The following is a 288,358-nucleotide window of genomic DNA, read 5'->3' on the forward strand; positions in this document are numbered from 1 at the left end:
ACTATAGTCTATATGACTGCTGGTAATTAAATTCATAATTTTGTCCTACTAGGGTACAAACACTTGCACTTGATGGTAGCTAGACAGTATTACATTAATTAAGAGGATTTCTGGAAAACTGAAATGTAATGTAAAATGAATAGACAATAATACTTTCTACTTCACATGATTACCTTATTAAAAAATTGTTTGGCAATCAGTATCAAATGCCTTAGTCACAATATAATTTTGTCAAGAGTAGCCTTGAGAAATATATATGGTTAATGACAACGTAGTAATAGGTAAATGCTAAATAATCGGTTTCCACCTAATCAGACATGTGTGAGTCAGAAGATTTTGTGGCATATTTAATCAAAAGGTGTAACTTCAGGCAGTACTGAACTACGAACATCATGCCATAATGTACAGTGAACTGCAAACCATTTTATAATTCATATTAAACTAATCAAATAAGACAAATTATTTGTAGTGTGTTCCCTGTGGTAATTAAAGAAAGTACACTATGTGAAATCCAGTTAGTTCTTTCATTGAAATACATTTCTTTGTCCTCTTCTTATTTGGTTTAGGGGGATACAAACTTTTGGACTCATTTGTAGTAGAAGGTGGTTTTGTAGGCTTTGGTTTTTGATTTTGTTTTAGAGATAAAATGTATAGAGTTTTTAAAACATCTGATCTAATTGCCTTTAGAGGAGGGGTGAAAACATTTGCAGCAGTAATTCCACTTCATGCGTCACACCACTCCATCACTGATCAGTTTTCCAAAAAAAAAAAAAAAAACCGCACCACGATCCTAAGCTTATGTACCATATTTAGATGAATTTGGCTTAATTTAGATCGCTGTCCTACATCAAGCGCATGACTGGGCTTAAATTAGGTCCCACAAATGATCCAGTCTCTCAATAGTAGCACAGCTGTCATTATTTATCCCGAGTTAAAAATACACACCCACATGTCAGACTGGTTAAAAAGTATCTCTTATTTAATATATCATATTTTCAACAGATTGCAGAAAAGCTTCCATACCCAATAATAATAATAATAGTAATAATAATACTATAATTTACAATTTGCACTCATTTCAGCAGGGCAAATTAACTGACCATGACAATCTTTCCAGCATAGAATGCAACCTGGATCCTGAGCCCACAGCAGTCATGTAGAGCCTGAGAGTCACAGGGAAAGAGCAGGCATTCTTTCCCAACCACAATATATAATCACTTATAATCCTGTAGGGTTTTTTTTGTTTGTTTTTGTTTTTTTTTCTTTAAAGAGAGATGTTTAACTTAAAACAGGAAAGAAGGGGACATACAGAATACCACTTTTTTGGTATCTAAGTAACTGTGGCAAGCAGCACTAATACAAAGTGAATAAAGGAGAGGGAGTCGGCCAGCCCGGTGCGTTTCGTTTTTTTTTCTGTACAAGTCTTGAAATACTAAATTACTTCTTGCTTCAGTCGAGTGAAGCTTTACACCTGAAACGCAGGGTCTCTGCCAAACACTGAGGTAAAAAGGTTTTCCTGGAAGGAAAAAAAAAACATTTTTTTATTTATTAATATATACACACATGTATTCTGATTTAAACCGTTAGATGGAAATAATTGTACCTTTTACTTTTAGCTCATCATGTCGCAGTTGAACTGCTTATTGCCAGGGTGCCATCTGAGTTTGAGAGAGACTGTCCCTTCAGCACAGGATCTGCAACAGAGAAATATGACCCCCCTCTGAGACACGGACTTGCAAAGAAAGAACACCTTTTAGCAATGCTGAGAAGAAAAAATACACATTGGTGTGAATGCTCTGGAAAAATAAATGAATAACTAAAAAAAACAACAAACAAACAACACTCTTACAGAAGTAGGGGTGTTCCATGGCCTCCTGGGCAGTCAATCTCTGTTGATGGTCATAACGCAGCAGCTTATCCAGCAAATCCAAAGCTTCGGGGCTCACCAAGTGCTGATTCTCTGGCTGAACAAAGTGCTCCCAGCGCTTTCGTGTTTGCCTTAAAGGTTTTCCAAATGTAAAATGAGTGATACAATATGCAATGCACATGCAGAAATGGTGTAAGAAATCTTTGGTGAGAATTTATGGAGATTAGACACCTTTCAGTTGGGATGAATCAATTTTTAAAGACCAAGTATGAGTGCACTAAAATAAGTACATTACATTAAGTAATCAGGAATGTCACAGAATGTGTTACTTTAACTAGCTATATTAGTTTCTTTGGATCAGGAAGTGCTTTGTTTGTTTATTGGTTCATTATCAAAGGCAGATCATGTCTAGTCATCTAAAACAATATACTGAATAAGTGTTTTTATTTTCACTCCCCTAGCATTGCCTGTGAAAAATTTTTTTCACACCTTGCTTGTGTTTGTTGCAACACTAATAATTAAATTCCTTTGGCTGACTTGTTTTATCAAGTTACTTGTACTGCAGGAAGGTGCAGTAGATCCTCCTCTTGGTATTTGCACAGAGTAGTTTATAAAGTATTTAAAAGTTAAACACTTATCTGACTGTACATTGTAATAAAGACAGAAACAGGAATGGAAAGGAAAAATATTTAAATGATATAGAACTAGAACATCGGAATATGACTTTCTGAGCATTTTCACCTTTATTTATTGTTAGATGATTTAACCTACAATACATCGGAGAACTGGATCTGAACTCACTGTCCAAGCAGGTCTTTGAAACGTGTGTCCAGTTCAATGTGATACTTGTTAAGGTAGCTGTAAAGTTCTTCGGTCCCGAGGACTTTAGCAATACGAACAAGCTGTGGGCGGAAAAAACAAACAAACAAAAAAAAATGTTGGTCTTTATTTGCTTGTCATTTTCATTGAGAGCTATTTTATTCTACGATGTGTAAACACTGCCTTATAACCTGTAACTACCTGGTCATAATTGTCCTGGCCGTGGAAAAAGGGTTCCTTCTGAAAAATCATGCTGGCCAGCATGCAGCCCAGGCTCCACATGTCTAAACTGTAATCATACATCTGCAAAGAACAAAATAACCAAGTGTGTTTAGGGTTTAAGGGGAAACAACAAAATACATTTGTGTATAATGTGTATCTACAAACTATACCTGATAATCAACTAGCAGCTCTGGTCCCTTGTATGATCTTGAGGCCACCCTTACATTATATTCTTGTGCAGGATGATAGAATTCAGCAAGACCCCAGTCTATCAGGCGCAACTAAAATATATGCGTGCACACAGACACATACACAAAGAGACACATACACACACAGACGCTTAATTATTTTAGGCTACAGTGTGTAGGATTCATCTGCTAAAAATAAAGGCAAAAATATGATTCTTGGGTCAGGGGAGATAAATACTCTGACGTATAGTCTAATGTTCCTGGGCTGCTATGAGTCACACTGAGAATTCTGTAACAGACAGCACTGTGTCAGACTTAAATACATCCATCATCACCACTCCACTTCTTTAGGCATGAAATAAGTCAAAAGCCAGCAGCCAAATTAAAAGAAAATTGAGGAGTGATTTGTTGAGAGAGTGACACTTTACTATTAGAGGAAAAGCATTCCAGCCTGGTGGAGTGTTAGCGTTTCTCATGCTGAGCAGGTAAGTCTCTAATTTAGTGGAAAGCTAGTAAAAACGCTTGACGGCAGAAGACCAATTAATATGGCTTGAAGTTATATTAGCTATAACAGCTGGCTAGTAATCTAACGGAAGGTGTAGCTTAATTTCTCTCTGCAGTTTTGCATTTCAGACCTGCTTATATCAGGCAAGGGTGAGCGATTCAAGCCCCACACCTTCCTGCTCTGTCTCTCTCTATCCTCTGGTTTTTAGCTAGCATACTTCTAGCAGAAATGACAAAATCTTACATCTTGTAACGAAGTTGTGTTCTTACTGCCAGTCCACTTAAAGTTACCTTTCGCATTTGGTGATCTATCATCACGTTATGTGGCTTTACATCACGATGCATGATTCCCATGCTGTGAGAGTAATCCAAAGCCTGCAGAAAAACCAAAACTATGATTAAAACAAGGTTCAGAATAGGGCTAGAAATGGGACACTTATAATGTAAATACACTTACCTTTAGAAGTTCATACAAGTAGAAGCGAATATCAAAATCTGTTAATCTCTGGTAGAGATCCTATAAATAAGAATAAGAAATAGAAAATAAGTCTAGCAAAATCAATTTGAAACACTTTCAGTATTTTGTTTATTAAAATATTTATGTAGTTCAAATGCCATCATTCATAAATACATTTTAGTATAAAAAATAATTTTTTATTATTATTAATAATAATAATAATAATAATAATAATAATAATAATAATAATAATATGGTACCTTGAAATCTGTGTTATTGATGCACTCAAAGACAAGAGCTGGTGTTCTGGACTGAAATAAGTACAGAGAACTTTAGCTCATCAATTATTCATTTAGATTTATCTATATTGACAATTTTCCACGCTCAGGCTTGACAGACAGATGGAGAGATGTGACAGAAACCTACCACGGGATCCTTGACTGTGTCCACAAGGCGAATTATGTTGGTTCCTCCTCTTAAGTTTTCCAGGATTTTGATCTCACGTTTGATCTTCTTCTTCTTGACAGGCTATAATAGCACAAGAGTGAGAAATAAGCTGTGAGTCAAAGCCCTTGGGTATGTTTATGTAGACCAGAGCATCAGAACATTTTTCTTTTCAGCAAATCAGCCCTTGACAAGTCTTAGAAACAACTATATATACAGCTGAATATTAACTTAGTAAATGAACAACTTCCTATTAGAGCTTTAATAACAACATAATACCCATTTTTAATAACTATATAATTACAACTATACCACAGCTGTGTTAAATCCTTGACTCTGATTGGTCTGCAGCTTTAAGTATAGTGTTGGCTGCGAGTCAATTTACATGATATAACTGATGCACTCATTCTAACACATTAGCAGTTCTTTGGTAACATCTCATTTGCAGGGACTTTTTGGTGTTTGGTGAATGATCTACATAAAATGAGTAAAGAAATAAGATACATCAGGGTATGCTGTTATTGGTAAACAATCAGCGTCAGGGTGCTTGGTAGCTTATTTTATTAATTAATTAATTTTATTATTATTTTTCCTATAACAGCACACCACATGTTTTATCCCTTACACAGCAGTTTATAATTACTTATGGAAATCTCATCACACCATCAAAGACAATCTCAAGCTCATTTTAAGAATCACAGCTCCGTGTCTCACCTTGAGTATTTTCACCACCACTCTGTCATTGCTGTTGATGTTGATGGCTTCGAACACTTCGCTATATTTGCCTCTACCGAGCTTCCGGACCAACTGGTAATCATCTTGGTTGCTGAGAGAAGGTGAGAAATGACAGAAGCAAATGAGAATACACTGGATACTTTAAAGAGTCAGGGGCCTCCAAGTGTGAAATTACTGACTAATTTTAAAAATACTTAGGTTTATTACTAATTGAAGCCAGTTATATTTTATTTTCAAACCTTGCAGCCATAGAATCCATTTAATAGATTTTTATTAGATCCCACTAGGCATTAATTACACAGTGATGATGGCTGTGTTCACAATGAAGGCTTAACAGAACCCTATGGATTCTTGGACCCCACTTTAAGAACCACAACCTGACCAGACCCCTGGTCCTGGAGAACCCTTGGTCATGTACATTTTAGTGTTTTCCCTTCACCCCCATTCAAGTCAGGAAGGGCTATAAATGAGCTGATTTGTTGAAACAGGTGTATTGGGGAATATGTGTAGGATTGTGGGTTCTATAGGACCAGAGTGGGGGACCTTTATAGCAAATGGGTATATAAATAAATACAACGGGAAGATTTGTACCTCCAGCTAGGCACATGTGCTTCATAGTCCCAGTAATCCTTGCTCTTCAGAGTGTTCACATCAGCGTACACCCGCGCTTTGCTGGCAGCCGGACCAGGCATGGCGGGCATGGGCGATGATGGATCTGCCTTTTCCCCACCGACCACAGCACTCCCAACACGACACCGCAAAGCCGGCCTTGTCTTCTCGCAACTCTGGGAAGGGCCTGGTTCACTGTAGCAATGTGCGACTGATCTCTCCGGTGAAACAGGGCCGCAATGCAGCTGGGACCATGACCTCCTGTTTAAGCCCGATAAGGAGTGTCCGAGTGTGCCGGAAAGCAGCCTGCACGCTTTCTGACACAGCGCCAGCTTAATAACTGTGCTGGTTAGGAGGAATTTCGCCAAGATCGCATAGCTGGCTGCGCAGAGATGTGATCTACTGATGCGTGATTAATAGCTGGATCGCTAAGCGACATGCATATGCATAAACATGTCACCTGTGAAGCCTGCTAGTCAGCTTAGTGCATAGCTCGCTACGCACGTAGTCACTAACTAGTCTTGCATGTAAACCATCGCAAGGGGTTATAGCTTATCTTATCTAGCTGTGATGCTGAATTGACGGAAATTAATTCAGCTTGTCGTAACTAGGTAACATTAGCGTAAAAATAACGATAAGGCTTAGCTATAACTGCTAGCTACGATGAATTAATTCACAATGTTACAATCCAAACCAGTCGGTCTGATATATATATATATATTATTTTGTTTTTGTTTTTTTTAAACGGAGCGTAAATAGATATTTTTACTTAACGTTATAATAATCATCGTGATCTTTACAAGCTAAGCTAACGTTAGGGAATCCAATAACACACGGATAGATAGCTAGCTAGCTAGCTAACAAGCTAGCACGATTCGGTAGCGACGTCTCGCGACTCTAATAACAGCAATTCAAAGCCCGTCAAATCCAAAATGCCCAATTTTTTTTTGTTTTAAACTCCACTGCCTGCTACGCATCGAATACACTGCTATTAGACAAATGAAAACAATAACAATAAAGTCTTGACATTTTTTTTCACAAATTTTCCGAATGTTGCGCCGAGGGGGTGGCGGGATCCCCTACACTGCTTAGTTAGCTCCCTCACACCCCTTCTGTTTCAAACCGCAGAATCAATACCGAATCCCAAACGACTTTCTATTGGATGGATATATAGTGCACTGCGTAGGGTGCACAAGCCCAGACTTCTCACTATATTTAGTGCACTTGTGTAGGAAATAGCGAGTGATTGGGTATTTAGCCAAAGCTGCTGCTGTTTTCACTTGAGAACCGGAAGCGCTCAATAAGCTTCCAAGGCGACTTTATTTATTTATTTATCTATCTATCTATCTATCTATCTATCTATCTATCTATCTATCTATCTATCTATCTATCTATCTATCTATCTGTCTATCTATCTATCCAAATAAAAAGCCCGATTATATTTTATTTCAAATCTCTACATGTGTAAATTAAAAATTCTACACTCTTTTTTTGCGTCACCTGGTTATTACTTGACTAAAAAAAAAGGAAACTATGAATTCCAAAAAACAAACCAATATATTTGCAAACATTTATTGGTTAATGCCATGTAGCCTAAGGTCACAATACATACAAGTGCAAAGATAGGACAAATTATTACATATAGAGATATTTACATATTTCAAACGCCCCACTGTCTTTAAAAACACTTAAAAATGTTAAAGTGAGAAAAATAAAAATACTAGAGAACGGTTTATAGACACCTGTGGTGTGGATGATCAGGATACATCCCTATATCTTATTAATTCCCTTCGTTAATTACCTAGAATAACTAACAATAGATGGACATTGTGAGAAATCTGTTTTTTTTTTATAGGGTGCCCGAACGACTACTTTGTTAGAATTAACAAACCTTTAAAATATTTTTTTATTATTATTTCCTATTACATCTCTACAGGATGCTTGCCCGTATGAATCTTGGCATCATCCAAATGAATCATGTTCAGCATACGATAGTGATTGATATTCTGATTAAAGTTGACTAAGGTGCAATTTTGCCTAACTAGACCTAACGAACCTTGTGGCACTGCTCAATAAAACCAAGGTGCTTTTGATTCCTTTTTTTTTTTTTTTAATATTATACATATACACATTATATATATATATATATATATATATATATATATATATATATATATATATATATATATATATATATATATATATATATATATATATATAAATAAATATATATATATATTTATATATATATATATATATAGCAAACCTAAAGTTTAAGGGACATCACCGCCGACACTTTTCAAAGGCATGTATAAATGGACAAAATAAAAGAAAGAAATGTCTAATAAAGATAAAATAAGTCTACTACATCCACTGTAATAAAGTAATAACTGTCCTTAGAGAGGAATGATCATGGACATATAGTTTACAGTATGGTGAAGATACAGACACTAAATTGTACTATTGTACTAAATCATTACAAAACATCAATTTCTGAATAGTACTGAAGATATTAGAGCATCAATAAGTAGTAACACCAGCTTGAGTGTGTGGGTTTTTGTTTTGTTTTTTAAATTGCTGTGACAGACATGCTGTTACTGGGCAGTTGAAAAGTCCAAACTGTAAACTGTATAAATGTATGAGTGTTACTGATCGTCGTCTAAATAACCATGATAACTCCAGGGATGAATCGACCACTTACACTCGTCACATACGACTGCATCACTTCAAAATAACTATCTTTGTTCTTTTGCCTAGAAGACAACATACAAATAAGCACCAGGTACAGTTTACAACATAAAATACTAACAGAGATTTTAGATTATTCATGCATACACATACCCTGTTACATCATGGGTTAGGCATTGGAGTTTATACGGGCGAAGTTACTATATGGAGCAGTTTGCCTTAGGATATATACAAGTACTACGGCAGGTAAAAAGCATGAGGTTGTACATATACTGTACAAGATGGAAAAAAAGTAACACTGTCTGTCACATGCCGAAATAATTAGTCCAGCCATTTCATGTTTGGGAAGCGCTCCTAAGAAAATGACTGAATTAAGCTTGTTAATATTAAAATAGTGAAAACACAATCGGTCACACAACACTTACAACAGCACTGTATCTGAATTTCGATTTCAGATATGGGGGAGCTAAAAATCTAGAATAGTCATGATTGAGTTTATATCCTATAAACTTTTTAGACATTTTTTTTTGTATTTTGCACCTAAGCTTTGGCTGGAAAATACTGGTACACATAGTTGAAAAGTATAATCACAGGCTGCGAGTCTTGAAATGAACCTCAATAAATTATAGCACGTTTAGAACACTGACGAGTTTCTCGTATAAGCGCTATATATTCGTGGCTTCGTTAAACAAGATGGGAGACTAACGTTGCTGGAGCACCATTACTGTATGCACGGGGCTACCGGATAGCCCCCTCCTTCTGCAGTGTGTTGGACTGTGTGCTCCTGAAGAGCCCCCAGCTCCCCGAAACACTCCCCACACCACACGCATTTAAACTGGGCTTCTCGTGAGTGGACAATCCCATGCTTGGCCAGGTGCTCTCGCTGCTTGAATCCCTTGTCGCAGGTTGGGCACTTAAAAGGTTTCTCTCCCGTGTGGACACGGCGATGTCTCTGGAGCTCTGAGGAATATTTAAAGCGCCTCTCGCAGTCCGAGCACTTCATTGGTTTCTCGCGGGCAGGATCACAGTGATGCTGGACAAAATCAGACGACGACTGGAAGCGGCGACCACACAGGGAGCATTTGAGTGGCTTTTCGGTGCAGTGGGAGTTCTGGTGTCGCTGAAGAGTGGATGACTTTTTATAGCCCTTGCCACAGACATCGCATTTGTACGGTTTCTCGGGTGCATTGGAGCCTGACCCGGACTCTCCACACTTGTGCCTGAGCAGCTCGCCAGACTGTCTGAAGCCTTTTTGGCAAGCGGCACACTTGAACAGGTTCTCGATTCCATGGACATGCTGGTGGTACAGAAGGTGGGACGGTTGAAGGAAGCCCTTGTCGCACTGGTTGCACTTGAAAGGACGCTCCGCTGGGTTTTTGTGAGTGCGGCGGTGTCGCACAAGGGCATACTGCTGCTTGAAACTCATCTGGCACTCTTCACATTGGAACGGTCTTTCTTCGGAGTGGGTGCGCTCGTGCTGCCGGAGATCCGATGGCCGTTTGAAGGTCTTTCCACACGTCGTGCAACGGAAGGGTCGTTCACCCGCAGGCTGGCACTGGTGGTGCAGCAATTCGGACGATTCCTTGAAATGCAGTTCACAAAGGTTGCACTTGAACAGGTGCTCGCCGGAGTGGGCGTACATGTGGCGCACGAGGTGCTGCCGGTGCTTGAAGGTCTTATCGCAGACAGCGCATTTGTAAGGGCGGTCAGCACTATGAGTGCGCTGGTGATGTGCCAGGTGTGACGCCTGGCTGAAGCTCTTATCACAGGTGTTGCATTTGTACGGCTTCTCGCCCGTGTGCACTCGCTCGTGCCGAGAGAGCTCAGACAGGTGTCGGAAAGCCTTCGAGCACACAGAGCACTTGTAAGGCCTGTCCGAGTTTTGAAAAGCCGTGGACGAAGAGGAGCCCATTGCGGCGCCGCTGCTGGAGGTCTCGCCCGTAGATGGCTGCTGGGGGTTTGAGGAGGAAGAATCTGGCCTGTATGTTTTCTCACAGATGGAGCATTTCATAGGGTTGTTGCCATTCGAATGCTCGTTGTGATGTTGCGCCAAAGAAGTGAGCAGGGAGAATCCCATTTTGCACACGCCACACACAAACGGTTTCTGCTCTACCTGGACACATTGATGCTCCAACAAATCAGTGGCCTGACTGAAGATCTTCATGCACTGGGTGCACTGGAAAGAGCGGTCCTGACTCACCATGCACTGGTGCTCATGCGGGTTCGCCAGGTGAGATATATCATGGCCGCACGCGCCGCATTTGTGCCCGCCCTCGCTCCCGACTTGCAGAGATGGCTGTTGAGCAGGCACAGGGTGCTGCTGGCTGTGCTGACCGTGCTGCGACTGCTGTAAAGCAGGGTCTGCCGGAAGGACGATCCCATACACGGCACTACCGAGGGGATTTTCGGCCCCTTGAAGAAGAGGATGTGCAACAGGAGGAGGGGCCACTGCATGCTGCTGCTGCCATGCCTCGGTCATCCTTCCGCTGTACATGTATGGCTTCAGCTGTCACAGGACCTCGGTTATTTAAAACGTCCCAGTACGTCGGGTCTTAAGACAAATTCAAGGACCGGTAATCACTCTGGTCACATTATACGAACAAAAGAAAAAACTTCACCAAGCAGCGTACCTGCAAGACAGAGACAACATCAGCTTACTTGAAAGGGTTTTAACTCTTCAAGCCTGCATTTCAAGATAAAGTGCCTTTATCTAACATTTCAGCAGCAGAAGCCAAGATTAAACAAAAGAAAGTCAAAACACGTGTACTGAATGTGTGCTTTTTGCTTTTTAAAAAAATAAATAAATAAAACATCACTAATCAAAGACACTATCAACTGTGCTGGACTCAACGCTGCCCTGAATGGTCATTTTAAGCTAGCCTGCTATAAACCGATAGGGGAAAGAAGAAGAAGGAGGAGGAGAAGAAGAAGAAGAAGAAGAAGAGAGAGAAAAAAAACAAACCTCTACATAATCCTAATCTACTGCACAAAAGGAAACGCGATGCAAGCAACAGTCAGATGTACATATCGCATTCCATGCAAAGAAGCGGGTTTTTTTGTAGCAACTTTAGCTAGCTGCTGATAGCATTAGACACCGGGAGCAGCAGCTCGTTTTTATATACCAGATTGGCTAATGTCCTTGCTCTAACCGTCTGGCACGGGCTAACAAACAGTAAACAGTGCATGCAAAAAAAAACGAAATCAGGAATGCGTGAAGCGGGGGAGAGAAAAAAACGCGGAGAGGAAACTCGAAGCTCGAAGGGAGGGGAAAAAAATCACTCTGCACAATGGCATCCAAGCAGCATAATGCTCGGACCCATCCCTAGCTCAGTGCACTTCTGTACGCTGGCTACACCGCGGCTGCTAGGGGAAAACCGACACCAGGCATGCTGTCGTAACATGTCGTTATAAGCTGCGCTTTTCTTCCCCCCCTCCTCGCTCCCGATACCTTTTTTTTATTTTCCAGCAAGGATCCAGAATGCACGAGAGAAGGGCAAAAAAAATAAAGAGGTTCCGGTTCTGCAGAAAAAAAAGAAAAAGGGGGGAAAAAACAAAACAAACACACATTCGGACGACGCGCAGCCGGCGGGGCTCCACAAGGCCCAAATAAACGTGACGCATCGGACCTCTATGACCAGTCCCCCTCCCTCCAACCAGAACAAGGCTGACACCCAAATAATATGGGCGGATTCAAAGCAGCAGGGGAGCTAAAAAATCTCAGCTGAACCTGCACAAATCTAATCATTCCATTCTTGATTTGGTTACGGATAGATCAATCATACAGCGCGTATTTGCTACATGCGGTTTTCGAGCGGAGCCTGACGAAAAATCCGGCTAAACCGGCGACTAAAGCACAGGCCGTGATGGTCAGATCATGTAGATGGTAGACCGTGTGTGCTATGGGGTAGGATTCTAATCATGGCATTAGAAATGTGAATTTAAATGCCAAAAACCTTATTTCGGTTTTGAATCATACTATCCAAAGCTGCATGATGAACTGAAATTGGATTTTTTGATTTGCAAATAAATAAAATAAAATAAAATAAAAAAAGCTTTGAGCATCTGAAATTGAAAATAAGTTATCCATATAACTTGATTTATTCGAAATTAATAAAACTGCCTGTCTGTTTTTGTCTTTGCTTATTTTGGCACACTGAAATTTGGAAAAAAATTTTTTTTAAAGATTTGGATTTAAGCTTTGTGGTTTGGGGCTTTGATTCCTGCCTCCACCTGTGTGTGCTGAGTTTGCTTGTCGTCCCTCTTTGGTGGTTTCCTCCAGGTGCTCCGGTTTCCTCCTCCAGTCTAAAGACATGTATTGTAGACTGATTGACATCTCTGAATTGTTCATAGTATGTGTGTGTGTGACTGTGTCCTGCAATACGTTGGCATGGATATCATGTGGCTTCTTCTTCCAGGATGACCCCACCCCCATCCACAGGACAATGGTGTGATGAATGTGAAAATTATGCAAATCATATGCTAATTGGACTTCTTGGATTTTTTTTTTGATGTGTTACCACATCATCTAAACACCAGCTGAGGAAGTACCATTTGGAAGAACGGTCATCATTGCTCCAGTAGAGCTCCACAGACATGCAGAATTGATGCAAAACCGCATTAAAACTGTTCTGGTGGCTTGTAGTGACCCAACATGACTTAGAAAGACACTGTATTGATTTCTTCTCTTACATTTGCCACATTTGTCTATATAGTTCACATCAATAGCTAACCAACATAACAATAAGACTATATTCCAACTGGTAGCTCAACATCCACTTGAAATGTGAGATAGCAATGGGAACTTATATGAATTTTCATTAAAGGATATCATTAAGCAGCAGAATCAAACAAAGCTTGCTCTGTTATTAAGATAATGTCAGCATCAGATTGGTATCAGAAACTCTTCTTACCACATTACTTCCTTCATTACATGTCCATTCATGTGAATTGCTTGTTCTGTTTTTCTTACTTTCTTAAAGAAAACTGTAGAAAATATCATAACCTCAAACATTTTATTAATTTTTCCACATAACTTGGAAACATCTCATAAATCATTGCGTAAGAAAGGGCATGCTCGGGCATGCAATGATTCCACAACATGATGATGTCACTGGATGAGTAGTATAAAATATACAGTAGCAGTTTTATCATTCATTAATTGAGATGATTTCAGTCAGGTCCCACTGAGAAACAAGCTGGCATTTTTTACACTGCTTTCAGTCCCTATTGTCACCTAAAGTTGCTGGACAGAGAGACAGGCAGAAAATCACACAGAATAACAGCAGAAGAATACAGGCCAACAAACATGCTGTAAAAATTTCCACGGGCTCAGTGTTCTAAAGCCAACCCATTCAGTTCAAAGGTGAGTAGAGAGAGAAAGAGAGAGACAGATGGTTCCATGCCTCCTTACGCGACTTCTGTATATGTCATCACTTTGTACAAAGCCTGCTTGCTGGGATGATTTTTTTTCTTCAATTAAAAAAAGGCACTCAGCATTATCAATGATATCTTGCAAACAGTTAAAAGATACTAACTCGTCAATAATATATAATATATAGATATATTGAAAGCAGTGGTCAAAAGGTAACAGTCTCAAACTTTACAAAGCATGAGCCAGAATACTCAACCATCAGTGTACCTCTGTTGTGGTTCAGGTCATACAGGAAGTACAATGCATGTTTGGCATAGTAGTGTATGTAGTATTTTGGTGTGAAGTAAAACAAACGAAGCAATGGACTGAATTGTGCTGACATTCAGTGACGGTGCTAAAGGGGCTCGTATTAGAGAAGGAAGGAAGAACGTCGTGGGGTTACCCCGTTCACTACACACTTGTGAATTTGGATTCAGATGAAAAACGTTGAATGATGAAGCCCTTTAAGATAGCCTTTACCTCTGACTTACAGAGTATGGGTATGGAGATGCAAGGTTTTTGATGGATGAACTGATGAGTGGTTGCAGCGGTCCTATAGGGCAGTACCCTGGGATATTCGAGGGGGTGTGTAGTCTTGGACTGACTAGTTACATATCAGTGCCATGTGCACTTGACCACCTCACATGCGCTAGAACATCTTTGTACATAAGACCACAAGACCATCTCACTAAGCTATACAATCATAATGTTCAGAAAAGAAAAATCAGGCCAGATGTGCACTCAAAAGGAAAACAAATAACGCTGTTAACGAGCTGAAAGACATGACAAATAATATCAGGCAATATTGTATCTTCAAAACCTAAATATGTGCAATACTTTTATTCCTAAAGAATACTGTTACTGGGCCTTTATTATGGAGAAGGAAAAAAGTAAGCAAATATACCTAATGGATAATAATGGAAATATATCATTAATGGAACCACAAACTAAACTTACAATTTACATGGTGTTTTCCAGTGTACATGGGCTTTGACTAATGTAAATTCTGGGTTCCTTACATAAAGAAGTGATGCTAAGTGTGCAGCATGTGCATATCTTACTTTTTCATAATAGTAAGTGCTGTTATTAACATTCTCTAGGCCATTGTGTTTAAATAAAGAAATGAATGAATAAAATGGCTACACCGATGTTGAGTAAAATCACCATGACCACCAGGACAGAGCTGGAGCCCTGTGGAAAGAAAAAGAAATTGATACAGATGAGCATTTCCTTGAAGCCTGGCATTATTATATGACGAAAACTGACTCATTCGACATTAGGGAAATGATCTTATCGATGATGATTCAGTATAATACTAGTCTACCCAAGTCCCGTAATGCAATTTCATGCTCACAAAAGGAATATTATTTTTAATCAATTTACATTTTTTGATTTTAAATTCACCCATACTTACTGAGTTTGTTTTGACCAGGTTCAAATGCTCTCCGTCGTTTTCTAGAGTGATTGGAGAGGATGTTAAAGGGGGAGAAAGGGTGACATCCCTGTGCAACGGCCATTCCTCCAAATCCACCCCGACATTCAGGCTGTCCAGCATCTGCACAGAGTCCATGGATCCTTCCCTGGCTGCGAGACTCCACTCTTTCACTTCGTGATTCCGCTGACGGAGTGTCTGCGAATTGTGCCCTTGGACACTTGGACATTCCATGCCTGAGCCAAAGTGCTGCTGCGAAACAGAGTCAAGGGGCTGAAACCTCATTTCCACCCGGTAGTCATCCAGCTTTTCCTTGTCTTTCTCAGGCAGCTGTGAGTGGCAGGGGATCCACTGGGAAGAGTTCTCAACAGTCCATCCCAGACTGGAGCTCTTGGCTCCATGTTCTGGTGGCTGGTAGTCATTCAGACTGGATTCACCAGCTGTATGATTGGTAAAGGATTGGCTTGCTTTGTGACTGGAGTGGACATGCTCGTGTGATTTGCGATAGGAAGATACATGCTCTCTAGGGTTGTAGTGGGAGGATGCACGGTCTTGTGGTTTTGCATGTGTGGAGATGTACTCCTTTGGCTTGTGATTGGAGGAAGAATGCTCATGGGTTTTGTGATTGGACAAATTATGACCCGAGGCCTTGTGATTGGAGTATGTGTGCACTTGCGGTTTGATCTTGGAAGAGTTGTGGTCCATAGAGTTGTGACTTGATGGAATATGCTCCCATTCTCTATGTTTGGAGATTGTGTATTCCCTGGACTTGTGATTTGAGGATGCATGCTTCCAGGACTTTTGATTGGATGGCATGTGATCCCATCCTTTATCTGAGGAGATGTGCTCAATGGGCTTGTGATTGGAAGAGCCATTCTCCCATGAGTGATGTGTTGAGGAGTTTTGCTCATGTCCATTGATGTGGCCAATCTCCTCCTCCAGTAGGGATGGTGTGGTAGAGCGGCTACTGTCTCCTTTGCTTCCCCGTCGGTTGGGATACATGTCTGCAGTCCAACTGTGTGCTCCACCTCTTCCATTGTCCATGCCTCTTCCTTCAACCAGAACCTGAATCTCTGCCCCTCCCTGTTCGTCCACAGCACTCTGACGCATGAAGCAGGTGCTCCTGGCCCGGTGAGATGGTGGGGTACATGGAGGTGATGGCGGGTTGCTCAGGACAGGACTCAGGTCTGGGGTCTGGGCAGGAGGAGTTGTGTCTGGTGTGCAGAGCTCTGGACTGTCCGTCCCAGTTGAGATCACTTCTACCTCTTTCTCTTTTCTGTCTTGACGCTTTGGTCTCTGGCATTCCAGCCCTGGTGGATGGCAGTGACACTTGTTAGTAAGACAGTGGTGCACCAGAACAGACTTAAATTGTGTTAAAGGGACATTTCTATTTACTAACCATTTCCATAATGATGGAAGGAGGGGGAGAGTTCTTTGGCAATAATCCTGGCTAGACGACACTCCTCCTGGGCTCTCTGTGCAACTCCCTCAGCTGCCTCAGCTTTTCCTCGAGCATGGCTCGTTCTGCATCAAGTGGCATTAAGAAACATTATATTCAGCACAATATTCTACTTCACTTTGCAAGTAGTTTAAAATCTCTTATTGGATAAAACTATAAAATATTCACAATCAACATGTTTATTTTTAATAGAACCTTGGTTAAGGGGTAAAGATGAAACATGATGATTTAGAACCCAGTGAGTACATACCTTGACAGTGCAATCTCTGCCTTCTGTTTAGCAATTTCTGCAGCCTTCTCAGCAGCTTCAACGGCACGGTCCACTTTCTCCCGAATTTTGCTGGTGCGCAGTGGTATTATGTTCTTCCTCTTGCCACTCACCAGAACATTCTGCTTGTATTTGCCTTCCTCTTTTGTTCCATCAGGGAAGGTAGTGCAGCCATAACCATGCCGCTTGTTCCCAAACCACTCACCCTCGTAGCGCAGCCCATCCGAGCGATGACTGATGCCCCACCCTGTTCGCATGTCATTCCTCCATTCCCCCACGTATGTCTCAGTGACTGTTGCATCTACACTGGCTCCTGTCTCACCATCCCCGAGGCTGACGTTAGAGTTGATGTCAGATGCAGCTGAGCTGACTGTGCTCATGCCTGCCTCACTGCAGAAGGAGCTTTGTTTGCTTAGCTGGCTGGCCAGGGAGCTCTTGGACTCAGAACGGCGTAGTTTCAGGCCACTCAGGATGGACTGCCGAAAACGCCCTTTCCTCTTCCGTTGCCGGTCAGCATCACTTTGGGCACAAAGCACAAAGCCTCCACGCCCCACCGGACTCCCGGCCACCCCGCTCACAGCAGAGCCATCATCAGGTGTTGGAGCTCCCTCGCTGTGTTCAGAGCGAAGTGAGTTTATGGAAGTGCGCAGAGGGGAGAAGATAACAGCGGCCATGCCATAAGGCACACTCTGACGCACCCCATAGCCATGTCGCATGCCACTCAACCACTGTCCCTGGTAGGTACCTTTCAGAGAAGACATAATGCAGTAAGTTAAACAACAGCCACAAAACAATATATTAACAACTTGTTTGCTACAGTAATCTTTCAAGGCTTCATTTTCCCTATATGCAGCATGGCACAATGATTATCTTTTCCTGACAAATACAGAATCTGATATTGTCTAATTAGATTAAATCCCATTTGTGTATTTTTTCATCACTATCAGGTACTATATAGCTTGTTCTCTACTCCCAGGAGCAGGCAGGTCCAATTCCTTATTCTCATAATGATGTAACTTCCCTTATATTTACTTATATAATATATTTATAATATAAGCCTTCACTGTTTTTACAAAATAAATCATTGTACTAACATGCCTATTCAAATATCATCCTTATGTATATTTGCTAAAAGGTGTATTAGGCTTTTGAAATAACCAGTATTATTTATACTTTCTCTGGAACTGCCACAACTAGCTTGTAATAAACATCTGCTATACAGTCATTTATTAGTATACTTTTCTATTATTTTTTATTGTTCTTAGTAAGGACAATACGATTTTTATAGCAGCTATAGATAATTGATGTATTTAGTCAGTTGAGAAGCTAGAATAAGGCAAAATCATTAACCTTATGAATCAATAGTGTGGATTTTTCCATATTGGTTTCTTTTAAATAATCAATAAATAAGCACAGAGAAGCAGTCAATGAAATATTAAAGAATGTGCTTTAGGATGTGTATTAAATTAGCATCAAATGGCATATTTGTCTTTTAAAAATCTGCAGTTAATTATGCTTTCCCTATTGTTTGTAATCTTAATAACATAATTAATTTAACAATACATTAGCTTTTAAAAACATACAGTAGTTGGTGTACTTTTATTATTTTATTTTAATATTATTATTATTATTATTATTATTATTATTATTATTATTAAAAAAATGTAGCATTTTAAAATGTTGTATTTAAAATTTTATAATTGAAGCAACTAATTTGTATAGATCATTTATAATTTACAGTTGAGATGCTGGAACAAGAGACATTCATGAAATTTAGAAAACGATGGGGGATTTCTCCACATTAATTAATTAAATAATTAAATAAATAAATAAATAAATAAATAAATAAATAAATAAACAAACAAACAAACAAACAAACAAACAAACAAACAAACAAACAAACACAAAATAATTTACAATAGCTGCTGAATAACATTTTAAATTTTGCATATTAAATTATAATCAAATGATATATTGGGCTTTAAAAATCAGCATTTATGTAGACTTTTTTAGTATTGCCAATTATCTTAAAATTAATTAACCTTAATTCACAATAAATTAGCTTGGGTGGTTTGCTCTTTATTATTCTTAATATAAAAACTACATTTTTTCTAAAGCAGCTAATTGCTATTGATAATTTGCATATTCACTTAATTGAGAAGCAGAAACAAGGCCAAATCATGAACCTTACTCATTAGTGGTGTGGATTTCTCCAAATAAATATTGAAGATAGATAGATAGATAGATAGATAGATAGATAGATAGATAGATAGATAGATAGATAGATAGATAGATAGATAGATAGATAGATAGATAGATAGATTTGTAAAATAATTTATAGTAGTTGCTGAATAATTTTTTATAAAGTTTTATGGTGAATATGGAATTATTGTCAAATGGTAAATTATTCTTTCTTTAGTGTAGATCATTATCTAAACAATTGTCTTCTAATAAACATATAACAAATACGACTGGTTGGTTTACTTTTATTATCATTAATGATCATTAACATTTCTCTAAAACAGCTAATTCGTTTCGTTTCCAATTTACAGCTTTAAAGCTGAAACAAGGCAAAATCATGAACCTTACCAGTCGATTGTGTGGATTTCTCTATATTGATTTTTTTATGTAAATAATTGATAAGAAAGCGTTATGAGGCAGCCAATGAAATAACAGAATTCTTGTTTGTGTGACGTCAACCCGGAAGTAACACCGCGTGAAACTAGAAGCTGTCCAAGGTGCTGTACTGGATGCATTGTTACACCCCAAAAAAAGCAGGTTGCAATTACATTTTTGCATAATCTGATACTTATAATGAGTTCTAGGAATCCATGAAATAAACGACAAATACAAGAATGTAATCCGTTCTCTAATATACAGTAATAAAAAAAATTAATCCTTCTTTTTCTATCCATCGTGTTGTTAACAGTGGTGTAGTTAAATAAACGGTAACAGCAGAATAAGACATGTAATTGTATGGATTAGCTGTCGTGTATGTGCAGCGAGTACATTTTTATATCCCATCCCTGCCCTAATGTAATCCTAAATGTAGTTACTATTTTCCGCAATCACGTATGAACGGAAGTTGTGGCCCACGAGGGAGTGAATCACGAAAATGACAGCTCGTCCAATCAGATTTCAGAACACTGGAGTCTCTGGTGACCCAATGACCCGCTGCCTTTTGGTTTCCATGGTGATTGACTGTACAGAGGCGTGTGTTGTGTGGATGGTGCTGGAGAAATAGGATGAGATGGTGGAGTGGTGATAGACCACTTCAAACATCTGTCATGATGCTCTTTTGAATACATGATTAAACGCTGGGGGGGAAATGTGCATTTTTTTGTATTAGGAAATCACATAACCATTCAGACTGCAGTGTTATATAATTGGGAAGAGCAGTTTTCTACTATGTTACACACACACACACTCATACACACTTATATATATATATATATATATATATGAACACCCCCACCCACCCACCTACTCGCTTACTCAGCGTGCAGTCATAGAAAAATGACACACCTTGAAACATATACACGTGAAAATGAGTTCAAAAAGCTGAAACAACTTTGGGTTGGCGAGAAATACGAATGAGGGTATTTTTTTCTCACCTCCATCAGAGTACGTCTCAGAGCCATAACCATCCTGTAAGCCGTTACTCCAGGTCCCTTCATAGCGAGCCCCGCTGCCGATGCTTTCCAGCCTTCCATAGCGGCCCTTGAATCCTTGCGTCCACTCCCCCTTGTACTCCCACTTGCCTTTGGTCTCCACACCGATGCCGTGCCTCTTCCCCTGCGCCCAGGTTCCTTTATAACTGTTCCCACTGGGCCAGGTATACACTCCAAGAACCTCAAATCCATGGCTCCAGGCCCCTGCGTATTCCCCCTGGCCCTGGGGCCCTGTGCAGACCCCTCGGCCGTGAGCCTTGCCCTGCTCCCACCCTCCACAGTACGACCCCCCATCATCAAAGTCAAACCTGCCTCCAGTGGACATGCATGAAACAGGTTTTGGCAAATCCTCAGAATGATAGAGAAAGCACGAAACGAGCGAGGAAGACCGTGATGTACTGTTTCAACAGTAACGCTAAAGCCGCTTTCCTCTCCGTATCTCGAATCTCGTCAGGGAGACAAAAAAAAAAAGATCTTTCAAAGCAAAATGGAAAAAGAGAAAATAGGGATGCAAACCAACTAATCAGGCTCTTATCCCAATGTTAAAGCTCCTCGCTGTCTGTGCCGGGCCTGTGGATGTAATGGATGCCTTTATTACGCCTGCTTCTTCCCATGGGCATGCAGATGGTGTACTTCTCTGTCTCACTCCACACGGCCCCGCCGGGCAGAGGCTCGCATCCGCGCTCTGCTTTCCCTGCGTGGAGGCAAACAAGGCCTGTTTTTTTTCTCACACAGATCCACACAGCAGCAACAGCACCATTGATATGCTCAACCAGACATTACATCGCACCCCACTCACCACTCACCACCACCTCCACCACCACCACTAATGTGCCGCACCGGTGATGGCAACAGTATATTAGGAGCCTGAACCTATGGCAGAGAGGAAGGCCTCCGTTCTAGATCATGCTTTAAATACAAAAATGCAGCATTTCATTAGACATGCACCTATCAAGACCTATCTGGCACAGCATTTCTCCCGTTGCCTCTCTCTACCTCTCTCTCTCTCTCTCTGTGCTCCTGCTGTGATGTAGAGGTGAAGCTTCTTCCCTGGAAGACTGATTAAAAAAAAAAAGATAAGAACGTCCAAGTGGTCCTTGCTCCCTCCCCAACGCCCCCGTCTTTTTTTTCTGGGCGGGGGGGTTATAAAGACATATAAAGAAACGGATGTTATATATTGTCTTAAGCCATATGATGCTCAGAATGTGCTCATTACTGGACTGTTCCACCCCAACCGATACCCCTCCCCCACTGATGCTCCTCTTGTCCTTGCTCTTAAAGGGAAAGATGCTGAGGAGCATGCAGCATCTACACAGCCAGAACATACTATTTACTTTTAACATTCCATAGTCATCTATCCATCACCTAACACTGCACAACAACAACAAAAAAGCTTAATTCTTCTAATTATGCTGCTATATGATTTATTTGAATGTAATTCATCACATTGCCTAGCAACACTATTTCAGTTTTTCACTTCATGAATTCAACAGCTTTTTTTTCCCCTACTGTGTATTTGTTCAGAAACAAGTCATTTAAATACTTATAAGTGGTTTAAAATGTTTAGAAAATGAACTGGCACAAGAATAGAGTCAATTTAGTCATTAAAGGAAAAGTAACAGTGTAAAGAAGAAATGAATTGCTTCATTCACACACTACACTAAGTTAAGGATATTTATAATATTTTGGCTATATAACAAAAGTAAACAGGGAAAACAGCAATAAATGTGCAAACACGGCATTGATCTTTTATCATTGTAACCTAGCGACATCGCTTTTAAATCTCGTTGAGAAAAAAAAAACAACCTGCAAGTCAAACATGCCCAGAGGTCACAGAGTCAAACCCAAGAAAGGTCACATTGACTGACCGAGCAAAACCTAGGGTTAGTTTCACCTTGACAACGTTATCGCTTTCAACAGTCAAGAACACACTAAGATTATATCAGCTTATTCAGTGTGAGATAAATACATGCTGGGTCACTTAAAATATTCTGTCGTAAACTGTATACACAGACAAGTGATCACATTTGCATATTCACAGGAAGTTACATAAGATTATTGATAATAATAAAAAAGCAAACAAGAATTGTACTGCAACTTTTAGCCAGAGCGCAATCCTTTTCACACATCTCAAATATTTTTATAGCAGATTTCTGGGTTTTTTTTTAGTTTAGTTTATGGGTGAGAATTTTAAAAAGAGAATATAAAAGAAATAACACCGGCAATGAGTAACAATTTTGTGCTTGAACACCTGGAGACAATGTATTTCTCACAATATCTAATACATTTCTATTAAATGCTAAGAAATTGCCAATCTAGGATGAAAAAACTTTGAAAAATTGTTACTGATAACCAGGAACTATGGCTGCATTTGAACTTATTCTTCTTTTGTCTAAATATGAGGTTATACACCATGCAAAATCAATATTCCCTGCAGAACACTGGTTAAAAATGACTGGCAACCACACAATTTACATTTTGTGAAGCCTTTACTGGATGAAGTAAAGAAAAGGGAATTTTTCATTTACGCAATCTCATATTTGAATGAAAATTTACAACTACTCATAAGAGAATTTTTCACAAGATGTTTTTGGATGTAAAATATTTAAAATAATTTCTTTTGAGAATGATTTTGTTATTCATTATATTATTACATTTATATGTAATAATTATAGATGTTGATCTATCTTTTTTTCCATCACACAATTTGGCTTAAGGGGAAAAAAAGCAAAACATATACATTACAGGTGTCATCGATCCAAAAAGCAAAACACATGACATATTAACTGGCATATTATCACCACCATCATCACCAAAATGTGGAAATCATCATAATAATAATTTATGGAAACATGAACCATGAAAGTTTCATGTCTATTCCTAATGAAGTGAAATAAAACCCATACACAGATTTTCAGGTTCTAAGTTTGACTTTCACTAATGTCACTAATGCACTAATCAATCTACATGTATATCTTAGCATTCAGTGAGTCCTGTGAATGGGTGTAGGGTTATCCGGGACAAAAAAACACACACACACACACACATTAAAATATAAATGCAACCTTTTTTAAGCAAGCCAAGCCATGTCAGTAAAATAAATAAAAATAAATAAATAAATAAATAAATAAATACCCCCCAGTACATAACTCCCTTTTTATTTTGATTTGTCAACCATCTGTATATCAGCAGTCTAATTCCTGGTCAGCATAATTTATACATTTTTTATCCTGTAATATATGAGATAATTAGCAGCAGAATAATTTTGACTTCCACAGCAACACACTACAAATTGCTTCTCTCACTGCAGTGATTAACACCTTATTTTTTATTTTATCACAATATATTGTCACAAGCAACAGTAGCTAAGGCCCAACTAGCAAGTTGTTTAATGGAGATATTACCCTGTGCTGGACAAGTTTTAAATATACACAGTGCACATAAGACTTATGACTTAGGTATCCATATGCAGGTTTTAAAAAAAAAAATTTGTCAAAGAGAAGACAAATAATTTATTATTTTAATAATAATAAATAAATAATACATTTATGATTTAAATAATATTAGATCTGAAATTCCAGACAAAGACATTTAATATGGTGCCTTAATCCACAAGAATACTTCCGAGTACGGAATGAATTTTATTCTTGACCTGTATTTTCTCTACATTTATTTATTAGATATTAAATATTTCTTTCTCTGGATTGAGAGTGCATTTTCCGGAATGGTAAATACATAGATATTTAGGTCATATTATATTCTATTAATGGAATGCATCTAGAAAAAACACTACGGAAAAAAACCTCATGAAGCTTAAATAGCACAGACCACAATAGAAAATAAATGCTTACATTAAGTGTGGAAATAAAAGTCCTCAATGACAACATATAGTGTAAACAGAGGGAAAGAAAATAAATAGTGGAATGATTTGTGTTGGATCGATGCGTCGTGTTAAGTGAGGATGTCCTGGGCTTGCTGCTCCACTAACACCGCCATGTTCTTCACGTCTTTACACCATGACTCCAGCCGTTCGTTCATGCTCTTAATCTGAGAGAAACAAAATCAGCCCTTCATATACACTATGGTCAAATGTATGTGGACACCTGACCATCACACTCGTATGTGGTTCATCCCCAAATTGTTGCAACAAAGCTGGATATGCAGAATTGTACAGAATGCCTTTGTATGTTGTTAGCATTACAATTTCTCTTCACTGGAACGGAGAAGCCCAAACACTGTGACAGCATATCAATGCCCCTGTGAACAAAGCAAGCTCCATGAAGACATGGTGTGCCAAGGACAAGATTGGTGAAGAAGAACTCGAGTGTCCTGCACAGAGCCCTGACCTCAACCCCGCTGAGCTTTGGGCTGAACTGCACCACCATGCCTTCTCACTTGACATCAACGCCTGATCTCACTCATGCTCTTATAGTAGAATAAACACAAATCCCCAAAGCCATGCTCCAAAATCTAGCGGAAAGCCTTCACAAAAAAAGTGGAGCTTATTATAACAGCAAAGGCTAGTGAAAACTCTGTGAAACAGCCATGTTTGGATGTGATAGTCAGGTGTCCACATACTTTTGGTCACAGAGTGTACAAAAACATCCCGCGATTCTGACAAATGGTGAACATTAAAATGAAGTGGTGCAGTACCTGGTGTAAATCGAGCACTCTTGGCTGAACCCATGTCATCTGAACCGTCTGATCCACTTCATCGATGCTGCCTTTTATCAATCCAACTGAGAGTGCTTTCATCACGAGCAGCTCCACCTGCACACGTGATCCAAGCACAAGTCCATTATGAGTAAATGCAATTACAGGAAAATAATCAACAACAAGATGGTGTGATGTGTCCTGACACGAAGCGGAGCTACTGTTACCACCCCATTTCCTAATAAAAGCACATCCTGAAGAGATGTTTTATTCCTCTTATACCACATCTATTACCCTATTTTCACTCATGATCCAAAGCACTGACACTGGTGACTCCTTCCATAGATGGCAAGTAAACATTTTCTTACAGAAAGCTGCACCATATCAAAGTTTTTCTTTGTTAAACAGCAATAACATTTTATCTGTTTATTAGACCGAGCAAACTGACACAACCCTGTGATTTATCATGCAGCTCTACTTTCAGAAATGCTGTTATACACTAATCGGAATCAACGATCAAATAACAGTCCATAATTATTAATTAAACAATTATTTAAAAATATAATGAATAAAATCTCATCCTTATTTAACAGTATATAACCTGGGTGTGGACCAGTGCTTAAAATGTCTCAATGTTCAATATAAGTATTACATTCAAATAAATGACTAGAATAAATGTTCAATCACGTTTTTTTCAATCAGACTAAATAACGTTTGACAGAAAAAAAAATTGGCATATTGTTACGCTTTCCTTATGTGACTAGTGCATATTGTAAGCCCAGTGTTGTACAAGATTCTTAATGGAGCTAAATGTCAGCAGTAGTGGGTCTACTATTAAATAATTACCTCCTAGCTAACAATATACCATGACGCCCAGCTGCCAGTCCAACTTCAACTGTAAATGAAAGTTGAAGGCAATGCTTACAGCAAGAGACAATCATGTGCAATATCTGGCATGTAATTAAAAAAATACCTTCCAGGTTCTGCCTTTGATTCAAATGCTTATGTTAGCTAAAGGGATATGAACACTGTATTGTATATTGAGCTAAAACATGGTTCTGCATTATACTGGAAAATGTCCAAAGGTCTCTGCACCCTAAAAGTGCTTAGACTTTGGAACCCAGAAACATCAATTTATTTATCTAATTATATTAATTTAAGTATTGAAGGATTGAAGGATTTAAGAGAACAAAAAAAGTATCATGTTTCTAAACAATATGTGATTTCCATGCTTATACTAAATTTAACTTAGTATCACATGTAGTATTTCATGAAGTATTAACATAAACCAGTTACAATGTGAAATCTCATGAGGATGTTAGTGCTGAAGGGATATATATCGACAGAACTGAATTTAGGTGATTATGACATGCATGGTAGAACAGTGCAATGGTGCAGATGTTTCTGTTTGAAAACATCAGTATCATGTGGTCAATTCTCAGCTGAGTTGTGAGCTCAGAGTTTGATTTTATTCAGCGCTTTAAAAATACAAGCTCAAACTATTTTGGATTCATGTTACTCACTTCAATCATGTAGACCGGATGTACGCATTTGAATTAAGTAAATTAATTTTTTTCAACGCATTTGTGTGATCACCTCGTTCACCGGGATTTGGGCGCTCTGTGCAATTTCCTGGAACGAGAGCTGTCTGTTATTGGTGGGCCGTGCAAAAGTCATCTAGAAGGAGAAAAGAAACAAGCAACTCATTTGTGGGAAATATTAAAACAGAAATCTACAAAAATGGATTTTTGGATGGACAAAAATATAATAAAAAAAAAAAATCACCTCCATTACGCATAGTAGCTGAATCTTCTGCATCAGTTTGACCTCATGAGCTGCAAGATCTGGCTGCAATGCAAACTTCTGTATTACTTTTACAAAATATGAGCCCAGCACTGCTCTTATGAACTAGTGTAGGGTTATCTATTTATCTGGGTTTTTTTGTTTCATGCTGACCTGCTGACCCCAGGCTGACTTCAGAGCCTGGAACTTGATGACGTTGCCACTGTTGAAAGCATACAGCGTTTCTATAAGCCACTGCTTGTCTGTGTTTCTTAAAGACTCCAACACTGGGTGCATCAACTGAAAGAAAAAAAATTATTATACACTGATCACTGTGAAAAGCAACGAGACTGAACGTTCTCCGTGGAACAGAGGCATGGTGAGAAAAGCCCAAGGGACTTACGAGTTCTCCAAAATTATACACTCCCTCGCCGAGCAGTCCCGCGAGCCCCAGCGTAAATGCTCTCTCCTGTTTCTCCGTCTCTGAAAAAGTGAATTGAGGCATCGTGAGGTGATAGTTCTCATACCAAGAAATGTCAAAAGGCATCGGATGTCCGCAATGCAAAAATAATTACATGACTTACCGGATAAATCTTTTACGTCTATACAGCCGAGATATCGCAGCGCATCCTTGTAGTACAGAGCGTGGTTTCCCACAAATCGATAGTACTTGCTGGATAAATCATAGAAACGCCCGTGAACTGATGTTACACCAGGCAAATTATTCAGCATCTCCTCCACTTCCTCTATCAGTTTCTGCAAACAATGAAACGCTGAATCAATGTGTGATATGTCAGGCTCTTATCTGCAAAAACACTGCATCTTCAAGTAACATTTACCAGTCAGGATTCCTCCTGAAGCTCAAATAACCTACATAAAGGTTTGGAAAAATTATGCAAGAATCTGGGTGTTTTCTCACTGATACATTTATAAAATACATCGACATGCATAATAACCAGGACACAATTTAGAAATGTGGAGAAAAAAACGTTCATGTGTCACATATATACGTCTTTTGTGCTGATGTGGCTTGACTGGGAATAACTGTCAGGTACTAAAGATCCACCAGGAGTTTTAGGGGTGGACAATATGACAAAAAAATCCTACCTTGATACTATGAACGAATTTCGATACTCAATATGTATCTTATAAAATAGATCTGTGAACAAATTTAAAAATAAATCATAATTGATGATTAAGATAAAAAAATTATTTTTAAATTAAAAAATCATTTTAATTGATAAGAAAAAATGTACAGGTGAATTTTACAAATGTAAAGATTCTGCATAAAAGTTTTAAACATCAAGTCAGCTGTTTCCAGTCAGTTTGTAATTAAATAAAATGCAGTGTTTAAAAATATGATTATAGAAATAAAAAAAAGGTTTCACGATGCTGATCATGTGTATATACACATGTATTTTTGATACAAAAAAATAACACTACACTTTTTTCTTAGATATCACAAGCACAGAAATATATTTACAATTTTTATTTATGTATTTTTTAATGAATACTTGTTTTTTTTTAAAATAAACAAACTGTGAATTTTTTTTATCTTTTAAATTGTATTTTTTTTTTTAATTATTATTGATTTTTTTAAATCCCTTTTACCCCGTTCTGAGTTGATTTATTTCTTTAGACCTTAAATTACAGAATTATTGATATTACATTTCACTGGCAGTTTGTTTGCAGAAAAATATATATTGTGATATTCGCTGTGTATCGTCTATCATCCACAAAGGCATGGGAAGAACGTGCAAACCTCTGCTCAAGCAACATCCCGAGATCAGGATTAAACCCTGGAGCGGTGAGGCAGAAGCGCTACCCTCTGTGCCAGCGTGTGACGCCTACCTGCTGAGATCAGTTTCATAATCGAACTCAGTGTGTAGGATTAAACATCTGATCTAGCTAATGGCTGCCTTCAGTAGCGTCTGAATATTTAAGCCAGATGTTTTTCTAATTAGACATACTGTTATGACAGATGGTACAGTGAAATAATAAAATCTTAAATACTGTTGAAAAAAACGGAGATTCAGAAAACATTATTCCCAGTTATACTGAAAGCTTGAAATGTACCAGGAAAAAACTACTAAATGATGAATGATCTAAACGAGTCCATTTTAGATGCCTGATTTTACTTGAAAGTCAATGCTAATGGTTTTTGTGTGCTACATTCAGGAAAACAAAATAAACCTAAAGAAAAGAGACGCAGGTTACATATTCAAACAAAACATTGTTTTCCCCAGTTTCCCAGTTCTAGCTGTTGTCAAACACCTAATTTTTGCTCATCTCTGACAAACGCTGGACTGCCTTTATTGTGGACTGAATTTATGTTTATAGTGTGTAAATTAAATAAGCTCCACCCACACTTCAACACTTACACTAAAATGTGCACCAGGTTATATTAGTACACTTTTTTTTCCAACATTAGCTCTCTAAGAGTTATCTTAGTAGACTACAGAGACTTCTACACCCCTTGAGCCCCGCCCCCTCAGTCATGCCCATGTTTCCAAAGCTCCACCCCCAGACATCCAAATACAAACAGGCATTCTGGGCCAAGGATTAAAGATTAAGGATTAAATCATTATTTCTAATCACGTTCTACAAATTTAGCAGGTTTTTGGTACTGTACCATATTGGCTATTAATTGAAAAATACATTACAATTAATATTAACATTACTTAATTTTTTTAATTATGTAAATTCAGAAATAATCAATAGAACATATAATACAGTTTAATATCTGGATGGGGGAGGAGCTAAACATCAAGGCTGGAAAATTAAACTAAACATGAAATAAAGGAACTAGCCAGATTAATCGCATGGCATCAGTTGCAAGTCAGAAAATGACAAATTTCTGTCACATGTCAAGATTATTAGAAGTGTATAAACCCAATGAGTACAACACAAAGAGTACAACAAGAGTATCCCTCAGGGATCAATATCCTAATAATATCTACTGAATAACTTTCATATTCCTTCATAATCTTTTCTGGTTATAATGTACCTTTGTCGTAGCGAGGTCATTGACCTCTAATTTCAGACACCCAATAGCCGTTTTGCACAAGATTACAGCCTCGTCGCTGCACTTCACCTGTCGACAAATCAGAAGACACAGTATAAACCAGTAACGAACTGAGATTTCTGCTGTTCTATGAAGGATTTATAAATCTGTTTCTTACCTTTTCTTTGGTTTTCTCAAGAAAGGTAATGGCATCATTTGGGTCTGTCGAGGACGAAGAGTAAATATAAGCGCATTTTAGTTTAGCAGTTGTATTAATATTACAAGCATTAGAGGAACTCTATGATGATCCAAACGTATTAAGATCATTTTTAATAACATATTTTCAACATGGTAAAATAATAAAAAGCCAGCATTTTCTCTGAGTGTGTATCGCCCACATTCCTTGCAATGATCTATTGCAAGGAATGTCTAAAGTCTAATGTAGTAGATAATAATTGTGAAATATAACCAAGTAATCATTTCTACATAAACTTACAATAACTTGATATTTATTCACCTCAACTTTGTCTGTTACTTTACAAAATGTGCCATACAACCTAAAAATATTTTGATATTTGCATTTATTATGTAATAAATAATAGAAAACAGGACATCTAGTTATAGGAAAATAATACATTATGGATGGCACCTAATGTTTCTGGGATTCTTTTTTTAATTCCTTTTAATTCCTTTTTTAATACAAGAATACCTTCTTGTAGACAAGAATATTAGACAATTTCTAGACAATAATATTATATTTAATAAATACTTGTCTTTAGTCAATTTCTTGAAATCTAAAAGCTTGGAGTGACTGCTGCCTAACGTCTAGTAAACTGCATAAAACCATTCACCAAATGATTACGTCTGATAACGTATGAAATGAAAGACAAAAAAAATTCCCTCTTCCAATAAAAAGGCGAAGGTGGTGCTGCATGTGTGCTTCATGCTCACCTGTGATTTGTCTGATAACAAAGAGAACAATTTCCACCAGAGAGAGAGGGTTTATTCTGTAAATATAGAAATAAAAATCAAATTAAAAATAAAAATGTAAAAATCATTGCATTAAAGTGCAATGAAAAATAGGGAAAAAAATCGAATAAGTAACAAGTGTGAAATGATTTGAAATATGTAACAGGAATTTTATCATTATTAAGATATAACTATATCTATAATGATCTCTCTTTTTTTTAATATAATGATAAATAATTAATAGCTAGATATATTTCTGTATTGATACAGAGCTTTCCAAAGGTCTTCATACAATAGGGGACAATTATACTTTTTATTTTATTTTTATTTTTTTATTTTATTTTTAATTTTATTTATTTATATATATATATATATATATATATATATATATATATATATATATATATATATATATTTTTTTTTTTTTTTTTTTTTTTCCGAGCAAAATGTCCTCAAAATATTTTTCATTCTTAGTTTATATTGTATATTTTTTCCTAGATGCTCTTTTGGAATGGTTTACATACTGAAATCATTCTCATGGCGGATCGAAAAGCTCTTAGGGTTAGGGTTAACCTTGAAAGGTCAATGTTGAACCTGAACAGAAAACATCGCAAGCTCATCAATTTGGTTGAAATGGTTCATTTCTCTTATTTTTAGGATTTTTTGGGACACCCTATATTTTGATCCTGCCTGAATCCAGGAAAAATAAAAGTTCCAGGAAGCATCTATCAGGGACAACAATATTACAGACTACTGATATTTCTCTCTCTCTCTCTCTCTCTCTCTCTCTTTACAGGAGTTATCTACATGGTTGTCCTACCTGTGCTCGAAATCACTGAGAAAGTTTTCATAGAGCTGTAGAAGCAAAAAAAAGCAGTGAGATGTGAATCACTAAGGCATTAAAGAAAACTACAAACCTGGTCACCATGGTAACACAGCCTCACCTGGATGAGAGTGTCTCCAGCTTGAAAATAAGGGTCTTTCACAAACTCGGTCAAGTTCAAAGTTAACTGATGCCACAATCTAAATAATAAAAAACACATTGTCATGACGATAAAAAAAATAATAATAACGTGAAAAAAAATATGTTTTTATTTATTTTACAGCAAGGTGACTTGATATTGCCTATTAAGTACACTGTACACTGTAAGTACACTGTACAGGCTATAATAATGTGTCTAATATACTAATATAGATATTGTGTAAACCACTTTAATGATGTGCAAATCTGGTCAAAAGTTATTTAAATATCAAGTTATTTTATTTTTTGCATGAAATCCAGCAGGAGAGGAAAACAATGACTTGCTAAAACTTGCACCTGTGACGTTATTTGGCTAATGCTAAACAGCAGCCTTACTTTCTGTTGTACAAATCTTCAAGCGCGTGCCACTGTGCCGCCATTTCAGGGCTTGCGCTCGTGCTCTGCTGAAGAACCAGATATCCCTGGACATCTTTCATTTTTTAAGCCGGTTTTTAATTAAAAAACAATGTTGGAATTTGATGCACTTGATGAGTCTCTAATACTGTCCCGAGCTGTCACCGGCGTGTTTTGTTTCCCCTTAGTGTTACGACAAATCCCGCCTTCGGCTCTTTCATTGGTTATTAGTTTGTCAATCACTGTTACGATCCAATCACTCGTGAGTGTTACCTAGTAGCCAATCATAGCACAGGAAATGAGATTCTGCGAACCAATTGCAGAAGAGGCTGTGTTCCAAACAGCGCTACATACTAAATAGTACTCAAATAGCGTAAGCACGTCAGCTGAAATAACCTAGCTAACATACTCTTTAGTGCTGTAGTATGCGGATTGAAACACAGCCAGTCAAATCAGTTCAGTTGTATAATAAAAGTCATTTCACGCTGTGGCGCACGGATGATACTTTTGTAAAAAATAATATAAATGAATTTAATCTTTTGTAAAAAAATTTTTTTTACATCTGATTACATTTCGTTACAGATTATGGGAATAAATCTAGTGCCGGAATGTTTACATCTACCTACAACATTGTAGTACGTGCACATTGTGCGTAAAATAAGAATATTTTCTAACAATTGTTAAAATGACATACTGTTGTATAATTTAATTCTGAAAAATAAAATATAATTTTAAAAAAATACTGAAAGACATTTTATGTCGCTGTTGTTGCTGTTGACCTATTCTTAACATTAGATGTGTGTTTATTACAAGTATTACGGTAACGCGTCGACGTACTAACGTCATTAGCGAAACCATAACACTGTTGTAGCACCCGAGTACAATAATATAATTTTTTTATTATTATATTAAATTGCGTGAAATGATCTGTCTGACATATTGTGTATAAGTTGCAATACTCTGGATTTATCTGCGTTATTTTGTTTAAACCCAACAGCATGACCTCGTTGCTGATTTTACCGAGACGGTGTACTATAAATATCAAAAGTAATGGAGGAATATTCACAGGCAAAGGTAGTTATGTAGAGTGACCATCTTCAACACCTAGACTATATTTATGAACATATCATAAATTATAATAAAACATTTCATTCATTGATATCTGCATAATCTGCACTGACTGCTGAACTTTTAGGTCTATCAAGGATTCACTTTGCCCACAGGAAGTTTGTCCCTGTTCAGAAGCTGGACTTGGACGGACATGGACACTCAGGTGTTTTGGGATGTTGGTAAATAGTCTCTACAGATGTGATTTAACATGCACTGTATCGCCAAGGACCCTCACACCCATATGTGTTTGATGAACATCTTATTCTAGTTGTAATAAGCTCCACTCTTCGTTTCTGGGAAGGTTTTTTCACTAGATGTTACAAGAGCATTAGTGAGATCAGACACCGATGTTGTGAGAATAAGGAAACTCCACTTCACTGAGGTTGAGTCAGAGTCAGGGCTCAGTGCAGGACACTCGAGTTCTTCCAATCCAACCTTAACCTCCACACCATGTCTTTGTAGAGCTCTGTGCTTTGTGCACAGGAACATTGTCATGCTGGAACAGTGTTTGAGTCTCTTGGTTCCAGTGGAGAAAAAATTACAGTATACATTGACATTCTAGACAATTGTGTGCTTCCAGGTTTGTGGCAACAGTTTGGGGAAGAACCACACATGAGTGTGAAGGTCAGGTGTCCACAAATGTAAGTCCGTAATGTGCACCTTGCACGTGTCAAGCCCTTCCTTTATTATTGTTGTCTTGTAGGAGAAGCTTCCTTAGAGGGTTTTTTGGAGGAGGCCATGATGGCACCAAAGAGAAGATGACTTTAGAGGACATTGCGAAAGGAATCAGAGATCGAGAGTTTAAACGGATAGTGGTGATGGCCGGAGCTGGGATTAGTACTCCAAGTGGAATTCCAGATTTCAGGTAAACATTTGAAGAAGCACTGATGATTACAAGAAGTTCAGTCTAATCTTTTCTAATTCATCCTTCTCTTCTGACAGATCACCTGGAAGTGGCCTTTACAACAACCTCCAAAAGTATAACCTCCCCTACGCTGAGGCCATATTTGAGATTAACTATTTCCATTACAACCCTCAACCTTTCTTTGCATTGGCTAAAGAGTTGTATCCAGGGAATTATCGTCCCAATCTGACGCACTACTTCATCCGGCTACTTCATGACAAAGGCCAGCTGCTCAGGATGTACACTCAAAACATCGATGGACTGGAGAGAAGTGAGTTTATAGACTCTTGATATACAGTCAGCTCCAGAAATGATAAAATGATGAGCATCTGAGTGATGCAATGTCTAACAAGGCTGGAGAGGAAACAAGGCTTTTTGTGCAAACCAGCATTGATTATCAATACAGCAATCATCTAACCCTAGCCCTTATTTGACAGTGAGCTTGAAGGATTGTCCTTATATGATAGATAAATAGATGGATGTATGGATGGATGGAGAGGCATAAAGTTAGATAAGATAGATAGATAGTTAGATGGATGGATGGATGGATGGATGGATGGATGGATAGATAGATAGATAGATAGATAGATAGATAGATAGATAGATAGATAGAGGAGGGAGTTGGATGGACAGATGGGTTGAAATATCTATCTATCTATCTATCTATCTATCTATCTATCTATCTATCTATCTATCTATCTATCTATCTATCTATCCATCTTTCTATCTATCTATCTATCTATCTATCTATCTATCTATCTATCTATCTATCTATCTATCTATCTATCCATCTTTCTATCTATCTATCTATCTATCTATCTATCTATCTATCTATCTATCCATCTTTCTATCTATCTATCTATCTATCTATCTATCTATCTATCTATCTATCTATCTATCTATCTATCTATCTATCTATCTATCTATCTATCTATCTATCTATCTATCTATCTATCTATCTATCTATCTATCTATCTATCTACAGTGGCAGGAATTCCAGCTAAGAAGTTAGTGGAGGCACACGGGACATTTGCGACAGCCACATGCACAGTTTGTCGCAGAGAATACCAAGGTGAAGAGCTGCGTGTGAGTGTCATATTACACACCTTATAAACTGATCATGTAATAAAGAGAAAGAATGATAAGTTGACATCTTTCTTTCGTACCAAATCACATTTGAAGATTTTTTATATATGTTCGTCTTTCCTAGAGCGATATAATGGAAGGAACAGTTCCTCACTGCTCTCAGTGTAAAGGAGTCATTAAGCCTGACATTGTGTTTTTTGGTGAAGAGCTGCCTCAGCACTTTTTCCTCTACCTCACCGACTTCCCCATGGCAGACTTACTGATTGTAATGGGAACATCTTTAGAGGTGAGAGAAGACTCTGTCATCACGTTATTACCGCTCCTTCCTTCTGACTTTACTTGGAAACTTTTGCTGGAGTTTGTGAATACTTTATGCAGCACGGGATTTTTTCCAAGTGTGAATGTTGTGAGGTTGCAATCTCACTTTTTAAAAAATAACAACACAGGTAAAAAAATAAAATCTGCCGTCTATTAAAGTTTGACCAACTCAGATGTTTGACAGACTGTGACTGCACCAATAAGAGCTGATTTTTATTTAACCATACAAAATACAAAAAATATATATATTTTTAAATAACCGAATATTAATCATTAATATTTAAATCTAATTAATACATTTTTATATTTTAATTTACAGCCATTTAGTCAGGAGGTTTGATTCATTTTAGTTGAGATTTTATTTATTATATAGAATTTGTTTTTATTTTATTTTGCATGATTTACGTTGTATTTACAAAAAGTTTAATTTTAATTTATCTGTTTTATTTAAAGCATTTAATTTTATTTAACTCTTACTGAATTCTGTTTTTTATATTTTGTAATTCTACGTCTGATTGTATGATTATTTTCATGTAAAATATTAGTATATTATTTAGAATATTAATATATAATTTATTTTTGCATTAATTTTAGCTAGTATATTAGTTTTTTTTCCTTTTTTAATAGTCTTCATAAGACACAAGATAATAAGACACTAGTCGTATACTTTTTACAATTATTTTGCAACTTTAATATAATTTCATTTCATTACATTTATTTTCTAAGCAACATGCTGCCATTCTTTTTACCCTAATTTGTATGTATTCATTTGTTTGTTTTTCTGTTTACAGTATATAGCTCTAATTTATTTAACACTTATTATATATCTAAATTTTGTTTATATATACTGTACTATAATATCCTTTATAATATAATCAGGACCTTAATATAAGGTGACATAAACATTAACTTAACACCAAGTGCTACTCATTAAGTAATTCATTACAAATGACAGAACCAATTGGTCTGAACCGGATATTAAGATATTTTTAAGTGCATATAAGAACTTAACATGTCAATTTTAAATACTGTGCTACTGTGTAATAAGAGGAAGTGAATAAAAATTTGTAATCCTTTTTGGCCTGAAGTACATCTGTATTAAACGACAGTCAGGCGCTGTAGTTACTCAGTTTGACCAGCAGATGTCACTGTTTAGCTCTTGCTTTCTGCTGGTTCTCTGCAGGTGGAGCCGTTTGCCAGTTTATCCGGAGCTGTGCGAGGTTCTGTGTCTCGCCTCCTTATAAATCGTGATCTGGTGGGACCCTTTGCCCGGGGCTCTTCACGGCACAATGACGTGGCAGAGCTGGGTGATGTAGTGAGCGGCGTGAGGAAACTGGCAGACGCTTTGGGCTGGATGCCTGAGCTGGAAGCTCTTATGGCTGATGAAGGCCAGAAGGTCAGTGATGCTGAATAATATTGGATATTTAACCGAATTTACATGTGCAGATTTGAAGGATATAAGTGAACAATGGTCGAACACCAGTCTACATGAATCCCAGAAGTACCAAAGAGACACCGGTGGGCTAGTGAGTCAAACCCCTATTCTTTCATATAGAACTGGAAATAAACACATAGGAAATGTTTAATTATCTATTAAGATTTCTTGATCCCAAGCCAGTTTGTCTTATTGAACAAGTTAACTCAGATCTTCCTGGCACCGTACCCCTTTTATTGAAGCACATGTTCAGATGAAACTTTGATGAATTTAATCAAAAACACGTCATCAGATTTTGGCACAAACCTGTGGAGCCTGTATGTGCTTGAGTGTACACCGTCATTAAAGCAAAAACGGGACGCAACAAATACTTAGATCCTCTGATATTCATGTAAATATCTCAAAGATTCTACTTTTCGTACAAACAGTTGCTAATATGATTTATAATGAAATGGAGTTTTTTTCCATCAGAGTCATTATACTTATTTCATGGCACTTGCAATATTTACATTCTTTATAATACATTATTTAATAAAGAGTTATAATAATCATTAACTATACGGACACCACCAACTAAAATACTGGTGTTGCATAAAAACAATAACAGCTTCTTTAATCAATTGTCTTTTTAATTATTGTTCATTATTCAATCTTTCTAATTAAATGTGATTATAAAAAGTGAGAAAATATGTGCAATAATACAGTATGTTAGAGATAAAATGTAACATACTTGCTGAAATTAACCAGATAAATATAATTTTAAAAAGGAAAAATAGTAGTGTTCATCATTCAATTAATTTATTTTAGCTATAATTAGTTAAACAATGAGAAAAAGAAGACAAATAAGTCAGGGACTTGATTTAATTTATAGAATATATAGTTAATAAATTGAAGTTATATATCTATAAGAATCCAATTTGCATGTAGTGCATCTTGAAAACTCTTATTAAAAAAAGGCTTAGCTTCGCTGCACTCAGGATGGATCTTAGTGACTGTGCAGCTTCTCTGCTTGGTGTTAAAAAGGCAGAAAATGAGTGCGACCTGAGATCAGACATCACAGAGCCTACAGTGTTTTCCATTTCTTCTGCAGGCTTCAAAGATGAGAGAGGAATGACTATCCGGACGTGAGAGACCAGCTTCATTTGTCGCATCCTCTCAGTCATTTTGTGGCTGTGATGTGTTTCGGCTCGACGTCCATGGCACGTTAACAACCTTGATGGAGTCAAACTGTAATGAACATGGCACTAGGAGGCTCGGCTCTCTGCATTAGTCTTGTGACTGTTTTACAGTCTCGGAGTTCATATGTAATTATTAATGATATGAACGATGAGCTGTTTAAATGTGACATTGTTTTCAGGTGACTTAAGATTTTTCTCCCTATTTATTAATATTAATATTAAAATCTTTAAAAGTTGTCACTTTCCTGTTGTCGTTTTGTCTTCTTCCTTCCCAAAGCGGAATTTTGGCCTATATTTAGGATGGACTAAGAAAAGAAGCTGAATATCAGCAAAATCTGCAGCACTGCCCTAAAAACTAAAATAAACCAAAATAGGAGCTCTACTTCTGTCACTCCAAGGAAGAAAATAATGAAGTCGTGCAATGAAGCGAGTGGGGTGTAGTATACACTGTGCATGTATTTGTTACTTCGTTGCATCACATTTTCACCATTTTCATCTGGGTCTACACTATATTGCCAAAGGTTTTGGGACATCTGCCTTTACATCATGAACTTTAATGACATCCCATTCTTAATCCATACTGTTTAATATGGAGTTGGCCCGTCCTTTGCAGCTACAACAACCCTTCTGGGAAGGTTTTCCACAAGGTTTAGGATTGTGTTTATGAGAATTTTTGACCATTCCTCTAGAAGTGCATTTGTCTTTATGGACCTTGCTTTGTGCACTAGTGCGCAGTCATACAAAGTTGGGAGCATGAAATTGTCCAAAATGTCTTGGTATGCTGAAATATTAATAGTTCCTTACACTGGAACTAAGGGGCCGAGCCCAACCCCTGAAAAACAACCCCACACAATAATCCCCTCTCCACCAAACTTTACACTTGGCACAATGCAGTCAGGTGAGTCTCGTTCTCCTGGCAACCGCCAAACCCAGACTTGTCCATCAGATTGCCAGACAGAGAAGCAAGATTGGTCACTCCAGAGAACACGTCTCCTCTGCTCTAGAGTCCAGTGGCGGAGTTCTTTACACCACTGCATCCGATGCTTTGAATTGCACTTGGTGATGTAAGGCTTGGATGCAGCTGCTCAGCCATGAAAACCCATTCCATGACGCTCTCTACACACTGTTCTTGAGCTATTCTTAAGGCCACACAAAGTTTGGAGGTCTGTAGCGATTGACTCTGCAGAAAGTTGGCGACTTCTGCGCACTGTTCGCCTCAGCATGTGCTGACCCTTCTCTGTGATTTTACATAACCTACCACTTCGTTGCTGATGTTCCCAATTGCTTCCACTTTGTTATAATACCACTAACAGTTGACCATGGAATATTTACTAGTGAGGAAATTTCTGGAATGGACGGGTGGCAACCTATCACGGTACAACACTTGAATTCACTGAGCTCCTGAGAGCGACCCATTCTTTCACAAATGTTTGCAGAAGCAGTCTGCATGCCAAGGTGCTTGAATTTATACACCTGTGGCCATGGAAGTGATTGGAACACCTGAATTCAATGATTTGGAGGTGTGTCCCAAAACATTTGGCAATATAGTGTATGTAGGTAAAGTGCAGAAATGGGTTTTGCATGAACTCTACGTTCATTTAATTGTGTTTTCCTGCTGATGAGTAAATATTACTGCATACAGGTTAAACCTTAAAGCAATTAATATCATAATAACGGTTCTTTCTTTGGAATTAGGCCTGTTCTAGTTCATTAATTTGAATGCACCTCATTAAGGTGTCTAATCATTGGGAAAAAAAAAAAAAAGTTCATACAGACTCTTTCAGTTATTTAAGGGTCAATAGAAAAAGATATAGGAAAACAGCTGTTATGAAAAAAGAAGAGAAGGGGATAATATATCAAAATATTAAGGAAGACTGAAAGATTGTAAGTGAAATCTGTCATTTGTGAATAGAAGAAACACAGTAACAGTAACATGACCGACGAGTGGCAGAAGGGACTTGCAAAAAGTCTACGATTTTAGAGGGTTAAAGTTGAACGAATTTATGTCCCATTCAGACAGAATTATATCAGTTTGCTTTGATAATATCTTATTATACGCTGTTTGATCCTTTTTTACTTGAATGACTGTAAAACGGAACTGGCATTAAGGATCTCAAAATAAGAATACAAACTTTAGCATTTAACAGTATATACCAAAAATATCATCAGATGACAAACTTTTACCCACCACTGACTCACGTCTTTGAGCACCCAAGCTAAATCACACTTGAGTGGACCAAACACAGATAAATATCACCACTTCTTCTCTCTGCTGCTTTGAGATAAAGCTCCTTGGGCATCACTTCAGATTTGAGGAAGACAGCTTAAGCTGTCAGGAGTCCTGCCATGACGTGCTGTCACCTTCTTCAATACAGTATCTCCATTCAGAAAAGTATCTTTTGGTTAGATTGTCCTGTAAAAAATAGTTGAAAAAAGGTTTCTTACCTAATCCCCAACGCTGCGAAATTCTCAATGCTGGATGAAAAGGTGTTGATCTTTCCTCTAACAGCAGCTCACACAAACAGTTCTGGCTCCAACTGATAGGTGTATATTAATGTGCTCATTCAAATACATTATCAATTCCATACTACTTACATTTGGCAGATGTGTAATCCAAGGCACATATTTTTAAAATATGTAGTTTAGTAGTCAGGGCATTGAGCAAGGAGTCGGACATTTTAAGGGCTGTCTCTCTCAATCGTAAAACCCCTTGCAGTGTACAGTTTGCTCCCTAAAAAATACACCCACAATACACCGCTATGCTCACTGCTGGAACTGACTTCATATTTTCTGAAGGCTCTCACCTCCAAAAAAAATTCCTGCCTTCCTCTATGAATGTAAGTAGCCTGTTAAAGCTCTCACATTAGCAATTTCTAACTTCCAAATACACAATTGGAAGTGACTTTCCAAAGATGGATTTCAATGCATGTCAGAAAGATCCCAGTCAGCAGTGTCCCAGTGTGTCATGAGCCAGAATCCTGACCAGTGTGCCAACTTGTGTATATGATTAAGCTGATTGAGAGACATCTATTTCTTAACAGTTGGGAGGAGTCTCTAGTTTCAGTGATTTGTAACATTCAGAGGTAAAGCTTTTTGGGGTAAAATATTTCTGGCACTGGAGACTTCAGGAGAGAAGAGGAGAAGAGTTTAGAGTTGTGCACCAAAATATATATATATATATATATATATATATATATATATATATATATATATATATATATATAGAGTCTTATTAAATTCAAGAAAGCAGAGGCTGGTGAAGAAAACAAATGACAGTTACTGTCAATTGTAACTGATATACTGTAAGTGATAACAGGGACTAACTTGTGGGTCTAATGGATGTTCCACAAATTAAATGTCACTAGAAATGGCATAAAGGTTACATTATACTACATGCCATTCCTACATTAATATACAATGTCATTGTTGGCAAAATGCTGTGTTATAAGAGAAATGGTAGCAGGTTATAGTGTCAGCATTTACTCCTCTTTGCAGCAGACTACACCACACCGACTTGTCTGGGTTTTATTTCTTACTTTGAAGTCTATAGAAGAGAGTGAGAGAGGTCCTATTGTTATTCTGATACCTTACCATCCACTCTCACGGACTACCAAAGATAAAAAGTCTCTAAACTGTCACTGGCTAACATAGATACAAAGTCTTTAAGTTGCCACTGAACACTAATGATACCAAGTCTCTAAATTTCCACTGACTGCCATTGATACAAAGTCTCTAGATCAGGGTTGTCCAATCTTATTCACAAAGGGTCGGTGTGGGTGCAGCTTCTCATACCATTCGAGCAAAAGCCAGAAGTTTAACCAGATCTTGGATTTCTGTAGACTAAGGTGTGGCTTCTGCTTGAATGGTATGAAAACCCACACACACCTCTGCTCTAAATTGTTACTGACTACCTAAGACAATAATTCTCTTAATTTTTATTGACTACCATAGACACAAAGTCTCGAAACTGACTACCGTAGACACAAAGTCTTTAAATTTTCACTGTTTAACATAGACACAAAGTCTCTAGAATGTTCACTGAGTACTCAATACACAAAGTTTCTAAATTTTCTCTGACAACCATAAACACAAACCCTCTAGATGTCATTAATTACCATAGACACAAAGTCTCTAAATTTTCATTAAATAACACAGACTCAAAGTCTCTAAATTGTCACTGTGTAACATAGACACAAATTCTCTACATTTTCATTGACACAAAGTCTCTAAATTAATTAACAGACACAAAGTCTTAAAATTGTCACTGACTATTAAAGACACAAATTCTCTAAATTTTCGTTGAGTAACAGACACTAAATCTCAAAATTTTCACTGACTACCATCAATACAAATTCTCCAGACTGTCACTGACTACTATACTAAGGCATTCTCTAAATCATTATTGACTATCAATAATTTTCATTGAGTAACATTGACACAGTCTCTAAATTGACTACCACAGTCATAAAAGTCATATTTTCTCTGACTCTCACAGACACAAAGTCTGTTGACTACCACTGTCACAAAGTCACTGAGTAACATAGAAACAAAGTCTCTAAATTGACTAGCACTGACACAAAGTCTGTAGATTGTCACTAAGTAACAGACACAAAGTCTCTAGATTGTCACTGAATACTAAATACTATAAGTCTCTAAATCTTTATTGACTACCACAGACACGTCTTAAGATTGTCACTGACTACCACAGACAAAGCCTCTAGACTGTCACTGACTACCATAGACACAAAGTCTCTAACTTTTCATTGAGTAACATTGACATAAAGTCTCTTAATTGACTACCACAAAGTCTATAAATTGTCACTGACTACTAAACAATTTCTATATTTGTACTGACAAACATAGAGACACAAAGTCTTTAAATTGACCACTAAATTGTACCACTGACACAAAGTATGTAGATTGTCACTAATTAACATAGACCCAAAGTCTGTGGATTGTCAAATAGACAAATATAAACCTTATACTTATAAACCATTGACATCATACCTTGACAAGTTGTTATAAAGATTTTGCACTTCACAAGCCAACACTCTAATTTTATCTGAAGCACTTTAGATGGAGCAGCTGAGCTTTGGGAAGTGAGAAATCTGTGTTTATCTATTCACAGATAACTGACTCTCAGATATGTCAGGTTTTAATGAGCTACAAAAGCATGACCTGCTTCCTTCACACTTCAGTGAGAAGCTCGAAAACTTCGTGTCATTACACATGGGTGGGTGGGTAAGTAAAAAACAATGGAGAAAAAAGAGTACGCAGTACGTAATGCAACCTTTGTACAGAGTCATTCACCTCAGTCTTCTCTATGTACCAAGATATTAGCTGTGAAAGTATGAAAACATGCATAGAAGCACTATTTGTGTTAATCTAGCTGTTATAGTGTGACAAATAGTGGTAGAAGGAATCACAAAGATAGCCCAAGTGCAGCTGGCAAGCTGGATCTAAGACTAAAAATAGTTACACACATCCAGTAACTGATGATCATTATGAAGTCCAGTCATCTTAATGTACATGCCTAAACCCTTTAAAACCACCCTTTAAAATACATTAACTGCATTCCAGGAAGGCAATATTCTGCTAATGCTTTACTTCAGTTTAGAAATAACTCAGTTTCTGGTTCTGTTGTTTACAAGATTAAACAATGAAATATGTTTCATTTAAGGAAAAACCTCATGAAGCGCCAACTTGCTAATTTACACATAAAGAATTTGCTAGTTGTAGTTCTTACACTAAGCTCCAAATATTTGTTTTTGGGTATTTTGGAAAAGATTTTTCTTTATATTCCTATAGACCCACGGCGGTAGCTTATTAAAGTGTTGCTTTTGATGCCACGTTGGATGCTAAGTTAATGCAACAAAAGTGACACTAACATGCTCACCTACTGGATATATTGTCATAAACGTTAGATTGTTATAATTTCTTTTCCTTAAGTAACCCTAAAGTGTTAACTAGGATTTAGCGTGTCGATTAGCTTGTCTAACAAGCTCGTATCCTGGTTTTCACTCCTGTGAAGTGAGTAAGTAACACATGCTAAGCTAACACCTGAGAATGTCTTTGTTGGGAATCTGAGTAAATATCAGGGATTAATCAATAGCTTTATGCAGCACTCATTGAAGGTATAATAGTGTAAAATTGTAGTAAATAGTTGAGGGTTATATACAAATGTCTCCTGGGATATGTATCGTGCTCCTTACTTCACAAAGAAAGCGTGAAACGAGGATTAAGGTCACACTTTCTCCAACCAGGCAGTTCAGCAAACTGACACTGCTTCACTTGATCAGACATTTGATCTATTATTCAACATGAAATGAAAAAGTTTGGCTTCTGCAAAGGTGCCGAGTCTCAGAATACGGTATGCCATTTAATACATTCCACAGGGGACGTGACAGACTTTAAGAGAAGTTAATTAGACAGTTTCTCATGTTTTAGTGCATGTTAAGCCTTGTCCTGGACTGCACGTAGCCAATTTCAAACTTCATTACAGAGTTGTAACCAGTCAGAACTGTCTAAATATCTTTTCACACCTTTTCACCTTTAACTTTTTCACTTCTCAATACGAAGAGCTAAAATTGTTAGTCTTGGATTCAGTCATGTAACTGCTTCTTTCTTTCTTTCTTTCTTTCTTTCTTTAGTTTCTATACATAAATATTTAAAATATGTGTGTGATAAATTATACCACAGCGCTGCTGAGTTCTCAAATCCGCTCCAAAGGGGGTTCATTTAATATAAAAGCAGCTCTGACTGGAGTTTAAATCTCAGCTTTATATATATTAATGCACTCGTTATAATATGTTAACTGTAACGCCTCGTCAGGCGGAGGAGTGTTAGAGTCCATGTGCAGATTTCATAAAGGAAATCGTGCAGAAATCGTGGTCAAGATAACGAAAGCAAAGGGTCAAATACCAGAAAGCTGTCACTCAGAAAACTAATCCAAAACACAAATCCGAAACTCGAGGTCAAGAGATAAACTGGCAAGGTCATACACGAGGTAACTAGACAATAACAGAATAAAGGCTTGGCAAGTGACACAAACAGAAACAATCCTTCGCAATGAGGCTGAGGTGGCGCGCTGCTTAAATAAGCCTCAGTACCGGAAGTGGCCAGAGATAGTTAATATTCGGGCGAGGGCTCCCTCTGGTGTTCTGGCCCAGACTGTTGTGTGACAGAACCCCCCCGTCTAGGGTTCGTCGTCGTGGGCGCCCCCTCGGGCGAGGGGCCGGTCTGTGGGGAAAGTTCAGGTGAAATTCTTCGATGAGTGCAGGGTCCAGGATGTCCTGCCTATTGACCCAGCAGCGCTCCTCTGGACCGTACCCCTCCCAGTCCACCAAGTATTGGAGGCGGCCACCCTGTCGACGCAAGTTGAGAATGGTGCGAACGCGATAAGCGAGGGAGCCGTCGATGTCCAGGGGAGGAGGTGGTTCATGGGTTTCGGAGCGCGTGGTTTGAGGTTCATGATAGGGCTTGAGCAGAGATACATGGAACGTGGGCGAGATACGATAAGAGGCAGGCAGTTCCAGGCGATAAGAGACAGGATTAACCTGACGAACGATCTTGAACGGGCCGATGAATTTGGGGCTGAGTTTGCGACAGGGTAGTTTGAGTTTCAAATTACGCGTGGATAGCCAAACTCTCTGACCCACCTGGTAGGCTGGGTGAGGCCGACGTCGGCGATTGGCCTGAATTGCCTGTCTTCGTACTGCCCTTTGAAGTCGGACATGGGCTCGCTCCCAAGTCTCTTGGCTACGTCTAGCCCAGTCGTCCACTGCGGGGACATCGGAGGGTTCTTCAGACCATGGGAATAAAGGTGGTTGATAGCCTAGTACACATTGGAATGGCGTCAGCCCCGTAGAGGAATGGGTTAAGGAGTTCTGGGCATATTCGGCCCACGGGAGGAACTCACTCCATCTATGTTGCTCCTTGCTGCAGTATACTCGCAGGAACCTCCCCAGCTCTTGCAGGCGTTCGGCTTGTCCGTTGGACTGGGGATGATATCCCGAGCTCAGACTGACGTTGATCCCCAATTGCTTACAGAACTCCTGCCATACTCTAGAGGTAAACTGTGGCCCTCGGTCTGATACTATGTCCTCAGGGATGCCAAAATTTCGGAACACGTTATGAAAAATAGCTACGGCGGTTTCCATAGACGTGGGTAGGCCTTTCATAGGGATGAGTTTACACCCCTTGGAGAACCGGTCTATGACGACCATGATCGTGGTGAAGCTCTGCGACTCGGGGAGGTCTGTGAGAAAGTCTATAGAGAGGTGTGACCAGGGGCGTCGTGGGATGGGTAGCGGTTCCAGCAGGCCCTCAGGCAAATGGCGGTCGGTTCGAGATTGGGCGCACACGGGACAGGAACATACAAACCCCTCCACATCCTGATTTAGAGAGGGCCACCAAAAGGTCCGGCGCAGTAGCTGAGTAGTGCGGTGCATACCTGGGTGGCCGGTGCTGGGGCTCTCGTGGGTCCACTTAATCAGTCTGTGTCGTGGGCACAAACCGCTTGGAGGGTGGACAGTTTGGGGGGGGTGCCTCGGAGGTGCAGGCCCGTTCGATCTCACCCATGAAATCCCAACGTATAGGAGCAACCAGCACAGATGGCAGAAGGATGGTGTCCGGGTGAACGGAGGGTTTGCAGACTTCATGAATTCTAGAGAGCGCATCTGCTCTTCCGTTTTTGGACCCAGGACGATAGGTGACCGTGAATTTGAATCGCGAGAAAAACAGTGCCCACCTGGCTTGGCGTGAGTTCAGACGCTTGGCTTCCCGTAGATAGGCTAGGTTATGGTGATCTGTAAGAATGAGGAACGGGTGAACTGCCCCCTCCAGCCAATGTCTCCACTCCTCCAGAGCAGCCTTCATGGCTAGTAGTTCCTTGTTACCCACGTCATAGTTCATTTCCGTTGGGGTTAGCTTACGAGAGAAGAAGGCGCATGAGTGTAATTTGCCTGACTCTGGCTGGCGTTGAGAGAGCACCGCCCCGAGGCCGCTGTTGGAGGCATCAACCTCTACTGTGAACGGTAAGTCTGGTCGGGGGTGCTGGAGTATGGGGGCAGACAAGAAGCTTTGCTTGAGCTTACTGAAGGCATTGCTGGCTTGGTCAGTCCATCTGAGTTTACGTGGCTTCCCCTTTAGTAACGAGGTCAAGGGACTGGCTATGGTGCTATAGTTCCGAATGAATCGGCGATAAAAGTTAGCAAACCCCAGAAATCGCTGTAAGCCCTTAATGTTGGTGGGCTCCGGCCAGGATGTGATCGCTGATACTTTGGACTGATCCATTTCTATTCCTTTTTGAGATATCACATAGCCCAGGAACGTTATGGAGGGACGGTGGAACTCACACTTTTCCAATTTTACGAAGAGGTTGTGGGCTACTAAACGGTGAAGTACGTCACGAACGTGGGAAACATGTTGCTCATAGTTGGATGAGTAAATCAGTATGTCATCTATGTACGCTATAACGTGACTGTGGAGCATGCCTCTGAACACTTCATTTATCATAGATTGGAAAACCGCTGGGGCGTTGGTGAGTCCATATGGTATGACTAAGTACTCGTGGTGTCCATTCATGGTGTGAAAGGCTGTCTTCCATTCATCTCCTTCTCGTATCCGAATCAGATTGTAAGCACTGCGCAGATCGAGCTTAGTGAATATTTTAGCTCCTTGTAGCTGTTCAAGGGTGGCCGGGACTAAAGGGAGTGGATAGGGGTACGGCACAGTGATGGCATTCAGACCGCGATAATCAATGCATGGCCGGAGCCCTCCATCCTTTTTTTCCACAAAGAAGAAACCCACAGCTGCCGGCGATGTAGAGGGTCGGATATATCCGGCAGTGAGGGCCTCTTCGATGTAGTCCTCCATGGCCTTTTTCTCAGGGATGGAAAGAGGGTAAACTCGACTCTTGGGTGGTGTGGTGTTAGGCAGGAGTTCTATGGTACAATCCCATGGTCTGTGTGGTGGGAGCCTGGTCGCGTTCTCTTTACTAAAAACCTCCTGCAGGTCGGAATATTCCTGAGGGAGTGATATTAGATTGGTTGAATCTGGGCTTTCTATGGACATAGCGAGGCATGGACGAGGAGTGTTAGCCTGAAAGCAGTTTTTTATGCAGGAAGGAGCCCACCTGCGGATGTCACCGTTCTTCCAGGAGATATCGGGGTCATGAAGCTGTAGCCAGGGGAAGCCCAATACTACAGGGTTAGATGGGGAAGAGATGACAAAGAATGATAGTTGCTCACGATGGAATAACCCGAGTTGGAAGTCTATGGGTGGTGTGTGATGAGAAATGAGGCCCCCTCCGATGGGTTGGTCATTAATGGCGGTCACATGGAGTGGGGGCACGCGTGGGACTGTGGGGATGTGAAGGTCGTGCACCAGATTAGCGTCAATGAGGTTAACCGCCGAGCCCGAGTCAATCAGCGCTGTGACACAGAACTTAGAATTAGCAAAGAGCAAGAAAGCAGAAGAGAAACCTTGGATAAATGCTCAGTAGTCTCTACCTGGGTTGTAGCTGGCTTCTCAGGACAATGAAGCACACGGTGGCCCGGTTTGCCGCAGTAAAAGCATAGCTGGAGCTTAGTGCGCCGCTCGTGCTCAGCCTCTGTAACTCGAGCCCTCCCTAGTTGCATCGGTTCGGTTAGATTCTCTGTGTGTTGCTGGATATCCATCATGCGGCATGGCATAGCATGTGAACTGGTGGCTGCAGGTCGGTGTTGACGGCGCAGGTTGTCTAGACGAATGGCAGAGGAGATGTATTGGGATAGCGTCATGCTGGTGTCGCGGCAGGCCATTTCCGCTTGTAATTCTGGGTTGAGTCCCTCGCGGAACACCGCCATGAGAGCTGTCGCATTCCATCCAGACTGAGCGGCCAACGTGCGGAATTTAATGGCATAATCCGCGGCCGCGTCCCTCCCTTGGCGCAACTCCAGCAACTGTACAGACACATCCTTGCCTCCCGCTGGGTATTCAAACACTTCCCTGATTAAGTTCGCGAAATAATCCGCGGACGCTTTGACTTGGGGGTCTGAGTCCCAAACCGCTGCAGCCCAATCTAGCGCTCTTCCGGTTAGCAGAGATAATATGAATGCGCACCTGGTTCTCTCGTCGCTGTATGCCTCTGGCTGATGAGCGAAATAGTTATCACATTGACGAAGGAAACCCCTGCAGCGATCGGCAGATCCATCGAACTTTTCGGGTAAGGCAAAACGAGGAAGTTCGTTGTGTACGTGGAATGCCGACGCCGTGACGGCTGTTTGTTCTCGCGGCTGTTGCTGAAGTTGTAGATTAGCAGCTTTCAGCGAGTCAACCTCTTCCTGATAAGCACGAAGGAGGGCTCGTTGTCGCCATAACGCCGCTCGCATATCCGCTGGACTCATTTCAGGCGAAGCATTCTGTAACGCCTCGTCAGGCGGAGGAGTGTTAGAGTCCATGTGCAGATTTCGTAAAGGACGGTGGGCAGAAATCGTGGTCAAGATAACGAAAGCAAAGGGTCAAATACCAGAAAGCTGTCACTCAGAAAACTAATCCAAAACACAAATCCGAAACTCGAGGTCAAGAGATAAACTGGCAAGGTCATACATGAGGTAACTAGACAATAACAGAATAAAGGCTTGGCAAGTGACACAAACGGAAACAATGCTTCGCAATGAGGCTGAGGTGGCGCGCTGCTTAAATAAGCCTCAGTACTGGAAGTGGCCAGAGATAGTTAATATTCGGGCGAGGGCTCCCTCTGGTGTTCTGGCCCAGACTGTTGTGTGACATTAACCTCCACATGGACTTGTATAGCACATAATATAAGACTAATATAACACAGAAACATAACAGGAAATTGTATAATCAGTCATAAGCTTACTATAAAAAGACATTTATGTAACATTCCATATGGAAGGAGTCTCCAGTGTCAGCGCTTTGTACAAGTCAGTAAGTTTTAGCACCCCTGGAAGGTCTTCAGAACGGAGGGCTTCTCACTAACATGACCAGTTGCATGTTATCTTCAAGAGAGAGAAAAAACAGAGGCTGTGAGGAAACTGATTGTTTACAGCTGATATAAGTGACTAATTTTATGAATGTTCCCCAACATTACATTTAATGTAAAGTAATTACTCTGCTTGCTTTAGCAGCATGACTTCAAGTATTTTATTCCTCATATATTCCTAATATCTCTTCAAGGTTATGGAATAAAAGTAATGCAATGCCTATTTAATTAAAATCAACTAGACAAGCACAGCACAGATCAAATAAAACAAATCTCAGTCATCAGATGAGTATACATCATATGTATCTTTACTTAAAATGATCTCCACAGGAAATGTGGACCTGGCAAATATTAGGCACATTTAATTCAATGGCCAAATATACATTTTGTTTTCGAAGGCATATAAAGTATTGGCAAAAGTCCGAGATACTGTAGAAAAAAAGGAACGCAGAAAATGGAAATAGCTACACTAAGTGGCTGAGATGCTTAATACAACGGCTCTGTTCTTACCGTCTTTATCGATTTTATCAGATAAACCTTGCGTATATATTCGAATAGTTGTCAGCTCCCTTTTTTACCCCTGCTGCATCAGTGAGGAACCACCACAAGACCATCACCACTGCAGCACTGAGATAATATTTATAGGCAGAGTAAAGGGCAGCTGACTAATTCTGCATACCATCAGATATACTATAATGGGTTATTATTAGTAGGTGGACCTGATAAAATGGCAGGTGTGTATAGTTTCATAGTCGTTTGTACATAATAACCGGCACCGCTTTATAAACGTGCATACAAATGTGCTTTTTTTTTATGCCCGTTCTTTACAATAGTTCATGGCATCATTATCGTTTCATCCATTCTGCTAGCCGAGTAACAGCAGGTGCTGTGTAGAAACTTGTGGAAAAACCTGCGGAACTCAGTGTTGAAGACGGTATAGATGATGGGGTTCAGCGCACTGTTCACGTAACCCAGCCATGTCACTGTGCTCATTAGGTAGTGTGAGATTTCGCATGTCTCGCACAGGGCCCGTGTGGTATGGACCACGAAGAATGGAGTCCAACAGAAAAGGAAGGCACCTGGAGAGAAAGAGAATTAAAATGAAACTTTCAATATGGCAGGATGTGATTCATTATGCTTGTGAAACTTTCAATTGTGATGATATTTCTTGTCTTGATATTTCAGCCCAGTTGAACACACAGTATTCAATTTATTCTTCTTCGTAGCACACATAGTGAGAATCTAATACCTAATCTAAAAAATCTAAAATCTAATAAATAATTGTGCACGGCCATTTAAAGTTTTTTTTTCCCAAATGAAGGACACGTGATCCTAAACTCAAGGTGCAAAATCTATTTTTAAGGATAGTTTTATGAACAATACATGATTAAAGAGAAGTTTATTTATAGCAGACGAATGCTTGGTCAGCTTATTCCTCAAACCATGAATACGTTTTCTTTACGGGAGAGCGTGTCGATTTAACGAAAATATTATACTGTAACTATTCAAAATCCTGCTGCATGATAACAGGAAGCCCACATAAGTCATGTCTTTGAGTCCATATATGGAAATGTCAACATAAAGTAAAATAGCTTACATCATGATTATCATAACACTGATTCAGCCAGTTGTACTTCCATCAACTTTTTCCCCTCGCAAGTACTGATGTACTGTAACTTTTAGACTTAATCCCTAAACTCTGAACACACAGTGTTTATTTGTGTTCGGCTGAAATTATGGAAAGGCTCTGGGTGTTTGTTTAGTCAGGCATCAGGAAAGAGATACATATTACGTCATTTTTAAATCCTGAAGCAAAACGTGAAAAGGCAGCATGCTCTGACCGCAGCATGCACCCCTTCCCTTCTTATAAAGGATGAGGAGTCTGAGTCTTAGAATTAGCCCGCATTACAGCACAGTTTGCACCGAAAGCTTTGGATAATTCAGTAATGCCACCGGCGACACACATTTTTATTCTGCTTTATGCAACTGCGGCACATGAGCCTATTGTGAAAATGACCTTAGTGTCCAAATTCAAATAATGTCATGAAAAGCATGGTCCTTGTGTATAAATTGGATTTATGAATGAGTTTTATGTATGTCATGCTAAATTATTCAAAAAATGATGATGGGATTTCTATAAATATCCATGGGGTTGAACTCTGATGCAGCAAATGTGATGTAATATGACGTAATTTAAGCGCTCTCTAGGGTTCGGACACGAATTATTAGCATTCGATTGGTTTCATCTTTTACATACGAGCTGGAAATGAATTTGTTGATTAAACTGGATGGATGCCCATTTTGATGTAATGCATGCTGTATATATCTGGTTTCATGTATTATGAGAAAGAATTGCCTCAGGCCTTTTGGGGGAGAAATTCAAATAATTTATGTTAAATTAAAGATTGAAATGCTATCTGTCTTGTTTGAATTCATATCAGTTACTGTAAAAGGTAAGATCATGTTTCTAAATATTTTTTATGGAGAAGTATCTTATATATCCTGCCTCCAGTGACATGACTTTTTTTTTAGGCATACTGAAAGTAGAGTAACATTGACTCCTTATTGCATAAAACTACAACGCATCCACTAACTACACTACCAGTCAAAAGTTTGGACACACCTTTTAATTCAATGTTTTTTGTTTAGGGATTTATTTTCTACATTCTAGAACAATACTGGAGATTTCAAAACTATGAAATAACACACTTGGACTTAAGTAATCCATATGTAATGACAACAAAAAACAGTCAGTTGTTATTTTAAGACACGAAGGTCAGGTGTTCTGGAATAGTTCTTGCAAGAACAGTATTGTCAAGTGCATTTGCAAAACCCATCAAGCACCATGATGAAACTGGCTCACATGAAGACCATCCCAGTAAAGCAAGACCAAAACTTACCTCTGCTGCAGAGGAGAAGTTCATTTAGAGTTAGCAGCCTCAGAAATCACCAATTAACAGCACCTCAGATTAGAGCCGTTATGAAGGCTTTACAGAGCATCAGTAGCAGACATATCTCAATATGTCTCAATCAGCATTGTTTTACAATGTAGAAAGAAATAAACATCAGGAAAGACCATGGGATTAGAAGATGTGTCCAAACTTTTGACTGGTAGTGTATATTGTGTAAAACAGACTGCAGGGCTTGTGTAGAGGGAAACCTCAATAACCTCAGGCCCCGGTATTAATTTCTCATTATAAGAAACTTCATCAATGTAACGTATGCGGAAAAACGAAACGTTAGATATAATCAGTTAATTTACTTGCTGAAAATTAAAATGCCATTTAATGGCTCCAGGTTGAAAAAAAGCTAAATACACCATGAAGATGTGATATACCTAAAATGGATTTAGGTAGAAAATGGTGAGGTGTGTGAATGCAGAACACGGTATCTGACAGCTTTGGGGGTTTTTTGGTCTGTGTTTCATTTAAAGGTGTCACCTTCCTCATAGGTGTGATTACAATTATTTTTCATTCTGAAACATGAGATAATTGGAACTGTGTGAAGACACGGGTGAGGAGATGGGTTTAATATACATACGATTTCAGGAGGACACTGGAGTGTATCTGTTATTTTTTAATCTGCTAAAGTATGAAAACAGGTTTGTCTTCATTAAGTGTATTTTTTTTTTATTCTGTTTAATGTGAGCTCCTCTTAAGACACAACTAAACTTTTCCAAGATTAGAGTTAGGGATAAATGAATATTTGAGTATATGTTTTTTACTGAAATGATACCAAAGTGAGTAACCTACTTAAACCAACTGGGGCATCATGGAACCTGTTATTTAACTCTGTTTATGCTGGTTGCTCTTGCATTCAGGTTATACTAATGTGAGTCTGGTGAGAGTGAGTGACGGCTGGTTAGGGATGATGGGAATATTTACCAAATTTTACATTTGGATATGGATTTACCAAAGTAAGAATTTATAGTTTGCTGGCAGTTTAGTCCGTTCAGCTTAATTTTTGAGTTCGTTGTGCATTTCATAAGCATGAGAAAATATGTGCACTTTCTAGTATGCCAGAATGTTTTTTTAAGCATGTATCCATAAATATTTTTTTTTGGGGGGGGATGTAAAAGACTAATATGCCTGTACACAAAATCTGCTCAAAGAAGTATTCATAAAAAATTTAATCTGTCTTGCCGACATGAGTCACAGAATGACTCAAATTATTTATGCAGAGAGTTTCCGGGTTTCCAGCCCATCACAGTATCTGCTTATAGCTTCATGGCTTCATTTTCAGAGAACATTACACACAGACAAAAGTTCCACAGACAAAATTGCGCATTCCCTCTGGTAGTCTATCAAGATATTTTTAGTTTATCAAGAAATGATTGTCAGCTGCCATCTTTATTAAGCAGAGTTTCTGTTTGAAAAATCTTACTGCATGTCACATTACAAAAAAAACAACAAAAAACAAACAACAACAACTGCAATAGTATCTTTCTGCATATTGTAGACCACAGCCATCATGCCTTTGTAAATGTAACCAAAGGTAAATGTGCCATTAAATCCATATATGGCAAAGTAGATGCAGCTGTGTCCATATATAGATAACTTCAGGTTGAATGCTGTTATTCTGTAACCAGCTAGCTAACAGGAGCTTTTCTGACAGGATTTACAATTATATTCATTTAATTATTCGTTTATAATTGTTTATAACCTTCACTACTAAGCTTGTCAGCTAGGTAACATGAGCTAATTGCTACCTGTCAGTAAGTTTGTCATATTTATAAACCTTCAATCACCACTGCTAATACAGCTAGTTAGCTAACCGGAGTTAAATGATAACCTGACACTTTTTTAGAGGATTTTTAACTTAATAAATGTTCAGAATTTCACTGCTACTCAGAGTCAACCAGGTAAAATATAAAATGTTTATCATCGTCAAAAGAAGGATGCCAGGTAACATGCACCAACTTAACTTATCTGAACTAACTGCTAACCGGATTTTTTTACTCATAATAAATGTTTTAGAAATAAATTTTCAATGTTAAGCAATAGCCACCAAGCTAAAATGAGCTGCTAACCAATTAGCAAAATTGAGCCAACACCATTTGTGCAAGACCATTTACACAGATGTGTATAATATTTACAGCTAGCACTGCCTAACATGAACTAACTGGTAATCTGACAGGATTTTTGAAAGGACTGTTTAACTCATAATGTTTGCTACTAAAAACCATCCAGCTAACAAAAAAAGGTAATCACACTGGATTTTAGGTCATGTTTATAAATATTGGAACTAACACAGCCAGCTAGCTAACATATGCTAACCTGGTAGTATTTCTAAAAGGATTTTTACGCCATACTTATTAATGAATATAATGTTAATAATTATTACTGTGTTTTAATTACTATGTATGTCAGCAAGATGTTTAGGGCAAGCTAACATGACAGAATATTTCTAAATACCAAACATTTTTGGGAAAAGTACAATCATAAAACTATGGCTACCTAGGAAGGATTTTCAGTCGAATCCACCAAGGACTGCAGGCTTTCATTTTATCTGAGCAGGAGGCACACCTGAGTCCACTTGTTTAATCAGCTCATCTTAGTCTCCAATAAAGTGTCAAATGTGCCTTCTATTTGACTGGAATGAAAGTCTATAGCTACACCGACCCTTTGTGGATAAGATTGAAGACCCCTAGTTTATTGGTAAGTCCCTGAATCCATATATGGGCTCTATGACACATCTGTATTTCTGAAAGACATGCCTACAAGTCATCCAATGTAGAACCAGATATTGTTCTGAACTTATGTGGTGGCATCTGCATTACCCTTATTTATTTCAAGTTATCCTCGATTATCCTTAAACACTTACCCACAACGACAGGTAGGACCTTCATGGCTTTCCGCTCTCTGCCATTGATCTTGGCCCTCTTCTTTCTTTGGGCTGTGTTTTGAATCTCAGCATAGGCAACAGTCTGAATGGCGCTGTTACTGTACTCCGGTGGTAAGGGGCAGCTTGGCTGCATGTCGTCATCAAGCTCATCCACGTTGCACTGAGCCAGGTCTTGCTGGATGACACGAGGCAACGCAGGCATAGGGGTTGGCAAGGCTGCCAGTGGTGGAAGAGCGGCAGCAGCGGCAGCATGCTGAAGCTTACGGCAGGCCTGGATGCTCTTCTTCAGCTTGGCCTTACGGGTCTCCTCCCAGCGACGGAGGCCATGGAACATCCCGCAGTACAGCAGGAGCATAATGGGGCAGGGGATAAAAAAAGAGCAGACGGAAGAGTACACTACATAGTTGTCATCCTCCAGCTTGCACACTGTTGGGTCACGATTTGGGACATTGTTTATGCCAAAAATGATGGGGGAGGCCACAGCTAGGGCAAGAAGCCAGGTGCCTGAAAGTAGAACGATTTGCCGATGGTCCACATGCCTTCGGTTATAGTTCAGTGGCACGGACACTGCGATGAACCTGTCAAGGATGCACAGAAGTAAAACATAAACATTCAGTATACACATATAGAGCACTGTTCTGGGTCATGATGACAAATTCCAACTTACAATTCAACTTATAAACAGTGCTGTTTATTTTTATAGACATTTTGCAGAATTTTTCCACAAAACTCTATGGCCACTTAAGCTATTCATAAACACTAAGAAAATATGTTCCTGAACCTGTTATATAAATAATAATATAAATAAAGTGAAAATGCAAACCTGTCAACGCTGATTGCACACAGGTTGAATATAGAGGCTGTGCAAAGCATCACATCCATAGCCATCAATCCATCACAGACGACCATGTTCAAGGACCAGACACCACCCTGAAACTAAACAGAATATATTCTGATCTAAAACTGTTCCCTTTCCCACAACCATTTGCCATAAGCACACATCAATCAGCTAAAAATTATAGAAAATTTCTTTACAACTTTAAAGTTTAACAAATAGTGACTAGCCCATTAAAGCGATCTTGTTTTGTTTCAACAAGCACCACATGATGCAGAGAATAAACACATACTGCATACTCTGTACAGTCATTTGAAAAATCTGTTTTTCTTGTCACCTTATATTTACTAAGCCATGTTATTAAATTGCTAATCAGACCAAATAGGGGGAATAAAATAAAATTTATAAAAATTTGCTGTCCTCCAAGGTCCGAAGAGCTGCGTTCAGCTGAGTGCATGTGAATAGATACAATATAGGATTGCAGAAACAGCTGGGATCCTAGAACATGTTGTCATTTAGAATAGAATAGATGTTTATTGTCATTGTACCATGTTGCATGTACAACGAAATTTAAAAAGTGTCAAGCAGTCAAAAAGTGCAGCAGTTATACATACATTTAAACCTTCAACAATTAAAAAAAGTACTAATTTGTATATAAAAATAAATAAATAAGTAAATAAATAAATAAATAAATAAATAGGTATGGAAATGGTATACTAAAATATACTAAAATAAGTTAAGACAGCCCTTCCCACACACAATCACATTCATCATCTATCTATTGCACATCCCATGTAAACAGTGTTTTTTGATTATTGAGTGCAGTTATGGCTGTTGGATAAAAACTGTTTTTTAGTCTGTTTGTCCTGGCTCTGATTGTTCTGTATCACCGTCCTGATGGTAAAACAGATCATGTCCAGGGTGTGATGTATCTTTAAGAATGCTTTGGGCTTTCTTAATACAGTGTGAACTATGTTGTTCTTCCAGTGTTGGGAGAGGGCCATGTTTATGACCCTCTGGAGCGCTTTCCTCTGAGCCACTGTGCAGCTGGTGAACCATACACCAATGCAGTAGGTTATCTATGGCAGAATCTATGGAGCACCGGTAGAAGGACACCAGTAGTCTCTGAGTGACGTTGTTCTTTCTCAGTGCCCTAAGGAAGTAGAGTCTCTGCTGGGTCTTTTTCAGCAGCTCAGAGGTGTTCGTGCTCCAAGTCAGGCCCTCCTCTATCTGGACTCCTAGGAACCGGAAGTCAGCTACCCTCTCTACACAGTCCCCACTGATGGAAAGTGGAGTAATGTCGGTTTTCTTCCTCCTGCAGTTAAAGATCAGCTCCTTGGTCTTTGTGGTGTTGAGGAGCAGGTTGTTCTCCGTACACCACCATGAGAGCCGCTCCACATACCCCATCCCACCCCCGGATATGAGTCCCACCACCGTTGTGTCGTCTGCAACTTCACAATGGTGTTGCTACGGTGAGCGGGGGTGCAGTCGTGGGTGTAAAGAGTGTAGAGCAGGGGGCTCAGAACACAGCCCCCTGAATACATACTATATTCTATACATCAGCTGTTTCTATGTTTAGACTGGGCTTCCACTGCAGGCTTCAGTTAAATTATACACTATAGATACATTTATATTTATGATCCCGAACACATAAGCGTGGTTTAGGGAAAGTATTTGATCACTTCAGCCTGCACTTTCCCATAGGTTTCCATTATCCTACATATTCGCTATGTTAGTGTCGTAACTCCATTCGGATGTTGTATATCATCTGAAAGTCTGTACATTTTATTTGAACCACTCGTTTAAAACTCAAAACCTTTATTAAGTCCTGCTGTGTTTATTTTTCTCACTCTAAGACCTCAGCTATATAAAACTTGCAGGTATCGGCGCCACTCTAGGGATTTGTCTGTGTACAAACACCAAGTGGGTGAAGGTTAATCTCTTCATTCATGGCCCATTTAAGGGATTTTCTCGGTTTTTGTCTGAATCCTTGTAATACATAAAGGTGTGTGGAATGACTGGAAGGAGCCTCAACGTCCGGTTGACTTTCATCTTGTCTGTTAAGGCATTACTAAACTGCTGTCTTATGCAACAGGGCAGACAGATTAAACCTGTGCTAGTGACCCAAGGGTAATGGGATCAGATAAGTGGATTAAATTATAAACACGTAACAGGACAGAGGTATTTCCAGGCATCTCTTGCTCTCTCTCTCGCTCTCTTTCTCTCTTGCTTATATTTTGGTAATTTATATAGTTGAATGCTAAAGGCTGTGTACATGGATTATGGACTATATTATATAATGTATAAATAATAAATATGGGTGTATTGTGAAACAAGACAACAATCCAAAATAAATGGAAATAACACATTTAAAGTTTATTTCCATTTTTACTTTGAAGCTGGTCAGAGATAAAATGTAAATGTTTTACGTATGAGATTGAGAGAAATATCTGTGAAACCTGAATGTGAAAATTGTATCAAATTTCTTGTCATTCATCCCAAGGGTATGCAACCTTTTGCACGGTATATTAGAAGCTAATTAGCATTGATTCCATTAATAACAGCATACATGATTTCATGCATATGTAGAAGCTCTTGGGTTAGTGCTTCTTGAGTAAAGTTTCAATATAAAAACTTAAGAGTGTTCACTGTTCAGAGACTTTTCCACTATTTTTTAGTTGCTTAGATGCCAGCTCTTGGCTCTCTGTCAAAAAATGTAGGCTATGCAGTCCAATTTTAGACAGAAAATATATTCTTTATTGCTTGTGAAACTGGGTTTTATGAAAATGAAAAATAAAAAATTGTAACATCATTGAAACCTTTTACCGGTCTCATATAGTTCAAGTTATTTGAGGTGAAGTTATAATAGTGTGAATTGTTTATATACTTTTCTCATGTCTGTTCTTTGAGCACAACTGGCTAATTGGGAATGAGATTATCTACAGGTGAATATAATAAAGTTGGAACAGATTGCTGACAAAGGGATGGTGAAGTCGAGTTCAGGTTACCGGCTTTGTGGAGTTCTGCAGGTTCAGCCCATATCTAATCCCAAACATATGCACATAGCTATTCTAATTTGCCTCTACATCAGTGTGTATGCAAATGGTTGTACATGGTGTTGTGCGATAAACTGGCATCCTGGTCTATGCTCTTATTATCCTGACCAGGTTTAATGCAGTTACTTAAGATGAATGAGTCAATCTTGTAATATTTGTTCAAGATTTCAAGTGTTATAAGATGTAGATTTGTTTGTATTACTCGTGCTGTAGATTATTTACTCATTACTGAAAGAGTTCAGTTTAGAAAAAACAATACAAAAGGGTAAATGGGATAAAATGTGGTAAATTAAGATTTCATGTAAACCTCCATGGTCCATAGTTTCTGAGCATGGGGTACTGTCTATGTGGAATTTTGGATGTTTTCCCAGTTTTTGTGTGGGTTTTGTTCGGGTTCTCTTTCCATCCTCCAAAACCATACCTAGGTGTAAAAGACTACATGAATGTGTGTGTGTGTGTGTGTGTGTGTGCGGTGCCCAGCAATGGACTGCCATCCCATTCAGGACGTGTGAACACATACCCTGTGTTCTTGGTGTAGGCTCCAGATCCAACTTGACCCTGATTTCATGAATAAACAAATGCCCTATAAATATTACTTCATTTGAATATCCACTATTTATAAGTCATGTTTAAAAAAAATCACACAATGTCCTTTTTGTGTGTTCATACACATTTACATTTATTCACCTGACTGGCATTGTAATACAGGTGAGACAGGACACAACCCATGCAAGGGCCCAACAGTGGCTCTTTGGCAGTTACTGGGAACATGAAACCAGCAGAGCATGAATCCCCTTCATGCACATGTTCAAGGTCTCAAGTCAGGCCGGATATGATGGTAACCAATATAGACTCAGCATACCAAACAATGTTCTTTCCATTCTCTGATTTTTGCAATATTCCAAATGTATTCTTATCCAAAAGAAAGTATGAACCGAATGAAAAGAGCCTGGAGTTATGTTACTATGTGCTGTTATATCTCTCTGATGATGAGAGTATTTGATCTCTAAGTGTATTATGATTTATTTCATGATCACCCAAGTGGGGAACTGCACCCTTGCAGGCAAAAAGGTTAAATCTAGGGTGTATAAGAGATGTGAGTTTTGTTTCCTATGTTAACCGTGATCCATTTTAGTCCTTATGGTTAAAATGGCAGTAGATATAAGCAAATAACATGCAATCAAGTCTTATTAAAGTTGAGTTTTTGATAAGCATTAATATTTTATGAAGATTTTGCAATAGGTTTGTGTTTCTGTCATGAAGGTAACGTGAAGAAACTCTAAAAGATCTTCCAGGAATCTTCTGCATTGAGTGCTAATGGACTAATGGAGAAACATAGCCATCCAAGAAAGAAATGGGCACTTATCAGATTTGAAATTCTGTATTAAAACAAAGAAGAGGAAAGAAAGCACTTTGCTTTCAAAATGCATAATTGGAGGTTAGTGGAGCCCTGACATTTAGTTTCGGATATTAAGCAGTTTTTGCGTGATATGTAATAGACAATCTACTCAAACTTTTCCTGACTTCATGCTGGGCATTCCAGGTTCACACATAGTTATAATTTATATAGATATATTTGCTTATTTCCTTTTTGGTGTGGTCTTACCTCGGCGTACACGAACAGCGGCAACACCAAGACAGCCAGCAGAAGATCAGCCACAGCCAGACTCACGATAAAGTAATTGGTCGTGGTCTTTAAAGCCTTTTCCCTGAAAACACTAAGACAGACCAGGACATTGCCGCAGATGATGACTATGATGAGAAAAATGCCGAATATAAGCGCCGGGAAGTTGTGCTCGGTGATGTGCGGCTGCGGCGGCGGCGCGGTGCTGTTCAGCTCGCTCAGGTTCTTCATCCTGGAGCCTCGTCGACATGGACAACTTTTCTGCGGTCTTCTTCACCCAAACATCAGGTGAACCTTCTTTAATTCGGTACATCCGCATCCATGTTTCTGACTCGCTTTTTCCTTTTTTCGGAGGGGAGGGATGAACTACCCCATGTCTAACCGAGCAGCGCAGATCTCCCCGTCTCCTGACGCACTGCCTCGAATCCTGGAAAGTCACAAATAAACACTTATATATTTTGAATATGCTGATCCAGTGGAAGGCAAGTGATTTATTATTATTTTTTGCTGGACGATCCGCGTAGAAGCTTCACACAGGGCTGTAAAGACTTCACACTAAGTTGTGAGTGCTTTCAGACATCCTGCTCAGGTGCGCCGCGTGGGAGGAACAGCTTTACATCATTTAACGGCTCCATGTGATCAAGTGATGACGATGTTGTGAAGAAGAACAAGAAGAAGAAGGCTTGATGACGATGATGAGGAGGAGGTGATGAAGAAGAAGAAGGTGATGATGATTGATGGTGATTTCATGTGAAGTAGGTAGAGTGCACTATGAGGGGAGATGAATGTCTACATGCATTAATTAAGCATTAAGACCACTGGTAGTTTATTATTATTATTTTCCCTAATCTTCCTTCAACTGCCCAGTTTCTGCACCCATGATAGCCTCAGATATCTGTATTTGGTTGATTGGATTGAAACCCAATGTAATCTTTGGCTGTTGTAGCCCATCCACCTCGAGATTCAATGTTTTGTGCAGGCTGAGATGTTTTTCTACCCATTAGGATTGTAAAGTGATAAAGAGTTACTATATCCTTTCAGTCGGTTCAAAACAATTTGGCTGTTTTTCTCAGACCTCTCTTATCAATAAAGTGTTTCCACCCACAGAGCTGTCGCTCGCTTACAGGATGTTTTTTGTTTTATTGCAACATTCTGTGGTCTAACACGCTCTCTAGAGAGTATTATCCCAGGGGATCATCAGTTTATGAAATACTCAAACCAGCCTATCTGGTACCAAAACCCATACCATGACCAAAGTCATAGAGATCAGACCTTTTCTTTATTCTGAGGTTTTGAAAATTAACTGAAGCTTTTGTCCTGTACCTGTTGTACACATTGCACTGCTGCTACATGATTGGCTGATTAGATAAGTGCACGAATGAAGTGGACGCTGCATGTGTATTGAATTTTCTTTTACATAATCTTTCCTCTTCTCCTTCCTCCTTTATCTTTTTATGTATATAATTTGTATTGCACAGCTGTAGAGTACCTGAGTTTCACAACAAGCATTTCAATATACACAACTGTCCTTGAAGTTTCATACACATAACAGAAAAATTGAATTTCAACCACTTAATTAACGCCAACAGTAGATGACTGGGTTTCCTTATGCAGTGTTGAATTACTAGTATACACTGCGTCTTCTTACAAATGTGTTCAAATGAACGAAGTCTTTCAGCATTCAACTACTGCATCAATTCTTTTTCTTATTGAAAACGCTATTACAGAATAAAATAAACACATGAAGTACTGAATAATCTTTTCCGGGATTTGATTAATGCACACAAGCCTAAACAGATTTAATGAATACCTACGGTACTGTGCTACATCTTCCAGTATTGAATCCACAATGCCACCTCTTCTAACCTTCAATTAACACATTACTGTTCTAACCCTTCCAGCATTCATGATCCACCTACAGTAGCTATTGAATGACATTTTCACGTGCTAATTAAAACTGAATCAGCTGTTGAAAATTCTACAGAGCCTGGAATGAACACCAGTACTGAAATAACTCTTGTTGTATTAAGTACATTATCATGGATTGAAATGAACACAAAGAATACAGAATAGTACAGTTATCAAATGAAATGTGGACCAAGATCTCACATCATTTTGAAACCTTGCCACTTGAATAGGGATGTGTCGACTTTTTATATCCACTGTATGTATATTTTTTAAAGGAATGCATAAAAGATTCTTATAACCGAAGGCTTTGCATTTAAGCATGCTGCTATGTTTGCCATCCGTTCATATCTTTTGATGTAAGTTGGACGAGGCCACCATGCCTATGGTGAGTCAGATCTAATTATATGAAATTATGATGAATAGTATGGTGTAATTACGTCCAGCGCTGTCAGAAATAAAGAACATTTTAGATGCCCAGGTTATGTACATTGTAAATGTATCCTTCAAAAATGATTTCTAATTATATTCATTAAATGACCTTTAAAGGCCACTTTCTCGAGGTAAAAGATTTTGTTCTTCAGACTAAAGCTACAAAAGACATGGATTGTACTGCATCAGTGATACACATTTATACTAGTGCGGCTTGGTCTGTTTTTTTCTCCAACTGTTTTCTTCTCCAAGCAAGCTAACTTCTAGCCTCAAATTGTCCCTGTTGTTTTTACACATGGCCAAACATCTGATAAGCGTGACTGATCCATGACTCCAGAGTGCTACAGGTTTCTCAAGCAGTCTTACACAATATAACCGCTTTGTACTGCAGCATCTTCGCTCATCCGACTCGAATAATTGATCGCTGTTAGTTATAAATGCTTCAAGCTAAGCACATCCATCACATTTGAATGGTTATGCTTGTCTGCTCTTGTTTCAGTCAAATGCTAATTATAGCTCGTTCATCACTACAGCAACTCGGTAACCGCTGAGGCAGAGGCTTTTAAATCGCTTACCATATCAATCAGTCCTTTCAATTCTTTAAAAGTAATAGTAATTTCCTTGGCATAGAGATACATACAGAAACGTCTCAAGATCTTAAGACGTATGTATGAATAAAAACACGTCAAATTTACATACAACCCGAATTTGTTTTGGGATTTTCACAGTGATTTCTCATTTGTTAATTATTCACGTGATGTTTCATAAATGATTATTAACATCTTAATTTTTCACATTTGAGGCTTTTATTTTTCACAGTTCACATGACTGTTTTCATAATTCCTTTCTTTTCATGTCCGTGTTCTCAAAAAAAAGTTCCCTGCTTGTCTCAATGATTTGCTCACCTGCCAGATCTCACCTATAATATTAAAGTGACACCAAGTGGGAAGGGTAAAAGCTCACGTAGGCTTCCTCCGAGACACTTGAAGCCATATCTCATCTTTTCATACTGCTGCATCACAGGTCAGTGTAACACACATGGGGGAACATGCTATCTGCACTCTTCCACATAAATGAGCTCACAGATGCCCACAATTGGCGAGTGTCACTGTGATTGACTAGAAAAGTAGGCCATCGCTCACAGCAGTTAGTGACGAGGAGTGGTAGCTCACTGGTTAGACTGTTGGGCTAGAGCTTGTAAGGTTGCATGTTCAAATCCAATCACTACCAGCCAGCTGTGGGCCCTTAAGCAAGACCCTTAACCCTCTATTAAAAAATAAGGATGGCTGTGACATCGTTAAGAATCAAACACACAGTCACTTCTCTAGAGCCCCTTATATGTCAGTTTTCCACAAGTATATTATAATCACGTGTTTTCTTAGATAAATAACTGTAGTGCACGTGCTTACAGTATAAAACATGTTGAAAAACCATGTTAAAGCCTGAACAAATTCTATCCTCATTAAACAGGCTTTGTTGAACTACTAACTATATTATGTAACTTTCAATGACAAAAACAAAAAAAACAGTATGTTGTCACGTTTATGTACGGCTGCCATGAATGATGAGGCTGATCGGGTTTTACAAATCCCGAGCACAGTTCTCATTTACCCACTTACGCCTGTGAGAGCTCTGCCAGCTGAACATCTGCGCTATTGTTCATTTGCATTTGTCGTTCTCCTCTGCTTGCTTCGGGACCCGGCAGATGCTTCTGTCTAACCGCCTCGCCTGGGGCCTGCGGGAGACTGATTGCTACTAATGTCATTGTAATCATATACATGCCAAGAGTACACAAGCAAAACATGCTGACATTTGTTTTAAGATTTAAAAGATGGTGTGAAGAGTGTTTATGGCCATAAGAGCCGTTCAACATCTATGCTCTGATAAGTTTGAATTGAAAAGAAGCAGCATTAAGTGGAGTCGTTGTTGGTAATGGGTTAACAACACAGCATAACATTTTCTTTTTGTCAATCTGTTAAAACCAACATGTGTTCACTTATTTCTAATGATCAGAATTATTAAGCGTCATACCAATTCTCAGAAGGCGATGATTCATTTTCTATAACAGCTGCTCTGTCAGTTGCTCTGATATATATCTTCTTTATTATTAACGTGGTTCTTATAATTTATCGGTTCCATAATTATCTAAGTAACTTTAACATAAATAAAGGTGTAATTATTGAGATGGTCAAGTGCTAGTGGACTAGATTTTAAAATCTGTATTTTATTCGAAAAGGTAATAAAACATATTTCCTGCCTGTATGGGAATGTCAGATTGACTGTGGCACTTACAGCCATGTAAGCAACGTTGTGACATCGATTTAAAAGAGGAACGGTATGTTTTCCCACAATGCTTCAGCGCATTTGCATGTTATCAAAAGTCTGGTCCATTTTGGTTGAAATTCATTTGTTTTTACTGGGTGAGTGAGATATATGAGCATCTTGTTGACATGCTGTGGAAAAGGTCATGCAAATGGCCAGTTCCTATGAAAGTATGTGACTCTTGGCTTTGTTTCAAAACAGATCGGAATTTCTAGCAAAACTCAAAGTGTGCAAGATTAATCAGTCTGTAGTCGATATTAAAAACAGCCTACTTTCACAGGAAGATAGATAGCATTTTCCATAGAATGTTGACATCTCATTTACCCAGCAAACAAATAAGTTTCAAATGAAACTTTTAGAGAAGATGTCGATATGAACACCTTCATCCAGTGATTCTCCAAAAAGTTCACTGTATAAGTTTTATTTTGGAGCCAATCAGCACGTGGCCAGAAAATTCTACAGACTACGGGCTCTATAACCTGAGGTTAATAGCTTTACTGATGGAAATCGTGATCTCTTTGTCATCCAGTCACTCTTCTGATTCCTTATTCTTATACAGCTTAAAAAAGCAGTTTTTATCATAACCAAAGCTATAACGTTAAAAATCATGTATAGGCTAGTAAAAGCAAATAATGCTAGTTAGAAGCAGTTTGGATGCCAGTCACAGAGGCTGAGAAGGCAAGTCTTCTATGTTTGGGATATACACTATATTGCCAAAAGTATTCGCTCACCCATCCAAATAATCAGAATCAGGTGTTCCAATCACTTCCATGGCCACAGGTGTATAAAATCAAGCACCTAGGCATGCAGACTGTTTTTACAAACATTTGTGAAAGAATGGGTCGCTCTCAGGAGCTCAGTGAATTCCAGCGTGGAACTGTGATAGGATGCCACCTGTGCAACAAATCCAGTCGTGAAATTTCCTCGCTCCTAAATATTCCACAGTCAACTGTCAGCTGTATTATAAGAACGTGGAAGTGTTTGGGAACGACAGCAACTCAGCCACGAAGTGGTAGGCCACGTAAACTGACGGAGCGGGGTCAGCGGATGCTGAGGCGCATAGTGCGAAGAGGTCGCCAACTTTCTGCAGAGTCAATCGCTACCGACCTCCAAACTTCATGTGGCCTTCAGATTAGCTCAAGAACAGTGCGCAGAGAGCTTCATGGAATGGGTTTCCATGGCCGAGCAGCTGCATCCAAGCCATACATCACCAAGTGCAATTCAAAGCGTCGGATGCAGTGGTGTAAAGCACGCCGCCACTGGACTCTAGAGCAGTGGAGACGCGTTCTCTGGAGTGACGAATCGCGCTTCTCCATCTGGCAATCTGATGGACGAGTCTGGGTTTGGCGGTTGCCAGGAGAACGGTATTTGTCTGACTGCATTGTGCCAAGTGTAAAGTTTGGTGGAGGGGGATTATGGTGTGGGGTTGTTTTTCAGGAGCTGGGCTTGGCCCCTTAGTTCCAGTGAAAGGAACTCTGAATGCTTCAGCATACCAAGACATTTTGGACAATTCCATGCTCCCAACTTTGTGGGAACAGTTTGGAGCTGGCCCCTTCCTCTTCCAACATGACTGTGCACCAGTGCACAAAGCAAGGTCCATAAAGACATGGATGACAGAGTCTGGTGTGGATGAACTTGACTGGCCTACACAGAGTCCTGACCTCAACCCGATAGAACACCTTTGGGATGAATTAGAGCGGAGACTGAGAGCCAGGCCTTCTCGTCCAACATCAGTGTGTGACCTCACAAATGCGCTTCTGGAAGAATGGTCAAAAATTCCCATAAACACACTCCTAAACCTTGTGGACAGCCTTCCCAGAAGAGTTGAAGCTGTTATAGCTGCAAAGGGTGGACCGACGTCATATTGAACCCTATGGATTAGGAATGGGATGTCACTTAAGTTCATATGCGAGTCAAGGCAGGTGAGCGAATACTTTTGGCAATATAGTTTATATATGTTGGTAATATATATTTTTACACCGTTTTCTTTGTATTTTATTGGCAATTCCTCCCAACTAGCTGTTTTCTTTCACACAAAGCTACCAAGCAAAGATATTGAAAGCTAATATTAACTTCCTTCATGATATATGAACTTTTCAAAACTGCTGCTCATGCATCATACTTGGAGACAAATACTGCCTTCTTGTTCGTGATCTTACAGAGACCCTCAATTGGCTAATGTTGCTCTAAATAACGGACTTATTTTACTCTCTCGGGCGTCATCAGGACCTAGTAACCTGTGGAAGACTTTCTGTTGCGCAGATAACTATTTCTGAGTCCTAATTCCAATGTCACCTACTTACAACAAAGTCACATCTAATCCAAAGTGTGTAGAAGAAAACAGCAGGAAAAAAAGTACAAACATTACAACTGTTAAATATTTCCGTGTTTTGTTTGTTCCATGTCCTAACTTGGCGACAAAATAATGATGGCTTGTCATTCTTTTGCGGTTTCACCACAGGAGCAGGATAATTGTAAGAAGCTAATCATGAAAATAAGTTGAGAGGGGGGTCTAAATGCATATTCATATAGGATGCATTTTACATAAATCATGATTACGTTGACATTTTACACATCAAATGGCTTGAAAGTCTATGAAGTGATTCCAGCACCGCATGCCAAATCAGTATAATCGTCTAATTTATTTACCTCTCAGCACAGTCATCACACACACTGTACAGCTGGTACTGCAAGACAGCTGGTCAGAATGTCCAGCGCAATTACAGTGTGTGTTGTCTTAAGATGTTACCTCTGTGATAACTGCTTAGACACAAGTAGCACAATGTGAGGGATCATATGAGCCACAGACAGGATTGTAATTATCTGGGAAGTCATGCAAGAATCACCTGATGTTGTCGGATTATGACAGAAGCCTGATGACTGAAAGAGTGAAAAGATAATCAAGATTCTCCTTTTTTGAAAATAAAAAAAAATCAATATAGAGAGAGAAATCCATTTTTTTTGTCCTAGAGTTTTGTCCCGCACAATTGCAGGGTCCGCTGAGAGAGAGAAATCCATTATTTGTCACAAATACAGCGGAGCAAATTCCTTTTCTTTGTATATCCCAGCTCGTTAAAAATTTGGGGTCAGAGTAAGTCATAATACAGAGACCCCTGAAGCATGGACATTTAAAGGCCATAACCAAGGCAGCTTGAACCTATGACCTTAAGATCGGCAACCAATAACCTTAACCACTAAGCCATTTCAGCATTAAAGAGCAACAAGTGATATTTTTAGAAACAAATCAGATTAGTGTATTATTTTCTTTTATATTTTGTTAACCCCAAAATGTTTTATAAGTGCAATTTTTGTTTATTGGTTTGTTTTAGTATGACTGATACCATTATAATAAAAAAATTGAACCCAAAACCTCCTTGGAAAGAATTACTGGCCTTGCAATGCAAGAGACACTTGACACGTCAGAAGACAGGTTTCAAGAAACTGAGATAACTACATAATATTTTCGTTCGTTCATATGTTCATTCATTTAGAGTCCTCTGGCTGGCTCATTAGTAATGAATCAAAATCTATATCTATATCTGGGATATCTGTAAAGCTGCTTTGCTACAATGTCCATTGTTAAAAGCGCTATATAGAAATAAAACTGAACTGAACGGAATTTACAAAGTGGGACATGTCATGTCTTATCATGTCGGGTCGTGGGGGCAGCATTCTAAGCAGGGATGCCCAGACTTCCCTCTCCCTAGACACTTCCTCCAACTCTTCCGGGGGAATTACAAGGCTTTCCCAGTTCAGCTGAGAGACATAGTCCCTCCAGCGTGTCCTGGGTCTTCCCCGGGGTCTCTTCCCAGTGGGGCATGCTCAGAACACCTCCCCTGGAAGACGTCCAGGAGGCATCTGAAACAGATGCCCAAGCCACCTCAACTGGCCCCTTTCGTTGTGGAGGAGCAGAGGCTCTACTCTCCTCCCGGGTGACAGAGCTCTTTACCCTATCTCTAAAGGAATGCCCCACCACCTTACGAAGGAAACTCATGTTCACTGGCCGCCTGTATCCGGGATCTTGTCCTTTCGGTCATGATGCTATAGTCACATATATATATATATATATATATATATATATATATATATATATATATATATATATATATATATATATATATATACACTATATTGCCAAAAGTATTCGCTCACCTGCCTTGACTCGCATATGAACTTAAGTGACATCCCATTCCTAATCCATAGGGTTCAATATGATGTCGGTCCACCCTTTGCAGCTATAACAGCTTCAACTCTTCTGGGAAGGCTGTCCACAAGGTTTAGGAGTGTGTTTATGGGAATTTTTGACCATTCTTCCAGAAGCGCATTTGTGAGGTCACACACTGATGTTGGACGAGAAGGCCTGGCTCTCAGTCTCCGCTCTAATTCATCCCAAAGGTGTTCTATGGGGTTGAGGTCAGGACTCTGTGCAGGCCAGTCAAGTTCATCCACACCAGACTCTGTCATCCATGTCTTTATGGACCTTGCTTTGTGCACTGGTGCACAGTCATGTTGGAAGAGGAAGGGGCCAGCTCCAAACTGTTCCCACAAAGTTGGGAGCATGGAATTGTCCAAAATGTCTTGGTATGCTGAAGCATTCAGAGTTCCTTTCACTGGAACTAAGGGGCCAAGCCCAGCTCCTGAAAAACAACCCCACACCATAATCCCCCCTCCACCAAACTTTACACTTGGCACAATGCAGTCAGACAAGTACCGTTCTCCTGGCAACCGCCAAACCCAGACTCGTCCATCAGATTGCCAGATGGAGAAGCGCGATTCGTCACTCCAGAGAACGCATCTCCACTGCTCTAGAGTCCAGTGGCGGCGTGCTTTACACCACTGCATCCGACGCTTTGCATTGCACTTGGTGATGTATGGCTTGGATGCAGCTGCTCGGCCATGGAAACCCATTCCATGAAGCTCTCTGCGCACTGTTCTTGAGCTAATCTGAAGGCCACATGAAGTTTGGAGGTCTGTAGCGATTGACTCTGCAGAAAGTTGGCGACCTCTTCGCACTATGCGCCTCAGCATCCGCTGACCCCGCTCCGTCAGTTTACGTGGCCTACCACTTCGTGGCTGAGTTGCTGTCGTTCCCAAACACTTCCACGTTCTTATAATACAGCTGACAGTTGACTGTGGAATATTTAGGAGCGAGGAAATTTCACGACTGGATTTGTTGCACAGGTGGCATCCTATCACAGTTCCACGCTGGAATTCACTGAGCTCCTGAGAGCGACCCATTCTTTCACAAATGTTTGTAAAAACAGTCTGCATGCCTAGGTGCTTGATTTTATACACCTGTGGCCATGGAAGTGATTGGAACACCTGATTCTGATTATTTGGATGGGTGAGCGAATACTTTTGGCAATATAGTGTATATATATATATATATATATATATATATATATATATATATATATATATATATATATATATATATTTTGACCGGAAGATCAGGGTCTAGCCCCAGCACCGCCAAGCTGCCACTGTTAGGCTCTAGAGCAAGGCCCTTAACCCTCTCTGCTTCAGGGGCGCTGTATCATGGCTGACCCTGCGCTCTGACCCCAACCTCCAAGGATTGGATATGCGAGGAAAGAATTTCACTGTGTATTATTGTATATGTCACAAATAAAGGCAACAACAACTTATAATAACCTCCTGGTAGAAGCAAGTAGGATTTCAATGGCAAGCAACTATTTCCAACCAAATGTCCCTGAAAACACATATATGTGCATACTGCATATAGTATACACAGATATACATATATATATATATATATATATATATATATATATATATATATATATATACATACAGATATATATACATACATACATTCATGTTTAAGGGTTTTTTTTTAGAAATGTGAAATGTCTTCTTATTTAATGTGGGAATTACATTTCAGAGGATCCCTTTTAAACCAGCTGGTCCAGCGTAATGAACACAGCTGCTGTCTTCAGATGTTTCTCTTGTGATAAACGTTCGTTTAGATATCAGACTTAGTATTCAGCTCAGGTAAACACTGACCTCTGTAATCAGTATCCACAAACGTCTGGATTTTAACCAAGATTACCAACAGAACATCTCTGTACATCTTTATAAATATTGCTCTCACACACGCTTCCAGAGAAGCATAAGGAAAACACATCTGCAATAAAGAGACCCAGCTGAAGCACAATGAGAAGACACTAGGCCTTAGATTTAACCTCTCATATTTGACTTTTTTCCTTCCAGGCTTTTTAAATCTCTTAGGTACTCTACAGGATATTAAACGGGCGATGTTTAATACGATCGAGGCGGTTTGAGAAGTTTTATTTAAAACCATGTTCCTACACGTAGCCCATCTGCGGACAGTCATAAGGAAATCCAGATAAAAAAATCTTTGATGTGTTAATGTTCTTCTTCTGTGTGAGGTTCAAAAGACGTTAATTATGTTGTAGTTCCTGAATTATTCATTGTAGTTACCGAATAATATACTTTAAGATAAAAAAAAAAGGGACAACAGAATAATAAGCCAGGAGTTTAAGGAGTTAAATGTATTATTGCATCCTTTTCACAGCTGCATTTTCTTACACTTGTGTCTCTGCTTGATGTTAATTGCTTCATAACAAAAATAGTTTATGGCACAATTAGTAAAAACTGTTCACAGCATTTGACAGCATCTCCTACCCCATGCTATTTCTGGGCTTATAACTGAAATGGATTTATTATAGTAACAACAAGCAACTCTAGAACTTTTGTTCAAATCAGCCACAAATGAATGGAGGTGTAATACAGTGATATGGAATATGTAAGTGTTGAGCAATTAGGGAAGCTGTTAGACTCCCAGAAATACATTCAGCAGACCTGGATTTATATTCTTCACAGCCTTACAATTCAATATTTCATAGTATTTTCCAAATAATATGCTGAATAATTGAAGTTTAGTGGGGGTTTAGTCCACCATGACAGCATGTGGTGCTGTATTCAACTTTTATTGAGTTCTAGTGCAACTTCCTGATATGTCAACAAAACAATTCAAGAAAAGATTTTAACAGGGTACTTTAATCTATATAAATATATCTAATAAAATATGTAAAAGTACTAAGGCATTTTGTCATGTCCTCAGATTTTACATCAGAATGTTTGATATCGAGAGTCAACAAACCGTAATTAAGAAGAGTTGAATACGAGTAAGAAAAAGAGTCACGTATAGAGTACCTTTAGCAATTTGCAAACACCAACCATTTTTTAACATTTCTATTGTAACATTTTTAAGGCAAGTTAGTTCTTGTTATTACTTGTTATTACATTGCTTTTTCGCCCTTAATTTAGTTCTTGTTATTATTTATGTTGCTTTTTCCCTTGATTTTAATTAAAAAACACCCTGACACTGGTCCTTCCCTTAAATTCCACTTACAGAGATTCACCATATTAGCATTTCATATATATAATTCAATACATCTCTCGGTTAAGCAGCACACATTTTTGTACATTTACGTTTCTGTCATTTAGCAGATGCTCTTATCCAGAGCGATGTACATAAGTGCTTTGAAGTCTCTATCATTGAATTCATTAACAGTGGTTCAATAGGTCGAAGACTTAGGATACCATCAGCCTAAAAACTGTTTTGGGATGATTTTTATTTTACAAAATGCAACATTACATAAAACAAACAGGGTTACTAAGAACTTGTTTAAGTGTTTCAGGAGGAGATAGGTCTTCCCGTTTGAAGACGGCCAGTGACTCAGCTGTTCTGACATCTAGGTGAAGTTCATTCCACCACCGTCAGAACAGAGAAGAGTCTACAGTAGATGTATACCTACCTCTTACCCTGAGAGATGGTGGGACCAGTCGAGCAGTGCTAGTAGATCAGAGAGAGCGAGGTGCAGTGTGAAGAGTAATAAGAGCTTTGAGGTAAGAAGGCTTTGTAGGCAAGCACCAGCGTGTGCAGCTACTGGAAGCCAGTGGAGGGAATGCAGCAGGAGAACTTAGGCAGGTTGAAAACAAGTGCCCCTACAGTTTATTATTAGTTTATTAGATGATATAGAGTCCACTATACAAGCCCCTATGATTTATCTGTTTGTAAGGAACAGGACCTAATGTGAGCATCCATGCACAGAGGATTTAATAACAACCCAATAAAGCAAGTCAAAAATAGGAACAGCAAAAAGACTAGGCAACAGGTACATCCGAAGATTATTCGAAAAACATAAGATCACTGTAATAGCAATTACAAGAGAGTATTGGCAAGACTTCTCAATGAATAAGAGTGCAAGTATTATAAGTATTGACTATTATATTATTGTACTGATTGTTTCAGGGAGTGCAAAAGAGTACATGCAGTATAGACATGTTCAGAATGTAGTAAGAGCTGTCATTACATCTGCATCTTTCACAGACTGTACAGGACATGGAAACCTTACCGTATTGAAAATAAGACTTTAATAATATATTAAATTTGGATAATATGTGTGAAATTTGTGTAATAGTTCAATAACAGTGCTAAATGGATTTGTCCGTCCTGTTGCTGAGAAGGGTTTCAAGCTTTGGGAAGAAGCTGTGTGTTGAAGCTGCTGTTTTATTTAATCCAGTGACCTCAGAATGGAAAAGGACGTGTTTAGTTTGTAAGGGAGCAGAGAGGTTTTGTTCATCTGATTATCTTTGTGTGGTCAATAGTCTATAGCTCTATGGCTTTCTACTGCAGTGACTGCTCTTTAAAATCTTAATCAGGGAGCTAAAAATCTAATATCTATCAATAGATCGACAATGAAACTTTCGTAATGTTTGATATTTATTTACACCAAGAATCTTTGACTATTGGCTTGGATATTAAGATACAGATACATGAAAAAAGTAAATGATGTTGGCAACAACAATGATGGTTGTTTAATGCAAAAAAAAGAGACTGAACAGCTGCTCTTAATTCTCTGTTATCTCAATCATTGATTGGAACCTTAAACAATGGATATATCTGCTGCTTTTGCCAAAACTGGGAATGTATGTGTTTGCTTTAATATCACAGTGAATCCAGGAAGTCATTGCTCATTACTACACAATCAATACAGCTGTGTATTTGCAATCAAGCCAATCATAGGATCTAATTTAGGGTTTAAATGATGTCGCCATGACATAAAGACCCTGTAACTGAAATCATTAGTCACCTTTGCTTCGGCAGATCCAAAACAATCAGAGGTGTCCATCACAATCAGCGCATTGGAAATCTTTCTGAAATTTGCATTCCAAAAGACAATTTCTCAAATGCAGCATGTGGTTTTAGGCTTTGTATGTAGCTTAATTTTTTTTAGCTCATTTATGATCTTTGAATGATGGCTTTATCAAAAAAAATGGCCAAATACCTAACCCCCCTCTACACACACACACACACACACAGTACATCTAAGTTATTCATATACTCTCTTCTAAAGCCATTTGTATTCAAAGCCTGCTTATACCAAGATCACTCTATTAATCGTAGGCCTTCTGAAAAACCACAGACAATTCACCAGCAATGTCAATGTCACTTTAATATTTGAAACTGGGCCAGAATTTGTACCCTTACTTTTAACTCGAAATGACCAAAGTGAAAAAAGTGTGTCAAGACAGCAGAATGGGCAAACGGTTTCTTAACGTAAATTGAAGGGTAAAACTGCAATCTAAAAATAGTGAATGACTTGAAACACATGGGGATTTTTTCACCTTCTGTTTGAGGTGAATATCAGAAAAAAAAAAAGAAAAAAAAAAAAAAAAATATATATATATATATATATATATATATACCTCATTTCAGGCTAATTGCACCACCAGATCAAACTAGTACAGACATAGCAGCATGATGTGTATATTGGCTACAATAAAACTGTCTCCCTACAGTGGGAGGATTAAAATTTACTCCAACAATCTTATAATATTAGAAATGTCAAGTGGATTACTTTGTTCCATGTCCTGTGAAATTCCAAAAGAACCTCAAAATGGGGTCCATCCATCCATCCATCTACTTTCTGTACTGTTTATCCTATACAGGGTCACAAGGGACCTGGGGCACAAGACTGGAAGCACCCTGGACGATCACACACACTCACACACAATTTAGTGATGCCAATCAGACTACAGCACAAGTCATTGGAGTGTGTACATTGGAGTACACACACACACACACACACAAAGCCATGGTGGGAACTGAGCCACCAAACCCAGAGATGCGAGGCAAATTTACTAACCACTAAGCCACCATGCACTTCCCCATCAAAATGCAGAAATCTTTTATTATCTGTAAAAAACCAAAACGTAACAAAAATGTAGATGTATTATCATATATAATATACTACTAATATTTGAGAATAAGTCCATGTCTCTCCCACTGTGTTTTATAATTTATGGTACATGATTTCTGTCAGTTTTGTGTTTGGTGAATGTAATTGATGGTAGTAATAATTTCGGTTTATGTTGGGACAATAAAACATGTAGATTAAAATGTTTGAACTGTTAAAACTTTTGTACTTATGCAATATTTTTGAATGGTTTCTGACAGCTTGCTAGAGATGATATATAACCATCCACAAAGCTATTAACAAAAAATGTGTGGTGATGGTAACAATGAAAAATGTCTGAGAGATGTCTTAAATAGACGTTTATTTAACATTTATAAAATTAGACTTTAGTCAGCGTCACTGAGGTAAATTTATTACTTCGAGTGAGTGCGCAAATTAGAGCTATTTCTCTGTGACATAAGGCATTTTTTGTAATGTTTAGTGGCATTAAATAGATTAAAAATACAGTGTCTCACTCTTTAATAAATCAAGAAATAGAATGGTGCAAAAATGATCTAGTGAGTAGCATGTCTGCCTCAAGAAACCACACTTCTTGATGTGCAGAAAGGCATGATGTTGAAAACATGAACTGATCTTTATCAACATTAATTTATACACTTCACTGCAATAACTTGATTGACTGACAGGATAACTGCATAAATAAACGGGTGTATATGTGCTTCTAATAAAGTGCATGAAGTAGTATATTCCTACAGTATATTGCCAAAAATTTTGGGACACCCCTCCAAATCATTGAATTCAGGTGTTGTTTTTCAGGGGTTGGTCTTAACCCCTTAGATCCAGTGAAAGGAACTCTTAATGCTTCAGCATACCAAGACATTTTGGACAATTTCATGCCCCAAACTTTGTGGGAACAGGTTGGGGATGGCTCTTGGGGAAGACTTTGTGCAGCCCAGTCAAGTGTCTCCACACCAAACTCACTCATCCATGTCTTTATGAACCTTGCTTTGTGCACTGGTGTGCAGTCATGTTGGAACAGGAAGGGGTCATCCCCAAACTCTTTTCACAAAGTTTGGAGCATGAAATTGTCCAAAATGTCTTGGTATGAAGCTGAAGCATTAAGAGTTCCACTGGAACTAAGGGGCCGAGCCCAACCCCTGAAGAACAACACATGAATCCAATGATTTTTGAGGGGTGTCCCAAAACTTTGGCAATATCGTGTACATACAATAATGTGAACAAATCAGAAAAAGGCAACTTATCTTTCCTTTACCTGCACAATGCTGCCGTCTGCTGGTGTAAATACTGCAAAAACTGCACTTTTGTCTCATAGCAAAACCCTTTACTACCAGGGCGATGCTAGAGCCCCTGACCACCTTAGATAATCCTGTACAATAGTCGTTCTATTAAAACACCTAATTCCAAAGCTGCTATCTACAGTAACTCAGAGCCTCCTGCCTCATTCAGTCCATCACTCCCTTATGTTTTGATGAGTCCCTGAACAGATTTTCCTTAACAATGTTAACTCCTCTTTGTGCTGATTCATAAGATACTCAATTTAGACTGTGTAGGCATCCTGGGTGAGGTGAGAATGTGTTTACATAACATTTATAAACCTTCCTACCATGCAGATGCTACATTTTTTACTTCTAAACTAACACATATTTTAATAACATCATTATTAAGGGGCAGTGGTTAAGTGAAGGTTATTAAGGTGCTAGGTTGATGATCAGAAGGTCAGGGATCAAGTCCCAGCACTGCCATACTGCCTCTGTTGGAGCCCCTGAGCATTGCCCCCAACCTTCCAGGGGCCCTGCATCACTCCAACCCCAACTTCCAAAGCTGGGATATGCCAAGAAAGAATTTCTCTGTGCTGTAATGCTTCTTTTTCACATTCACATGAGCTGTTGAATTATTTGACATATATTCTCTTTAACCTGGAGCAAGGATTAAAGCATGACATGACGCTATGGGAAAATAATCAACGACAGGGAGATGTGATGCACTACCCCCTATAAGCTGATTATTTTTCTATAACAAATTGTCCCAAAGTTGATGCATGAATAACCATGATGCATTGAATTTTTATCTGTTTATAGTTACATTTAATACTGTGGAACGCCAACCAGACAAAGTTCAATATTTGATTTGTAGAGTATTTTAAATGTATAAATGTTTCCCTAATGAGCAAGTCAGAGCTGGTTGTGGCAATGGGAAAACTCCCTGAGACGAAACCTTAAGACTCAAAAAGGAACCCATTCTCATCTGGGTGAATAGTGTTATTTCCCTTCTATAACTGTGTACTATGTGGTCAAAAAGAAAGTGCAATTATGCAAGCAGGAGATTTATTCGAGTTATAACATCAATTCTATTTTGTTGAAGTTATCAACTGTTCACTAATGGAAAACTTGAGTGCAAATCTGTTTGTATCAACTGCATCACAAAGCTGTCTTCATAGTTTCTAAGTGTTATCATCCACAGCAATCCCCTGTACCTCCAGGCTGTCCATGTGGTCCATCTTCATCAGCAGCAAGTGGCCTCCACGTGATGAGACTCCACAGCCAGAAGTAGGGCATCAGGATCATTAGTGAGTTCAGTATTTCAATTTTGTTATAACAGCTCCATCATCAGCCTCTCTTTTTTCTCTTTCTCTCTTGTCAAGACAAATGTTGTCCTACATCCTGTTACATCTTGAGAAATCACAAAACACCACATCCTTTTCCCTGCGAATTTCCTGTGAAGCAAAACCTCAAGTTACAGCTTTTGTCATTTCAAACAATACTGTATATAGCTGGTTCAGTTCATAGTAAAATAAAACAAAGGTCCTCCAAGACACTTATGCTACATAAAACAACACAGTCCTAAGGACTAAGTAAAAATGAACAAAGTTTCACATGCTTTGCCTATGGGGGTTAGAAAGTGCTGACACTGGAGACTCCTTTCAAAATCTAAAACAAACATCTCAATACAGAAAGCTTATCAATAAATCAGTGTCAAATAACAGGACATGTTTAATCTGTTTGTTATTAATTTGATTATATGAAGCATCTACCAAAGCCATGTGTAAATTGTCACTCTAGGAATGACACCATATTAAAAATGGTTCATTATTTTGAACTTGTAATATGGCTCCTAGAAAAGAAAAATAATCAACACCAGTTGACCAATCAGAATCAAGAATCCAACATCGTTGTAATTAACACAGACTAGTATCAGGATTATTCTTCATCAAAAGCATTTATAGTGTTTTAATCTCATGAATGCAGCATGCAGGCCTCTGTTGAACACATGACATTAGCAGGCTTCTACATGGGTGCACAATGTGTGTTTCTTTGTATATGTGTGTATCCGTTGTTCCCACACAGGGTGAGGAGAGAAGGGGGGGCCGAGTGAGGCAGCGTCACTTCACGAGACTCTGCTTGTCTCCGAGCATGTCTAACACCAGAGCGTGTCATGACTGAGTCTCATCCAATCAAAAGATCTTTTCTGGCACCTTTATCACACTACGGTGAAAGCTGTTACAGGAAATGAATCAAAAACTTGAGTGGTGTGACACAGGCCAACACAAAGCACTGAACTGTTTCCACCATGAAGTTTCCAAAAACAGCACAACCTGTTGTGTTTTATTCCTTTAATACCACAGCAATTTGCCAACAATTACATTATTTCTGACTCATTTATCATCATGCAATACTTTTCATAGGTTTACAGTTACATTTTATGACATGGACTTTTGGCCAAAATCCTGCCTGAGCACTGACTCTGGAGACTCCTTACAAAAATGTTAAGTAAGTAGATCCTGCTCCGCATACTTAAGTCCCTGTGAATTAGTAGTTACTGTAGAGTCATGGTAGTGTCAAATGGCTATAGGACTACAATACCCGTCAGTCTCTGCATGTCACATGACCTGGTCACATGTTCTCTCACCTGTGTCTCATTATTTTATGTTCGAACCTCATTTGCTCATTTTCAAGCTTCTTTTATCGTTAGCTGTCAATATATGAAACACGTTCTCATTTCTAGTCTGCATATTTCGTGCCTTGTAGACATAGTTCATGTTCACAGCTCTTCATTTCACAGTTTCATTTGTTTTGTATGTTCCTTAGAGAATAAATGATCTGAACTTACAGATAATCCACTACTAGTTCCTGATATGTTGAAACAATAATGTATTAAAATACAATAAAATACATTAACTTTTTATTGAAAGTGTATTAATAAAAACATGTCATTTGTAGCTACACTACATTCTGAGCTCCTGTTAAAGAAAATAAATCATCACCAATCAGATTTGAGAATGCAACAATGCTGTCATCTAATATCTTTGAAATATCTGACTTAGGTTTAAAACTAGACAGTCCATTTTTTTTTAATAGCACAGCCCGAATCTTGATTATCTGCAAAGTGGGACAAATCTAGTGTGTTCCTCACAAAAACAACAAAGTCCAAATCCTTCCTTTCTGCAGGCACATTCTTGCACTCTTGCTATGCTGAGCACTAATACAAAATGCCCCCCTCAAAAGCAGATGCAAGTATTTTTTGTAGGAGGGAGCAGTCCGTTGTTGGCAAGCTCTTTAGGCAATATATGACCGTAAGATGAAGTCACAAACATTGCGACGAGAGTCGACTCCCACTCATCCCCTAACACAGTCAGTGCTTTATGTGAAGAAGTACCAGCTGGTGCCACGGTCCCTTCTAGTCCTCCATACTTATTTGTGTTCATCACATATTGGGACATGGAAAGGAAATATAAGCTAAAATCCCTGAACACCGCCGTCAGCTGTATTCTAGCATTCCTCCTTCACAAATTCTGCCATGCTGAAAAAAGTAAGTACGGCTTGTTTTCGAGTAAATTCGAGTCAGTTGTTGACGTGGCCTGTGTAATGCTTGTTTGTGATGGCTAGGATACCTATTGGTTTGGTGTATTTGAGTAAATAATACATGGCTGTATCTGGGTTCTGACTGATGAACTGGACGTTAAAAAAAAGTCACTGACTGATCAATAATTCAGAAAGGCAACACAATATTGTTACTCAGAAACATTCAAATCCTGAACTAATTCTGTTGACAAAAAATGAAAAAAGAAATAAAAGTTGTGTTGTTTATTTTCGTTGTTTACTCATAGGCCGGGTCGTGGTTCATTAAACATGATGATATTTGCCTTCTCTCTTCAGTTTGTTCAGTTCCCTCAGAGCCTGTGACTATTAAAGAGAACAACACAATCGATGCCCTTGTTGTCCGTATTAACACAACAACAAAGAACGTCACACTGACTCTCACCGAGAATCCAGACAATGCTTTTGACCTGAGGGGCTTTGATCTGATCCTGAAAAAACGCCTGGATTTTGAAGTATGTTTCCTTTCACGTCTCTTTCCAAAATATGACTCTAACTGCCCTCTCCTCTTTTTGACAAGTGACGCTGCCGCAGAAACACGTTGAGTTTGTATTCCACATGTCTGAACTTACACCCACATTTGTGATAAGGTCACAGTTCCCAGAACATTTCTCAGAATCTTTCCACCCTTTCGAACCTTCCAAGACCTCGGATATATGAGCGCTCCAGGCTAAAAAAAAATCTCCAGCTACTCTGAATAAATTAACAGCCAACCTGAATTGGTTTTGGCGAACGCCTCTGACATTAATGTGTTAATTTCCTTTTTCAGACTCTGCTAAATCCTGAGGAGCTCACGGTTCAAATCCGCTGCAATAAAACAGGATCCAGAAGTGTAAGCGTCTCACATGGCGTTTCATTTGTCACACTTACAACAGAATTAATTCTGTGCTAATGAATTTAGCAAAAGGAACAGCTTGAATCTCTATTTCGGGGCTTGTTCTATTTGCAGCATATTTTCCCCCCAACAGCTGTCTTTGAGCATAAGCCAACCTTATTTATTTGTTTAAATCCACAGATTACTTTGACGGTGCTTGTTCAAGTCGAAAACATTAACGACAACCCTCCTTTGTTTGCCCAGAGTAAATACACTCTAGATGTTAATGAGGTGAGAACTTTTTGTGCCTCTATAAAGCCACTGAGAACTTTAATTACACTTTTCCATTTATAATGAAGTGAGTGCGATGTCATTACTTATAGGGAGCATAGAACGTTAATGTTCACTGCCCTACAAAACGTCTATGCATGAGGTCAGTGAGGAGGATGTTTCATTTTATCTTTTGTTCACAGCTCACACCTGTTAACACCAGCGTGGCCCAGATTGAAGCAAAAGATGATGATTCAGGAGTTTTATATTACGCCTTGGAACCAGCTCTGGTAGGCAGTTAACTAGGTTATCTTGTCTTTCTCTGAACTTAATGTAGGAATGATTTATGAATCCTGTCTCTATTTGCAGAACCCATATTTTAGACTGGAGAACATGTACAAGCCTAATATTCTCGTCAACAAGACCTTGGATTATGACATCGTCCAGCAGGTGACACTGACCTTATATGTGCAGGTATGCAAGGATAAAAGAGTTTGAAATCCTGATTTAGCACAGAGTATTAATAGCAATTAATGAAAATACTTTCTATATTTAATTATACATTTATATCTGGCCTAAAGTAGACATTTTTTTCTACTCTGAAAATCAAGTAGCTATGTCTTCCACTACTGACATGCTCATGTACTTACAATTAGCAAACCTAACTTAGCTTCTTTTCTTTTATAGGATACTCCACCATTGTCACCTCCAGGCCAAATCACCTACAAAGCTACCACGACGCTTATAATCAACATAAAAGACATCGACAACCGCCCTCCCTGGTTCCAGCCATGCACAAGAGTAAATATTGGTACGGCCAAAATCTGCCTGAGTGTTGGGTATAAGGGCAGGGTCAACTTAACAGAAAGACAGGTAAAGGATTTTTCCTTCAAATCCACGTCTCCTTTGAAGAAAAAAAGTCAACAGAAAACTACTGTTGAGACAAAAAGCTTTGCTATAATCCTTCAGTCTCTACATGATTGAATAATTTACATCAGGCGGAGTTATAATGAAAATATCAAGCAAAATAATAATAATAATAATAATAATAATAATAATAATAATAATAATATTTTTCTAAATGTGTGGGGTGAATATTACAAGTGTGAGGTTCCAAATACTGTTCAGAGCAGAGGATATGAAAGACACGGGACCTCTTAACATACAATATATAACCATTAAAGGACTCGTTGCTGTAAATGTAATTTCTTTACTTCATCCTAAGGGTGTACAAATTTTTGCACCCAACTCTAAAACACTATACATAACGACCTTTGAAAATTGTCCACATTGTGTTGTGTCTCTTGAAATATATTGTAAAAAGTTTTGTACCACAGCGTTCGATTCTGATTGGTCAGAATGAAGCGATCATGTTAATCATAATTATATGAATGTACACGCTCTGATTCTTTGTCATTTCTATAGTAACAACTCATTTCTATGGACTTGAATAGCAGACACCCCAAGTACACTAAGACTAGTAATATAAAAGCATGTAGGTACTTAACAAGGAAAAATGTATAATCTTCGATTTTGTGAATTTTTCATGTGAAAAGTCTCCAGTGGCAGCATTTGGTCATGGACACTACATTTTCTGCCACAGGAATGTCTATGGTTTAATTATTTTATCTGAGTCATCCATCTTCTTCATTCACCATTTCACAAAATTAGTACTGTAGCATTTAGTGTTTTCCAAAATGCATTTAAAATAATCTAATAATCTGATCTAATAATCCTTTTCGAATTTTTAGGAAGGACCACTGCAGTTACTTCCAGGGCCGATTTATGCAAGAGACGGAGACAAAAGCAGAAATGAAGAGATTAGCTATAAAATTGTTAGAGGTAAAACATTTTGGGTAATTCCCTCTTTGTTATCTATCTATCTATCTATCTATCTATCTATCTATCTATCTATCTATCTATCTATCTATCTATCTATCTATCTATCTAGAACTTTCATCTTGGTTACTGGTATACAAAATAATTGTTTTCTACTCCTTTGTTTTACTGTAGGAAATGAAGACAACATATTTCAAATAGATGAAAACACAGGAAACATAACCATGCTAAAACCAGCGGATATTGCAGGCCCGATATCTCTCACAGTTCTGGTAAATGGCTATTATTATTACTATTATATCTACAATTTGGAGGAAATTTGTCATCACTAAATGTTTTCCATTTTCCAGCTCTTGATGTAGGAAGATAAAATGGTATAATATGCAACTGATTAAAAGATAATGTGGTACCTGGAAACAGAAATAAATACCATGTGTGCTAATCTTGTGATTTATCTAGCTAGCTAGCTATCTAAATTAGCATACTTTTAAGTTTGAGCTATAAATCGAAATCCAATAATAAAAAAACAGTTTTAAATGAAAACTAGCTTACTAGCAGTTAACTAGCCAGCTGTTGATACCTACAGCATGATTCTGTACTGCTATAAAGATGAATTGAGCATTATAAGTAAGTAACTGTAACTTACTGTACTGATACAGGAGAACACTCAGTACAGTCTGAATTCACGTGAGAACACAATGGCTCGCCAACATAAACTAGCTGATGATTAAGGCTAACAATTAGCTAGTTAGCATGAATAAGTTAAGTCTTATACAGGGTAAAAAGAGTTAAAAGAGGTAGAAAGTGACATTTGGAATAAGCTGTTCATCCATCCAGCCATCTTCAGAGCTGCCATGGATCCAGAGAATATCCTGGGAACGCTGAGAACAAGGCGGGAATTCACATCTAGAGGTACTTTGAGCAACAAATACTGCACTTCAGTGTAATACAGGTGGTGTTTTTATTTAGGCTTCACAGGTGTCAAACCGTGACCAGTTCGCTGCCACTTCAGTCAACATCGAAGTGATGAAAAAGAGCAGGAACCCTCCAAAATTCGAGCGGGAGCGCTATGAGGCATATGTTTACAGCAACTCAGGCCCTGAGAACATGGTGCTCAAGGACAGGACTTCAAACAGACCTTTCAGAGTCAGAGCCAGGGACGATGACTTTGCAAATGTAGGTGTAATATTCATATCAATGTAGAGCATTATAAAGTGTATAATGTGGACCTACAGCATATTATGTGACTCAAATGTGTTTTCATGGATAGGGAATAAATCCTGACATAAGATATGAAGTACAGTACAGCAGTTATGTCAACATAACCACAGATGGATTTGTGCTTCTGAAAAAAACTGTTAGGACCGAATCTTTTGCTTTACAGGTAAATACACAAATTTCTTCATTCTCATATAGTCGTCACATTATCATGTAAATAATATAAATTTCTTTGCTTGCAGGTTCGAGCTGTTGATGTGTCGACTGGTGAGTCGGGGACAGCGGCCCTCTCCGTGCTCGTCCTACCACGTGAGTGCTTTCCTCTACAGCTGTTATGACTTCTTTAATAGTCATTCAGTGCTGTTCTATACATTTCAATGCTCCTTCGTTCTTCTTCACAGCCGTAGGAGTCCAGTCGCCCTCAGAGGGATACCGTGCTGGAGATATGGCCTTGCTGGGCTTCATAATGGCCGCATTGCTGGTTCTCTGCCTCATCGTAATTGGCTATCTCATCTCCCGTCTGAAGAAAAGGAACCCAGACACGCTCAAGTTATCAGAGGTCAGCATCTTCTCATCATCGCTGTGTGAGTCCAGTTCTGAAAGATCATATTATAAAGGCATCAAAGTGGCAAATGAAATAAATGGTGCATTTTATTATATGTTTAGATTTAGTTGTAATAGTAAAAAAAAGTGGCATTGATCTGACACCCCCATTCAGTGTCTAGGTCCATGCTTGCAGCAAACTGAGCCCACTGACGGGTTAAGACCAAGAGACAGCATGCAGTTCACCAATGACGGCTTTATGAACGAAGCAGAAATGGGCAGGTTGGCCTTGAGAAGACCAGAAAAGAGAGACAGGAAACAGGAACTGGCGTCAAAATGGAGAGTGCGAGTGACACCACGTGAGAGGCACTGCAATTCCTGTGGCATGCGAGTCCACTCGAACCATGTGCACCGCAGCAGCCCAGCTCTCCACCCCAAAGCCCAAGGATCTAAAGACCAAGTCAGATCCATCCTAGCTAAAGAGAGAAGGAAGGACAGACAGAAGACGGTGTGGTTTAAAGAGAGCGAGGATTCCTCAGATATCGAAGTGGAGATCATTCCTGACAACATAGGGCTTAAACATGAAGAGGAAGAGGATGACGAATCATCTTCTCTGGCTCTAAAAGCCAGCGATATGGAACTGAGTGAGCTGAGTATGATGAACATCCAGGACTTTGACAAGCACCAGGAAAATGGTTCTGACCACCGAGAGCCACCAGAACCAGATAAAACAGGCCAGTGAGTTCCAAGAGGGCTTGAAATCATTGAAACACATCGCTATAAGACTTAAAACAGTCTTTCCTGAGCTGATATCAGGGTGATTCCATGATTCGGTTGCCATTAATTTCCCAGTGATATTACTTTTACAAATATGAATGTAAAGTAAAGATAAAAATTTATCGTTTCTAGCCAACTACATCTTGAAATATATGTGAATACAACCCTATTTTTCCATTTAACGTCTCATGCCTGACAAATCAGCAAATTTTAGGTTCTTTACATTTCAGGTACCTGGACACATTCTGAACACCCCTATGAACATATTTGGAATATTCCAGACATCACACAAATTTCCTGGGGATCACAGATAGAAGAAAAGTACATTCTCTCTGTTTTTTGTTTTTTTTTTTGCTTTATATTCAATTATATTGTAATACTGACTTGAAAGTACAGTACAACCCTTTTACCCAAATTACAGACTGAAAGTAAATTATTATATAATTAGAATTTGTTATGATAATATTATACTAATCATATTTTGTGTATTTGCTAAGTCAGTTAAAAATAAACTCAGCCCTTTTGATTGTTTAAGACATTTTTTAAACATGTCAAATTCAATGTTTAAAAATGACAAAAAATGAAGACCCACATGGCACCACAATCGTGGAATCACCCCAAAATACATACTCATGCATTGTTTAATTATGATGAGGTGCATTGTCTTACAAGCCCGATTCACTGGTGTCCTCACGTGGCAGGGTACTGAGAATCTCTTATCTGTGATAAAAATGCTGAAGAGAAAAAAACAAAACAAAAACATCTTGACTACAATAATAATATCTTCTCTTTTTTTTAAATGAGAGACTAATGTGCACAACAACAAATATCATTATTTCTATTTTGGAGCATATTATAACTGCACTAAACATAACATTTGCACTAAGGACTAATTATGCATAATTATGCAATAACTTAATGATTGTTTTTTTCCCCCCTTGTCCAGTATAATTCTTTCATTGCTGTGAATAACATTTTGTATACACGGATACAGATAAAGACTCTAAGAATATTTTATATAAATGTGAATCGTGGAAGTGTAGAAATGAAGAATAAAGAAGCAAGAGAATGTGTTCTATCTTGATTGTTGTGGAAATTCATGACAGTTAAAAACTAGTTTGGCAAACATATGTGGCATGTGTGTCACAACCACAATCCTGTGCCAAGTTTGACATGGCCTTGCTGTATATTACAGTACCATTGCTCAAAAAAAGTATGTCAGTATGAAAGGGTACCTCATCAAGACAAGCTGATTCTTCTTATGTATATTACTGTCTGGGTGAAGATCATTAGAGCACTGGTCTAGATTTCCTCCAGGTTCTTCGGTTTCTTCACATCTCCACCAAAATATGCCTGTAGGTGGAATGTTAATAAGTGTGTGAAAAAATCAGTGTATGTGGTGTCCTGTGATGGACTGGCATCCCGTCCAGGATGCATTCCCATCTCAAACAAAATCTTCCTGGGATTAGCTCTGGATCCACCATGACCTTGACAAATTTGGTAAGATTTATTTATTTATTTATTTTTAAAAGTTCCTGATTTAAACACTAGGTGTCACTATTGTATAAAAAAGCACAAAAACAAATTTAACAACCGCTCAGTTTCCCAGTCCCTCATCTTTTCCAAGAGATACCAATAATAGCAGGGCAGCACGGTGGCTTAGTGGTCAGCACTGTTGCCTCACAGCAAGAAGGTTCTGGGTTTGAATCACAGGTTCGGACAGGCAGGGGCCTTTCTGTGTGTTCTCCTCGTGCCTGTGTGGGTTTACTCCGGGTACTCTGGTTTCCTCCCACAGTCCAAAAACATGTGGATTGGTAGTTCTAAATTGCCTTGTGTGGTTGTCTGTCTACATGTAGCCCTGCGATGGACTGCCAACCTGTCCAGGGTGTACCCCTGCCCTTCGCCCAATGTGTGCTGGGATAGGCTCCAGCAGATCCCCTTGACCCTAATTAGGAATAAAGCGGGTATAGTAAATGGATGGATGGATACCAACAATAGCAAGGTTCATTATTTAATTCTGTAGTGAATTTCAGTGTAATGTTTCTAAGAATTTGGCAAGATATTGTGGCACCACAGTTTTAAAATTAAAATAATTCATAACAGTTTACATTCGAAATAATTAGAATAATATAGTCAGGAAATGAATTAAATACTGTTAGTGAAACAGAGCACTTTACAGATATCCAGAAAAAAAAATCAGCGGCAAAAGCAGTAAGGCATTTTTGCAAACCCATTAAATGCCCAGAAATCAGTATTATGGCGCCATCTGCTGGATAGGTGGATCATAAATATAGGCCTAATTGTTAACTTTATAAAAGAACATTCGGCAAGAAGTAGCACAATTTCATGATCTAGATTTGATCTTAAATGGTGTGGGATTTTTTTTTACTCTTCGGGTCCAGTCCAGCTCCCCTTTCCTGCTCAGAAATTCTGATGATCAGTTTTGAGTGCACTCAGTCATACAAATGCTTGAAAGCCAAGTTATAACTCTATAAAACAGCAAATCTACCTCTTAATAATTTATGGAAATAGCCAAGGATGCCTTCATTGTCCAGTCTCCAGTGTCTGTATTAACATTACTAGCGTTTTGAAGCACACAAACAGGACATTCAGTTGCTTTGTACTGAAAATTCATCCCTTCACCAATAATAAACTACTCCATGTTGGAAAGGTGCTGTTTATGGTTATTCTGGTTTTATTGCATTTCTTGTCGTTATGTTTTTAAAGCACATTGTGGTATTTTTTCTTGGATAAGTATTTGACAGTGCAGTTCAGACTGCTTGAGATGGAGTGAAAGAGCACATATTCACTGATAGGAGATTCTTATAAACAGAACAGACGGTAATGCTGTTTTCCAATCAGGTTTTCTCATCTTTATATGGAATAAACAATAATTTTATAATCCACAACAGATTATTTAAGTATATTTCATTTCACTATTCAGTTATGTTTTTAAAACAAAATGCTATTGCACCGTTAAATTGCACCTTTCTCTATTCAATGATATGAACTTGACATGAAATTGAAAATCTCATTTCACGGTTTCTAGTGTGAAAAGGAAGAAATAAAAATATGAGAAATATTAAGATGCCAATAACTGTGTTTTTACCTTTCCTAATGATCATTCATGGATTAATGGATTTAAATTAAGGGCAGAATAACTACTATCCATCCGTCCATTTTCTATACCCGCTTTATTCCTAATTAGGGTCACAGATATCTGCTGGAGCCTATCCCAGCACACATTGGGCAAAACGCAGGGGTACATCCTGGGCAGGTCACTGCACACTCCTATGGGCAATGTAGAATTACCAATCAACTTAATGTACATGTTTTTGGACTGTAAGAGGAAACTGGGCATGGGAAGAACATGCAAACTCCACACAGAAAGTCCCTTGCCTGTTCAAACCCCAGATTCAAACCCAGGTTCTTTTTGCTGTGAGACAACAGTGCGAACCACTAAGCCACCAGGCTGCCATGAACAACTACTAATGTAAACTTAACAAAAAGTAACTAATGTATGTTTATAGCAAAACCTACATAAGGCCATTCAGCATATGATTTGTGCATCCCCCCCACCCATCACCCCCAAAAAACCCAAACCCAACATTTATTCAAAATATTTAGTTCAATCAAATATCTGCCTCCATTTAGAGCTGACCTTTCAAAACATAACCAAGAAGATGCTCATCTTGTATAACCATGCAGGAGAAAGTGATTCACGTCAGCACATCACTTTTTGCCTGACGAAAAAAAAGCACAGGTGAGAGAATTGAATTATTCTGAAAGTCTGTGATCGTTTTGTTGATAGGCACTAAAAAAAGAGGGGCATTAAAGGTCAAAGTGACTGATTAAAATGCAAATTAATATGGCATAACAATGCATAGATACAAAATATGGAAGAAGAGACCGGGGACTGTGTACACTTGTCAGAAGGCCAGTTTAGATGATGCAGAATCATTCCAATAGTAATCTGTTTTAATCAGTGCATCATAGAGTTAGTGCATCACAGAGTGCATCATGAGCATCAGTGAATAAACTTCGACAAGGACAATTTTTAACTCCGTTAATTTGCCAACAGACTGGGAAATTAGTACAAATAACTAGAAATAGGCTTCATAATCTTATCTTTGTTGAAAAGCAATCAAATAAAGAGATATATTAGTTAAATTAGCCTATACTCAAGATATTTTAGTTGCTAAGACATACCATTTGCACCAGTTCAGTACTTACACTATAGTGCCAAAAGTTTTGGGATGTCTGCACATGAACTTTAATGACATCCCATTCTTAATCTACAGGGTTTAATATGGAGTTGGCCCACTCTTTGCAGCTATAACAGCCTCAACTCTTCTGGGAAAGCTTTCCACAAGGTTTAGGAGTGTGTTTATGGGAAATTCTGACCATTATTCTAGAAGCGCATTTGTGAGGTCAGACACTGATGTTGGACGAGAAGGCCTGGCTCAAAGTCTCCTCTCTAATTCATCCCAAAGGTGTTCTAACAGGTTGAGGTCAGGACTCTGTGCAGACCTGTCAAGTTCCTCCTTGTGCAGTCATGTTGGAACAGGAAAGGGCCATCCCCAAACTGTTCCCACAAAGTTAAGAGCAGGAAATTGTCCAAAATGTCTTGGTATGCTGAAGCATTAATAGTTCCTTTCACTGGAACTAAGGGACCAAGCCCAACCCCTGAAAAACAACCCCACACAATAATCCCCCCTCCACTAAACTTTACACTTAGCACAATGCAGTCAGGCAAGTACCGTTCTCCTGGCAACCGCCAAACCCAGACTCGTCCATCGGATTGCCAGACAGAGAAGCATAATTTGTCACAACAGGGAACAGGTCTGCTCTGGAGTCCAGTAGCAGCATGCTTTACACCACTGCATTGCATTGCACTTGGTGATGTAAGACTTGGATGCAGCTACTCGGCCGTGAAATGCAATTCCATGAAACTCTCTACGCACTGTCTCCGAGCTAATCTGAAGGCCACATGGAGTTTTGAAGGTCTGTAGCCATTGACTCTGCAGAAAGTTGGCAATTTCTGCCCACTATCCGCTTCAGCATGCGCTGACCCCTCACTGTAATTTTATGTGGCCTACCACTTCATTGCTGATGTTCCCGATTGCTTCCACTTTGTTATAATGCCACTAACAGTTGAGCATGGAATATTTAGTAATGAAATTTCACGAATGGAAATTCTACGAATGGACTTATTGCACAGGTAGCAATTTATCACGGTACCACACTTGAATTCACTGAGCTCCTGAGAGCAACCCGTTCTTTCTCAAAAACGTTTGCAGAAGCAGTCTGCATGCCGAGGTGCTTGATTTTATACACCTGTGGCCATGGAAGTGATTAGAACACCTGAATTCAATGATTTGTATGGGTGTCCCAGTACCTTTGGCAATATAGTGTATTATACTGCATGAGACACTTATTTCTGTTAGATATACAGTATATAATCTCAAGGTTAAATATAATAAAACTTTACTGGTAAACCCCATATAAAAAGTAATTAAGAACATAAATAAAAATACATACAGTATGTGTGTTTATTTTCTCTCAGACCAGTTTCATGCAGATATTAAAGGAATACCGAGTTTAATACACAGCATTTTACAAAGTTAAAAAATATAAGATGTACACGTTAAGCTGTTCGGTTAAACGATAAGTGCTGGTGGCAATTCTTTCATTCAATTAGCCTAATATTTATATCGTTATTTCTTTTATAACTTAAGATATAAAAGAATCTGTGGAGTGTTGATGTCCCAAATAATTGCCAAAATACTTGATGCCCCAAGAAATTACCCAACCAATGATACTTGACGCCCCAAATAATTACTAAAACAATGATAAGCCTAATACAACAATGTTATGGCTCCCTCTGTAGGAAATAGTTATCATAAATATTGGGACTATTGGCTTGAGCTAATGTTTATTTATTTAGGTCAGTTTATCTAATCATAAAAAACATTTTAAAGCTGTTTCCTCGAGAACAAGGACAATTTTGGCCTGTTGGGATTTGGCTAGGTTTTTTTGGAACATTTCTACAAACTGCTTTTAAAAGCCTCGTCCCAAATACCGCTGAGATCCTCCTTTGAGTCTGCACTTCGATGACGTCACTGGGGTGTGGTCCTCTAGCGCGTGAGGATTTAAGTCTGATATTTAGACACGGTTCTTAAACTTTGACAGATTAACAAAGTGAAAGTGGGAATTTTAACCGGTTTTTATTACTGATCAATGAAAAGAAAAATAATTATAAAAGACACCTTACTTTAAGACGCTATGTATATATTTGTTAATTAAACACCAAATCAGCAGGTGAGAATCCGAGCTCGATGAGAATCGCAAGGGATTGTGGGTCCGAGATCGTTATTGCACGCGCAGAAAGCGGCCTTGGGCACCCGTTGTAACCGATTTAATGCTGTTTCTCTTTTAAGTGCAAAAAAACAACTGGTTAAAAGGTAGCCTGATGTTCAAAGTACATTTCGACATGAATTGTGTACAGAAAGGGTTGTTTTCAGGGCTCCAGTGGCGCAATCGGTTAGCGCGCGGTACTTATACAGCAGTACAAGTGAAGCAATGCCGAGGTTGTGAGTTCGAGCCTCACCTGGAGCATGGATTTTAAAAGCAGCCTACAAACTTTCCCATTAAAAAGTTGGAGATGGAATTATACTCCAGTTAAAGAAACTCGAGGCAGTTTGTTGAAGTTTGTCTTCATTCATAATCAGAAGAATTGAACCCTCCTTCAGGACACAGACACCAGAATGAACAGGACCAGAGAAATAAAGATTTTTTAAGGATCCCACCCCAGACTGTAACGATAGCAATGGTCTCCTCAACCACATACAAACAAGGAACTTCTTTCCTGGAGCCATCAAATACTTGGACTCATGACCACCAACTTCCTTGAGCTCTTCTACATGTGGCATTAATGCCATTATGATGTTACATATCACATAAGGGGAACACCTGGTACACGTTTGTGTGCATTTGTTTGTATGTATGTATATATACAGATGACAGAAAACATGCTTTAGGTGGACTGATTATGCCACAATTGCCCCTAGGTGTGAATGAATGTTTTTAGGGTGTGGCTCTGCTTTTATTCTGGAGTTAACTGGATAAGCTCAAAACCCCCCCAGAGCCATAACCAGGACAAAGTACTTAATGAATGACAGTTTTCTCAGCCCAATACAGAGTATGTATAATTGAAGTACAATCTATGCACACAGAAAGTTGTGAGGTTAAGTAGTTGTAGTTTTCAAGCTGCTGTTAAAATCCATGCTCCAGGTGAGGCTCGAACTCACAACCTCGGCATTGCTTCACCTGTACTGCTGTATAAGTACCGCGCGCTAACCAATTGTGCCACTGGAGCACATGGTCACAACTAAACTGATGAATTGTGTGGGGTTCATCTGGGGGGGGGGGGGGTCCCTGGGTTCCTCCCATAAACAGATACTATCTTGGTATCTTGGTTGTAGGTGTAAATAAGTGTGTGAACGTGTGTGTGTTTGTGCATGGTGCCCTGCATCCTGTTCAGGGTGTGGTCCTGGTTTTGTGTCCAGGAATAGATTTAAGATCCACCTCAGACCTTTACTTTTAGTAAGTGCTTTATCTTGTTCAGGGTCTGGGGTGGACCGAGAGCCTGTGTGTGAGGTGGTGATGCACCCTGGAAAGAACACACACCTAGGTGTAAGTTAATTTAGCAAGTCCTACTAATGTCATGTTTTGGGAGGTGGAGAAATTGGGAATGGTCAAAAGTGCATTTTTTCTCCTTTTCTCTTATCAAATGCCCTTGTAGCTATTCTAACACTGCTGTGACTATATTGAAATAACATTAATAACCTTAATTTTACTATAAAAGGCACTAATTGTGCAAAGAAAGCAAAGGAACCTCACCTTGATAACTACAATAATTTTGTCATTGTGAATTTTCATTTGTAAAAAGTGCAAGTAGGTAGATTGATCATTTTAACAATTTTCTCATTGTATGAATCAGATTGGTCATTTTATCAACTTTGCACTCCTACTTCCCACTTTCCATCTTTTTAAATCAACACCGATCTGCTCATTTCTTGGAATTCAATCTTATCATGGAAGATTGTGCAGCTGTTTACTAACCTCACAATTGTGAACGGTGCAATACATCATTGATGACTGTTAAAGATCTAACTTCCTGAAGAGTTTTAACTCTATAAACATAACTTATTAGCGGGATTTGTTGTTAGATTTGGACTGGAGCTTGAGCACTACACATGCTAAGAAATCAAAGTGTCAAATGGCATTTTCCTGTGTTCCTGGAAAGTATTGCACTCTTTGTATATACTGCATCGTTCACCTGGAAACTTGAGATTTAGTAAGCTCTTCATCCAGGTCATTGATCACAGAGGATCCAGAGCCTATCACAGGATTACTGGATGTGAGATACAAACTGGATGCACTCACATAGGAGTAATTTATCATAGTGACCACTGACATGGTGAGGTGAGAGGAATAGTAGCCTTTATATCAGTCATATGTACATTAGATTTAAAGTCTATTGACATGTATCTTGTTAGAAGTTGGGCTCAGAGCACAGGGAAAGCCATTAGTTAGACTTAAGAGCTCAACAATGACAGCTTAATCCTTCAAACCTTCTGAACAATAGCCCAGAGCCTTAAACCAATGAGCCACCACTGCTCTTGAGAGCTAATTAAAAAAAGATACGAGCTGAGAGACAGTAACCTAAGCTAGATGCATGCCTGGTTTTGTAATCTTGATTTCATATTGCAGTATGATTCTAGCCAGAGAAATGAGAAAGTCTGTAAGCTGCTTTTAAAACCTGTGCTCCAGGTGAGGCTCGAACTCACAACCTCGGCATTGCTTCACTTGTACTGCTGTATAAGTACCGCGCGCTAACCGATTGCGCCACTGGAGCTACAGAGCCCAGGGTAAATGCTGACTCCACCGTAACCCAGCCCAGGCTCTCATACCCACTGAAGGGCTGAGTTTGGTAAAGTACTGATCTTGTTTTTTGTTCCACTTTCAGAAAAAAGGAAGGATTTGGTGTCAAAGCCGTTATTTTATACACTCTATCATATACTGTGTAGAGAGGAAACATATTGAGATTATGCCTATTTGACTTCCACTGATGTTCCATTAGCTTATATGTGAATACACTGATTAGAGGTCATGGGCAGCCATGGCTCATTGATGCAGCGAAGGCTGGTCCGCGTGGTCCGATCCAACAGACGAGCTACTGTCGCTCAAATTGCTGAAGAAGTTAATGCTGGATCTGATAGAAAGGTGTCAGAATACACATTGCATGATGGGTCGTGGCTGTTTTGGCAGCAAAAGGTGGACCAACTCAATATTAGGCAGGTGGTCATAATGTTATGCCTGGTCAGTGTACATGGAATGTCTTATTAACCTCTACCAGAATCTGTAGACTTGCAAATGTGGGCTTTCAACAAACATTTGTGTCAGAGTTGAGGACTGATCTGAATTATTAGCCGACAGGAAGAATTAATCTGGAGGTCTGCTACAAGTTTGTGAATCTCATAACTGACCAGCACATTGTGATCATTGACCTCTTGGAGTCCTGAAGAGTTCATTTTTAACCGTGTGAACACATTTTATGCAGATTATCAATCTCTTAGTTGGATGAGGTGTAAGAGTAGAATTCTGAACAAAGGTAGATGTCAAGGTAACAATGGGCAAGCATCTTCTGTACCTTTAGTATATATGTTTCACCTAGTGAATATAGTATTTATGTAAGTATTTAACTAATTGAAGGTTCATAAAGATACATGACTTCAAAGATCAAAGTACAGTTTGCTCATTTATTTACACTAACACTTTTTCCAGGATTAAGTTCCTGGAAATTACCTGAAATTCAAAGAGTATATATTTGCATTTTTAGGTGGAAAAGGTGGACCAAGAACACATTCTGAACTGGTACAACATACAAGGATTTTCAGAAAGCCTGATTTACATAACGCGCTGTCTTTGGAGAGATTTGTTCAAAATGGCAACTGTGCAAGCCACGTGGCATCGCACATGCGTGTTTGTAAACAGATGTTTATTAGCATGTCTGATCTCTGTTGCATGTCTGATGTCTCTCTCTCTCTCACACACACACACACACACACACTCATATTTTGATTTTAGTCCTCTGTCACAACAGAAAAAAGAAACCAGTGATACAAAACATATTTAACGTTTATTTTTTTCTTGTATTTACATGATTTGCATGTACACGTCAAATAAGAGTGGTGATGCGCATATATTTACTGCTGCTCAGTTTACTATTTGATATTATCAAAGGACATAATTAATTATTAAAAAATACATCACCGCTCTTTCCCGAGGATAACAATCACTTTTGCGCACCAACTGCTGAGCTGGTACAATCTCTCCAAGTGCGCGTTATTCTTGAGACCTGTTTTGGAGACATTTCACATTCTAGTCAAATCCACATTAAACGGATTCTCGGTCCACGGCACCACCAGAGCCGCGCGCTTTCGTGACAGCAGGCGAGGAATCTCTCCAAAACAGGTTCTTCAGCATCTTCCTGAACTCCCTTCGCATTAAGCAATACAACACTGGGTTTAAACAGCTGTTCGCATGCGCGAGGCAAACCGTCAGCGGGAACACGTACGTGTGGACCATGTAGTACGTCCTGTCCCAGCGCACCGCGTTAAGTTTCACGAGCACTCCCCAAAGAGTAATTGCGTGATTCGGCATCCAGCAGATGAAGAAAGAAAGAACCACGACGATCACGGATTTGGTGACTTTAGACCGTCTCCTCGGGCGGCTGCTGTTTGCGACGATCCTGCGGCGCACGAAGCGCAAAAGTAGCGCGTTGCAGATGGACAGCGTGATCATGGGCAAGATGAAGGCGAGCACGACTTTCTGGAGGTGATAGAGCGCGAGCCAGTGGTGGCCGTCGGGGAAGCGGAGGAGGCACAGTCTCTCGCCAGCCACCACCGTCACCGTTGAGAAAGCGGACGTGGGCGCAGTGGCGACGCTCGCGAGAACCCAGAGCGCCGCGCACACGCGCTTGACCGAGGTGAACCTGCGCCGCGCGCCGCTGCCTCTCACGCAGCACGCCACCGACCAGTACCGACTCACGCTCATGGCCGTGAGAAAGAACACGCTGGCGTACATGTTCATCACGGTGACCGACAGCACGATCTTGCACATGGCGTTACCGAAGGGCCAGCTGAAATCCAGCGCCGCGTCGGCAGCCCAGAAAGGCAGCGTGAGCACGAACTGGAAGTCGGTCACAGCCAAGTTGACGACGAAAAAGTTGATCGCTGATCTCTTCCTCCTCCTCTTCCCTAGTTTCGTCTTCATCAGGAAGAACACAAGCAGGTTGCCGACCAGCCCTACAGCGCACACCGCTGCGTAAACCGAAGAAATGATGACCCTCAGGATAAGACTTCCATCTGCGCTCAGGTCAATGTCTTCCAGACTGCTGAACTCGTGCAGGTGTACAACACTCTTGTTGGGTGTCGCCCACCCACTGAGGTTCAAAATCTCTCCCATGCTCTCGGAGAAAAGCGCGGGTGCCTTGTGCAAACCCGCACCTTCCATTGCCTGCATAATTCACCAGTCTTACAACTTACGGAGCATTTCTTCCTTAAAGCATTTTTTTCTTTTATCGATCAGTAACCTGCCTCTCCGTGACTCTCAGCACCGCGTTTGACAGCTGAACTCCAGCTTTTATACAACTGCGCGCGCTCGCTCACTTCCTCCTTCAAAGCGCACGGAGTGGGCAAACCTGTGTGATTGACAGTTCGCTCTGATAACAGGAATCACAGTGAATCATGGGTTGACAATACCAAACTTCAAAATCCCCACCTTCTCAAAATGTTTTTGTATTCATTTATTCATTCATGGGTAGCACTCATAGTTGCACACACTAACATCAGTTGATTACTTTCATAATTTACATTTATCCTACTAATAAACTGATCATTTCATCTCAACCCGTTTTGTCTCATTCTCCATCCATCGATCAAAGATGTGTGATAGTCTCCAAGTGGTTCTATCCACAGCAGTCTCTGGGGTCATAGGCTGTCCACACAGATCTATGCCCAGCAGCAGTGAGCACCACTAAGCGATGAGACTCCAACCAGGGGTAGTGTGTCTGGATGGATCAGGCAGGTCCAGAAAGAAGAAGTCCCTTTAACTATTCATTAAATCATATTTAAGTACGTTTTAATTCAGGTATTAGTGGATGATTATTTATGTACATTGTAAAGTGTTACCCATTCATGTATTTTCTTTAGTCCTGGTCAGAGCAGATCCAGTGCCTACTCCAGGAACTCTTGGCATGATGGAGCAAAACAAACTGGTTGCAGGTTTCTTCTCCTCACCCCCACCACTACAGACACACACACACACACACACACATTCACAGTTAGGTGCAATTTATCACAGCCAGTACACCTACCTACATGTTTTTGTGATGAGAGTGGAAACCAGAGAACCCAGTGGAAACCTAGACAGACACAGTGACAACATGCAAACCTCCGCACAGACAGCAACCTGAGGCCTGGATCGAATTAGTGACCATGGAGCAGTGAGTCGGCAAGTAACAGTGTTGTTGTAAATTAACCACTGAAGAATATCCAGCTTCAATATGTTCTAATGTTATATTTTTAAAAAAGCTGTGCATGAGCAAGGTCCAGTCCAGCTGTGTTAAAGTCCAGCGCATATGGATATAAAGACCATGAAGAAATCTGACTGATCTCTGTTCAAGATCTTAATTCAAACAGCAGAAGGCAGAAAATCATAACACATGGATTATACACACTGATTTACACAACATACTCACTGGCTGGATGATATCTCCCAGATGTTGTCTAAAACATGACGTATATACCAAAACATTTAGTATGCGTAGAACAACAAAAAAAATGTTAAAATGATATTAGTCTAAAAGTTTGCATGTTTCTTTATGTATGAGTTCGAGCTAAACAGCAGCGGGAGCTCCGAGGTTAAGGCTTTGGATTACTGATGGGTTTTGTGCTCAAATCCTTGCAACACTAATTTGTCACTGTCGGGCCCTTGAGCAAAACCCATAACCCTCAAGTGCTGTACACTTACTTCTGAATCACTTAAAAAGTGTCAGGACGTCTTGCATAACATAATTTTTCTCAAAAAATAAAAAATAAAGTCACCCAGTGTTTTCCACATCAGGCTTGTAAAAGGATGAAATAGAAATCTTTAAAGTGTTGTCTCCTCACAGCTTCAGGGTCTGCAGTTTGATGGATTGGCAGATTCATCCTAAATTGTCCATAGGTGTCAATTTGTGTGTGTGTGTGTGTGTGCTGCTATCTGGTCTGGGGTGTTATTCCCACCTTACGTCCAGTACGTTATTGTTTTAGGCTCCAAATTTATCTCAGCTCTGATCAGGATAAAATGGTTTATGAAGATGAATCAATATGCTGGTGCTCAGTTTTTTCTGTCTTTCCTGTTTTGCCAGATGACGTTCTTTTTGCATCCTTTAAAAAACAATTAGACGCATTTTCTTTTTTTTTTGGTGTAAAGATCACTTGTATAACTGAAGTGCATTAATTTATCTACTGTATTCTCTTTCTATTGCTCAATCTTTTTTTCCCTCAAATGTACATCATTTTCCATTGTACACTCGACAGCTCTGCTTCAAATCTTCCCTCAGAGAGTGTCTCAACCAGTCAGCGCAGTCAGCTCCTTTGTCAAGTGTATGGAGGGCATCATTTCCAAGACAATTTGCTTTGTTCCTGTGCAATGTTCTGTAATGACAATGTCACAGTGAGGACAATCATGTGTCAATTTCTTTTTTTTTTACATCAAACGTATAGCATTTTTCATATGCATGGATACTTTTGTCTAGCATTTATCTGACAATTACTTGTCACCGGATTTATGAATGATGATCATATGTTGTCAGGAGCTCTCTAATTCCTAAGGCTATAGTTTAAAGGGAGTACAGATTCAGAGAAGGAAAAAAAGCTGTAAAAATATAACTAATCAGCAGACTATATTTTTGCGTTTTATTTTTGTCAGTGTAAATGTTTCAATCATTGAATAAGTCTTGGTCTATACTAGAATCTTTTCTAGTATGCTAATCTGTGCATAGATCTTGATAATCAGGACAAATTACTGAACACCTCAGTAAACGCTGTAAGCCAACAAGCGATCTTCTAGAAAGCAGACGCAGCTGAATTCAACCCAAATATTACCTGGCAAACTAAGAACATTTCCCCAAAGAGGAAAAGATGTTGCAACAATATTGAATCTCAAGGATTTAAGGATGATGAGAAACAGACGTAAGATTGAAGGTCAAGTGCAAAACAGTTTTGAGTTCAAGGATTGAATGAGTAACAGATATAGGTATGAAGGTCATTGCATTCGGACAGTCCGGATGGGTTTTTTGTCCCTTTTTGAATTGAATCCAGCCAAAAAATGCTGGATTTTATGATGGAAAAAGTTATAGAGGGTGTAACACTAGGTCTGGAAACATGAACAGGAATTAAAATGGACACCCGAGCCAGGGAGGGGTAGATTGTGTAGAATTGTGTCCAGTTTTATCCGCAAAGGGCCAAGGATGTGGGTGGAAGTTGTTATTCCAATCATCCAGGAGCCACACCTGATTCCACCTGTTTAATCAGGTTATCTCGGCTTTCTATAGACTATGGGCGTGGCTTCTGCTCAGTTGGAATAAAAACCTAGCCTTCTCCAGTTAAGATTGGACAGATGAAAATGAGTGAGAGATCTGTACAATATGCAACAAAATGCCATGAAAACATTAAGGTGCATGATGAATGAAACAGCATTGTTGAAGAATGAGTCTGTCTATTTCTAGCACTCTACAAGTCTACAATCTTATGACGTGCCCATGCAGTCCTGATCAGACATGGGACTTTCTGTTATCATAGATAATTAGAAATAATTATCTCAGCCTCAGACATCACACCCACAATGTGTTGGCTGAACATCTGATGCATCCGGCACACAAAACTGGAAACACGTCAGGAGGTTCAAAGTCATCATCTAATTGGTTGGATTCTACAGAATTACCAGGAGATGTGTGTGTTAAGTTTTTTAACAATCCGCCTAGAAACAAAGCTGTCATGATGTTCTACGTCCCTCATGGAAGAAGACCATGAGCGCTTATGAGGATCAGCTAATTGCTGGATTTTCCAAGTTATGTGAAGTTCACAGTATAGTCTCATTCATTTGAATGACTTTCTATGGTTGCATGCCGGTCTGTTTTTGTAGGGACATCGACTTTACATTTTCACACCCATAAAAACATAAAACACCCCTTAAAATGTGTTGTAACTGTCTCTTGGCCAATAAAAGCTGCTATGGAGTTCAGACCTTCTGCCATCAGCCTGAATGTCTGACTAAGGATATGTAGGCGATTTCTTGAACCTGTAACTGCTAAGTGAAAATAACTTCTCTAACATTTTTGTTATTCTATTGTTTCTTCTATAAGAATGTGTTTCTTTAACAAACTAAAACCCAGTTCACATTTAGCCTTGCTCAAGAACCCAGCAGTGGCAGCTTGGTGGACCGAGGATTCAAGCAGAAGTCCAATGCCATAACCACTTTTAATAGTGTACAATCTGGTATAAAATATAGAATATAGAAAAATATAGGAGGAGCATCATGAAACAGTATATATTGAGGGGATTTATTGGCATAATTCAGATCATTCTGGGGCATCTTGTTGAACGGATCTCAGGTTGATTGTTGACTTTTTTGCAATCCACGGTTGCTGTGAATGTTATTTTTTTGCTAAACTGTAAGAAGTGACCGGTCAACCAGTGTCACAGAAAAAAGCGACAGTATCAGCTGTGATTAAAAATTGTTTTTAGTTGCCTATCTATAAACACTAGCCATATTTTCTAACAAGTGTCATTCAAATCGATAAATCTGAGAGAGACAAGACAGACTTGATAAATGGAAAGTAAGCCTGCTGAAATGAATGAGCATTTATAGCAGAGAAGTCAGTAAATATACACAATAACACATTTATTATTTTTGAAAAGTCAAATTTAGGCATTTGATCCCCAGGCCTCTTGAGGATGAATGGCACTACAGTGATATAAAAAGGGAGGCTTTTCGTGTGTGTCTAGATTTCTTTGTCTCTCTGGGCCACGGTCCTCCCACACGCTCCAGCCAGGAGGCGGTACTTGAGCAAAGTTTCGTAAGGAAGAAAAGTTTGATCATGGACTGAGACCAGCAGCATTAGTAGTCAGGTTGTGTTGCCAGATTAGATGTTATCCCCTATTAGTCTTGTTTTAAACATATTGAACTGGGGTACAATGCTATAGGTTGGTATTTCTAACATGGGGGAAAACTGTGTTTGTTAAGTATATAAGTTAGTCTTCAGAGTAAATCTCTTTAAGATATCGATTTTGGCAATGCCATTGCACAATACACCTGAATGGAGCAATATATAATATTATATAAGACAACAAACAGTTCACAGAGGGAAAAAAAAAACACTACATGTCAAGTCAAGGTGTGATATTCCTCCTGAAAACTCTGCTCATCTTTTTAGTGCTGTCTTCGGTCATTCAGTAATTAAAACGGATGTCTTAAAAAGCTCATAAATTAAGGGTAGATTAAGACTTAAAATGCCTATTTAAGCTATAGATATTGAAAATAACCTATTATTATATTATAATGTATTACTTATTATATCTATAGCTTAAATAGGCATTTTAAGTCATTTCAACAAATTAGCAAAACTAAAAAAAATGTGTATCTGTATATTTTTTAAATAAATACATTATTACAAATATTGCTAGACTTTTTATTCAGACACATTGAGGCTGCTTGATATATTGTGATACCCTAATGTGGTTTCTTTACAATAAAAAGAGAGAGATTTGGATAGAAAACAGTGCAATGTTAGAACAACTTCAATTCAGCAACTGGATTTAGTCCATGTATCTGCTTTCTCTTTTTTGCTTGCAGATGAAATGGAAAAATATAAGGGAAAATGCTAGATAGTATCTAGAAGTGTTATGCCAACTCATGTTAACTTAGTAGCTATTAAAACAGTAGTCTCTTCAGAATTATTTTCTTCAGCTTACATCATGCACAATGTTAAGTAGCTGACAGCCTAATGGTCAGGTGGTATAAGGAATTATTTTAACACTTCATTAGCATTAGTGCTAACTAAATCTGGCACAGGTGTATTCTTTCTATACAGTAAACTACTTCATTTCTTTCAGGCATGTCAAAAATATGTTAAGGTTTTAAAAAGGCAATAAAAAAAGGGCATATTTTTAAAATACATTTCAATTTTTCATATTTTTTTAATCATATTTCTTTGATATATTAATATGCTATACATTTTCTGTATATTAGTTACATTAAACTTGTTATTTAATGCTTTAATAATACAAATAATATTTAATAATAATAATAATAATAATAATATACAAATAATAATAGTTATTTGTCTTGACATTTTTTTTTTTTCATACTTTTCAAAAATGTAATAATTGCTTTATTTATTAATTTACTTTGTTTAGCTTTTTGAATTCCTTTCCATATAGTATTCCCTCTTCCAAAATAATAAACTATATAAATATAATTATATATATAAATATATATATAATAAAAATCACTCTGTCAATTTTTTTTTTTTTTTGGCAACCTACAGTGCCGTGTTTGGTACAATATTTTTATGCATTCGTAAAATAAGCAATGGATATTACATTATTCAATTACATATATCGTGATTTAAAGTGAGTCCCAGCATGCATGAGATTGAAGTTACGTATATTAAATCGTCCAATCTGGCAACCCAGACAGGGCTGGGACAAAAATCGCCTTGGGACTGAAGTGAATTTTGGCAGAGTTGCAGATAGGGATGGCTCGTAGTGGATCTGGGAGGGTTTGAAATCGCTACTGGGTTGGAAATTCTGCGGATCAACTCTGGCAACCTCTGCCCCAGTCCTTGAGCCAGGACTCCTGTTGCTCCGGCTCCGGTGCTGGCTCGGGTTCCTCGGGATGGCTCGCGCTGATAAGTGCTGCAAAGTTTCGGTGTAAGAGCTCGGCATCCTGCGCCATGGCTTCACCTAGCCTGCGTCCTCAGTCAATTCACACGGCTTTAATGCGAAATGAAAGGCGTTTAAAATGACCCTGCGCGTGTGAGGAAGACGGCTTAGGTGCAGGAGCTTGCTCAGATTTGAGGATGCGCTCCAAGCGCGGATTTTGCGCGTTTGGGTTGGCCTTCTTACTCCCTGCTGTACTTCTGACCCTTGTTCGGACCGCAGAAACTAATGTGCTGAATGACATTACAGGTGAGTTGGAGCAGCAGAATAGTTTTGGACCTTGAATGAACGTGGTTCTGCAAGGAGGCAGTCCTACTGTCATAGACTTTCTTTCTTTCTTTCTTTAACATGTTTTCAGTTCCTTTGCAGAGTTCTGACTTGCAAAACAAACTGTGTAATTCACAAAAGAATAAACTTAGTAGTTTTATTTTGGATGAGTGAGTAAGCTGTGAGATCATTTATATGATGCTCCATGCTTTCATTGATTAAATATTAGTAGTGCAAAAGTTAGCACCCCTCATTGTTTGTGTATGAATCACCAAACTGAATCAATTAATGTAGAAATAAGCACATTTCCAGAACTAATGTGAAGAATTAGGACAGGCAGGTTGGATGAGGAGGAAATGCGGCCTATACTTCATTCAGTGATATTTATATCGTATTCAGGAAGGAAGGAAAGGATTTTGAGATTTTTTTCTATGGAACACAATTAGACAATGTGACTGTATTTGTCTTGTCTTGTTGGCATGAATTAATAGTCTTCATTTGTGTCATTTTTTTTGTTTTGTTTTAAAGAGCCAACCTTTCAAAGATAAACATCTTAAAAGTAAAGCGATTTCTTAGTTGTTTTTTTTTTATGAAACTCACATTTGTCTGTGTTGTTTCCTATCTGATGGCTAAGATCGCCACACTCTGGCTGGTTTTGGAGAGGAAGCTTCCTTGTCCTCTGTTGCTCTCTGCTGGTTCATGACATCTGGGTCAAAATTGGAACAATGCTCTCAGTTGAAAAAGTTTGAGAGACAATGGAAGTTTCTGACTAAGCCTCTGGAGAAATGCATTAACAAACATAATGTCTTAAAGCTCCATATGCTTAGTTTTCTTTTACTTAGCATTGTTTTAGGCAGAAATGTTTTTTGCTTGCAGGTAGCTCAAAGCAATACCGTGGTAATTTGTTTATCGCTATAAACTGGAGCGTGCATACGGTACTCATTTATTCATAGAGTTAAATCATAGCAAATTATAACCATCTGGTTGTCTTCTGCAGGTAGCGCTCCTGAAGGGCATGTCCAGTACGAGATTGTTCACCCACAGAGAGTGGATTCAAATGGAGCTTTTATCTCGAACCTCGTGTCCTACCGTATGAGTCGACTCCGCCGGAGGCAGACGGTGGAGAGCATTGAAAACCTGCCTCATGTTTTCTACCATTTACAATACAATGGCGAGGACTTGCTTTTCAACCTCACTCTCAACCCATATCTACTAGCTCCTGGTTTTCTTACAGAACGGCGTGCAGGTGGCCTCCGGGGCTCCAAGTTACATTCTCCCGGCAATTCTCTGTGCTACTTCCTTGGCCAGGTCTGGAGTGAGTCAGCTGCCAAAGGTCAAGCAGCTGTGAGCACCTGCGATGGCTTGGTATGATAGCTGGATTAAATATGATAGGGTGGGGTTTAATAATGGAACAAATACTGTTACAGTGATGAGTTCACTTAAAAATATTCTCTAGTTGGGGATTGTTCCTCACAGGAATCTAGGCAGCTCCTTCCTTGTAGTTTCCTAAAAGAAACTATACAATAATAGAAACTATACTTTAATAGAACCCTCGTTTTAAAAATTGGTCCATGGCATTGATGTTGAGTTCTCTATTTTGATTGGTTAAAAGGTGTAGGGGATGAATCTCACCTCACCTCAAGTGTTCCGTGAGGAGTCATTTATGCAGCTTTAATGGAGTAAGTCTCCAGTGCCAGTGTCCGAGGTAAAGTCATAATTAAAGAGAAAGCTTTGCAGTTTCTCACTGTTTCTAATTTTAAAGGGGCTTTCACACTTGGTCTGAAACAGAGCATGGTTTGCATGAAAAATTGATAACGTGAAACACATGGACTTGGAAGTGCAGCATAGGAATCTCGGCGTAGTTCCAGTGCAACTGAACTCACATCACCCTCTACAGGTAGTCTGGGGTTCAGTACCGCTTGTACACTTGGGTCATTGTGGGATAAAGAAGATTTTAGGTACATTATCACACGTAATACCACCAAAAATCAACAAATCAATAAAAAATAATAAATCATCGGACTGTGTTCTCCATGTGTGTTTGTGATGATGTAAAATGTACACAAATGCACCGGGAAACCAGACTAATACTGAGGAGGTACCGGAAGAATCTCACTCAGACTCAGACTGCAGTAAACGTGCCAAGTGTGAAAAACCACATGCTGTTTATAGCTGCTATAACATAAAGTGAGAACAGGAACTAGCTAGTTTCACTGATATTCCATAACATGAAATGTAATTACAAATGGATAAAAACAGCATTCCCAGTTATGTTTTATTTGTTACCTACGTACACTCCTGTGAGACGCACTGCAAAGAGGAAAGGCTTTTAAATTGCTTGGATTAACATTTAGGACACTTTAAGAAGTGGGCTCTAAAATGAAAAAGCTAATCGAAATGAAAAGACCTGTTTTGGCAGCCAGTTAACATCACGATTGACCAGCGTCATTTGTCTAATCAGGTTTTTGACACTTTTAAAAGTGATTAGATGTTAAAATCAGTTTTTTTTCCAAATTTTGCAATTTGAATACTAAAGTCCACGGGGAATCAAGTAAATTGCGAACTGATAGAAATAACTTTCTTTTATTTAAATGGAACACCTAACTGATCTAATCTGCAAAAAAAGGCTGATTTTGTGATCAGTCTAATTAAACACCTTAGGCACCACATATTTATGTTTTAGAGTTAATCCTAGTGCCACTGGCATCCTTTATTCATAAGCTTAAGGGTTTTACCCTCTAAGTGCACCAGCCTTTAATTAAGCACTCATTTAGAGTCGCATTTGAGTAGTGAATAAGTTCTACAACAATTTCCATTTCCTTATTTAATTGCTGTTCTGCGTCACAATAGTTGTTCTGCGTGTACAAGAAAAAAACTTTGCCACACAGTGTTTATTTGCCCTGTAACTGATTCTAGCATTTTCTGTTTGTCTTAGGATTAACTAGTTGACTCTACTAATGCTTTGTTAATAAAGAGTCATTTGGAGTCACATTAAAGTCAAATTTAAGAGGAGCAGTTAATAAGATTTCTAATGATTTCCATTTATTTAAGTGTATCACAGTAACTGTTCCATGTGTATAGTGCAGTACAGTGTTTATTTGTCCTATAGCATTTCCTATTTGTCTAAGGATTAAATAGTTGACTCTCTTTAGGACTAGCTTCCTTGAAGGCAAAGATGTTTCAGATGTTTTTCTGAAACTAATCCTTACTCCTTAACATATGTTGTTTTTATCTATGGTACTAAAAGTGATTTAACTGTACCCAAGGTAACCTTTTAAAGATATTATAATAATTTTGTAATTTATAAATTTGTTTTTAGGGTGACTTTCTGTCCAGATGTAAAATAGCCTCTGGCACAATTACAGTAATGCGCACTGTTAAAAAAGACAATAAATAAATAAATCTAATAAAAAGACAGGCAGTGTAGGAGGTTCTTGGTTCGAGTGCAATGTGTAATTCTTGAATTTGTTATGTGGGTTTCATGAAGAAGCTCAAAACAGACACAGTGCTCAGATTTTTTCCCTCCTCGAGTCCTTTATATAGCCTGAGGGAAAGTCCGAGTAGGGAGGCTATGCTTTGGATTGGTGAGGCTTGTAATTAGTGTCAGTTTGGGCTGACTTCTGTGTTTTCTGTAGACAGGGCTGTTCAAACTCTCCGAGGAGGAATTCTTCATCAGGCCGCTGGAGCAGACCCACAGATCAGAAGAGCCACAGGCTCATGTCATCTACAAGCGTCATACTACAGAGCACAACAGCCAGCCGGTGCAGCCTTTATTCGACGGAAAAACATCCAACGGGACCTGTGGAGTCAAAGGTGAAAGACCAGGACTACTTTATATTAGCTACCTTTTATTTATCAGTTACAAACAAACGCTAGGGATTTGTAAAGTGACACCAGTCCACCTGTATAATAATAATAAAAATGTACTGAATGATAGCAGTGAGATTCTGATTGAGACGTTTACTTTGTCAGATGTTCACGGAAGAGCGCGAAAAGTCGAGAGACAGCGAGAGCGCTGGGAGAAACGCCATCACCGGAGGAGACAGCGCTCCATCAGCAGGGAGAAATGGGTGGAGACTCTTGTGGTGGCCGACCCAAAAATGGTGGAGTACTACGGCAAGAACGGAGTGGAGAGCTACGTTCTAGCCGTCATGAACATTGTGAGTATATCATTGTTGCGTTCATTACAAGTGATTTCAGTTGGATTTCTGACTTGGACTCCATTTTACATTTTACAGTTTTTAAACATTTTGCTATATTTATAATCGTACACATTTAGTTGACTTTTAGACAGAACAATGTTCTACTAGCAAAAAAAAGTCAAGTGCAAAAGAAAATTCAGAAAATAAAAGAAAACAAAAAAATGTAGCTGGCTTAAAGCTGGGTTTACACATTTTTTAAATACATTTTGAAAAATTATGCACGGTAAAGGAGTTCTTTATCAGTTGAGAAAGCGTAATGGGACGAGTTAACCAGCAGCCCGTTAAGTGCCAATGCGACCAGACAGCAGTGAAAAAAAGTTCCACCAGGTAGACACCATAGGATTTTGCAAAATTCAATATATTAGCCGCTGTAATGTCTGAACATAATGCTAATAGACAAAACAATCCTGATTATGTTTTATGAAGCTGAAAATGTGTGTGCATAAATTGCCCAATAACAGAGAAAGAGGCTTTCCCAGCCTTTATTTAATTGAACTCTATAAGTATATAACTTGGTCTATTCTTCTGTGAAATGTGTGAAACATGAAACATTTTGATATGTTTTCTTCATGCAGAATAAGTCCACATGGAGCTCCGCTTCCACATCATATTTTTTTTGCAGTTTGTTGGCTTTCATGTACCATTTCATGTTGTTTCCTCTTGTTACTAACAGCAGAAATCTGTGAACTCTGCAGCGGACTGCTCCGAGACATCTTTCCTTCTATTGAACTGGATCCAAGTCAGCTGACCTCATTGTAATACAGCTGCAGGCCCTTAGACACATTTTCCAAAATACACATCGCCTTGCTGAGCTGCTGCTACTGACAGCCGTGTTAAAGGAAAAGACCTCATGAAACAAAGCGATTTCCATTGCAGATCTTTGGTTTTGGTTGGATGGGCCTGCTTTCAAGAGGAAACGTTTTGTTTCCGCAGTTTAACGTAAAACAGCTTTTTTACCTTAGAACCGTGTATGTGTCTGATTGATGTGCATTCATTTCACGCTCTGCATTGAAAAATTGACTCCTTTTCAATCGAAAAGAAAAGCTGAATATTTTCCAGGTAGATGAAGCCGAATAGTAAACAAAGTACAAAGCCTTTTTTTTCTCTAATACGTTTGCTCTGCTATGGGATTCTTTTTTTTTCTTTTTCTTTTGTGTGGAAAACCCTCTCTTTGTAGCTTGGAATGTTGTTAGAGACAAGCGAGAATGAACGAGCGCTTTATATCTTGGACTAAGAGAATGTAGTGACATAGACAACAGCAAAAATACTAATAATAATAATCTTAGGTAATAGGAATTCAATCGACGGTACAGTGCAATTAGTTTTTTGTGCATCTAATAAGCATGCGTCTGTTGCTTATTACCAGAGAATTTAATATTCATTGATTTTCTGGTGAAAAGCTGGAGACTGTAATTTCCAAGCTGCAGAGTCAATAGTAAATGATTACAATTAAACCCTGCTGTTTCCTGACCGCATCACCTCAACCGTGTCTTCCCAATTGTACTTGATTTTAAGTGACTTGACCTGAATTCAGAGTCAGCCTCCCGCCAATGTCAGTCTGTTATCGGCCAGCTGCAGCCACATGCCTCTTTAACCTTTATTGATTTCAATGTCTTTCAGCCAATTTGCACATTTAATGAGCTTGTGGTGTTTGGTCCATTAACAGATACTCTCATGAGTATGCTTTTAAGTTCCTTAATGCTAATTAGCTTAAATGGCCATGCTTTCAGACAGTGTTTACTAGCACAATGCAAATCAGGCTTTGATTGTGAAAGTGGCTCTCCAGAGTTCCAGAGATCAACAGCCATCCTCCGTCTTAGACACTCTGAGGAGAAGTGCTTGATTTCCTGTGATGGGAATTTGTTAGTTCATCATTAGGAGCATTTTGTACCTGTTATTCTGGGGTTTAACTATGTTCATTTCTTCACTGACTTTTTTTATTCTCACAGCTTTTGTGGCATACATTACTCCAGAAGTGCCAAAATGTTCAAGTGTATGAAGTGCCATTGGGTTATACTGTATGTATCTTTGCTGGTTTTATTTTTTTTGCAGGTTGCAGGGCTGTTTCGGGACCCGAGCATCGGAAATGCCATCAATATTGTGATTGTGCGTCTCATTCTGCTAGAACAAGATGAGGTGAGCCAGCCAGAAAATAAACATGCTAGTGAGTAGTGGAATTTGCAGTAGTGGGTACAGTTAGTAATACAAACAAATTAGTTATGTTTCTAAATTCTACTGCCATTAATACTGTTTTTCTACTGCAGCAGTGTGAGGTGAGCCAGCCAGTAAATAGAGAGCCAGCCAGAAAATAAGTATATTAACCAGTAGTGGATTTACAGTAGTAGGTTCAGTTAATAAAACAAAATAATGGTTATGTTTCCAAATTTTATGCTATTAATATTGCAGCTGTGCGTTTCTTTCTACTACAACAATGTGAGGCGAGCCAGCCAGTAAATAGAGAGCCAGCCAGGAAAGAAGTATATTAACCAATAGTGGATTTATAGTACTAGGTACAGATGATAGAATGAAGTACATTTCTAAAATCTACTGCCTTTAATGTTGTAGTTGTGCATTTCTTTCTACTACAACAATGTGAGGAGAGCCAGCCAGAAAATAAATTAGCTGCCAGCTACTGATCATTCGTGGATTTACTGTAGTTGATAGATTTAAAACTACAACATAGTGTGTTTTTTTGCATTCTATTGCTGTCAGTATTGTGGTTGTTTATGTGTAGGTCACATGCATTCCATGTGATGTCTAGTTTCTGTTTGAAAAACATATTTTCTGACAAAAAATTCCAGCATTTAGGCTTTCATGAAGATACTTGGATTCACAGATGTCTCTTTGATTTGCATTTTCTGATGCTATGAGTGCTTTAATACATGGGTTGTTTTTTTGTTATGTTGCAATCAGGAAGACTTGAAAATCACTCACCATGCAGACAACAGCCTCAACAGCTTCTGCAAATGGCAAAAGCACTTGAACATAAAGGGAGACGAACATCCAGTCCATCATGATGTGGCTGTCCTGCTTACAAGGTGCTTATATGGATATATACTGTAGATATTGCTTTATAGTAACTGACATTGTTTAACACATTAACCTCAACATTAATGCACCATTAGTAACTTAATGATGCAATTGTAAAGTCTATATTATGGTCAAAGCGTAGTTCTATCCTAAAATAATCTACTTTAGAATTCGGCTTCAGAATCATAACCTCAGTATTGTCTGATACTGTGCTTTGCCTTGCACTTAAACATAAGGTGTGTTAGTATATGACCCCTTTTTTTGTGTGAGCTTTTGTGTGAAAGTGGCAGGGGTGGACATTTCATAAGTCCAGTGTGCTGTCCAGCCCTGTGTTTTGCTTGCCTGGAAACTAAATAATATTTGGTAAACTAGTTAGGTGGTTGCTATATAGCTAAATGTGTTAATACAGACTAGGGGAAACTAAATTGTATAAAAATGATCCTTCTAACAAAGTTTCTCATGTTTATGCCCTTGACAAAAAGTTAGCAAGAAGCTGATTTATGATTTGCCTGTAGCGTTCTATATCTTGTAATAGTTGGCTAGCATCTTTATTTACTTATTTTACTTTATCTACTTACAGCAGGAGAGTGTTACCTATTTTCTGCCTTCTGAGCTGTTTTCTGAATGCAAGTTGTTGCACTTGGTCTCCAGAGTAATAAGGAATAAGAAGAAGAGAATGCCAAGCTTCTTAGTGTTTAGGTGGAATGAAACATGGCCAGGAGGTTAGATGAACTCTGAGAGAGCTTTCTGTGCTTAATATAGGCATGAGTAACATTTCTCTTTGGCACAGGAAAGACATTTGCGCTTCCACCAATAAGCCCTGTGAGACACTGGGGCTCTCTCATGTGGCGGGAATGTGTCAGCCCCATCGCAGCTGCAGCATCAACGAGGATACGGGTCTGCCGCTGGCCTTCACCGTAGCGCATGAGCTGGGACATAAGTAAGTCCTCCATCAACACTGCTAATCCTCAGGTTTCATCATTAATCCCTGTTCTGGTTGGGTTAAGATGGTTAGAAATTAATGAATTTGGTTTATTTTTATTATGGAGTGACAAATCCACAAATGGATGTGAAATGCAATAGCAAGACTGTAAGTAGTAATATACTTACTACACTCTATGAGCACTTTATTAGGAACACCTCCTCATTCATGTAATTATCTAATCAGTCAACAAGTTGAGCCCTGAGGCGGATGGGCCACAACAGCCAAAAACTACGTTGTGTTCTGCTTCTGTCAGTGAAGATCTGAAAGCTCTTTAAGGCTGCAGTGGACACAGGCTCACCAAAACTGATTAGATGAAAGCTGGAAAAACATAGCCAGGTCTGATGAATCTTGATTTCTTCTGATGCACACAGATGGTCGCGTCAGAATTTGGTGCCAACAGCATGAATCCATGGTCTCATCCTGCACTGTTTCAACAGTCCAGACTGGTGGAGATGGTGTAATGGTATGGGGAATGTTTTCTTGGCACACATTGGTCCTGTTCACACTAATAAATCATCGCTTGAATGCGAATGCCAATTTAAGTATTGTTATTGACCGTGTGCATCCCTTCCTGGCCATAATTTACCATCTTGTTATGGCTACTTCCAGCATGATAGTGGACCATATCTCAAGGCAAAGGTTGTCTCAAACTGGTTTCATGAACATGACAATGAGTTCATTAATGAGTTCATTAATGACTTTCCAGTCACCGGATCTGAATCCAGTAGAACACTTTTGGGATGTGGTAGAACATGACATTCACAGTGTGAAAAATGTGCAAGAACTGCATGATGCAAGGCAGCATCTCAGAGAAATATTTCCAACATCTTGTAGAATCCATGCCATGAAGAATTGAGGCTAATCTGAGAGCACAGGGAGGCCCTATGCAGTGTTAGTATAGCGTTCTTATAACTCCTAAGTGTTCAGTGAGTGTATATTTACACAAATAAGTGAGACATTCATATGACCTCGACTTGAATGTCTTCTTGTCTTTATGTGGCAAGATTAAGCTGTTACTATATTAAAAACAGCACATGATTTGATGTTTCCTTGTTATAAAAAAGTCTTCTGACCAATCAGTATCAAGAAACAGCACTGTTGCATAACCAATTTTAACGTTGAGGAGGCTAAGTGTTTAAAAAATAAACTTTAACTAGCTAGCAGATTATCTTCTTTCAGTCAAATAGCTTGTCTGCTTCTATAAATTCTATTCATGTTATTAATGTCCTGGTTTTAATATATTAACTTACGCAGGGTCTTTACTGTTCTATTTAGCTGTTACCGAAGGATATCATCAACATAACTGGTATATAGCAATTACAGTGGAGAGTAACGTAACAAGCCTAAAGAGGTTACTGTGAAGTGTGTGAAATGTGATTATCCTGCCTTGATTGTTCTCATACACTGAAAGTACAGTGGGTGGTGTATTTGGCTTAGCACTCTGATTAAGCTTCCTAAACAAGCCCGGGTTGAAGGTAATAGCAAGGGATCTTAATGAATCACAAATTTTCTATCTGTATGATAATGAGGAGCTGTTTCAGTGTTGGCGTCGGAGGCAGTGGCACCTCACCAGCACACAAATGAGGTTTTAAGAGCAGAATCGCAGCACATCTGTCAAACCTGCATTCAAAGCTTCTTAAAGGGACACGGGTGTGAAGTTGAACGTGGTTTTCATAAGAGGAATCCTGTCATGTTTGATTGTGTGTTGCAAGGCAGTTTGGAGGCTCATGTGTTATTTGTTTCCCTGTAATGCCATCAATAAGTGTTTGGGGGTAGCACCACATATGACACAGAATATAATTAGCATGGGGTTCTGTGTCTCGTTTGAAAACACAAGGCATAAAATATTACAATTCATGTTTGCATCGAACATAACAGTTAATCTGGGGAGTTAGCAGACCAAAGACATGTGTCCCTAGCCTGCTGTGAGAGGCTCCTGTAGGATAAGTGTTATTGAGAGTGGGTTAGTTAATTTCTGGTAACTTTTTCTGTAAGGAGAAGATTTTCAATCTTGGTAGAAATAAATAAATGATGTATTGATAATTTACTGTTGTATAAAAAGAGCACACCACTTTTATTCGAAAGACGTGCTTTTATTTAAAAGGCTGGAAACAATATCTCCAATTTGTGGCGAGCCACATCACCTGACTCCATGTTGGTGAATATTTTCCAGAACATTCTTAATAGTGTATAGCAAGCCTTTGTACATTGCTCTAGTGGCGCAATCGGTTAGCGCGCGGTACTTATACGGCAGTACAGGTGAAGCAATGCCGAGGTTGTGAGTTCGAACCTCACCTAGAGCATGATATTTAAGAGGAGCCTGCAACTTCACCCATAGCAATTGGGATGAGCTTCAGTGTAGCTTGAATTATAAATGTTAAGAGTTGTTCCGTTGTACATGGCAGTGGTTGTTCAATGGCCCGCGCACTAACCGATTGCGCCACTGGAGCTGAAGATGGAAGATGACTGCAAACCCACAACTTTCTAATTAGATACTAACAGCTTTAGCCATTGAACAACCACTGCCATGTACAACTTATATTATTACTTATACAGCAGTACAGGTGAAGCAATGCTGAGGTTGTGAGTTCAAGCCTCACCTGGAGCACAGTCTTTAAGAGCAGCCTAGAGCTGTCTGTGTTCTATGTAGAAGATAATAGTTCTGCTGTAGGTGGAATTAAACTTGGATATAGTGTGTTAAGTTGGGAGTAATCTGTGGCCTCCAAGGTTTTTGGTTATGGCTTTCAAGCCTTGATCCTGCTGCTGGTGGTCCCTGGTGATTTTACCCACTCCCATCATAGATGAGCTACATGAAATGAAGTACTGAACCCTGTTCAGTACTTTGCAGTGTATGTGAGAAATAAATGTAGTACAGTTTTATTTATTTCTATAGCACTTATCACAACAGGCACTGTTGTAAAGTAGCTTTACAGGAATATTAAAATTTAAAACATATTTTGATCCCTAATGAGCAAGCCAGAGACAATGCTGACAAGGAAAAACTCCCTGAGACGACAAGAGGAAGAAGACTCAAAAGGGAAGCCATCCTCATCTGGATGACACCGGAGAGTCTGATGATAAATCAATTCCCTTCTATAACTGTATATTGTCGAGTGGGATTGTTTAACCAGGAGCTTTTGATCAACTTATAAGTATGGGCATCAGTGTAATTTCTGAAATCATTATAGATTCATCATACATTTCTAGCTGCCATTAAATGTTTGATGAATTGATAACAATCTTCTTTTCAGAACATATTATTGGACTGAATTTAAGCAAAATGTATACAAATGATTGCATCTATGTAAAACAAAAACAGTAGTATACTTCTATGTATACTTAATATGGCTGCAATTGGGATAAGCTTCAGTGTAGCTTGAATTATAAATACTCGGCAATTTTATGAGTTGTTCTGTTGTACATAGCAGTACTTCCCATCTTTCAGGCTCCAGTGGTGCAATTGGTTAGCGCGCGGTACTTATACAGCAGTACAGGTGAAGCAATGCCGAGGTTGTGAGTTCAAACCTCACCTGGAGCATGAGGTTTTAAGAGCAGCCTGGAACTTCACCCCTAGCAATGGGGATAAGTTTCAGTGTAGCTTGAATTATACATACTTGGAGATGTTATGAGCTGTTCAGTTGTACATGGTAGTGGTTGCTGTTAGTTTATAGTCAGATAGTTGTGGGTTCAGAATCATCATCAAGGCTCCAGTGGCGCATGATATTTAAGAGCAGCCTGCAACTTCACCCATAGCAATTGGGATTGAGCTTCAGTGTAGCTTGAATTATAAATGTTAAGAGTTGTTCCGTTGTACATGGCAGTGGTTGCTCAATGGCTAAAGCTGTTATTTTCTAATCAGATAGTTGTGGGTTTGCAGTCCTCTTCTAGGCTCCAGTGGCGCAATCGGTTAGCGCGCGGTACTTATACAGCAGTACAGGTGAAGCAATGCCGAGGTTGTGAGTTCGAACCTCACCTGGAGCATGTGCTTTTAAGAGCAGCCTGGAACTTCACCCATAGTAATTGGGATAAGCTTCAGTGTAGCTTGAATTACAAATACTTGCAGTTTTTCCGTTGTACATGGGAATCTAATCAGATAGTTGTGGGTTCGCATTCATCTTCCAGGCTCCAGTGGCGCAATCGGTTAGCGCGCAGTACTTATACAGCAGTACAGGTGAAGCAATGCTGAGGTTGTGAGTTCAAGCCTCACCTGGAGCACAGTCTTTAAGAGCAGCCTAGAACTGTGTGTGTCCTATGGGAAAATAATGGTAGAAGATAATAGTTCTGCTGTAGGCAGTACACTTGCAGTGTATGTGAGAAATGAACATAGTACAGTTTTATTTATTTCTATAGCACTTATCACAATGGGCACTGTTGCAAAGTAGCTTTACAGGAATATTAAAATTTAAAACATATTTTGATCCCTAATGAGCAAGCCAGAGACAATGTTGACAAGGAAAAACTTGAGTAAGAAAACTTGAGAGGAACCAGACTCAAAAGGGAAGCCATCTTCATCTGGGTGACACCGGAGAGTCTGATGATAAATCAGTTCCCTTCTATAACTGTACATTGTTGAGTGGGATTGTTTAACCAGGAGCTTTTGATCAACTTATAAGTATGGGCATCAGTGTAATTTCTGAAATCATTATAGATTCATCATACATTTCTAGCTGCCATAAAATGTTTTCAGAACATATTATTTATTTACTTGTTTCGGCCTGAATTTAAGCAAAATGCATACAAATGAATGCATCTATGTAAAAAAAAAAAAAACACAGTAGTATACTTCTATGTATGCTTAATATGGCTGCATTCTGAAAACAAACTAGATTAAAATCTATCTGAAGTTTAGTTAGTTCTCTTCCTGTTGCCCAACAGTCTGGGAGTGTACGTCTGCTATGTTGTAGCACAACATAAATCTGCCACATACGACTTTTTAATCAGAGACGGAAATCTCCTGACCTCCATGTCAAACGCTTTACGAGTGCGCCACTCAGGAGCTGTGGAGTTTTTTTTCACCTCTTTTCATGTTCCTGTTCTTCTCTTCTCTGGTTAGTCTCACAAGTATGACAGTTTATACAGAACAAACACTTTTTACTGTTTCTGTTACATTTTCCACTTTTAACTTTTTTATTGAGAGCTCATTCCTCTTTCAACACTTTATCTTTACCTTTTTTCTTTCTTTTCCCACCATCGGTTGTAGTTACTGGCATTATTGTTTATTTCTTAATTTAGTTAGAGGGTTTTTAAGGTACTTAAAATGCACAGCCTCTCGAAGTAAAAATATCTTACCGTAAAATTACATTTTTACTTGCACTGTTGGCCTGGAAAATAGAGATTTGGTAGTGGTGGTGGTATGGTATTAAAAAAAAATCATATAAACTTGAATACAAAGTATTTTCATTCGCTTGATCGAAATGCTTTGCTGTATGTACATGCTCAAGATAAAAGCTTGAGTAAATTCTTTACTGGATTAGAATTGAAGGCTCATATAAAAGTCTTAATAATAGTAATTAAATCTTTGACATATTCCAGTTTTTGACTTACCTTGGAAATTGGAAGACAGAATTACGGCATTATCGCTGTCCGTAGGTTCGAGGTACAAAGTGGGATAAAACATGGATGTCTACAGGTACATTTGTGAGCGATGTATGTATATATATCTCAAAACCGAGTGGTACGGTCTGTATTACAGGTTTACATTTGAGGCATCTGGCAAATGCCCTTATCTAGAGGACGTTACGCAACAGAGGACTTGAGGGTCTTACTCAAGGGCCCAGCAGTGGCAGCTTCATGGTGTTGAGATTCACTCAAGTCAAGTCAAGAAGCTTTTGTCATTTCAAGCATATAGAGCTGACACAGTACACAGTGAAATGAGACAACGTTTCTCCAAGACCCTGGTGCTACATCACACAACACAGAGCTACATAACAACATAGAGCTAAGTGATAAAATTAAGTTGTCCTAGCCACATAAAGTGCATCATGTGCAAAACATTACATTTCTGGCATACACCCTTATCCAGAGTGACTTACATTTATTAGATTTAGATTTAGTTCAAAATCTTAACCACTAAGCTACAATAACCCACCAAAGACCAAAAGACACTGCTAACAGACAATACAAACCAAAACAGTACAAGACAGATACACAAAATACACAAAATATACGCTGACCAGTATACATTCTGTATATGTTATATAGTGTAATGTGCACAAATAAGAGAACTGTAAACAAAGAGGGTTCTTGTAATCTTATACATGACTGTAATGTGTGCAAAACAGCAACAGCAGCAATTAAGTAATGTGTAAAAACATAACTTAAACAGTTATAACATGGGTAGTGCTATAGACTTGAATTGAGTGTTTAAGTTCGAGTCACTCATAACCTTCTCATCAGTAATAAAACGCCTTAACCACTGTGCTACCACTTCCTACAAATTCCGTAAATTAACAAGCTGCTCTGTTTATATATTGCTTCCTGTCCAGGCAGTACCCTGTGCCTCTAGTCTGCTGGTATAGGCTCCTGTAGGATAAGCGGTATAGAGAATGGTTTAATGTGTTTGTTAGAATTGACTTTTATTGGAAAGTCATGCTTTTATTGGAAAGTAATCAACTTTAGGGTGGTAACAGTATCCCCAATTTGTGGTGAGCCGCATCACCGGACTCCATGTTGGTGAGCATTTTCCGGGACATCCTTAATAGTGTATAGCAAGCTGTCACTCACAGCTCCAGTGGCGCAATCGGTTAGCGCGCGGTACTTATACAGCAGTACAGGTGAAGCAATGCCGAGGTTGTGAGTTCGAGCCTCACCTGGAGCATGAGTTTTAAGAAAGCTTCACTCATAACTCTGGATGAAGTTCAGAGTAGCTGGAGTTATAAATACTTGGATATCATGTGCTGAGTTGTGAGTTGAGCCATTTGTACAAGGCAGTGGTTGCTTATTGGTTAAAGCTGTTGGTTTCTGCCCAGATGGTTGTGGGTTTAAGCACATCTTCCAGGCTTCAGTTAGCGTTACAACCCTTACACAGCAGTACAAGTGAAGCCATGCTGAGCCTCACTCAGTGAGTTTTAAGAGTAGCCTAGATAACACTAATATAGAACTGGATATCTTTCAGTGTACTTGTACAGGGCAGAGGTTAAAGCTGTAGGTTTCTGGGTAGATGGTTGTGGGTTCAAACACATCTTCCAGGCTCCAGTGGTGCATGCGGTACTCATACAGCAGTGGCTTGTTAAATGTCAACCAAGATTTAATGAGCTTCACTGCAAAAAATGAGATCTTCACAAGCCAAAAACTCTTGAATTTTTTGGATAAATCTTGTTTTTTCTGTTAAGATAAATTAACTAGCCAATAATAATAATAATAATAATAATAATAATAATAATGATGAAGGCTTCTTCTAATGTTTTTTCTTGTTTCAATATGGTAAAAACGTGTTTTGTCACAAGTTTTTTATTCTTGTTTTAAGATTTCTTATCAGGTATAATTTTCTCACCCCAATGGCAGGTAATTTTGCTTGATTTGAGTTTTTTTTTTCTAAATTTACGATCTATTTTCTTATTTTCGTTGACGTTTTTGCAGCGTACTCTGTCTATATCTAAAATGCTTAATCTAAAAGTAATACTTGTACATTCAGTAAAACTCGTTTAAAACTTTGTTAACTGTTGCAGCCATAATAATTTACGAACTCGGGTTTGACGAGACCTTCCCAAGTTTCCGAGAAGGAGCGGGCGTTTTCTTTTGTGCTTCTAGTCTGAGGTTGGAAACTCCATGTTATGAGCAAACCGGAATGTTCTGTATTTTATAAACTTTCATACTCACATTAATCCGAAATCAGTGCTGTATACTGATTTTTATTCCAAGCCTAGAACTAAGGGTAGAAGGTAGACAGCATGCTCTAAGCGTGACCATTGTATGACGTTGTATGAGCTTTTTCTTTGCAGCTTATGAGTCAAAACACGTCCTTTTACTACGGCACGTTCCCTCCGCCTTTTATATACACTACAGCTGTGTGTATAAAAGAGACAGGCAGAGCTTGTAAATCTTCTAAATGGGAAAGACTTTTGATCTTACATTTCCAGTTGTGCAATAATGGCCACAGTAAGAATAGACATGATCTTATTTAATAATTCAGTACACACATGTAATAAACCCTTAAACTCCAGCACTTCAGCATGGCATTACAGTGTGTTACATAAGTGCATAAGTATTCACCCATATTTTGTGCTTACTTTTAAATTCTTTCTTTTCCAGATATCAGATATCAGACTAAATAGCACACCTTTGTTTGTCAACATGGATCTTTCAAAATCCTGGTGCATAAATCTATAGAAAAAACTTTGTGTAAGGAATAATGTTTTTTTCATATTTTACTATAGGAGAATCAGAAACAGATTTTTTCCCCTTCCAAGAAATATTGATTATTCCAAGCGTGTTATATCGTGACATAAAATTTGCACTAAATCCATTTTATTTTTCAAGCTGTGTCAATGCAAAATCCCAGGACGGATGAATCAATACACACTTCCTTATAACCCAATCAGCTTTTTTTTAATAGAAGGAGACTCCATTGTCATATCCATCTAACCTTACATTATTTCTGTCGACCGTTTTGTGGAAAAGTGTCTGTAATTGTATAAGGATTCCTTTATTCACCACACACTCTCTGCTGCAGCTTCGGGATTGAACACGATGGCAACGGCAATGACTGCGAGCCGATTGGGAAAAGGCCGTTTGTCATGTCTCCCCAGCTCTTGTATGGAACATCTCCACCCAACTGGTCGCGGTGCAGCCGGCAGTACATCACACGCTTCCTGGAGTGAGTAACTGATTCTTCTTCTTCATCTCTCTCTCTCTCTCTCTCTCTCTGTCTATAAATATCATTCTTTTCCTTAGCAATCAGTCATATTTTCCACTTTCTTCTATGAAGTACAGGGCCCTTATTCAGCTCAGCTGTGGGTATAGTAATCTTTACATGACATGGTCTGATTACAGGGTTTCAGATAGGATGCTACACAGGATGTAATTCATCTGACTGAGTTACAGATGGAGCTTCGGAGCAAAATGATGTCGCTAGGACTTGCAGCATTCTATTGTATGTCTATATGTTCTTTTAGCTCAAAAAAGCATCACCCTGAGATGCACAGATTAGGATCTGTTTACTTTGAGTCACCCACTGGATTTGTTTCCAGCCTGATAGAGAAACTTTGACATGGACTGAGTGAGTTTATCTATAATTGACTCTGCCAGAGAAGGTGCAAACGTCTTACCAAGCGACAGCATGACTGTGTTGTTTCTCCTGTGAGTGTTGCTCCAACAGCTGGAGTACATTAAGCATAGGTCAGTATAGGTCAGAGTGGAAGGAGGTCAGACACCTGAGGGATTATTTTACACAGAAGCCAGTGGCCTGGGACTGAACCAAGCTGGATCATTAGACCAAAGTCACCGTTTTTTTTTGCTCAGATCTCTGTCCTGTTCTCCCACAGTCTTCAGGTTATTCCCTGTGGATAGGATTGATTTATTTTTTTAGTAGAAGCGTAAAACAGTTTCTATTGTTAAGCCAGTTATTCAGCAATTAAGACTGAATGAAAATGTGGATGCTTGTGCAATATTGTTTAATCAAACTCTCAGTAATTGAGCATCTATTCATGAGCATGAATCTTTACATCCAAGCACCACTGATTTCTCAAATCTGATTGTTCAGAAGGTGTTGATTAATTTATTATCTATAATAGCAGCTCTAACAGTTCCGGCTGCAAAGTTTATATTAGTGCTCTCATTTTAGTACATTATCGTTTCAATAGTAACAGCTCATTCACAGGGTTGTGTTCAGCGGATGTTCGGCGTAATCTGAGGCTAATAATAAACGGAATAAAAACAACTTCAATTCAAATCACTGGTTTATTGTCACGGCCGGGATCCTCGCCCTAGGCGGGGCTCGAACCCAGGCCATACGTGGTGCTCATGCCCACGCTAGCACGCGGCTAAACGCAGACCCAGACACAGGATTCAGCGAAGCGCTGCTTTTATTCACATGAAGACACGACATGGGGAAACAGACAGAAGACGAGACATGGCAAGGTTAACGGAAAATAAGAAAGACTAAGACTGACAGGCGCATAGACGGACCGGAACCACGGAACGAATAACAGTAAACAATCACGGACAAAGACAGGCACAAAAGGATCCCTATTTATAGGGCTAGACATTAGGGTAAACTGGGTACAGGTGAGAATCATGGGAGAGAACAATAGGACAGGTAATCACAAGACACACGAACAAGCAGGCTTCTCGGGTTCACCTGCCAGCGCCTTCCTCAGGCCTGGCAGGGAACAGTCCAGCAGTTCCTGACATTTATATTAATGTACTCATTCATTAAACATTAAATGTAAATATAAATGGATAAAAAATAACATTTGGTTCTTGAAGGAAGTGAAATGTAACAGTAACTTGATCGGAGATCTGTTCTGCACATGTGCTTAGGATTTAATTAATTCATAATTTCAGCCTTAACTATGGACTTAAACTCTATTCAGATAGTTCAACATTTCTCAGCCAGACTTCTGTCCTCTAGTCGTCTAGTGGTTAGAATCTGATGAGGAGCAAGGAGCAACTAGGATTCGATTTCTGGGTAACCCAACCCAGCATCTGGGGGCTGCAAACTCTCAGTGCTGGTCTTAAACCGTGGATAAAAAGGTGATGTCAGGAAGGGTATCCAGTGTCAAAGTATGCAGACCAACGATGTGATCTTTTAACCCCTAATGAGAAGCTAGAAGGAGAAGATAAGATTCTCAGTTAGGCTTCTACTCATGAAACATCTGGCAGTGTCATAGGCATGAACTTTCCATAACTTCATCTGCTGTGAACTCCTTCAAGTCCAGGAGGTCAGCTTCAGCATGTGTGTAACCCGATTCTGAATACATGTAACTTTCCCTGCATAAATATTGATATAACTTTTGGACTTAATTCACAAATTTGGATTGATTCCCCTTGCGGCTAAATATGTTTCGATAACTGCACACCATTTAAAGCATTTGTCAGACGTCCTTATCCAGAGCGATCCAGAACTACACCATCCATCCAAAAGATATTCCTTCAGGCTCTGTTTTCATTATGGTGCTACAGAGCGCTGTCTTAAACACTTTTCTTTTCAGAATCTCAAGCAGATGTTCTGCTGATGAGTGTGAAGCCAGAATTGTATGATTTATATCATTTTGATCCTCATCAATACTTTTAGTGAGCCCTCAGGGTCATCCAGGAGGAGACCACACCCGCTTCCCTGTAAGGGGACAGCATTAAAACTGCTTTTTTTTTAATTGACACACATCTGTATGAGATTGAGGTACAGACTTTTTTGGAAAGTAATCGGTCCATTTGTCAGGCATTACATCATGTTAATGATCAGTAAGTAAGTGAATTTGAAAGATATCCAGATCCGAGGAACCTATAAACGAGACGATAAAGAGACCAGTGACTTATTAATAATCATTTCTACTTCTGTGAATACTCGTGTGCCAAACACGAATTATCTATGGATGATTGAAGACAGCTTATGTATGATACAGTATCCAAAGCCTTTTACCCTTGATAGAACTGAAGGCTTTCCCAGGCCTTTTGGCTTTACGCCTCGTCCTCCCCCGTGACAAGGCATGTATGATGAAACCTCCCTCCCTTCCTCCTTCCTCTAATGAAAGAACAGCACCGAGTACAATGTACTGTTGTAGCTTGCTGTTAAATGCTGTGAAGAAACTGGAGTTGAGATCAGAGTTACAGTAGACACTGGGATATTTTAGATAAGGAATGTGCTGGGGGGAATGATGGAGCCTTGGGGATTAAATAAAACACAGATAGTTGCCAGAGGTCTGGACATGGCTGGATTCAAACAAACAGTGACTTACGAACTGGATTTGGAACCATCCCCTTAATCTCATTTGTTTACGATTTGGCTGGTCATCCACCCATTGATTAAATCTGCACTTGTTTACTGGTCTCATACGCATGACAGATTTTTTTACTCTTCCTCTGAAATGTGCATTTGGCCTTTGCTGCAGCACCGTATGAACTTTCCAGATGATCTGATCAGTATTCAGCTCAGGGAAGTCCGTCCGTCTTATTAATTTCCCAGCTGTTTTGGTCTTCATGGTATTAATATGAATTTTCTCACTATTTTCTATTTTCTCTGGGGTTTTTTTAGTTGCGAGTTATTTATTTATTTAATGCAATTCATACTCACTTTAACTCTAACATGGCACATTCTAGTTGTTATTTAAAAAAACAAGACTTCAGTTAATTCTCTAACCACTTGGAATAACTGAACTCTTATCTCTCTCTCTCTCTCTTTCTCTCTCTCACTCTCTCTCTCTCTCTCTCAAATAAATAAATAAATAAATAATCAAGAATCATTTCTTACCAACCAACAGGGAGCGATTTATTCTTCAGTCATGAGTGCCTATGGGTTTTCAGAGCTAGACTTGCAAACCATTTAAAAAAAAAAAACTTTCCATGCAAATGAATGCAAAACTAAGTCATATTAATTAGTCCAAAATGAGATCACCACAGGAGAATGAATCATGAAGACATTAATGTCGCCACTGATTAAGTTGGGTTGGGGTTTTTAATGAGTTGCAGCCCCAAGTTTGTCATACGGAGTCAAGTCAGAGCTCAGTGGTAACAAAGGAGCTGGTTTTCACAAATATAACCTGTTTTTAAACCTACACCATGTCACCCGCCCATAGAAATTTAGTAAGGCAATGTTTTCTGTTAGCTTATAAGAGGAAAATCACAGACATGAATTTAAACTAGACAGGAAGTGAAAAAGGATAAGGCTTTTTGCAGGAATGCTATCGCTGCATAGGGATGAATAAGATGTGTGTGTTTTCCTGCTTAACAGTCGAGGTTGGGGCTGGTGTCTGGATGACCCTCCTGGCAGAAACGATCTGGATCTGCAGTATGTACTACCTGGCGTCCTGTACAGCGCCGCCCACCAGTGCCGCCTCCAGTACGGCTCTGACTCGCTGCTCTGTGACGACATGGACGTAAGACATTGATCTTCTCTTCACTTTTCACACCCACACGGCCTTGGCGAACCCTGTGCACAGCTGCTCCATGCATAACAGACGTCCGGAAAGCAGGCGTCCAAGCAGGGTCTGCTGGTGCAAAACAAAATCTGATATTTGGAACAACAGAGACATGGAAACACAATAAGCATAAAGATTGTGCTGGACCTTTTGGGTCATAATATGTTAAAAAAATAGACTACTGAATTCATTTCATGCCTTGATGGCTCTCAGCAACTTCCAAGTCCAAAATTATATGTCAGTATTTAAAAGTTACAGGTATTCAGACTCGGCTTACGTGGTTTCATTTGTTTGACTTTCCTTTGTTTGGAAATTTCCTGTCTGTGGTTCACACCTCTGAGGCTCTGACATTTTTCTCCTCCTCACTATGTCCACCACTCTGAATACTGCTGTTCATTGTTTACCCTTAAACTTAGAAGTCCACATGACACCTTAAAAGATCTGGTTTGATGTTAGCAAGCTAAATAGGTCTTTATATGCTCGCTATAAATAAATGCATGTAAATATTGCCACCAGTGTCAGTGTTTACGTTCCAGTGGCTCGTAAACTACTTGACACAAACTGACACAGGTGGCAAGAGTAAAATATAGAAAGGTTTGACAATATGCAGTAAAGACGTTATAAATACGCATACAGTAAAATGACAAGTGACAAGCAGCAGGAGTAAGGCGGTAGCTTTGAGTGAATGGACAGGGGAAATTGTAGAGGTTGACTATTCCATTGTGTTTATTTAGTATCGTCTAGGGATAACAGCTGTTTTTAAATCTGTTGCACACATGGATCGATGTGCATCTGGATGAATCAGTAAAGACTTCCACAAGAAGAAGAAATATTCTGGGTGAATGTGGAGGGACCATGTGAGCTGGCATCAAGGAATTTAAACCGGAGATTCACACAGAATGGTGTCCAGCATCGTGGCAATTGTGTAAATTGTGGGTCTGTATGTGGTTTTACCTGGTTTAACTCTTTATGATTATGGAGGTCAGTGCAGTAGGTTCAGACAGGAATTCATTTTCTAGTGGGTGGGAATCACAGACAGGCAGAGACAAATTAAATGTCTTTAACCTCGTGCTCATAGCATTTGGGGTTGCTGCTTAGCCTTAGGACCCTTGGCTGTGTGTCTAGATATGTTTGCCTAATTTGGCTGAGAATTTAGGTCAAAGGAACAGAACACAATTGCACAGTTGAATGTTTGGGGACTTGAACATCTCTGGCAGTTTGGTGTTGCTGGGATTTGAACTCATAACCTTTTGATTATCCACGGAGCTACCTCAGGTTGAAACTTAATGCTAGCTTTCATCTATGACAACAACAGCCACCAACCTCAGCCAGCAAGGCAAGGTTGAGAACTTAAATGTAAGGATGAAGTTCTTCCTGGAGCCATCCTGTGCATTTGGTCATACTGCTGCTGATAATATACAGCTGAATATACTTAAAGGAAAGAGTGAACTTCCTTCTTATTCGTGCCATCTCTCCCACCCAGAGAGCCTGATCAAATCCCAACGCATCCGAGCTTTCAGAGTGGTAATACTGTTAAAAGTACTGCAAATGTGCCAAATCTGGGCTGATATATTTTTTACCCTTTTACTGATGACAGCTTTAACATATATTTTGACAGCCCAGAAGTAGCAACACATGCTATTGCTTAAAGCTAATGGGATTTGTTAGAGCTGGGATCACAAAGAAGCTGTTCTTAGCTCACTGAAGAGCGAGTGAGCCATACCCATTTATCACCCATGGTGTCCGTCTTATTCAGTGTTTACTCGTAACTAAGACTGAATAAACTCGCAGCATGTCAAACTATTACTCCCTAATGGCTGCCATGACTGACATGAGCCTGTGGGAGATTGAGACGATTTAAGACATCCTGCTGATAATTGAATACATTTCAGTCTCATTAGGAACTCGATGCACCACAGAGGTGTTTCGTGCCGTCAAAGTGAAAAGGGTAGAGCAGCCGTACGCAAGCCTGGAGATTTGGCAGGAAGAGACGTGAGCCTGGACCACACACATCTCTTCTGCCTGACAGGAAGTCTCTGTATCCATTTATACAGATACCATAAGTTTCTCAGCATGATATGGTTTTCCTTTTTGACCCGTAAACATGCACGACATTAGCCAAGATCAGACTGTCTTAAAATTCCTGTACTAAAAAAGCAACCATAAACACTAACACACATAAACCTTTTCTCAAACCCTCGTTTTCTATCTTAAAGCCAGCAGACTACACAAACAGAAAATGGCTCAAGGGAGAAATTGGGTGTTTATTAAGACCGACTGTGGAATTGCTAACAAAAGGGCATCAGATTCCAGTCACTGTTTACAACCAAGATGTTCTGAGATGTCGCACAGCATTACTAGTGTATGCTTCACAACATGGAACATATTTTTTGTGACAGTTAGATGTCCCTGACTGATTATGCTTTCGGCATATAACAAGCGTCTTCAAATCATTTGTCAAAATGTCACAAACACCATGCTATTTTCTCTCCTGACCTCATTCTGAAAACTCACTTGAGCTCAGTGACCTTATCGGTTAGTTTAGGTTGCTGTAGACTTGTGGATTTGTAGGAAATAGGCATTGCGTGTCTTGGATGCAGACCCTGATTCACCTGAAGCTCAATTAAAAAATGTAGATTTTAGTTCCATGTCATCTGCTTGGTGTGTTGTGTCTTACATGAATCCATTCTAATTTGCTTCAGTGATCTCAGGCACTCCAACATCGTCCACTGACAGGAAATGATTTTTGTACTTCCTTATTTTGTGTCGCATTGCTCTGAAAAATATATTACATATTTTGCATGTTGTATTATATTTTTGGAAAACTATCGTAGCTTTTTTTTTTTTTGGTGTTGAAAGGTGTAGCAAATAAAATATACACGCGGCACACAGAAGTTACAATAATAAAAATAATAATATGGAAATGTATGGAATAAATTTCTGGATTCTTTTTTTAAATCAAATGCAAAATAGACCATTTGCATTTAAATATGTTTTTGCAATTCCTTTCCCATGTGAATGGCGGCATCATTTTAGTCCAAATTCAAATTCAGTAGGAATTCGCCTCTTTGTTTCTGTCAGATCAAATGCAAAAGTTTGTTTATGAAAGAAAACACAAAATGGGTTAGAAAAGCACTCTATTAATATTGAAAAGAGAAAGAAAAGAAAGAAAAGAACTCTATTTATTTCAGTTCGACCTACAACCAAAAATGAATCAAACACTGAGATATTTTGATGCAGAGTAATGTTTATAGAAGTCTATAGAAGTCTGGGCTTTTTAAGCCCATTTTCCTGGTATGTCACTCCATGTAATCCTGGCATGCTTTAATAAAGGTAAGCCAGTGGAATTGCAGGAGAGAGCCTTTTTTTTGCAGTGGACTATAGATTTGAGGAGTGAACATAGCAAATGTGAGTGCATTGAAGTACAAAGCTTGAGGGCCTTGTGGCTTAGTTCTGCTGCCTCACATCCAGAGACAGACTTTGATGTGCTATCAGGACTGTGTCTTGAGGCCCACTTCAGCAGGGAGTCCTTGCAGCTTGACAGTGAAGCAGAATGAAGCTCGGAGTGAAAAGTGGGAGCTCCACGAAATTCAGCTGCACAAGTGCACTATTCATGTCATGGTATATCTGTCCATGTGAGTGGCTGGGCTATTTACAACGTACCAATTGCAATGATAAGCTCTTCTGCTTGTTTAAACTGCAGTGCAGCGACAGAGGCAGTAGCCATAGATGTGAGATTGATACCCCTGGATGAAGCTGTGTATAGCTCCAATATAGATCATGTGCATGTCATTGTGATTCACTGGTGAGTATATTTGCAGTCATGGGACTGAGGTAGTGGTAGCTCAGGGTTAAGATGTCAGAGTACTGATCAGAAATTCATGAGTTTAAGCCTCATCACTGACAAGCTGAGCTCTTGAGCAAGGCTCTTAACCCTCACCTGCTCGTGTAAGTGGCCCAGGATAAGGAGATCTGACCAATGCTGTAAATGAGAAGTGTGAGAAATTGTATGGCCATTACAGTGGCACACTTTTTACTGGCTGATTTCCAGATCTGTCTGATCCATCCTGATGCCCTACTGGTTGGAGCCTTGTCATGGTGGCACACACTGCTGCAGGGGATGGCTCTACATAGACACCCCATGACCTATATCCACATGCTATGGATAGAATCACTTGGAGACTTTCGCAATGACTGTTGTGGCAGTCAGCTTTGTGCTCGGTTCATCAAATGTTCATCAGTGAACATTTGAAGACTTTGGCAGAAGGAAGTTCTGCCAAGTCTATACTGATAGGTCAGAAATTGCACTCCTCAGAAGCTCTTGGTTGCACAAATCTGATTATAAACAGTTGTAGGAAGGACATTATTTACATTTACATTATTTACAGTCCAGTGTCACCCAAATGAGGATGAGGTTACCTTTTGAGCCTGGTTCCTCTTAAGATTTCTTCCTCATATCACCTCAAGGAGTTTTTCCTTGTCATTGCTGCCTCTTACAAATTAGGGATTATAAATGTTAGAGAATGTAAATAATAATTTCATTTTAAACTTTATAATTTTTTAGTCTATGTTTCAATATTTCCATTAGGCTGCTTTAATGTGATGTCCATTGTTAAAAGTGCTATACAAATAAACTGAATTGAAATGAATTGAATAGAACTGAATTGAATTAAAGAAACACAATCTGTGCTTTTGATTGCTGGAGCATATGAAGAGAAAAAGTGCATTAATAAACGATTATATATTGCTGTTGTTATTAGAATATGCCAGAATCTTACCTGTTATGACACTGCAAATGAAGAAACTTAGAAAGAAATGGTTCACTGATCTACAGACAAAAGACAGAATGGAATTAAATTAAATGATGCAAATTCACACAGGAATGCAATTGCAAATGCGTTTCACATTTCCTGATTGGAATGTTGTTGTTTTTTTGGCTGCTCCCTATATTTGGGGTCACCACAGCAGATCATTCGGTCCGCATGTTTTACACCGGATGCCCTTCCTGACGCAACCCTCCCATTATATCCAGGCACGGGACCGGCACTGAGTTGTCTTCAGTGGCTAGGTTAGCATCCTGCCAGGAATCGAACATGGGCCATGGTAATAAGAGTGCAGGCTCCTGCCACTGGACTACCAGGAGGCTATTAAAACTTAATTGGATTAAAGTCCAGAAAATGTTGTCTCTCATCAAGAAATAGATATCTATCTATATTTGGGCATTGCTGCTGATTTCAGTATATAGGTACTCATTTTTTAAAAGTTGTACTGGTTTAAAATACCTGCTGTATATCAAGATCTTGTTTTTTCAGTAAGAACCTTAGCTATATATATTACAGAGCATTATGGGTATTTTGTACTTTCCAGGATGCAGCATTTACACGCTAAGCTACTGCTCCTCTAACAGGTACTGACTGCTGACTGAAAGTTTTCTTGTTTTGTGTAGAACGTCTGCAGCACTCTGTGGTGCACCGTGGCCTCCACATGTCACTCAAAACTGGACGGAGCAGTGGATGGCACCAAGTGTGGTGAAGACAAAGTAAGCTCCTGTGTGTGTTTTCTTTTCCCAGAGCGAGCCTCACATGTGGTTTGCTGCTTTACTTGATTTCTCTCTCATGATGTAAACAGATTGCTATGCTCAACAGCTGTGTTCAGGTTTTGTTGCGCTTCCTCCTGCATGGCCCGTGTTGCTATCTTGGCTAAGTGTGTGTGGTGGTATTATGGGTGTTTTTTTTCTGTCTTTGTCAGTGGTGTTTAAATGGCCAGTGCGTGTCAGATGGATATCAGCCGGAGAAATTGAACGGTGGATGGGGGCCATGGAGCGAGTGGTCGTCCTGCAGCAGGACGTGTGGTGCAGGAGTGCAGAACTCGCACAGAGACTGTGTCAGTCCCACGTACGTGAGTCACGCCTATAGATGCATTCACGAGGTTTAAACTGTGTATGAGCTTTACATTACTCATTGTCCTAATCATCAGTCGAAGCGCTGTAACAAAGGCTCATGATTTAAATATGTTTTTGGTTAAAAATTAAATGAATAGTTATGATGCTTTTAACACTTTTTCAGTCACTCCATATACTTCTATTGCTCGTATCAGGGACGCTTTTACCTTGTCACATGAAAAATAAAAGAAAACTTAGATTATGTCAACATACGTGTAGTGTTTCAGTCTTCATAAATTGGTTTTACTTAAAATTGTTGTACTTAGAAGGCATAATGTGCATGTTCACTTAAACACGACACATGTTTGAGCTCAAGCTTGTGCCCTTCTCCAGTAAACAATGAATAGACTTGTTATTTATATCACACTCTGTGAGATAGACGCTGTAGCATAGCAGACAGCAGGGTGAAATGGTTTGCATTTTTTCCCTAACTAGTAATTACTTTACTGATAAGATTGTGTGTATGGATGTTTTCATGTGTTCCAAGGGTTTCTGATGATTTTCAGTGTAATGCATGGTGATTGTGATGAAAAGTATAACTTACATCAGACTTACAAGGGCATTTAAGCTGAGTTGTATTTATACATTTCCTATTACAAGATTACAAAAATGCTTTTCTAGTCATTTTTACTAATTCCAAGTTTGAAATTCCAAGCTTTTGTTGCATTGGCAGGTCATTTAGCTATTTTACAGTGTTTATTTCTAGAAATAAGTAAATAATTGGCCAGTGGTTCAAGAGAGGTCCAAATTTCTTATAATAGACAAATCCGACTACATTCAAGATCTTCTCACTGACTAAGATGCTGTTAATGCGTAGGAAATTGTCAAAACCTTTGTTTTTGTCTTTAAAGCATGGTCCAACAACAGTATCTCTGGCTATGAGTAGAAAGCAAGAAATTAACATCTACATGGAGGATGATTCTGATCATGGTTCTATACACAAATTCAAGTTAGAGTTTTATGTAATCTCTAAAAATCTTGTTGTGGTAATGTCACATCTTACAGTGAGATTTCTTTCCTTCTGCATCCTTCAGACCGAGGAATGGCGGGAGATACTGCCTCGGGGAGCGCCGCAGATACAAGATCTGTAAACATGAGCCATGTGCTCAAGGCCAACCCAGCTTCAGGTCTATCCAGTGCAGCAAGTTCAACAGCATCCCTTATAAAGGCAAATTCTACCAATGGGTACACGTCAATAACCGAAGTAAGCATTATGTTGCCACGTCCATTGCTTGTGCGTAATAGTAAATGAACAGAATGAACAACAAGATTTCATTATGCACATTAGTGGTAGGATGATGTACCAGTATGTTCTAAAGCCACAAACATGATAATGTCTGTTCTAGAAGGACAATGACTTAGGTGGAGCCTCATTTTGGATAAGAATGTTGAATTACCTTTTATTCAGGGCTTGAAAATATAACTAAACATTATTAAAATACATGACCAAATCATGTTGAATGTGCAAAATGTTCAAATTACGTTAGTGTAACGCAATTCAATCACATGGAACTCTGGACTCTACTTGAACCGTAGAATTATGGACTCTGGACTCAATTTGGATTGTGGAATGAAAGAATTTGGTCTCAATTAGGACTCCAGTGCTAGAAACTCAGCACTCAGCTTTAACTCCAAAGCTACTTGGAAGCCCAGTTTACCTTATAGCTTGGGACAACATATGATTTTACATTTCTAGACTCTAAACTCTAGACTCAGTTCAGTCCTTTGTCTTAGATGTCTGTAACCAATTCGATCACTACAGCTTTGGATTTAGGACCCACTTCTCATAGTGAAACATCTGTAATATGACTCAAACCTGGACTCAAACTGGACTTTAGAATTAGGGAGTCTGGACTCTACTTGAACTGTAGAGTTATTGACTCTGGAATTTACTTCCACTGTAGAGTTATGGACTGTTTGGAATGTAGAATTAGGGCAGTTAAGAATCCAGAGCTCGGAACCCAGAACTCAACTTTAACTCCAAAGGTACTCTGGAGTCTCAAACTAGGGCCTGTGGACTGAACCCCAGTTTACTTTATAGGTTGGGACTCAATTCTGCTACAGGTTCAATTTGATCACTATGACTTGGGATTCTGGAGCCACTTCTCATAGTAAACAATCTGTAATGTGACTGAAACCCATAAAAATGAAAGATTATTATGTACATTATTATTAGGAAATCTACTATTTCTTTTTATTTTAAAGCAATTTAATGTTTCTGTGTACAGTGTTTGAGCTTGTGGCATGAAAAAGTTTTACAACAGAAATCTTTTCTCTTCTTTTTCAGTAAATCCATGTGAACTGCACTGTCGCCCAGTGAATGAGTATTTCTCAGATAAGATGGTGGACGCTGTAATTGACGGAACCCAGTGCTATGAGGGTAGCCTGAGTCGAGACATGTGCATTAATGGAATCTGTAAGGTCAGTCAGTAGTTTGACCTTCCAGTAGTAATTACTGAAAATCTCCAGTCGGAGTGTCTTTACTTGGAAAACTTTCACTGTGTCACAGACGGCTGCAAGCAGAGCAAGAAAAAGGCATTGTGTAAGAGATTGTAGACTGCCTTACAAAAGCCCAGCATTCTATTATTCCCAAAATTGTCTGCTTTGGTTCTGACCACATAGTTGTTCAGCCCATTTTGCAATTACTTTTATTCTCTCATTCTCTCAGCCAACGTATTCTTGTGCATAACTTTGTTCAAACTTCATGACTTGTCTAGGATTTAGATTCACACCCTTCTTAGAAATCTATACACAGAATGAAACCCATGCTCTGGTTTGAAGCAAGCGCACCCCAGAACCATGTGAAGTGTGTTTGTCTTGGAAGGCAGCTATAGTTTGTGCACCATACTGAGATCATATATTATTTTTATTGATTGGGTTTTGTTTTAATCATCTAGTAATAAAAGAGTTTATTTATAAGTGACATATCTTGGCAGAGCACATCTACATAAGGGAACAATATCTTCTGCTGATGCAGTGTGTAGAGTAAAGACTTTGTCTGACTTGAATTCCATTTCCTTATACAGGCACTCAAACTTTTACCATCAAGGGTTGTTTTTTTGAGAGCACAAACATGCCCAAAGTGCTGAGAAATGCAATTGTGGGCAAGTTGAAATTCTGCTTGCATTCAAACAGCTCTCCTGAAACTAGTTGTCAGATGACGGCTTTCCGGTTCAGTCTGTCAAGTTTCGTGCACGTAGTTTGACAAGAATACATAGTCAGCTTCAGAAGTAATGGCACCATCGGTACAGATGTCTATTTTATTACCTTTTCATTGCCGTTAGGATACCCAGAGGCCTATAAGCCTGGGATTCAGCAAGTGGCAATAACAAGATATCTGAATTTCAGTTTGAGTTTAAATAATAATTTCCCTAATCCAAATTGTACATATATGGTATTATTATATTATATTTCATTTAGATGAGCCAACTATAGGATAACTACTGTTACATTCTGCATGCTAGATGTAGAGCTAGATAAACCATAATTACCTCATTTAGTCTTCAAAAGGATACCACTGATAAAGTTTAGTGTGTCATTTCATACAAGACTAATCTTTATTAGTTTATTAACATTTTTTATATTCATCAAACTTAAAATAAAGCTTTTAGACCATTTAACAAATGCATTATAACACCATATTAATATCTAATATCTAATATATATACAGTATAATATATTTATGTAATAAGCATCAGTAATTCAAAAGGAGTTATCTGTTACATTTTTGAGTTAATAGGAAAATTGTTGTATATCATTTTGTATAATATATAAGACAACTGAGACCATATATTTACATCGTAAGTCTTTTTCATGGTTAAAGGAAAAATCTAATTCAACTCATCGAGCATCTGAAGGCTTCGGCATGGAGGAGTTGGTGTTGAATCTATAATGAACTCAAATGTTGAGCTAATTATTAGTTGCTCAGAAGCTCCTGGATACACAACTCCAAGTGATGGTATATGACTGCTGAAAGGACATTATTCATAATCACACTCTCCGGGGTTTATGGTAAATCGCACTCTCTAGTGTCACCCAAAAGAGGAAGGTTTCTTCCTCTTACCATCTAAGGGAGTTTTTCCTTGCCACAGTCGCTCATTAGGGATTAATACAAATAAATTTAAATATAAGTATAATATTAAACGTTTTGTCTAATATTAAACTTTTGTACTATATTTCTTACTTTCTGTAAAGCTTCTATCAGACAATGTCCATTGTTAAAAGCGCTATACAAATAAAATTGAACTGAGTTGAATTGAACTCAAACCTACACAAACCTACACAAAGGCATATTTATAGAATATGTTACATTAGAATCACAATAAGATAAACTCCTTATAAACTTGTTTTGAAATGATTGGTGTGTGTGTTGTAGAGTATTGGCTGCGATTATGAAATCGACTCCAACGCAGTTGAGGATCATTGTGGAGTTTGTCAAGGAAACGGATCCACTTGTGAAACCGTGAAGAAGACCTTTGAGGAGAGCGAAGGCCTGGGTATGAGATGAATTATTAATGATTAAAATCTCACTAAGCACCTTTTGAATGGAACATGCCGTAAATCCTCAGGTTGTGAGAATATGCAGTGTTTGTTACTGTAATGCATGTTTCTTGTAAGACCTTCGTGTCGGAGTCCTTTAGCAGGACTCTGAGCAGTCATTTAGCCCTGAGGTTAAGCTTTAATAATAACTTTGTGTGTGTGTTTGTGTGTTTTGTCTCAGGCTATGTAGACATTGGCTTAATTCCAGAAGGAGCACGGGACATTCGCATCGAGGAGGTAGCCGAATCTGGGAACTTTCTGGCTTTACGCAGCAACAACCCAGAAAAGTATTTTCTGAATGGTGATTGGACAATCCAGTGGACCGGAGAGTACAAAGCAGCAGGGACGGTGTTCATGTACGAGAGAACGGGGCAGCTGGAGAACCTGACTTCCCCTGGACCAACTATGGAGCCTGTGTGGATTCAGGTACTCACATCTTCTGAAAATAATTCAGTAGCAGGTGATTTCATTTACAGCATAAAGGGATATGACAAACTGCAGTTTTACAATCATTGATGTAAATCCTTTATGCTTTTATCTAGTGTAAATTATGTTTTAGAAAGAAGTTCAATCAGTTTTAAATGAGAAATCATATTTCATGAAAAGCAGATCTTATCAGCCTTGAAGGAAGGAAAATCCATACAGTAATATAGATAAACATGCACTTATAATGCGAATCTTGAATCTTGAATACTAATGTGCTTTTTTAAAATAATCTTATTTTGATAAAGTATTAAAAGTTTGTATTGGGGTACAATGTCCTTGGGAAAGAATCTTTTTGACTTTTTTCTTGTTGATATTCATATACAAGTTTTTTCTCTGTGGAATAGAAAAAGATTCATGTTTATTCTTTCATAGGCAGCTGGGTTTTTTTATGTATATATATTTATACATGCATAGAGAAAGAGAGAGAGAGAGAGAGTTTTACAAAAGTGCTGTTTGGTATATTTCTTACTGAGCAGAATGTGAGAGCATGGAAAAGAAATCTGCAATGCATACAAGATTTATGATTCATCTCTATATGCCTCCTTTACCTTTCCAACATGCAGTGTTGCTTAGCACAGAATAAATAAATGATAATATTTTTTTATCTTTCATCAAACACAGAACTCCTACTGCTTTCGATGGATCTGTAGACTCTGGGAATTTATTTATTTATTTATTTATTTATTTATTTATTTATTTATTCATTTGACTTTTTTTTTGACACTATGCATGATATTCTGAGAGTCTGTCGATGAATAATATTAGTAGTGTGAGAAATCTTGCCTCATGCAAGTGAAATTCCTCAGTCTTTGGAACACTAAACAATTCTGAGTTATAGGGAAGAGATAAGTGTCAAAAGAGCTCTTTAATTTAAACTAGAGTGTCGTGTTCTAGCCACATGAAAGCGCAGACAGGATTCATTAGCGCTGCAGGCCAGACAGGGAGGGAGATGAGCAGGGACCCTGATTTAAAGGGTTTCCACACACAGAGGAGATATCCGCAAAACCTTGGCAAATGTTTGTGTGTGTGTGTGTGTGTGTGTGGGAGAGAGAGTGTCTTTGTCTGACATATGAGCACTGACACCACAGTAATTATTCCTGCTTTGGCTGTACAACAGGGATCCTGAGTGCTTCAGATTAGCTCTTCTCATGTGCTTTTGGACAATTAATACGCTTTTGAGATCCCAGCATGCTGGAGTGGTTTGTTTTGAAGCTGTCATGTAACGTTTTTAGTCTCTGCTCTGCCTTTCTGTTCGCTGGAGAAAAAAGCAAGCACCATAACAACTGTATGGAGAATGAGAATCTATTTGTCACTCACATGAATCAGTTGAATTACAGTTTTCACTCAGTGGTATTTGTGGAGGCATCAGCTTGGAGCTGGCTCGTCTCCTGGTCCTCCTCCTCTGCACTGTGTGGAGAAACAGGAATGCCTGGTGTTTACATTGTCCTGGTTTTGTATCTGTGTTTGTTTGTGCTTGCATGTGTTTTGGCTTGACATACAACTTAATCTAGCGTTTCTACTCTCCAGCTGCTCTTTCAGGAAACTAACCCGGGTGTGAGGTACCAGTACACCATCAGCAGAGACGTGCTGAACGAGTCCAACAACGGAAGCGCTGTCTCTGATTTCCAGTGGAAACGTGGAGCATGGACAGAGTGCAGCGCCACATGTGGAATAGGTATCTTTTTCTCATATTCATCATGTTCAGACTTGAACAGTTAGTATAAGTACAGAACCAGACTTAGTTACATGCACTAAAGTTCAAAATTTACTTCTGTATTTAAGGAAAGTTCTGCATATTCAGATTCAGCTTTCATACAAGCTTACATTTACTCCAAAACTGCCAGATTTTTAGTCTTTATTACTCTCTTAGACGTTCTTTATTTCCATTAGTGTTCATACGACAGTGTTTAAACATGAGCACTCGCTTTTAAGCCCCAAAATCATCAGGGATAGTAAATTCTGACTGAAGAAGCAGATGGAAATATGTAATATAGTGTAACCTTAACAAGTATTAATAAATCCTCATCCAGATTATTTGCATGCATCATTTTCCACACAACTGAGCAGTTAAGGACCTTGATAAAGGGCCCAGCCATTGCCCTGGGATTTGAACTCACAACCATATAAAGAGTCAAGAACATTTTATTGTAATTTCAATCAGTCGACACAATACATGAAATGAGACAAGAACCATTCCTCCTGGACCATCTGATCAGTAGTCCAACACCTCAAGCACTGATGTTGTCAGGAGTTGCTCAGACATTTCTGCTTTTTTGCCAGGACTAGATTTTATGCCTTTGTTTCTTTGTTTCACGTATTTGTTTTCATGTTTTTGTTTACCCCCCCCACCCCCCCAACATGCTTCACCTGACCTATTGCTCTGTTCCTGCCATTTGCCATCGCCTGTTTCCCATTTTCCCGTGATTAGCTTCCCTATATATACCCGTGGTATAGTATTCTTCGTTGCTCAGTGCTTCCTGTATAATTTGTGTTTTCGCAGTTGTGCTCTCAAGCATGTTTTCTCATTTATTTTGTTTATTTCTGACTTCCCTGTTTTCCTTTCTGTAATAAAGTGTCTGTGGTTTTTTTCAACTACAGCGGGACAATCTCGGGCCCGACTTGGATTCGATTCCCACTCCGTCATATTTTTATTTCCTGTCAGATGTACCGCCTCCCAATCACCAATTTTTTTTGTATTCATGTTATTCTGCAAGCTTTTAAAATAGCACTTGATGCAGTTTATCGTTTTTCAGGATGAAGAATGATGAGAAATACGATGGCAGAAAGAATGCATGAATCTTAGTCAGGGAAATGAAGCCTGTATAAAGAATTGTAGGATGTGACTGAAGGTTTAAAGGATAAAGGATCCATCCGTCCATCTATCTGTAACACATGTCTCTGGACTAGGGGAGGAAACCAGAATTCCCACAGGCCTAGAGAAAGCATGCAAACTCCACCCAAACAAGGCGGGAATCAAACCCTCAATCCAGGCAAATTCGCTAACCTCTAAGCCACTTTCATTATGTAGAGATTTGTTTAGATATTTTCTTCATGCACATATTTTATTCTGAGCCGTTGGGGTGGTGAGCGAGTGAGGAGATGTTCATTAAATCTGTAATGAAGTTGTTAAAAAAGGAAGTTCCACATGGCTCTTGTGGTTATAAAGCCAGGATCAGAATGCATTTACATTTAAGGCATTTGGCAGACACGACTTGCATTTGTCTCATTTATACAACTAAGGGTTTGGGGGCCTTGCTCATAGGCCCAGGAGTGGCCACTTGGCTGTCCTGGGACTTAAACTTACTACCTAAACAAACACCTTAACCATTGAGGTAGCACAGCCCTGAATAAAAAAAAATCTCAAATATAAGAATATGAAAAGAAAGAATAAGAGCCGTTTCTTCGTCTCATGAGGTCTGAACCGATATACAAGAGAATCCGACGTGATTTCTTGTTGTTTCTGAGAGGTCTTTGATTTCCCTTGTTATTGTAGTGTGAATAAAATGAATTGGGCGCAGAACAGGGCGTTGATTTGCAGTTGTCTCACCGTAGCAAGACGTGACAGTAAACACAGCTGGGTGTGATTTAATTTAAGCCATGTCTGTTTTTTCATTCCCAGCATCAAACAGACAGGTGCTTAATGGGAAGAGACTTTTCAGACAAGAGGATTGACAAGCTAGATGTTATGAGCGATGTTGAATGATTAACAGGAAATCGAGCTTGAGTGGTTGAACAAATTAGAGCAATGAAATGTGAGACTTAAATAAGAAAGACAAAGCTGCACTGGTGTTTCATAAGCTAATTAACACTTGATCTTTTACAGCTGCTGTGCAATTGAAAATGAAAATGAAATGAAAATCAGTATTGTGTCAGGAGAGTTAAACCTATTCAAACATGCTGTTCCTGACAGTGCTGTGATATTAATTAAGAGACGGGGTTGATGTGCAGGAAGATTTTATTTCGCATACGTAACGCACCATAACGGATATCTCCCACATCATCATGACAAATCGTTAGAAAGAATTCTGACTTCAAACAGAGCTACTGATCCAAACAAGGATCGGGTTGGACACAAGGCCTCAATATGTTTGTATGGCTTCCACAAAACATTTGATGTAATTACAGACAAACCAGACATCGTGGGAAAGTTTTGTACACATGGCTGCTGGGAGAAATCAATTAATCCAGGATTTTGTGGTGCTAAAAATGCTTGATTTTGCTTTTTTGTGCTTAGTTGTGAGGTATAATTTTTTTTGTTTTTAGAAAACTACTTGAATCGCAAGCAAAAAAATCCTCTTTTATACTCTTAGCAGGACAGACACATATAATTACCTGTATAAATTACATATAATACGATAGCTGTTCCTTTTGTGCAGCAATCCAACAACTTAACCACTGAGCTACCATTTCCCTCCACCACTGTGATGTCACATTTTTTGGCTTAAACCCTCTGAAAATTTGCAGTAAAAATCCCAAGATCCTGTGAATATAATATAATATTATGCTTGTTTATGTGTTAATTGGTGCACAAAATCCTAAAAGGACTGGAGAAGATTGGAGAGTACTCCGTGTATCAATCCGATTTATGACCAAATCTTTGATTGGATGTTCCAAATAAAGCCAGTGCAACCAGTTCAATCCATTATGGACGACTGTGTCACTCTAATCGTCTTTCTGAAACTGTGGAAAGGATAGATAAATATGTGGTTTCTTAAATACCTAGCTAGCTAATGTTTGGATAGCTTGATCAGTTGGCCATTCTGATCACACAGAATGAACCCTTTAAAAATAGATAAGGCTTGTGTGTGCTAGCCAGCTAATCTGAGCTCATTAACTAAAAGAAAAGGAAGAAATTTAATCCAGTAACATTTTTTCTATCACAAAGCATTTATAGTCATTAAAAGCCCAATTAGTATGTACATCCAGTTGCCAGTTTAGAAAAATAAATAAATTTGTAGCTACACCAGACCACCCTGTTATTAATTATTTTCTTTCCTGGTGTGTTTCTCACTTCGAACATCAACTTACAATACAAGTACAAATTAATCTCAGAGGAATATTTTGAAGACTATTACGCTTTTATCTCTCCGTGCTATTACTCGTGCTTTAATTAGCGCCTGAAAAAAATCAGCATGTTATTTCCTCCTGCATTTTCAAAGTGTTGTTATAGGCAGTCGCTAGATATGTCCTTCAGCTCCTTATTTAACACATAGCAGTGGCCTCTTGTGTCGATTGGCGGACACTTGAGCAGCCGAAAAAGAAGTTTAAAGTGGTCCGGCGAGTACATACTGTAGGCTATGTGGTGAGTTTGACTCTTGGCGTGTGTCTTAGCAATCATATAAGTGAAATAACAAGCAATCGTGCTTGTCACTGACACTTCACTCAAGGGTGGATCATCCTCACATAATCCTAAGATGTGAAACTCAGGGGTTATGAATTTGATCTTTCAAGCCATGTTTGGTTTTGACATTTTTTGCCTCTGGAAAGATCACTGCAAGGTAATAACACGGTATGACCCTCCAAATTAGTATCTTGCAAAACTTTCTAGTAAAATCATCAAAGCTTGTCTCACTTCTCTCACTTCATATCCTTTCCTCATATACAGCCTTTTGTTCTTTATATATTCACTTTCTGTTATCTATAATTCAATAAGTCCCTACTGGATACATCTCCTCATTACTAGTGTGCTGAACTTATTACGTCTGACCTTACTTGCACGAGAAATAATGAAGAATCTGGCCACTTCTCGAGTTTGATTAAAGCCGCTCCTCTTGTAAACCAGATGAAAACGAATACGTTCTGATTATTTGCTTCTCAGAATTATGATTCTTTTGGAAACTTGGAATACTTGGAATTATCTAAAGGTGATCATTGGGAATTCATTGGTCGCCATGGAAACTACGATACGCAAACTGCAAGGGGTCCAGCGAGGGTGGTAGCTGTGACTTGATGTGCCTCATGACGAGCCTCTCGAAGCATTTCATCTCGATTGGTGTGAGTGCGACGGGACGGTAGTCATTCAGGCAGGAAACCGTAGACTTCTTTGGCACAGGGACAATCGTTGTCGTTGGTCGTTGTCTTGAGGCACGTAGGGATGATGGAGCTGCTCAGCGAGATGTTGAAGATGTCAGTGAAGACATTTGCTAGCTGCTCTGCACACTCCCTGAGAACTCTGCCAGGAATGTTGTCTGGTCCAGCAGACTTCTGTGGGTTGACTCTGCATAGAGTTCTCCTCACGTCAGCCGTGGTGAAACAGAGCACTGGGTCATTAGGAGGAGGGATGGTCTTCCTCGCTGTTGTGTTGTTCTGTGCCTCAAACCGAGCGTAGAAGTCGTTCAGCGCATCTGGAAGGGAGGCGTCACTGTCACAGGCAGGTGAAGTTGTCCTGTAGTTGGTGATCGCCTGAATGCCTTGCCACATGTGCCGGGAGTCTCTGCTGTTCTGGAAGTGGCCGTGGATTCTCTGGGCGTGTGCACGCTTCGCCTCTCTGATGGCTCAGGACAGTTTGGCCCTTGCAATTTTTAAGGCCGCCCTGTCCCCTGATCTGAAGGCAGAGTCTCTCGACTTCAGGAGAGCATGCACTTTTGTAGTCATCCACGGCTTCTGGTTGGAGCGTGTTGTGATGGTCTTGGAGACGGTCACGTCATCGATGCATTTATCGATTCATCAATTTATCGATTCATCAATGCATCGATGCAGAGTAGTTTGTTGTGTGTATGTTGGATGCTAAGAAACTTTACCCTATAAATAGAAATAGTTAGTTGTTTCCTGGTTGTAGTTCACCTTACTGAGGAATAAGAGGTGTTAGTGTAGAGAACTATAGACTGGTGGGATTGTCAGAAACTGGAGCTGAAAACCCATTACCTTATCATACATCTATTCTAGCCTTTGGGAAACGGCCATTTTCCTGTTCCTGACATAACCCTTTTTCCGCAGTCTATGGACACATTATGAGTTGCTGAAAAAGTTAAATGACTTACTTCCTTTGTATTTGACCTCCGCAGTCCTTAATAGGTTTCCATGAACATGAGTACATTGTGAATCAGACAGAATCACTGTGAACCTTTACACATGACATTTCAAACAGAATTTGCAGACACACACACACACACACACATACATGCCTTTACACTTTGGGGAAAAAGTTGGTGTTGGTTTGATGAAGTTTCAGTGAAAAACCCTCCATCCTCTGGAAGTAGCCAGTTCATGATCATGGTTATTCCAGAGAATCCAGTTGAAACTGGAGAATCCAGAGGAACCCAGGTTTGGGCTTCTTAGTTCCAGTGACAGGAAATTGTAATAAAAGACATTGTAAACACATAGAAAATTGTGCTTGGGGAATAACAATATGGTCAGGTATCCACAAACTTCCGGCTTTATGCGGTAGTATATATTGCCATACATATTAAAATTTTTCTTTTCCAGTTGGATCTCTTTATTTTTAAATCTTCGATGCTTATCTATTCAGGGAAGCCATGAGAAGCCATTTTAGGTAATGTAGAACATTTTGGAATTGTTGAGTTAATTAATTAGCTGGTTGGTTAGCTGGTTAGTTAGTCAGTCGGTTAGTTGGTTGGTTGGTTGGTTAGCCTTACTGTCCACAAAGTGGAAATGTGTCTTTGGCTTCATTATATAGTATAAAAAAGTACACCAACACAACAACCTAAAAAACAAGGAAACATTGAGGAGCAATGGAGCCATTTTTAGGGAATGCAGAACAATTATAACATGGTTTGTATAGGTAGTTGGTTGGTTGGTTGTTTTGTTAGTTAGTTAGTTAGTTAGTTAGTTAGTTAGTTAGTTAGTTAGTTACTTAGTTACTTAGTTAGTTTAGAAATTTGTCCATGGCTTCACCATAACGTATAGACCAGGATACCAACACAACAACCTAAAAACAACAAAACAAAAACAGTAAAAAAACAATGTTAAAATTCAATATACATTATACCTCAACAAATATACATATCTACACACATTCTTGATTCAGCATTTTTCTTTATCTAAAGAAGGTTATCTAAAGTATCTCCTTGAAGATACCAATTGAAACGGAGAGTGTAGAGGATGAGAAGAATCCTACATACCTAGCAGCAGTCTTGTGCTTTCTGTTGCCTGCATTATGAATTTTCTAGCCTTGACCTTGCTCTTAAATACTTCAGACTCTCTGTTGTCAGTTTTTCTGTCTCCTTTCGGCCTAAGGAATTTGGTCTGTCAGATAAATTATGTGACATGGCAGAGTTCAGCTGTAGGAGGATGTTGGATTCAGCTATGGTTGGATTGAAATTTGGTGCAGTATTTTTTTAACTCACTGTTTAATTCACTGTGACGTTTCACTGCTTATCACTCGAGCCGTGTATGACTGTCCACCACGGGGTCAGCTGTTGGTGGTTCTGCAGATATCCATAGTGGCTGATCTGTGACTCATATATTCTAGAGCAACGTGTAGACTTACGCCCTGATTGATGTGGCTTAAAAGTTGGTTTTCGACTTTGTGTTCCACATTTTCTCACTGGAGGTCTTGTTCATGTAACGTGGCTCCATCTTGGATGGATTTCTTCCAGGCTAGAGGTAAATTATTTCCAGATTGATGTTAGTTGTTTTAGAGTGCTTTTTATGTCCTCTTGGAGATTGCTGTCCTACCTTTAGGTCATGGTTCCAATCACACCAATAAATGCTGACATCAGAGCTTATGAGACTTTCACCTACTATAGCAAAACAATCTCTGTGATTTTTATTGTTCACACATTTTGGCTGGATTCTTCAGACCGCACTCAAGTTTAGGGAATAGATCTTACAGCTCTGCATATTACTCATTACCTCAAGCTCTATTGGGGACTCAGAATATGATTACCAGACGATGTAGACTAACCGCATTCAGAACAGCTGTTAGCAAGCAAGCCATGATTTTGAAAGCTTTATTTACTGCTATTTACAGTCCAGGAAATATTGTTTTTTTTTTGTTTCAGGTGTCAAGAGACAGGTTATGCACTGTGTTGAGCGGACGTTTGGAATTGTGGCTGAGCATTACTGCGATGCGTCCACACGGCCAGACGACAATCGAGTAAGCTGCAATGCTGCATTATGTCGGGCCACGTGAGTACACTTATATCCACAGACTGTGTCTTGTTTTTTCTCTGATTTTCTAAAAACTCTAAATAGAGGGGGTTCTCGCCTATAACACCCAACTTGTCCAAAAGTATTGGCACGTCTCAGGGGATACAACTGACACAATTATTCAACTCAGTTAATGTTGGAAACTACTTGCACAATTAGTGCAACTTTTTCTCCAAAGCACTGGTTTGCAAATTATTGACACCTCAAAATTAGTATTTGGTGAAGCTTTCCCAACAAAGTCATATTGAAAAGAAAAGGAATGGTTTTACTTTTTTAAAAAGGAAAAAATATATTCCCAGTTACCCTGGAAAACAAATCCAGACAGCAACTATAATGTTGCTTTGACCAATGTAAGGTCATACCTTTTTTAAATATAAAAGATGCAGAAATGCCAGACAATGCAGTGTAGGCATACTCTTCAGGAAAATCTTCACCAAATAGTCATTTCGGGGTGCCAAAAAGTTTCATATCAGTGTTTTACAGAAAATATTGTGAAAATAAATCAAGAAAATTAAGTGTCAAGAATAAACTATACAGTAATCCACCCTTGTATGTTTAAGCCCAAATTATTACTCATTAAAAAAGAAAATTCCAATCATGAGCTCAGAAACCTACTGCCCAGCTTCCCATGATGCTTAGAGGCAGCAGATGGATTTGAGGACTTTTCAGGTCTCACCAAGGTTCAATGTGGTCTGATATTCTGCAGATGGTGGGTTGGAGAATGGCAGAAGTGCTCAACCAGCTGTGGGGGATCAGGCCTGACCAAGAGAACAGTGGTGTGTATTCGGAATTTGGGGCTGGAAAAACATGAAGCCCTTCTTCCATCTGAATGCCAGGACTTGCCTAGGCCTGAGTCAATATCCCACTGCAATACAAACATTTCCTGTCCTGCTGACTGGAAGACAGGAAACTGGTCAGAGGTAAGATTTCATCGGGCGATAGGTTTTTGTGAGTGAGTTGTGCAGTTATTTAGTTAGCTAGCTTTATTGGAAGTTTTCCTTTGGTTTCACCATACAGTATAAACAAGGATACCAACCCAATAAGAACAAGGATGCCCACACAACAAACAAGGAAACATTGAGGAACAATGGAGCCATTTTATGTGATGCAGAGCATAACATGGTTTGAATAGTTGGTTGGTTGGTTTGTTGGTTGGATAGTTAGTTTTTAGTATGCAACTGAGTTGTGCAACAGTAAACTGTTTGCTGTGTCATTTGGTGTTCAAGACAATGCTACAGCTGTCCAAAAAGAGCAAAATTGGCCATGTTTTGTGGTGGGAGAGGTTACAGACTTTCACATTAAAAATAGCCAATTATGGCCATTTGTGAGTGTATGTATGCAGAAGTGGGTACCATCCACACATTGTGACTAAATTCTTCAGACTGCACTCGCCTTTAGAGAATAGATCATCATTCCTTTTTCCTTCATTATTACTCATTACCTCAAGCTCTACCGAGAGTATGAGGTACCAGACTATGTAGGTTGCAGACTTTCTCCAATGTCAGTCACATTTGAATTAGCTGATAGTTTGTAAGTTTGTGTATGCGGAAGAGGGCAGTTAGCGCTTTACTTTGAGCGTGTGATGCTGCATGAGCTGCAGTTTGGAAATATATGGTTGGCTATTTTCAGCTGTCTTGCAGAAAGCACATGTTCACTGTCTTATTTAATAGAAATTGGTCAAAGCAAATTAAGAAGAAAAATGGGGGGACAGATAACTGCAATAAATCTGGTAGTATTTACATACATGTAAATAAAGTAAAGTAATCTGCTAACTGGAGCGGTCTCTACAAGAGGCAGTCATATGATTTCTTTTAGTCCTCATTAAATCTGTAGTCTGGATTTTTACATCCATATTTTGGTAAAGTTGCTTTTAAAGGCCATTTTGAACTTTGACAATTCAAGTGATGAAGGATCTGTTTGAGAGGAATCCGACTGCAATTTAAGAAATCAGCCTGAGGCACAAAGCACCCACTTACAAAGCACTCACTGTTTTTCTACAGTTTCCCTTGACACTCTTTCATAGTGATGAATGACATTTTGCTCTGTGTTTCGCTCCCTGTGGACTTGCACAAATAAATTTGCTCAGATCATAAAGTAATTTTATATATTAAATAAATTTATATCCTTCTTGAGTGAAATAGTATTAGTCACTTGACAAAGTGAAACATACAAGCTGTTATTTCACTGTTCTCAATGTGTCTGATTTGCAGTGCTCTGTGAGCTGCTCGAGTGGTGTGCAGACCCGTGAGGTGACATGCAGCTGGAACACCATGGTTGACTGTGATCCTCAAGCCAAGCCTGCTTCTGTCAAACCGTGCAATGTTCAAGACTGCCCAACAATTCCAGACAGTATTGACTGGTCTGGAAGTGGCTCGTCAAGCAGAGAAATTTTCAATGAGATAAATACAATACTTGAAGATAACCACTTACCAAAAACAGCCAAGGGAACAACCAGAGGTCAGTCGCAAGAAGACAATAATCTGAACAGCATAATCGAGGGCGACTTTTCGTATCACAATCAAATTGAAGCGGACAAGTCGATCAAAACGAACGTTCTGGTAGACGACTTTTACTATGATTACAACTTCATAAAGTTTCACGAGGATCTCTCATATGATTTTGACAATGAAGGAAATGGTGCATCCGATAACTCAGGAATTCATTTGAAGCAGGAACCCAAACCCAGTCTTAACACAGTTTACAGTCCTTCCACAACTACCTCATTTGCAAGCCATACTATTGTCCCTCCAACTGCCTCCACTTCCGAGAGTCCTCGTTTTGACCAACCGGATGAGAGCGTTTCAGAAGATGATCTTGTTCTTTCAGAGGACTACTTCCTACCTGTTGGTACAACAGCCAAGCCACGCTCTACTATTCCCAGATTCTTTCAAAAATGGAAGGAGTTAGATGTCCCAACTCAGGACTTTGACATTATACAGAGCCTGATACCAACAGATGAGGTACCATCTGAGGGAATACCAACATCAGAGATTCAGACAGACAATAATGCAACCGAGATGCCTGGAAGTCAAAAAGACAATAATGGTGTGACTAAAAGTGATGAGAAGGCTAAGGAGATGTTTGGTCAAGGGGGTAGAAATCAAGAAGAGTCAACACAGCAAGATCTCCAAGCTATTGAAGATACCTATAAGTGGAATATGGCTCAAACTGTGTTACCACTTAGTGGTACCACTGTGGAACCACTGACTTCCCAATTGAATGTTAACATTGGTACAAAGGTTGAAACGCCCATTGAACCACTTTCAAACCTAAAGCACAGGAGGATCACGACTCCGATCCCTTTGCCTACATGGACAGAGATCAGTTACAATAAGTTCATTGTTCCTTCATTGCCATGGTTCAAAGAATACACTTCCTCTGTTCCCTCAGTGCATCCATCTCAGGGTCCTAACAGTCAGCCTCAAGCTACCACTGAGCCTGTTATCATCTCCTTGCTACCATCTGCCTCAAATGCCTTCTGGATCACCAGCAACTGGAGCTCTGTGAGTAGTTCATACCTTACGACTTTTGGGCCTGAAATCCCAATGATATGAGATAGGCAAACATTGAACCTAAATATTCTAACATTCTAATCTAATATTCTATTCTCCAGTTATTGTCGTAATGTCTCTATATTCAGTTATTTTCAACATTGACACATACCACAACGTTTTACTAATTTCATACCATAGCAATTTTATGTTTTTAGGGAAGACACATCATTTTGATTCTTTTTTAAAAATGTATTTAACCTTTATTTCACCAGGAAAAGCACACTTAGATTAAAAATTTCCTTTGCAAGAGTATTTATAGTTATGGATAATGCTGGGAAACATCTGCAAAATAGATTACTACCTGTAATCACAGCTGCTATAAACAATCATTTCCTGACTTTCTCCTGACATTAATAACTTGTCACCACACTGTCCTCTATAGCCTCATTGCTGCAGCTCAGGTTCGACTCCCAGGCAGGGAACTAATCCAGCCACTGAAGAGTTAACTCTCAGTGCCGGTCCTGGATAAAGTGGGAGCGTTGCATCAGGAAGGGCATCCAACGTAAAACCCATGCCAAATTGAAACATGAACGGACCAAAAACTCCGAACTGGGAGCAGCCTAAAGAACAACAACAATGATCATCTATGATTGGAATGTTATAATCTCCGACACTGGAGGCCTCTTCCATAATTGTTACATAAAGCTTTCCTACTGACCAATCAGACTTGAGAAATCAGCAATGCTGTGGTACTTTTTATAAATCATGCAAATGATGAAGGAAGGCCATATGTTTTTGCATTGGGTCATCATCTTCTGGATCTAGCCACAATGCTCTTGTGTTGCAGTGTTCCACCAGCTGTGGGCTTGGTGCCATTTGGAGGTCAGTGCACTGCAGCACAGGGAATGACTCTGACTGTGATATGGCGAAGAGGCCATTACCGGCAAGACGCTGCCACCTCAGGCCATGCGCCATATGGAAGGCAGGAGAATGGAGCAAGGTGAGGTTACTTAAAAAGAAAAAGCTCAAATATTTCTAAATATGCATGGTTATGGTGCTTTTCTTCTCTGTGGGTTCTGTGATTTCTGGAATTTGTTTTCATGTATCGACAGTGCTCAAAGAACTGTGGAGGAGGTCTGAAGGTGCGAGAGATCCAGTGCTATAACATGCGGGATCAGAGGCCACTGAGGCCTTTCCACTGCCAGGCCACTTCTCTGAGACCTGTCACACATCTATCCTGCAACATCCAGCTGTGCTTGGACTGGTACACTTCCTCATGGGGACAGGTAAGACATATCTGTCAGAAACTACTGGGACAATTTCCTGCCAGACCAGTAGAGGGGGTATTGGCAGGTGTATTGCTATACCTTGTTGAATGCCATGTCATGTGTCTTGTCACGTGTTTCCAGTTATTCCTAATGTGTTGCATCATTGTTGCGTTAGGTTCCTTGGTTCCTATTATGTTTATTCAGGTCGTGCCTTCGTTTTCAGTGGTGCCTTCAGGTATTTGTGTTTGGTTTATTTTATCATCTTTATGTTACGTCGTGTGGTTTGTGTTATTTTAGTTAATAAAAACAAGGACTGTTTTTATCCTGCACTTAGGTCTGACTGTCTCTCCAAAAACGTGACAATTTCTTAACCCTCTTGCAATATTTTCCTCAATCTCCCTTGTGCTGTCCATCAGAAGTATTTCTCTACTGCTTTAGACTAAGGCAGTTGACAAAGTGACTCAGTTTGGGTCAAGGTGGTAAATAACACACCTCTGATGGTGTTTATTGCGTAATTGCCAGTGCAGGAATATAACAGAACAAATTTCCATCCAGAGACTGAGGCTATGTCAGTGTGAGCAGAGGAAGTGAGTAATGCTGAGAGCAATGTTGGTGTTCAACCCAGCAAGTATCATTTAATTATTTAATTAGGTCATTATTTTTATCCCAGGTGCTCAGAATCACATTGTCGGAAATCAGAGGCCAATTAAAGGCAGGAAGAAGCTCTGTTAATTAAAAAGCAATTAAATGATTTTACAGTTTGAAGTTTGTTGTAATTAGTGCAGTTAAATCACACACTCCCTAACCAAGGAAATGAGCTAATAAGAGAAACAAAAATTGCTTTGTCAAAAAAGCTTGGACACGTCACTGTAAGTCATTCAGAGCTCAAATCCCAAACCTGTTTCTTCAAATCTTTGAGGAATAAAATGCCTCAGCCTCCCACTGTTCCGTTTGTTCCCACAGTGTTCAGAGCAGTGTGGTGGTGGAGAGCAGCAGAGGATGGTCACGTGTCCTGAAGAAGGGATGTGTGATGAGGCACAGAAGCCTATCTCAATTCAGCAGTGCAACACTCAGCCCTGTGCACAGTGGGTCACCGGATCCTGGGGTCAGGTGAGCATCACGTTACGACTTGCATCATGTTATATATTCAATTTCAGCAGATGCTGGGTTTAAAGGCACATTCAGGGACATCGAAATGATTTGATTTTCAATATCTAATATTCAAGATACATATACAGTATATGATACTGACTTTTGTGCAAAGGTTAGATTTTTCTCAAGGGTACTATGTTCTATGGAAGCACAGCTGATGGATTTGATCTAATATAGATTAAATGTTTTTGCACAAACTTGTGAAAAAATCCATGGCAACTCGTAAGTAGTTAGGTCATCAGAAAGGGTCAATAAATTCATTTGTACTGGAAACTGTCGTTGAAAAGCATGCAACATTCAAAGCAAAGGGCTCTCAGACTTTTAGACCCGACTGAAAACTTTTATACCAGAGTTAGACTGATTTCTCGAATCTTACTGGTCAAGAGGTGTTGATTATTTTTCACAGTTTTCTATTAATGTGCTTGTTAACACTACCGTTTCATATAGTAACAACTACATATAATGGCTGCTCCACATAATATAAAATTAATCACTGAATTAAACATGTTTAAGAAGAATTTAAGAAAAGTCTATCCTTGTAGAAATAATGAAGGTTTCTTTAAGGAGACATTTGTGGAAGGAGTCTTCACTATGGTATCAGCAGCATCAAATATATCATTGTGCAAATATAGCATTGTGAGTTAATTCAGCCAATGTGATAAACTGATGTAAATTACATACTGACTGCCACTTAGAAATCATAAATCATAACAGAAAACATTTAGAATTCATACCAAATGTTATTCCACTCCTTCTAGCTAGAAATGTAGATGTTACGTTTTCTTCAAACATTTTCGTTTATTCCAAAATCCTGTAGCAAAAATTCTATATATTAGAAAATAAGTTTGGATCTGTTCAGTTTTATTTGTGTTTATTTGGCTCCAGAACATTTTATTTACCTGAAAAGTGCTGGACAAATGTGTAATAATATAACAGATTTTCGGAAACTAGGTCCAGAGTCTGACACCTCACATTGGGTTGATGACTGCTTCTGACTGGCAATAACTCAAGCAATTGTTTAAGAAGTTCTGTTTAAGTTTCAGTTTGGATTCAGTCCAAAATCTTTAAAAAACTATTTAAAATTTTGCTTGGATTTTTTTTAACACCTTTAAATATTTTGTAAATATGGATTTTTATGAAGTTTGAGCTCTAGTAATATACAATACTGAGAGATCTATCATGAGTTCTAGCATGTACAATACTGAGATAAATCCCAGGTTTTTGGCACAGCATAAAGATTAAACGTTTTGCGCTGAAACTTGTAAATCTTGCAATTTGCCCTTAAATGTATGGGGGGGGTGGCAATTTGCCCTTAAATGTATGGAAGCTTTTCCACTTGTTCTGGGCTACTCTGCTGAGCAACAATAGCAGAAGACCATGAAGTGGTAGCTCAGCAGTTAAGGTGTTAGACTGCTGGGCTCTTGAGAAAGGCCCTCAAAATGTATAAATCTGGATATGTGAGTCTGCCAAATACCATATATATAAATATATTTGTTTCACATGTTTATTGAATTCCCCAAATACTTTCACCGTGGAATAACGGTTCTTTTTGTCCTTCACATTTATCAAATTGCCAATTTTTTCCCCTAAAATTAGCTTTCAAAGTTGAGTGTGGAGGTCAGAGTTTGTCCATCGTCAACTCCACTAGCTGCTTTAGCTAGTTTCTAAAGTTAGAAACTAAGCACTTAGCACAGCTTTTTGTCTTACATCTCACCAATTGGTTAGTTTGTTTCACTTTTTGGTTTCAGTGGATTGAGACAATGAAGATGAACTTAAGAATCTCATTAAATTCAAACTTGCTCCCTGTACTTCCCCTCAACAACACAAGGCAGCTTATTGTCTGAGTCGGAGGCATGGAAAACATTGCTCCTGACTAAAATAGTACTAATGCGGGAGATGAGAGCTTGGTGCTTTGTATAAACACAGTGCAAAAGCAGTCTGGATGACTGTAAGAAGTAATGCATCATACCATCTGGAATTAAATACTGTAATGTCATGTTTTTGTTTTCCTTTCATGATTGTTTATGGGACTGAACCATTATTCTCAAGACTGTTGACCTTCCTTTAAGGAAGCTGTTGAAACTGGATATCTGTAATCCAAAACAAAGGGGCGTACTATAGATAGGAAATCTCTTAGTTGGCAAATTACCATAAACAAACACAGGATACGAATAATATAATATACATAATGCAACATGATGTCTAAATCGCTGCGAAGTCTCAGGCTTCTCCACCTTCCCACCGTCCTTCCATGAACTTCTTCAACCTTCTGTTATGTAAACACACTTGTAAACCGCTCAGTGCTGAATTAACAATTAGTGTTACGTGGCAAGCGTCTAGACTTTGAATCTACGCTGTAGGCATTAATTCAGCCCCAGAGATTTCACTGGTAGATTTCAAGTCAGAGTTATAGAGACGTTCCAGTACTTGACACATAGCTTGCATAACTTTTAACCCATTTCCCTGGAGGGATTATGAAAGAACCAGAGCATTTCTGTGTCATGGACCAGTAGGGAAGCCATTTTTATGAGTGTGTGCAGTCTGGCTCGGCTTGTCTTTATAGTTTAGCAGTTTGAAGATGTCATTAGTGGATTCATTACTTTCTGCCACATGGCACTTCATCTGTGTGGACTTTCTAGCTCTGATGATGTTGCCTTTTGGGCATGTTCTGTGTTTCGCATAAATGCTTTGCTTTTTGTTCATGCACATGGACTAATAAATGAATTAGTTATATGAGCTCCGGAGTGCTGCCCAGTCCAAATACAGTTATATAGAAAGCTCTATAAAGTTATATAAAGCTATATAAAGTTAAACAGAACTAGTTATCGAGAAACAAATGCGGATGTGATCTTGTAGCATGCTGTCGATGTAGCACACATGCTTATACCCTTAATAAAAAGTCACTGTTGAATGTTTTCAGTCACCGGAGGTATGTTTACATTTGCACATTTTTGTCAAAACTACATTGGAACCTGGGTATACATTTTCGCCTATAGAACTAAAATTTTGCATTAAATTTGCATCACCATACAAAGAATTTTCAGGATACAACGAACTGAACATCGTTCAAAACTTGTTTGCGTCAGCCAAAAAGCCAAGCGAAGCCAAGGTTGCCTTTGCCATGCTTTCAAAAGCTAGGTGATTTTTTTTGCGAGTTTTTTTGTTTACAGATCGGTGGCGTGGGTGGTCTGTTCTATTTTTAGCCCAAGCTTGGTGGCACGACTTCCTGTGAGGAGCCTTGACATGGAATGCTTGGCTTGGGTCAGTTCTTTGTAAGCAGCCATTCAGCCATACAGTTTACATACGCTTCGTATTGCTGATATTGGTCATATTTTTGGGTGGCTGGTACAGATTATCAGCATTTGCATTGTTTCTTATGAGAAAATTCATTTTGCAATACCAATTCTTGCCTTAAGAACTCGCCTCCAGAACGAATTCAAATCATATGCCGAGGTAAATAAATGATTCAATCCAAAAAGTAATGTTTTACATAACATTGCAAACCTGATTCATTTACATGTGCATTACATATATTCCAAACAAAAAGTCTGCATGAACAACCGTCTATTTTCTATACCTGCTTTATTCCTAATTAGGGTCTCAGGGATCAGCTGGAGCCTACTGGGCAAAAGGCAGGGGTACACCCTGGACAGGTCACCAGTCCATCACAGGGCCACACATATAGACAGACAACCACACACACTCTCTCCTATGGGCAATTTAGAATTACCAATCAACCTGATGTACATGTTTTTGGACTGTGGGAAGAAACCAGAGAAAACCCACACAGGCACTGGGAGAACATGCAAACTCCACACAGAAAGGCCCCTGCCTGTTCGAACCCAGGATTCGAACTCAGGACCTTCTTGCTGTGAGGCAACAGTCCAAACCACTAAGCCCATGCATGAACATAAGACTGAATTAACCATACACACCATTGCACTGCTTGTAAAGGTATTTTTGAATCTGTTTGAGAAAATCGTCATACATTTACATTTCCTATTTACCAGATTATTTGATTGAGCTTCCCTCGAATCAAACTCTATCCGGATTGATTGAGGTGTTTACATGAGGGTTTTTCAATCAAGTTGAGCTCTACATCCGGTTACTAACGGGTGCATGTAAATGTACCAAATCTTCCTGAAATGAAGAAAAGCATCGCTGAGGATAACAAAATTTTAAAATAAATATAATCAGTTTTATGGTTGAGGTGAGTGTTTTGTACTACAGTAGAGATATCTGGTACAAATTCACAGTGTGGCATAGAAGCTGTATTCCAGGCCTTACAAAAAAATAAAAATAATGAGGCAGAGAGACGCTCTGAAGTCAAATCTGAGCAGTTTGTTGAGTCATGTATGGTGTAGACTACACTCCATAACAAAAGCAGGCTTTGATTCAGAGAGCTGCCTTTAATCCCTCTCCATGCCATCATCCCCTCGGGAGCTTTTGTGTGCTCCAGCTCCCGACATGCGGTGAGGTGAGTACATGCACCGCTCAGCATGAGCCAGGTTACGTGGATACACAGTGTGTACGTGTCTGTGTGTACTTCAGCTTTTAATTACAGGTGCTCTTTGATCAGTGCAAAATCCTCCCATGGGGAAACTTGTCACATGGACATTTTATGCAATACAATCGTTTTTGAGTCGGCTTAAAAATAGTCCTCATAGATCCATGTAAATTGGTTAAGAGTAAAGTGTGCGCTGTGTTTCGGCAGTGCTCGGTGTCCTGTGGTGGAGGCGTACAGCACCGTCTCGTCAAGTGTGCGAATGTGAAGGCAGAGCTGGAGGAAGAAGCAGAGAAGCACAAGGAGGCCCAATGTGATCACGAGCCCTGGCCAGAGAACACACGACAGTGTAACCTTCACGACTGTGATAGCGCCACCTCTGGTGAGTGATGTGCTTTATTATCAGATAGCGATCTTTTTTAATATTTATTTTCTAAATGGCTTCTGTATACATATTGTTCATTACTATCATCCACCCAGTCTGGGCTACTTTAAGATAATATGAGATGAGATGAGATGAGATGAGATGAGTCAAAATAGGAGGAGAGGAGATAAGATGTGATGAGTCAAAATCAGATGAGATAAGATGACATGAGAAGATGAGATTAGATCAGATGAGATAAGTCAAAATGAGAAGATGAGATGAGATAAGATGAAATGAGACAAAATGAGATTAGAGAAGATAAGAAGAGATGCAATGAGTCAAAATGAGATGAGTTAAGATGACATGAGAAGATGAGATTAGATAAGATGAGATAAGTCAAAATGGGAAGATGAGATGAGAAGATGAGATAAGATGAGATGAGTCCAAATGAGATGAGAGAAAATGAGATAAAATGAGAGGAGATAAGACTTAAAGAGTCAAAATTAGATGAGATAAAGATGACATGAGAAGATAAGATGAGAAGTCAAAATGAGATGAGACAAAATCAGATGAGTTAGGATGACATGAGAAGAGGAGGTTAGATAAGATGAGAAGTCAAAATGAGATGAGAGAAAACGAGATAAGATGAGAGGAGATATGACGTGATGATTCAAAATTAGATGAGATAAGATGACATGAGAGGATAAGATGAGAAGTCAAAATGAGATGAGCCAAAATGAGATGAGAGAAGATGAGATGAGACAAAATGAGATGAGTTAGGATGACAGATAGATAAGATAAGTCAAAATGAGAAGATGAGATAAGATGAGATGAGTCAAAATGAGATGAGAGAAAATGAGATAAGATGAGAGGAGATGAGATGTGATGGGTCAAAATGAGATGAGATAAGATAGGAAATTCTTTTGCCGGAGGCTGCTTTAGAGTACACAAGAGAAATAAATATAAGTGAAATATAAGTGAAATTTGCTATATATACAAAATGTACAAAAAGGTGCTTGAGAATTAAGATCTTGCACATGGTAAGATATTAATGTACATATTGTAAATAGTGTAGATTGAGATACATCATAATAATACAGTGGTACATACAGTGATGCATGTATTATAACGTATTCTGCATATATATTTTGCATACCCCATTTCACTTCTATGTTTTTTAATACATTCAGAGGTTAAAGTTTTTCTGAAGCTCTCACTGACGCACTGAGGCGAAATAGCTCCATGCAGCATTCATTACCATTTCAAGCAGGTGATATAAATACAGTGGCATACAGTGGACTACATTTACCCAACACCTCTGTGGGAAATTACTTTTTATTGGAATGCAAATGAGATAATGGTGCAAAAACCCATTTAGGAACTCAGGGAATGGCTGAACTGTTTCTAGCAATACCGAGTTCATTTGCACTGGAATAGCACAAAAAATAAAGCTCACATTACCCTGGAGATGCCGACGGGAATATTTATTAGAAAGTTTAACATTACTGTGATTACATGTCATTAAAGTTTCTGAGTCTAGTGAAAGCCTGTAAGGTTCGTGAACGATTATAAGCGTGGGCTGTTGGAATAAATGGCAGGCGCTGAACTTATCTTTGTACATGTGTGTGACACAAAGTGTGCTTTTCTTAAAGCTGGACCAAAGCAATCTCAAGCTGTCATCATAGGTAGCGGAAATCTTGCTGCGCTTTAAAAAGACATATTGTGTTTCGTAGTGAAAGCTTTGAATGTAATAGACACACAAATTGCTACTAGCCTGTTTTCTTTGTTGATGCTGCCCACTAAAACATCTCGAACAAATACCTATAGGCCTGAACCTCTTTTTGTAGAGCTCACACCTACGTTTGAGCTACGTTGTATGCGTGATGTACTTTCTGTGCTCTATTCACAGTATTTTGGGTCCCATCATGCACAAATATGGTATTGTTTTTTCTTTATCTGTCTCACACAGTGTACTGGAGTTGAAATGAAAGGCTTTGAGGGTCTTTACATCCAAATTGTGAACAGTGTAGGAATACATACAGAGCTTTTTATATGTGGTCACTAAAACCCCCCCACCTCTCTTTTAAGGAACCAGAAGTATTAAATAAATAATAATCAAAAATGAAATTACAGTCTTTCAAGTCTGGAAGCCTTTAAGACATCAGCAGACATTCTTCAGACTTTTAACAATAAACATTGTCACAAAGCAGCTTTATAGATAGAAATGTATAAATTCAGGACATAAGTTTATAAAGAATAAATAATAAGCAAGCCTTAGGGGATGAGGAAATACTCCCTGAGACGATATGAGGAAGAAACCTGGAGAGGAACCCGACTCTAAAGGAAACCTTCTGAGTGACACCGTAGGGTATGATTATAAATCATTTCCCTTCTATAATAATCGTGAAAGCAGGAAATTCATTCTAGTCTGTCTTGTATCTGTTCACTGATGGAGACTTGTTACCCGTAATTGAAGTCCAAATCCATCTTCATGGTGTCTAAATGGCACTATCCACAGCAATCTCAATTATCTCTAGGTTGTCCATGTGCTCCATCCTCAGCAGCAGTGAGCATCCTTCGATCCACTTCCCTGAGTTTCCTCTTTACTGCATCCGTCTTTACTTCCTGTTGGTTCATGTGGTGTTTTTGCCTGCAGTTTTTTCCTTCAGTACATACAGCATTTGGCAGACGTTCTTATCGAGAGCGATGTACAAAAGTGCTTTGAAGTCTCTATCAACGAAATCATCAGTATGTGAAATGCATGCGTTTGGAGTCAGGTCAGGGGACTGACTTGGCCGTTGCAGAACATTTCACTCCTTTACATTCAAAATGTTCAAAGTATTCTCCAGGTCATCGATTATCTGCACTGTGAAGCTCGGAGCAGTCAGTTTTGAAGCATGTGTATGAATCTGAGCAGATAATACAGGCTTATAGACGTCAGAATTCATCCAGCGGTCACATAGTTAATAAAATCAAGAGACAACTGGTAGCCATACACATACCATGAGATAAGACTGTATGTTTTTGATCCTGAGCAGTTCATTCACTTCTCCTTACTTTCTCATCTGTTCATAAGATGTTTGTTCTAGACCTGTACATGCTTTCTTTTTTATATTATATATATATATATATATATATATATATATATATATATATATATATATATATATATATATATATAAATATTTTTATAATTATATATTCTTAACTGGACTTCCTGTTTCTGTGGCTAACAGTGCTTTACATCTTGAGCTATTTACACTTCTCTTAATTGTTGACTTTTTTTAATGGATACACTTACCTCCAGAAGAGTGGAGATTCTTCTTGTTTGGATTTTTAGCCTAATGATAGCTTTCTTACGTTTACATTTCTGGCATTTAGCAGATATCCTTATCCAGAAAGACTTATGTTTCATCCCATTTTATACAACTGAGCAATTTAGGGTTAAGGGCCTTGCTCAGGGGCCCAACAGTGGCAACTTGATGAACCTGGGATTTAAACAACCTTCCAATTAGCAGTCCAACACCTTAACCACTAAAGCTACTACATTTCTTCTCTGAAAGTGACAGGGTGTTGGACTTTTAAATGCAAAGACCACACTTGTAGTCAACTTTAGACCTTTTATCTACATTCTTGATATATAGTGGATTATTGAGAAGGATTAACACACACCTGGTCATGAAACATCTGATCAGCCAATTGTCTTTACTTATGGTCCCTTTAAACAGAAGGGGACCATATATGAGATCTTTACCCTATTTGGATGTGAAGTCTTCATTTTAGCTTTAGTATACTCTGTTATATGATGATCAGGGGTGGTGTTAGCTCAAGTTAAGGCTCAGGGTTCAAGCCCCAACATTGCCAAGCTACCACCGTTGGGGCCTTGAGCAAGGTCCCTGCACCAGGGGCGCTGTATTATGGCTGACCCTGCAATCTGACCCCACACCTCCAAGGATAGGATATGAGAAGAAAGAGTTTCACTGTGCAATAATGTATATGTGACAATTAAAATTTCCATTTTGCCTTTGGTTGACGGAAATACTCCCAGCTGTCTCGAGCTGTCTCTGATTCACATGTCGTTTTCACACCTTGGTGAGTTTGTCGCTATAAATGGACACTGCTGTCTGAGCCTCGAAAAAGACATTTGGAAATCTCGGAATCAGAATGGAGAGCAAGACCTAGAAGAGGTGACAACATTTATGTTTTAACTGTAGCATTTATGGTTCTTGTCTTCTTGGTACCGGAACATGAAAAAACATGCTTTCTGCTTTGTTTTGTTGACAGCAGCTAAAATTCACACAAAAAGAGCAATTCACTTAATGGGAAAGGGCACAAAGGTGCTGTTACTTTTACCTTCCGCTGTCTTTATGTGAACTTTGACCTGTGAGTTCACCAACCTTCGACTCTGAGCATATAGAAAACAAAAAGGTGAATCATTTGTGTCGACATTATTATTATTATTGTGGTTCCAAAATAAAACTTTTTATTCATTAAAAATAAATCCATTGATTGTACAGTACCTATACCTATTTTTAATAATATATATTTTCTTATAATATCATTTGTATTTTTTATTTTACTTTAAATTGTACTGTGAGCAACTGCAACTTGTATCTTTTTTTATATATTGAGACAGACATGTTCGATTTTTTTTCTTTCATCTCTGAATTGACCAGGAATGTGTCCAGTTTCAGGGAGACTGTGCAGAATATAGCAGACAGACAAGGAACCTAAACGTTGGAAATTTTTTTGCATGCTTTTCTGCTCATCACAGTGGCCATTTTCCCCTGATCTTTCTCATGTTTCTATTTTTCTCAAAATGTCTACAACAGACATTGGGCTACTGACCAGAAGGTTGTGAGGGTGAATCCCAGTCCACCAAACTGTCACCTCTGGGCACTTGAGCAAGGCCCTGAACCCTCATTTGCTCAGTTGTATGAAACGAGATAAAAAGTCGCTCTGGATAAGGGCATCTGCCAAATGCCAGAAATGAGAATATTTGCTGTTTTCCACTGAAATCACACATTTTTCTCGATTTTAACGTTTGTTGTGATCGTGAACTGAAGCTCTTGACCTCTAAGGTTGTAGATCTGTTGCTCTCCTGATTGTCCAGATGATTGTCTCCTGATTGTCCAGATGATTGTAAACTTGTACTAATGAGTAGGTTTGAGTGCATACTTCTTGTTCGTACTTTCCAGTCCCGGGTTTTGAGAACACTTGGACTGTTCATGCAGTTTAGTTAAGTTCAACACTACACTTTTTGGCTGTTGGTTTCCCATCCACTGAAACCCTCGATGGATTTTTGTGGTAAAATTCTGTTTCTTTTTTCTATGCCTGCTAGGGCTTTCTAGTTAACAATGTTGACACCTCTGTAAATAATAGAAATTCCTGCTGCATGTTTCTATCAGGACGTCTGCCTCACAGCACGCAATTGTCTTTTGAAATGTCTCTACATGGTTGTTATTATTCCTGTGGCGCTGAAAAAAGTTGCCTTATCTCTGTGATAAAGACAATCCTTTTGAGCTGTGATGCCGGGTAAATATACATTACGTTCCACGCAGGCTTTGCGTGTGTTTCGTTTCATGTGATAATTCTCCAGGGATCGTGTCAAACAAGCAGTTTTCTATATTTTTTTTTCTCCTACTTTCTAAGATGAAATGTTTAACCCTGTGGATATTTGTGCTAAAAAGTTAGTAATAAATAAATAAATGATTAGAAGCAAATTTAGCCAATCAGAAATGTTTTTCCTCAGTAGAATCGAACAAAGAAGTTTATATCCATGTGCAAACGAAATATAACTGATAAAATAAATGACGAAAACATCTATTATGGTATCACGTTGTAGAGTATTACAGAGCTCGACTTTATGTGACGCTTTTTAATAATATTGCTGTTGAAACATTTCCTGCTCCTTCCTTTGCTTTCATTTTGATTACATGTTTGATGAGCTGTGCAGATTTCAGTTTTAGCTCCAGAGCAATTTTAATCCCAAAGGAATGCTGATAATTAAGTACCACCTAATAAATCAGTCTCCGTTATCTGTCTTCACTGCCACAGAGAGGATTTTGTCACCAAGACAACAGATGCAAAAGGAAAAATGACCAGATCAGAAAATTGAACCCGGAATGCTGATGCAAAGCCTTTGTACATTAGATGCAGAAACCAAGGGTTGAGAGCAAGGTCGGCTTATATATGTAATTGAATGCATGAACTATGAACATGGCAGACACCCTTACCCTCTCATTTTATACAGCTAATTAATTGAGGGTTCAGGGCCTTGCTCAGGGGCCCATCAGTGGCAGCTTGGTGGACCAGCTTCAGGGTTGCTCTTAACGATACCTTCAATTAGGCAACTATTTACACAGATTCATTTTAACCTTCTTAGTTTCTCTCTCTCTCTTTTGCTCTCATTTCTTTCGCTCTCATTTCTGTCTGTCTGTCTCTCTCTCTCTCTCATTTCTTTCTCTCATTTATTCCTTTTAATGATACCTGCAATTAGTCAACTATTTATGCATAATTACTTTTATAGAAAAATGCAATTTATCAGGTACCAAATATTCTAGAAAAAGCTTGTAAAGTCCTGTAACAGGATCAGTTTGTTTGGTATGCTGCACGTAGTCTCATAAGTAGCCAGACTTTCAGACTGATGGCAGAAGGTTTTATCAGTCTATTATAGCTTTTATTAGTCAAAGACCACCCAAGAGGGCATTTGACTGACATGTAAAGCAACCAGTTCCAGTTTGTGTTGCTCAGCATTATGTTTAAGGATGTGAGAATATAAAGTTGCTACAGAAACAGACCAGCCTGAGACCACAGGTTGTTGATTCATGAAAGTCGTACAAATTATTGTGGCCATAATTTCACATCATTTGGAAAATCTAGCGTTTAGCTAATCCTCATAAGCGATCACTGTCACAGCCGTAAACACGACGGCTTCAATCTTTCACGAGGGAAGTAGAGCATCACGATGGATGGAAAAAACACTAAACGCCCGTCTCGCGGAAATCCTGCAGAATCCATCCAATCAGATGATGGCTTCGAGACGTTCAGTTTGTGGGTGTGACGTCTGAGGCGGAGACGATGCTGCATGTGACGTATAGTTAAATTGCTAGCATCATTTGTCTCCACTTCCAGCGAAGCAATACTAATCAATCCATGCAAAGTTTTTTATGATGGACGTGGCCTTTTCCAGGATAACTCCGATCCCCATCCACAGCTCACTGAATTCTTGATGGAAAATCATTCGGTATGTTACGTCATTCACACTCAGGCGGGAGATTTTGGATTGAGGTTTTAAACATGATGAAATATTTCTTAAAGGAATGAAGGAGAATCGGATACATCCTATATGTCAAGGTTGCTAAGGAACCACTTTTGATCTGTTCAAATGGTTTACTCCCCCAAACCTCTTTAGGCCATTTTGCAGTCTCGCTCTTCATTACAGGCGAGCCGGACAGCCTTTTATAGATAGTGAAGAAAAACACTTCCAAAGAATATCTTCACGTGAGATTTGCAGCGTTGTGTAATATCCTGGAGTTGTTCATTCCCATTGTTTCATGCTGTTGCCCGGGGGATGGTTTCCTTTCTATGATTTTTCTTTTTTTTTCTGATAAAGACTATGTTTTTCCCTAATGGTTATTAATAGCACTCAATAGTACTGTTTTCCTTTTGGATGTATTCTTAAGAAAGCACATCTTGACTCTGTGAGCTCTCTAAATTTCCATCTAATATAAACCACATTATCAGATTGTACAGAAAATTAATGTTACCCACTAGATCTGAAGGAATAAAACAGAAATACATTCTGAGGCAAACCAACAAGAAGTACAGAATACGTTTTATTTTAGTCATTGAATATAAATGTGTTGGAAATTTGGATTTTGTTCTTCTGGATCATCCTATTTCACACTCTTCCTTCAATTTATTTCGGTGTTTCAATAACGATACCCATGAGAGATGCTTTCCTTCACCTGTCACTCACACTTCACTAAAAACCAACCCTGTAGTGAAGCGCTTCCTCTGGAATAACAAATAGTCACGTCCCATTTCCTACCAAGGTTTTTGTCACAACCAAACCAGAGCCTTTTCACCGCTGCTTCATTGTAAACTCAGAATGCTGGGCTATTTACTTTCACGTGTCACACTGCTTTTAAAATGCTTAAACAATTAATTCTTCATAATCTGTTTCACAGTGTACATGCCTGAAACTTGGCTTATGCTACTTCTTATTTGCATCAGCAAGCGTTATTGGATAAATAAAGCACTTGATCGATTTAAATTCCGGCTTTTCACATCAATGAGGACAAAAAGGACAGGATGTTCTGCACTCAGACAGGTTTCGTTATCTTTTGCTGATATCCAGCTTGATCAGAGTCGGGTATTTTCACCCTCGGTACGGTGTGAACCTTCATGATGTTCAGTGCTTCGCCATGAGGATGTGGTAGCTTAGTGTTTAAGGTGTTGATCAGAAGGTTGTGAGTTTGAATCCCTGCTCCACAAAACTACTGCTTTTGGGTCCTTAACCCTCAGTTGATTAAAATGAGATAAAGTGTATGTCGCTCTGGATAAGGGCGTCTGCCAAATGGCAGAAATGTAAATGGCGTCTGCTGCTACTGAGCTGTTTCTGCGTCCTGGTTTTCATGAAGTATGAAGCTCAAGATGTTCATTTTTTGATTGAGATTCTGTTGTTAAAAATATATTCATAACATTGGAACACAGCATCGTTTCATCTGCAGTGCTGGAGACAGAGGAGCTGCTATCTCTGCTTCATTCGTTTGTTTCCTGCTTCCTGCTTTATTGCAGGGTTTTATAACCCTGGGTAAAAAGTTTCTAAATAACCCGTGTGAAGCGTTCCTCTGCCCGGGGTGATGCGCAGGGTTTAGAATGACGATGACCCGATTTTACACTCAGTACTCAGTTAATACACACTTCATATGAAGGTTTTTTTTCTTTTTCCAGGATCATCTCTCCGAGGCTCTCCTGTCTTTTCCAGTAGATTTCAATTTTAATGAGTAGTTCTGTTGGAAATCTTAAAACAAAGCCAAGAACAAAGACAAGGGGAACTTCATATATCCTGTCATTTTAGCCTTTCCTACAGGATGTGTGTGTGTGTGTGTGTCTGTGTGTGTGTTTGTGTGTGATTGGGGGTGGAAGATGGATGGGGCGCAGAAGAGATGGAGATAAATGACCTGCATTGATGGCTGAGGGTCAAAGAATTTTGTTTTGTTTTTTTCTCAGAGGGGAATAAATGATGCAAATGCAGGAAGTGTGTGTGTGTGTGTCTCTGTGTGTGTGTGTCTGTGTGTGTGTGTGTGTGTGTCTCTGTGTGTGTGTGTGTGTGTCTCTGTGTGTGTGTGTGTCTCTGTGTGTGTGTGTGTGTGTGTCTCTCTGTGTGTGTGTGTGTGTGTGTGTCTCTGTGTGTGTGTGTGTCTGTGTGTGTGTCTCTGTGTGTGTGTGTGTGTCTCTGTGAGTGTGTGTGTGTGTCTGTGTGTGTGTGTCTCTGTGTGTGTGTGTGTGTGTGTGTGCATTTTCAGTAAAATCTGTTATACATACTCTGCTACTCCTACATCCACAGTGATCTTTCAAGGAGAGGAAGCTGCAAGGAGAGGAGGGCCTTTCTCCACTTGAAACACATTTCTTTCTTTCTTTCTTTCTTTCTTTCTTTCTTTCTTTCTTTCTTTCTTTCTTTCGTTTATTTGTTAGTTCTTTCTTTCTTTTGGTTGTTAATTCTTTCTTCCTTTCATTTGCTAGTTCTTTCTTTTGTTTGTTTGTTTATTTCGTTTGTTTTTTCTTTCTATTTTATTTGTTCTTTCTTTCTCTTGTTTCTTTCTTTCTTTTGTTCATTAGTTCTTTCTTTCAATTCATTTGTTCTTTCTTTCGTTTGTTAGTTCATTCTTTCATTCATTCGTTTTTTCTTTCTTTTCTTCGTTAGTTCTTTCTTTCATTTGTTCGTTTTTTAGTTCTTTCATTCATTTCTTAGTTCTTTCTTTCTTTTGTTAGTTTGTTTGTTCTTTCTTTCTTTCTTTCTTTCTTTCTTTCTTTCTTTCTTTTAGATAAACATGGTGGTAGAAGCAGACTGATGGGTGAAACACACACACACACACAAACAGATTTATTAGTCTGTGTATATGTATACACTAAAGTAAATGAGGCTAATAAGGAACTGATGAGGAAATGAGACTGGGAAAGTTGAACTGGTGGAACTGGTGGAAGCTGGGGAAGTGGGTGTGGCTACAGACTCCCAGAGGTGGGATTTGGAGTTTCCAGAGGAAGGATGAGGGTCATGTTCTTAAGAAATGAAAATCACACAGTAGATACGGAGGTGAATTGTTTTATATTTTCCTTCCTGTTTTTTCCTTTTCCTTCCTTTTGTTTTATTATTGTCTTTCTTCTTTTTTCTCTCTGTCATGCCTGCTCTTTCTTTCTGTCTTTTTTTAACTTTTATTTTGTATTTTTCATTTCTTCTTTCTTTCTTTCTTTCTTTCTTTCTTTCTTTCTTTCTTTCTTTCTTTCTTTCTTTCTTTCTTTCTTTCTTTCTTTCTTTAAATTTCATTTCTTATTTTGAATTCCTTTACTTTCTTTTTCTAACTTTCATTTCTAATTCTTAATTTCTTTACTTTGATTTTATTTCTTACTTTCTTTCTTTCTTTCTTTCTTTCTTTCTTTCTTTCTTTCTTTCTTTAAATTTCATTTCTTATTTTGAATTCCTTTACTTTCTTTTTCTAACTTTCATTTCTAATTCTTAATTTCTTTACTTTGATTTTATTTCTTACTTTCTTTCTTTTTTCAAATTTTTCTTTCTTTCTTTCTTTCTTTCTTTCTTTCTTTCTTTCTTTCTTTCTTTCTTTCTTTCTTTTTCTAACTTTCATTTCTAATTCTTAATTTCTTTACTTTCTTTTTATTTCTTATTTTTAATTTTCTCTCTTTCTTTCCTTCTTTCAGTCAGGAGTTGTTTCAGTTTTGAATGTTTTTTTATTATTAAAATGTACACACTATTCCACTCGTCATTATGAACATGTCTTCTATTGAGACTTTGCTGTTATCAATCCACTTCTCAGCACATCTGCAGCCTTCCATCAGCATCCTGTACTGAAATAGATCTGATGTCTCACAGCAGATCGCTCCCAGCCGCAGGAGTCCCAGGGTGTGTGTGTCACTGGGCAGGAAGGGGTGCATCGTGGGAGCTCGATGTCACTGTGACCCTGACCCTGACCCCGACGAAGACCCTGACCCTTCTGCACTGTCAGCATACTGCATCAGCAGCAACATGGGAAAATGACTCTGAGCTTCGAGTCTCGATGTGAACGAATCCCTACGAAGATACGCTCAGCTTCACACTGAGAAAATCATTCGCTAGAAATCAACCGGATCTGTTTTTCTCAAGAAATTTAACAGCTCTGGGAATCAGCTCTGTTTGACTGAAAAAAGAAATATATATTTCACTTCAATAATAAATTTTTCCTTTTTATTTATTCTGCTCCCTTATGTAGTGTATTATAAACATTCCTGAAGGTTTCTTTCACGATTCTCAGCATTCTGCATTTCATCAGCACCACAGTTCTCCTTCTCCTCCATCATTTATTAAAAATACAGCAGAAACCATAATGGCTGTGATTTCCACAAACCTCCAGACATGCAGCCAGCTCTTCACCTGACAAAACAATGCCTTTCATTTCCTCTAATTCTCCAGTCTCTTCTTTTTTTTTTTTTTTATTCTTTCTTTCTTTCTTTCTTTCTTTCTATTTTCTTTTTGCTCTTTCTTTTTTTCTTCCCTTATTGCTATTTCATTTTCTCTCCTGTATTTATTTGTTTTGGTTTTTCTTTCTTTCTTTCTTTCTATTTTATATCCTTTTGTTTAGCCTTCATTTCTGCATTTTTTTAAATTAATTAATTAATTTAATTATCTATTTATTTATCATCTTTCTTTCTTCATTTCCTTTTATTTTATATCCTTTTGTTTAAACTTCATTTTTGTTTTGTTTTTTTATTTTTTTGTTTATTTATTATCTTCTTTCTTTTGTTTGTTTGTTTGTTTGTTTGTTCGTTCATTAGTCCTTTTGTTTGTTTCTTCTTTCATTCATTCATTTGTTTGTTAGTTCTTTCTTCCTTTTGTTAGTTCTTTTTTTAGTTTTTTCTTTTGTTAGTTCTTTCATTATTTTGTTCTTTCTTTCGTTTGATGGTTCTTTCTTTCATTTGCTTGTTCTTTCTTTCTTTCTTTCTTTCTTTCTTTCTTTCTTTCTTTCTTTCTTTCTTTCTTTCTTTCTTTCTTTTGTTTTATTACCGTCTTCATTCATTTTCTCTCTGTCTCTTCTTTTTTCCCGTCCATTTTCTACACCTACACAGTGGTGTGAAATCTGGAGTCCATCCCAGGGGACTCAGGAATGAGGAGGGGAATAGCCTGGGTGGGGTACCAACCAAATGCAGAATTAAATCACACACACACCCATTCACAAACACACACACACATATGGGGCAGTGGCAGGAATCAATCCCTGAGCCCCGGAGGTGTGAGACGAACCACTAATCCACCGCAGTTCCCCCAACTTATTATTATGTCATTGATTCTTCTCCTAGAACATCATCATTTCTTACTTAACTTCCACTCATAGCAATTTCCTTTCATTTTTGTAGATTTGATCTTTACCGATCCCGCCTTCTTCTTTACATCCCAGGTTTTAATCACTGCTTCCAAATTGCTTGCTTGTCATTATCAGATAAATCCCCTTATTAAAATATCAGCACACTTTCATCTACAGACCAATTACCAGTCTAATCCTGCATTATCGCTGCTCTCCATCTGGGCTAGTTATGAGGTCACTGATGTGAGGCCTGAACTCTAGACGGCGCTCTTTCACTAACTTGTTTTGTTTTGTTTTGAAGACGGGTTACTAATGAAGTGATGTTTCTCTTGTAAACCATTTCGTTTGTCTTTAAATGTTTTGGTATCCTTGGTATTGGACGTTCTCTTCCACAGAAGACCTCTGGATTTAGCGCTCGATGTACAGTGTTTAAACAAACACAGCCTTCTTCTTTTTTTCTTACGAACCATTTGCCAGAACTTGGCAGCGTAGTGAGACGAGGTGGAATGGGGTTCACTCCAGGACTTGCAGCTGGAGTTTGGCCCTTTTTGTGTAGCGAGGTCACTGCTGAGGGTCCAGAAAACGTCTAGATGGTTTATCAGCTTAAATAAACCTTCTCCAGAATTCAGTTCATGATGAAGGTGTTGCACTCACCACTCTGGTGTTCATGAGGGTTTTTTGGATTATTTGTACAGATACTAAACCATGTAACCTAGGGAGATTGACCTCAGACACATTCAATATACTGAAATGAGAGCTTGGTGAATTTCTTTTGTAGATAATGTATGAAAAACTCATACAAACGTTTCAATGGTGTTGTGAACATTTGGTTGATTATATTACATTACAGCAGACTCTGAAGTGTTTTATTCCTTTTACACCACAGTAATTTACCAGAGATAATGTTTATACTTATTAAAGAACAAAAAAAGAACAGATTTTCATACTTGGTCCATTTCACATTAGAATTTTGTCATCTATCAAAAAAAAAAAATAGAGTCAATGGCCTCATGCTCTTAGATCTATCCTGCTCAGCATTATTTTTCTCCAGGTGAACGTACCTGAGGCAGGCACTGATGTTTCATTTCTGTATAGATTTGTCCTTCTCTCCCTGAAAAAGGAGGTGATTCAGGATTCATGATTCATGCAAGCAATTAAAATCTTTTCTCTAGCTGCCTCTAGGCTTTTCAGCCTGACATCAGTAACATGACGTGTTTTGCTCTTGGCGAAGCTGAAATTCATTCCTTCTGGTAGCATGTAATGTATTCTCTCTCCCTCCCTCTCTCTCTCCCTCTCTCTCTCTCTCTCTCTCTCTCTCTGCCTCTCTCTCTCTCTCTCTCTCTCCCATATTCATTCTCTCTCTCTCTCTCTCTCTCTCTCTCTCTCTCTCTCTCTCTGCCTCTCTCTCTCTCGCTCTCTCTCTCTCCTATATACATTCTCTCTCTCTCTCTCTCTCTCTCTCTCTCTCTCTCTCTGCCTCTCTCTCTCTCTCTCCCATATTCATTCTCTCTCTCTCTCTCTCACTCTCTCTCTCTCTGCCTTGCTTTCTATATCCCTATCTGCTTCTCTCTCTCTTTCTCTCTCTTTCTCTTTCCCTCTCCCTCTCTCTCTGCCTCGCTTTCTATATCCCTCTCTGACTCTCTCTCTCTCTCCCTGGCTTTCTCTCCCTGGCTTTCTATATCCCTCTCTCTCTCTCTCTCTCTCTCTCTCTCTCTCTCTCTCTCTCCCATATTCATTCTCTCTCTCTCTCTCTCTCTCTCTCTCACTCTCTCTCTCTCTGCCTTGCTTTCTATATCCCTATCTGCTTCTCTCTCTCTTTCTCTCTCTTTCTCTTTCCCTCTATTTCTCTCTCTCTCTCTCCCTCTCTCTCTGCCTCGCTTTCTATATCCCTCTCTGACTCTCTATCTCTCTCCCTGGCTTTCTCTCCCTGGCTTTCTATATCCCTCTCTCTCTCTCTCTCTTTCTCTCTCTCAGGATGAAGGGTTTGAGCATTTGACAGCGTACCATACAAACATATATTACACTGAATATATATTATTTATGATGAAACACAACAACATGTTCAGTTATATTTCCATGAAAGGTGAATCGATGTCTGGAACTTACCTTTTTTTGGTCTTGCTGTTGATTTTATACTCAATCTTATCCTTCCTCTCCTCTACTTTTTTTCTTCCATTGGCCTTGTCAATGTGAGCAGCATGAGGGTCTGAGGGGAAACTCAGAACTCCCCTGACGTAAAATAACCTACATAAAATAACCCTAGTTTCGGGGCAATTTTTTTGTCGTTGTTCTCATTGTCCTTTACGTGTCAGCCATTTTCTACAATCACAAGAAGCTTCTGTGTCGCAGTGTGGCTTTACTTCTTACATGGAGGGGATCTTCCACAGGTGTCCCACATGGCTCAGTGCTGGGTCTGCTTTTGTTCCCTCTCTCCACCTCGTTTTAGTAAGGTTATATCCAAACATGGATTTTTTTTATACACCTGCTATGCTGATGACACTCATTCTGTCTTTTCCTCCCTTTATGCAAGAACATAGCTTTAATTGTTTTATCTTGAATTTATTCTTTACTGGAAACGAAGGATTCTGACTTTTCCTATGCTGATGACACTCATCCCCCCTTTTCCTCCCTTTCAGCAGAAACATAGCGTTATTTGTTCTATCCTGAATTTATTTGTTACTAGAAAGCAAGGATTCTGACTTTTGACTCAGTTGGAGTAGTTTCTTGCCTCTAGAAATGTTGTATCGTATAGAATTGCTGATTTTGTAGTATTGTTGGTCTTTGTGCTTGTCTTCATATATTACTTCTCAGTTCTTCCTCATCAGTTTTTATCCTTAGTCCATGGCCTAGTGAACCAGTATCAGGATGTATGTATTGATAGAAACTACCATGGGGTAGTTTTGGACAACCAGCCTCTTCTCCTTTCTCTTCTTACAGTATGTTTTGAACCTAAAATGAAATGGTCATGCAGGTTTCTCCTTTAGAATGTCTGAAGGATCCACAGGTGATCTTACAGTCTCTGTTTGTTCTGCTGTTTTCAAGCTGTACAAGTTCCCCTACACCCCTTCCCCATTGCTCCGGTATCTCCGATGGCTTCCTGCAGCTGACTGCATCAGATTTACCGTTCATGTTTGCATACTAACACAAAACCAGACCAGCACCCTCTTACCTTACAGCACTTACCCCACCTCACCTTGCGCCATGCTCCATTCAAACCTCTAGCACAGTTCACCCAGACCCAGATGCAAGACATGCTGGCTCTTCTCTGTCCTGGCACACAGGTGCTAGAATGAACTTCCCCTGGTTATCCAAACAGCTGAGTCACTGTTGGCTTTCGAGACAAAGATGGACTTGGTAGTAGTTATGTGACAGATGCTTTTTAGAACACAATTCCGTCCTTATACACTGTTAGGGCATGAATAAGGTATCTTTTTTATCAAATAGAGTAATTTTTCAGAATAACAGATTATAAACCTGTAAACATGTATAGAGTAACTCAGACATACAAGAAACTTGGTATCTGATTGTTTAAGATATTGGCCTGGTGGACATGTGTGAGCGGTCAGAAATCCTTCACTGCTGAACAAACATCTCTTTGCTCTTCATATTTAGTTAATCCTGTGGTTCCATCAGATTTAGTGGGCGGTGTTGTACCTAGAACACTACTAGCTGTAGAGAACCAAATCCCATCACCCAAGCCATTTCCTTGGATGTGATTTTTGACACCGCAGGACGGTAGTGACCTGTTTGACCTGGTTCCTTAGTCCGACTGCCACTTTTAGAAGCTTTTCCCTTACAGAAGCAGCACTCTCATTCCAAATGTTCCCTGTGTGTTTTCCAGGTCAGGAGTGTTTACGCGACCGTCTGACTTTCCGCCTCTGCCGAAAGCTCCAGTGGCTCGGCCGATGTCAGCAACATGCAGTTCGAGCTCAGTGCTGCAAAACCTGCGGTTTGGGAGGACGTGGTAACGAGCGAGCCACCCGCCGCTGAGACAGGAGGAGGAGCTGGGAGAACTTTGTGTACCAGGGGAATTCTGACTTTCTGGGGGTTTTTCTAAAAACACACACACTCACACACACACCAAATCTAGGACAAGGCTTATCAAAAGCTTTTTGTCTTCACTGACCTGCAGAATCCTGCAAAGGTACCAAGGCTTTATCCGTTATTCTGTAGCATTAAACCATAATCTTTGTTGATATTGAGTTTTTAGCATTGATGAAGCGCCTCAGATGAATAACGCAGTGTTTTGAGGATTCTAACTATAGTATTCAATAGCATCGAGTCACTAATTCTAGACAGCTCAGGGTAGTGATTGAAAAACTTTACAGTCGGCAGATACGGAGGATTTTGCATACCACCATGTGAGATGAGATGAGAGATGAGATGAGATATACCTATTTTAATCTCCGTCAGGGGAAAGTCAAGAATAGAATAAGGATAAGAAGCTTATCAGCCAAGCGCCAAATTTGTCTATAGCAATAATTCATTCATTCTTTTTTAGGATGAATTCATCTTTATTTTCAACAGAACAGACAAGCAATAGCAATTTATGGCCATTTTTTTTGTACTCATAAATTTACAGTGGGACTGAATTTCTGTCTAGCCTTCTAGATAAGCATGTAGTTCTGGTTTATTAAGCTTCTTACAAAATGAGCTACATAAGTTCAAACAATGCTTTCTACTGATTGCAGCTATTACCTAATCAATGTATAAACCTCAAGGAAGTGTAAAGAAAGTGCTGCCAAAAAAAACAAAAAAACATGGTGCTATGGGCCACTTTATGGCCCAAACTCAAGTCTGGGGTTTGTGGGCCGGTGTCTACTTGAAAAAAAAAGATCTGATAGAAATGTAAATGTGTGTTAACGAAGCATCAACTTTTACACTGGTACTAAATATCAATTGGGAAAATGACACCAACATGATTTTTGTGCCATCGCATCGTTTTGGGAAATTTGTTCTAAATGTTAAAGGGAGTGTTAATGTAGATTTGGTCTTGGCCTCCTGGTGGTCCAGCAGCAGGATCGTTGCTGTGGCCCGGGTTTGATTCCCGAGCAGGGTGCCAACCCAGTCACTGAAGCGTTAACTCTCAGTGCCAGTCCCAAGCCTGGATAAAAATGGGAAGGTTGCATCAGGAAGGGCATCCGGCATAAAACCTGTGCCAAATCATGTGGATCGAATGATCTGCTAAAAACAGTGGACCCTGCCATTGCACGGGACAAATGCTAGGATAAAACAAAAATGTAGATTTGGTCTTGAAAGTAATATTTGTGAAATTTGCGATCGTTTTGGTCCACTCGCACCCACGCATAATCTGGACCTTAGCACCATAAGCGTCGACCTTAAGCTCCGCCCACTTCACAATCATGTTGTGTCATATATCTTAGATAAGTTTTTTTTCCTGATTTGCCAATTCTTTTCTGCTCAGATTTTTTTTTTTTATATGTCTACATGACCTGAATTCATGAAATTGTCCTTGTTCATTTCTAACCCTTATTAAAAACTTATTACGGAGGAGTGTTCCAAAATGTTTAGACTTTCAATATTTTTAATATAATTTTCTACCGAAAATGGCATTAAAGAAAAATCTAATTTTTGATTAAAGCATTAAGTAAATAAATGAAGCTGATAGATGCCTGTCTGGAGCATAGGGTCATGATGAAATGAGCATTTGAATTCTAACATCATCCATCATGTACATTTATATAAAGTCCCAAGTTTGAAAACAACAAAAACTGTATCTATTATAATAATAAATAAAGGAATAAATAGAAAAATAAATAAATAAACGCTAGTCAAATAAATAAAAATAATTAATGTTACATTTTTTAAAACCGTTAGAAATACCATATTTTTCTGTAGTGCCTTGCCTTTAATGAAGGTAATTTGATAATTATATGGTAATTATGTCATTATATTTTTTTTTAATTATATTATGTGCAGCACATTCACATCACCACTGCTAATAACATTCCAAGAGGCTGTGAAAAGCTTCTTTTTGTGTCTTCAGCACTCTCGTGTTTAGACTTTTGTATTCATCATTTTTTGTCTGTCTGGATTTATTTTATTTTTTTTATCTCAGCCTTAAATCATTATGATTGCTACGTAATTACTACACATTTGCTTAATTTTATTCTGCACACACACACACATACACACACCCCTATGCATGTAGACACCAAAGAACAAAGATCTGCATACTGGATAATTATAGCCCTGCTCCATGTAGTATTTTTATATCTTTAAATTGGAAGGTGTCATGATTTAGTTCACGTTTTTAGCATGACATTTTCATGAGATCTCGTGGCCTTATCAGCTTCAAAGTGTTTTCGCTCCTGCTGTTCCAGCGCTCAGATCCCCTAAAGAGAGAAGTCCACCCTGAAGAAAAAATACACTAATGATATTTTCCTTTAGCGATAGAAGGAAACATGCGGTTCGTCCCCCTGCTCGATGCTGTGGCTCAAATCTCACTCGTGAATTTGAATTAACCTCCTGAACTAAGAGACACTATTCCTGGACTTGAAAATGTCTTATTTTATTGGGATTGGGATCTAACCATTGTTTCTTATATTAAATGTAGATATTCACGAAAATGCCTTTTTTTCTTCTTGGTACAGATTAGATGTTGACCATTGGGTTGAAGGTTCTAGAAAGGGATCCCATGCCTTGTTGAGGGTCTCTTTTCCTTTAAAATGCAGTATATCACCTATATATCATACAGCATGTAAAATAAGTATTGAACACGTCACCATTGTTCTCAGTAAATATGTCTCTAAAGGTCCTATTGACAGAGAATTTTCACCAGATGTTGGTAACAACCCATGCAATCCACACATGCAGAGAAATCAAAACATAGATCTCCATAAATGATGTTATGTGTAATAATGTGAAGTGACACAGGGAAAAAGTATTGAACACATGAAGAAAGGGAGGTGCAAAAAGGCATGGAAAGCCAAGACACCGCCAATCCTGCCCTTGGTCAGTGCAAATTAATATCAGCTGGTTCAGTCCCTGGCAGCACAGTGGCTTAGTGGTTTGCACTGTTCTCTCACAGTAAGAAGGTCCTGGGTTTGAATCCTGGGTTCGAAAAGGTAGGGGCCTTTCTGTGTAGAGTTTGCATGTTCTCTATGTGCCTGAGTGGGTTTACTCTAGTTTCTGCCCACAGTCCAAAAACTTGTATATTAGGTTGATTGGTCATTCTAAATTGCCCATAGGAGTGTGTGTGGTTATCTGTGGCCCTGTGATGGACTGGTGACCTGTCCAGGGTGTACCCCTGCCTTTTGCCCAATGTGTGCTGGGATAGGCTCCAGCAGATCCCTGTGACCCTAATTAGGAATAAAATGGGTATAGAAAATGGATGGATGCTTCAGTCCTAAGTGATGATTACCAAGGTGTCATGCAAGAAACATCTCAAGATGCGTAAAAGCAAAGCACTCTCTTAATCTTAATTTATGGACGTCTGTGGTTTGGTTTCTTTGCATGTGTGGATTACATGTGTCTTTACCAACATCTGGTGAAAATTCCATATCAATCGCACCTTTAGAAATATATTGGTGACGTGTTCAATACTTATTTTACCCGCTGAATTTGTGCATATAAAGAATGTATACTGATGCGAGATACGATGTATTTTAACGTCTGACCTAAAGTTTGTGGACCCCTGACCATCACACTCCGATGTGCTTGTTGAACGTCCCATTCCAGATTTATCCCCTCTCTGCTGTTATATTAAACTCTGCTCTACTTATCACTAGATGTTGGAGCAAAGCTGTGGGGATTTGTCTTCATTCAGCTACAAGAGCATTAGTGAGATCAGACACCGATGTTGTAAGAGTAAGGAGACTCCAGTTCCAGTTCATCCCAAAGGTGTTCAGTGGGGTTGAGTCAGAGTCAGGGCTCAGTGCAGGACACTTGAGTTCTTCCGCTCCAACCTTAACCTCCACACCATGTCTTCATAGACCTTTGTGCTTTGTGCACAGGAACACTGTCATGCTGGAACAGGGTTTGAGTCTCTTCCAGTTCCAGTGAAGGAAAATTACTGTGTACAGCAGCATTTTAGACAAAAATTTGGGGAAGAACCACACATGAGCATGATGGTCAGGTGTCTGCAAATGTTTAGCTATGTTGTGTATTTTTTAATGCTTTCTTAATCAATGCCAAAACTGTGGTATTGTATGAGGCTGATCTGTTTGATCAGTGGGTGCAGGTGAGGAGATGAGAGAGCAGGACAGACTAAAGGATTAAATCTCTGCTGTAGCAAGATGAAGCAAGGGCTAAATCATTGAATGGCTTTGTGGGTAATGTATTAAACAATTAACCCAATTACATAGACCAATATGCTGATAAGGGTGTCATTTTAAAGGCTTTTTTCTTGCATGAAGCTGCTTTTTTTTATTGAACATGCTCATAATCTTTTGATTGTAGTATCATTTAAAGACAGCCTATGATTCCAGCTGCTACTGTTTGGTGATGATTTTAAATCTAAAATGTCCTCAACATTCAATACACCAGACAAAAGCTGGACAGTGAACTGAAAACCTTTCTGAGGTTTGAAGGACTAGAGAAGTGAAACAGCGCCTCCTTGTGGAAAACTGTGCCTGTTTTAGTCACGTTACACTGTCAGAAAAAAGGGTACCATGGGTATCCTAGGGGAACAAAAAATATAATGGTGCCTGTAAAGGTACACAATATGTCCTTAGGGTACAATTATGTTCCCAAAACGAGTTATAAAGGTACAACTAGAGGTACAAAATTGTACCCTTCAGCGTACCACCCCAGCGACGACCACTTGTACCTTAAAAGGTACAGTTTTGTACCTTTCTTTCTGAGAGTGTACCTTCAAAGTTTTTTTTAGTTCAGGTTCTGAGTTTGCAGCTCATTAAGATGCCTGGTCACTTTTTTCATTGCATGTCTGCAGGGGTGGTCAAGCAGTCCATATATTCTACAGCAGAATATCTCCCAAACATTACAAATAGGTAGTCTTACATAAATAACACGCATGTTTCAATTATTTTTTTAAATTAATGTATAAAAATAGATATGTATTTATTTTCCTGATTTTGTAGAAAAGAGTTCTTTCAGTCAATTTAAATGACATTTTGGGGAATCTCAGTATATTAACAAACCAGAATTTATGGAAAGTAAAGAAAGAAGAAACAAACATTAACTGTAATATTTTTATTGTTTTGATATCTCTCTTTCTCCCTCTCATCTCTCTCTTTAATATAAACGTGTACTATTAATGTAAATTTTGAACGATCAACATGATTATACAATTTATAACCATTCATACATTAATAATACATTCATATTACTTGCAGATTATGTGCAGTTATTTTCTAATCCACTAAATTTACTGTATGAAAGTAAATCCAAAATGTTAAACCAAAATAATAAATAAATAGCACAGTTACTCCCTGGCCACTTTGTATTATATATACAGCATTTACTTCCTAGCTACACTTTTATTAGCCCTCCCTTTGTGGGTGTATAATCGACTGTAATTGATGCGCTTCTATGCAAAAGTATTGGCCCCCCAACTCTGTCCATCAGTGGAATGGCCTCACAGTAGGACCATTCAGCAGATATTATTTGAGTGATGTTCATTTCCTCCCCTGAAGTGACATTGTTATAGTAGTGTGTGTGTGTGTGTGTGTATGATCAGGTGCAGCATCTGCCATAGCAGTCCCTGTGTAAGCTGTTACTTAAAGAAATGATTACATTATAACATGATATCTTTTTAATCTATAAAACATGTATCAGGAAGCTGTGCATCAAGCCATGTTTAATTTCATAATTTGTTCAGAGACAGTGTAATCCATTCACAGCTTCCTTTTGTTTTTTCCTCAGCCACCAGATGGCAGATTGTATTTTAAATGCAGCAGAACATTAAGCCGCTCCATTACGCAGCGCCTGTGCAGAGTTATGAGGCAGAACCTGACTGAGTTTATAAATGATAAAGTCAAAAGCATCAGATTTCATAAATAAATCTTGCTGCAAGCTCCAGTAAACAGCGGTAAGTAATAAGTAATGTAATATGTAGCTGTAGAACTATCTGACATCTTGCTGCAGAAGGCATTTGTCCAGCTTTATAAGCCTGCATAAGATGTGTATTGGGACAGGAAGTGAAATTGCTGTTTGTCGCATTAGGAATGACTGCAGGATGGAGGGTCACGATTACACTCTCTTAGAGAAGAGGATCAATAACGGATGTCACGTTCAATACGACCCTGTGTGAGACATCAGTGACTGCCTGTGCATTTACAAATTGTCTTTTTGCATATTCAATCAAATATTGATTAAGTCTTTGCTACTTATGTTGCCATTAGCTGAATAAATAATAGAGAAATGAACAATATAGAGTAGATTAGAGCGGCATGAAAGAGTATTAAGACAGAATAGAATAGAATGGAATGGAATAGACATTAGATACCCTCAGAATAAAGAAAAGAATAGAATAGAAAGGCAAAAGATAGAACATATTAAAATAGAATCAAAATCATAGCCATTATATGCCCATAGAATAGAATAGAATTGAATCAAATAGAATCGATGGTAAAGGCATGCAGTGGCATGAGAATAGAATAGAATAGGCATGATGGAATAGCATGTAAAAGCATAAGACTGCACCAGAAGAGAAGAGAAAAGAAGGACATAAAGTGGAAATAGAATAAATTAGAATAGAATAGAATAGAATGGCATCTTCTTCTTTCGGCTTTTCCCTTCAGGGGTCTCCACAGCGAATCATCTCTCTCCACCTATCCCTATCTTCTGCATCCTCAACACTTGCACCCACTAGCTTCATATCCTCATTTATTCCATCCATATACCTCCTCTTTGGCCTTCCTCTTTGCCTCCTGCCTGGCAGCTCCATGTCCAACATTCTCCTACCAATATACTCACTCTCCCTCCTCTGGACATGTCCAAACCATCTTAATCTGACCTCCCTAGCTTTGTCCCCCAAACGTCCAACATGAGCTGTCCCTCTGATGTACTCGTTCCTAATCCTGTCCAACCGTGTCACTCCCAAAGAGAACCTCAACATCTTCAGCTCTGCTACCTCCAGCTCTGACTCCTGTCTCTTCCTCAGTGACACTGTCTCTAAACCATACAGCATGGCCGGTCTCACCACTGCCCTGTACACCTTCCCCTTGATTCTCGCTGAAACACTCTCCATTACTCTGGACTGTTGACCCCAAGTACTTAAACTCCTGTACCTTCTTCACCTCTTCACCCTGTAATCTTACTGTTCCACTTCCCTCCCTGTCATTCACACACATGTACTCAGTCTTACTACGACTGACTTTCATTCCTCTTCTCTCCAGCGCAAACCTCCACCTCTCCAGGTTTTCCTCCACCTGCTCCCAGCTCTCACTGCAGATCACAATGTCTTCTGCAAACATCATTGTCCAAGGAGACTCCTGTCTGACCTCCTCTGACAACTGGTCCATCACCATAGCAAACAGGAAGGGGCTCAGAGCCGATCCCTGATGCAGTCCCACCTCCACTCTGAACTCCTCTGTCTGCCCTACAGCACACCTCACCACTGTCCTGCTCCTCTCATACATGTCCTGCACCACTCTGACATACTTCTCTGCTACTCCTGACTTCCTCATACAGTACCACAGCTCTTCTCTTGGCACCCTGTCATACATGTTCTCCAAGTCTACAAACACACAGTGCAACTCTCTCTGACCATCACTATACTTCTCCATCAACATTCTCAGAGCAATAGAATAGAATGGCATAAGATGTAAAATATTAAAATAGAATAGAATTTATAGGTATTAGATGCCCATAGAATAGAAGTGAATTGAATAGAATCAAGGGTAAAGTCATTCGAATAGAAAATAATAGAATAGAATAGAAAGGCAAAAGATAGAACATATATAATAGAATCAAAATTATAGCCATTATATGTCCATAGAATTGAATAGAATAGAATCAATGGTAAAGGCATGCATTGAGAATAGAATAGAATAGAATAGGCATGATGGAATAGCATGTAAAAGCATAAGATTGCACCAGAAGAGAAGAGAAGAGAAGAGAAGAGAAGAGAAGAGAAGAGAAGAGAAGAGAAGAGAAGAGAAGAGAAGAGACAATAGAATAGAATAGAATAGAATAGAATAGAATAGAATAGAAAGGCATAAGATGTAATACAATACAATAGAATAGAAATTATAGGCATTAGATGCCCATAGAATAGAACTGAACTGAATTGAATAGAATCAATGGTAAAGGCATGCAGTGTCTTTCGAATAGAATAGAAAGGCAAAAATAGAACATAATAAAATAGAATCAAAATTATAGCCATTATATGCCTATAGAATATAACTGAATAGAATCAATGGTAAAGGCATGCAGTGGCATGAGAATAGAATAGAATAGAATAGAATAGAATAGAATAGAATAGGCATGATGGAATAGCATGTAAAAGCATAAGATTGCACCAGAAGAGAAGAGAAGAAAAGGGCATAAAGTGGCAATAGAATAGAATAAAATAGAACAATAGAATAGAAATTATAGGCATTATATGCCCATAGAATAGAACTGAATTGAAGAGAATCAATGGTAAAGGCATGCAGTGTCATTTGAATAGAATAGAATTGAATAGAAAGGCAAAAAATAGAACATAATAAAATAGAATCAGAATTATAGCCATTGTATGCCCAGAGAATAGAACTGAATAGAATAGAATCAATGGTAAAGGCATGCAGTGGCATGAGAACAGAACAGAATAGAATAGAACAGAATAGAATAGAAGGTCAAGTCACAGACTACATGTTAAAATGTTGTAATGAGGAAAAGAATATGAAGTGATTTACATTATTATTAAAATGCACCAAACACATATAGATACAAATAGTGGTGAAGAAGAAGAAGAAGAAGAAGAAGATGATGATGATGATGATGATGATGATGATGATGATGATGATGATGATACTCAGTGTGTTTTACGGACCAATATGGAAGCAATCAAAAACCTTCTCCATCTCTTTCCCAGTGTGTTTCCCCTGCAGCTGTTCTCCAGCTGGGGTATGAGATGAGTGTTTGGTCCACATGGTACTGTAAGAGTGATTATTACCCTGCTCAGCTGTAGAGACCTGTAAACTCTTCTCCTTCTGCAGGTGCACACAGCTCGATACGGAGCTTCAGCTGAGGAAGGCCAGGCAGTGCAGTCAGGCGGGATGCCAAATCTCTGCCACATCACTCTCCATCACACAGCACAGCTGCACCAGATCCAGCAGCATCACTGTAAAACACACCGGGAGAGCAGCAAAGCCCTGAGCAGGGATCGTTTTATTATCCTTGTTGGAAAGTGTATTCTAGACTACTGCTTGTGTGAGGAGAGGATTATTCTATATAAAGTTTCATCATTCATATAGGCTATTCCTGAAAATAAAGGTTCTGTGATAGGATTGGCATTGCTGGATTCAGGATGCACTGATTTAAGCAAAAATCTCTAAACCATGGAGGTGCAGTAAAGTATAGAACCATGCAGAACCAGATTCCTGCCAAAATGAATTATTACTGTTATTAAAGCATGACGTGAATATGAATAAAAATCAGTCATTTATTTTATGCACTTTTAAGGGAAATGGTCCTTTAATGGGTTTTTTTGGAGGGGATGGTAAGCGGATTGAAATCACTACAAGAATTCTATTTAGAATGACTTAAATCACGTGTGTGTGTGTGTGTGTGTGTGTGTTTGCAGGAAAAGATGTCAGAATAGAAGGGAAGACAACACAGGTTTAGACTAGACGTAGATGCAGACGTGAGATGACGTCGAATTAAAAATGAACAGATTGGAATGCGAAGATTTGAGATGACTTCAGAATAAAATAGAAGAGATGGCTGAGATATTAGAAGCTTTGAAAACTGATTTGTTTGAGCTAAGATAAGGAGGGGAGTGAGCTGGAGAGTCTAAAGCAACTAAAGCGCTGCTGCATCAACTCTCTCTATTTAGAAATGAAGCAAGAACTAAACACCAAGTGAGGATTAAATGGAAGTCGCATGGCATTGTGGGTAATGCACCTAATTGAAAATCACGTGTGCTGTAATATAATAGTTAATATCCACGCTACTCATGAAGGATATTTCCTTTTGCGTTTCTTAATTGCAATGCACAGTATAATTCGTGCATGAACGTCTAATAGAGAATCACGGAAGGGGAGGAGCTAAATCTTAACCAACAGAGAATGGGGTTCCTGCTGATGTTCCTGCTGGGTTGCCAGATTGGGGAATTTACGTGCATTTAAAGTGCTTGTAATGAAACAAAGAGCAAATGTCCTACTCGCCAAACTAGCTGAACTGAATCTCATGGAATCTCACTGTTTTAAAGTGAATTTGGGAGGGAAGGATTTTAATACGGGTTGTTTCGGAGATCTGAGCTCCAATCTGGCAACCGCATGCACTTCAATCTCCGTGCACACCGCATACACACCGCATTTACGAGCATTTCCATCCCTGAAGGAGGAGCGGGTCTGACTCGGGATATGTCCCCAGTCCTGATTTATTTCATCCAGGCTAAAATGGGCATTTGTGGCTTTGCGCTTTGTTTAGCAATCACTACATGTTTGTGGAGGGGTGAGTAAATGGATTAAAATATTACACTGTGATAAAACTCTGTAAAATAAAGTGCAAAATGCTTATTAACGGCACATAATTAAAGTGTTTAATTTTGTAATGAATGAAGGTGTTTAAGGACTTTTATTCTCCAAACCAACACAAAACTTTGGATTGAATAGTATTTTTTCCTCAATAGTTTTCAATTTTATTTGTTATATCTGATGATTGCTGAAGGTCTGGAGTAAAGGTGTTTCTGTTTCGTTAAAAGCTTCAGGCCACTTACAAAGATGCACTTAAGACTGATTGCATTGTTTCTCCATCTACTTTAGTGTGTCCAGAGACCTGTATATCATAAACATATTCACTTATGTAATGCGTATACTTCAGAAAATTGCTATGAGTCGTTTTGGGTGTATTTTGTGACGTCAGAAGCAAAAGTTTGTATCACACTATTTTTTTTTAATTGGTAAAAATTAATATTTATTTATTAACATAGCTACAAAAATGTGTGCAAAGCTATAATGCCAAGCATACATCAAAATAAGAGCTCTGATCTGAAGGAGTTGGTGTAGAATAAAGTTAGAATAGACACAGCATGTCAATAAAAGTGTTTATAACTATTTTGGGGGAACCAAACTGTCTAGATGTATCTATAAATTCTGTTTTAAAGGGTGTGCTAACTTTTGCACATGGCTGTACACGTGTGTGGGTGTGCATATGAAAATCATGCCCCGGTTTTAGGTTATGTTGGGGTCATAATTAATGTGCACAGGGCGCTTTTATATATACACTTCAAATTTTGTATTAAAACTTTTTCAGGCTTTCTATAAAAATCCATATATGTCTCACCAGAGAGCTCAAAACTGCTATGTCTTTTTTAAAAAGAAATCAATTCATCCCTGACATTTCTTCGTTTGGTGTATTAAAGGATTTGAGCTCAAAATGTTACAGTTGATAAATATATTGAATTTGCTTTTATACAGCCATTAAGTTCCGTCTTTTTTTGTAGCCTGAGTGCTTTGGAAACAAATGGTTTCCTCACATTTCCTTTTTAGTAACTGTGTTTCTCCTCAGAGGATGATTTTGTTTTAGGTCTTTAATCACAACATTGAATTTCTTTCTTTCTTTCTTTCTTTCTTTCTTTTTTTATTATAGATGACACTCCATTCCATTTTTGTTCATCTGACTAACCTTGAATTTAATTTGCAATTACATCTGATGCTGTGTCTCCGTATACGGAGCCTGCGCTTCTCTCAGCACATCACATCTATCTTACCATCTCTCTCTCTCTCTCTGGATGAATCACAGAGGCATAATACATAAAAAAAAGGCTGATCTAATCTCACAGATGGTTGGGTGAAAGTTGATTATGAATGGTTAAACTCTGCTGGGAATTTATCCTGATACAAAGCAAGCCTTCATCTCTCCTGTATTTTGACTTCGAATGTGGCCGTCTGTGAAAGAACTCATGAGAACCACATGGCCTCTTGAACTTTCGGTGAAAAAAGTGAGAAGTATTTAATTACAGGTGCATTTATAGGGGAAAATAAAGGTTTTGCAGAGTAATGTCGATGTATGTGAGTGCATCACAGATATTTGATAAGGCTGCATGGGATTCTGTCACCGTTTTTGCCTTTTCAAGGAGTAAGAAATGAATAAAACACTCAGGGTGTGATGCTGTAGGGAAATAATCAACAGTGAGGTGGTGTGATGTGGCCTGGTGTGAAGGTGTTCATGAAAAAGAAGCGTTTTATACCTCTTAGACTTGACCGGTTACAAGAGTTGTAATTTATTGATTGAATGACATGATGTACCTTTAACCGTTTATAGTTACATTTAATGTTGTCGACTCACCCCTCATTATATCAGCTATATTGCAGAAATTCAAGCAAAATCAAGCGCACACATATTGCATATATCTATGACCGCAGATCTGGGTAAAGACGTATCATCTAACATCACCTCAACACACTTTCAACCAAAGCCCTGTTCCATTCACGTGTGTCTTCAGTGGTAGGAGTTTAAAAGAAGACTCTTTTGCTTGCAGTTTTGTTAATTCGAGTAGTTTTCCATTGAAAACAAGCCCAAAAAAATCAGCAAGTTGCATAGAAAATTTGAAAAATAAATAAATATATACATAAAAATAACCACTGCAAAATCAAGCATTTTTGGATGTCACAAAAAATCCACAAAATCCTGGAGAGACTTTTTATTGGTGATAATATAATATACTGAAAAAGAAGAGAAATGCAGCTTGTTATATAACTGAGAAACACAGAGAGTATTGAAGACTTTCCCATGGTGGAAAACTTACTGTTACAAAAATTTGACACTGTGGAGACTTCTTCCATAAACACGTAAATAAATAAATAAATAAATAAATGAATAAATAAATAAATAAATTTCCTTACAGATAGCTTTATTCACACTTATTTGTCCCTGTGAATGAGTTCTTACTACAGAATTGATAATATATTAAAATGAACGCATTGATATAAGCATGTGACTGGAATGAAATAGCTGTCAGAGCCGAAAAACCAGCAATCAAATCATTTAAAAACTCTGAAGGACCAAAACGTTTATCATCAAATACAAATTTTACAAAATAAAACGTCTTTTAAATGCTAAAAAAAAAAGTGATGTCTTTCTACATCTGTTAAAGTTTACTGGTAGAGATAAGTGTGTCCATGTAACAGCTGGAAGAGAGTTATCACCTCCAAGACTGACAAAGCTTCAGGGTTTGAAACTGAGCAGAAAGTCACTGATGAGAGGCTCGAATCGATACGCTTACATCCGAACGAGCTGCTCAAGCTGTGCAAGTTGATTTGCAAGCACTTCCCCATGCTGAAGACTTCCTTCATGTGCACTTGTGAGGCACAGATCACTTCTCTCGGGCTCAAACGTTCTTGGAGAAAAGCGTGTTTTGCTTCATGGGCTGATTAATCTGTCTGATTTGTCGTTTTCGCAGCGTCCATTCAAGGAGAAGCCCAGAGGAGGCTGTATCGAGACCTTATGAAAGACTACAACCCTCTAGAGAGGCCTGTGTTTAATGACACTCAGTCGCTCACCGTAAACTTCAGCTTCAGCTTGATGCAGATCATGGATGTGGTAAGAACAGCTGGAAATTCATGCCATTAGCTGAGAGAGGGTGTTTAAGCATCAGGGCTGTTACACAGCATTTAGGCTCTGGGTTGTTGACCGGAAGATTGGGGGTTCAAGCCCCAGCACTGCCAAGTTGCCACTGTTGGGCCCTTGAGCAAGGCCCTTAACCCTCTCTGCTCCAGGGGTGCTGTATCATGGCTGACCCTATGCATCAACATGTACAGTGAATTTCAAATCCAAATTTTATTTCTCAAATACACAGCCATGCACAGTGCGACATGAAGTTTTATGACTGTCTGTGTTATAAAAAATTGAGTCAAAATTAAAAAATTGTCAAAAATGCAATTTGAAAGTAAATTAAATTAATCAATTAATAAAATTGAATTTAAAAGTAAAATAAACTTAAATTAAATGGAGATAAAATGGAAATGAAAAGTTAAATAAAATGTAATTAATTTGGATTTAAAGGTAAAATTTAATTTAATTTAAGTTAATTTAATTTAAAGGAAATAAAATGAGTTAGCTGTACAAGAGAAAACTCAGGAGACAAAATATAGAAAAGAAGCAGCATGTGATTACAATACAATGACTTATGACAGGGTCATAAGTCTTATGACTTATGAATGTCAGGATATGATTATAGTATTGCTGTTTTGCTGTATATGAATAGAGTGCATACATGTACATAGCTACGTTACCTAATGCTAGTTATATTAAGGTGTTTAGGATGGGGTTAATGAAGGTCTTTCTTTTATTAATGATCCTGCAACAATCCCAACAATGAATCTGATATCGGACTGAACTTTAAGAGCGTCGTTAACCAAACCGCAGGCTTATCATCCCGTCCAGATTCAGAGAAAGCATTAGTGCTTTTCGAGTTTTAAAATAACCTTGTCTGATTGTTGAAGTGATAAAAAGCCTGATGTATCACACAACCCTTTTCCTAACCATAAAAGAGCCTGTAGGGATGTAGGGAACATAATCTGAGCAAGATTTTAAGCTTGTTACAAATGTTATGCTCTTTAATATATCTTTGTTTCACGTCTACGTGCACAGGATGAGAAGAATCAAGTTCTCACAACAAACATATGGCTACAGCTGGTAAGATGATCTTATCATACTTTATTTACTTTTTTTATTTTTTAACACGCACCCTCCCTCGACTATGGACAACAATAAGGACTTTGTTAGCGATATATAAAGTTACCTTTCTATTGGCTACAGAAGGGAATCCTAAGGGCGTTAGAGAAAAAAGAGAAAAGATGAGAATATCATGCACAACAAATCATAAAAAAATATATATAAAAACAGATCTCAGCATGATAAGAATGAATTTGTGGGACAAAAAGATAAAAAAAGAAAACAATACAAAGGGGAGAAAAGTTCTAGAGAGTGAAAGACACTGAGTTACAGGCTGCGTCTGAGGGTTCATATGAAGTTAATAATTGGGGCGCTTTTTGTGTACGCTAGCAAGAAATTCCAGTTCAACTCCCTGGAAATTATAAAATCCAAGCCCATTTGGGAAACAAACTTTTGTACTATGGAGGCAACCGAATACGAAGAGTAAACAAATTCGAAACAAATACAGATTTATAGATGTGAATAGAAGGTGCAGTGTTCCTGTGGGAAAAGTCATGTGAGTGGAAGGGCTTTACTTTAATGCGATGAAACTTGCTGGACCTCATACATGGATTTTGTGAGGTGATCATTGGTAACTGCCTGGTCAGGTCCTGTGTGCAAATAAATTGGTTTGAACCTTTTAACTACTGGAATGGAATGGAAATCGATTTACTGTGAGTCTGATCTAAAATGAGTCAAGGCTCTGTTGGCTTTGAGTGTGTTTTAGACGTGTGTTTTTCCCTCTGTTGGATAACCTTACAGGGCAACACAGTGGCTTAGTGATAGAGTACTGTTGCCTCACAGCAAGAAGGTCCTGGGTTCGAACAGGCAGGGGCCTTTCCGTGTAGAGTTTGCATGTTAATCCCCATGCCTGCATGGGTTTACTCTGGGTACTCCAGTTTCCTCCCACAGTCCAAAAACATGTACATTAGGTTGATTGGTAATTCTAAATTGCCCATAGGAGTGAGTGTGAGTGTGTGTGGTTGTCTGTCTATATGTGGCCCTGTGATGGACTGGTGACCTGTCCAGGGTGTACCCCTACCTTTCACCCAATGGGTGCTGGGATAGGCTCCAGCAGACCTCCATGACCCTAATTAGGAATAAAGCAGGTATAGACGGTGGATGGATGCATAACCTTACACACATTTTAGTGGTTGAAGATAAACACCTTCTATTTGTCATATAACATTACATAAGTTTTCATTAATAACGGTCAAAAGAGTTTATCATTTATTCAGAAGGAGTAGCAATACATGTAGAGAGCACCACTAATGAAGCAATAAAACAGCATATGGTACCAACACTCAAATTATCCGATATTTTCAATCAGTATAAACAAATGAATTATTTTCTTGCCGTGAGCCTGATATAAAATCAGGATAACCTTGCACAGAATTTTAGTGGCTGAAGGTAACAGCTTCACATTTTTAGCCACTTGAATAGTACAGAAATGGATTTGATATTACCATTTACTTTGAAGATAGAAAACATTTGTGTAGAACAAAATAACTAGTAGCTAGTAAGCTAGGAAAAACAGAAATACTTATGAAACACTACAAATTCTTGAAGTCCTGAGTGTCTACTTTCATATAAGCTTCATATTAATAACCACTGTGGAGTGTGACATAACAAAGACATTCATCTGAACATGGACACAACAAAACAGGAGCAAACTTTATTATTTGACCTCTGTGGGGGAAAAGTTAATGTTAATGTAGAGTTAATGTTTAGTACATTTGATTAGAAATGAATAGACATTAAACAAACCTCCTATTACACATTTTAAAGCATTGCCTCAAGCTGATTACTTCACTCTGAGACTTGCAGGACAATGTACGGTATGTTCTCTATCCATCAGTTTGAAGTGTTTCGGTCCCTTGTGTGAGAAACAAACCGGCCTTGTGGATGGCTTTGACCTTTATCTAAGCACACGGTGTCACGTCCTGCCTGTGCTTGCACTCTGCCGTGGACATTCGGAAAATCTATTTGTCCGCTTTTAAAACCATCTCCTTTAAGGGATGCTGGACGAGAATGTGCTCATGTTTATTAGTCATTATTTTAGATGAACTCCTTGCATTAGTTCCGAACGAAGCTGAGAGGCTACACATGAAAAACTAAACACACAATTAAACTGAACGATACAACATGATGTGATCTTGATGATGTGAAAATAATCAATAATGGGGAGCAGGGTAACTTTAAACAACACGCAACGGCAAAAAAAAGTGTTTTATTCTTCTTATACCACAGAAAGATTACATTAAAAACATCAAGGGCATACACGTCAAGTACAACTTATTTCTGTATGATCTATTATAGTTATATAATACATTCACAAAAAATTTAGTTCCTGATTTTACTTACAATATAAAAGTGGCTATAAATGCAGCACACTCTGTACTTATCACGGCAAATATATTATTTTAATTATTGTATTTTATTTCTATAAACATCAAACTACATATTGATTATTATTGTTATTATTGTTATTATTAATAATAATAATAATAATTTTATTATTATTATTTCCTTTTCTGTCAATGCTTTTATTTCTCTTATTTGCCTTTTTTACCATTTTATTTTGTCCTTTTCTTTTTCTTTTTTTATTTTATTTACCTTTTTTATTTCTTTTTTTTCTGTACTAGTTTTATGTTGCACTTTGAGCTGCATTTTAAACATGAGGCCATATACAGTACATTTTATTTTATTTTATTTACTCTCCCACATTCATCTGATTTCTGCTTCTTTAATATCACTGAGTAAGTTTCAGTTCAGCATTCGTCTGATATATTCCTGCTGATGTTCTCTTCCAGTACTGGTTCGATCATTACCTTAAATGGAACGTCTCAGAATATCCCGGAGTGACGAGCGTCCGATTTCCTGATAGCCAGATTTGGAAACCTGACATCTTGCTTTATAACAGGTCTGTAAAACATTGCAGTCTTTGCAAACCCAGAAGTCCTGACCTTTATCTTTATCTGTGTGTCTGAAAGAGCTGAATAGTGTTCGACTGGAGGCCGACCACACAGGAGGGTGTCAGGGTTTATAATGGAAGCTGGGAAATGAGCTGGAAAGAAATGCAAGGACACAAAGTCTCAGTGGTTAAAGAATCAAGGTTTAGCCTCATTTGTCAATGTCTTTTGATTGTCTTTTGAGCTGATTATGTTTTATTGTATTCCTGTATACTTTATGGAAATTTTTTAAGGTGAACTTACCTTCACCTTGTTCTCTAGCATTCAGCATTTAATAACCTGAGAAGAACTGCAATGCCCAAGGTAACAGGATGAGTAATAAGATCACACCTTTATAAATATATTTTATAACATTCACAGTAGGTCTGTCTCTATCAGGAGTCGTGTTTCTACTCTTACCTTAGGAGAGAAAAATAATATTTTTATGGAATACTGTAAATATCACCAAATGTCAAAGTGTTTTAGTTCCAATAACTGTAAAATATCAAAAGGTTAAAGTGTCAGGGATTATACAGTCAAGTATTAAAGTTTGCATCCTGTACAATTTTTTAATATATATTTTTGTTTATTTCACAAATTATTTCTCTAGATGTATGACTCCAAAAAGGTCTGATTCATTCTAGCATTAAGCACCTACTGAGAAAACCTTGAATGAAAAAATTCACACACATTAGGTAACAGACCAATGACAAGACATGACCAAAACCCAGAATATAAACAAAAGCACAAGGAATCAAGAGCAACGGTTCAATGAACACTGATCAGGCATAACATTATGACCATTGACAGGTGAAGTGAATAAGACTGATGATCTCCTCATCATGGCTGTTAGTGGGTGGGATATATTAGGCAGTAAGTGAACATTTTGAACATTTTGAACATTTTGGCTAGACCACTGGATCAGAGCATCTCCAAAACTGCAGCTCTTGTGGGGGGTTCCCGGTCTGCAGTGGTCAGTATCTATCAAAAGTATCCTTTAAAGTCATGTAAGTATGCTCCATGGAGGCCCCACCTTGCAACTTACAGGACTTAAAGGATCTGCTGCTAACATCTTGGTGCCAGAAACCACAGCACACCTTCAGGGATCTAGTGTAGTCCATGCATTGATGGATTAGGGCTGCAGCAAAAGGGAGACCAACACAATATTAGGCAGGTGGCCATAATGCTATACCTGATCATATTGGTATATGGGTGGACATCATAACAGTAGTGAAAAAATAAAGCTGGCTTTCTAGTGGCTGGTTACAGTACAATTTTTAAGCTCATCCATTCCTAGATTGGTGAATGGAGAGGACAAGCTTACATCTTTACAAATAATTTTTTGCCAAGAGAATACAGAAAACCAAGACTAGCAAAGATCAAAATCCAGAAACACAATGACTTGTTAATGCGGTGACACAATGTTCAGAGCTAATACTTTGCAGTTTGTGTGTACTGAGAGTCTTTTTGTATGCTGCAAGTGTGTGTGTGTGTGTGTGTGTGTGGTTGATTGTGTGGTGATAACCCAGGTGTGTTTAATCGATAACATGGTGATTGGGAGCGTGGGGGCGTGTCTGTGTTTTGGGTTGTGTAGGTCATGGTGGCCATGAGCTGCATGCTGTGAGTTGTGATGGTGGACACGGCACTTTTAATACAACTTTAAGTTTAGGGAGTAAGTGTAAAATAAAATCTGAATTTAAGTGTGTGATCATTAAGGGTGTGCACCATTGTTTTATAATGCAGTATGTGTGTATTGGAGGATGTTGTAGCTTAGTGGTTAAGGTGTTGGCTCAGAAGGTTGTGAGGTTGAATCCCAGGTCCACCAAGTTGCCACTGCTGGGCCCTTGAGCAAGGCCCTTAACCGTCAATTGCTCAGCTGTATAAAAAGGAGATAAATTATAAGTCACTCTGGATAAGGGTGTCTGCCAAATGCCTTAAATGTATTGCTATAAGTGATAGGTTTATATAATGATCTGTTGTTAGATATCAGAATCTAGCATCACTAGCCATTACTACAAATAACTGCTTTGCTTGTTGTGTGTTCCTTTATTGGTTTCTTGTGCCAATAGCACACGCTTTGTGTTTTCCACAGTGCTGACGAGCGATTTGACGCTACCTTTCACACCAACGTGCTAGTCAGCTCCAACGGCGCCTGCCAGTACTTACCACCAGGTAATAAGGTTTCCTACATCTATCTAGAAAGTTATGATGCGTGAGGAACCGAGAGAGCAGATTGCAAAATAGCATGAATTTGACAGCTCAGAGTTGATCTGTCACGCAGCTCTACGGGGTCTCTGATAGATCCTGTGGTTACTAAATCACTCAAAGCGAGAGCGGACTCGTCCGTTCCCTTTGCTTTGCTCCTCCATGCTTCCTGTGCCTGGTTGAATTCAGCTCTCCTGAAGATAAATCAATGCGCGTGAGAATTAATGTTCCAGAAATTAGTCTTTTCTATTTTTTTAATGATGTGATACCCAATGGCCTTCACGTGTATGTCGTGTTGAGTCTCTGCTTTAATACAGAAAGAGGTTGGAGTCTGAGCGAGGTGAGATTTATGCGTGTTTCCCAACAATAAATTGAATTTACGACCATCTCCGGTCTGGTTTAATTCAAGCTTGTGACATTTCTCCCCTCTGTAAATCCCCAGGAGTTCTCTGCATTTGTGTTAATTGAATCATCATTTATTTTTCCTCTATTAAAGCTCACACTATTTTTTACAGCATATTGTCTAATATTTACATATTAATAAATAATTACTTTGCATTTAAAGGGCGGTTTGTATTTTTTTTAGAGTGTGAGGTGAATTGGAATTGGACTGAAAATCACGTTGTGTCAGTTCAACACAGCGTTCTGGTGCAAAGTATGGATGTGCTGTGAAGGGCGGAGCTAATTTCAGGGCCAGAAAAATGTAAACTAGTGCTTCAAACAAAAAAGCTTCTTACTAATCAGGTCCAATGTATTACAATCCATTGCACTGATATTGAAATATCTATTGCCTGAATGCAATTTATATGAAATGTATATACAGTGGAACCTCGGCATAGGAATTTAATTTGAGTTCTTAAGGCGAAAATTTGTATTGCAACACAAATTTTCCCATAAGAAATAATGTAAATGCAGATAATCCGTTCCAGCCACCCAAGAATATCACCAATATTACCAATATTAGCAATACGAAGCGTATGTAGACTGTATGGCTGCTTACAAAGAAGTGACCAAGCCAAGCATTCCATGTCAAGGCTTCTCACAGAAAGTCGTGCCACCAAGCTTGGGCTAAAAATTCAACAGACCACCCACGTCATTAATCTGTTAACAGAAAAATGGCAGAAAAATCACGGAGCTTTTAAACGCATGTTGGCATCGTGGGTTGACTTGAAACAGCTTTTGCTGACTAAAAAATAAAATTCTTCTCAGACATACATGCAACTTAGCCAGGGTTCAGTACAATTTGTTCCTTTGTCGAAAATGCTTTGTATTCCAATGCAAATATCTTGGAATCTTTTGGAAAATTCTTAAGGGAGAGCATTCGTATGCCGAGGTTCCACTGCACAAAGAAAGAAAAATTCAGGCAAAATTCTTTACAAATACTTAATGGTTGCGTCTTGTTGGGTCGGCTTTCAGATTGCTTTTCTAACAAAGATGATTTAAGTGGCCTGTTGTCAAATAAAAGTTTTTCTGCAGTCATCTTCATCCATTTCCACAGGTATCTTTAAGAGTACGTGCCACATCGACGTGCGGTGGTTTCCCTTCGATGTCCAGCGGTGCGACCTGAAGTTCGGCTCGTGGACGTACGGAGGCTGGTCTCTGGACCTGCAAATGATTGAAGCTGACATTACAGGGTATATAGCTAACGGAGAATGGGATCTTGTAGGTAAGATAAATCTGTGTCAGCAAGAATAAATTAATTTATTATTTTCCTGAAATCGGGCCATTTTGACATGAAAGCAATGAGACGTAAGAATATAAAAATGATTTACAGCTGTATAATGGCTCTATGCCAGGGTTTTCTCAGAACCTCCTTCTTATGAATTTTCCAGTGCCGTGAGCAGCGTTTGATTTGTTTTGAGTTTCGTGGTCCTGTCTCTGCCACTGTCTCGTCATTGGTCTGTTACCTAAACTACCTGTTCATAGTTCTGTGATCATTACCAAGTCTTGTTGATTGTATTCTTAGTTCCATTAGTAATAGCTCATAATTTTGATCCTTGGCTGGTTTCCTGTAAATTGTCATCATGTCCACTACACTACACTATCCTGCAAACATTCAATTTCATTCAATTACCTTTAGTAAATGATTTATTCTGGTCAGGTAATTAAGTTTCAAAAAATCAATATCACATGGAGAAGCTCTATTTCCTCATTTAAGTTACAAGTGGATTTTTTTTATTATTATCCATTGAGCAGGTGTCTTGTCTTAGGAGTGAAATTGTAGCTATGGGGGAAATTATTTAGCCTCGTTGTTCCAGGCTCGTGCGCTGTGGTTGGGTTCATTCTGAAGGAGACTCAGGGGTAGAAATGTTTCATCAGAGGATAAAGCTGATCGATCAGATGAACTTTGTATTGATTTGCAGTGACTCTTCAGTTTAAGGGAACAAGTTGAGCAAATCCATGGCAGCAAAATTCCTCCTAAAGCATAATAGATCCACAAACTTAAGGTTTTTGCAAAAATATTCCTGTAAAAAAAAAGCCATACTGTCGTTCAGAGGTTCCAGGTCGCAGGAACGAAAGGTTCTACGACTGCTGCAAAGAACCGTACCCCGATGTGACGTTCACGGTGGTGATGCGCAGGCGGACGCTGTACTACGGTCTAAATCTGCTCATCCCCTGTGTCCTCATCTCCACGTTGGCTCTGCTCGTCTTCCTCCTGCCTGCAGATTCGGGCGAGAAGATCTCCCTCGGTGAGTGAAATTCTGCAGAATCATCACAAAGCAGTTCCTCATCACTTAGCGATGCTGAAAAACCAGATATGCACCTTTATTATAACACTGTAGCAGAAATTTTGGATTTTCACAACCGGAAGGCCATGTTAACACAAATTCTTACAAAATGTCAAGGTGTTTTTGTTAGATTCAGCATGTGTGAAATGTCAAGAGGCTTTTAAGGTCAAATATTGTTATATATGAAAGAAACAGTCATGAATATACATCTCAAGTACAATACAAGCTTATCCAAGTTTAATACAAGTGTAATTTTTGTATAAATTTAGAGAAGGAAGGAAGCCAGAGAGTGTTAATCTAAAAATCATCAATATAATTCATAGTGGGGATCAGTTCAGAATCAGGCAACAACAGACAAGGATAATCCATTATAATTTAAAAATAAAAACCATAAAGAAGGTAAAAACCAGAAAACAAGGAATCATTTCTGTCACAGTGAGAGAAAGGAACATAAGAGTATATATGAAGACAAACTAATAAAGAGATAAACATAGAACAGATGCACACATTAGGTAACAGACCATGTCCACAAAAGTTTAAAAATTGGGGAAATTGTGATAAGTAAACTAGGTAGGCTGTCATGTCCCTGGTGTCAGGAACCTGTGCTCACACCATTGTGGCCTGAGTTTGATTCCCAGGCAAGGAACCACCCCAGATTCTGAGGCATTAAGTCTTGGTGCTGGTCAATAGCCCACATAAAATGGGTGGGTTGCATCCATCGTGGCCCAGATTTGATTCCCAGGCAAGGAACCACCCCAGATTCTGAGGGATTAAGTCTTGGTGCTGGTCACAAGCCCAGATAAAATGGGTGGGTTGCATCCATTGAGGCCCAGATTTGATTCCCAGGCAAGGAACCACCCCAGATTCTGAGGGATTAAGTCTTGGTGCTGGTCAGAAGCCCAGATAAAATGGGTGGGTTGCATCCAACGTGGCCCAGATTTGATTCCCAGGCAGTGAACCACCCCAGAATCTGAGGGGTAACTCAAATAAAAGCAAAATTTCTAGGATTTAATTATACTCAAAGAAAAGCCTTACAGGGAACCATGTACTCCAACAAAAGTAAATATAATTTGTTACTTTCCATCCGATTGCTTGACACAGTAAGAGCATTACAGTTAACCATCTTCAAAGCCAATGAGCCAACGAGCTTAAAGATTATTCACAAGATCCCATTGTATGCTGCACCCTAATAGAAATAGAAACCTTTTCCCTTATAATTTCCACATACCTACCGCCACCCCTCTTTTTGCTGACGATACAAAACCCTATAAACATCACAAGCGACATATGGAACTGCCACCGAAGCAAGCAGACTACATGACAATTTATGCAGTGTGCCCTGCCGGCTGAGATAAACGACCGGCAGTGAGATTGATAGTCGAGTCAGACGTCTCCTCTCTGATCGATGTCGGTAGATAGCTCTGACTGACCAACACCTTTCTTTTCCGTCTCAGTAAATTCAGATGGAGCTGGTGCACCGCAGCAGTGACTTCACCAGGCAGAGTCTGAAATCGTAGTCAAGTCTAATTTCTTTTTTCATTCTATCAACCCTTAAATTGTATTACTGTGGTGGTCTGTCTGCCAGGATGATGTCGTGCTTAGAGCAGCGGCTTCCAGAATCGATATGGAGAGTTTCAAAGCCTGAATTATGTGTCTGTTGCTTTTGGAGCCTTGTTTGTTCTAAATGTAAGAGTGGCTCTTTGATTTTAAACCTGGGGTTTATATTTATTTTATTAATATTGTCGAGGTGGCTCGTCTATAGCATTGCCACTCAGCAAATGTTAATCTTTTAGTCTTATACTGTTCCATACATATTGATTTTTTAAAGTGATCTATGATTTAGAAAATGTTGCTGTTTTACAGATTTAAGTTAATGTTTTGTGAATCAGGTCACTTTTCTGGATGGTGCGCAGTCATAGGGCACCAAGTTCACATCCTCATTCGGCACAGTAGAGTTATTAGTGCACCTAGTGGTCAAGAATGGGAACCACAACAAGTGTTATTAGATGTCCATTGGGGCAGATTTAACACTGTCCCTCTAACTCTCTCTCTCTATCTATCTATCTATCTATCTATCTATCTATCTATCTATCTCACACTCTGACTATTTTGAATATGATTGGGACATTATTAGAAGAGAGGACAGTTAACAATATAGTGCACCTAGTGGTCAAGAATGAGAACTACACCATGTGACAATAGATGTCCATTGGGGCAGAGGTCAAGAATGGGAACCACAAGAAGTGTTATTAGATGTCCGTTGGGGCAGGTATGCCCCTCTTTCTCTCTCTCTCTCTCTCTCTCTCTCTCTCTCTCTCTCTCTCTCTCTTTCTCTATGACTATTTTGATTATGATTGGGACAGAATCAGAAGAGACAACAGTTAACAATATAGTGCACCTAGTAGTGCACCTACTGCTCAAGTATGGGAACTACAGCATGTGATAATAGATGTGTCCTTTGGGGAAAGTATAACACTGCCCCTCATACCGTCTCTTTCTCTCTCTCTCTCTCTCTCTCTCACTCACTCTCTGTCTCTATGACTATATGACCATTTTGACTTTGAGTGGGACTAGTACATGTGACAATAAATGTGTCCATTGGGGTAAGTATAAAGGTACCCCTCATACTCTCTCTCTCTCTCTCTCTCTCTCTCTCTGAGCACAAACCAGGAACCACTGAACTTATTTAAAAGTAAATGTACTTAATTTACTTAATTAAATAAAAGAAAAGTCTGATTTTAGATTTTTTTTTAAATGTCTAACTGAAATATGTCTGGGACTTTTTGTTAGGCTATTTCTTGTCTAAAAATTTGTATTTACATTTGTATTCTCATTAAAAGTCTGGTTAACCTTTAATTAATTAATTCAGGGACTGTTATTTATTAACACTCACAAGCCACTCGTGTGCAATAGCTCACAATAGATCATGCTGGTTTGGTTTTTTTCCCCAGGAATCACAGTTTTGCTCTCACTGACTGTCTTCATGCTGCTGGTGGCTGAAATCATGCCTGCAACATCCGACTCTGTGCCTTTAATCGGTAAGTCTGACACAGTGAGGCAGGGATTTAGAGCTAAAAGGAAGTTCATTGAAACAATTCCAAGCATGACTTGTATCAGCAACGTAGTAGAAGTAGAATAAAACAGGGATTTACTTGGATGCTGACTTGCACACCTCACTCTTTCCAGTCTCTCTGTAGCTTTTTAGTCATTTATAGTAGTTTAAGTTTTAATCTACAATGAATAACTGAATAATAACCTGGAGATTTAGGGGATAAGGGATGTTTAAGAAGGCTGTGTGGTTAAAGTGAGTGGACTGCTGTGGCAATATGGAGGATTTAGAATTAAAATGTGTGAGTCCTCAGAGAGGATGTTAGTGAATTAGTGCTTCTGGTGTCTTTCTCTCAAGCCCAGTATTTTGCCACTACCATGGTTATTGTTGGGTTGTCGGTGATTGCTACAGTTTGGGTCCTACAGTACCACTACCATGATCCTGATGGAGGAAAAATGCCAAGATGGGTGAGCTGTTTCTTAATAATAATAATAATTATTATTATTATTATTATTGTTGTTGTTGTTGTTGTTGTTTTTGTTGTTAATAATAATAATAATAATAATATTATATTGCAATTTATGTTTAAACATAATTTATATAATAATTGATAAATCAGATATATGAGCAAAAGTGTTACACAGATATAAACAAAATGCAGAGCTGAGATGCAGTTATAGTAAATTAAACTGAAGATTATTAATCTGGTAGAGCTTTGATTGAAAGTAATCATGTGGGAAAATCATGAGAAAGTAAATTAAGCATTTGAGGGAAAATGAAAAATAAATAAATCATTTGGGGGGAAATAATAAAATAAATAAATTATGTAAAAAATCACAGGAAAATAAATGTGATAAATGAATAATGGAGAAAAAAATGTTTAAATGTGAGGAACAACAAGGAATTGTTTGGGGAAAAATAACTTGAAAATTAATTATAAGGACATCGTGTAAAAAATTATTACATATAAAGACATCATGTAAAAAAAATTTTTTTAATTTTTTTTAAAAAGTAATCATCTGGTGAAAATCATAAAGATAAATTCATTATTTAAGGGAAATATAATAGGACAAAAATTGTGTGAAATAAATGAATCGCTTGGGGGAAATATTGTGAAAATAAATGAATCATTTGGGGGGAAAAGTAAAGTGAAAAATGAATCATTTGAGAAAAAACATCTGAAATAATATAATCATTTAGGGGGAAATGAAGTGAAAATAAATGAATAATTTGGGATAAAAAAACATCTAAAATAAAAGAATCAGTTGAGGAAAAAATAAAGTCAAAATAAATTGATCATTTGGGAACAAATTACCTGAAATAAAAGAATAATTGGGGGGAAAATAAAGTGAAAATTAATGAATCATTTGGGGAAAAATATCCTGAAATAAAAGAATCATTTAAAGATAAATTAAGTGAAAATAAATGAATCATTTGGTGGAAGAATCACCTGAAGTAAAAGATTCATTTGGGGAAAAATTGAGTGAAAATTAATGAATCATTTGGAGGGAAAATAAATCACAGGTAAATAAACTAATCATGTAGAACTAAAATATATGACTTGCATGATTATTCCTCTTTGAAGTCTGTCAAATTTTGGTGAAAGAGGTTTCCCTCTTATCATTTGTCCAGACACGGGTGGTGCTGGTGAACTGGTGTGCATGGTTCTTGCGGATGAAAAGGCCGGGTGAGGAGCGAGTGCGCTCAGCGTGCCACAACAAACTTCCACGCAGCAGCATCTCCAGCGTAGAACCGACCAACGGAAACGTTCTCTACATGGGCCTGCGTGGTATGGAGAGCCTGCCCTGTGCCACGTCACCCGACTCGGGGGTGGTGTGTGCCCGCCTCATGGGTGCGTCCGAAGAGGCTCCGTCAGTGAGCAGTGGTCAGGGAGACACAGAGCTGTCCAAGATCCTGGACGAGGTGCGTTATATTGCTAAGAGATTCCATGACCAGGATGAAGAGGAGTCTTTGTGCAGCGAGTGGAAGTTTGCCGCCTCGGTTATCGACCGCTTGTGTCTCATGGCCTTTTCCATGTTCACCGTCCTCTGCACCATCGGCATCCTCATGTCAGCTCCTAATTTCATCGAAGCCATTTCCAAAGACTTCTTCACTTAAACAGTGTGTCTGTGTGTGTCTGTGTGTGTAGCTTTACTGCAGCTTTTCAGAATTTATTGCAAGTCAGCTGAAAATGAAATGTACACAGTTTTTCATTCAATGATTTAAAGCAGCAAAGACATAGCTTCTCATACTAATTAAGCAAACTTTAGACCCCAAAAGACTTTATTTCTACATTTATGGTCAGAACAGTCTTTTCAGGATGAATTGGATTGCCAGAAATAATAAGAATATTTAAGGAAATGACTAAAAAATTAGCATAAGTTAAAGATCAGCAAACGTCTGGTCAACTACATGACAAACTTAATAAGGCCAAAAAACATTAGAAAGATAACCGACTATCATACAAGGAAATGGATGAAAATCTTTCTCATTATCTGTGTTTTCATCTTTATTTTCTTGCTTTTGCGCACCTCGGAAGGATCCAAACAGCCACAGGGGATTTACTTGGTGATATTTTTCCTCACTGACGTAAAAGCCTAAGAGAAGTCGTTATTTAAAGCAGTCACACTCTTGGTTACTGACGGCACAAATATGCAAATATGAAGGGTTTAGGAATGTAACGTGAGATACGTCAGGTTATGAAGAGGTAGGATTAATTGTTAACCCTGGATAAAGCATTTTGAGAGCTGTGAGTAATGTCAAACAAGATAACACAGGATTCTGTTAATGTGGGGTTTACTAGGACCCAGGGGAAATATTTGAGTTTGGAAAGCCCTGAATTTGACTTGGCTGATTGATGATGTGTGGAAATTTCATTTCTTAGCTGAAGCCAGTGATAAAGGGTGGAAATGACTTGCAGTGCTAGCAATTGTCTGGTGGTTTGAAGTTAAAACACAATCAGTTATTCTGAGTTTATACGTGAAAGTGAAATAAGTGTGTAACGTATCCGTAACTGTTCATATTATCGATTATAATCGCAATAACCTTCACTCAGTAGCTGGACTATCCCTTTATACACACTGATTTAAAGATTTGCATTTCTTTATGTTAGAAATAAATAATTCAAGCAATGTTTCAGTTTATTTCCATGCGTAGAGTGCACAGAGTGATCAGTGATGCGATCTAATTTTTCACCTTTTTAACCGTAACACTAGGAAAAGCAGATAGGAGAAGTCATCATTATTCTGTGTAGGTCTGAGATTTCTTTCTTTTCTTTTTTTTTCCAAATTGCCTTTATGATGTAGAGTGACAAATAAAGATATTTTTCTATATCTTAGAAAAATGAAGAGTCCCTGTGGTTCTTGAAAATGATGCAAGGAAGAAAGAAACTGAAGAAAGATAATGGATGGAAGTGCAATGAAATGTACTACAAGTGATAAACACAATACACACACACACACTTTAAACAGGAAACAGGACACACTGTAAACAGGAAAGAAAGAAAGAAAGAGAAAGAAAGAAAGAAAGAAAGAAAGAAAATTCAACCTACATCAGTGTAAATTTTGGTTCAGCTTCCAGTAAATTCCACACAAGAGGTTCCTAAATAACCTAATAACTATGCAAGAGCAAAACAGACAGACAGACAGACAGACATAGATAGATAGATAGATAGATAGATAGATAGATAGATAGATAGATAGATAGATAGATAGATAGATAGATAGACAGATGGACAGATGGACATATAGATAGATACAGTAAATAGACAGACAGACAGAGAGATAGATAGATAGATAGATAGATAGATAGATAGATAGATAGATAGATAGATAGATAGATAGATAGATAGATAGACAAACAGACGGATGCATGGATGGACAGACAGACAGACAGACAGACAGACAGACAGACAGACAGACAGATAGATAGATAGATAGATAGATAGATAGATAGATAGATAGATAGATAGATAGACAAATGGACGGATGCATGGATGGATAGATAGATAGATAGATAGATAGATAGATAGATAGATAGATAGATAGATAGATAGATAGATAGATAGATAGATAGATAGATAGATAGACCGACGGACGGACGGACATATAGATAGATACAGTAAATAGACAGACAGACAGACAGACAGACAGACAGACAGACAGATAGATAGATAGATAGATAGATAGATAGATAGATAGATAGATAGATAGATAGATAGATAGATAGATAGATCGATCGATCGATCGATCGATCGATAGACGGACGGATGGACATATAGATAGATACAGTAAATAGACGGACGGACGGATGGATGGACAGATAGATAGATTTTATTGATCCCATGAGGGAAATTCTTGTGTTACAGCAGCTTAGGCAGTTACAAGATACAACACATATATACACAAATATAAATATAATATAATATAAATAATATAAAAAAAATAATATAAATATAATATTAAGAAGTAAGTAAGAAGAAAATCTTTACATATAGAATACAATAAGTGAAATTAAAGGCAGCAGTGCAGATAGGAAACACAGTTGTGGATTTAACCATATTTACATCAGTATTTACATTACAGTACAGTACACATGTGCAAACTGGCAGTATTTAATAAATATGAAGAACGTTGTGAGTCTAGAAAATAGTGTTAATAGCTGTAATAGTGCAGTTGTCATCTGTCACACACAGGTGAACTATTGTACAATGTTAGTGCAAACGGTATGAATGACCTCCTGAAATGTTCTCTGTGACCACGGATCTGAACGAGTCTTCTGGAGAATGAGCTCTACTGACTCTGTAGCATATTGTAGAGACGATGAGACTTGAGGATTGTCATGAATAAATGTAGTTTATATGTATTATTATGTAGTGATAATAGGAACTAACTAGTTTTTCCATGATGTTCTTTATGTGAGAAATGAAAAAAAAATGCTGTGGCGTGATACATCCTAATAAAAGGTAGGGTTTCTGTTACCACTCCTATGTGGACCTATATCTCTCTAACAGTACATGCCACCCAAAGTCTTATATGCTTCATACTACAGCACTTACACTTACACTACTACATCTATTACAATTGTAGTATACTGTATATATTCACAAGACACACTTTATCCATTTAGTATTACGTTTAAAGATGTAGAACATCCAAAACAATTTATTATCAGTTACTTTATAGCAGCAATAAACAGTCCACAGAACACAGAAGTTGGAAAGTGTTGCCTCTTGCTTCTACATGCTAAATGCTGACACTGGAGACGTCAACCCTGAGAGGATCCTGAGGCATCCAGAGATGGACCAGCTCCAGTTGGAGTCTGCTTCGTGAAGATTTTGGGTACTCAAAGCGAAGATGCTAACCCCTATTGAGGACAACAACAACCTCCTAATTAATACACACACTAACATTCTACGTATGCTGTATCTGCATCACACAACTCCAACTGACTATATATGACTGTAGATAGGACATTGTTCATAATCACACTCTCTGGTGTTTATAATCATTTATAAGCACACTCTCTGGTGTCACCCAAATGAGGATGAGGTTGCCTTTTGAGTCTGGTTCCTCTCAAGGTTTCTTCCTCTTACCATCTACCAAAATTAATGTATTTACATGTAACAGTGAAAGACTCGAAGACTTCACTCAATAAAGTGATCTCACTATGCCATCTGCTGACTGACTATGATAATAAATCACATATTTGATTACAAGAGATTATTTTAGATGTAGAGTCGATGTAGATCTCAGTGTGTCGGTTCATTTACTGATATATATTCACTGTCTGTATCTGCTTATGAATTCAGGATCGCGTGGCATGAAAGGTGGAGTGTAAAAGTGAACAACAGACACCGGTCCATCACAGGACACTCCCGAGTTGATGATATGATGTATTGCTGTGGTTTCTACATGGATTTAAGGGTTTCCTCCGGGTTCTCCAGTTTCCTCCGAGCTCCTAAAAACATGCCACTGTGCTGCATTACTCCTAGGAGTGAACGTGTGTGTGTTTAAGGCATTGCATTCAGAGTGTATTCCCAGGATTCACAGATCCCAGTATTCCTAAAATAGGCTCTGGATTCCACACAACCCTGAAAATAAATGAATGATGATAATAAAGTATATGATTAATCTGTAAATCTAGGACTATGCTTAATATGTAATTCAACAGAGTACTACAGGACACATTTGTATTGGTGTTTATTTGTTTTGTTCCCCTAGCTTCAGGATACTTCATCTGTATTTTGGCTACGACTCAAACCTCATCCTACTGTACTTACATTACATACACCAATCAGGCATTACATTATGACCACCTGCCTAATATTGTGTTGATCCCCCTTTCGCTTGCCAAAACAGCCCTGACCTGTTTTGGTATGGACTGAAGGTGTGCTGTGGTATCTGGCACCAAGATGTTAACAGCAGATCCTTTAAGTCCTGAAAGTTGCGAGGTAGGGGAATCCATGGAGGGGAATCCCATAGTGCATCCTGGTGCCATGTGTTCCTCAGGTAAGCGACACACACTCACCTGGCCATCCACGTGATGAAGAAAACGTGATTCATCAGACCAGGCCACCTTCTTCCATTGCTATGTGGTCCAGTTCTGATGCTCACGTGCCCATTGTTGCCACTTGGGTGCACAGGGGTCAGCATGGGCACCCTGACAGGTCTGCGGCTATGCAGCCCCATACACAATACACTGTGATGCACTGTGTATTCTGACACCTTTCTATCAGAACCAGCATTAACTTCTTCAGCAATTTGAGCAACAGTACCTCGTCTGTTGGATCGGCTCACACGGGCCAGCCTTCTCTCCTCATGTGCATCAGTGAGCCTTGGCCGCCCATGACCCTGTCACCGGTTCACCACTGTTCCTTCCTTGGACCACTTTTGATAGATACTGACCACTGCAGACCGGGAACACCCCACAAGAGCTGCAGTTTTGGAGATGCTCTGATCCAGTGGTCTAGCCATCACAATTTGGCCCTTCGTCAAACTCACTCAAATCCTTACGCTGGTCCATTTTTCCTGCTTCTAACACATCAACTTTGAGGACAAAATGTTCACTTGCTGCCTAATATATCCCACCCACTAACAGGTGCCATGATGAGGAGATCATCAGTCTTATTCACTTTACCTGTCACTGTATATAATGTTATACCTGATCGGTGTGTATATAGTAACTTAATAAAATCCGTTGTCCTGATGTATCCTTAACTTTTAAATTAATCCCCACTTTATTTATTTATTTATTTATTTATTTATCTATCTATCTATCTATCTATCTATCTATCTATCTATCTATCTCCATCAATGTCAGTCTATCTATCTATCTATCTATCTATCTATCTATCTATCTATCTATCTATCTATCTATCTATCTATCTATCTATCTCCATCAATGTCAGTCTATCTATCTATCTATCTATCTATCTATCTATCTATCTATCTATCTATCTATCTATCTATCTATCAATCAGTTTCTGCAGCGTCATGACGAAGCTTTTATTTTGAAGCACGGAGGCTCACGTCAAACTAGCACTACTCGCTAGTTGCTGAGTGAAACGCTGGCTAGTTTCGTCTCGTGAAACTGATTTCTTCAGAAAATTGCTCATAATGTCGGAGTCTTTGCATCGCTGGTGTGTGGAGCAGTTAAACAGTCAGTTTGGCCTGGAGGCGAGTGATGACATTGTCCAGTGAGTAGCTATTCTGTGCAATGCTAGCTTAGCTGCTTTCACTGGAAAGCGCCGGCTTAGCATTCTAGCCTCTGCTAGCTGTTAGCATCTGTATGTAACCCGGAATATGAGCTGCAGCTGTGCTTTCACTGGGTTCTGGTTATAGCGTGCTAGCTAGTTAGCTAGTGATGATGGTAGCAAAAACAAAAATGTCACGGATATTCTGTAACTAGAAGAATTAATAAAGGGGAGTGTTAGCTGGTTGGATTGTGTTAGTTTGAGTGGAAGTTTCAGTGTCTGTATGTGTTACAGTTTTATGTATAAAAGTTATACCTAATATTCTTTGTAAAGACCAATAAAGTGTCTCTCTGTCTGTCTCTGCTGCTCTATGTCTGTGTTTACCTGTCTGTCTGTCTGTCTGTCTGTCTCTGCTGCTCTATCGCTGTTTTTACCTGTCTGACTGTCTCTGTCTGTCTGTCTGTCTGTCTGTCTCTGCCTGCCTGCCTGTCTGTCTCTGCTGCTCTATCCCTGTGTTCACCTGTCTGCCTGTCTCTCTGTGTGTCTCTCTGTCTGTCTCTGCCTGCCTGTCTGTCTGTCTGTCTCTGCTGCTCTATCCCTGTGTTCACCTGTCTGTCCGTCTCTCTCTCTCTCTCTCTCTCTCTCTCTCTCTCTCTCTCCATCTGTGTCTTTACCTGTCTGTCTTGCTTTCTCTTTCTTTGCATGTCTCTGTGTTTACCTGTCTACCTGTCTGTCTGTCTGTCTCTGCTGCTCTATTTATGTGTTTACTGGTCTGTCTGTCTCTCTCTCTCTCTCTCTCTCTCTGTCTCATTTCCTCTGCATCTCTCTGTGTTTACCTGTCTGTTTACCTGTCTGTCTCTGCTGCTCTATCTCTGTGTTTCTCTCTCTCTCTCTCTCTCTCTTTGTGTGTGTGTGTGTGTGTTTACCTGTCTGCCTCATTTCCTCTGCATCTCCGTGTTTACCTGTCTGTTTACCTGTCTGTCTCTCTCTCTCTGTCTCTCTCTCTGTCTCTCTCTCTGTCTCTCTCTCTCTCTCTCTCTCTCTCTCTCTTTGTGTGTGTGTGTTTACCTGTCTGCCTCATTTCCTCTGCATCTCCGTATTTACCTGTCTGTCTCTGCATACGTCTCTGTGTTTACCTCTCTGTCTCTCTCTCTCTCTGTCTGTCTCTCTCTTCTCTCTCTCTCTCTCTCTCTCTCTCTCTCTCTTTGTGTGTGTGTTTGTGTGTTTACCTGTCTGTCTCTGCATACGCCTCTGTGTTTACCTGTCTGTCTCTCTGTCTCTGTCTCTCTCTCTCTCTCTCGCGCTCTCTCTCTCTCTCTCTCTCTCTCTCTCTCTCTCTCTCTCTCTCTCTCTCTCTCTGCATGCTAGTCTGTCCCCCTGCTCATTATTTCTTGTGTTTCAGGTACATCCTGTCCATCAGTAATGTGGATGAGATTGTGGAGTATGTGGGTGATCTCCTGCAGGGAACTGAAGGGAAGAAGAAGGATTTTCTTGACGAGCTGCTGGTGAGATGGAGACGTTGTCAGAAACAGCAGGACAGAGAGCCAGATCTGATCCTCATGAGAACAGGTGAGTGAGTGAGATGGTCGCTCAACTTCATTTTGTTCTTTAATCAAGCATTTTTTTAAAAAAAACAAACTGCTTCTTCAGAGGGTCCAGACCCAACAAAAGACACTCAGAAGAAAAAACGGAAAGGGCGGAACAAACAGGAGGTGGTGTCCATCAGCCAGGTTGAGCCCGAGCCGGAGGTCGTAAAAACTCCCATTGACCTGATGAAGGTGTGTGTAGTGACTGTAAACCCAGCTGCTCTGTTTAATCCAATATCAGACCTCAGGTTAGGATTGTGTGTGGTTTTTTTTTCCCCCTGTAGGCACAAGAGAACAGCAGCAGCTCTTCCTCCAGTAAGAAGAAGAACAAATTTGTGAATTTATATGCCAAAGAGGGTCAGGATAGACTCGCTGTCCTGCTGCCTGGACGCCATTCCTGTGACTGCTTAGCTCAGAAACACAAACTGATTAACAACTGCCTGACCTGTGGCCGGATCGTATGCGAGCAGGAAGGCTCCGGACCGTGTTTCTTCTGCGGCAGTCTGGTACGTATCGACACACGGCATGTCTTTGTGCTGAGTTTCAGTATCGGGTTTACTGTGGCCACATTTGCATCTATTTTTGGAATATATTAGACGTAAATGATCATGATCTCAGTTGAGAGCTTTACTGGAATGTCTGGGAGGTGATTTTGATGAAGGTTATTTATATGACATTCATTGTCCATCGTGCTATTTTTGTAATATGATATCCAAAGATTCTTTGTTTAGTTTTAAAAGGCTTTCTTTGCTTTAGATGTATGAATTTTGATTCAAAAGAAAAATGGTTTCTTAGTCACATATAGTGGCTTTTGGAATCCAAAATAGACTGGAGAGAGATGGCTGAATGATGGGAGGGATATGTGGATGGATAGATAGATAGATAGATAGATAGATAGATAGATAGATAGATAGATAGATAGATAGATAGATAGATAGAACTTGGTATGGATGGATGGATGACTGAAGGGATATATGGATAGATAGTTGGAGTCCAATGTAAGCTTGAGAGGGATGGATGGATGACTGAAGGGATATGTGGATGGATAGATGAAATTTAAGAAAGAGGGATGGATTGATCGATGGATATATAGATGGTTGGCTGCCTGGTGGGATATGAGGATGACTGGTTGGATAGATTACTGGAGGGATGACTGGAAGGATGACTGGAGAAATAGAAGGATGGATAGATGGAATCCAAAGTAGGTTTAATAGAGATGGATGGATGGATGGTTGGCTGCCTGGTGTTACATAAGGATGACTGGGCGGATGACTGGGCGGATGACTGGGCGGATGACTGGGCGGATGACTGGAGAGACAAAAGGATGGACAGATGGAATCCAAAGTAGACTTGAGAGAAATGGAGATATGGATGGAATAGATGACTGAAGGGATATGTGGATGGATAGCTGAAATTCAAAGCAGATTTAAGAGAGATGGATGGATGGATGGATGGATAGATGGTTGGCTGTCTGGTGTTATATAAAGATGACTAGATGGATGACTGGAGGGATGACTGAAGAACTACATGGATGGATAGATGGAATCCAAAGAAGACTTGAGAGAGGTGAAGGGATGGATGAATGACTGATGGGATGACAGGAGGGATGACTGGAGAGATACAGGGATGGATAGATAGAATCTAAAATAGACATGACCGAGTTGAATAGATGACTGGGAAGGTGACTGGAGGGATGACTCACTGAATGACTGGAGAGATAGATGGAATCTAAAATAGACGTGAGAGATGGATGGATGGATGAATGGTTGAGTTGTGGGATATGTGGATGTATAGATGGAATCCAAAGCAGGCTTGAGAGAGAAGGATGGAGAGATACTCGGGATGTTGTGAGACCTTGAGGAAATGAATTCTGTTAATTCTACATCTAAAGCAGTTGCATGGTTTAAACCTGTAGAGTTAGCATGAATAGAGAGCGCGTAATGCATTATATTAATATCAACCATGACATTAAAGTTAAAAAGATCTCTTCAGTAGCTGTGAAGCGACTCCAGCCTCCATCACTGCCATCTACAGTATAGAACTAAAGAGAGAGAGGTGTGGAAGTCGGACATTTGGAGCTCTGTTTCTGGGTAAAATGCTGCTACAGAGCTTTCTACAGACCATTTAATATTATGTTTTTTTTGTTTCTTTGGGCAGGTTTTTGAGAAAAATGTATAAATGTGTTTATTTCTGAGGTGTACATCTTACTGTATATATTAATGCTTAATACTTTAACTACTTAATACTCCATTATTTACTTCATACTTCACTTATACTGAAGTACATTTTATCTACAATAGTAAACCTCTGTTTTGTTTTGTTTTTTAGTATATTCAGATAATCGATATGAATCAGTTCGTACAGTGAACCAAATTAAAACGTGCTGAAGTGTTTGGTTACACCCCTGATAGATATATGGATGGATGGATGATGGATGGAGGAATTTGAATAGATACATGAGCAGATAAATAAGTAGAAACACAGACATCAACCACATAGACAGCTGAAATGTGAAATATAAGCGATTTACTGCGTGATGAAATAGCAAACAGTGCTCCTTCTAACATGATGCTAAGCTCAGTGAGTTATAATTAACGATGCAGATCTATTCATTGTCGTCCTGCATTCGTTTTTTCTGATTATTTTTTTTGTGTGTATTTATTTTGTTTTCTCAGGTCAGGCTTAGACAGAGTTAGCTCCCTTAGCGGCCAGTAACCTTGAGTCAGCTTTACGCCAACCGACCAACAGGAATCCAATTAGCTACGTTTAGCTAAGCTTACCAATACCACAGTCGATTGTGTTTAATTGAGGAAGCTGAAATCCAATCCAATACAACTGGTTTCCTAATGAAATCAATAGCACAGCTCTGTCAAAAGCTCTCACACACTGCTCTCCAAACTCAATTACTGTTGCACTAGAAATGGACAACATGGTCTATATATATATATATATATATATATATATATATATATATATATATATATATATATATATATATATATATATATATATATATATATATATATATATACACTATATTGCCAAAAGTATTTGCTCACCCATCCAAATAATCAGAATCAGGTGTTCCAATCACTTCCATGGCCACAGGTGTATAAAATCAAGCACCTAGGCATGCAGACTGTTTTTACAAACATTTGTGAAAGAATGGGTCGCTCTCAGGAGCTCAGTGAATTCCAGCGTGGAACTGTGATAGGATGCCACCTGTGCAACAAATCCAGTCGTGAAATTTCCTCGCTCCTAAATATTCCACAGTCAACTGTCAGCTGTATTATAAGAACGTGGAAGTGTTTGGGAACGACAGCAACTCAGCCACGAAGTGGTAGGCCACGTAAACTGACGGAGCGGGGTCAGCGGATGCTGAGGCGCATAGTGCGAAGAGGTCGCCAACTTTCTGCAGAGTCAATCGCTACAGACCTCCAAACTTCATGTGGCCTTCAGATTAGCTCAAGAACAGTGCGCAGAGAGCTTCATGGAATGGGTTTCCATGGCCGAGCAGCTGCATCCAAGCCATACATCACCAAGTGCAATTCAAAGCGTCGGATGCAGTGGTGTAAAGCACGCCTCCACTGGACTCTAGAGCAGTGGAGACACGTTCTCTGGAGTGACGAATCGCGCTTCTCCATCTGGCAATCTGATGGACGAGTCTGGGTTTGGCGGTTGCCAGGAGAACGGTATTTGTCTGACTGGATTGTGCCAAGTGTAAAGTTTGGTGGAGGGGGGATTATGGTGTGGGGTTGTTTTTCAGGAGCTGGGCTTGGCCCCTTAGTTCCAGTGAAAGGAACTCTGAATGCTTCAGCATACCAAGACATTTTGGACAATTCCATGCTCCCAACTTTGTGGGAACAGTTTGGAGCTGGCCCCTTCCTCTTCCAACATGACTGTGCATCAGTGCACAAAGCAAGGTCCATAAAGACATGGATGACAGAGTCTGGTGTGGATGAACTTGACTGGCCTGCACAGAGTCCTGACCTCAACCCGATAGAACACCTTATTAGAGTGGAGACTGAGAGCCAGGCCTTCTCGTCCAACATCAGTGTGTGACCTCACAAATGCGCTTCTGGAAGAATGGTCAAAAATTCCCATAAACACACTCCTAAACCTTGTGGACAGCCTTCCCAGAAGAGTTGAAGCTGTTATAGCTGCAAAGGGTGGACCGACGTCATATTGAACCCTATGGATTAGGAATGGGATGTCACTTAAGTTCATATGTGAGTCAAGGCAGGTGAGCGAATACTTTTGGCAATATAGTGTGTGTGTATATATATGTATGTGTATATATATACATATATATATATATATATATATATATATATATATATATATATATATATATATACATATATATATATATATATATATATATGGATTAGTGGATTAGTGGTTAGCACTGTTGCCTCACAGCAAGAAGGTCCTGGGTTTGGGTTCGAATCCCGGGTTTCTGTTTGGAGTTTGCATGTTCTCCACATGTTTGCTTGCATGGGTTTACTCTGGGTACTCTGGTTTTCTCCCATAGTCCAAAAACATGTACATTAGGTTGATTGGTAATTCTAAATTGCCCATAGGAGTGAGTGTGAGTGTGTGTGGTTGTCTGTCTATATGTGTGGCCCTGTGATGGACTGGTGACCTGTCCAGGGTGTACCCCTACCTTTCACCCAATGGGTGCTGGGATAGGCTCCAGCAGACCCCCGTGACCCTAATTAGGAATAAAGCGGGTGTAGAAAATGGATGGATGGATGATGAAAAGCTTAGGTTTGAAAAAAAAAAAAACATCTTATGGAAAAATAACTCTCGTAGATATTATGGGATATTATTTCCTTCTTATTTTTGTTTTTTAATTACCAGACAGGATTTAATGCTTCTTTTTAATCTGTTAATTTAATCATCGATTAATAGGCGTTAAATAATCATAATAATACTCCATAATAATACTCTACTGTAGTAATTGTTACAAACGCGGATGAAAAGAGCGATGAAATACCCCCCATTGCGGTTATACTAAATATAAACACTCAACCAATCAGTTTAGTGGACATGAAGTGACTGTATAATTTACGGTAATGAGAGTAACGTGACCGCAAATCTATCTGTTAAATACTGATGGTCAGCGAAATCTGGGTCCGAATTTTTTCGCTGAACTCGCACTGATGTTACACAGACCAACGTGTGTCATATTGAAATGCAATAAACGTTATAAGGCATTCATCGTCTGATGCAATTTTTTAAATCAGGTGTGTACTACAGAAGAGCAGGAGATTTTGCAGCGGGACTCGAACAAAAGTCAGAAACTCCGTAAGAAACTCCTGGGAGGTGAGTAACCAAAAAAAAATAAAAATCTTGGAGCGGAGTGATCTCCGATCTCTGATCCAGCAGTTTATTTCCTCTTCCTTTCACATTACCCAGTAAGACTTTGTGTGTCTTTAAACATGCCAGATCACATCGTATCTGAGGGAGATAAAGACTACCTGCCCCACAAGGAGGCCAGGATGAAGGCAGGCTTGGAGAAAGCCATTCAGCACAAAGATAAACTGCTGGAGTTTGATAAGAACAGGTAGACTTCTTTAAACCTAAAGCACACTCTGTTTATCTACCAGCAATGGAGTATTATACACCAGTAGACATTTTGATGGGGAAGGATTTATCAGTAGTTATGAGCTTTCCAATGTTTATGTGCCTTGGTAGAAATGTGATAAAGATGATTGCAATACACACACACACAAAATACACAACAATTTATCAGTATATATTATCAGTTTATCAGGATATTTTTTATTAAATTAATTAATAAATTAATATTTTAATTACTTTTTATTTAAGTATATGTATTTTATATAATTATACACAATATACAACTTGCTGTGAATTGAAACCCCGGCCTTCTCCTCCTTAGACTCTAACATAAATAACTAAATCAGTTAAGAAGAAGAAATAAATAAGAAATAATAAAGATATAAAGTGCACTGTGTGGAGTTGTCAATGGAGTGCAGTCTTTATGCTTTGAAATATTATTCATTACTTCATTCTTTTTAAAGCATCTTTACCTGGTTTAGTTGTTGAAAACTGTATTACTTTTATTCACTCGATCAGCATGATTTCCACTTATATATTGGTCTATGATTAGATCACTTAGTGTTTGTCCATTAACTAGATCCTTTCACGAGTTTTTTTTTTTTTTTTTTGCTGATGTTTGCAAAGTTTCTTCCGTTTTGCTTAACGTCAACTACATCACGTGCTTTTTCAGCATTCGCCGAACTCAGGTGTTGGACGACGAGTCTGATTATTTTGCCTCCGACTCCAACCAGTGGCTGTCCCCAGTGGAGCGTGCGACACTTCGCAAACGGGAGGAGGAGCTTCAGGAGCTTCGCCACGCCTCCCGCAAAGACCGTAAGATCACACTTGACTTCGCCGGCAGACGCGTTCTGGAGGAAGGAGAAAACCTGACTCAGTATTACAACAAGTAAGAACCTTGTGCTTTCTGTAAGCGTGATAAAAGATAAGAGCTGCAAAGTGAAGTTCCAAGATCTGTATCTAGGATCTGTTACAGGATGTGTTAAAAAATCGCACAGAAACGCAGCAATTTTCTGTTACTACGCACAATGATCAGGCATAACATTATGACCACCTGCCTAATATTGTGTTGGTCCCTCTGTTGCTGCCAAAACAGCCCTGACCCATCATGCACTGTGTATTCTGACACCTTTCTATCAGAACCAGCATTAACTTTTTTAGCAATTCTTCACTAATAAATAAGTTGTAAAATAATGGCTTAAAGGACTGAACGATACACTGATCAGACATAACATTATGACCACCTGCCTAATCTTGTGTTGGTTCCAGTCCTGACCCGTCCTGCACTGTGTATTCTGACACCTTTCTATCAGAACCAGCATTAACTTCTTCAGCAACAGTAGTTCGTCTGTTGGATCGGATCACACAGTCCAGTCTTCGTTCCCCACGTGCATCACAGAGCCTTGGCTGCCCATGACCCTGTCGTCGGTTCATCACTGTTCCTTTTTAGATACTGACCACTGCAGACCAGGAACACCCCACAGTTTTGGAGTTTTGGAGATGCTCTGATCCAGTGGTCTAGCCATCACACTTTGGTCCTTGTCAGGCTCGCTCAAATCCTTACGCTCGTCCATTTTTCCTGCTTCTAACACATCAACTTTGAGGACAAAATGTTCACTTCACCTGTCACCGGTCATAATGTTATGCCTGATCGGTGTATCAAATTATTTGTATGTTGATGCTAGCTAAAACGACGTAGAGAACATTTAAATCAGTGGATGATGTATAGTGTTTTTTATTTTTGAATGCACTATATACCTTTCGCCATCACACGCTTAAAATGTGCTTATGCATAAAGATCACGATGTACCTCGTAAAATGCAAGTGTGCCTTGTAAAACGTTTCCATATTATCCATAATAAGATGTGCCTTGTAAAAAAAAAAAAAAAAAAAAAAAAAAAAAAAAAAAAAAACCTGGTGTGTTTTTTATTATTATTATTATCCATTTTAATGTGCACCTTGTAAAAGGTTTACGAGTCAGAAATGTTTATGGTATCCTGATTAACCGAGAGGAAAGAAAGCTGAAAGAAGCACGGTAGAGGAGGAATCCGTTGCTCACGCGTCTGATGAACTGAGGTTTATGCATGGCCGCTTTAGGTACGACGAGACCGTCAAGGCCATCAATACCGGGACTCTCATCCAAACCCCGAAGAGCTCGGCTCCAGCTGGCCGTCAATACCTCAGGGAGCTCGTCAACCCGAATATTCAGCAGGCTGCACCTCAGGTGAGTGACGCTAGCATCCTGAATCTAAGGCATGTTTTACTGGAAACTGACCCTACCAATGAGCATAACATAAATATAAACAACCTTGTGCATTTTTGTGTGTTTGTGTGGTGCAGTGGGTGGATGTACCTGGTGGCGATACCTCCCGCAGGTCGATGTCAACACACACTGAGCAGAAAGCAGAGCGCTCCAGGTTAAGGATTCAGGATCGTGAGCTGCAGGAAATGGCGGACGGAGGCTGGTGTCTCAGCATGCACCAGCCCTGGGCCTCACTTCTAGTCTGTGGAATTAAGAGGTACTCGACCAGTAAGACCGCTTGAATCCAATTGCTCTGAAGGTGTCCATTAGTTTTGTGTAGCAGCACAGCAGGAGTGGTGTATACAGGTGAATATGCCAGGAGTGTTAAGTATTTAAGTTACCTATTCCATGGCTGTGAAATAGAGCTCCAGAAATACACCGATCAGGCATAACATTATGAACACTGAGAGGTGACGTGAATAAGACATTATCTCCTCATCATGGCACCTGTTAGTGGGTGGGATATATTAGGCAGCAAGTGAACATTTTGTCCTCAAAGTTGATGTTAGAAGCAGGAAAAATGGACAAGCGTAAGGATTTGAGCGAGTTTGACAAGGACCAAATTGTGATGGCTAGACCACTGGATCAGAGCATCTCCAAAACTGCAGCTCTTGTGGGGTGACCCTGGTCTGCAGTGGTCAGTATCTATCAAAGTCTTCACAACTTACTGGATTTATAAGATCTGCTGCTAACATCTTGGTGCCAGATACCACAGCACACCTTCACAGATCTAGTGGAGTCTATGCCTCAGGGGGAAAGCGAAAGGGGGGGACCAACACAATATTAGGCAGGTGGTCATAATGTTATGCCTGATCAGTGTAGATCTTCCTTCAATTTATTTCTCATCAGTTGCTTAAAGAATAATGTTGCTGTCTTTACACGCTACATGTTTAGATTTGATTCCTTGTGATCTGTTTTGGATAAAAGCAGAAAAAGTGTCCTTTCTCTATGATTCACAGTATAAATAAACACACACACACACTAGCTGTGTTTTTATTTTGGGATCCCTCTAAATCCAGCTCACTGGCTTTCCATTCAACCTTTATATTTTCTTTTTTCATCACTCAAGTAGAAAAGCAACTCTTTCTTGGTAAACTGCTTTTTTGACATGAAGAGGAAAATAGCTTTTTTGTATTCTCTGCCTCTAGCACAGGGGAGGTCAAACATCCAGCAGGACTGAGGTTAGAATTTGGCTCACCGAATTAATTTAAGCACCTCTTTTCTAAATTAAAATATTTTCTAATAGAATTAAAAAAATACAGGTATTAGTCTCAGTTATTCCACTAGAGGGCAAAACAGAGCAATAAACTCGCAGCCGTTAACTCAGCTACTGATGAAATGTGCTAATGTTGTAATTCTTCATTAGCAAGCTTGAAGAGCTTTAGCATTAGATGTCTCTTTCTAAATGAACTCATTTAGACGTTTCACAGCAACATTATGGTTTTTGTTTGTTTAATTATTCCAATTAAGTTTGCTTTTCAGTTCCAGGTTGTAGCACTCCGTGATGTTTCAGTCATTATTTGAATTATTTCTAATGAATTATTTGTCTGTTTTGGATCTGATATATATTAGTAGGTTCGGTCTAATTTCAGATAATGTTTTATATTAAAAACGTGCAAGTGATTTGAAATAGCTCATGTCTTCTGCTCATACAGCAGTGAACATCAAGGTAGCATTCTAATTTTATTTTTCACGTACACATAAATACACGGTATGACATGTATGGGAATGCTTTTCCGCTGTGGGTGTCATTAAAAGAAATAGAATCAATAGGAATTAAATGAGAATCATCTTCTTCTTTGGGCTTTTCCCTTCAGGGAAAAAACATCCTCAACACTTGCACCCACTAGCTTCATATCCTCATTTATTCCATCCATATACCTCCTCTTTGGCCTTCCTCTTTGCCTCCTATCTGGCAGCTCCATGTCCAACATTCTCCTACCAATATACTCACTCTCCCTCCTCTGAACATGTCCAAACCATCTTAATCTGACCTCCGTAACCTCGTCCCCCAAACGTCCGACATGAGCCGTCCCTCTGATGTACTCGTTCCTAATCCTGTCCAACCGTGTCACTCCCAAAGAGAACCTCAACAGCTCTGCTACCTCCAGCTCTGACTCGTGTCTCTTCCTCAGTGACACTGCCTCTAAACCATACAACATGGCCACTGTCTTGTATACTAAGAGAATAGGATTTCAATAAAAGTGTACTGAAAATAGATTTAACTACACAGGTGGGAATATGTGGAAAAATGTTTGTTTATCTAAATTCAGATGCACTGGGGAATAAAGTGCAGATGTGTGAAATTGTAATGTGAAACAGGTGTCCAGATGGATAGGTTTGGATATTCGGCACTCAAACTCAGCGTGAATCACGGAGTAGAGGAGCTTAAATTTTTATCTCATTTTATACATCTGAGCAATTTAAGGGTTAAGGGCCTTGCTCAAGGGCCCAGCAGTGGCAGCTTGGTGGATCTGGGATTCAACCTTCTGATCAGTAATAAAATGAGTAGTCCACTAAGCTACTACATCCCCAGAGTGATACCTGGTGGCGTGTTTTCGTGTTGCTGTGCAGAATGGAGGGCCGGACGTGGTACACCTCACACAGAGGGCGTCTGTGGATCGCCGCTGCAGCCAAGCGGCCCACGCCTCAGGAGATCGCAGAGGTGGAGGCCATGTATCGGCAGATCTATAAACGAGGTGTGTTTATACCTGACACTGATCAGATTTTGCAAATGTGTCACATAACGAGATTTAGCGCAGTGCAGGATGATGAACTCCCCAGTAAAACTGCACAATACACAGACAGGCGTATAAATCAGAACCCTGAGTCAGGTTTTCTACAGTCAGACCTTTTGAATTTTTCTCGTGATGAACTGAACATGTTGTCTTCCGCTTTGTTTCAATTCCCCAGATCTGAACTTCCCTGAAGACTATCCTACAGGCTGCCTGCTCGGCTGCGTCAACATGACAGACTGCCTCTCCCAGGAGCAGTTCAGGGAGCAGGTTTGTGTGTGTGTGTGTGTGTGTGTGTGTGTGTGTGTGTGTGTGTGTGTGTGTGTGTGTGTGTGTGTGTGTGCGTGTGTGTGTGTGTGTGCGTGTGTGTGTGTGCGTGTGTGTGTGTGTGTGTGTGTGTGTGCGTGCGCGCGTACGTGCTTCTCTCTCTTCCTCTCTTGATCTATATATAGTGAGTAGTATTTTATATCTCTATTCCACTATCTGTCTATCTAGCTCTTGCTCTCCCAATAGATGTCTATTTATTGCTCTACCGCTGTTTATCTATCTATCTATCTATCTATCTATCTATCTATCTATCTATCTATCTATCTATCTATCTATCTATCTATCTATCTATCTATCTATCTATCTATCTCTTTGTTGTTTCACTATCTCTTTCTGTTACACTGCACTGTCATTTCTATCTGTCTGTCTACCACACTCCGTTATCTCTCTGTCTCTCTCTAACTCTATTACTCTCTTGTATCTATTTCTCCCTTGCTACCGCTCACTCGCTATCACTAGGAATCTATCTTGCTACCACTCTATCTCTCTCTCTCTCTTTCTGTCTGTCTATCTATAGCTCTTCTGCTATATCTGTACCTGTCTTTCTTTCTGTCTGTTGCTCTCCCGCTATCTTTGTGTGTATCCACTACTTTCTTGTTACTGCTCGTTCACTCTATCTCTCCATCAGTCTGTGTTGCTATGGCTGTCTCTTATCCCAAATTCGAAAATGTTTGTCCGTCTATCTCACTATCGCTCCCTCTATTTCCGTCTCTGCCTAGCTCTCTCTGATTATCTCTCTCTCCATCCATCACACTGACTCTCTCTCTCTCTCTCTCTCTCTCACTCTCTGTGTATCTATCCATCATAAATGTGTCTCTTGAAAGGTCAATGCTTTAAACCTGACTAGTAAAAGTGCTTGTATGAAGCAGCACTCAAGCACACATGCGTTCCTTCCTTCAGCTGCGCCTGAGCAATCCCTACTGTCTTCTCATGTAGCCTGCAGCGGACTTCCTGCCTCATTTCCTGCTCTCCCTCTGTGAAATGGAGGTGTAATTGCTGCTGCGGTGCCTGTGCTTGGCATCGGAATCAGCCATCTCTGTCTCTATCTGTTTTCCTCCGTCCATCTCTCTTTATCTTCCTCCTCCCTCGGTCTAAATACGCTGACTCGGGCCGGGTCGCTCGCCCTTTTACTGGCTGACTGAAAATGATATTGATTTCTGGCATGCTCCAAACGTTATGCTCGTTTTTTGCGTTCCTTCAGGGTTTTACTGTTGTCACTTGGAGCTCTTTAGGATTATTTCCCAGTCTAGCCAGCAGAGGGCACAATGCACCGTCTCCTCGTCCGTCTCAAACACACCTCGTCTGCCATTTTGACTGCAGTCGCACTGAAGCAGCCCATCTATACATTTCACCACAAATCCCTTTATATTCAGCGTCTCTACCTTTTCTTGAAGGTTTTTTTTTTTAAGCTGAGGGTCCTCCTCTTTATTGTGTCTGTGCTAGAAGGGGGAATTTAGAGGAGATTGTCACAGAGCAGCATAGCAACCCAGCCTTGTCCTTGATTAATTATAAATCAATGAAGTCCAGTGCAGATCTGAGGCCTCTAATGTTTTCCCTTTCATCTGTAGTAAATGTCTCGGCTTTTTACTTTCTTTTTTTTTTTTTTTTGGTCTACGGAAACCTCTGCAAGTTCACGACCAGAGCGAAACACAGACAGCGTCTGACATTAAGGTTTGTGTAGCCAATTTGATGCTACATCTGCTCTTGGTCAGAAAGGTGCATGCTTGTGTTATAATGCCAGATGGATTCTCCTGTCAGTCTGCAAATAGCAAATGGCAAATTCATCTGTATTTGATTTGAAAGGGAATTTCTCTTCTCTTTCCCATGGATGAAATCGTGAGTGATCAATCGGAGCTGTCTTTTGTTTCGTTCTGAATGCTCGCCTCTATTTATGCGCGCACCGAGCCCATCTCCGTGTCCAAGCGAGCACAAGAACGGCCCTTTTGTCTGTCTGTCTGTTTGTTTTATCCGGGAGCCGAGATCGGCAGCGCAAACATCTGTGTGTGCCACTGCCAGTGTTCCCACAACCTCTTAGTCACATTAGCTTTAATGAGATATTGACATAGACACTGTTGTCTAAATTATGTACACTCATTTTCTGCTGATGTATAAATAGCGCTGATGAAACGTAATTGCTCCCTTTTTCTATCGCTCCGAGGGTGATTATGCGATGACAGCAACGGAGGAGCTTCTTGGATTTATTTTTTCTGGCAACACTTGTTCTATCAGGTCTTCTTAGGCAGAGGAGAGAGGGAGGAGGGAGGGAGATAAAAATGCCTCCCTGAACTGCTTTTCATCCCGTGGGTCTGCTGTCTGGCTCTGGTAATAACAGTGGAATCTGAGCTGGAATGCTCTTTGCTTGTGTTTGCCTTGTTTGTTCAGTGCTTGGTTTTTGTTTTTCTTTTTTTTTCCCCCCTTTTTTCCCCTCCTCTCCGTTCCTGGGCTTTTCTCCACTGATCCTTTAGAGAGTCATAAAAGCCGGCGTGGAGGTACGGGCTGCCGTGCACGCCTTTTCATCCGTAGCTAGAGCACAAGCAGCTCAGAGGCCGGCCTTAAATCCAGTCTGAAAGGAGGCTGATGGAGGGAGAGGGAGAGGGAGGGTAAGGTGTGGGGGGTGGAACCAGAGGAACAGGGCATAAATAAAGGCTCCAATAAAGCCTCTGCGAGGAGCATGGATCCCTCCATCCTGTCTCCCCCCTCCCCGAATGAGAATGAGAGGCTCGTTTCCCCACCCACTCAAAGAAGAAAAGCTCGGCTGAGCTGGGAACAGCAGTGCACTGCCCCTCAGGGAGGGAGGAGGGGAGCTGGGGGTGGGTTTTTTTGGGAGATGGCTTAAACACACACACACACACAGCATATCCCATCTGTTTAGAGGTACTTTAACAGTCGTGCTGCGTTTATTACCGTGCACTAAGATATTGATCCACTCCACCATGCCATGGATTAGTGTGGAAACCCTCCATCCTCTGTCCTTGTTGCCTCATCTTTCCTTTCCTTTCCTTTAAGGAATAATAAAATCAGACAACACAGGTTGTTGGCTTACACACTTCACATGTACCTCGAAAAGCAAACACAGACAGTTTTCAATCTTCTAATAGGTCATGAAATGTAAATGTCACACTCATGGCCATGATTTGAATCCATTACACTATTAAACACTGGCAACAATTTTTTTTAGTAGAGAAGATATTGTTTTTTGTCCAACACCTCCAGCACAAAGCAAACAAGCTGCCTGTCTGCCAAACCACAGATAATCCAGTCGTCCACTCGCAACCATATAACCCCCCTCTCCACCACCACCCCCTTCTCTCTCCTTTTCAAACGGGGACACGCCATTCATCCCCACGTTTCTCGCCTGCCTGTTCAGCTGCAGCTGATTGTATTGATCCCAACCTAGAATGGAGCCTTCATATCTTTGTCAGTCCGGAGTCGTTCAGCAGCCTGCCGTGTCAGGGTGATTACAGGCGCATCCATTCTTCTGTCACCACGGCTCTTTCTTAGCCAGCCAGATATGAGCACTGGTGGTGGTGGTGGTGGTGGTGGGGGGGGGTGTCATTTCCCCATGACTGTAGCTGAGTGCTGCATCGATCTGCATCGACTAATCAGGGACAACGTCTTGTTGACATCGCCAGCGTTTGAGCACGTATGCTTTCGGAAATCCATCTACGAATCGTGAGCACAGGGACTGGTGTTAATCCTTAGAACCTTAGCTTGTTTAGAGCTGTTTACATTGAGTTGATATTTCTGTCTAACAAATATAATAGTCAGTGTAATTAACTTAATAAATATGCTTAAGAAAAATATCAACATCCACGGTGGCATTTACGACGTGCTACACGTGCGATAAATTTCCTTCCTCCGGCTTTGAGGATTAAAGACCATATCGTCGAGGCATCTCTTATTAATTATCCCCTCGGTTCCACCTCGTTTTTGGCAGCACTCCTGTCCGTGCGCTTTATGTTCAGCTTTCTGCAGGCTGGACCAGTCGGGATCCTCTCGGCCTCCAACAGGCCCAGTGGCGAGATTAGCGGAGGGTGGTTGGCCTTGTTAGTGCGGGTTAAAGGGCCAGCTGATGTCTGTGTTTCCTTGTGTGGTAATGTGATATTTATACGCTGCAAAGATTCCCTCCAGAGGGAGATGCACACTGAGTTGCCACGCTGGAGCCCTGCCAAGCTGAGACAGCCCTATTTCCTCCATCACCCCCTACCCCCACCACCCCGAACCATCTTCTTATACTCTCTGCCTCTGTATGCGAGGCATGAAACAGATTGCCCTCCCCCAACTCACTCACTCTCTCACTCACCACACACATACACACACATGCATGCATACATATACACAGTACTGCTTTCCCTGCTGGGCGTTTTGCCATAGTGGAGAGGTCAGACAGCATGTGATTCTGCAGCACTGCGTACAATACAACCAGCAGGGTCCTGACTCACTCAGAGTGACAAGCCGAACCAGCTACACGTCACCAGAGGCCTGAAAAAGAAATAAGGCCATTTTCCAGGCAGTGTGACTACAAGTGGAGGATGAAAAATGGATGGTGGGATAAGCATACACATCAATATCACTGCTTTCTCTTTATCAGCAGTTCAATTATTTGGTTGGGGAACGTTCCAGAATAACTGTTAATATTATGTTTCATCTAAAAACGTTTGAAATGCCGTTTTGTTTTGAATTTCACTTGGAATGATTTTATTAATGGGAAAACGTGGCAATAGTGTAATGTCATCTGTTTTTACATAAATATGGAGAATGAAACACTTGGCTGAAAAAATAATCAATGGGGTGATGTGATGCAGCCCAGTATGAAGCACAGCTACTGTTTCCACCATGTGGAGTTTTATTCCTTTAACGCTTTAACAAAATTACAATTTCTCATTTCTTAATAAACATCACTCCGAAAATATTAGACATTTATTGTTTATTTAAATGTTGTGGGACGTATTAGATCCTGTTTAAGCTTCAGATAGAAACAGATGTTTCCTCATCAGCTTTTTTTTTTTGGTCATGTTAGGAAAAAGTCCTTTGGGTGTGTCCCACATCACAGACAATGCTACATCAATACTCCGTAGTATCATTAGCCTGAGTAATGTAGTGTTTTCACACCGAAGATTCCCACAAGAAGTAGCACACTCCAACAATAATGCATTTATTCAACTGAAAAGAAAGTGTGGAGCGTCGGACACTTCATGCACTTAACACTCGCAGCTTTGCTTATGTAGAGGAAGAGGGGCGGGGCTACCAGTCGTTGACACTGGAAGGCGGACGAAGTTTAGATGGACAGGTGTCTTATAAATTACGCACATTGTATGATTTATATTTCAACGTATTCTTCTAAAGCTAGCATTACACGAGTTTGGTGTATTTTGCCATCAACCCAGCTGAGGGGTCAGGGAGCAGGGGTGCAGCACCCCTAAAGCAGGGAGGGTTAAGGGCCTTCCTCAGTTGCCTAACAGTGGAGCTTGGTGGTACTGGGGCGTGAACCCCAATCCTTCAATCAACAACCCAGAGCCTGAACCATGTGAACCACAACTGCCCCAACGTTAGTAATAATCACTGGTTAGTGTTCCATTTGAGATGATTCTACCCTTCTTAAAGACATGCACTAAAGTGCATATAGAGTGAGGTATGTTATTTGGGACACCTTTTTCATAAAGGGTGGAGGCAAACTTACATATAACTGAAACTGGAGACTCATTCCATAAACGGTAAAAATAATGAATAAATAAACCATGTCTCCTTATAGAAAGAAGGATTATACTTTTTTCCCTTTTGTTAAATCCACAGCACTTTTTCATTCCATTCACTATTTGACTTGGACTTTGTGGAGTGTTTGCCGGACAAGTCCCTGTGAAAAAGCTCTTACCACAGAAGCGATAACATTATTTTTTTTATCGCACATTAACATTAACCTGCGCTGTGAATTACAGCCTGCACTACTGTCAGAGCTGCTGTTCTAGAAAACGAATCAAACAATCAGAAGTATAAATCTCTTTATCAGAGTGCACAGTCTTACGACCCGGCTTTAAATCACATCGGGCATGTATCGCTGCCTCTCGTGCTCTTTTCAGCTCTTTTAACCGTGGCAGTGCCGAGGGAATAAATCAGCAATTCGTATTAACGCTGGACGGGAATCATACGACGATCTCATGCTTCCGTGAGACGTGTACCTGTTTGCATACTTGAACGATAACGTCTTAGTTTGTAAACTAGCGAAAAGTGGATTATATGTAACATAACAGATATTTTTCATTAAAGCAGCTCATTCAGGATGCTTGCTGTAAAAGATTTAGCCCAAGTCTAATCAAACAACCGTAGGCAGAAACGCTCGTGTATTGTATAACATGCTGTGAGCGTTAAAGTAAACTCAGTCAATTAATAGAGGAGCAAAGCTGCAGAGTGCATCTGCACTTTTATTGGTCACTTACTGTCGCTTTAATAATATTGCCAATGCCTTCCTGTTAATGGTGAATGGAGAACTGTAAATGTTTTATTGAGGTCTTCGAAAGCCATGAATATTTACTTCGCACTTACCATGGATACATTTTGCACCTTTAATGGAACACTCCAGTGTTTTTTCCCTTTCTTTTTACAACCTTTCTTTAGTGTAAGATGCATTTGCCAGTACTGTGAAAACAATGCAAAAGCCAGAGAGAATGTCATACAATGCTGTTCTTATGAAGATTTGTCCTACTACACATTATATATCCAGGACGGAGAAAGGTTTCTGGGGTCTGTGTGCCATGGATTCTTCTCACTGAAAAGGGGATCCCAGCTCTTAAGGGAGTGGTGCAACAGAAATGTGTCATCTGTAGATCGTGAGATCGATGCCTGAGCATCCCGGAGTCCAGAGAGCAAAACTGGCTCTTGGAGGGATGGCAGTATAATCTGATCTGTCTTGTTAAACACAGTGAACCAAAAAGAAACTGATGGTTGTCTTCGAGTGTTTTGGTGGAAACACGTTTAGCCTTCAGCCCCAACAGCTGGTAGCGGTGATGTGATCAGGGAGAGATGGTTCTCGGTGGGATTTGGGGAACAGGTGAGCAAATAAGGGAGAATAATGGAGGAAAAAATGGTTGTATTATAGTAATACAGCGGTGGTGAGCTTAGTGCACATCTTAGACTGAAGAATTCATGAGAGCGTGCGACAAAAGTATGTTGTATATGCAGTGGAACCTCGGCATACGAATGCCCTACCTTAATCGTTTTCCTCTACCTTAATAGTTTAATAGTGAAATTTGCATCAACATACGAAGCATTTACGGCATACGAGCGAACCGAACGCTGACTTAAGTTGTGCGTACATCTGGGAGCCGTTCAAAACTTGTTTGTGAACGTGGAAAGGCTAGGTGATTTTCCACACGTTTTTTTGTTGACAGATTGGTGGTGTGGGCGGTCTGTTCTATTTTTAGCCCAAGTTTGGTGGCATGACTTCCTGTGAGGAGCCTTGACATGGAATGCTTGGCTTGGGTCAGTTCTTAGTAAGCAGCCATACAGTTTACATACGCTTCATATTGGGAATATTGGTGATATTTTTGGGTGGCTGGAACGGATTTATCTACATTTACTTTCTTATGGAAAAAATTCGTTTTGCAATGCAAATTTTCATGATACAAAGAACTCCCTTCCAGAATGAATTCAATTCATATGCTGTCTAAATGCTTTTTGACTATTTTACATTCTTTTAACTGCAGGGAAAAAAATTTGGGAATTTGCATATCATTCTCTTATTTTTTTTTTTTATGAGTTCCAATGGGGAGTCGCTTAGTGACACGCTGGCTTAGTTGTTAGCACGTTTGCCTCATACCTTCTAGGTTTGAGGTTTGATTTCTGCCCCTGCCCTACATGAGTGCTGTTTTGTAGGTATTCCTGTTTCCTCCCCCCAGTCTAAAAACCTGTGTGTTAGGCTGATTGGTGTCTGTAATGCATGCGTGTGATTTTACTGTCCGATGGCTGTCTAGGGTGGGTTCCATTGGGTTCTGAAAGTTTATTGAACAAGTTCATTGCACTCATCTCACCGTACGCACAGCTTCCAATGTGATGAGTAGAAGATCAATCAGAGGGGATGAGCCTTATAACCAACCTCTGATCATGAAAACAGTAATAAACATAGGGAAGTGGTAGCTCAGTATACGTGAAATAAATGTAAGTGTCTTTACCTTCTTCAGTGAAATGGAGTTTAAAGAGCAAACACTTACTAATCGAAAGGTTGTGATTTTAAATCCCTTTGACCACCAAGTTGCCCTATCTGGGCCCTTGTGCAAGGCCCTAAACCCTCAACTGCTCAGTTGTATAAATGAGATCTATGTAAGCCGCTCTGGATAAAGGCGTCTGCCAAATGCCGTAAATGTAAATGCTAACGCTACCAATGACGTCAGCCTGATCAGGGAAAAACCTTTTGATCCTTTTACATACGAAGACACACTGAGAATTAGAGCAACAGATGAAACAGATTAAACACAGCCACATATATGTACTTCAAAAACACACACCTGTGCTTCCCCTATTCGGAAACCACCAGCCACCGCCGATAAGCCGAGAATCCTGTTTCGCTTCGTAATTATTTCTGCTTTATTGTAAAGCTGTTTGTTTTATTGTAAACATTAGCAGTGATGCAGATTATGTGTATCGACTGAACCAGGTTTCAACATGTACAACAGCTATTATTATTGATTTAAATATGTTGCCGGAATGCATGTTATTGCAGAAATGTGGCAGAGGTTCGTTGAAATCACGTCGAAAAGGTTTGATGTAACATGAAAAAAAGGTTTTAACTCGTAACTCTTATGTTGGCGAACTGAATTTTCAGATTTAAAATGAGAAATGTGCCCCCCCCCCCCCCCCCCCTCAGTATTCCTGGAACCTCAAAAAGGAACTTTTAATCATTAACACATGGAGCTTTGGCATTTTTTAACAGACGTTTTACATGCTTGTGTAGCTCCTGTGTTCTTCCACTCAAGCCCCTGGGGTAGACTTACAGTTCTACAAAATGACTAAACACGTATTCATTCATCAAACGTCTAAAGTGACGGACGGCATGACATTAGAGCGTAAAATATATGTTTAGCTCAGAAATGCCAAGCTTTTTGTTTTAACATAATCATAGCTGTCAGACGTGCTAGTTTCAACACGAAATATAAGCATGTCTGACTAGCACAAAAAAATACAGCACGGTTGAACCCTTCACTTAAGTAAAACGTTCCTCGTGTGTTATTCACGTTTCCACATGTGATTATTTGCACATAACAAAACTCTAGGTCGTATTCATAGCTGGCTTTCTACCAACTTCACTTTCCTGTTGATTTAAGTGGAATGTTTTATCGCATATTTGATCAAGGCCATCTCGTCTCCGACCTAGATTTATTCTCTGATAAAGCTGACTTCCATGCGTGTACGGCTGGTTGCTCAGAAAGGAAGCGCTGGTGCTTTGCTGAACTAACAGCTTTGTTTTTACAGACGTTTAGTGAATGAGTCACGGCTAGGAACGCATCTGCTTAACGTTTTCTTCTCGTACACGTCTGCTTTGATGTTACAGCGTGGCTGTGGTCCAACTAATTCGGGTTTAATGTACGATTGGTTGCGCATGATTAACAGTTTTTAGTGGCACTGTTAGATTTCTCAGTAGTACAAATACGTGCATTATTGCGAATGGGTTTTTTTAATGCAGGAACAAATGCTGCCAGTCACCTCAGGTGCTCATTACACTGTTTAGACTCATATATTAACCAGGACGAGGCTCGAATTTGCACTTTTCTTTCCACTTTCAACTTGTTTCAATGTTCTAAGGACACTTCAATGCCTTTACTATCAGAAATCACATTAAAGAATTAATATTTTTCCATTTTTTTTGACATTTGGTCATTTGATAATTCCAACCCACTACCACGTTCTCCCCATGACATGGCAGCTACTAATCAGGGAGGGTAAAGGCTAGCACCTGCTTCCTCCTTGACTGCAGCCACATTGTTCACACTGATGCTTGTGCAACAGAACAGCTGAATCCACACTGTCCACCCTGGACTCTTGGCAACGGATGAACTCCACAATCTCAAGGCGATAGAGCATTTATGGCATTTGGCAGACTCTCTTATCCAGGGCGACTTACATTTATCTGATTCATACAATTGGGGGTTGAGGGCCTTACTCAAAGGCCTGGGATTTGAACTCACAACCTTTCAATCATTAATCCACTTGCAAAAACAGACTTCAGTTACGTCACTCAGAACCAGACTACAGTTTTTAAATTCATCATCCATCCCCAGCAGTGGATCCAGAAACACTGGGTACTTGATGGGAATATGCCAGTCTATAGGTATAACAGACACCATGCTTGCAAACTTGGAGGCAATAGCCTGTTTCTGTGAGGTCTGATGAAACCGGTGAACCTCAGGAAACCCATATGGAGTCAGGGAGAACAATGCAAAACTCCTCACAAATAGATCAACCTGGAATTGTGAGGTTGCAGTGCTATGAGCTGTTCTGCTCTTTTCCCACAAAATTGAGTCATTTCTTTAGTTAAAATGAATCATAATTAATGAATATTGCAAGTCTCTTGTTTCAACACTTTTTTTAAAGGTTATCCACCGCAGGGTATTGACACTCTTTAAATCCTTCACACGATCATTTTCTGTTATGTCTGAGTGTGTTTTACATTACGTTTATCTTGGGTTGCTTGTATTACTTAATCTGATCCTTGTGAACGTCCTTGGGCTTTGGCTCTGTATAAATGAAACGGTTTTATTAGAAAATCCGAGAGAAAAACTGTGTCGGATGTCTAATTGACCTCTGCAGAGAAATTCCTCTACTCTGTGTCACCCTGTCATTTTGGCCAGTTTTTGTTGGGCCTAATTAACTAAGGCGATGTGGAGTCCAGCAGCTGTTTAGGGAGTCCTGGTGAACTGCTGAAATGTTGTTCCACCGTGGCCCTGTTCTCTACTCTGCAACTCCATCATTAGTGGCAGTCCCAATGGTACTCCCACTGTTAATGTGGCTGAGTGTGTCATCCTCCAAGGCAAGCTTCTTGCCGCACAAAGCAGCGAGCTGTCAGTCAGAGCTCGGAACAGGCTGTGCGGGTTTCACCTCGTCAACCACGGCATCCATCTTCCTGACAGGCTGAGTGGAGAGTCCTGCTGGGCCAGAGTGTACAAACTCAATCGTGCTTCTCTGGTTCCACACGTCCCTCTCAGCCAAGTCCACGCTCTCTGATCAGACAGAAAGAACTCTGCTTTCATCCGTCCCACTATTTCCTGTCTGGAAGAGCCTTCGAACGTAGCTTTTAAGATATCGAGATGGAGATATCACTTGTGTACAAGATCTTACCGCTTCACAGACTGCAAGGCATCCTGCTTCTTTAACTCTGTCTGGCCAAGTCTGCTGTATGCTAAGTCTTGGAATGCAAAGCTTTCTCTTGTGTCTTGCTTCTCTCTCCTAACCTCATTCTGGTTAATGAGGTGAAGAACATTGGGGTGGGGGATGTGAATAGAAAGCATCCTGCCCCAGCCACTCGCTGTCCCTTGTGTGAGGCTTTGTGGGAGCAACCAGCAGTTCACTGGGGGGCAACGGCTTCCAGCCGAGCTGAATGAACACAGATGGGCCGTGTTCCAGGGCCACAATCAAAGCAAACATTCACCCTGGCCCACCGACACGCTCATAAGCATGGCTCTTATTTCACATTGGGGGTTCAGGCTAGGGAAAAAACAAGACCCTGCAATTGCGACCCTGCAATTGCCCCCCACTCCCCCCAAACTTTTGAACATAATATTTATTGACCGAGGCTGTGCTGAAAGGCTAAGGTGAGATTTGTGCAGCTGATGAGAGCTATTTAAAACATGCATCACGTTTGAATTTGAGGTTTCCGTCAAGCCTTTGATATCCAGATGGAGCGCATGGGCTTTGATAATCCCCAGGGGAACACTGCGCATTTGTGATTTTCCTTGAGTTTCAGCATGGAGCTCTTCAAAAGGCTGCTGGTTCTCTTTGTCGCCACAGCCAGCCTTGTTTCAAGAACAAGTCGAGATGTTATTTTTGTCAATTATGTTCGTTTCACTCCATGTGATCTCATAATCCACTCGAATAGAAAGCCACTCAGATTTTACACAAAGAGGCTTAGCCAGGCACATCAGCTTTCATTGACTGTTAACTCTCGTTTTGTACACGGCTGAACACCAGATTAACTTTAACAGACATTTCTAACAGAGCCAACGTCAGGCATGACAGACAGAACCAGATGGAAGGTGAGAACTTTTCCAGAAGCACAGTGGCTTGTTGTGTCTAAAGTTGTTTCTCTGGTCACCTCTGAGGAGGTCTTGTTTGCGGCAAGAGGTGAGGTCATACATACGCAAAACGCCACTGGCTGGAACCAAGGAAAACTTTTGGCATATTCTAACCACCAAAATAAATGACCTCACAAAATGGTCATTTCCCTCCCCCCCACTTTTTATTTTCTTAACCACTATTCTCAGGTTGAATATGAAGGGTACAATTCAGAAAGCTTTTCCTTTTGATTATGGGCTGTTTTCTTCTTCAACAGAGAGTAGATTCAGTGACTCTCTTATTTTTGATCAAACCCAGAGCCTGTGAGCTCTAGCTGCTGGTGGATGTTTTGCATGGTTGCCTCTGTGCACATGGGAGCTCTTCAGTATGCATTAAGCCATGGTTTTGCAGGCAGATTGACTGACACAGTGGCAGCCTGTGAGGCTCTAATAGCTGGACATGTATTTCCTCGTGACTGAGGAATAAATTATGTAAACTCGCCAGTGCCAGTGTTGGACAGTGTTGTATAATTAATGCACACTCCAACTTGACACCAGTTCTTTCTGTATGTGAAGGAGTCGCTTGAAATATTAATTATGGCAGAACTTTTATAACGGCGAGAAAACGTGATAATGGATGGATATGAAAAGTCTACACGTGGCTGTTAAATTGACAGGCTTTTGTCAGGTAAAAAAGAGGATAAATGATGAGAAGAAGATGAATCAACTGTTTCTACTCAGTGTGTACAAATGAAGTGATGAACAATCACTTTAGAGGTTTAAAATGAACCACGTTCAATCTCATGTCCGATAGTAATTATTATACGCCTTTCATCAATGAAATGAACCCTAAATAAAGATAAAAATGAATACAAGGACGAGACAAAAGCTTACCATGGAGGCTGCCAAGAGATGTACCGCAACATTAAAGAAGCTGCAGGAAAATCTGACCAAGTACTGATCACTTCTTGCAAGTGACCTGCAAATGTCTGGACTGTGGGGTAGGGTGGCTAGACGGAAGCTTTTCCCACAAAAAAAGCATCAACATTCAACAAAATCACCCCGAACAATGCGGAAAAATGTGTCCCAGTCTAATGAGACCAAGTCCAAAAACTAAAGTAATTCCATAATTCCACAAGAATTAAAAAGATCTCCATACCCATGGTGCAGAATGGTGGTGTTAGCATTATGCTTTAGGGCTGCTTTCCTTCAGCCACAACTGAGGCTTTGTATGAAGATGCAGCAATTCATGAATTTATTCATGGAATCATGTTTTCTATTGCAAAATCTTCAGGTGTCTGCTAGTAAGCTGAGGATGAAAAGGCATCTCACCCTTCAAGCATGACAGTGGCCCAAAGCATGAATCCAAATCAACAAAGGAACGGCTTATCCCAGAGAAGATCAATGTATTTGAAGATCAGTGACCTAGCCACAATCTGGGGCTGACCTGAAGCGGTTCTGCACAGGAGATTTCCTTACAGTTTGTTGGATCTTGAATGTTTTTGCAAGAATGTGTGGGGAAAATGTTGCCAAGATGTCAAGATGGGCTACACTGATAGGCCCTGTCCCTAAAAAACTGAGTGATGTAATCATATCAGAAGGTGCTTCAGCGATGTAGAATTTAGGGGTGGTGTATACTTGTATGTCTGTTTTCCTAAAATATTTTTCACTTGTATCTTAAGTTGTCTATATTTGTCAGATATACATTACTGCACAGTGAAATTCTTTCTTCCAATATCCTATCCTTGGGGGTTAGGGTCAGAGCGCAGGGTCAGCCATGATGCAGCGCCCCTGGAGCAGGGCTGGGTTGGAGGCCTTGCACAAGGGCCCAACGGTGGCAGCTTGGCGGTGCTGGGGCTTGAACCCCGATCTTCCGGTTAACAACCCAGAGCCTTAACCACTTGAGCTACCACCGTCCCTTAGACTGTAATTTCACATTGAGGGTGAAATAATTGTAACATTTTTCACATTGCAAAAACCTGCTACTTTAACAGGGGTGTGTAAACTTTTTTTATATATCCATTGTAGCTTGAAGCACTAGGTTTATTTCTTTTATGTAATGAAATTTGACCAGAAGTGCTGTTATTATAGGACTGTTTTATCTCCTCAATACTCCCTCATGTTTTAGTCCACTCGTACTGCAGCAAATGCTGTGAAACATCCACAAAACAGTTAGTTTGAGCGTTAGCTGTCGTTACGTGATTGCCGAACTCGTTTAAAAACAAAAGAAGCCCTGTCGTGTGTCCAAGAAGCCACAAACTCTTGCCCAGGGTTATAAACTTACTGCCAGTTGGAAAGCTTCAACGCTGCAGATTCATTTTATTAATGTTGCATAAATGTCACCTTACAGAAAGCATTACAAGGTCAATGATTGAGGGGATTTTATTGCTGTTGTAGGAACGATATGCCGTGCATTTAATATAGACCTGTGATTTGAATTACAGCCAGAGCTTTCGACCAATCAGATTTGAGATTTCAACAGTGGGTATAGTGGTATAAGGGATACATGCTCTGTAACCGGGATTTTCGTTTACATGTCAAATTCGATTGATTGGTTAAAATAATTTCTTCTAGACTGGTTAGTTGATCCCCTGGTTCAAATCTTGATTTATTCTATTAGTGTAAAAATTTGTTGGTTTTTTTTTTGTCTCTTTATAAGCCAGAGGGTTTTGTTACTGTAGAATAACAGCAGAAAGAGAAGTCATATATCCAGGAGCAATTTCTTTTTCATTATTAAGTGCCCCAGCTGGAATGCCAGCCAGGCGTTTGCTTTCACTGTGGCTCCCATGTGGCCTCTGGCTTGCAGGATATCACCTGCTCGAATTCTTTATGTTCTCCTCCACCCTCATTCATGTTCTCTTGTGTGTACACATGAATGATTTGCATGCAGCCTGTGCGATCCTGTAATGAACGTTGTCGCGGCGTGTTATTTTGGAAACAGGCCTCTTCGTCTCGACCGTATGTCAGCGCAGGACTTTGTCTCTTTTCTTCCAAAGAAAAGAAAGAAAAACCTCCCACAGGCTTGTGTAAGAGGAGCTGATCTGCTTTCTTTTTCCCATTACCAACAACTTACTGACTGAGCCCTTTTTGTTTTTGAGCTTAACCCCCTCTTTGTGCACGCTCTCTCTCTCTCTCTCTCTCTCTCTCTCTCTCTGTCTTTTTTTCCTCCACACAGTCACAGACACACAGACAGAGCTCCCTCTGAATCAGGAATTTAGTGCCAATGAAGCCCTTTTTATTTGGCTGAGATTGAGTGCAGCCAAGCGGGCCCGGCTGCCACACAGCCCCATTAGCACTGCGCCACGGCAGGGGGAGATTGCTCGTCTCGCCTCCTAATTGTGGACAGCAGCTGAAAAGCTGTGGCTCGGCACAGGGAACAGGGCAGCCGTCCCCCGGATTCATCATTCCTCCGCCTGGTTAAGGTTCTGAGCCTCCTTTGTTCTGTCGGGACATGGGTGGGCCGTGGCTCTCTAGTCCCATGATGTGTTCTGGCAGAAGGGTCACTCTCTCAGCCTGCCACACTTCAGCACGGACAATATGAATCTCTCATCGCAGTTCTTTATTGCCGTGACATGCTGCCAACATCTCGGGCCACAGAAAAAAAAATAAGGTGCTTTCACTTATCTGGCACCTTGTCAGCAAATTGTTGCAGCTGCCTTTTATCATTGTTTTCTGCTGGAAGACTTGTTTTCCAGCGTGTGTCCGATGTTAGGAAAAAAGTGTGTGGGCTGAGGGAAACGCTCTTTAGTTCAGATCGCGTCTCACCAGCCTGCCATCCTACTTTCCTTGGGTATTGCTTATTAAAATGGATGCGAAAGAATTTATTTGGAAGTTGTCTGCCGGAGAAATCTGTTATTTGTGAAAATCCAGTTTTAGAAAAATGCATGTATCTTACGGGTACTCACTTATGTGAACTTCCACTGATCTGCTTCAAATTGTGTTCTTGGCAACGAATGACTGCAATTTTGTAAACCGAATACGAATATGCCTGTTTATTTTGAATGCGCAAACAAATTTGTAAAATCTTTTGTGTTAATAACTTGAAGGAAAGCAATCCAGGACAAGTGTATAAAATGAGCAAAAATGGGATGTGGTAGCTTTGTGGTTAAGGTGTTGGACTACTGATCAGAAGGTTGTGAGTTTGAATCCCAGGTCCATCTGGCTGGCACCCTGAGCAAGGCTCTTAACCCTCAATTTCCCAGTTGTATAAAATGAGATAAAAATGTAAGTCACTCTGTATAAGGACGTCTGCCAATTGTCGTAAATGTAACTGCAAAAATTAATGGCGTCTTATAAAAGGAAGAGGAAATTAGCCTTTGGTGACTGTGGTAGCTGAAGTGGCTGAGCTGCATTATTGGAATTGCTTTCTGTAGATCATTAAAAATAAATCCGTCATGTTGGCTGATCAACTTTTCCGAAGAATTTTTAGTTTGGATTGCAATACCCGAAAATTTACGCACAACTTTTACTAAATGTGCCTAAATTGAATGTGAAATATTACAGGCTTTTTCAATTACCATGTAATTGGAGCAATCACACGGAGACGGGGATTTAGGGCAGTTAAATTCCACAGCTCTAAATCCTAATTACGCAGACGAGGATGGAATGCAGAGCCTTAACTGACAAATTGTCCGATTATTCAGAGTATGCAGGGGATTATTATTATTTTTTTTTTTTTCCTGCTTCTTCTTCTTCTAACCTAACCAAATACTTAGTCCTGCGTAGTTAGGTTTTAACCACGACCCCCTTCCTCAAGCATTAACTGCATTTTGATTTGAGATTAATATGGAGTATCAATCAAGTCAGTGGTTTATGGCAAATGAGGGGATTGAGGCAGAGCCACCGGATTCAATAAAAGAGGGCTATAAAAGAGTAGCCGATCTCTCTGTTGTTAAAGCCTGATGCTCCATTATTCTCACTGAGCCATCGAGCAGTCTGTCACCCTTTAAATAGGCCTCAGCCTACACACACACACCCACACACACACACTATGCGCTTTTGTTCTGTCTTTCCTCAGAATTTCTGCCAGCTCCGATTAACCTTATCAAACACTGGAGTATTCCAAACGCTTGCTTATCTACAGGCCAGGCAAGAATGCATAAACCAGAGATTTCACTAACAGGAATTTTGCACGGCTGCCATGTTTTTTGTTTTTTTGTTTTTTTTAAATAGCAAAATGTGTTTGGCAGCTGCTGTCTGTTTCCTCAGGCACGCATTGTAATAAGCAATCGTACTGTAATGGGCCAACGGTTTGTTCAGCTATAAGAAGTCGCCACAGGTACACGTACAGCATGTACAACGCTGCTAAAAGCCCTGGACTGGTTTTTTTTTTAGCTCCATTTTAAGAGACCGCAAGAGAGGGGGGAAAAAAGGGGGTGTTGTGTTTCCTGACTGCCGAGATGCAATCACAGCACCATCTGATAGCGGCGAGGAAATAAGATGACCCACAGAGCTACCCCAACAGATTAGATAGATGTCACCTTTCTCATGAAAGTGTCAGTCAATTTCGAACTCTGCCGCGTGCTTTCTATCAATTACGCCGCTTGAAAAGCCTTTCCTTCCTGAACCAGCCTCATTGTTTCTCCCCTCTCTCTTTCTCTCCCCATCTCTCTGCAGTATCCTCACAACAGCGACGAGTCCGCCTCTCCATTCGTCTTCATTTGCACCAACCCTCAGGAGCTGCTGGTGAAATTCCCCATGAAAGGGAAACACAAGATCTGTAAGTCCCGCCTGTGCCTTTCATTTGATGACTCGTTTGGTTTCACCCCGAGTCCTAGAAACCATTATTCTCTGTTCTCATTCACATAAACATGCACTTGTGCTCGCTCGCTCTCTCTCACACACACACACACACCACACAAGCTCAAGAGTATTGCGAGGCCCATCTGTTAATGTAAGATACTGCTGAGCTCCTGCCCAGGGGAGCAGGCAGGGTTTAGCTGCAGTCTTCTCACGATGGATTGGAAACACAGCGAACACCTTCAGTGAAATTCACAGGAGCTTGTTGCTGTGTTGCAGCGTGCCGTATTAGAGCCGTTATTGAAGCCTCACGCTTAATATCGAATAAATTAAACACCCTGGAGTGCAGAGTTCTGTTTTCACATATGTGTTTTTCTTGGTAATGTGTCAGTGATTAGCTGCTAATACGTGAAAGGCATTACATACAGGAAACAGCGTGAAGGCTCCATATGATGCTAGGAATCAGTTTTATTCAAAGAAACTGCAAATCACTAGCTAGGCAGCGATCCTATGTAATCAGAAAAGCTGCTTGTTTGGCTGAGATTAGTTTTACATGTGGAGGTTGGGTAACGTAATTACTCCAGGAGTATCTCTGGGATTTTAGCCCTGCCCACATCCAAATCTGTGAAAGATTTGATATATTTTACCTTCTATAAAATGACCAGTAGAAAGAAAAAAAAAACTATAGGATATCACTTTTTATTGCATGTTTCTATAGATTCGGTTATATCCAGTCGAAAAAGACGTCTTGTGCCCTTTCTTCATTATTAAGGCACTCCAGGAGGCACTTATTTCTCTCATTTCTTCTGGATAGTAATGTAGTGTAGCACAGCAGCCACACCAAGCACTTATAATAATAATCATCATTATCATATATAACTTAGAATAAAGGTCAGAACAATCAGTTCATATAAGGTATGTGTAGGACACGTGGACACACCCATCTCCATGTCTATAGAGATCACTCATCATCTTATATTATAAATACCATAAACATACGGCATGTCTAATAATAATAACATAATAAATACCGTCCACACATACGCAGAGAAAGCTTATTGGCGTGGTTCTCTAGGCAGATTAGAACACAGCAAATATACACAGATCTAGATCAAAACAACTGGTCAGAGAGAGAGAGAGAGAGAGAGAGAGGTGATTTAAGTCCCGAATGCCAAACAAACTCAATGACAGCGTTCAGATGCAGCAAGAAAGCTATTAGACTCTGAAGCTGTAGGACTGCAGAACTGCACTATCATTAAATAATCATTGATTTAATACCAGATCCATGTGCTCGGGTCATTTTTTGTTCTTTTCTTTTTATCGTCTCGGGGAGTTTGTCCTCGTCAAAGTCACATCTGGCTTGCTCAATTTGTTTTATATTGTAAAGTGTATGTTTTATATCTTGAATCTCTACGCTTCCGCAAAGCTTCTAAGTGACAATGTCTATTGTTAAAAGCACTTCACAGATCAAATTGAATTGAACATGGAAGAAAACTGCTCATTTCTGACCAGTGAATGAGTTTTATGAGTGATTTATTTCGTCATGTGCCAACCATATGTCTGACCATTTAGTCCTCTCATATATTCAAAACCAGGTCACTGATTTCCTTTTACTGACTTATTTTTATCTACACCTGCTTTGTTTATTGTATCATGTATAAAAGGCTGGGTTTTTTTTTTAAGCCCAGAAGTACACATTTAATCATAGTGAATTTGTAGAGAGTGTTAGCTGTAGTCAAACACTCGTGGAACAAATGGGGTGTGAAGTGCTTGTCGGTCAGGACGGTAGTCATTCACACCTTCACTCCTGCTAACAGCTCTGTGTTTTCAGCTGCAGCTTCAGCTTCTTGTATATCAGCGGAGCCTGGTAAGTTGTAGTGCTGCTTATACGGGCGAAATCGAGCCAAAAGGCTCCGGTCCACACACAGGAGTTTTGCAGTGTTTCCACCTAAGGAGAAATAACTGTCATGTTTGTGTAGCTATGCTGAATTAGATTAGATTAGATTCAAGTTTATTGTCATTTCACAGAGTTACAAGTACAGGGCCAATGAAATGTAGTTAGCATCTAACCAGAGTTGTAATGTGTATATAGATAAAAATAGATGTGTGTGTGTGTGTGTGTGTATATACAATAATATTGAGTGCAAAGTTATGAGGTAAGGAAGCAGAGACCAGCTGAATGCAAATGAGTGTGAAGGTGCAAATGGAGCAGTATAAACACAGAGGGGTTCATTATACAGAAATGAGGTGTCGTATATGGGCAATGAACACCAGATGCAAATAAAGAGGGTGCGTTATACAGAAATGAGTTATATAAATACTGATATACATATCATTTCTGCCTGAGTAAGCTGACCTCGGGAAGTATGGGCGGGGCTAAAATTACTGCAAAGCATTCATTGGTCAAATACAATGTCCTCTGTTAAAAGCACTATACAAATAAATTGAATTGAATTGAAAATGTCACCCTTTGTATGGACTTAAGGGGCAAGTTATCATTCAATGAAATGCTTTAGCTAGGCTAAATTGAATTTTTCCCTTCTCGCAGTTTTCCATTTCAAAATGTCACAAACGATATAATCGCCCTGAAAACATGACCTAAAAACGTTTTTCGCTCATCCTTTCTGATCAAAACCCAAAAGTGCCATGTTGCCCTTTCATCTTAAATATCTCAGGGCCCTCCCTGCACTTGTCTAACGTTAACGAAGTGGAACATTCACTGATGGATTTCATTTCTCTTTAAATATATTGGAAAATATTAACTCAAAAACACCTCGACTGAAACCGAGGCATTTAATAGTGACCTATAGTGTACATTACAGTAGAGTGAAATTCAGATCTTCAGATAGCTCAGGTTGTTAGGAAGTTAGCGTTGCCCATGATGTGGTGGATATAAGGTTAAGGACCTTGCTCAAGAGCTCAGCTTAGCAGTGCTGGGGCTTGAACCCTAAACCTTCTATTCACTAAACCAGGGTCTTTATCACTCCCCACTGAGCGTTTAGAATTGAGGCTTCCTGGAATGTTGCTTAATCTTTGGTTGGATGGAGAAACACATACGCTGATCAGTCCAGATTGTTGTGTGAATCATCTCCCATTTTACTAGGATGAAAAGGTGCTCTATTTGGCTTATTTTTGAACAACAGCCACTGAGATCAGTAATGAAAACCTGTGGGATCATCCAATTAGTTCAAAATCCAATGACTAAATGCTTTATATCTCCTTCCTCTATAAGGGGCCTGGTCTCATACATTTATATTATTTTGGTGGATGAGAAGTTCTTGCGCTACATTAACTTTAACTGCTATATGGGGAAGAGAATTTAATTGGCTTGGGTTTAATCCTAACTGGAATATTATTTTTGGCCTAATGGTGGAACAAATTTCTAACTTCAATCTGAACCGCGGAATCTGTCATAAGCTTTGAAAAAATTTGGCTTCTTCCTCGAGCACTTAACTAACTAGCTCTTACAGCGCTACTCTCTAAACTCTCGTATAGTCACACTGCTTGTATTGCTCTCTGCACGATATATCGATTCGCTTGTAGTCGCTTCGGATGAAAGCGTCTGCTAAATGAATAAATGTAGAAACAATAAAATTTTGTTTATTAACTTATTGATTTTAAAGGTATGAAATACATAGGGTATTTGCTATACCATACTTATGACATTAATGAGTAGGGTTCATGCTCCTTATTGTACCCTACGTATTGCTAATGCTGCTGCAACTTGCAAATATTTCGTGACTGTTGCAAAATTAAGCAATTTTTTCAATGAAATAGCCCTGTTTGTGTTTATTATATTACACCGTGGATACTTTTCAAAGGTATAACTGCTGCTGCTGCAAAAAGTCTAGGACACAAGCTTTTCATTTTATTGTAGCACATACTTTATTAGAACGAATGAAAAGACCAAGCCGGCTATCAGTAAGGTCATGAACAAGAATTGCATTGATTCTGAAAGACCTAATCAGTGACCACTGAACTGTATACCCTCTGTAAGCCACTCTGTATGCCGTACCATGATTTTTTTTATTGCTGTTACTGCAGTCTGCATTTATATTTTTAGTAACAAGATACTCATACTAGCATCCTACACAAAATGCAAATAAAATATATAATCACGATAAATAAATATCATGTAGGGAAGCTGATATTGTTATACCGCACAAGCAGTTTTCATTTTTTACAATCAGATAGCCACAGTAATGATCTAATTATTTACATTTCAAACCCATTTTCCCAGTACAGTGGAACCTCGGCATACCAATTTCATTTGTTCTGGACGTGAATTCTTAAAGTGAGAATTTGTATTGCGAAATAATGTAGATAATGCAGATAATCTGTACCAGCCACCCAAAAATATCACCAATATAAGCAATACGAAGCGTATGTAAACTGTATTGCTGCTTACAAAGAACTGACCCAAGCCAAGCATTCCATTTCAAGGGCCTTCACAGGAAGTCGTGCCACCAAGCTTGGGCTAAAAATAGAACAGACCACCCACGCCACCAATCTGTTAACAAAAATACACCCGGAAAATTACCTAGCTTTTGAACGCATGGCTAAAAAACAACATTGGTATCGTGGGCTGACTTGGCTTTCAAATGACGCTAACAAGTTTTGAACGGCTCCTGAACTTAGCCGGCATTCGGTTCATTCCTATGTAGAAAATTCTTTGTATGCCGATGCAAAATTTCAATTCTTAAGGTAAAAATTCATAAGGGAGGGCACTCCCTTGTCGAGGTTCCACTATAAAATCCACCATTTAAAAAAAAAAATCCATTGACGGCGTTTTGATTAACATAGGGTGTGATGTAATACAGGCGTAATGTAGAACACCTTTTCAAATTTGGTGCGTTTTAATGCCGTCTTTATTTTTTCCGCCTTTGCTAGTCGGTCAATTTCATTATTATGTACTACACTAAAAGAAATGCTTAAGCATTATGGCCTAAAATTAATTCCGTCATATCATTTTAGAGATACTGTTGTACCGGGCTGCCAAAATATCAAGAGCTAGTAAGCGTAAAGTAAAAATTTAATTGCTTATTTTGTAAAGCTGTTTTGTCGGAGATGATGATGAGGAGGAGGAGGATGCTCAGAGAAACTTGGCAGCAAACCAAGTTATTACAGGCATGGCACACTTCAGCAAAGCACTTAATCCAAAGCCGGCGCTGGTTGGCCGAGCTCGCAGCTGACATCTGTAATTCAATTTGGGGTGAAAGAGTCAGCTAAATGATATAATAATAATACAGAGAGTGGTGTATTATCCCGAAATCGATTAGGTAAATGAGGTACTTCATAGAAGCGCTACACTTTTTCAGGAGAATAGACTCAAGATTCAAATTCTGACACTTCATTTACAAATTTGTCTGCACTTTATTGGCTTTTCTGCCTCACTTGGTTTACTCCGGACAATCTAATTATTGGCATGATGTTTCCATTAATGCTAGGCCATTAAGCTTATTACTATTCCTGGAAATATAGCATAAGTGGTGCCTCGGTCTAATTTAATGCTCCGAGGTGTAAAAGTCTATGCTGTAACATTGCAGTTTTTGATCAGCGAAACGGGAGACACCTGAAAACGATGATTTTCCTTTTTTGTTTTTACCCCCCCAGACCCAACGGAAATAAAAAATCGCCTGGCAGAAAAGCCGGTGCACTGAAGTGGAAAAGGTGCAGGATGTGAAAGTTGCACATTTGTTTTTGGTAGCTTTCTCTTCACAATCACTTGAAGTGAAATTCAGATGGTTTAGAAAATGTGAGGCTGAAACTGTGACCTCTTTTATTAAAAAAAGTAGTAGAACAATTAAAAGTTGCCGCTTATCCTTTATACCATTAGCTTGGAAGACGTATGCTCATTTGACTCATTATATGGGATATGGATGGGATACAGATGTTGAGTGTGTGATGGAATTGACCTTGAACATGGAACATGTGACTCTTGATGGAACTGTATAACTATTACACTCTATATGGCAGCTGTTACATTACTATAATCTATGCCACTATTTCTGGACACTCTTACATACAGAGTTTAAGTTTCTTTGAGTGAACCTTTTCTAACCATTTATTATTATTATTACTGGGTTCATTTTCTCTGTGTCTGGGAGATTTTTTATTTCCACTTCCAACCAACAAAGTATGTTTTCATCTTCCACTTTTTTGGTTAATTTAATTATATGCAAAATCAAACAGCAGACAAACCAAAGGTTCATATTTTTCCTGAATGAAACTTGCCTGTTGACCTGCAAGCCTTGTAACAAACTATGAATATTGTGCATCCTGTCGCTAGGTTATTACAGTAAAATCTATTACAGAGTTCTGCCCGGAGACTCAAAAAGAGCCTCAACACAATCTGACCCTTTGACACAGAAAGCACTCTCCATTTTCCACCTGCTTTTCCTATCACTAACATGGATTCCTCTCTCCATTTTGACCTTGCGTCTACCCCGCTTCACCTCATTCGTTCTCGTTCTCTCCTAATCCGCCTGCGTCCTCCAGAGGCCTGACCTCAAGGAGCTTCGGCCTGGCTGCGCGGCAAGGAATGAGATGCGCAGCGATAACCTGGCCAGGTCAGTTACGGTCATGCAGCAAGCGCAGTCATGTCCTGCCCTCTGTCCCTTCCCTGACTCCTCTTCAGTTTAGCCAACATCAGGGTCAGGATGTTATCCGTGCTGATGCTCTGACTCAAGCCAGACTCTTCAGCTCATAAAAACAGAACAGGCAGGAAGTATGGATTGGCAATCAAAGCTAGTGGGGGGGGGTCCGGAGAGTTGATCCCTGCGTTCACAGAGCCAGGCCGGGATTATTATCGAAGGAGGTCTACATGAAAGTCCCATCTGCAAGTCGGTAGCGGAAATCCATCAGGCGCTGGAGCTCTTTGCTGCCTGAATTGTTGACATTTAGGAGAGCAAAAGCTCAGTGCTCTGAAAATGAAATTCCCATTCAGCGGCTAATAAGAGCCTATTAAAGGCTGCACAAGCGCCCGGGCTTTTGCTTACGAGGCTCCCATATCTCTTTTATTCTGTCATCTCATCCGCTCGGCTGAAGGTCACCCCTGGCCGTTCGCCACCACAGCAGACATCCTGACAAGTGGCTCCAGCCATGTGCGAATATTACAAGCTCAAGTCAGCGATTCCGCAGCATTCGAGCCCTTCACAGGCTGCATTTCTTCCTTCCTTCCTCTTTTATATTCGAATCAATGTCGCTCCCGTGTCCGAACGAGCAAGCGCTCCCTGTGACATTGCTTACACGTTTTACAGGACGTCCCTGATGTCTAGAGCACAGCTGCTACATTTCCATGTACAAACCCGACACGATGGTGTGTTTTCCAGCTGTTTTAGTCAAATGGCTGCTTTTAACTTCATGTCAAAAGGATGTCTTTATGGTAATTCGGCCCTGCTTTCCAGAAAAGTCTAGATGAAAGCTTTTTTTGTGTGCGAGTGTAGGCGTAGCATTTTGTTAAAGCTTTCTCCCTTTTTTCCTTTTTTGCAGCACATATCTGTGATCAGTAAGCGCCAGAAGCTAGAAAGAGCAGTAATATTCTTACAGAGCAGAGCAAATACGTTTGTTACAAATAACTCCGCTGAGATGTTGTTTAAGGAGGCGAGATTGAAGGAAGTCCATTTGTCACGGCACTTCACGCAACCCCGAGAGCTTTGGCGTTCCGAGTACAAAATGAAAGAACTCTGAAAAATGCATTTCTGTTGTCAGAGGGCACATATTCATCTTTTAATACGCCTGCTGGATAGCAAAGCTTTTTGACCACCTTGGCTCTTTCCATTTTTTTTTCTCTTTCCATAGTGGCCTTGTTTCTTGTCTTCCACCTTTTTCTGCCTCCAAACCCATCCGTAGGGAGAGTTAAAAAAAAAAAAAAAAATAGAGAGAGCGAGAGAAAGAGAGGGAGAGAACGCTTTTGATTTATTCATGGATTCCTTTTTTATATTCATGTATTTTCCAGGGCTATCTGGGTGCAGGGGAATTTTCAGCTCCACCAGCTGCCAGGCTGCTAGACAGAAATCAGGTTTCAGCTCTATTGAGCCTAGTGGCAGAGCAAGGCAGGGGGGTGACGGGCTTTATATATTGCCCAGGAAATGTGCAGCAGACTTCAGAGGTGACAGGCTGTGTTTATTAGAGATCTGTCACACAGCTAATGGGCAGCCAGGAGCAGGCTGGCGCACTAATGTGGAAGAGCAGCAAGCAGGGATTGAAAGGAGGAGAAAGAAGGGGCTTCCTGCCTGCTTTCGACCTTTACTCCATCACCGCCGACACTGATCCCCACGCCAGAGCGACGAGGGGCAGCTCACGTGGTTTTTAACATCGCGACGGGTTTTATGACGCATCAAGCAGGTGGCAAGTGAAAGGAAACCGTAACGTGACTGCGGCGTAGATGTCATTCCAGATTGAATTCCCAAATGAATTCGCTAAGGTGCTCTGCTCAACGTGTAACATTTCCATCTCTGTGTCGGACAATCGATTGGTTCCGCATGGGAAAGGAAGCAGCATAGCTGCTTTCCAAATCCGATCACTGTGTCCTATCAGACAATCCTATAAGACTTTAATGGCTAAGTACTTTTCCGGACCTCTTCTGAACTGATGGTTTTATCATATGGAGCAATTGCCTTGCTTGATAAAGGTATTAAGAGAAGTATGCTGTAATGCGAACGCTGCTTTCGTTGCCCGGAAACCTAATTGAACCGGGAAAACAAATGGTAGCTAGCTTTATGTAGGTATGAGGTAGTTAGCGAGATAAGTCCTTTAATACTGATACAAATCAGTATTTAATTCTCATGTACGGAACGAATCATTGTTCATTGTCATCATGCCTTCGTGTGAAAGTGTCTGCATTTATAGTTACATGGAACGTCCACAGGACAAATTAGTTCTTGTTATCACTTACGTTATATCAGTTGTAATCAGTCATTCTGTCACCGGCTTCTCCATATCAACCTTTCTTTGTTAATTAACACGTTATTCTTCATGTGGAGCATTAACATAACAGACTGAGCACATTACTATAAATATGTGGGCCAGTCAGATGTGTGCTTGCCAAATAAGAAAAAATAAGACAGTAGTTGTGTGAAAGTCAACACAGAGTAGGGTTTTGTCTTCATCTGTGTGTTGAAGAGAAGAAATGAAGAAAAAAACGCTAGCCTAGAGCTCACTTCTCTGCCTGGCAACTATGACTAAAATCTAATAGCGAACATGTAATCTCACGTAACGTCCCCGGACGCCCGCTACTAATTTGTCCCCCCTGTGTGCGCAGAGGGATTAAAAGAAAAGGAGGTTTGTATAGATGGAGGACAAGTTAAGAAAAGGGAGGGTTGTAAGTGTCAGGGAGATGTGGAATAAAGCTGCGGAGGTCCTGTGTGGTCGAGCTGCGATCCAAGAATGCGGTTGACATTTTGCTGCGAACTTAAGCAGACCATGACTTAGCTCCTCATTACAAGTGCAGGTCAGACCACTGGAGTATGTAAATAAATAATGCAAGGAGACCTTGAGTGGCGGCATCTCCTGCGCTCCTGAGTGTCAGATGTGTGTGGCGTGACATGAGCTGGCTTTCCATTCATTATCAGTAATGAGGGGATACGCTTAGAGAAGCGGGTTCCAGAGAGACCACGATTCTACATGGAGAGAGAGAAGGGAGCAAGAGAGGAGCTTTCATGCCAGGGGCTGTGTGTCGGATGCCAGCTACCCCCGCGGTATCTGCGGCTTCATTTTACTGCCGTGCCGCAAAGCCTAGACGACCGCGTTCGAGTTTCCGTTACAACAAATCGGCATGATGAGGCGTGTAGTGTTCAGTCAGGACCCTGTTTTTTCATGTGTATATTTCTTTTTAGGCTCATTGCTCTTGAAAAACTTTGTTACTGGAAGCGAAGAGCTCTTGAATCGCTGGCCTGAACAAATGCCAAGATGGCCACTTAAGCTCTGATTAAAAATTAATGCTCGACTGAGAGAGAGGCAGATAGAAAAGAGGAGGAGGTGGGGGAGGTGGTGATTATGCGATGGGAAGGGTGGCAGAACACATGGAGCCTAGCTGTTAGGCTCTGGTTTCACTTAAAGCCTGTTTACGCTTTGGGCTTTTGAAGGAGTGCGTTGCATGAGCACGCGACATGCGATACTAGTCCTGATGTTCAGTGTACATGGCATTTCTAACAGCACAGTTCATTTTGTCAATGGAATTGGCTCAGAAATACATTTTCCGTTCTCGTTTCGAGAACAAATGCACTGTTGTGCTAACACGACATCCAGTAATCGTTGTATTTCATTTTAGAACCCAATAGTAAGCTCTGTTAACAATCTGTAACAAAACACACCAAAGCCTTGACTTTGCCTCCAACCTTCCCCTCCTCCACTAAAGCAGAAGCGAGAAGAAATACGGGACTTTGGATGAACCCCCCCCAACGCCAACCCCTCCTTCCCCAGCACTACCACCTTCTACTGAAAGAATTCAATAACAAATCATCTCTCATTGATGGGCCGAATGTGCGAAGCAGAGGTCACGTCTGTAGCAAAAGCTTCCCGGCATGCGTGTGAACCATGGCATTGTGCAGGATCACTGGGATGAATCACCAGCATGAATGAGGGGGGTTGGGGGTTCACTTTACGCTACTTTTCCTGTATCGGTGGGTGTGAAAGGCCCTTTAGAGGCCCTTTAGAGAGTCCTCAAAGCTGTGTTGTGCTTGCCTCTCTCCATGCCCACCATGAATATTGCATTAACACATTCCCCCGGCGTACACAGGCAGAGCAGACTCGCTCCCACTGTGAGCAGATTTGGTGTGCAACGTGAGGCTTTCACACGCCGTGCCTGGGCTTCGTTTAGCAGCCGCCAGGCTTATAACCTGCCAGCAACAACAAGCCTATATAATGTCTGTTAACTGTGGCAGGATGCTGTAGTGTTAGCAGATTTTACACCGCGCCACATATTGCCCTGTGCCCCAGGCGATGCTTAAAGCTTGTGACAGGAAGTGGAGCTTAAGAGGAGATGAAACACTGTTTTTAGGGTTGAAGTAACCTTATTGTGTATGACTTATGAGGTCGGATTTCAGACCTTGTTTTAATTAAAGCAGAAATTTTGTTGATTTGGGGGGGGGCATTTCACAAACGCTTGTGTCCACACACAGGACTGACTCTGGGATTGGTTTGAGGGGGGGATGATAATGATCTGTCCTCTGAAAGTCTGGGTTTATATATCAGCAACACATCCCATTTCCTCCACTGACCATAATGATTTTAACCGTTTCACCATCACTAAACTTGAACAGGAAATAACCTGACAAATGAAACCAGTCATACCAGTTGACAAGCATTGATGAGGGCAAACAGCTTCTGTAGCTTGTTTCTGATGCAGAAGCAAGTCCTATTTTCGGATCGGTTCCAGGGTCTCACCAATCCTGTTATCTAAAACTGCGTTCTCATCGTACCAAAGAGACAGAATTCTCAGAAAACCTTCCTTGTGGAAAGTTGTAAAATAAAGAACCTTTGGGGAGCAGAGAGGCAATTTCCTAACCCTGTTGATACGGAATGCTATACCATCAGAGCTCAATTTTCTTCCCATTTATGAGATGATTGTGATATTCAGCCTGATTAATGAGTTCGAGCGACGTCAGCATGGGGCAGATCAATTTTCATTGTTTTACACTCATTAGTGTGAATACAGGTCATGCTCATATCCTGACTCGGAGATTCAGGCACCTCCTGCTCCCTCCTTGTTTTTGATGAGCTGCTCTTTGGTGGCTTACCTTCTTCCTTTCCTATTATTACACAGCAATTTTCTGTCCATTAACAGTGCTATTGTGCACTCAGCTGCCATGTTGATTTCTCTGAGCAGGGGACACTTGCTAGAATGGACAACACTCTTTCCCTCGAGAGACAGACGAGCAGGGTAAATTCTGCCGCCTCTCTGTTTGTTATCGAGTAATATCTTTTGACATGTTTTGTCATGTGCTGTCCTTTGCGGAAAATCAAGCTGAGGCTGCAGTAAAGGAAAACTTTACCTGGATCGACTAGCAGATGGATGTTTAGGAGCAACGTCCGAGATTCATTTCATATTGATAATTTGGTTTAATCTTCTTTCGATTATATATTGGTTTATTTTCACTTACTGGTTACTCACAGTGGCTTTGGACTACCTGCTGATGGTGGTGTTTCTAGTGGAATTTGATCTCTACCTGAAGAGAGCAATGCAGCCACGCTTTAGTTCTTTGGTCTGCCCAACTAACTGAACTGAACACTGCTCAAACAGGTCAGGTTCCAAAGCTTTCCCGCTGATACTACTAGAGTAGTCATCTCTCAGATCTCTAACTAGCTGATTCTTTGTTGTAACTCGACGTGTATTGCTGTGTTGCATTCTGGAACTATGATTATAAAATTTGGACCAAAAATCTCCACTAGCTCTACTTCATGCTCCACCTTTTTTGCTTTTTTGACTTTCGTAGCTGGAAAATGGTGAGTGAGACAGGAAGCCACTGATTTTTACAAGCTAACCTGAGAGCAAAGCCTTTTTTTTCCTCTCATTAACCAAAACTGTAATCAGGCTAGCAATATCAACGTCCCCCTGTTATGCGACGGAAATAATACAGATACATCACTATGCAAGATATTAGCCTTCGAATCACTAAACACCGATTTTGTTATAAAACCGCTGTAAAACTAACATCTGTAAAACCTCTTACATGAGGGGCAGCAGTGAAGGTTAGGCGAGGCCCCGTCCTGATTTCCCTCCTATCCTCTCTCTCTCTCTCTCTCTCTCTCTCCGTTTGCTTGGCTGCCAGCCCAAATCCTGGACTGTTAAGGGGATGTGTTGCTTTGTGCAAGGCTTCAGCTATGGCAGGAATTTCCCCTAAAGTCTGCTGCAGTCAGTCCCAGCGTGGCAGCCCCATGCCTTTAATTAAGCTCCCGCCCTCAAAGAGAATCCACTTCCAGCCACTTCGGCCCTCGCAGTCTGAACGTGGCTACAGAGGCTGGTCTCGCGTCCCAGTTCGGCAATGAATCCATGAAGATGCAGTCCCCGATCGTGACTGCAGTAATTAGAGAGCTGGTGGGTTTATATTTGGAAATGTATGTCTGCTTGTTGCTGGAGAGAGACAGAGGCTGGAAATCTGCTGCAGCTGCATCAGCTGTTTTGTCGGCACTTATTTGAAAGGCATTAAAGCCGAATGGACGAATGATTGTACAGTCAATTAAAATACATTTAGATGTCAGTTAATTAGAAAAGAAAACACGTTGAACTGTAGGCTTGGTATCTTCTTTTTCATATATTTTCACATCTTCTCTTCTACTCCACTCGTAATCCTAGGGCAGAAAACCCACTGTTTTGCCCCACAATGGAAGATTTCAGATAGCTTTGCTCCAACGGGACAATTAAAAGAGAAATAATGGATATGATGTATTCACTAATACTTGATGAATTGCTGTGGTGGAAAAAGTCTTTGTGAGGTGCTTGTGCTGATTATTTTCCTATAACAGCATGACCCATCTTGCGTTATTCCTTACATGATCTTGTAACTTGTGTAAATTGTGATTAATGGAGTTTGCAGTCTATTCTGAAAGACACATACACATGTTCAGATCTTTTTCTTGCTGTCTGTTGAATATTTATCTCTAAATCTCTGCCTTGGAGAGTTTTTAAGATGAAAAAGCAATGCCTCATTGTGCCGTTTTTCTTTTTAAGCCCCGTGAATAATTAGCCTGTGTATTTTCTTTACTCCTTCTAACCTCGCCGTTGTGTTTTTTTTCCCCATCCTAATAGCCGTGTTTACTATTTACACTGGGAGTTCCGAGCGTAGCCACCTCCGTCGAGGGTCAGAGCTCCCAGCGGGATAATCCACAGCCTGATCTGCTCGGCTCTGCTGTCTTTGTGCCTCGGAGAGGGAGGATGGAAGTCAGAGGACTTGGGGGAGGGGACGGGCCGAGGCGAGCTCTCATAAACACTCCGCTCACACTCCTCTCCCCTATCCCCATGTATGGGCTAGTCTTTTCTCTGCACAAGAGGCCCGCTGAGCTCGTGTTTACACTGTAACATATTACCCCTACTACCCACGGTGCTCTGGGGCAGGAAACACATTGTCCGATTGTTGTTTTTGGAAGCTCTTCAAGATGTCAACCCATATCACAGAAATTAGAGTGACACTTACAGTTTTAGAGTTTGCGTCTAGGATTAATAAAGAGCGAAGCAAATCTCCATGGCAACTCTCTATCTGTTTCTTCGGGCTCGCTCTCTTCGACGTGTTCGCTCTCAGCTGCTCCTGAGGTGAGCACCGTGCTCCACAGATGGACTCTACAAAACTTAATGCGTTGTGGCGTGAGATTGGCAGCCGTCCAGGGGCCGGTCAATGAGGCAGAGCCGAGCTCGCTCTGCCTCGCGTCACTGTTTATTCTTCACCGCAGTGCAGCCGAGCACCTGAGCTCGCTTCTGGAAAAGTGCACTTGCACTCCAGCTGATCCTCTCTAGTCTCCGCTATCCATTCATCAGCCATTACGCTCTCAAATGCGCCTCATATAAAAAAAAATATATATATTTTTTATAGATGCTTGGCCTGCTTACCCCGGCGACCCTTTTGATAATTATCATGAGAAGCATTTAATTCTGCTCTCTGTGCTAGGAGCCCTAGAGGAGCCGATCTGACCTAGTTTCCGTGTGAGCCACATTCACAGAAGCTAAAACCATGTTTCCTGCGTCTTTGTTATGCCTTGTTAGCAAACAAGCAACTGCGTTTTGCTCCACTGATGAGCTGAAAGGCAGAACATTCTTTATTTAATCAGCTCTATAGTGAGCGTAATCTCCTGATGTGTTTTTTTTTTTTAATACACAACAAACATTTTACCAACTTCTCTTTTCTTTCTTTCTTTTTTCACCTCAGCCTGGAGTTACAAAATCTTTACAAAGCATATACTGAATATCAAGCAAGGACCAAGGATAAATTCATGAAAGTAAAAGCTCGCCTCAATGCGCTTCCCAGTCCCGTGTTTTGGTTGCCCGGAAACCAGACTCAGGGTAAAACCTGTCATCAAATACTTTACATTATAATTAGCCATTGAAGTGAAATAATAAAGGTGAGACGAAGAGTCAAAATGACCGGAGATCATCCATTTTCAGTGAGAGCAGTGACGTGAGAAACAGCGTTGGTGACTAGATGTTGGCGTGTCAAAATCTGTGACATGAGAACGTTGAGAACTTTTATGCAAATACAGAGCGACTCCAATGGGACTGAAGACAGTAGAGCCACACTGCTTCTCCTTCATCTCATATGATACACTGCTGAGTTTTTATAAACACTAAATCTCCCTCCAGAACGTTTCATATTAGTGGCAAGAAAACTCATTTTGTAAGCTAGTTACTCCACCCACTGATAAACGTTATTACCATGGAAACTGGTAGTAGGAACGCCTACTGATGACTTCATAGTACAGCGACTGGAGACTTGCAGAGATTGAATAACTGGATGTGTGAACGCGGCTTAAGTGAAACGGACGTTTATTATTGTCTGCTGTAGTGCGTGGAACATCTATTTGCAGTATGAGATGTTCTCCTGCGTTTTCTGATCACATCTGGTGCAGAGGTTTCTGATTCTTGAACTGAGCTCTCGTACCGCTACTATTTTGCTTCTAATGTGGTTTTACGTCATCACCAACATGCATGGACAACACAGCCATATTGAGTCACGATATTTCATGTTTTCTTTCTTTCTTTTTATGGTGATTATTTTTGATGGTATAATCTCATCCTGCAGATGTGTTGTGTAAACTAATGATGTCATAAAACACATGCCGGTTACTTTACTTCCTGAACAATTGCAGACTCGAGTACGTTCACATTCCCAGGAATCGTGAAACTGTTCCAGTGCAGCAGAATTCACACCACTAACCTCCTACAGTCTCGGGTTCGGTACCGTGGTCCACATGACAGCTTTCATATTAACAGTATTTCATGCAAAGCGTGCTCAGTTTCAGACTAAACTGCCAGTGTTTATCTAGATTTATATAAAAGACCATGTAAACTATCAAGTTCACCAACTCCAGTCATTATAGTTGATTAAAGCCAGAACTTCGGCTACACATCACACGAGACACCATATAGTTTACGGTAGAGCGCTTTTTACTAGTCAGACTGAAGCTTTAATGCTGTAATGTAATCGTGAACGTGAGATTTGCTTTGGACGAAGAACCCGAATCCATCACTCCCAGCACCCGATTAACCCATCCCATAAAATCAGTATGCACGCAGTCGTCTCGCTTTACTGCGATCGTTCAGTACGGCCTCTCAAATGCACTCGTGAAAGGCATGGAGAAAGGCACATTGCTAATTCCATCAGTTCTACACGGCACAGCTAATGCAGGATCGCTGGCGGAGCAGCTTTTAAAGCCATTTACTTCCCTTTACTTTAAAGGACACTTTTTTTCCCCCCACTGGCATAATGTCTTTCTCGTGTATAACGACACAAGCCTCTGTAAAAAAGGCTCGAAACAGTCGCAGCATGACGTACAAAAAAGAGAGGAAAAAAAAAAATCAATCCGTCCTGATGGCTGATAGGTAGTTCCCTTTGTGGCTCTTAGCTGGAAATTGGAAGCAGGGCCGGATAATTGATTAAGCATCAGGCCGCTTTTACAGATGATGGATTCCAGTAGTCGAACTGCTTACTTCTCGTTTCTGAGGTGACGTTCGCTCTCGCTGAGGCATGGGGTGGATCGGTCATTTTCAGAGCACTTGTAGATTTAAAGGATTTGTGAACCCGCTCGGCTGGAGGCGTGCGAAGCTGATCCGTCTCCAAACAGCTTGGAGAACCCACCAATCCCCCAGCCCCCAACCTTCAACCACCTCGCAGATAAGATGAAAGGTTTGCATGACAGTTTTGCGCGTTGGTACTCGTAATCCGAGCTGGGATTGCAGTCGCTCCTGCTTGGCCGTTAATGATCGCCCGTGCCGAAATGTTTCCTGAAGTGCCACGTCCAGTGCTGAGTACTGAGTAGCCAGTAATTTCCTGTTGATACGCAGGATTGAATTGTTAACATTAATGTTTTAGTGCATATCACCACAGAAAACCATTTATCATTGCCCACTGCCTCCACCGAGGGTTATTAGTTTGTGTGTGTGTGTTTGCCCAGATCAGAGGCCTGGAGTCGCTGAGAGCTCCTACAGGGAGATGTCAGATAGAACTGGCCAGCTGTGCATGGCTTCTGGCCACGTGTGAGGCTCAATTTCCATTTTTATTAACAATCCCATTCCCTCTTTCAGCGAGACGGATGGACGGGGGGTGGCAGATCAATGTCACTCTCCCCTGCAGCATGCCATAGAGTGTGTGTATGTGAGAGAGAGTGTGTATGTGAGTGCACGCTTAACCGCTTCTTGCCCTTTTCTGCACTGCTTTGCCCAGAGGGAGCGACACACTGAGTGATTTCTGTGTGCTATCTTTCCATGCTTCTTATCCCAGGCAAAGCAGTGTTTGTCAGTGCTACACTGCACAGTGTGTGTGTGTGTGTGTGTGTGTGTTTTTTCCCCTGACTAGACCAAGAGCTGGAGCTGGAAGCGGCTTGTTCAGAGATTCATGGCATTAATGTTGTGCGTATTGTGCTGCGAGTTGTAATTCTCCGAAATCTCGGCACAAAGAAGCGAGCAAGCGCATAGAGGGAGGGGGTAGAGAGCGCAAGTGTGCAAACGGGCGTCTCTCCCCCGCTGGGTTTGATTCATGTTTGCATATACAATCGAGAGGCCCTGATAGCTGGTATCCCACGAGCGATTTCCCTCCGACACGTCCAACCAGAGCAGCAGATCAAACTGCTTGGGGTTCAGCAAGATTCATGAGTTAAGAGCCAGCGGGGCTTTGCACGCCGCTCTCCGAGACATCACAGACTCTCTCCTGAGATTGAGCTGTGAAAGAGGGCTGCTGCTGCTGCTGCTGAATGCTAAGTATGTGCGAGTCCACTCCTTGCCTGAAAAATTAATAAATAAATAGACACGCTGCTCAATTTCCTGCCCTCAACAGTTACATACTGCGATTTCCATCTGCATGTGTTGATGTGGGCTTGTCATTTTATTTGTTTTTTTGTTTTTTTTTCCCTCCCCTGCCATACTTGTCCACCCTACAATCTGCTCGCTGGTTCATTCATCCCCGCATGCGTTCACAAACACGTTTGCAGATGTCTCCGTTTGCCCTTCCAGCAGGGAAGCTCGAGCCGGTCTTCCCCCCAGAGAGCAGCTGATCGTTAAGCAAGCACCGCCTGGAGAGGGCCGAGCACTCGGGAGCGCCTTGTGACCCCTGACACTCTCTCAAGAGGGGTTACCGATAGTCAGGCAGAGAGAAAGCGAGAGTGAAAGAGAGCGCCGCTGGCTCTGGAGCTTTAAGATTCTCTGCAAGCTGTCAGCGCTGACACATTTCTCCCTCTGCTCTGCTGCACAGATATGCAAATCCGGCCTCTTCAAAATGCAGCACACTAGATCAGCCTCAATTTATTCCTCTGCCTCTCTCTTGTGCTGTCTCACTCGCTCTCTCGTTCTCTCGCTCATTCTCTCGCTCGCTCTCTCGCTCATCCCCCCCCCCAACCCTTCGACACTTTCCGCTAACCCTCCAGTATTCCTAGCTCTGCTGGTAATGAAGATTTTCTCCTCCAGCCTCCCCCTCTTTAAACGAGAAAAATAGAATAAAGAGCTAAGCAGTGTGCAAGTGCGGGGGAGCGGCCGTGTACTCGAGTGTTCTTATTAATGAATGATAATGGAGCCATCATATCTCGTGTATAGAGGATTGTGACTAATTGCGTGTCGCCGTTCTCACAGCGATGTAAACTCCAGAGCCGCAACCAAACGGTTCGTCCTCGAAATCTTCTCACCTGGACGTCCAGTTTGCAAACACGTGCTTAAATGATTATGGAAAGGAAAGGCTGCTTGTTTACACACACATCAGTAGTGCCACTTGAGGCTGTGATGTGATCACGCCTCTTGTGATCTCCACGCTGTGGCCATGGCAACGCATTGACCAGTCCTACCTAGTATCAGCTAGCTAGATTTGATTTATTGGATGAAGTAAAGATTGGTTTGACGATCAGGAGGCTGAAAATTCTGAGAATTTGGCTAAACAAGACCTTGGGGCATCTCTAAGAGCAGAAATAGGTTTTGATTTATTTTAAATGAACTATTTTTGGAATTTTTCTGTTGCCCCTATTAGGCTAGGTAAAAACAGAAATTGCCAATTCTTAAAGTGCTGAGTGTCTACTTTCATATGAGCTTCATATTAACCACCACTGTGGAGTGGGACATGTCAAAGACATTCAATGATCAAGAAACACAGCAAAACGGTCACAAATTCCATTCCTGTCCCTGGAAAAAGAAAGAGTTAAGAAATGGGCTTCATCTCATAATGGAAAAATATTAACTTTGCTCAAGATATCTTGAACATCACTCACTATCAAGCTTTCACAGCGATTCTTCCTGACAGCTAGCGTCCATCTTGGTAGTTAGCGAAAATGATGATGTACAGTAACTGCCATTACTGATTGTGTGATCCAGACTGATGTACGTATTACTGTAATTTTGAATATATATATCTATCATAAGCACCGCAGATCCACAGAGGTGATTACAGCCTGTTTGTAGCCGAGTTATCGATTCAGATGTGAGTTTATGTCGATGGTTATCTGCTTAGGTTCTCTGAGAGCAAGTCGTGCTGCTCTGCATGCTACCAATCACACTCGGAGCTATCCATCGCTCCAGCAGTAACTCTGTTTCACTCCAGGCTCTTTGTCTGACAGAGTCAGAGTGATTAATTCGCTCACAGGGAACAGTCACAGGAATTATTAATGGCTGCACCATTAATCTATTTTCTCTGTTTAGTCCATTAGAACGGGACTCGGAGCAGAGTCAGCGCACAGGGTGGTGGACACGCCAAACCCTGGCAAATTCCCTCTATCCTCAATCCCCGCTTCAGCAAACCCCCAAAACTCTGGATGGCAGGTGGAATTGGTTAGTGTCATAGTGTATTAGTGGTACAGCCGTAACCCCGGCATGCACTCCTGATTCAAAAGCCATAGAGCGTACCATGGAGTTAAAAAAAAAAAAAAAAAAAAACCCCACACAGCTCATGGGAAGCCTGAGAGCTTTGGTTTCAGTCCATCCCTGCAGCAAGAGGAATCTGGTCTGACTAAAAGCAGCCAGGACTCTCAGTTCCTACCAGGAGATTTGAGCTCACTGAACAGACTGCACTGAGGGAGCAACGAGCGTCTGCAAGCATTCAGCAAAGCTCCGCATGAAGTGCTCTAATCATTAAGGCACTCGCAAGCTACATGGAGAAAAGCTGAATCAAGCCTCGAGGGTCAGCAGATCTGCTTTTGCACTGCTGGGCGTTCTCCGTGTCTGAGTCTGCAGTTCGCCTGGGGAATAAGGGTAGAGCCGTATGAAAAATCTGCAGCGCGATTAACCGCAGATACACAAATCTACTGGTTCTGCGGGTGTATCGGCGTATCTGCTTGCACCGTAACAATTTGCAAATAGGATTATAGAAATGCAATTTTACTTACAAAAAAAATGTTAGCCTGCTTTATCATGTAGTGTGCATCAAAGTGCAGAGAGAGAGATTGAGACCATTGGTTGGTGAAAATACCATTCTTGCTTGTTCTTCTCTAAAAGTATTGGAAACAGTATTGGCTGGTGGGGATAGTAGATGGAAGAGATCAAATCTAGTATTTATCAGTATCCGCAAATTTAACTCTTAGAGTCAACTAATACACCAGGCTATATGCTGAGGTCTCACTGATACTACTGCTCCTACTGTTACTGCTCCTACTGTTACTACGTTTACATTTCTGGCATTTGACAGACACCCCTTAGCGACTTTTTTTTTTAAGCTGATCGATTGCTCACTGCTGGGCCGGGGCCAGTAACAGTAATATTAGTAGTAGTGGTAGCAGTAAAGGTAGTATTAGTAACAATAGCAGCGGTAATAGTATTAGCAGCAGTAATAACAGTGACAGTATTAGCTGTAACAGTAGTAGTAGTAACAGCAGTAGCAGTAGTAGTAACAGTAACAGTAGTAGTAGTAACAGTAGCAGCAGCGGTAATAACAGTAACAATAGTAGCAATAACAGTAGTAACAGTAGTAGTAGTAGTAACAATAACAACAGTAGTAGTAGTAGTAGTAGTAGTAACAATAACAACAGTAGTAGTAGTAGTAGTAGTAGCAGTAATAACAATAACAGGAGTAACAGTAGTAGCAATAACAGCAGTAGTAGCAGTAGTAGAGTTACTACTGCCACTACTGTTACTGCTACTGTTACTATTTCTACTGCTTTTACTGCTACTACTGTTATAGCTACTACTGTTTTTGCTACGACTGTTACTGCTACTGTTACTATTTCTACTGCTTTTACTGCTACTACTGTTACTGCTACTACTGTTACTGCTGCTACTGTTACTGCTGCTGCTGCTACTACTGTTACTGCTACTGCTGTTACTGCTGCTACTGTTACTGCTACTGCTGCTACTGTTACTGCTGCTGCTGCTACTACTGTTACTGCTACTACTGTTACTGCTGCTACTGTTACTGCTGCTACTGTTACTGCTGCTGCTGCTACTACTGTTACTGCTACTACTGTTACTGCTGCTACTGTTACTGCTGCTGCTGCTACTACTGTTACTGCTACTGCTGTTACTGCTGCTACTGTTACTGCTACTGCTGCTACTGTTACTGCTGCTGCTGCTACTACTGTTACTGCTACTACTGTTACTGCTGCTACTGTTACTGCTGCTACTGTTACTGCTGCTGCTGCTACTACTGTTACTGCTACTGCTGTTACTGCTGCTACTGTTACTGCTGCTGCTGCTACTACTGTTACTGCTACAGCTGTTACTACTGTTACTGTTATTACTGCTACTACTGCTAACACTGGTGCTACTATTACTCAATAATAATAATTGATGAACCGAAACAGGCTAGAACATAATTAGCTTATTGGAGCTCAAATCCATGGTGCATGTCTCTGGGTAATCACTGGACGAGATTGTCACTGATTGGCTGTACAAATCTTCAGTGCTTATTAAATAAGGAATAAAACACTTCTGTCTGTGAGGTTACAAGAGAGCAATCCTCACCAGAGTAATGTGCTACAGCCTGACACAAAGAGTCTGCTGTTATCACCCTGAAGTGGATTCTGTTCCTCTAATAGGATGTCCCAAAGTGTTTGACCACAGCAATTTGCCAATAATTACAACCGTTTACAGTTGCAGAACTTCCACAAAACAACTTAGTTCCTGTGATGACTTGCATTCTACAGACACAATCAAACTCTCGTCATATTCTTAGCAGAATTTTAGTTTTAGAAAAACTTTCAGAATCAAGAATGTAACAGGGCTGGGATGTAAATCGGTTTTAATCGCATTAGTAGTTCTGATAACAATAAATAACACTAGTGTTTGATTTTGGATCAATCTACCTGAGGTTATGAAAAATGCTCGTGACTGACCTTCCAGATTTGCGTCACACTTTCTGTAAACAATGTCAATGCATACCCAGTAAACAGTGTGCAAGATTTCAGGCTTGTATGTGCATTAGATTTGAATTTATAAAGGCTTTAATTATGGGTGTGGCCTTCATTTTACTGTAAAAACAAGAGCTACAGTTCAGAAATGTTCTGAACTAAGTTCTGTAAGTTATTACATTTCTACTTTTTATGCTAGATGCATGAGACGGATGGATGGATGGATGGACGGACAGAATGATAGATGGATAGATGGATGGATGGATGGATAGATTGATAGGGATAAACGGGTGGCTAGACGGATGGATGGATGGACAGACAGATGGCTGGATGGATGGATAGATAGATAGATAGATAGATAGATAGATGGATGGATGGATGGATGGATGGATGGATGGATGGATGGACAGAATGATATAGATAGATAGATAGATAGATAGATAGATAGATAGATAGATAGATAGACGGGTGGCTAGACGGATGGATAGATGGATAGATAGATGGATAGTTGGATGGATAGATGGATAGTTGGATGGATAGATAGCTAGAGGGATAGACGGGTGGCTGGATGGATGGATGGATGGATGGATGGATGGATGGATAGAGGGATAGACAGGTGGCTAGACGGATGGATGGATGGACGGACAGAATGATAGATAGATGGATAGATAGGTCGATGGATGGAGGCATAGTGGGATAGATAAATAGAGGGATAGACAGACAGATGGATGGATGGACAGAATGAGATAGTTGGATGGATAGATGGATAGTTGGATGGATAGATGGATAGTTGGATGGATAGATAGCTAGAGGGATAGACGGGTGGCTAGATGGATGGATGGATGGATGGATGGATAGATGGATGGATAGAGGGATAGACGGGTGGCTAGACGGATGGATGGATGGACGGACAGAATGATAGATAGATGGATAGATAGGTCGATGGATGGAGGCATAGTGGGATAGATAAATAGAGGGATAGACAGACAGATGGATGGATGGACAGAATGAGAGATAGATAGACAGATAGATAGATAGATAGATAGATAGATAGATAGATAGATAGATAGATAGACGGGTGGCTAGACGGATGGATAGTTGGATGGATAGATGGATAGATGGATAGTTGGATGGATAGATGGATAGTTGGATGGATAGATGGATAGTTGGATGGATAGATGGATAGTTGGATGGATAGATAGCTAGAGGGATAGACGGGTGGCTAGACGGATGGATGGATGGATGGATGGATGGATGGATGGATAGATAGATAGATAGATGGAGGCATAGTGGGATAGATAAATAGAGGGATAGACAGACAGACGGATGGATGGATGGACAGAATGATAGATGGATGGATAGATGGATAGTTGGATAGTTGGATGGATAGATAGCTAGAGGGATAGACGGATGGATGGATGGATGGATGGATGGATGGATGGATGGATAGATAGATAGATAGATAGATAGATAGATAGATAGATAGATAGATAGATAGATAGATAGATAGATAGATAGATAGATGGATGGATGGATAGTTGGATGGATAGTTGGATGGATAGATAGCTAGAGGGATAGACGGGTGGCTAGACGGATGGATGGATAGATAGATGGATAGATGGATAGACGGATGGATAGATGGATAGTTGGATGGATAGATAGCTAGAGGGATAGACGGGTGGCTAGACAGACAAATGGATGGATGGATAGATGGATAGATGGATGGGTAGATTTTCACAACCCACAGTTGCATTAGACAACTTGAAGTTGAATATAGAAGTTGCAGCCTGCTGAAAATGGCTAAATAAATAAATAAATAATATATTTATGCTTTGATGTAAATCTGGCCCTCTAAATCTCTACACTAAAGAACATCAGATCTTCCTTTCCAGAACGTTCCAAAATCTCTTAATTGTGTTAAGCCTGAAATTTTGGACACTTTTAATGCAGACAGAATGAAGAAGTAAATCTGAGATGTTTGGTTGAAGCCTCCATCTTGATGTGAGTTGACATGGATTGAGCCTTTTGTTCTTGTTCAGTCACTATTTTCCTTTTTTTCTGTTAAGTACCCTTTCTGGGGCCTGTAAGTACCCCAGTTTTAGTTCTGAAGAGTGATTACACGTAGAACACCAGATCTTTAAGTGTATATTTGGATATTTTGGTTTAAGTACTATTTAAAAAGTCCGCTCCATGAGCACACAGCACATTGTGGTTGGCTTTTTACCAGGTGAACACCAACATGAACCATCTAGAAAACCTATTTCACATTTTCTCATTACCGCCACAAGCCACCGCCGCTGCTAGCTGACATGTTTCACGCATCAGCGTGTAGACGGCAGCATCGTACGTACACGGTAAATCTCGTCCGGGCCACACTCAATCCCTCTCTGTTCTTATTACATTATAATTCCCAGTCATTAAGCTGAACTTAACTCATTAACATGGCTAATACCACTCCAGACTAATCACAGGGCTCCAGCTGTCTGAGCGTATTACAGCCTGAGACTGAGTGCCTCTCTCCTTCCCGTGTCCTTCAACCGCTCCGGCTTTAGCAAACTGACATGATGTGACAATGTAATAAAAACTCCTGTGTGCACTCGACACCAGCGACAACCCCCAACCCAAGCGCAGCTATTGCCTTCGTACCTCCGCTCTGCCTCGTATCGTCACTCTGGGGCCTGTCATAATGGTATGGAACTGATCTTTTCTGTGTGTGAATGTGGATTTGAATTATGCATAAGTGTGTCACGGTGTAATAGTGTACTGGAAATAAGGGTTAGAAATAAGGGACAGGATACTGATTTTTTTTTTTTTTTTTTTTTTCCCCCCCCATCACTGGTGGCTGTATGCCTTGATACAGTATATATTCAATAGGTTCCCCTGATGAGCTAGAAGGATAATACTGGTTCTTAAATCATATGCTTAGTGACTATACGAATCCTGGGTTATCTTGTCTCACGCTTCACACTGCTCTCAAAACACTTACCTAGGTTTAACAATGAATCCTGACACTTCATAATCTGACATTTCACACCATACATTAATAAACCCTAACCCCTGTTTAACCTTCTTCTTATTTGCATATTCACACCGCCAACAACCGGGATTGGATAAATACAGCATGTGACCGCTTCAAATAACGACTTCTCTCATTCTTTCAGTGAGGAAAAAGGTCAGGTCTGTGTGTCTGTACAGAAATATATTGATACAGGGAATTTTATTTCTAATGAGCAACCAGTGGTGATGGTGGGGAGGAAGAAACCTTGAGAGGAACCAGACTCCAAAAGGAAACCCATCCTCACCTGGGTGATACCAGATACTGTGATTATAAATCATTTCCCTTCTGTAGTAGCACGGTTGTGTAACCAGGATTTATTCTAGTAAAAACATGAACTGGAGACAAAAATGTTTAGCAATTGCAGTCCACAGCCGTCATCGTGGTCTCTAAGTGGTACCATCCACACTAATCTCATGTATCACTAAAGCTGTCCATGTGGTCCATCCCCACCTCCAAGTGACTCTAACCAGAAATAGGGCATTAGGATGGATCAGGTCGGGTCCGGAGAACAGAAACAGTTGGGATCACCAGGTATCTCAGGAGTAGCATGTGTAGTGAGACAGAAAGACAGAGAGAGAGAGAGGAGAGTATCAGGTGTGCTTGTTATCACATGACGGTTAAGTACAATGTGCATTGTTTGCAGAGTGCAAGCAGGGACTCCAGCAAGACTAGCTATGACAGCAGAACTAAAAAAGGAGAGCCAGAAGGTGACACAGACATGAGGGCATCCTGGGATATAAAGCAACCAGCCCCTTCACTGTCAACAAACCTGAGTGAACGTGTAAGAGTGAGGGAGGGGCAGCAACATCCAAACATCCCGGATCACCAAGACAACCCATGACCATAAACCTTCTAGATCTACCTAAAGAAAAACTATTTACAGACGGCTGGACTAAACAGGAGCAAAACTGTCAATGCTTTCTCTCTCTTCCTCTCTCTCTCTCTTCCTCTCTCTCTCTCTCCCCCATATCTATCTAACTGTGTCTCTCGGTCTGTCTGTGTCTCTGTCCCCCCCCCCATATCTATCTAACTGTGTCTCTCTCTGTCTGTCTCAGTGTCTCTGTCCCCCCCCATATCTACCTATCTGTGTCTCTGTCTGTCTCAGTATCTCTGTTTTTCTCTCTCTCTCTCACTCTCTCCCCCCCTCTTTCTATATCTACTCTCTCACTCCCCCCCCCTCTATATCTATCTATCTCTGTTTCTCTGTCTCAGTATCTGTTTCACTCTCTCACCCCCCCTTCTATATCTACTCTCTCACTCCCCCCTCTTTCTATATCCTCTCTCTCTCTCTCTCTCTCTCTCTCTGCCCCCCCCCTTATATCTATCTATCTCTGTTTCTCTGTCTGTCTCAGTATCTCTCTCTCTCTCTCTCTCTCTCTCTCTGTCAATCACAGTGACACTAGCCAGTCATGAGTTCATGCATGTTGCATGTATGCGGAAGAGGGTAGACAGCACTACAACGATGCAGCAGAGCACGAAGTATGAATACAATAATCCTTCTTTTGAATCTAATTATTACAAAAATCACTTGACAGGAGTTTTAGCAAAGATTTAGCAAAGAACAAACTCCTTGGATTCTTATCGAGTTATAAATCCGAAAGCACATTACACAGTAACTACAGAATATAATAGGAAAATAGATAGTATTTTGAGGAGCCACCAGGTCCAAGCACGCGCGGTTTACCCAATAATACAGACGTTTATTCTTCTTGATGCTCAAAGGAGCATAACAAAATGCTTAAAGCACTGTGTGGTGGTGTGTAGGATTGTGTAGCACAGCACCGTTTCTCTCAGCCTCAGCGATTGTGACAGTAGTTTGTGTTGTTGTTGTGTTTTCTCGCATCAGTGCCCCGGCACTTCAGTGAAGAGCGAGTCAGTACGGTGTTTCTGTAGCATTATTCCAGCACTTTGGTGTGTAACACAGGAGGGGGAAAATAAACTGAAAACGGAAAATCAAAAGCAAAGATTTTAATGCGATTTTGAACACTCTGGAACTGATGATTTGTTTCATTTCACCGTGGTGTAATGGCTCCTGTTAGCTATTCGGCGCCGATTGTAAATGTCAAGACATTGATTCTGAGCAGCCGGGTGTAACGGTTTAATGTAAAGGAGCAGGTAATCATCTATTACTTGTAGCGCTAGATCTGTGGAGAGGATATTCGGGGATGAACAAGCTGCACGTAAAGAACGGTTTTAAGGCTTTTAAGCCTCCATATCAGGGCTGCATTATGTAAGCCAAAGACATGAGTTATTATGCATGATCTTTAGGCTAATTAACACCTCAGGTGTCCTCGCAAGCTTCGGGAGTGTAGCGGTTGCGCTAATCACAAGATTTTTCACTGTGAAACACTTCATGTAAAACATCTAAAAGATGCTTAGTGACTGTAATTGAAATATTTTTCCTTAAAATAGAGTCCGTGTGAACAGAGTAAACAGAGTCCTGGGGTATATTATCTCACGCGTCACACTGTCTCTTCATACTCTGACGTTTCACTAGCTTAGTGGTTAAGGTGTTGGACTGCCGATCGGAAGGTTGGAGTTCAAATCCCACGTCCACCAAACTGGGCCCCTTAACCCTCAGTTGCTCAGTTATATAAAAAGAGATAAAAATGCCAGTCGCTCTGGATAAGGGCGTCTGCCCAATACCGTAAATGTAAACCCTGGCTTAACCTCCTTCTTATTTGCCTAAACAGGATTGGATAAATACAGCGTGTTGCCGCTTTAAATAACGGCTTCTCTCTCGCTGTTAGTGAGAGAAGTGAGGTCAGGTCTGCCTTCTGTTCTGAGCAGGTATCGTTATCTTTCACAGCTTTCTCATCTTTTTTCTATGTTTTTCATGTAGCTGACCAGCCATATGGTGATCTACAACTTCCAGGTTCTTTAAATACTCTGACTAAGCAGTCCAGTTTGTCCAGAACAGACTTTTCTGACCCTAATTGTAAAAATAAAACTTTTTATCTCCAAATAAAGAGATTTCCATCACCATTTGACATAATCTTTTTTATTTTACTCTCAAACGCTGTAGCTAATGTTCACACAACATGCAGGATGTCGGCGAACAGGTGCCTCAGAATGGAAAAAATCCCAGACCCAAATGCAGGGGTAGCATAACAAACTGGGGGATTTCTCAAAATAACCCAACTACAAACACATAGAAATACACTGAGTTGAAATACAAAAAACAGGACACAAGAAAAAGATGAGGACTCGGCAAAACACAAGACAGCAGGTATTTATAGGGAGTGTAATCAAAGTGACATAAGGAGCAGGTGTGCAGAGGCGGGAAGGAATTAACGGTAGGGCGGGGCAAACATACGTAACGTAAACAAAATCACATGACGCAAGATACACACACTGCCGGGACGTCTCCTAATGATCCGGCAGGGAATCGTCCAAGCATAACCCTGACACTGTGGCTGTCCAGATCATGTGATGAGACACACACTGTTTCTAAATGTGTGTCTGTTCCTAAGCATCTAAACATAACATTCTGACACAGCCTCATTCCACACTGTACACGTTCAACACTGTACACGTTCAACACTGTACACGTTCAACACTGTACACGTTCAACACTGTACACGTTCAGCACCGTAATGCTGCAAACACCGCTGCTTCAAAGCAGGGTTTCATAACCATGGGTAAAAAGCCATGCTTCTAAATTACACGTGTGAAACCTTCCTGTACCCGGGGTTAAACGCAGGGTTTAGAAGGACGCTGACCCGGGGTTAAGCGCAGTGTGAAAAGCTCTATTGTTAAACTAATGCTTTGTGTCACGCCTTAGAACACACTCATGGCCTATTGCTTTTAGAAAACAGTAACAAAAACAGTAAAATTTTTAAAAAATACCCTGAGTTTAGTGAACGGTTGACTTTAATACGAATAATTTGAATATGAAATGATTGTTCAGCCGAGAAATATCATTCATTAAGAGGTAGATTTTCTTGCTAAGCAATATAACAGGCAAAGATCGAGCTGTTTTGTGGACAGAGTGACGGTTTAATGATCAGGATGACTGATAGAGAGTTTAATTGTGATGTACATTCAGGATATTAGATTTTAAAACCAAACTGTTTTTTTATTAATTAATTAATTTGTTTGTTTGTTTATTGGTTGATATTTAATTTTATTTAATTGTATTTATTTTATTTATTTATATTTAATTTTAATTTTATATTTTTAATTTATTTATTTATATCCAATTTTAATTGTATTTATTTTATTTATTTTTTATATTTAATTTTAATTGTATTTATTTTATGTATTTATTTATATTTTTATTTAATTGTATTTATTTATTTATTTATTTTGGTTGAAAAGTTGTCATGTAACTGTGATGGGGTCCCCCCCCCACACACACAATTTTTTTTAAACAAACATGACTACAATTTTACTGGAAGTTTCTACAGAAGCAAATCTCGGTATGGTGAGATGTGTATCATGTCTCGTAGAAACTGCATGCTCTCTAGTGTGTATCACAAGCTTTTGAATGTTTTTCTCATAGTATATAAATGCTATGATGATTTACTGTTCCAGCGAAGGTTAACAGGCTTTAGTGAGGAAGGGAAGAAAAATCACTCTTTATGCTTTCTCTTAAAGATCTGTCTTTAAAATTGATGCACGCTTTCAGGATCATCGGACGAGGGTTTCTGTGAGAGAGAAATCTTTAAAGGTGATGCTGTCGGATTTTTTGTTCCGATATTTTCAGGTGAAATGTTGCAAACTGGATTCAGTGATACATATTAAAGAACAATAGGGGAATGTTCTGTAAGCTAATCTTCTAATTGAACTCATTTACAGTGACATTACTATTTTATTTTTAATCATTTCTTTCACGTAAATCTTTGTCGATGAATCCGGTCTCGTCTCCATGCCGGTGAGGAATACACTGTGGATTCATGGTGCTGCTTTTATGAAACGTTTCTCATTTATATTCCTGGGACATCTCTAATTATGGATCGTTAGATTTTATTGGCGTCTCACAGCGAACAAGCGTCTCGATGGCTCTCCATTTCCATATGCAAAACCCCACGTCCGACCATCCACCCGCCCACCCGTCCTGCTTTAAAAAGCGCTATTGTGTGCCGCTGGCTCGTTGGAGAAAAGCAGGAGAGCTGCATGTGAACCACAGGCCAGGATGCGAGGAGGAGGAGGGGGGGAAGGGGAAGGAAGGGAGGAGAAGGGAAGGCGAGGCCGATGATGAAGTAGCAGCAGTGCCGTGGACACACTGCGCCCATTATTGGCCCGGCTCCCTAGCTGCACTGTGGGTAATAAACTGCTCGGCAGCACAGCAGCAGCCCCCCAAACAGAGCAGCAATCAATGGGAAATTATCTCACCAGATCGATATTCCAGGGTCTTAGAAGTTGCCTCAGCAGCCTGGATGCTGAACGCTGGAAAGATCAGCCATTTACCCAGCTCAGCTCTTGAGAGCTCATCCGTAATACGCAGTTGTCATCTTCGTAATACTCCACGCTTATTGCATCCAACCGCCGTGCTCTTTCATCTCCAGGGTTCGAGGTATATTAAAAAGACTGATTTCTTCTGCAGTAAGAAACCTACAAGACGGCAAGACGGATTCCTCGAGCAAGCGTTTCTGATTTGTTTGCCCCGCAAACATATCTGACTTATTCTGTCATGTCTGGCAGTGCGAGGTTCTCTCACGTCTTCGCCAGTATGCTTTGAAAATCGTGACAGATCTGTCGGAGGAGAGCGCTCACGGACAGCTTGTTTACGTTCTCATTTCCCCCGAGCTCAGCCTTAATGAGACAAGACAGATAAAAAGAAAACAGCTGATGAGAGCTGCTGCGTTTAACTTACATCATGCTCTCAGACTCCAGCCCTGACTGCGTAATTACGCCTGTCAGTGCCAGCTGTTCACTTTGGAAGCCAGAGGTGGCAGGGAGCTTTAGCCGTATGCTCTTTACATGGAGTTCTTCATCAATAGAACATTCCTAATCTGACTAGTCATGCTTTTCACCGCTGATGTAATTCACGCTGTCCATTCTAATGCTGATTTGAGGACACATGAAATATATTCGCCTGACAAGCTTCCTTCGGCTTTCAAGAACGAATTATCTAGCGAGCGAGAAGGAAAAATAAATCGTCGTTAAGCCACTTTGCTAAACATTCGTCTTTTTATTTCTGTTTGATTTCAAGATGCACCATCAGGAAATCTGTATACAAATGTATAAAGCTGGAACCGAGTTCAGCAAGTGAAATCAAAATGGCTGCCCGTAGCATCAACAATAAATAAAAGAGCGTTAATTAATTTTTATTTTTTGGGAGGTTTGGAATTACAAGTTGTGACCTCAAGTCAAACACAGCATTAAATGCAAACCCTTTTTTTTTAGGAATTTATTTAATGCTATAGATCTTGTGATCACTGATCACTATAGATCATGAAGTCACTGCAGTCTGGACCAGGCAGTTACTAAGGATCACCTCACATTAATGTTTATTGAGGCTCATATCTGATCCGATCGTTTACATGAAAGACTTGAATGTAAAAAGCTATAGTCAGGTTTTTCTTATTTTTCGATCCCTGTCCTGATACACAACACGACTTCTTAACTTTAAGGGAAGAAAGAAAAAGAAAAAAGAATAGTAGTGCTATTCACTCCTATCTGTGCTCATATTTGATTACAAGTGTTTACGGGGTTATATATTTCTTTTTATTTTCGTCTTAAAAACGTGCCTTAAAAGCTTTTTTCACCGTGATGCCGAAGTGGATGCTGATGCTTGCTCATAATCCCATAATGTTATCGATTCACTTCCAGCGTCCGTTATGCTGCAGGATGCTTCAGGCATTCGTTATGTCGCTTTTCCAGTCTAAGAAGGAGTAAAAAAAAATAAAAAACCTTCAGGCTTCAGTTGAAGCTGGCCACCTGACGACATGCGAGGATCCTGGCACGGATCACATTAACTGGCCTTTGTGCTCTGGAGCTGAAATGCCTCCAGGGTCTTTAAGGTTAACAGCTAGATAACAACCCCGAGCTTTTCTCAGTTAATTGCGATTCAGGATTTGCTAGGAGTAACTATGAACGCACGGAGAGCTCGCTCGCCTGACACAGTTGGATATTGGTAAATTGGAACTCTTTATCTGTCTCAAGGATCGATCAGGGCCGTAATAGCATCTTACGTTTCTCTGTCGGCGGAAATTAGTTGCCCAGGCTGGTGCAGTTTAACTCGAGGGTGGGGGGTAAGATTGATACGCCTTTCAAATCTGTAACATTTACACGTGGTGTGATATAAGCTGTAGTTCACCAGGTGTATTGACTCTCGTCATGTTAACACTTGATGATGATTGTGTGGGGGGGTTGGGTATTATGTCACAGCGGTGTTGAATTCTTAAATCTGATTGGTCAGGAGATGTTGGTTCATTTTCTCTAACAGGAGCTCAGACAGCACGTTTACATTAATGCGCTTCACCTAATTCACAGAATCTCGTATGGCAGATGATCTACGTAATCTAAGGCTAGAAAGCACACACAAATTATATTTCTATAATGTAACAGTTATGGAAGGAGTCTCCAGTGTCAGAGAAATTTCCTGGTGGTAATAGTCTTGGATTATTTTTCTAAAAATGGCGCCCCAAATCTTTTATTCCTTATTTGACCTTAATTGAGGTAGTTTGATACGACTCTGTTCTGAAATCAGAATTCTTTCCGCGTCTTTTCAGGGTTTCCACATTCATGGAAATGTTTATTTTTCAGACCTGGGAATTCTAAAATATCCATTTTTTTGGGACAAGTCTTGGGATTTTTCATTCATTAACACAATACACAAGGAGCTCATTTTTTGTTTTTTTTAGTGCCAAAGCAGGGTTCATGGATGTACACTAGAATCTAATAAAGAGAATTTTACGGAAAAATAGATGGAGGTTAGTTATGTAAGGTTAAATATATAAATCCTTCTTATATGGAGGTCCTCGAAGCGTAATTTTGACTTTTATGGCTATGTTTTGAAAGAGGTGCTGTGCTAGCTATCTTTAGCTAGCTATATATCTTCATATAAATATACAATAATAAAAATTGGTGGAAATAGATATGGTCAGAATGCAGCGACAAACGTACATCCACACTACACCTACACAACACTGCATTCATTACTGGCTACAATACTATAAACTTGAAATGACACAACATTGACGGACATGAAACAGATAGCTAGCTAAACACACAACTCACATTCATGTAAGGAAACCTGACAGCTGAGGGAAGTCAGTCATTCAGTCACTCAGTCATTCAGTCAGTTATACGGTTAGTCAGTAATTCATTCATTCAGCTATTCAGTCAGTCAGTTATTCAGTTAGTCACTCAGTCACTTAGTCAGTCATTCAGTCAGTTATACGGTTAGTCATTCAGTTATACAGACAGTTATACTGTCAGTCACTCAGTCAGTTATTCATTCAGTTATACAGTCAGTTATTCAGTCAGTCAGTTATTTAGTCAGTCATTCAATCACTCAGTCAGTTATGTAGTCAGTCATTCAGTCAGTTGTGTAGTTAGTCAGTCATTCAGTTGGTCATTCAGTCAGTCAGTCAGGTTGCCTTTTCTGGTCTCGAGAGTTAGCTGAAATATTGTGAACAGCTCAAAGAATATTTTTTGCACATAAAGTTCTACTTTGTGTAAAAAGTTCTGTTTAAAAGAGAAATGTACAGGATGGAGTCTGAAGAGATTAATGTTATATTTTCAGTATTGTAGCAAGTGGAAGGATGATTCAGAAAAAAAATGTGGTGGGAATTTCATTTCTAATTCATGGAATATACAGATATATCAAAAATGCCGAACTTTATAACATGACCTGCTAGTTTTATAGAAAAGTTTGTTCTATCTAGTCAGCAGCTTTTTGTTCAACAATGAAGCTTGATCCGTGACTAACCTGCCCCTCCCCCGCCTCCCTCTGCCCCTCCCCCGCCTCTGTCTCTTACACAGGGAAGTTGGAGAGTCAGATTCACCAAAGTGCCAAGAGGGGGTTAATGCAGCCAGCCTGACCAGCCTGACCTCGACAAAGACACGCCGGGCCACGAGGACCAGAGCTTCCAGCCAATAGACAAGCGGAGCTGGCCGTGTCACACTACAGTGCCATTCATCGAGGGACACTGTTACCCACGGGACAAAGTGACACTCATACATCTCTAAACAGAAAACTACACTCTGTACACCATGCTGCGTTTTCTCTCTTTGGCTTGACATTAAAAAAAAAATGACCTAAAATCATCATCGCTCATTCCGTTTGCAGTTATTTACACCTCAAAATAAAATTCTTAGCATGTGGGCGGAGCCAATAGGAGCCGCTCGACCGAGCACGGAATGTCCTGCTTTTAGCAAAGAGCCGATTGTCCTGCGGAGCTGCCCTTCTCATTCGGACCACAATGGCTGTCACAGGCAGAAACACTTAGGGTTTTTCTTTCTCCCTCTCTTCGCTCTCCTTAAAGTGATTGAGGAGCCTCTTCGTGACACGAGCACCTCGGCACCAGAAAGAGCAAACGACTGTGCCAAACGACTCGCCTTAATGGCAGCCTTCACCGAAGGGAACAATGGCACAAAAGCACAAGCTGTGTGGGGTTTTTTTTCCCCTTAAACCACAATTATCCAAAAATTAAGGTTGTCTCATGTGCTATATTAACTTGGAACATAACTGAACCGTGTGTGACGTGAAGTCATATATTTCGGTCCAAGTGAACGTCGGTATTGTATACGCCGTCTGTTTTTAGATTTTGTCAACCTCTGGCCTGTTTAGAGATTTGCCTTGTGGTACAAAATAAACTTCTTCATCCGATAACAATAAGGGTTAAATCATTTGAACCTGAGCAGTGAGGAATAAACCATGACAGGTTGAGGAAAATAATCACCGTCAGGGTTATGTGATGCATCCGTACCAAGTTGATTATTTTCCAATAACAACATGAGATTTATTAATACTTTACAACTTTAACAGTTACCATTTATAATGTTTTAATACTCATGTCGTACGTTTATAATTACATTTAACCCTTTTTAACCCCCCCCAGTACACTAAATCCACTTATCAGACATTTCCAATCAGTGTAAAGAAATGAATGATGCTCCGGCTGCGAGTCGGCTTTCAGTGTGTTTTAGACGTGTGTTTTTCCCTCTGTTGGATAACCATACACAGAATTTTACTGGTTGAAGATAAACACCATCATGTGCTTAGCCGCTTAGGAACAAGCACTTGAGGCATCACAGAGAGCAGAAATGGGTTTGATCATCAACGTTTACTTTACATTTGTGTATAAAAATGTCTTGGAACTGTATCTCCCAGTAATGCTAGGTAAAAACAGAAATATTTCTGGAAAACTACACAAGCTCTGAGTGTCTACTTTCATATGAGCTTCATATTAATCAACCACTGTGGAGTGGGACATGACAAAGACATTCATCTGAGCATGGACACAACAAAACGGGCGCAAATGAAGCTTGTCTGATTTGAGCCTGATGAATAAAAGGAACAAAGCACAATGGGGAGTGACGTTAGAGGAAAGTAATCAATGGCGGTCGGACCCTGACGTTGATCGTTTCCCAATAAGTGTCCTATTCATCAATTTGCCATTTTTTTAAACATACTATTAAACACAACATGTGTTTAATGCATTACATTTTACGCCGTCCAATCAACCCGTTTATATGATTTATCATTTATATTGATGAATAATTATGCGTTTATTCCAGCAGTGATGAGATTTTCTAGTTGTTCCTTTAAAAAAAAAACACAGGAAACTGATTGTATAGGATGTCAATGGAAATTTATCAGATAGAAACTCATCCCAGGTTTTACCACTTCCCAGAAAAAAAAAAAAGAAAGAAAAGAAACGTTCACATTAATAAGAAAAACCCTCTCTTGCCTCGAGCCACCTAATCAGACTCGGCCATCGCCACCACCTACAGAGCTCAGGAGCTCTTCTAGTGTCTCAGCACAAAAGCTCTTTTAAAAAGATGTCCTGAAAGGAACTTGGAAAAAGAGGGGGGGGGGGGGACAACACCCCAAATTGGTTTCACAATGAGCTGTGGGTGTAGTCTGCAGCGGTCAGCCATGTGATCCTCGGGCCAGGTATTAAATTCAACTCAGACTTTTTATTAACACATTCCTGGGTTTGGTTAAACAAACAGCGTGGGCCATTAAATGTGCGATTCAACAGTGTGAAGGAGCTAACTAGCTCGTTAATAGGCTCGCCCCTTTGCATGTGAATGAGGGGGACCGTCGGAGACCAAGCTGGAGGTTAGGGCTGGAGCTGGAGCACCACCGGAAACTCTTCCTGTTCTTTAGTCAGCAGTTCACTCGGAGCCTGGCGCTTCCTCTCTCTCTCGTCCTAATGGGAAATTCGTATTTACGAGTTGCGAAGTCGTAATTACTGCGTCAGGTGTGTTCAAATCACTTTGGTTGAAAGGAAATATAAGAGATATATCCTGCTCTCCATTAAGAACAGAAAAGTATTTGAAACTCGGATGAAGAACAAATGAACTGATTCAACACATTTTTTAAAACTCGTAAACCCCCGAGCTTAAATAATAAAATCCTGACTTTCACATCTGTTATAATCGATGCCTTCAAGTCATGTATTTGTTTACAAGTAGATCGCACGTGAATGACGCGACAAAGCCGTAATTACGAATAGAAGGAAAGTCTGAGACTCGGTATTTGACCGTAAATAATGTTTTCTTTCTTCCTTCCTTTCTTACTATGAATTCTCTCTCTCTCTCTCTCTCTCTCACTATGTGTGTATTATTTTCTAAGATGTATAAAAGATGAACTTTTTTGTGTAAAAGTTCCAGCTATATATCTTTGAAGCAGTTGTAACCGGTTTTTACCAGTTTCCCCTCTTATTAATTGTCCCCTCTCCTGAACTGGGAAGCTGCTGGGAGTTTCTCTCGTGTCCAGTGACTGATGATGGCCGTTAGCTCCTAACAGGGTGAGCAGGGGCTGATATTTTTAGGAAGTCTCTTTGTTTAAAGCGAGTCTGTAGATAAATAAGTGTAATAGATGGGTTCCTCCAGCGCTCAGACTTCAGCTTTAAGATTTTCTCCCACCCTCGGCCTGTTTATGGTTTTGTGAGTGATTACAGAGAGAGCTCCTTTATCCAAATGTAGAGGTGAAGAAACTCCTGGTGGAAAAACCCACGCATGTGATCAAGAACAAAAATGTACACAAGAAGAAGAGAATAAAATAAAGCCTGGATTTTTACCCTGATAAAAACAACAACAACAACAATGGGGTGTGGCTACAGGAAAATAATCCACATCAGAGTGGTGTGATGAAACCAGACCAGATCTCACTGTACTGCTGCTGCTTCAGCTCACTGTTCAGATTACACTCATCAAGAAACTCTGTTCCTGTTCACTCTTCCACAAGACTGATCTCTCTCTCTCTCGCATTCTCTCTCTCTCTCTCTCTCTCTCTCTCTCTCTCGCATTCTCTCTCTCTCTCTCTCTCTCTCTCTCTCTCTCTCGCATTCTCTCTCTCACATTCTCTCTCTCTCTCGCATTCTCTCTCTCTCTCTCTCTCTCTCTCTCTCTCTCTCCCACTACGTTTTCTTCCTTTCTTTCTCACTATTCATTCTTTCTTTCTATCTTTCTTTCTCATTCTACATTTTCTTTCTCTTTCTTTTTTTTCCTCACTCTGTTTTCTCTCTCTCTCTCTCACACACACACACACACACACTACAGTTTCTTTCTTTCTCTCTCATTCTGTTTCTTTATTTCTCTTTTCTTTCTCACTCAACATTTTCTTTCTCTCTCTCTTTCTTTCTTTTTTCTCTCTGACTCCTCTCTCTCACTACATTTTCGTCCTTTCTTTCTCACTGTGCTTTCTTTCTTTCTTTCTTTCTCACTCTACATTCTCTCTCTCTCTCTCTCTCTCTCTCTCTCTCTCTCTCTCTCGCATTCTCTCTCTCTCTCGCATTCTCTCTCTCTCTCTCTCTCTCTCTCTCTCGCATTCTCTCTCTCTCTCTCTCTCTCTCTCTCGCATTCTCTCTCTCTCTCTCTCACTCTCTCTCACATTCTCTCTCTCTCTCTCTCTCTCTCTCCCACTACGTTTTCTTCCTTTCTTTCTCACTATTCATTCTTTCTTTCTATCTTTCTTTCTCATTCTACATTTTCTTCCTCTTTCTTTTTTTTCCTCACTCTGTTTTCTCTCTCTCTCTCTCACACACACACACACACACACACACACTACAGTTTCTTTCTTTCTCTCTCATTCTGTTTCTTTATTTCTCTTTTCTTTCTCACTCAACATTTTCTTTCTCTCTCTCTTTCTTTCTTTTTTCTCTCTGACTCCTCTCTCTCACTACATTTTCGTCCTTTCTTTCTCACTGTGCTTTCTTTCTTTCTTTCTTTCTCACTCTACATTCTCTCTCTCTCTGTTTCTTCCTTTCTCTCTGTCTTTTTGCTTTCTCTCTCACACTACATTTTCTTTCTTTCTTTCCTTCCTTCCTTCCTTCCTTCCTTCCTTCCTCCCTCCCTCCCTCAGTTCACTGTTCAGTTTACACTCATTAAGCAACTCTGTTCCTGTTTACACTTCCACAAGACTGAAGACTATCACTCTCTCTCTCTCTCTCTCTCTCTCTCTCTCTCTAAGAGAGTAAGACAAAAAAAAATAAGAATAAGCTTCTCATGTTACCAGGAAATCAGGAAATCTGTCCTGAAGACTTTCCCATGTCAGAAGTTCCAGCTTTACCTCTGACTCTTACAGAAGCTCTGACACTGGAGACTCCTTCCATACAAGCTAAACAAACACCCTCCTTACAGAAAATCAACAAGCTGAAGTTGAGTATTGACCTGTTCTGTTAAAACACTGAATAAAGTTGTTGTAAAGTCCATGTCTTATTGTGCTCTTCATCCTTCACCTCTTTCCATCTGCTCATGTCTCTATGTGAGAAGGCGGCGCTGAACAACATTTCTGCCAACATGCTTGCATTAAACACCACTGTGAGCTGAGCTGGAGTTTTTTTTCAGTGACATTACAGAAAAACCCGTACCTCCATTGCTGCTGTTTGCTGTACACTGTGCTTTACAAGATCGACTTTACAGCAAGGGAAATGTGAAAAGTGGTTTAAATGTTAAAGGTGGCAAATAAACCTTTAGGAGAAACCCGATGTGCTGAGTAGGCTTTTAAAAGATGAATCTGAGATGTCTATCGCATGAAAACATCCGACACCACTCCCACATTGGAATAGAAACTTGTCATCAGAGGATAAAGGTCATCAGTCAGATGAATGTTGGATTGTTTCGCAGTGATGTTTCCTCTGAAGGGAAAACAAGGAGCCAAACCATAAAACAGCATAACAGAGCCACTGGAGAACCCCCTCAAAGTTCTTCTTTTATCTGTTACCTACCTATAGGAACAAAATAAAAAGAATTTAAAAATAATTTTTTAAAGTGCTGTGGTCAGATGAAACAAAGCTACAGGTATACACCAACCAGGCATAACATCATGACCACCTGCCTAATATTGTGTTGGTCTGCCTTTAGCTCCCAAAGCAGCCCTGACCCGTCCTGCACTGTGTATTCTGTCACCTTTTTATCAGAACCAGCATTAACAATCAGCAATTTGAGCAACAGTAGCTCGTCTGTTGGATCGGATCACACGGGCCAGCCTTCACTCCCCACGTGCGTCAGTGAGCCTTGACCGTCCATGACCCTGTCGCCGGTTCACCACTGTTCCTTCCTTGGACCACTTTTGATAGATACTGACCACTGCAGACCGGGAACACCTCACAAGAGCTGCAGTTTTGGAGATGCTAAATAACCTCCTTAAAGAAAAACTTAACAGTTTTTCAACACTTATAACAACAGATATTTGTTAAACAGCAAAAATTAGTCTTTCTTACATTTTGTAAATTCTTGAAACGATACAATATTAGAACAAGCACATTAATACGGACCTGTGATTCGGATCTCAGCCAGAACTACTTTTTAAAAAAAAAAAAAAAATTTAATGGAATGTATTTGTTGTTGTTTGTTTGTTTTAATTGAGAGAGAGAGAGAGAATCTGGTGTCCCAGCTATAATGTAAGTGGTCACAGGAATTAACTTGTCTCTCTGACACTCCATAACATTAAATCTAATTATAAATAGAAACTGATGAATTGCGAGACTGCTCATAAATAAATAAATAAAATCAATTAGAAGTGGAATAACTCTGAGCTGATATACAAGAGTAATACAGTCCGCTTGCACCTTGTCCCACATCACACCATCACCACCACCACATCGCCCACACTCTCCCCTCCATCCCCCATGGAGGCAGGCATTCTTCTCAGCATGGTCTGTTTTGTGTGTGTGTGTGTGTGTGTGTGAGTTATATTCCTTAAATCATTAACGTCAGGTCGGAATTCTGCCCAATCCTGGTGAAGCGTTCAGCGCCTCTGCTGCGTGAGAAACAGGATCCCTCGACTGCGATCCAGTTTCCGGTTTTTACCTCGCGCCGCTCCAGGATCCGCGCGGAATCGTCTCCTGGATTTCATGGCGCTCGCGCTGCCGTTTTGGTTACATTGTATCGCTGAGCGCTCGAGAGGGAAGGAGAGGAGACGACGAGAGAAAGAGAGAAAGAGAGAGAGAGAGAGAGAAAGAGAGAAAGAGAGAAAGAAGGAGGAGGACGGGACGGAGACCGGGACTCGGCGCGCTCTCTAAAGATAGATAGAGAGAGATTTTTCTATATATGTATATATTTCTACAATAGAGAGGGAGATGTATAGCGAGAGAGAGTGAGGAGGAGAGAGCGAATATGAATGATTTCGAGTTTGAGAAAGAAACCGACGCGGCACGATGTGGGATTTATTTAATCCGAGGATGAAAGGGAATGCTGTGATTCCGGTGTGAGCTCGCGGCGCCGTTTTCCGTTTCGTGTGAACGGTGATCCTGAAGAGCGCCATGGCTGCGGTCCAGCGACTGTCCGGCCTTCCCTTTCTCTGAGTGCTGGATGTGTGTTTGGGAGTACCGCCGCGCCTCGTGCTGCTCGCTCGGGGGGATTCTTCTTCTTCTTCTCGTTAATATTATCATTATTATTATTTTTATTTTCTTCTTTAATTATCATTTAAACCCACCGTTTTTCCCCCGACTACCTTCATCTATGGAATGTACACAAGTCTTACAATCTGGATAGGAGTTTATTATGACCGGGGTGAGTCCGCTTTTTCACTTTAAACATCACATCTCTGTTCTTTCTTTTCCTTATTTATTTCCTCCTGGAATGCCTGTTGTGTGTGTGTGTGTGTGTGTGTGTGTGTGTGTGTGTGTGTGTGTGTGTGTGTGCGTGCGTGCGCGTGCGCTTGATAAAGACCAGGCTAGCACTTAGCGCCCTAGCTCTTAGCACGCTTGCTATCTCGCTATCTAAACCCCTCTACCTATACTTCTATACCCTCCCGTGCTAGCATGCTAACTCGCCAGCTAGTTAGCTCTTTAGCTTTAGCAAGGCTGCTAAGTATCCGCTTGTTTCAGTTACCGTTTGCACATGTTGCCTAGTTTTTTTTTGTTGTTGTTGTTTTTTGTTTTTGGCTAGGTTTCACTTTCGAAGAATTTCTTTTTCTAAATTACTAAAGGAGGAGAAGGAAAAAAATAGATTTAGGTCATAAATAAATAAATAGATTTTTAAAAAAGAGTCTCGTGAAGGTCACGTGCACTGTAAGTAGTTTATATTACGAAGTTTAAAAGGTTTTGCCGGTTTTTTGTTTTTTTTTGTCTAGCTAACTAGCTAGCTAGCAAGCTAGTTGTTAGCACTGTGGACCACTTGCTACAACAATAAAGGAGCTAAGATTTGTTTTTAAAAAGAAGATTAATAGATGAACCTTAGCTTTGTCATGTCTATGGAAATGGTTGAGTTGTTTAGCTGTGAATATAATAACATACACGGTTTTGTTTGTTTGTTGTTCTCCTTATTATTATTATTATTATTATTATTATTATTGTCTGATACGGCTTGTGAGGTCAACTCTTCAGTATAAACGAGTCCTGGCTAGTTTCCACAACCCATTCTTTTCCACGTCTAACTTTCAAGCTACTTCATCTTTATTCATTTATCTTTCTACCAAGCCTTCATACAAGTACTAGTTAAGAACTAGTGTGCTAGTTAGTTTGTGAGCTGTCCCACACACACACACACTCCCCCTATCAGATGACCTAATAAACCTGATGAAACCCTTGTGTGTGAAAGCTGACCAATAATGGCAGCCAGATCGTACCAGTTTGTGTGGCATCGAAAACTCATTTCCAGACCCTCTTCTGACTGGTTTTGATTCCCTGTTTCTTTCCCAGAAATCTTCCCCTAGCTGTAGTTTAGAAGTGAAATAGGTTTAGAAGTGAAAATGAATATCTGAAGCCACACAGTGGTGATTTCACCCCGGTTCTGACCGACACGTTGGATTCATTCTTGATGATGATATCGGTATTGCGGTTGCGATGAATCCGGGCTTAAAATATCACTGTTCTCGGTTTAAATCTGTGGTGGTGGTGGGGGGAAAAAAGGAACCATTTCTGAAAAGTTTGTGCGAAACAAAAACAATTCTTTGTACAAAATGAAACACGAATCAAACCCTCTAATAGTTCTTCTTTCTTAGAAATGCTTTCGGAGGACCGTCCGCGTGAAAGGACCTGGATACTATAACCTGACACATTTATTTGTGCAAGAAATTTGGCGTTCGTTAAAAATCGGCTCGTTCCGAAATAAAGGCTTGTATCCCAACGACGGTCCGCTCTTGGTTTGTGAGCTAATTTTTGTGTCTAAGGAGATTCACACACATAGAACGCTGGATTGGTTTAAAAACTTTACGCTTTTATACATAATATCACGCCGTCAGGTTGCATATTTGTTCGTTTCTGTCACTGATTTAGTGAAACCCGCTCGTTTTATATTGATGACTCGAAAGAAAGCAGCCCTGAAAGTGTATCCTTGAGTTCAAACCAGCTATTCGACTAGGAACTAAGAAGCGCGAGTGTGTGTGAATAGTTTTGTGGCCGAATGTAAAATCGGCGTGTGAGGTTACCTGAGCCGAGAATGACGTGAGATTAAAAATCCTGATATGCCGAAATACCTTTTTTTTTTTAAAAAGTTTGCGCTATAGTCCATATACACTATATTGCCAAAAGTTTTGGGATGCCTGCCTTTACATGCACATGAATGTAATATAGTGCTGGTTCGCCCTTTGCAGCTATAACGGCTTCAACTCTTCTGGGAAGGCTTTCCACAAGGTTTAGGAGTGTGTTTATGGGAATTTTTGACCATTCCTCTAGAAGCGCATTAGTGAGGTCAGGCACTGATGTTAGATGAGAAGACCTGGCTCTCAGTCTCCACTATAATTCATCCCAAAGGTGTTCTATCAGGTAGAGGTCAGGACTCTGTGAAGTTCCTCCACACCAAACTCCCTCATCCATGTCTTTATGGACCTTGCTTTGTGCACTGGTGTGCAGTCATGTTGGAGCAGGAAGGGGTCATCCCCAAAGTCCAAAAATTGTCCAGAATGTCTTGGTATGCTGAAGCATTAAGAGTCCCTGTCACTGAATCTAAGGCGCTGAGCCCAACACCTGAATTCAGTGATTTGGAGGGGTGTCCCAAAACTATTGGCAGTATCGTGTATGGCGTATAGTGAGTGTAAGATGTGTTCAAAACTTTAAGAGTAGAGCTTTGATTGTTGTATAGCTGCACCCATCATCTACTTTAAACGGAACAACTGTGTACCTGATTATTTCTGCATTAACCCAGGCAGCCAATCACGTGGCAGCAGATCAATGATTTCAGATACAGGTCAGTAGATATGTTCAGAATGGGTGAAAGTGTGATCTCTGTGACTTTGATCATGGCTTGCATGTTGGTACCAGATAAGCTGATTTGAGTATTTCAGAAACCATCTGTAGAGTTGACCCAGAATGTGTCCTGTCAGTGAGCGACTGTTCTGTGTGTGGAAACGTCTCATTGATAAGAAATCGGAGGAAAATGGCCAGAGCCGCCATGATACAGTAACTCTTATCACCCTGTACAACCATATTGAGCAGTAAAGCATCTCAGCATGAACAATTGATGTGGATGAGCTGCAGAAGAAAGAAGCGGTCAGGTTCCACTCCACTCCCGTCAGCCAGGAACGGGGATCTGAGGTGCAGAAACTGGACAGTAGAAGATTAGAACAACAACAACAAAAAAAAGGAACCTGGTCTTTTTCCAGTCTTGAGTCTGTGCCCATGATCGTCTCAGATTCCTGTTCTTGGCTGACTGGAGTGGAACCTGCTGTGGTGTTCTGCTGTTGTAGCTCATCAGCAAGGTGTTTCCACCTCCAGACTTGATGTGCTGTGAATTCTGAGCCACTTTTTTTTTTTCTTCTCCTCACCATGTTTGTAAAGAGTGCATATTTGAGTTAGTCTAGACTTCCGGTCAGCTCAGACCAGTCTGATGACCCTTTCTCATCTAGTCTCTCATATCACCGAGGTGTTTCTGTCTGCAGACCCTTCAGCTTCTAAAAAAAACAACAACAGCTTCTGAAATGCTCAAACCAGCCCATCTGGCACCCACAACCCTGTTTAAAGAGACAGAGATCACACTGTTTCTTCATTCTGGTGATTGATCTGAACATGAACCGAAACTCTTGACCTGTATCTGCATTATTATTATTATTATTATTTTTTTTTTTTTGTATTGCACTGCTTCCAAATGATTAGTTGACTAGGTAACTGCATAAAGGTGTGCAGGTGTTTCTAATAAAGTGGACAGCCTAAGTAACAATGACTAAACAAGTTACAGTTAACACAATTTCATTTTATTTTCTAACCTTCCTCTTTAAAGGTTAAGTGGTTTTCTTTCCTTGTCTTAATCTAGTACAGGAAGTCCTGGCAACAAATAACCGTATAAGGAAAGAAAGACAGGACGTAATCGTTCATATTTATTGGAAATTCCCATTTACAGCAATTTAAGGATTTTGTTTATGCCAGAGTAATGTCTGAGCCGCTGATAAATTGTGATGAGGGAGGTGAAGGAGAGAGCGGCTGTGAGAAATGTAGTGGTACGTTGAGAAAAATCAGATGTTTAGTTCTGGTCAGCATCACCTGTGCATTGTGTCTGATGGACATTCAGCCTTATTGCACTTGACAAAAAATTATGTTCACTGTGAGATTTATACTGAGCGTGTGGCGCCTTACAAGTTGTAATAATGTCACTTCCCACATCAGCGTAGGACGTGGGGATGAAACACGGACGCCTCTACTGAAACGCAGTCCAAGCACGTAACGCTCATAAAAAGCTACTGCAAGACCTGCTTTCACACTTACACGTTCGAGTGGCTGTTCTCTATATTGCCAAAAGTTTTGGGACGTCTGCCTTTACATGCACATGAATGTAATATGGAGTTGTCCCGCCCTTTTTGTAGCTATAACAGCTTCAATTCTTCTGGGAAGGCTTTCTACAAGGTTTAGGAGTGTGTTTTGACCGTTCCTCCAGAAACGCATTTGTGAGGTCAGGCACTGATGTTGGACGAGAAGGTCTGGCTCGCAGTCTCCGCTTTAATTCATCCCAAAGGTGTTCTATCAGGTTGAGGTCAGGACTCTGTGAAGTTCCTCCACACCAAACTCGCTCATCCTTTATATCTTTATGGACCTTGCTTTGTGCACTGGTGTGCAGTCATGTTGGAACAGGAAGGGGTCATCCCCAAACTGTTCCCACAAAGTTGGAAGCATGAAATTGTCTTGGTATGCTGAAGCATTAAGAGTTCCTTTCACTGGAACTAAGGGGCCGAGCCCAACCCCTGAAATACAACACCTGAATTCAATGATCTGGAGGGGTGTCCCAAAACCTTTGGCGATATTGTGTATTGTAGTGAACTTCAGACGTTCATGTAGCAAGAAGCTCAGCAACAAGCTAGCGCTAGTGTTCACTGTACTGCTGATTTACCTTCTCAAAATAACCATTAGTGTGATCTGTGTTATAGATTTTAACCAAGTACTGTGACGGCGCTAAAGCCGATACTGGTGTAAACTCGTTTATATGTAGAGAAGAGGACGTTTACGCTGTTCTGAGAAGGAACTGGGAAGTCAGGAGATGACCCCTGTGCTGACGAGTTCTTCAAGAAGGCATATTATTTTAAAACTGGTTGTAGTTGACCTTCACGGTCAGCGCAGTGTAATGTTTATCTACAAAATGCTACATCTACCAGGAACAATATGAAAAGAAGAAGCAATCAGTATGAGAGCAGATGGAGAAGTCAGCTGGGAGTCAGTGTAACAATGCGCTCAGTCGGGGTCAGAACAGCACTGTTGCCCCCCCCCCAGGGTGGAATAAAGTACTTCTAATCACCGCAATTTCTTGTAATCAATGGCTGATAGTGAGCGAGCGTCAAGACTAACACACGGGGTGAGCCGTTATATTCACTCACATGTAGGCATTTGTGTATCGCCTAGCTAGCGCTTGCTGTTTAACACGGTTTACGCTTGCTTTTATTGGAGGAAGATTCATATTTCTCGTTCTCGCAGGGAGCTGTAGTTAGCACCGATAATTGGGAAATGGGGGTCACTTTGTATTGTGTAGTCCTACAGAGTCACCAGCAATCAGATCCTCCTATAAGAGCATTGTTTTTATTTAGTGTTTCAGTGTAAAAGTGTAAAAAACGTGTGTTCATATAAATAATTTATCAACAGCCCAGAGACACGGCTAGCTACACGGCTAGAGACATTCCATCTTTTGGTTTCCGATACATGAACCAACCGAACCATCCGAGTCTCACGGTTTCAGCTCCAGAGATATAGGACATGTTCAGTATGTCTGCCGGCGCTCCTCCAGGAAAACCACAAGCTCCTGAATCCTCTGGAGAAAACTAGTCCCGCCCTGTACATTAGCTAATTGGTGTTTAGTGACATTCAGACATTGGAATTTACAGCTTCATGGCGAATCTTTTGCGCGTGTCCCACACACCCGGCGCTTCCCATTGTCCTGATTCATTCATTTCAGATTTGTTCGGAGGCTGGGATTACTGACGTGACACAAACACGTTAGTGGTAAACATTGTCATTCACTGTTAATACTGTTATCACAGCATAATTTAAACATATTAAGTTTTGTTAGTTTAATTGTTGTGCTTTTTATTTTATTTAATTACAGAAAATATATTTTTACATTTTTTATATTTTTCTTTTCTGTTATTTAATTATTACATTTTTATTTATTTTTATTTTTATGCATTTCACTTCAGGTTTTTAGTTTTTTAAATCTTATTCTTGGCATTTTTTTGGGACTCTTCAAGTGTTTTATAGCAAAATTTCCAGCACTTAACCCCAGAGTTAAAAGGAAAGACTCTTTGACATTGACTTCGTCCTGAAGGTCACACCGTTTCCTTTTTGAACTCCATGAACCAGGCCTTTTTTTTAGTCACATACCCGAATTAAAAAGCAAATAAAATCCAGTACAGTTTATTAAAAAGGTACCTGGTGAAGGTCGACCCGCTTTAATAATATAATTGCAGTATATTATTCTAAATAATGCTTGGATTCTCTGAACATGTGTTATTTTATAATGAGTTAAAGCATCTCGGAATGTGAATATCACAATAGCTGCTGTGACAACGATTAAGAAGCGATTATTTCGAGGAATCGGGAAGTGAAAGTAGACGAGTGTTTGAACGATCCAGGAGGTACGCTTGATTAATTCTATAGACCGCGCCATTTTGGAGCAGCTTCGCTTCATTTCACTTCCACTGATCTACAGTTTATTTTACTAATTTACACTAATGAAGCTGTTTTATCTCAGAGACGGAGAGAGAGAATGAGAGAGAGGGAATACGAGAGGGAAAGAATACAAGAGGGAGGGGGGGAGAGGGAATGAGAGAGAGAGAGAGAGAGAGAGAGAGAGAGAGAGAGCGCGAATATGAGAGAGAGGAAGTGGGATGAGTGGGGGGGTGGAATGAGGGTGGGGGAGGAGAGAGGGAGGGGGAATGAGAGAGAGAGAGAGAGAGAGGGAGGGGATGAGTGAGAGGGTTGGAATGAGAGAGTGAGAGAGAGAGGGAATGAGATGGGGGAAGCAGAGAGAGACGGAAGGAGAGAGAGACGGAATGAGATGGGGAAGCAGAGAGAGACAGGGAAGGAGAGAGAGAGAGAGAGGGAACGAGATGGGGGAAGCGGAGAGAGAGAGGGAATGAGATGGGGAAGCAGAGAGAGACGGAATGAGAGAGAGAGAGAATGAGAGAGGGAATATGAGAGAGAGGGAATGAGATGGGGGAAGGAGAGAGACAGGGAATGAGGGAAAGTTTCACTTGTATGAAATTTGTGGTGATTTTTTTGCTAGTAGTTAATAGAAGAGAAAGGTGCTGTGTGTGGTATAGTGTGTGTGTGTGTGGTATAGTGTGTGTGTGTGTGTGTGTTGCTGTTCTGCACGACTGCTTTATATTTAATGAACAGGTTTTGACCTTCATTTTACATTTATTCATCAGGTCTTTTATCCCAAAACAAATTCCAAAGCAGCGTACATTTATATCACAAAGACAAGTCGAGGATGGAGCTCTGAGGCAGTCTCGGGATTTGAACTCGCGACCTTCCACCCACCAAGACTGCTGACTTCCCCTTCTAGCACCGCATATTCTTCTAATATTAGCAAAGAGTGGTTTAATCTACTGCAAACAGCTCCTGGAGTGGACCTGCTAATTGAGGCTTGTCCCCATTTTCTGTGTTAAATTCATCAAATGTAGTCCAGGGCCAGAACGTGCCGATTCGCTCACGGAAGCACGGCGACGCGCCGGATAAATCCCAATCAGCCTCTACCTGCGCCGAGCTACGGTCCTGGCCGGAGTTCTGATTTGTTGGTCAGCGTGGTTCCGGTACGCTCTATCTGAAAACGTCTGCACTTCATTAGTGCTCCATTTGCTCAGCAGAAACTGCGAGTGTAATTAGTTATGCCTGATTTTTAATACAGCTCCTGAATGAAAAGCATTAACCTAAGTATGACCTCCTCTGATTAGCAAATTACAGAGGCCAGCTCTGCGCTGAGCGTCACTCCATTATATGATTAATCGCTCGCTCCACACACCGAGCTTTAGAACGGCAGATCGACGGGTTAGGCACTTCGGATCGGTGCCGCGTGGGGAAGTTAGCGTGAACTCGTTTGCTCAAACTTTTAATCACGTTTTAGTGGATTTGAGGAGCTGAAGACGAGGCAGCGCACTTCTCTAGATTCAGATGCGTTTCTGCTCAGCGTGGTTGTAAAGGGTGGTGACTGTAGACTGTCAGTTCTCTGACCTCGCTCATCAGCAAGACGTTTCCTGTCACTCTCACTTACTGGCTGTGTGTGTGTGTGCGCGCGTGTTTTCACACTGTTCTGTGCCAACTCTGTCGACTGTCATCTTCTCGGCACACAACATGTTAAACCAGCCAGGCTGAGACCTGCAACCAGCAAGACTTGCACATTTCAGAATAGAGGAGAAACATGTGAACATTAACTGAAGTATGATTTTGTGTTGTGTCTCAGCTACATGAAGACGTTCCTAGTAAAGTGTGTGTGTTGGTGTTTGTTTTGGATGTGTTGTTGTTTTGTGTGTTTTGGTGGTTGGAGCTGTTGGAGTCTGTGTGAGCGTGTTTGGGTGTGTTGGTGTTTGGGTGAGTGTTTTGTTTGACTTTGTGTTTGGTTGTGAGGTGTGTGTTTGGATGTGAGGTGTGTCTGTTGGTGTTTGTGAAGTGTGTGTT

At 39.8% G+C, this 288,358-nt stretch overlaps 12 protein-coding genes and 8 non-coding genes across 29 annotated transcripts in view; 12 read left to right on the plus strand and 8 right to left on the minus strand.

Moving 5' to 3' along the window:
• Positions 1 to 961: 961 nt before the first annotated feature.
• On the minus strand, positions 962 to 6,987 carry csnk2a2a (casein kinase 2, alpha prime polypeptide a). The gene is made up of 12 exons (XM_058401638.1): positions 5,828 to 6,987; positions 5,216 to 5,327; positions 4,484 to 4,585; positions 4,318 to 4,368; positions 4,058 to 4,117; positions 3,892 to 3,975; positions 3,079 to 3,189; positions 2,888 to 2,989; positions 2,669 to 2,769; positions 1,850 to 1,998; positions 1,604 to 1,694; positions 962 to 1,516 (listed from the first exon to the last, which is right to left on the minus strand). The coding sequence occupies exons 1-11, from the start codon at positions 5,935 to 5,937 to the stop codon at positions 1,621 to 1,623; spliced, it is 1,056 nt and encodes a 351-aa protein (XP_058257621.1). The 5' UTR covers positions 5,938 to 6,987; the 3' UTR covers positions 962 to 1,516; positions 1,604 to 1,620.
• Positions 6,988 to 8,097: 1,110 nt separating this feature from the next.
• Positions 8,098 to 12,353, minus strand: LOC131360850 (zinc finger protein 319). 2 transcript variants are annotated; one of them, XM_058401646.1, is made up of 2 exons: positions 11,982 to 12,353; positions 8,098 to 11,163 (listed from the first exon to the last, which is right to left on the minus strand). In XM_058401646.1, exon 2 carries the CDS (start codon positions 11,025 to 11,027, stop codon positions 9,255 to 9,257), a length of 1,773 nt encoding a protein of 590 aa, XP_058257629.1. In that variant the 5' UTR covers positions 11,028 to 11,163; positions 11,982 to 12,353; the 3' UTR covers positions 8,098 to 9,254. The 2 variants fall into 2 exon arrangements, with proteins under 2 accessions (XP_058257629.1, XP_058257630.1); XM_058401647.1 differs by lacking the exon at positions 11,982 to 12,353 and adding an exon at positions 11,496 to 11,967.
• Positions 12,354 to 13,539: 1,186 nt separating this feature from the next.
• On the minus strand, positions 13,540 to 22,017 carry jph3a (junctophilin 3a). Of its 2 annotated transcripts, none has more exons than XM_058400270.1 (6): positions 21,770 to 22,017; positions 20,717 to 21,467; positions 17,085 to 17,847; positions 16,775 to 16,899; positions 15,358 to 16,685; positions 13,540 to 15,134 (listed from the first exon to the last, which is right to left on the minus strand). In XM_058400270.1, the coding sequence occupies exons 2-6, from the start codon at positions 21,096 to 21,098 to the stop codon at positions 15,054 to 15,056; spliced, it is 2,679 nt and encodes an 892-aa protein (XP_058256253.1). In that variant the 5' UTR covers positions 21,099 to 21,467; positions 21,770 to 22,017; the 3' UTR covers positions 13,540 to 15,053. The 2 variants fall into 2 exon arrangements, with proteins under 2 accessions (XP_058256253.1, XP_058256252.1); XM_058400269.1 differs by having other exon boundaries at positions 21,573 to 22,017.
• Positions 22,018 to 24,426: 2,409 nt separating this feature from the next.
• On the minus strand, positions 24,427 to 32,750 carry LOC131360909 (26S proteasome non-ATPase regulatory subunit 13-like). Its single transcript, XM_058401734.1, has 13 exons — positions 32,539 to 32,750; positions 32,126 to 32,204; positions 32,002 to 32,036; positions 31,164 to 31,219; positions 30,391 to 30,434; positions 30,216 to 30,302; positions 27,793 to 27,964; positions 27,612 to 27,691; positions 27,383 to 27,508; positions 27,212 to 27,274; positions 27,023 to 27,103; positions 25,427 to 25,543; positions 24,427 to 24,820 (listed from the first exon to the last, which is right to left on the minus strand). The coding sequence occupies exons 1-13, from the start codon at positions 32,637 to 32,639 to the stop codon at positions 24,725 to 24,727; spliced, it is 1,137 nt and encodes a 378-aa protein (XP_058257717.1). The 5' UTR covers positions 32,640 to 32,750; the 3' UTR covers positions 24,427 to 24,724.
• Positions 32,751 to 33,388: 638 nt separating this feature from the next.
• sirt3 (sirtuin 3) lies at positions 33,389 to 38,823 on the plus strand. 2 transcript variants are annotated; one of them, XR_009205927.1, is made up of 8 exons: positions 33,389 to 33,630; positions 33,752 to 33,845; positions 34,370 to 34,531; positions 34,609 to 34,841; positions 35,556 to 35,656; positions 35,781 to 35,942; positions 37,158 to 37,500; positions 38,500 to 38,823. XR_009205927.1 is itself a non-coding variant. In XM_058401735.1 (8 exons), the coding sequence occupies exons 1-8, from the start codon at positions 33,555 to 33,557 to the stop codon at positions 38,521 to 38,523; spliced, it is 1,065 nt and encodes a 354-aa protein (XP_058257718.1). In that variant the 5' UTR covers positions 33,389 to 33,554; the 3' UTR covers positions 38,524 to 38,823. The 2 variants fall into 2 exon arrangements, 1 of the variants encoding a protein (XP_058257718.1); XM_058401735.1 differs by having other exon boundaries at positions 37,158 to 37,370.
• Positions 38,824 to 50,902: 12,079 nt separating this feature from the next.
• On the minus strand, positions 50,903 to 62,516 carry drd4b (dopamine receptor D4b). Its single transcript, XM_058401264.1, has 4 exons — positions 61,915 to 62,516; positions 57,241 to 57,353; positions 56,397 to 56,995; positions 50,903 to 51,652 (listed from the first exon to the last, which is right to left on the minus strand). The coding sequence occupies exons 1-4, from the start codon at positions 62,161 to 62,163 to the stop codon at positions 51,408 to 51,410; spliced, it is 1,206 nt and encodes a 401-aa protein (XP_058257247.1). The 5' UTR covers positions 62,164 to 62,516; the 3' UTR covers positions 50,903 to 51,407.
• An 18,961-nt stretch (positions 62,517 to 81,477) lies between these two features.
• cdhr5a (cadherin-related family member 5a) lies at positions 81,478 to 88,432 on the plus strand. Of its 4 annotated transcripts, none has more exons than XM_058400229.1 (14): positions 81,478 to 81,665; positions 82,013 to 82,188; positions 82,503 to 82,565; positions 82,749 to 82,838; positions 83,021 to 83,107; positions 83,187 to 83,291; positions 83,505 to 83,690; positions 84,569 to 84,659; positions 84,831 to 84,928; positions 85,626 to 85,832; positions 85,927 to 86,040; positions 86,117 to 86,183; positions 86,276 to 86,433; positions 86,614 to 88,432. In XM_058400229.1, the coding sequence occupies exons 1-14, from the start codon at positions 81,575 to 81,577 to the stop codon at positions 87,157 to 87,159; spliced, it is 2,079 nt and encodes a 692-aa protein (XP_058256212.1). In that variant the 5' UTR covers positions 81,478 to 81,574; the 3' UTR covers positions 87,160 to 88,432. The 4 variants fall into 4 exon arrangements, with proteins under 4 accessions (XP_058256212.1, XP_058256211.1, XP_058256213.1 ...); XM_058400228.1 differs by having other exon boundaries at positions 86,593 to 88,429; XM_058400230.1 differs by having other exon boundaries at positions 86,276 to 86,458; positions 86,593 to 86,756.
• A 5,287-nt stretch (positions 88,433 to 93,719) lies between these two features.
• Positions 93,720 to 93,812, plus strand: trnai-uau (transfer RNA isoleucine (anticodon UAU)). Its single transcript is given in 2 exon segments — positions 93,720 to 93,757; positions 93,777 to 93,812. It is a non-coding gene; the product is annotated as a tRNA-Ile (tRNA).
• A 667-nt stretch (positions 93,813 to 94,479) lies between these two features.
• On the minus strand, positions 94,480 to 94,572 carry trnai-uau (transfer RNA isoleucine (anticodon UAU)). The gene is given in 2 exon segments: positions 94,480 to 94,515; positions 94,535 to 94,572. It is a non-coding gene; the product is annotated as a tRNA-Ile (tRNA).
• A 1,449-nt stretch (positions 94,573 to 96,021) lies between these two features.
• Positions 96,022 to 96,114, minus strand: trnai-uau (transfer RNA isoleucine (anticodon UAU)). Its single transcript is given in 2 exon segments — positions 96,022 to 96,057; positions 96,077 to 96,114. It is a non-coding gene; the product is annotated as a tRNA-Ile (tRNA).
• Positions 96,115 to 97,455: 1,341 nt separating this feature from the next.
• On the minus strand, positions 97,456 to 98,889 carry rxfp3.3a2 (relaxin family peptide receptor 3.3a2). The gene has a single exon (XM_058401241.1). It carries the CDS (start codon positions 98,781 to 98,783, stop codon positions 97,656 to 97,658), a length of 1,128 nt encoding a protein of 375 aa, XP_058257224.1. The 5' UTR covers positions 98,784 to 98,889; the 3' UTR covers positions 97,456 to 97,655.
• A 6,151-nt stretch (positions 98,890 to 105,040) lies between these two features.
• LOC131360365 (A disintegrin and metalloproteinase with thrombospondin motifs 7) lies at positions 105,041 to 175,750 on the plus strand. Of its 2 annotated transcripts, none has more exons than XM_058400767.1 (24): positions 105,041 to 105,496; positions 106,512 to 106,879; positions 109,150 to 109,327; positions 109,487 to 109,674; positions 111,769 to 111,852; positions 112,630 to 112,754; positions 113,537 to 113,686; positions 122,403 to 122,546; positions 126,618 to 126,762; positions 132,251 to 132,343; positions 132,553 to 132,698; positions 133,780 to 133,949; positions 135,033 to 135,166; positions 137,121 to 137,241; positions 137,466 to 137,710; positions 139,298 to 139,445; positions 146,734 to 146,860; positions 147,588 to 147,801; positions 149,092 to 150,384; positions 151,223 to 151,375; positions 151,488 to 151,661; positions 152,607 to 152,753; positions 157,510 to 157,681; positions 168,777 to 169,012. In XM_058400767.1, the coding sequence occupies exons 1-24, from the start codon at positions 105,388 to 105,390 to the stop codon at positions 168,860 to 168,862; spliced, it is 4,914 nt and encodes a 1,637-aa protein (XP_058256750.1). In that variant the 5' UTR covers positions 105,041 to 105,387; the 3' UTR covers positions 168,863 to 169,012. The 2 variants fall into 2 exon arrangements, with proteins under 2 accessions (XP_058256750.1, XP_058256749.1); XM_058400766.1 differs by lacking the exon at positions 168,777 to 169,012 and adding an exon at positions 174,083 to 175,750 and having other exon boundaries at positions 105,042 to 105,496.
• Positions 115,942 to 116,034, plus strand: trnai-uau (transfer RNA isoleucine (anticodon UAU)). Its single transcript is given in 2 exon segments — positions 115,942 to 115,979; positions 115,999 to 116,034. It is a non-coding gene; the product is annotated as a tRNA-Ile (tRNA).
• On the plus strand, positions 117,177 to 117,269 carry trnai-uau (transfer RNA isoleucine (anticodon UAU)). The gene is given in 2 exon segments: positions 117,177 to 117,214; positions 117,234 to 117,269. It is a non-coding gene; the product is annotated as a tRNA-Ile (tRNA).
• trnai-uau (transfer RNA isoleucine (anticodon UAU)) lies at positions 117,620 to 117,712 on the plus strand. The gene is given in 2 exon segments: positions 117,620 to 117,657; positions 117,677 to 117,712. It is a non-coding gene; the product is annotated as a tRNA-Ile (tRNA).
• On the plus strand, positions 117,854 to 117,946 carry trnai-uau (transfer RNA isoleucine (anticodon UAU)). Its single transcript is given in 2 exon segments — positions 117,854 to 117,891; positions 117,911 to 117,946. It is a non-coding gene; the product is annotated as a tRNA-Ile (tRNA).
• trnai-uau (transfer RNA isoleucine (anticodon UAU)) lies at positions 120,456 to 120,548 on the plus strand. Its single transcript is given in 2 exon segments — positions 120,456 to 120,493; positions 120,513 to 120,548. It is a non-coding gene; the product is annotated as a tRNA-Ile (tRNA).
• An 8,721-nt stretch (positions 175,751 to 184,471) lies between the features above and the next one.
• chrna7a (cholinergic receptor, nicotinic, alpha 7a (neuronal)) lies at positions 184,472 to 203,287 on the plus strand. The gene is made up of 10 exons (XM_058401626.1): positions 184,472 to 184,824; positions 187,775 to 187,914; positions 188,965 to 189,009; positions 191,841 to 191,950; positions 194,071 to 194,150; positions 195,682 to 195,849; positions 196,679 to 196,873; positions 199,864 to 199,950; positions 200,319 to 200,428; positions 201,594 to 203,287. Exons 1-10 carry the CDS (start codon positions 184,647 to 184,649, stop codon positions 202,077 to 202,079), a joined length of 1,599 nt encoding a protein of 532 aa, XP_058257609.1. The 5' UTR covers positions 184,472 to 184,646; the 3' UTR covers positions 202,080 to 203,287.
• A 4,184-nt stretch (positions 203,288 to 207,471) lies between these two features.
• On the plus strand, positions 207,472 to 273,478 carry trip4 (thyroid hormone receptor interactor 4). 2 transcript variants are annotated; one of them, XM_058401250.1, is made up of 13 exons: positions 207,563 to 207,657; positions 209,057 to 209,223; positions 209,305 to 209,432; positions 209,525 to 209,746; positions 214,490 to 214,568; positions 214,692 to 214,809; positions 215,500 to 215,715; positions 216,924 to 217,050; positions 217,167 to 217,345; positions 219,703 to 219,827; positions 220,042 to 220,133; positions 238,064 to 238,166; positions 272,637 to 273,476. In XM_058401250.1, exons 1-13 carry the CDS (start codon positions 207,578 to 207,580, stop codon positions 272,693 to 272,695), a joined length of 1,695 nt encoding a protein of 564 aa, XP_058257233.1. In that variant the 5' UTR covers positions 207,563 to 207,577; the 3' UTR covers positions 272,696 to 273,476. The 2 variants fall into 2 exon arrangements, with proteins under 2 accessions (XP_058257232.1, XP_058257233.1); XM_058401249.1 differs by lacking the exon at positions 238,064 to 238,166 and having other exon boundaries at positions 207,472 to 207,657; positions 272,637 to 273,478.
• A 5,728-nt stretch (positions 273,479 to 279,206) lies between these two features.
• The window catches only part of LOC131360354 (zinc finger protein 609-like), a 59,481-nt gene continuing 50,329 nt past the window's right edge, over positions 279,207 to 288,358 (plus strand). For both annotated transcript variants that reach the window (XM_058400735.1, XM_058400734.1), the window contains exon 1: positions 279,207 to 279,839. The gene's annotated coding sequence lies outside the window, so the exon portion shown is untranslated. The remainder of the gene's footprint in view (positions 279,840 to 288,358) is intronic.

The sequence above is a fragment of the Hemibagrus wyckioides genome, linkage group LG10 (assembly GCF_019097595.1).
Source record: "Hemibagrus wyckioides isolate EC202008001 linkage group LG10, SWU_Hwy_1.0, whole genome shotgun sequence".
Taxonomy (NCBI): Eukaryota; Metazoa; Chordata; class Actinopteri; order Siluriformes; family Bagridae; genus Hemibagrus; species Hemibagrus wyckioides.

Bases quoted from the DNA above. Each gene is read 5' to 3' on its own strand.
- csnk2a2a (XM_058401638.1), bottom strand. From the start codon at position 5,937: ATGCCCGCCATGCCTGGTCCGGCTGCCAGCAAAGCGCGGGTGTACGCT. The intron at 4,586-5,215 runs GTGAGACACGGA...GTGCTATTATAG, and splicing joins TGGTGGTGAAAATACTCAAG to CCTGTCAAGAAGAAGAAGAT. The intron at 2,990-3,078 runs GTATAGTTTGTA...TGTTCTTTGCAG, and splicing joins AGCTGCTAGTTGATTATCAG to ATGTATGATTACAGTTTAGA.
- LOC131360850 (XM_058401646.1), bottom strand. From the start codon at position 11,027: ATGTACAGCGGAAGGATGACCGAGGCATGGCAGCAGCAGCATGCAGTG.
- jph3a (XM_058400270.1), bottom strand. From the start codon at position 21,098: ATGTCCACTGGAGGCAGGTTTGACTTTGATGATGGGGGGTCGTACTGT. The intron at 17,848-20,716 runs GTGAGAAAAAAA...CTTCTCTGAAAG, and splicing joins TGAGACGTACTCTGATGGAG to GTACCTACCAGGGACAGTGG. The intron at 16,900-17,084 runs GTATGTACTCAC...CACTTGATGCAG, and splicing joins GCAGAGATTGCACTGTCAAG to AACGAGCCATGCTCGAGGAA.
- LOC131360909 (XM_058401734.1), bottom strand. From the start codon at position 32,639: ATGAAAGATGTCCAGGGATATCTGGTTCTTCAGCAGAGCACGAGCGCA. The intron at 32,205-32,538 runs GTAAGGCTGCTG...TTTATTATTTAG, and splicing joins GAAGATTTGTACAACAGAAA to ATTGTGGCATCAGTTAACTT. The intron at 30,435-31,163 runs GTGAGCATGAAG...CGTCCTCGACAG, and splicing joins TGTTATCAGACAAATCACAG to ACCCAAATGATGCCATTACC.
- sirt3 (XM_058401735.1), top strand. From the start codon at position 33,555: ATGACCTCGTTGCTGATTTTACCGAGACGGTGTACTATAAATATCAAA. The intron at 34,842-35,555 runs GTGAGTTTATAG...ATCTATCTACAG, and splicing joins CATCGATGGACTGGAGAGAA to TGGCAGGAATTCCAGCTAAG. The intron at 35,943-37,157 runs GTGAGAGAAGAC...GGTTCTCTGCAG, and splicing joins TAATGGGAACATCTTTAGAG to GTGGAGCCGTTTGCCAGTTT.
- drd4b (XM_058401264.1), bottom strand. From the start codon at position 62,163: ATGAAGAACCTGAGCGAGCTGAACAGCACCGCGCCGCCGCCGCAGCCG. The intron at 57,354-61,914 runs GTAAGACCACAC...TATTCTGTTTAG, and splicing joins CGCTGTTCGTGTACGCCGAG to TTTCAGGGTGGTGTCTGGTC. The intron at 51,653-56,396 runs GTAAGTGTTTAA...CTTTCTCTCCAG, and splicing joins GGTCCTACCTGTCGTTGTGG to GTGCCTTCCTTTTCTGTTGG.
- cdhr5a (XM_058400228.1), top strand. From the start codon at position 81,575: ATGGAAAGGAAATATAAGCTAAAATCCCTGAACACCGCCGTCAGCTGT. The intron at 84,660-84,830 runs GTAAAACATTTT...GTTTTACTGTAG, and splicing joins TAGCTATAAAATTGTTAGAG to GAAATGAAGACAACATATTT. The intron at 86,184-86,275 runs GTGAGTGCTTTC...TCTTCTTCACAG, and splicing joins CTCCGTGCTCGTCCTACCAC to CCGTAGGAGTCCAGTCGCCC.
- rxfp3.3a2 (XM_058401241.1), bottom strand. From the start codon at position 98,783: ATGCAGGCAATGGAAGGTGCGGGTTTGCACAAGGCACCCGCGCTTTTC.
- LOC131360365 (XM_058400766.1), top strand. From the start codon at position 105,388: ATGCGCTCCAAGCGCGGATTTTGCGCGTTTGGGTTGGCCTTCTTACTC. The intron at 109,328-109,486 runs GTGAAAGACCAG...TTACTTTGTCAG, and splicing joins CGGGACCTGTGGAGTCAAAG to ATGTTCACGGAAGAGCGCGA. The intron at 152,754-157,509 runs GTGAGCATCACG...GTGTTTCGGCAG, and splicing joins TCACCGGATCCTGGGGTCAG to TGCTCGGTGTCCTGTGGTGG.
- chrna7a (XM_058401626.1), top strand. From the start codon at position 184,647: ATGCACTTCAATCTCCGTGCACACCGCATACACACCGCATTTACGAGC. The intron at 196,874-199,863 runs GTGAGTGAAATT...TTTTTTCCCCAG, and splicing joins GGGCGAGAAGATCTCCCTCG to GAATCACAGTTTTGCTCTCA. The intron at 199,951-200,318 runs GTAAGTCTGACA...CTTTCTCTCAAG, and splicing joins CGACTCTGTGCCTTTAATCG to CCCAGTATTTTGCCACTACC.
- trip4 (XM_058401250.1), top strand. From the start codon at position 207,578: ATGTCGGAGTCTTTGCATCGCTGGTGTGTGGAGCAGTTAAACAGTCAG. The intron at 209,747-214,489 runs GTACGTATCGAC...TTTTTAAATCAG, and splicing joins GTTTCTTCTGCGGCAGTCTG to GTGTGTACTACAGAAGAGCA. The intron at 219,828-220,041 runs GTGTGTTTATAC...TCAATTCCCCAG, and splicing joins TCGGCAGATCTATAAACGAG to ATCTGAACTTCCCTGAAGAC.